The sequence below is a fragment of the Lonchura striata genome, chromosome 1A (assembly GCF_050655825.1).
Source record: "Lonchura striata isolate lonStrDom1 chromosome 1A, ASM5065582v1, whole genome shotgun sequence".
Classification (NCBI taxonomy): Eukaryota; Metazoa; Chordata; class Aves; order Passeriformes; family Estrildidae; genus Lonchura; species Lonchura striata.
The window spans coordinates 68,252,175-68,540,532 of NC_140741.1; the positions used below are offsets into that span (position 1 = coordinate 68,252,175).

At 39.5% G+C, this 288,358-nt stretch overlaps 5 protein-coding genes across 8 annotated transcripts; 1 reads left to right on the forward strand and 4 right to left on the reverse strand.

Annotated features, from left to right (window-relative positions):
- Positions 1-4,385: 4,385 nt before the first annotated feature.
- On the reverse strand, positions 4,386-138,568 carry SEMA3D (semaphorin 3D). Of its 4 annotated transcripts, none has more exons than XM_021539566.3 (18): positions 138,431-138,568; positions 96,291-96,481; positions 81,438-81,598; positions 68,593-68,655; positions 66,861-66,980; positions 62,431-62,524; positions 59,020-59,148; positions 53,071-53,213; positions 41,044-41,158; positions 40,531-40,600; positions 38,646-38,790; positions 28,463-28,685; positions 25,346-25,434; positions 23,467-23,508; positions 22,075-22,232; positions 19,989-20,053; positions 17,016-17,155; positions 4,386-7,412 (listed from the first exon to the last, which is right to left on the reverse strand). In XM_021539566.3, exons 2-18 carry the CDS (start codon positions 96,403-96,405, stop codon positions 6,999-7,001), a joined length of 2,286 nt encoding a protein of 761 aa, XP_021395241.1. In that variant the 5' UTR covers positions 96,406-96,481; positions 138,431-138,568; the 3' UTR covers positions 4,386-6,998. The 4 variants fall into 4 exon arrangements, with proteins under 4 accessions (XP_021395241.1, XP_085424383.1, XP_021395245.1 ...); XM_085568257.1 differs by lacking the exon at positions 138,431-138,568 and adding an exon at positions 138,221-138,342; XM_021539570.4 differs by lacking the exon at positions 138,431-138,568 and adding an exon at positions 138,034-138,171.
- LOC144246282 (uncharacterized) lies at positions 86,745-89,470 on the reverse strand. Its single transcript, XM_077783141.2, has one exon. It carries the CDS (start codon positions 89,319-89,321, stop codon positions 86,883-86,885), a length of 2,439 nt encoding a protein of 812 aa, XP_077639267.2. The 5' UTR covers positions 89,322-89,470; the 3' UTR covers positions 86,745-86,882.
- Positions 138,569-156,256: 17,688 nt separating the features above from the next.
- On the reverse strand, positions 156,257-159,729 carry LOC146763518 (uncharacterized). The gene is made up of 2 exons (XM_085568259.1): positions 159,618-159,729; positions 156,257-157,733 (listed from the first exon to the last, which is right to left on the reverse strand). The coding sequence occupies exon 2, from the start codon at positions 157,722-157,724 to the stop codon at positions 156,390-156,392; it is 1,335 nt and encodes a 444-aa protein (XP_085424385.1). The 5' UTR covers positions 157,725-157,733; positions 159,618-159,729; the 3' UTR covers positions 156,257-156,389.
- Positions 157,740-159,595, reverse strand: LOC146763519 (uncharacterized). Its single transcript, XM_085568258.1, has one exon. The coding sequence runs from the start codon at positions 159,453-159,455 to the stop codon at positions 157,758-157,760; it is 1,698 nt and encodes a 565-aa protein (XP_085424384.1). The 5' UTR covers positions 159,456-159,595; the 3' UTR covers positions 157,740-157,757.
- Positions 159,730-227,173: 67,444 nt separating the features above from the next.
- LOC116184390 (uncharacterized) lies at positions 227,174-233,175 on the forward strand. The gene has a single exon (XM_031506615.3). The coding sequence runs from the start codon at positions 229,654-229,656 to the stop codon at positions 232,051-232,053; it is 2,400 nt and encodes a 799-aa protein (XP_031362475.3). The 5' UTR covers positions 227,174-229,653; the 3' UTR covers positions 232,054-233,175.
- The last annotated feature ends 55,183 nt before the right edge of the window (positions 233,176-288,358 follow it).

Sequence of the window (288,358 nt, forward strand, 5' to 3'; positions counted from 1 at the left end):
CATTTGTATTTTCATGGACTCATATGCTTTGCATCCAGTTTTTTCAGCCAAGACATATTCACTGACAGTCTTAATATGTGATTATTACAATTTATTTGAGCATAAAGCATCCTGGGAGAAAGTTATATGAAGTCTCTGAAGGAAGATATGAAGAACCTCTAATGCTGATTTCTCTTTGGGCTTCTGGGGATTTTTTTAGTTTGTTTGGCTTGGATTTTTTTTCTTTTTTTTTTTTTTTGTGGCAAAGAGAGGTTTGAAAGTGCAGATTTAAAACATATTTTAAGAAAAAGAATAATAAAGTAAAAATATACCTACTATAAATCTAACTGAAATTTCAACTTAGGCCAGAGAAGTGCACTACGGTCTCTGGACTCTTAGCATGGTCATTTAAGCCTTATGAATTTGTGTCTTGCAAATAGACTGTGCTGTCTCCATACCAAAATGCCTGCCAAGCTTTCTGTTCCTCTTATTGCTTTGACATATATTACACCACCAGAAAGCATCTTGGGCATGGTACCTTTTCATAGGAGAAGTAACATTAAACAAAAGAGTAGAACACAAAAAGCAAACCAAACACACACATGCACACATAACAAAGCAAACAAAAACCAACCATCCAATCAAGCAAAAACCACAAAAAGTCTGAAAAATCCAGACTACCAAAAGAGGCCCTCCCAAAAAAATCAAACTGACAAAAACCACTCCACCCCTCATCCCCCCCCCCGCCAAAAAAAAATTCCCAAAATCTAGCCAAAGCACTTCTATTCCACAAAGGGAAGAGAGAAAAATATGAAATACTACCAAAACTGAGATGTGTCTGGGGTCCCTAAAGATACCACAGAAAACTGGACACATTATTTTCTTGGCTTGTACTATCTGAACTAATGCATTGACATTTGACCAGCAGTCCATATTAAAATAAAAAACAATCACCTGCAAATGTTTGTCTATTTGTTTGTTAGTTTTTTACATCATGTGGAAAATCTTATGCTTTAAGCAGAATATACTTTAATTTAAAATTTTACACAGCAACCACATGAGCAAAAAAGAGAAAGGACACCTCTCAGCACCACTCCCAATTTTTTTTTTTTCTGAACAAAAACTACAAAAAACCAAAATCTGGTCTCCAATTAACCCCACAGTGTCTGGTTTGCATCTGCAACTGGATGTTGAAATAAATGCTAAGAAAGTCTTCACCTAAGGGCAGACTGTGATAGCACGACTGTGTAGGAGTGTGTGTATGTCACAAAACACCTGAATCCAAAGTCTTCCTCCATGTAGAAGTGGGTTTATCTGCTAGACCAGAGTTTGAAAGGCAGGAGACAATGGGCTTACTGGAAAAAGAAAGATCAAGCAAGTTAAAAAATGAGTCTTGCCACAGCTGTCACACCAGCTGTTTCAGACACACATTGGCAAGGGAGCGAGACCCTCAAGATTACAATTCGTTATGTATCCTTACCTGCACAGAAAACAAATACTGGTTTTTGTCACACATTCTAGTTTTGTCACACATTCTATGTAATGGAAATAAAATCTTATAAATCTGTTTTGTAGAATTAATAATTAAACTCTTTTCACATGACTTCATTTTTTCTACTGTAATGAACTTATTTTATCAACCTCGAAATCTGGATTACAACTGCAAGGAATGTCACACTTCAGCTAATGACAGCAGCCTAGTCCAGGGTAACATTAGCAACACTATGGTAAAATATTACAAGAGAGACCATTTAAAATTTATAAAATGTAACAGATTATATTAGAGAGACATGTGGGCTTAATTTTCCATTCATGTAGATGTAATTCCTTAGACCTCCACATCTCATCTATAACTGTGTGCAAAAAGAACCAGGCCAATATACTCCACAGAGCAACACACAGCTTTGGGATTTGACTACCAGATTATAAAGATATTATAGTGTACGTAGGCTTCAGTTCAGTTCCAGAAAGATTTTAATCTCTGCTGTCAATGGAGACTGATATGAACCTTGACTCTTGGAATCACATTTGCTTTTTGTAAATTAACCTCTGTTACAAAATAAATAGAAAATAAGACATTTCTATATGCACTCCTGTACAGATAAACTTGTAGGAAAAAATGTCAGCAAACTAAATTTCCATTAGCTGTTATAAAATATTGAGACATTATTATGGGACACAGGCTGATTACATGATCAATGAGTAATGATAACAAATAATTTTTCATTATCTGAAATGTTAAATGAAGATCAATACCCATAATGGTTGGAATAAGAGGTTCATACAATTTGAACTGTAGGGATCTTCTGATCTCAAAAGCACCTGAACCAGGGGGTATCTGTTGCATTTAGCCTAATTACTTCATTATGAATGACATAAGAACTGGGGACAAAATCTACATATGAAATGGAAAGTACTCAGGTTCTTAGATACCTCAAGCAGCTTAACTGCTTAGAGGGGAAAGTATTTGCTCATAGCATGAACACACATTCACACCTGTTGTTGGAATGGTTTCCAGTAACAGAACCAGTTTATCAGAGCAAGTGTTAATACTTTATTCCTTTTTCTGATAATCCCATTTTCTGTTTCATTTTAACGGACTGCAAGATTGCTGCAAAGTTTAGAGCCCTGTTGGGCTTTAAAGCTTATATCAGTTTTCAGCATTTTTATAACTACAGCTGACATTGTGTTGGTTATTCTGAGAGTCTGCTTGACACCACTTTGGTTCAGTCAAGCACTGACCTGCTGCTGAAGTACGGTCAATAGAAAGGTTTTGTTGAAAAAAAAAGATAATGTATTAATAACTGCAATCCCTGTTGAATGCATTTTCAAATAAATATATCATATAGAAGCAAAGATTAGAATCATAGAACCATAAAATTGGAAGAATCCTTTTAGACCATTTAGTCCAGCCCAGCCCAGCACTGCCCCAGTCACCCTTGAACCACTAAACCACATCCCCCAGTGCCAGATCCAGGTGCCTCTTAAACACCTCCAGGGCTGGTGACTCCACCACCTCTCTGGGAAGCCCATTCCAATGCCTGACCACCCAGGCAGCCAAAACATTTTTTTAATATCTAATTTGAATAGCTCCTGCCTCAGCTTAAGGCCATTTCCTCTCATCTCCTCAGTGCAGGCACAGCAGAAAAGGCTGGCCCACACCTCATTACACCCTCCTTTCAGCAGTTGTGGGGAGTGATGAGTCCCACATGAGTGTCCTGAAGAACAAGCACCCCCACCCCCCTCTGTCATTCCCTGGAAGATGTTCTCTAGTGATTTTAGCCCTTTTCTGGACACACACCAGTATCTCCTTGTCCTTTTCAAACTGGGAGGAGCAGAAGTGGACGCAGCACTTGAGGTGCGACCTCACCAGTGCTGAGTACAGGGGAAAGAATCTTTCTGTTGTCCTGTTGCCACATATTCCTGGTACAGGCCAGGTGCCCCTGGCCTCCTTGGCCACCTGGGGACATGCTGGCTCATGTTCAGCCACAGTGGACCAACACCCCCAGGTCCTTTTCCACTGGGCCACTTTCCAACTCCTCTACTCCAACCTGCAGCACTGCAGGGTTTTTTTTTGTGCCCAAAGTGCAGTGCCTGGCATTTGGCCTTGTTGAACCTCATGACATTTGAAACAATGCACTAAGGGATCTGTTTAAAAGCTAGTTATTAATGTGGAGGCAACTTTTTTTTCCATTCTGTACCAAAAATTCATTCAATTTAAATTTTTATGGTGCTCTTGAAAGAGGCAGGGCTCAGTTTCATTTTAACTACGGGCCTGTTGTGGCTCATAGTACAGTTCACAGCAGCCCAGCTGACCCCCAAATCATCAAATTGAAATTCAAGCAGACTTCAAGTTGAGCCTCTAAATTACACAAAAGATGAAACCTTCTTGAAAAATGGGGGCTACTCCTCTGCTACAGTTTGTGGTCCAGATCATCTTCTGAACCTCCCTCTGGGACTGCAGGTTGTGGGAAAGACCCATGGCTCCTCCTGTTCCTGTTCCTCGGTTTGCATTGCTGCATCCTGCCTATCAAAACCCTGCCTTATTTCCGGTATTGATTCTCAATCTATCCCTCATTCCTTGGTCTCCAAGGTCCTCTGGATTCCTTGCACGTGTATCACCTGCACGGTATGAGGTATGCTACCCCTGCCAGCTACAGCATTCACCTTACCCAGAGTATCAAACCACCGACTTTTATCTATGTGGGATTATTAAATATGTTCCCTGGGGTGGCATGAACCCAATGCAACACACTGGTTTGGAGGATATTGAATTTATTTCCCATGATGGAAGAGTTCTTATATCTCACTTGGGGTTTTGTGCTGCCACTGTACCCCAGACTGATGAGGTCATTTCTTTAAGAAGAATCTCATTGCAAGAACATTTGAAATAAAAGAAATGAAAGTCGTTTTTAAGAGCAATAACATTTTAATTCAACCATTTAAATCTAATGTTCCTAGTACTGAGACCCTTACCCCTTATTTCGACTAAAGTCAGTTGGGGGGGTTTCATTTGTAGAATACAAACCCCCAATCATACCCAAACACAAATCAGATGATTTAGTTTTCATGGAGGAGAAAAAGTATGAAGAAAGACCTTGCTTTGCTTTTTTATGTAGTAGGCAAACATGCGATGAGAGTTGTCAATTGAAGGACCATGTCATCACTGATGAGCAGAGCAGATCCTTTGCCAGTGCCTGAGAATGCAGCCCACCTGCCATTCCATAGCCTTGGTGTGGAGTTCCATTCATTTTCTTAATGCCCAAGCCAGAAAAATGGGACTTTGTGGACAGATAAAAATCTAATAAGGAATAACTTGGCAGGTTCTGTATGGTGACAGCATAATCTTCCAGCCAAGAATATTAAATATCCCTGCACTTTATATGGAGTAGTTTAATACCCTCCCATACCTTCCCTAAGTAGTCTTAATTGGCCTTAAAATCAAGGTACCCAAATTGATGAGCCTCTTGTGAAATGCCTGGTCTACATTATTTTGCAGCAAAACTGCCAAAAAGTTCTCTGCATGTTCTCAAAGTACGGTACGACTGGTTAGTATCTTCAGCATCAGTCTTTCTGCTGATTAAAGATCCTGTGCTGAGAAATTCCCTCCTCCCCACAGATGTATTTTATAATACTTAGCACTCAGTGCTTTACACTATCAAAGCATTGTACGCATGCTATCTAATATCTCCTAATTAACTCTTACATCTCCTATTAAAAAAGCATCTAAAATTAATGACATATGGTATCGCTGGCTTTTGTACAACACATGCAAATGCAGTTTTCGGGTTTTACAAGAAACGTGGGTAAGCTGAGATTCCTTTCTGAAATCTGACAAACACTTTGCCATATCCGACTTCGAACAGAGAGGAAATGAACAACGATGCAAATTGGACTTTCACAATTTTAGATCTGTGACTGAATGCGCACACAAACACCAGCATGGGCAAGGGCTTCAGAGCCAACAGTTTTGGTCCCTTAATGAGGTGCACATCAATTGCACGCGTTTCCCACAGACTTTGCTCTCAAGATCTGTAGAATGCATGAGAAACAAGTAAAGTCTGTCATTTTGGTATCCATCAAAGCTGTCTTCCATGTGAGGAAGTGGCTAATTTGTCATTTCACACTCAAAAAGGCGTGAAAGGCAAAACGGAGGGAGGTTAGATGGAAGAGAGGAGAGGGGGGCTGTGACTCAGCCACGAGAGGACAGAGTAGGCCTGATTCTGAGCTTGTGTTTGTTGCTGCATATCAGGAATAAAATCAATTGAATAACACTGATGTAAAACAGACAAGGATGAGGCCAGTATTTCTTCTTATGTGTAAAAATTTACATTATTAAACCCAAAATATAAACCAAGGAACAAGGAACACTTTACAAATGAAATTATGGTATACAGCAAATTTCTAACTTACAAGTTTTATTTACACATGGACATCTCTTATTTAATTATAATAAAAGTATTAATTCCAACAATGCAAATTTTCAACTTAAAAATACATAAGACCTTTGAGAAAAAATCCCAAAGAATACACACATCTGAGGAATGTCAGCTCCATGTCAAGAGCACTGGTCTCAGCCATAACATATTTCCCTCATCGTCTTTCACTTTAGCCGTGTTGTTGTCTTTTAATTTTCTTTTCCTCTGCATAAAACAAAGCCAGCAAAGGGCCAGAGAAACAGTCAGAGTCAAACCTTTAGAGACATAGGAGAGGTGCAGGCAGGAGTCCCATTATTTGTTAATAGGATTTGTGCACATACCTCCCGTGGACCACTTAGGAAATTTACTCCCAAGCATCTTGGTGGCAATTTCAATTAGAGTCAGCATTTCATTTCAGCAGATGGACCGCAAACTGGTGGCTACTCAAACACTAACGAGTAGCACTCGATAACTCCCCTCTCTTAAACTATGATTATGCTTTCTCTTTTTTATGGGCAGAATGAATGCTGTCCCTAAGCCAAAACTTAATTTGATTTTTTGCTGTGCCTCTCTGTGCTAGCAAACCCCACCCATGTGCCTGTATACTGGCCCAGTGGGTAAATTAGGGGTATTTTTTGCAGATCTGTCACACATTTCTACCATGCTTCTTATTCAGAAAAATGCCAAAGAACTGGAAGTACATCTGTCTTCCCCTGAAATGCAGCCACCTCTGGGGTGGAATGTGGCAGCAAATGTTAATATGGGAACACAAACACTAAACCCTATGTGAAAATTATGAAGGAAGTAAAGAACACAGCTCACGCAGTCTAAGGCTACCCAGAAATTAGCTAAAAGTGTACACTCTTTCTTTTTTAATGGATGCATTTGAAATTATTGCCTGGTTTGCGGCACTCCAATAAGGAACATCTCATTTGGCATTGAATCCCACCGTACATTCTCACACAGATTAACAGTGATAGTAAATTTTCTGATTTCAAGGAGAAGCAGTACTAATTCATAGGCAAAATGCACAAAACCAGAACACAATTTTTTTTTTTTTTTTTAATGGAAAATGTCCTTTCTTTAAATAGCATTTACAAACTACGTCGATGGTGGCCTGGCTGGCTCGTGGTGCCTTCGGTTTCGCTTTTTTTTCATCTCCTGCACATGCTTCCACTTGGCACCACCTTTGTTCCGCTGCCGCCGCTTCTCCCGGTGCCACATCTGTTCACAGTACTCATCCAGGCTAAAGCTGGGGCTGCTGACCAGCTGGATGTAGTCCTTGTACCTCAGCCGGGACTCCGTCAGCAAATCCCTCACCCGGCCCTCCTCGTCCTCAGTCTTCTGAGTGCTCTCCATCTGTCCATTCTCGATGACGTTTAAATTCAGCTTCACAATGGTGTGGACAAAGGTGTGCTCCTGGGCTTTGCAGAAATAGGCGCCCGCGTCCCTTCTCTGCAAGCTGCGGATCAGCAGCCCATGCTCCGTTTTAATGATCCTCTCATCAGCCTTCAGCTGTGGGGTTGGACAAGAAAAGAACACAGGAGGTGAGTCTCGTGGTCAAAATGAGATGTGTGTCAATGCTATGCTGAGGTGGAGATGCAGCCTGGCTGGCACATGGTGTGTCCCCATCTCCTGTGGTGCAGCTGGGACAGAAACCAGCAGTTCCCTCAAGGCCTGGGTCCTGTTCCTAGCTGTAACATCTGGATCAGGGACACTCAGCATGCAGTAGCAAAAGACACATGCTGTACAGCTGACAGGACAGACAGCAACACTCATCACAGCACAGTGCAGTGAGTGAGGCTGCATTCTCCAAGGAAGGGGAGCTATTTACTGCCACAAATCCCATTCCTTCTTTTAACTGCTCTTTTTGAGGTATCTGTAATACACCCAAAATACCAGAGTGCTTGCAGTGCTGAGGCCCTGCTACAATGAATATGAATACTACTACTGATCATTACAGTGAAATGTTGTGTTTCTGATCTCCTTCAACCAAGTTTTACAAAAGGAAATTGATCCTGGGGCTTTGACTCACTGAGATGTGATTAAAAGCAGACAATAAGTCTGGATGGATACAACAAAGTACAGCTCTTTTTTCTGCTAAGATCTGTGGAGAATAACTTAGAGAAAAATAAGAATTAAAAAAACCAAAACCCCAAACAAAAGAATAAGATTTCAAGTGGGAGCTGAAGTCTGACAGCATAGAGGTGTAATTTCATTTACAAAGAGAAATATTAAAAAAAATACAGAGTCTCACATGTTAAAAGTAAGGTGTACCTTAGATTTGTAATACTGTCAGGGAAGTAATGTATCTGGTAATCTGAATATTATTTCTAAAACAACGGGAATAAAAAAATAGCTCCCCCTCTTAAAAAAAAAAAAAAAAAAAGACAAAAAACAAAGCAAAGCCAAACCAAAAGCAGGATGGGGCACTGGGCACCTAAGTATTTTTGCATCTGGGAAACATAGAACATAAGTGATTTGCCAAAGACCATATAAAGATTAGTAGCAGAGATGGAAGTAGAAAGCAGAGCCCTAACTCCCAACATCCAGCACCAGCATTTCCTTTGCAAATGATGCCGGTTTGTCCCAGGCTGTTCCCTCCCAGGCGTGCTGTGTTCTGCTGCCACACAGAGGCTGCAGCACAGCCGGCACCCACAGACCCGAGCTGCTGCTGGAGGCATCACTGCCAAGGGGGAGAACTTCAGCTCAAGGCTGGGTAGTGGGTTTGAGAAGGGGGGGACTGGGGGCAGAAAGAAACAACACAGAATCTGAAAAATTTCCCAGAGTGCACATCTGACCCTCCAGCAAACTTCAGAGGGTGAGGATCAGGGAGGCATAAAGATGACTAAATTAGATTTATTCACAGTGGGTAAGCTACACACTGTTTCTTTATGTAAAAAATCTGCACACGATTCCCTCTGCTACTCCATGGGAAAAAATTTATACATACATATGATTCTCCATCTGTTATGATTCCAACTCACTAGTACTTTATCATAATAGAGTCTCTTGGAGCAAAGAGATGGATGAGGTGACCTTCCAGGGCTTTTAGCTTTACCCTTTTCTAAGTTTCTACAACAATGACTTTGAAATCATTAAAAAAGCTTTAGAGATCATATTGAGAGCCCCAGAAAAAACAAGACACATAAATATAACACAACCAGAGACAGAGATTTTGGTTTCCTACTGCTTCAGCTGTAACAGTCTTCAGTAACATATGGATTAGACAGGTATGTAGGCAAGTCATATGGATGGATGGATGGATGTAAGTCTGTGTACTGCCACTGATACGAGAGCAGCAGACACAAGAAATCAGCTGCTACAAAAGCAGGTCAGATTTTGTAGTTCTGTTTGCCTGTTTCTCTAGCCAAGTATTTTTTGGCTCCTGCCCACAGTTGTTGGTGTTGGGAACTTTAGTTTCACTGTTTGTAAACTGTATATAAGCATGTCTACCCAGTACCCGGAGGGTGAAATGATACAAATTTCAGGAAATTCCTGGAAAATCGATTGCCCTGACAACAGGTGCTATATGAGCACAAGCTACTTCTGATTTACCACACTGATTTTAAACCAGATAAATAATGGTCAAGCCACAACCACGTGCACAGAAGATAACAGGGAGACAAACTAGAAAAGGCTGATATGCTTTTGCAGAACCCACGGCACAGGGCACTAGTCCCCAACTGGATCAGCTAGTGACACTTCACTCTAAGTAAATGTTCCTATTTTACAATAAGAACAGGAGCATAAAATTTACAGAAGAATCCACAATTAAGGTGCTGTAGGCAGAAATATCTCTAGGACAGGTGTTTCCTTGTGGTGCTGTGCTCCACAGAGAGTAGCAGGAGCAGGGGCCAGGTGGAAGTGCTTGGAGGCCTGGCTTTTGCTACACGACAAGGAAATCCCTTTCTTCTACCCAGGCTTCATGTCAACATGAAGATCCAAGTTTGCGAAACAGAGGGAGAAGCATGGGAAGCAGCAGCTAACTTCCAGACATTTGGGTTTCATAAGGCACTGTGCAAAGACCAAGTTCCCACATTGCCTGAGTGAAAACAGGACTGAAGTCTTTGAGCTTGGGGCTTGATGCAATCGGAGCAGTAGCATCTGCCTGCCGGTGGCTCTGCCAGTATTGTAGTCTAGAGCCTCTTGACAGCTGTGCACCTCCCACACTTGGAAGGGCTCCAGCTGGCTGCTTGGGCTGGCTGGGTGCCAGTCCAAAGTGCCCTCTCTTGGGCTTTGCCTCTTTTCAGTGAAAGAAAGGCAGAATAACTGCAGATTTAGACTTGAAAAGATCACTGGACCCCCAAGTCCAGTATCCTGCTACTCATAACTATTTGCCACTTGTGTAACAGCCATCACTTTTTGGTCATAAATGTGTTAACTGATGGAGCTGTTACCCTCTCTGGCTTGGGATACTGCAGAGAAAGGTAAAAGTCTAAATTGGTTATGTCCCTTAGTCCCAGCCCATCATGACTCCTGTATTTAATGAAGCAGTGCTCCTACACAGTGTCCTGTGTTAACCTTGGCCATTGATTTAGGGTGACAGTCACCTCCTCCTCTGTGCCTTCATTGTTCATTCCTTTCTTATCCTCTGGCAGGATAAAATTATGGCTCCGATTTCACACATACTGAGCAACACTTCATTACTGCTTTCCCCCCTCACTTCTCTTTTTGGTATCCTGTTTATGTTGTTTTACCCATAGGTTCAGAACTCCTCCTGTCTTTCCTCTCTGCTTTCCTCCCCATAGGGCTCTGGAGTTTCATAAACACCTGGCATTTCATTACTTGGTAGCAGATCTTTAACCTTTCACTTGAATGTTTAATGTGGTCTTTGGTTCCTGACCTAAAGATGTAAAATATGTTTTATTAAAGCCTGAGGAAAGTGAAAAGACTACTTAGATAAAAGAAATTTTATTTTGTTTTGTTGAACTGTGGATTCACTGTTTCACCCCCACCATGTCAAAAATCAGTAAGTCCTCTGAAATATTTCTAAATAATATTTAACAATTCAGAAGTACGCAGGCTTAAATTCATAAAAGCTTGCTGACATGTCCTTAAATTTGAGCATACAATAAAACTTTAACATGAAATACATAGTTTTGTACCATAGGAAACAACTTAAAAATTTAAAAAATTAAGCAATTTATTACCAATCGCTTTCTTTTCTTATGGAAGTGGGAGCAGGTTTTTGACAAGATCGTATCAACACATTGTACTTTCACCCTTTGTGATAAGCACGTAAGTTTTCCAAAAATTGCATTACCTGAATTATGGCACATATCATAGATACTGGCAATGTATGACAAAGGGAAAAGAAATCCATGCAAATCTAGCACTAGATTTTCACAATCTGAATTTAACAATGAAGAAAAAAAATAAGTATTGCCAATAAAGATAGCAAATCTTTAAACAATCACTAAGTTGGAAAACAACCAAAGATTTGAAAGTGTGGCACCAGGTTAGGTCAATGCTTTTTGTCCTTCGCTAATGATGTGTTTAGATAGCTCCCTCTTTACAAATAATTCACATATCAGCTCTTTCACAGTTAAAACACTGCACCTGTCTGGGAGAAGAAAGTGGCTTCAAAGCCTGCCTTTCCTCATTAATCAACATGTGAAAAAATGTTAGCGGTAAAGCTGGACTAATCATGGGTTAGCTGCAACCCCTGAACAAATTGAGAGAGGGAGAAAAGAAAATGAGGAACATTTGCAGAGAATTCACATTCATCTCTGTTTTTCTACTGTTTCCTTCATCATCCTCATCATTTGACTGAAAGAAAGATCACTCTATGGTTTTTCTGGCATTATTGTTACACATGACTGTTTCTCTTGTATGGGAAAATAATAATTTAGCTACAACACAGCTATAGAGTTAATTTAACATTTTTTTTATTCACCAACAACCTCAGAAAAAATGAAGAATGTGTTGCTGGTACAATGGCATTATGGACATGCATGATTCCTATTAGTTTCAAGCTGAAGTTTACTTCTTATTGAGACTAAACTTTAAACTCCTCCGTTCCTATTACTTCTCCAATATATCCAAATCAAATCAGAAATGTCACTCAGTTCATAGTTCTCTGCTTTCTCAATGAAACTGTCAAAAACATGAGTCTTACTTAAAACACTCAAGGAATTAGAAGAAAAAAAAGGGCAATGAGTTATATAGTAAAATAAAATAATAAAAGCATGTGAACTTTAAGTAGTCCTTAGGCTGCAGAATTATTCTCTTGATGTTCTTTCTCATTGACCTAAAGATTCAAACACTGAATTACACTCTCCTGACAGAAGGTACTAGTGGAAATTCAATCCTTGCTGTGTGTCCTCTGCCTGACTCAGCCATCATCCAACTTTTGGATTTCAGGGCTGGCACTGAATCTGTGTCTTTTCTTTCTTAAGATTCTGCTAGACCAAATGTTTATAACAAAGTTGTCATCATGATGCAAAAACCTCTAGACACAAAAAAGATACCAAAACTAATCTCTCGGATAAATTGAAAAAAATGCCTACAATGTGGAATGAAGCAACATCTCTCTGCTCTGATGGGGGAGCTAAGTGACAGTGCTGTGCCTGGCAAAATGTCCTGCCCAATAGTGGGTCCAGCTCTTGTATCTACCAAAATATCAGATAGTCCTTAAGTTTGGTCCATCAGGAAAACAAATCTGAGCTGTGGGGCAGGAACGTGGAAAGGGTGAAAAACTGCTGAGGGAGAAACTAGAATGTCCCCAGGCATTTTGGTGGATTTATTTTCACCACCAGGTATAAGCAGAGAAGAAAGAAGGACGTTAAAAGTGATCTGCACCTATTTTGTCACTTTAGACCATATGGTTTGTTCTGTCCCCTGCTGCTGAGGTGGCAGCTTGGCAGATCAGGAACCACAGGGGACTGAGCGTGAAGCACAGCCTAAAGCAGAGGGGCTGAAGCTTTTCAGAGCATCAAGGCACCAAAACTGATGTCTTTGTAGGGAGCCACACATTGGCTTTTTGCTGTTCTTACACTTATTGCATACATAAAATAACACAGGACATTTTTTTGAGAAATAACTAGTATCTGTTTAAGGCATCAGAGAGCTTCAGCAGTTTAAGACACTATGAACAGATGACGTCCCCAGAGTTTTTTATGAACTCCAGGCACTGAAACACTCTCCGTCATCCCAGTGACTAACGCTGCACGCACAGGAATAAACATGATCAATTGCGTGAGCAACACTAACCACAAAAGCACTAGATATTTGACTCCTGACCTTAAAACAGCCCTAAACTACAGGGAAATGTACTCCCACTGGCAGCAAAATGACCTGGTGACAGCTTCTGTACCACAGGAGATCCTGTCCCTCCCCACAGGTTGCTCTGCCTGGAAGTCACATTCTGAACCATGACCTTAAGGTTGAAATGTCGGGGACATCCTGCTGGGCCAAATGCTTCCCATCTAGTCTGGATTTTGCCCTTTCCCTTCCCTCAGGAAGCTGCAGTGCATGTCTGGGACAGTGCAAAACCATCTCTTTGTAAAGCCAAGTTTAAAGACTTGCTAAGACATTGCAGCTCCAGCCCTGGAACTAAAAGTCCGTAACCTAAGTTCCAGGTGCGTGGGGTCGTTTGCAAAGCATGGTATCGTCATCACAATAAGTTACACTGCTAAGACATGCACCAAAAGAATGCACAGTGTTATTTGAGAAATCTGCTGTAGGAAGGGAGAGAGAGAAGAAAATATAATTGTAATGGGAAAAGTTATGGTAATGTATTGGTTGAGTAAAGATCAAACTATACATTAAATATGAACTCATTGTTTCTGTCACATATGGTATTTTTGTCAAATTGAAGTACTTTGAAAAGAAAGTCAATCACTCTGCTCTTTGGATTTTTTAGGAAGGTCTCCAATCAGGTTTTTATACTGATGAGCTCATTTTCACTGGTAAGTCAAGCTAGAAAAACCTCAATTTCTGGATCTGCAAATTATCAAGGGATTAACATTTTAACCATTTCACCCTTATTTCATCAAATGGGGATCAGCATCCCTACAATCAATCATTTAGGGATCCTTAAATGAAATAAAAAAATTAACTTTTCCCATTTGAAAACATGTGATTTCTATATTAATACAGTTATCTTAAAAAGTAAACAAAAAGTTTCTTTTTTTTGTTTCTTCTAAAAATTATGTCTACCAATATAATATAAGCAAACAGTTTGTTCAGGAGTTCAATTTCTTAGGATCATGAAACTAAGCTGGGTCAAAATACTAGAAATTGTTATTACTAGAATTTTCTGTCAAGCTTCAAACAGAACTAATATCTATACACTGTTTTAAAGTGACCTAATCCTCTAATCATCAGTGTGTGCATATGCATCTCTATAGGCTATTATCTTCAGACTGAAAAAAAAACCAACCAAGCCCCCCCCGGCAAAACCCCAACCAAATAAAATCCCAAAACCACCCCAAGAGCTGATTTTTACCAAAACTAGATCACAGAGGCACTGCTGTGAATTAAGGCACAGCGTGTGACAAAAAGCTCTTTGACTGGTTTTAACATTCATATTGTAAAAAATCTGTGCACATATCTCCTTCAAATTTTCTACTAAATTTGCTTCAGAGGTTAATCCAGCCTTTTAGGAAAGATTTACTTTTCTCATGCAAACAGATGTCAGACTATTTACACAGAGCAAGCCCAGTAAACATTGCTGTTAATGTGCAGAGATGAATTCTGTGAGCTCGCTGGGGTTTCTATTGCCACCACAATGTGCACACATTTCCCTAAATCCCTCCCAACGTGCACATCCTTGGCATGCTGGGCAGTCCTGCTCTACTGGACATCACCAGGCCTGGGTAAGGGACATTTGGATCAGAACAAATAGGAGGGGCCAGGCCACTGCCACAACAAACCTCTTGGAAATACAATGTGTATCAGAAAGAGTATAGCCTTTATTTAGGCTATGATGTACATGTTAGCATGGTGTAAATTTTCTCAGAAGTTGGTTTGACTTGCAGTTTGTTCTATGATCAAACAAGAAAGACAGCTTGAGCTTGGTTCCATGACCTTCAGAGGCCTAGCTGAACCTGTGATTTATGAGAAAATCAACTGATAGTATCTTTTTCCTTAAATTGACACAGATAAAAACTCAAAAGCAACCCTTCAAAAGAGGCTTTTAAGTCTTGAAGGTGTAATCTCTTATGATATAGAAATATTACATTCTTCACATGGAACTGGCTCCTTTATGCAAAGTTTATAGTTGATGGTATAGTTGCAATACATTATTTTTAAAAAGACTTGAGCCTTCTCAAAACTTAACTTCTCATTCATTAAAAAAAAGAAAGAAAACCACATAAAAGGAAAGAAAAACAACAAGAACAAACACCCCCTCTTCCCTTGCCCCCCAAGTCAGAAACCTGTTAACTTTCTGCTTACATTTACTTTAAAATTAGTCTTAAGTACACGGTAAGAATTAAGAAAGTGCTTTACTTGTTTCCATGATCAAATATGAGAGTGCATTTACAAACTGCTGCCTTAAGGAAGGTGAGCACAGAGTCTCCTGTACAGGAGAGTAAAGGTAACCTCCATTTCAGTAAAATGAATGACTGAAGGCCTTTAAATGCCAATACACTTCTAGCTGGGTGTGCACTTCCACCTCCTGTGGCTGAGAGGGTGCTTGGCCATCTGATAAGAAGGCTTCTTTTTTTCCACATATAGATTATAATGGGGGTTACAGGTAGCATTTCAAAGTAGTAATCTCTTTCTTTAGGTGTTATGCACCTGTCTAAAAATTAATTAAGTTTTTTTTTCCCCAGCAGAGGAAAAAATGTTGTCAATCCAAAACATGTGTAAGAGAAAGGGAATAAATTAGAAGTACTGGAGTGTTATAGTGAATATACAACCTTGTAGGTTTTTGTCTTATCTGGTAGAAAACCAGAAGTATTCCCTAACTCTGGCTTTCTGGGCCAAGACATAACTGGGGTTGTAACTTTAGGGTGACTACCATGAGTCACATCTCACCCAGAGGTGATTCTCTCACAGACACCTGCCCTGGCTTGCATCTCCCCAGCCTTTGGAAAGGACCAGCACGTCCTCTGCATTCAGGAAGTCTCATAGGATGAATTATCACTGAGAGTGGAAGACTAGTTGTATGTTTGATAGCTCCTGTCATTTAAAATAATTTTAGTCTTGGATGAACATTTAACAGAAAAGCTTATCTAGCACCTGGGACCAGATCCTTTGAAAGGGCAGTTCATTTCCCTTTTCCTTCCCTGTTGCCATCACAGCAGGACTTGGCCTCAGACACAAAATCACTCATGTAAGAGAAAGGCTATGAAAACTCCTGAGGTTTGAAACTCACTCACAAACCCAGTCCAAACCAGCCCCAGTACATTGACCTTTTAGTCATGTTGGAGAGCCCTTTTGTCACTAGCTCAGAGAGGAATCATCAGGAAATTGTGCAGGAGGTTTGCAGCAACCTGGCGGCTTCTCCAGAGCTTCTCCATCAGTGAGAACCCCAAAGCTCCATCCCAAAGGAATTAAGGGCCATCACAAATCTCACTGCTTTCTGCACCAGAGGAGCAATCTTTACCCTGAATTCTTAGAGAATTTAGAATGCCATTTAAGCAAAAATCTCAGACTCCACTAACAAGAAAAAAAGCAAATAAAAAGCCTTTTAACCACAGACCATTACTCCTCTGGGGAGAGATGGAGAGAAGCAGCAAACCATACATGCAATTCTTAGCTATACTGCTTAACATGGTAAGGAAAAGCAATCAGATGCTAAATAGAGCTGAGACTTTATTGAAACATAGGGTTTTGAACATACTTTTACCTACAGAAGCAGATGGATTAATTATTGGACAAAACAGCTTTGACTTTTTATGACTGATCTATATTATATCCCTTTTATTTTTTTTTTAATAGGACAAGCAAGTCAGTCAAAATAAATATCAAAATCTGCTTATGATACAAGGGCAAATGGTTTCCCTCTTCCCCACTGCATGCCCCAAATGGTGACAGCAGAATGCTATGTGATACCTAAGGTGAGGCAGGGGAAAGGAAAACATCGACTAGTCCCAGAAACTCCTGCCTCTCAATGCTCAGCTGAATTCTCTGTGGAGGAAACCTGCCTTGATGATTATAACTTACCTCTTCTCGATGTTCTTCTCCAGAGCGTTGAACATACCACCTAATAGAGGCTTGCTGGGACTTAGGAGTACATTCCAGAAAAGTGGAATTAAATTCAATGCCAAAAATCACCTTTTCATCAGCAGTTTCATGACTAATGCCTGGAAAGCAAACATGGTACAGGAGATTAACCCTGACCTGCTTTTTAAAGCAATGGGAAAACAGCCTGATTCAGAACAGATGCTATAAGAGTGAGTGAATTATAAAAACGCAAAAGGAAACTTAACTTTTAGCTTAAACTATAACTATGAGGATTTAGAGACGGCTGCTAACCTTCTTTCAATGCAACTGGTTTTTAAGGAGGTCAATAAAATCTGTATCATGGGCTTGCTCCATTTTAAACTTGGGGCTTTCACCTATGAAGAATTTAAAATCTGACCCGTATTTTTTATTTAAGTAATGCAACTACTAAACCTGAGCTAAACCTGTTAAGCTAGATTGTATGGTCTGGTTTGTACACCCAAAAGAGTCACAGGGCTAAAGTAAACTGAAGTTTGCCTCCCTTTGGTGTAATTTGAAATGCTCTGTAGTATATTTCAGAACAAACACTGAAGGAGCCATGAGGAGATCTGAAATCCTTTCTTCATCTTCTGTAAATCTGAACAAGTATTTTCTAATCTCTGCATCTTCATTTTTCCTTCTAGTCTGTCTTATCTGTGTCTTACCTACCTTAGCAACACACTAATGCTGTTTCTTATGCCCTGTGAATAACAGAAAGGAAGGTGAAAATGGTAGTGCCTCCTGAATCAAAAGTTAGCTCCACATCAGAATTAAAACGATTTTGGATCCTGCTTTCAATATAACAAGTACCTGTATGAGATCTATAGAAGTTCAAGCTATCTGCATCATTTCCCTGTGCCACTAAGTGTGGAGTTGCGTTATTTGTATGTTTTATTATCCCTGTATTATGTATTGGTTTATTCCTTTGTACCCCCATGTACAACTTGGTTTATCCCCAGTTTTCCCGCCTTGTCCTCCCTTCCCGCCTTCCCAGTATCTATCCATCACCCTGAAAGAGGTATTTTACCCCTCCCTGGTGCCTTGTCTGTCACTTGGTGCCCCTTCCCATCCATCCAGAAGCTTCTACTCAGGGCACCGGGTGATTGGGCGAGGACCTGGGGCTCCCCCCATATCCTTCCCCCATTGGACCCCACCATATCCCCCCATCCCGGAGCCACCCCCTATCCCTATCCCCATTGGTCGTTGGATACCCCTCCCTTACAGTTTATAAGCCAGTGCAAGCACCTTGTGCTTGTTCCTGTTGGCTGGCACTGTTCTAGGACATTTGGCCCCGTTGGGCTACAATAAACTCGGACTTAGCCCCCAGCAGGATCCGCTCTTCATTTACCACCGCGAGGCTTGCTAGCGCTGCCCGGAACCCACAAAGGCACTCTCCAAACCCCAGCTGGGAGCGGCGGAGGGTGCCTCCATCGCCCGCCCTCGCCCCAGGATGAGAGCTAGCCGGGGCTGAGATCAGGGATCTGGGGCAGGAGCGCGGCAACTAAGATTTTGGTAGAGCCAAACAACTTCACTCAGTCAACAAGGTCTGGGAGAGAACCTCACAAAGTGAAGCAGTGAATTTGAATAAGTTTGGGGATCATAATATTATTGATTATCACAAATGGCCTAAATAAGCCAAGAGCCTGGAGTGACAAAGGTCAGCTTCATGGATTTACAGCACACAGGAGTCACTCCCAGATGGATAAAATTGCTATTGGTGGAACTATGTCAGGGCAAAGAATTAATACCAATTTCTGTGCTACAAGACTGTAGTTTTGTCTATTAAAGCTAACTCTTCCAGTATCTCTTTATCCTTCCAGGAAAATGTGACACTGTCAGCCTTTCTGCTAGGGTTTCTATAACCTTGAGCTTTACACAGTCTCAGATATCAGTGTTTGGAGAGTCATGGCAAGCAGCAAGCAAGGAAATTCTGGCCCTTGGGATGAACAGGAGTTTTGTCATTGACTTTGATGGAAATGAGATCTTACCCTGACTTTTTAACTACGTCTGCAAGCACACATGTACAGTCAGAGCCCTCTAGACTGTGTAACAGCCTTCAGGCTTTGATCCCATGGCAAGCAGCTCTGATTTCTGCACTGCCTCCCACTGAGGTCTGTAGCAGGCACCCAGCACTGCAGCGGCACGGAATAACCGGAGATCAATGAGAAGGGATGGCTTGTCCCAAAGCCAGTGTTCAACATGGTGATACAATCAATACTATTTTGTCTGGATTGTTCACTTTAATAAGCAGCTAGAAGAGCCCCAGACAAAGCCACACTTGGGTTTGAATGCTATTCATTTATTTTATGCTGCCACAGAGATTGCTGTGTAACCGCAGGGTTTCACACTGACAGTGCTCACTGAGAGAGAAGGGCTGCGGGTGCCAGAGGAGCAGCCAGACCTTTTGGCATCTGAAAAGAGGGTGTGGGAAAGGGAGGGGGAAGCAGACAGGGGGAAGGGGGTAGGTTCTTGTTAATAACAGGAGTATTTAGGTAGCTGTGGGAAGGGGAAGGGGCTGGTTTGGCAGCTGCAGCTCAGCCTTGGGGCCTGTGTCAGTGGCAGAGGAGAGATGGCATGCTCCCCACCCAAGCCTGCAATCTTCCTTCTGGGATTTGCTGCCCTGTTTCTGTGTGGAACATCATGCACACCCCATTAGCTACCTTCAGGGACGTGTGTGATGTTTTGGTGTCAGGGGCATATCTCCCTGCCTGGTGTGAGTGCTGGGGAGGGTTGCCCATAAGGGATGCAAGCGTGATATCCCATGTCCCTTACTAGCTCCAGCTCTGAAAATTCAACTGTGGGAGGGGTAAAGGATATGAAGTGTGGCAAAGGCAACTGTTATGTTGAGCTTAACAAGGTTTTGGAGACAGAGACTCTCACAGCAAAATCTGCTGCCTAAGTGACAAAAGAGCAAGAAAGGTGAAAAATACTCACTGTCTTCCACATCCCAGCACTGTGCAACTGGGTCTCCATACTTGACATCCTGCCTTCTGGCTCGCCTATGGGAAGAGCATGCAAACTTGTAACACTTCAGACATAATTGCTGGAATGCAACAACAAAATACAGAGGAGCTCAGCAGATGTGGACTTGCATTGCTCCCATCCTACTGCTGACAATTACAGTCTTAACTAAAACCAGTCTCACCCTCAAAGCAGCATGTGGCCTAGACAGATTTGTATAACTGACATCAAGAGAAGAGCCTGTGATTTGGGAAAACCACTGGGAGGGAAAAGAGAAAAAGAAAGAGAAAAATATATGAATAAAATAAAGAGTGTGTAAAGCAGTGACAGAAAGACAGTCTAAAGTTGCCTTAGGAGCACAAGGCTAATGGTGGGGTGGACTGTATTGCAAATACCTAAAAACATTTCATGTTGTAGATCATGAAAAAGATCTGAAGTTCAACAGGTGATATTCAAAATTAAGCTCAGTATTAGCCCAATGTAATACTGAGTAATAAACCAATTATTAAAATGAAAAGAGCATGTATTTTAGTTTGCTAAAAAACAATTGACAAATGTTGTTATCATTCAACTTAATGGACAGAAAAAACATAAGGCAATGGTCTGAGATTTCTACTAATTTGCTCACCAATCTCTGGGTGTGTTACATGAACTTAACATGATTTACTGTCATTCAGTGAAATAGCATGAAAAAAAAAAAAAACTCTTTCTCTGTGTTTGATTTCATTTAATTCACAAGAGCTATGGAAAAAAAAAATGGAAACGTTTTCAATTCTTCAGTAGAAGAACTGGAGACCCAGGAAAGAACTGGTTCTTTCCTCACAAGCAGCAGCAGTGGGACCTCCTCTGTGCAGAGCACGGCCTCGGAAGGAGAGCAGGTTGCCAAGGCTGATCAGTTCACTGAGCAAAAGCTGTAGACATGCTGGAAGCACAGCCCTCAGCACAGAAGGAAAACATTCAAGTAACTGATCCGCTGCAGGATTCCCAGGGCCAGTCACCCATTCTTTCCTTTGGAGACACAGACTTCTGGCCTCCCCTCCAAGCTGCACATCTGTTAAAAAGCATGGACCATCGATCTCCGTGTCCCAGCCCACCCCAGACTTCAGCAAGCCTCATGTGTCACTAACTTTGCAGTGAGCCTGAACACTCGCTTTTCTCCTTTCTTTTATGCTTCTCTGAATTTAGTTTGCTTTGGCTATGAGGGAGAACACATAAAGTTTCTTGACACCATGACACGATAACTTATGAGTCATTAACTTCAATGGCTCAGGACCCAGCCCTGTGACCCTTAAGGTAGAAAGTGTCATTCCAGAGCCTGAGCTCAAACTGGAACCCCACTGCAAGAATTACTGTCAGGAGGATTTTGTCCAAAGCAAAATGAATAGGCTGTGATGGACTCTGTTCCAGTTAAATCAGCCAAAAACTTCAGGAGACACATCCAGCAGCTTAGGAACTGCACTGCTAGACCCTGCATTGTTCTCTCTCTCCATCCAGATCCAAGGTGCTGTCCTAGCTGGTGGGTACAGAAAATTCAGATTAAGTTTCTTTCACTGTGGAAAGACTCCTGCCAATGTGGTCAAATCATGGTACTTAAATCTCTGTCTCCCTCTCATGGCTAGACCATAAATACAATTGTTGGGTTAGGTCAGGGAATTAAATATATTTTATTATTGACCACTGTAGGATGCTATGTTAAAGTCTGCTTTCTAACTACTCTGAAAAAGTCAGAAGCTTAAGAGAGGCTCTTGCCTCTTGGGCAGAGTTAGCCACAATGTGGACCTCCATCAGAGCATCTTGTGCCTTAAAGCATTCAGCATAAAAAAAGAAAGTGATGGATTTATGATCTTTGCTTCAGTAGCCAAGTTACTGTCACACACACTTAAACAAAGCTATGTTGTCTTCACAGCTCTTCGAGCAGAAATGTGAAACATGGCCAGAGTATGATCACATTTTAAGGCAAATTATATGCTAAGTAAAAAGGCAACAAGTTATGAATTGGACCATCTAAAATTCTTGCAAGTAGCAAGATCTTTTACAGTATATCATGGTTTTTTCTTACCTTTTAGAAGTGGGGGCATATCTGGAACAAGAATTTCCATCCCAGGCACAGTATGGGTCTCTGGCAAGGCAGCAGTCTGCACAAGCCTTCCCATACGTGTGACATCTGTGCAGAGAGAGCTGAACCAATCCATCCCTGGAACCAATGTACAATTGTTGCTGCAAATCAGGCAAAGCAAATTAATTAGAAGTGTTCTCCAAGTAGCCAGTGTAAAAAGTTCCCTTCTTCAGTGCCACAGTTGCAGACTTTTAAACTTATCCCAGATTTTGCAAAATAAGGGACAAATTCCTCCCTTAGTGTAAAATGTTTCTCAGGGCTCAGTGTGAACTGGCCAGTGCCCATCCATCCCAGCAACACAGCAGAGAGGAAAGGGGACTGTAGACCTGGAAAGACACCAGCACTCAACACCCTCACACCTTTAGATGTGTGCTGTAGTAAAAGATCAGAACCAAACCACAAAAGAATGGCTTAATAACAATTTAAAAACGAGTGCTGAATAGTCATGATGTTAACAATCTGGGAACTAGGGATGACCTTGTGTGAATGAACTTCATGTTCTGCTTCTGATCCTGAGGCAGGATGGGGATAATGTTACCCCCCTCTCCCTAATGTGCAAGTGGGGAGAGGGGAGTAAAATCCTTGTGGAGCCAAGGGTGGTCCAAGCTGGAGCTGGCTCATGCAGCACTTCCATCTGGCCTGCCACCTTTTTTCATGGGAGATGGGACCCAGCTGTGCTGTGCGTGCCTGAAAGGCAAAGCACCTCCACCAGTGTGAGTGAGCCGTGTTGTGCCAGAGCTGCTCTGGCCACTCCTGCAGGTCAGGGAGGGGTGGCTCTGGTGTCACACTGCCTCCTGAACATGCACAGAGCCATCACAGAGCTTGGAGATGCCGTAAAACCTTTTCCCATCAGGAGATACCGCGCTGGGACCGGCCCCTGCACTGCCAGGGTTGGACCACCCAGATTCAGGCTGCAGATTTAGAGGAGGGGGACTGGTTGTGTGCATACAAATTTTAGCACAGTGAGGCCCTGATCTCTCCTGACTACTAATAAAAATAAAAACAAAAATAGTAATAATAATTTATTACTAGATTGTAAAGAGACAAGTATTTCTGGAGGCTGAAAAAAGAATGTGCATTGGCTTCACTTCCAAATCCCACTACCATATGACTAAAGGTTTGTTTCCCTGAATAATTACCAGCCTGGGTACACAAATTACTGTTTGTAAGCAAATAGGAATTAGGCAGGGAAACAATTTCAAACATATCTCCTTCCTTCCAGTTACATTTAAGAGCCATCCATGGAAAGCTTGGCCACTAAACAACAGGCATCACCTGAAAATAGGTGTTCAGTGTACCCCATATCCTCCAGCAGTTAAACAAGATTATGATTACCTGTTTCTGAGAAATCTCCATGGTCAAGATAGATGAAGGATGCTGAAAAATAAAACAGCAAGGTGTATTAAAGTTTACAAATTGTTATAAAGGTTGTAAAGTTTACAAATTCCCTGCTCTTAATGAAAAAGAGAGTAAAACTTAAAACACAATAGGCAAATAAAATTACAGGTACATTTGTGTAAAAAATATGAAAAAAAAAACCCCAAACAACAGAAAATCAAGAAATTCATGCTGCCAAAAAGAACTCCCATGAATTTCCCCAGCTGGAAGGAGGGAATTAGCTTCTCAGAGTTTGCTATCTACCTCATTCTGGGCAAAGAGCCTTTACATCAAGTTTAGTTCATATTAAACACTCTTTGAAAGGTTTAGTTGCCATTAAAGGGATGCATAGGCAGATCTCTGCACCAGAATATATTTTATGGCTACGAAAGACAGTGAAAGTTTTGTCTGTGACTGATATAAGAACAGCACAAACCTCAGGGTATTAGCTATCACCCAACAGAAGATTAATCTAAGCCTATTGTTTAATATTAATGAAGTTTGAAGAAATAAAGCACATTTTTTCAGCCATTATCCCCGTCAATTTTCTGGATTCAAAAACACAGGGGTAGCAGTTATGAACATTACCAATAAAAAAGTGAAGGAATGTCTGCTGAGTAGAAAAAAATTACTTCTTTTTTGTTTTAAATATGATATGGCACATTTTCCCTTGACGTTATGTTTTAAGAATGCAGCAAATTGGTGCAGATACTGGAACTGCTCATTATTTGGCAGGCCACTAAGTAATCTTGGTATTTTCTGAGTGATATTTATAATTGGTGTCCAAGACAGTGGGAAGAAGACATAGAGATCCTTTAAATCAAAGTTTCATCATACACATGACATATCAAAAGGCATATGAAGAAATGAACTCTTTGCAATAATCATTAATGATCCTGTGGTAACACTTGGAAAAGTCCCAAATTCATTTATTCAGTATGGACAACAATTTGGGCATGACAGCACATAGGAGAGAGGATGTGTGAAAAGTTAATCAAAATGCTGTGGATGCAAATGAACTTTGATGGAAAAGCAAAGTGAAAACTGAAGAAGAGCTGTGCAGCATGAGAAGAAAGCAAAGTGACAATGCAAAGATCTAAGAAGAAATGAATAAATGGAAAAGAAAATCAGCAGGGAAGACAAAGGTTTCCATTTTTCTGATGTAAAAATATGTTGATGTCAGCTCCTTTACCAGCACTGAAGTTAATCAGAAATTGTGCCTGTGCAACAAAAAGAATCTTGGGCTTTTTACAAGCTGCATCTATGAAGAAGTCATTGGTGTTAGCAGGGTTCTGGTTACAGAATAACCAAGTCAAAATGGTCAAAAATACTGAGTCAGCCTTCACCAATAAATTAAAGCACAATGACAATCAAAACTAACATATTTTTTATTTTCCTTATATTTTCAATTCCCAATGTTACTATTTTAAAGGATTTCTCTGCAGCCATCTTTAGTGTTTGTCTTTTAAAAATTATGATTGTACCTAGAATACTGTCAATGCCAATTGGGCCATAGAAAATTTTACATTAAAAATACAATACTAGTATTTTAATGTGTATAAATAATAAAAAATGTGGGCTCATAGTAAGATTTCAAACTAGAACAAAGCAGGCTAAATGACACTTTCTACAGCTTTGAAAAATCACGGTCTGATTATTTTTGGACGTTTTTCAATTGACTTGCCCAAAGAATAGCAAGGCATTTAAAAATTTACGTAGCGTCCCTCTGGAAACTTGAATGAGTTCCAGTAAACAAACAACCAGACAGACAAAGCCAGTTTGGGACACAAAGTCCCCTGAATAATATTTAATTGATGTTGTGGCGATTAATGCTTACCTTGAATATCTGCAGCTCTTCCAGGACCACCTCCTCCTTGGTCCACTTCTCCTTTGTGATACTCACAACCTTCAGGACTGTGCCTACATCTGAAACAGATGTGCCTCATGTAAAACCTCAGGTATGTTTCAATAGGTATGGGCCACTCAGTTTCCTGCCCTGTAGATGAAGCTAATCCATGAGGGATGTTGCTTTCCAACCACATCTATCCCCACTGCATCCACTGCTGCCTGCAGAGCTCTCTCCATACAGTGCATTTATGGATTCACTGTATGGCTGAGCCAACACAGTCACAGGCAGCTCCTGGCAGGGATGGCCCAACTCTCCTGCTACACAAACACACAAACACGGACAAGCATGTCCATGCTGCCAGCTACAAGTTTCTGCACATTTCCCTGAGCCAGAACTGGGGCCCATCCGACCCCAAAGAGAACTCGCTCAGGGGACTAAAAATTGGCAGAAAATTATTTCTTCTTTTTTATAGAATTTATTTGTTTCCAGTACAGCTCCTTAATCAGAAGTAAGGAGCTCATTTTCATGCAATGAGTTAAGCAATGCACTTTTAAAATTTATTTTTTCATTTAAATTTATTTTGTTTTTTAAAAAAACAACTTCATTCTGCATCAAAATCTTAATTTGTTCATTACTTCTTTGGAGTCAGAGGATTTTTTAAAGTTAAATCTATTAATGAATTTTAACCTGAATTCTTGCTCGGTGAAAAAAATAGCTGCTCATTTCATGTCAGACCATTACACATTAGTGAACTTTGAATGGCTTTAAAAAGAGCTCAGAAATTGCTCAGGGGAAATGGGTTGGGTGCTGGGATGTGCAAATGACGCAGTGCAGCTTAGTCCTAAGCTCTACACATAGTATTGAAATAATGAAAAATAATACACTGTAAGGGAAAGAATGAGATTTTAATTTTTCTTCTCCCAAACTACTGAAGTTCATATTACCAACCAAAGCCAAATTATTACAGTTTGCCTTTTGAATTAAGAGGTTTTTTTCAGAGTTTGCTTGACATAATTTCCAAAGCCTGCACATGTACAAGTTGGCTGTGTACATTCAAACATATAATAAGCTACTGATCTTCTGCTGCTCAACATCTCCTGGGTTGTTATATCCTTATTCAGTCTCTCTATATAAATGAAATTTTATTTTTGAGTTAATTTCTTTCCTTACAATGAGTTTAGAGGGTAAAACAGGACAAAACCACACACTTGCAGAAAAGAAAATTCACTTTTAAGGAAGGCATTGCAGAAAAATAAAAGTCTGCATATTGTAGAGTGCCATCTAGTGACTGCATGGTACTTGCTGGCCTTGACACCTCTAAACCTGACTACTTACACTTGAAGTGTTTGTCTTAGTGCCAGGTAGGAAAAGTTAACCTCGGAGTATTGAATTGCTGGTCTCTCAATATAATTTTATTTCTACAAAAAAAAATTTAAAATGGAGGATAACAAACATCTGAAAGCAGCCTCTACAGCCACTAAAAGAATATTTTGTACATTTTTACAAGTGAACTCATCTTCTCAAGCAGCTGAATTTCAAATTACTTCTCACTCATCACAAAGAAAGTAAGTTGCAGTGAGCACTCACAAATCCTAGGAATCACACACTTTGGGAGTGAGTTCCTTTTACTTTGCTTACTATGTTAATACTGCTCTTAGAAAGCAACAAGGATTTTCCATCATCATGACTAAAGCTCATCCCCAGTCTTCTCAGCCAGCAGGGGAGAAAACAGCACATTAATGGTCTTCTTTAATGAAAGTCTGCTTTTTTCCCCTGACACCACTGTACTAACTTTGGACCAGAGAGGGTCTGTGACATTGTCTGGTTTTGGAAGGGCTGTGAAACCAATTTTGCCTAAAAGTTCTGAGAAAGAGGCTATCTCTAGACTCCTGTGTAGGGTAACAGAGGTAGAAAAGTCTTCAAAGCTGAGACAACCCACGTGTTACAAGAGATGATGCTCTCTGACAGTTCACTCCTTTCCTCAAATTACTTCAGAATACCCACACATATCAAATTGTGCTATAGGACAAAACTTGCTCATAAGCCAGATAAAATGCTGGGCAATCCAATAGCACTGGGGCAGGATTCAAACTGAAATCCTTACTTCCCTGCATCTCCTGGCAGTAGCTCATCCATTGCCCTTGGATAAACCTTGCCACCTCAGTTTCACCTTCTCTGAGTTGGGGATAATGGCAATAACCTCCTTATTAAAGCACTCAGATCTACCAGTGAAAAGTGCTTGCTAAGACCCATACAGAATGAGAGTGAGACAATGCTGAATTATGAAATAAGAACAAAAAATCCCAGTGGAGTAATGTGGTAGATTATTACTTCAGAACTGTTATGAATAGGTATATTCACATTCCTTAGCACACCTTGCTGTAGGGTGATCCATCCAGTGATTCTAAATTTAATTACTATGGGAAAACTAGGCCTTTTCCTTAAGGCATTTATCTATTATAAAAATGTAAATAGATAAATAATTATCCATAGAAAAGCAGCAAAGCAGTTTTTTTTTTCCCAGACAGAATAGCTTAACCTCTCTCTGTTCAACCCTGGTTGTCACATTTGGAGCTATCATGTTACTTATTTTTATCTTTAAAATTAGTTGAGTGAAATTGTTGCCTTAGGCTCAGTTTGAAATCCTTAACTGTTCAGTATCACATGAGACAAAATGCTGAACCACCATGTCACTATTGATAATAGGAAATGCTCTTGGAAGCTATCAAGGTAATTTTTCTTTTAATAGTTTTATTGATGTGCTTTCAGCAGGAAGTGAGACTACCCTGTAATGTAAAGACAGATACTGAATAGTATTTGGAGGGTAAGAAAGTTCAGGTACTCTGACCCCTAAATGGTTTATCACCTAGCAGCAAGAGGCTTTAAAATCCCAACAGTAGTAATATCCTGAACTGACAACTTAATTTAATTTAAGCACTTGCATGGATACCTGCACCAGAACCAGTAGCAACTATCTGCTTCATGAAGCTGTATGCATAGGAAAAATATGTTAACCTGGAGTTTTATTCAGGATCAACTGGACTAAAGGTGCTGTAAAAAAGGGTGGGGTTTGTGCAGAATGACACTGGAAGTTCTCTCTCATACCTGTTCCTAGGAAAATGACATCATACTGCCCGTCCTCTGCCATGACGTGGTCCACCACAACCTGAGTGAGGCGATAGTCCACGTTGATGCGCGTGAACACCGGCGCTCCTGTCAGCGGGAAAACCGGCTTGTACATCAGCGGGTGCCGCCTGATGAAGCTGATGACTTCGTCAGGAAAGTCCCTGGTGGACTTTATCAGCGGATCGTAAGTTTTGCTTGGACACTGAATGACAGAGAACAAGGAGATGAGAGGAGTTTTAGGAAAGAAGTACAAGTAGAAATCAAGTTTTCCACAACAACATTTGCAAAGCCAGTAATAATCAGATTTTTCAGTGATTCTTCTCATCTCAAGTCAGCACTTGGTCACCAATACCTCATTTATAGAAAGAATTGCTTTAGAACCAGAGAAATTCTCATGATGGGCTGAGTATAGGCGCAGAGAATTCTACTCCTTGTTCCCTGCCACACTCACAGCCATAACACCACGTTTGGTATTTTACACAGACAAGGAGAGGAAAGGCTGCCGTGCTCTGCAGGACTTAGTTCTGGTCACAGCTAGCAGCACAGTTAAATCTGCTGCGGAGCAGAGCCGGTACCAGAGCAGGGCTGCCAACAGCAAGCCTGGGCTGCCCTCCCGTGGCTGCTGCGGGAGGAGCACATGTACTCTAAGTCCAGCATCTCAAGGTTTTTATGCTTTTAATGTTTCTGTTCCTCTTTCCAAAGTTGTCTGAGTTTCTGCCTGAGTTTTTGTCTTTGGCCTGAAATCAGAGGCCGTGGATTTTCCCTGTATATGGCCTGAAATAAGTTAATTTTCAGTGAACTATACTTCCTACACATCACACATATTTTTTTCTCTAAAAAATGTATTATCCAGATGCCAGACAATCCCTGTGGCTCATTACTTCTCAAAAGTGACTTCCTTACTCATTCACTGAGCCGACACTCTTGACCAGGCTCATGGCTCAGCTGCTGCACCATCCTTTTCTCTAGCTTTTAACAGCACAATCTCATCCTCTTCTGACACTTCTCCATTCTGGGGCTCACTCCCACCTCTGTTAGACCCCTACTGACAAACTGACCACTCCACCCATTTCTTTAGCTTACACAAAGTTGGTTCCAACATATCTTGCCTGAAGACCGCCCACAAACCTCTCTTCAACCTCCATCAGACTTTTTCCCTTCTGTGCCTTATGGGGTAAGCCCAAGTACACCTGTTCAAGGTGGTTCATTCTGGTAACCCATGACCTCACATCACCTATCTCTTCTTTTTTTACACAACTGTTTGCATTGCTTGTCTGTCCCTTCTTTTACAATTAGTCTTGAATCCACGCCTGAGAAAATGTCTGTTTTGAATCTGAAGGCATCTAGATGTGTTAATGGGGACCTAAAATTCTGGATAAGATGAACTGGATACGTTATTCCAGTTGGTGACAACCTTTCTATTCATTGATCTTCTTTTTTGATAGTTTTTTATAAAGTAATCCCTGTGTTTACTGCCAGGTGGAGCTCTAACACAGCCTGTGAAGAAAGAAATGTGATCTGGTAATATCTCTGTATTCTATCAAGAGTTAAGTTAAGATTCATGGTGCAATTGCTCTACAGTCCCCCTTCATAGCAATTTTTGACAGAAAAGACTTCACTGCACACTCCCAGCTACCCATTTTGACATATGCTGAATCTATGGTGCTAATTAAGGGCTTGTGGTTAGGATTTCTTCCACTATGTAAGGTAGAGTAGCAACTAAACACAAATTTCTGACTGAGAGACCCCAAACACTGCCACAGCACTGCCACTGGGAATGCACTTGGACACTTGGAGCATGCCTAAACTACAGAAAAGCCCATCTTAACATTAAACAAAAGAGTGACTAGGGGTCTGCACTTGAACCTGACCTCTGTTGTTAATTAACAGAGCTGTAGCCCCAGTGATTTAAGAGTCTGCAGCCTATTTCCATTCCCTGCTTGAACTGAATGTTATGGCTACCTAGAGAGCTAACGGAATTTGTGCAAGTGTCCACTTGCTCAGTGTTGTTTCAATCTGTGAGAGTTAAGCCTCTGCATCCCCATCTTCATAATGGATCTGAAATAGTTTATTAGAAAAAAATCTTAAGCCCCTGGATCACCTAATAGCTTTTGACAATTTCTCCACGGACAGTTAACCTGTGCCAATTTGAATTAAGATAAATTCCATCACACAGTAATTTCTATTTCATTGTACAATTCCATTTATGGCTGTGAAAGAACAGACAAGAAAAAGGAAAAAAGGGTCGCATTGTCATGTGATAACCACCCAAAAAACATTCCTTGAATATACAGTTGAATGCAAGTAAGAAAGAAGAAAATAAAAGTCCTGATGAAAAAAAATAGGTCCATGGGAAACACATATTGCAGGGAATTATCCCTAGGGGGTTTGTGCCAGCAGCCCTGTAAGAACTTCACCCTCTGGCTTGCTGTGCATCATCTCCCACATTCTGTTTTCTGGTGTGCTTTTATGAAGTCTTTGCAAGGTTACACCCTTGCAGTAGCCTGTACTCAGCTTGGCTTTTGAAGAGAACAGTATCAGTAGAATAATTTCACAAAGAAATATGACTTGGAACAAAAAATAGACTTTGGCATTAAAAAATTATGCTTACCTTTGGAGGTGTTTAGAGTTTTTGGGGATAAATAGAGAGAAATGTGATAACTTTAATTGTTTTTGAATCAGAGTTTTGCATTAATTTATTCTATAAAGGATAAGAAACAAATTCACCTCTTCAACTTCCCAACCATGCAGTGACTCTCTTCCCCTTCCCAGGGAACTACAGGTTGATTTTCCCCATGTGTCTCTTTTCTGTGGTTCAAGTTCTCACTCATTACTCAGAGTGACCATCTGCATCTACTGGAAATGTGCTGACTGCTCACCTATTAACAACTCAATTCCAGAAGCCCATTTCTATGTGAAAAATGGGAGTAGCCCCTTCATTCTTAAAGATGTAGATTTTTGCCAAAAAACCATCAACAGAGGAAGATGAGAGCAGTGACATCACTTACTAAAAACCACCGGGATAAAATTTCTAACAATGTGAAGTTGCTATAGAGTTGCTACAGTAATCCCAAAGGCCCAAGCCCTACCATGCAGGGAAATACAGGAAAATCTTCTGCCAGCTGGCATAGTTAATTTAGTAGAAATAAGGACTGCGGGTTTGATCCAGAGATCTGCTTCAATCAACAGTGTCTTTTCCAATCATTTCAGTGGGCTTTGGACCCTATCCTAAGACAGCATGACCACCAAGAACAGCTGGGCAGGTGTGACTGTTTTGCTTGGCCAGGGGAGTTATTTCCAGAGGCATCACTCACTGTGGCATGACGGATGGAACAGGGGAATGAGAAAGCCATTTTGGCTACCCTTTGGCAAAGTTTTCAGGCAGTTTTTTAAAGCTGTGTCCACCCATCATTGCAGAACAATTCCTGTAGGCTTGTGCTTCCTTTCCTAGCAATCAGTAGGATGTAGGGTGGTCAAGTGGGTGAGTGAAACAACTTCTCATGTCTGAAAATGTGAGTTCACATCCTGTTACAGGTCTCATGACAGTGTGTTCTCTGCCCAGTTCATAGTTCATTTATTCACATCATCAGCACCAGATGGTGTCTCAGATATGTGACATCTCCCACTGGGGACAATAAGATAATTTTATATCAAATGTCACAGCAGTAGGTTGGCAGAGTTCTTTCATGTGGACTACAAGAGAATCTGGCTTCATAAAAGTTCTCATAACATTATCACTGCTCTCTCAGCACCTTCAGCTTTTGTTATAGGATGGGATTCATCTCTACTGATCTAGATTTTAATCTTGGCTGCATGTGAACTTCAGAGAAGAGCAGCTTCTCTTCTCACAGAAGGCTATCTTTCTCTTTCTGACAGAGAATTCTAAACAAGCAGCTCTGATTTGATGCTCTTCTTCTAGATAGCTGATATCAAACAAAATTAATCACATTATATCAGTCAAGTTCCTACTACTAGATAAGAATTTTGCAAGAAGCTTGTTCACCATATAATCTATTCTGCAGAGGTTGCTCAGGACTTTGCTGCCATAAATAAATATATGACAAAATATATGTGGCAAGAAATGAAGGATAAAACAAACATGACAATCACCCAAAACAACAAACAAACAAACAAAACAAACAAACAAAAATCCCCAAACCCAACAGAAACAGAGTTGGAAGTGCTAAGGGCATCTCTATTCAACTGCTGTATAAACTTTGTGGCAAAGATATTTTGAAAAATCAAGTTACTTAAATTTATTGAAATGCCTTCTGTGTAAGCTGAGTTTGACAGGAATCACTCTGGGCAAGTCCTGGTCCCACATGATCTACAAAGATGCCTTCTCTTCCCTCACCTGTTATTTGTATCCAAATGTGGTCATACGGTGCAAGTCTAATATTCCTTAAATAAAATAAATACACACTAAATTAACACCACCACACATATGTAAGCTTTTCTCCTTTTTTTCACTTGTCTTATTAAATTTGCAGCTTAGTAGAGTGCTGGATGTGTGGATCTCACACAATGCTGAGACATACAGTGTGACTGTGTTAACATTATGTGGGAAATGTGGCCAAGTTTCTCAAAAGCTGGTGCCAGAAGCTGGGCTCCTAAATAAACCTCCAATTTGCCAAACTGGATAGTGCTTCACACCATCCAGTGAACGCTGTAAAAGCTGCTGGGTCTAACACCTATTAAAATGGTGGCTATTATTTGGGAACTTAGCTATAAGGTATGTGAACACATATCCTTTTCATTAATGAGGCATCTGTAGTTCAGCAGAGCTGGTGCCTACTGAAAATAGAATGTTGTTTCCCTGGGAACTTCAAAAGGGTTTCTATTCCAAGTGTGTTGAAAATCCCAGTTTAAAAGTGTCCTGTCACGTGTATCCTGAGACTCACTTAGCACTAAGACTCAAGCACCTGCAGGGTAGGGTAGATTGATCATATTGAGTGAAGTAGGTATCTGCTTGCTTTTATTATGTCCAGGCTGGGAATTTTTATGGATTTCAGAAGCAGAACTGAGAACCAGCAAGTCACTCTTTTGAGTACTGGAAGTATCCATTACGAAACATGAAAGAGTGAAGTACTTCTTAAATCTCTCCCATATCAGGGAATTAGATGTCTTATTCTGGGCTTCCCTCCTTGAGGAGGTGTCCATTGTCCTGAGAACTCCTTGCTCCCTCCTGTTAAAGGTGTTTTACTTTTCATAGGTTAATTACTTCTCATCTTAGACAAAACTAGTAAGTGTTAAGTCTTCCAGGCTCTAAATAAGTTGTCTTATCACTGACTAATCAAGCAAACAGCAGATAAAATAGAGGAACTACCTTCATCCTCTCACTTCTGAGTAAAATGGGGACCTCCAACACAGCCAACACACTGAAGGTGAAACTTGGGTTCCTGAGAAGCATAAATACCATGTGGCTTCTTTTCTGTAGACTGATCAGAGCTGCACAATCCATTTTGTATTTGTCTACAATGTCTACAAAACCCCTTAATACTCTCTACAAGTTAAGTGAGTTGTGCCAGGAGGACTGAACACTCAATGGGGAGACTTTCACAGTAACCTTGAAGCTACTGAGTGAGCCTGAAGGAGGGCTGGGGTGAGGGACACAAATCAGGTTTGTAGGAGAAAAACAAACAGTGCCAATTTTAAATGGAATCAAACTCATTCTTCCCCCTCAACAAAAAGCACAAACAAAAATTTTAAGTCCCCTATTACTTTTTAATGGTTGTATCCCATAGCTTGTAAGATTTGCTCTTGTGGGGTTTTTTTGAGCACTTTGTATTGCTTTTCCATTTAACACACCTGTGCTCTTGATAGAAAAAGCTGAGAAAATTAAGCACTAATCTGAGACTAGCTGAGCTGAGACCAGCTGGATGAGTGAACTCGACTTAGCAGGTGGCACTTTGCAATTCTCTGCTGACCTCTGCCATGAGGAAAGGTGACAAGGTTTGCAACATTGAAAAAGGGTATTAGGAGCTGGAAGGTGATTCATGTTGTGGAAAACAGGTTGGTAAGTAACAGGAGATGTAGAAGGCTTTCTGAGGAAAAAAAAAAAAACATAAAGTGAAACATTTGACTTAAATAAGCTGCCCCATTTTACAGTAGGGAGATCAAAGGAGAGAGGAATTGGAGAAGCAAAAACTGCAGTCTGTCCCATAAAAGATAGGTGAAAGGGGAAGATAAGTCTAAAAATAACAAGAGAAACCTGTGCAACCTTAAATGTCTTATGAACAAGCTTATTAAAGCAGCAAAACTAACCAGAAGGGAGGACAAGGGTAGATTTTGGCAGGCAGTATTACCCTGTGGCACTGCAAAGTCCCAATGGACACCACATCTTGATCAGCCTGCACACTGGAATACCAGAAGAAATAAAGGAAGGGGTTTCACTGAAGAAAGGAGAGAAAGCAAAGGAGAGAGAGAAAAGGATGAAGAAGGATGAAGATGAGTCAGGGGAGGGTTAGGTTGGTTATCAGGAAAAGGTTCTTCACCCAGAGGGTCGTTGGGCACTGGAACAGCTCCCCAGAGAACAGGGAAATCTGAGGAGTTGTAAGGGAACTCAGTTAATAAAAGGAAAACATGAAGAATTCAAGAGCCCAGGACCGTATTCATATCTAAAGTAGAAAGGGGTGAGACATTAAACTCTTCAAATAGAAAAGAGCAATGTGTTGGGCTGCTTCTTCTTGTAGCTAAGTGACTCAGACTGGCAGATTCTTACTTTGCTCATTCAGATGTTTTGATCTTTTGACAAATCAGATCAGTAAGATATCTAGACTCATCAAAAATGCTTGCTGCAGCCTTGGCTAGCATTTAACAGTCCTTCATTCTGCAGTAGATCAGACTGAGTGTTAAGCTGTATCTTTAAACACTGACATTCCTCTAAAAATCTGACCTTAATGACATTTAATTACATCAATGAAATGAGTATGACTCCTGTCTACCCCATCAGAATTTCCAAATGGGCACTATGAGTTGCTGTGATACTGAACTTGCTACAGCTCAATAAATAAACTCGAGAAGTTTTCTTCCTCCTAATTCACTGAAAATCTTTTTCAAATGTAATTTCTGGGAGGGCATTATGAAAACTCTGCTTCAGAACACATTTTAAAGGAAGTTCTCCATGATTTCTTTATTAATGGATAATTTCCTGAGAGAAACACTAAGAGACTGGAATAAAACTGGATTTGTTATCTGGAGACAGCTGCAGATATGCAAGTCCAATTTCTCAAACAGCTAAAGCAGATAGAGCAAAAGCTCCTTTGTTTTTCAACTCACCCTCTGTGCTGGGGCTGCCCACTTCATGCTTTTCTTTCTGTCTCTTTTTATTTTCACCTTCCAAATGGAAAAAGATTTGAAGCCTCGCCTCTGTTTAATTCCCATTATTTCCACTCACACTTTAATATCCCTGAGAGAAGTTAAAGAGCTTGTGTTCTGCAGTGTCAGTGCTGTGGAGTGTGCCAGAGGTCCCCTGCCACCGTGTCCAGGGGTGTTTTGATGACAGCAGAGGGCAGGCAGAACGCAGGGACATGAGCAGAGAGGGGCTGCTGCTGCCTGAGCCCACTCAGCATTGTGAAGGCATGATATCATGGTCATACTGGGAGTTTATCTCACACACAAATTGCCACAGGAAGCATTTTGTCAAAATTTCAAAATCAAAGTTGCCACAGTCTCTACAGTGAGCAGCTTTATTTACTTTGGAGATAAAGACAGCAGAGCAGAAAGTTAAATTAGGGTATGCAGTCTCCCGCTTCTGTATAAATGCTGAGAGGAAGTCAATGTATTTCTCAAAGCCAACCACCAAAAGAAATGCATTTCCTAGAATAGCCATTTTTAGACTATGCCAGTAACTTAAAAGTATAGGAAATATAGAATCAGAGCAGTGTTAGCTATGCCAACTGTAGGCAACACTTACAAGGAGCTTAAATTTCAAAAATGTTCTAGTAACTTTAAAAAGGATAGATTATCCCTCTGGCTTTGGTCTGAGCATTCCTGAACCACCTCACAGCTGAAAAAAAAAGACAAAATTAATCTTCAAGGAAGAGCATTTCAGCATTCATATTGCAGTCGTCTTGGGTTCATGCTGCTTCTTTTCCTGGCCTTTTAGCACAGTACTGCTTTTCCAAACCCCACCCTAAATCCATTCATATCCAAGTTTGGCATAGCCCATCACAAGCCAGGAGCATGGCATGAATCTACTTATTTGGGTACCCTACATCAAAGTACTAAGCCTGAAGTATTTTGCAGTGCAGCTCACTGAGAGAACAGCTAAAAAGCTATGCAGCAATACATTGACCTAATCTATACAGTAAATATGATAGATATCTTTCTTCTGACAGTTTTCCTCAGTAAATCCACTTCATTTCTCAGTCCTTGGTCAGACAAACTCCTACAGAATTCCACTGACTAAAGGTTTGGAGGACTTTTAAGGTACTATTTTCTCACAGCTGTTATCAGGTGCTTAAAGGAAGCAGTTGGAGAGCTAAGGGTTGGCTTAAAGAAAATATTTATCTTTAAACTTTCCAACTTCTATAAAACTTGCAACCATGGATATTCAAATCAGTGATAAAGATCAGCACTGACATGCTTCTGCATGGCATGTTTCCTTCCCTGCGAATCCCAGCCCAACCATGTGATGGCTAATACACTCAAAAATGCAATGAGCTTATGACCCGTCTATCTGTGCAAAGTGTTCATCCTTATGGGGCACTCTGAGTTTTTCAAGAGAGTTATTTTAATCTCTTTAGATGCCATGGGACCAGCCATTGTTCTCTCTGGCACCATTTTTGCAGCTAAAATTAAATTCATCTGATCTTCTTAACCAGCCATGGAAGTTGCACACACACACAAAAAAAAATTAAATTTAATCTTCTTTTTGGGGGCACTGTGTATTTCACATGACAGAGAGATGCGTAAGCTGGCAATGCCTAAATTGTCCAAATAAATTGAGATTTGCTCCATCAGGGCAGATCCTGGGCAGGCCAAATCAGTCTCTGAGCTGTCCTGGTCTTTGCAGAGAGAGCTGAAAGAAGCTGAAAGAAGGGAATCAGCACTTGGGGCCTGACCTGCTGAGCGCTGGGACCACCACATGCAGCAAGCTGCATCAGCTTGGACCATGCAGTTCAGCCCAGTGGAAGGATGAAGAAGAAAACACAGAGATACAAGGAAATGTGTTAAAAGATGAACTAAATTAAGTAGATAATGTGGTTTGAGGCAAAGATCACACCAGTGCTGAGGTTGGAGAAATAGTGCAGAAACACCCAGATGGCTTCTAGGCCTCGTCCAACACTGACTGCTCATGGCTGGCTGCCTAATACTTGTTCACTGAATACTTGACCAAGGTAATAAAGAGCTATTCCAGATGAAACTGTTGCTCTTCTACATTTTCATGTGCTAAGATTTGCCTAAAGTTGTGATGATGTTTTTAAAGTTGACGTGTTTTTAGAAAATACCATTTCTTCCTCATCTGTAATGTCAGCCTGACATCTGTAATGTCAGAAATTTATTTGGAAATTAAATTTCCAAATTTAATACTGTGACAGAAGTGGGAAAAGAAAACTTTAATGAGTTTTTCAAAGTTTTCTTTCTCATTTTGGCGTGTTACAGCTGAAGTCTAAGAGACTGGGATTAAAAGTATTTCCAGATACCAAATTTCTCTTTTCTTCCTTTCACTTACTTTTTATCACATAAAATGTCCAGCAGTTACTTCCTTATTTTACGTCAAAACACAACACATACACAAATACACACAACAGAATCAATGACAGTATCTCAATGATTTTAACAAAAGACACAAAGATAATAGAAATACAAATAAAAAGCCTGTGATAACTATACAAAGAAATGCCTTTGGCTTTTTATGAAACATTGACACCTTAGGGGTGATCCCAACAGACAGAAATATAGCCATACAGTGGGAGAACACAATATGAGAGACAATCAGGAAATAGTCTGGACACAATGTTATCTCAGAGACATGGAAAAATGCATATTTATATACTTACGGTGTAGGTAGAAGTCTGAGCTATCAACAGAAGGGGAAAAGTTAAGAGGATAATTTGAAACATCCTGAGCAGAAAATATAAATTACCAGCCTGGGGAGGAGTGTGAAGCGTGATTGCCTCTGAGTAAAAGAGAGGTGTGTAATTAGGGAGACACTTACTGTGCCAGGCCTGGGGTAGGGGATGCGGCCCTCGTACTGCACCCAGCGGTGATCCGCGCTCTCCTTGTGGGCGTAGGGGCCATTGAACACGGCCCTGATCTCGGCCATGCTGTACACACACACTGCAGAGCCCTTGAACACCGAGCTGCAAGGCAAGAGGCATCCGTGGGCAGGCTGCAAACCCTGCGGTGCCTCGGGCAGGGAGGCAGCGAGTCACAGCGACAGGGCCGCGATCCATCCTACACCCGCCACGCTGCTGAACATCAACGAGCACGGGTCTGCTAACGACACTTCTTTAATGTCACTGTGGGTGATGCCCAGAGAGGCTGCCTGGACAGTGTTAAAGGAATAAAGCAGCTATTTATTAAAAAGCCTTCCAAGGATACACCTTGGGCAGTACAAGAGCCTGGCTGGGGCTCTGCCCAAGATGGATGACTGGTTACGAGTTTTCACACTTTTATAACTTTTGGTCCATTTACATATTGAGGTTAATTGTCCAATTACGGCTTCAGGTTATGAAGTCCCATCTTCCCAGATTGCTCTCCGAAATTCACCGTTGTTTATAATTTTTGGGTCTGAAGCAACAATGCTGTCATTGGTTCTCGGGCTGAAAAATGATTCTTTTGTTTAACTAAACTGAAGAGAACTTGCTAACACTTTATATGAAGTTCAGAGTTATATACTAAAGCAGTACAGAATCTGGAAAATATGAAAGGTACAACTTAAGGCATAATTGTAACAGTTTTAAGCATTGCTCGATTGAAACCTGGTTTGGCCTTTGGGACTACTTGATAGGGTGTCATTTTTTCTAGTGGCTGACAGTCTCCAGCTATCATTTACAAGCTCTTTTGATTAGAATTTTATCCCAAGTGAAGGACATTTATTTACATTGTGTTAATATCTGGAAGTCCATATATTAGTGATATAGGTGAGGTCCCTGAGAACTACAAGTTGTATCGGAAAGACAAAAAACCCCAAGATATAAAAATAAATACTTATTTAATTTTCATGCATTTTCCCTTTTTAAAATGTATTTATATTAAAAAATCTAAGACATTTCAGTTTTCCAAAGAATACCATGCCAGGCTGCTGAGTAGCATGTACTTTAGTTGTTTCACAAACCATTTCATTTATTGTGCAATATTTACTTCAATTTTAAGTATTTTCAGTGGCTACATATTCGAGAGACCCTCTGTGGTAACTGTTTCTGAATTAAGGAGTGTCTTGTCAATTCCTCATTGTAGTCATACTTGTCAGCATTAGTCTAGTCATTTACACTTAATTCAAAGTTTCTGGAGAGAAAAGAATTTTGTTTTTTCTGACAATTTTATAGAGAGCACCTCACTATTGATCTGAGAGGTCATTAATTAATTAGTGCATCATCCCCCTGAGATAAAGTTGGATTACCCTTTCATTAACTCTGAACTATAAAATCACTTAACTATCAGTTTAGAGAGTAATTTTGATACTAAGAAATAGCAGATGTCAACATGTTACTTACAGAAATGAGGTTTCACAACAATAATTTGCCTGAAATTGTAACTATTGGTTGCTCAATAAATATTATAGAAATTTAGAGATTCAACTTGATGAGGTTGAAGCAATATAGTTTGCTTTTGATTGTTACATTTACATTACTTTTTACAATCACTCTCAAAAGTTAGGCACACAAAGGTTCACGGACATAATTTACTATTTCCAGTTCTGAAAAATATTTTCCTCAGTGACTACAGCCTTGACATTGGACACCTTATTCCAGCAGTTCCTAACTGCTCTCAGGAATCAGAACCTAGTCTAGAAGACCTGAGTATATACAAAAGTATAAAAGTCCTGAGTATGATCTTCATCATTTACTTCCAGAGGCAAACATGATCTCAACACATACCTTGTTGTAGTGAAGACTCCATACACAAGAGGGTTCCTCTCATCTCTTGTAGAAAGTAAGAATATATCTTCTGCAATGAGAAAAATATATTTGAGGATTTATTTTTTTAGTTAAACATCCATTGACTATTAATTATCCATTAACCATTTGTAATTAGGAAATTTGTAAAAATATAACCAGATTTAATTTTTATTGGAATTTTAATTTCTGCCACGTGAATTTTGTGTAATATTTTGAAATATGTTCATTTGCAGATAGTCTGGGTTTTATACCAAATCAGATTTTTACTTTCCAGCTTTTGGAGGGAAAGGGAAAAACACTGCAATTCTGATCAGATCAGTGTAAGTTATAATCAGGGACTTCTGATCAAAGTCAGAGGTATTACTAACCCTACTTGGAAGAGGAGTAAAATCAAAACAAGACACAGTGCTTCCATAAACAAGAGGGGAAAAAACCCAACAAAAGCAGGTATTACTAACATCAAAATAGACCATTAAAGATAAATCAACTTACGCAGCTCATCGAAATGTGTGTCTGCCCCCTCAGGACCAGGTATGGAACACACAAGCCTGGCTTTCAGAAAAGTTGTCCACTTGTTTATTAGGCTTCTTTGGCCTCCCATATCATTCTATCAAAAATAAAATTAAATTCTTTAATATTAAAAAAGTAAGGACTTTAACACATGACAGCACAGTATGGACTATGCATCTTCTGTCTGATTCATTCCACAGTTGACTCTAACCATAACAAAAATTTTTTTTTTTCATTTTCTTTTTCCTAAAAGAGAGTAGGAGAGCCTTTTTTAAAATAGTTTCTGTAATTACTTATCAGCTCAGAGAGTGGGCAATTCAAATTTTCTAATTACACCCAAAACTGCAAAGTTCCTTCATTAGCTTTTTAAATATAATATCTGTATCAAGTGATTTCTTTCTCTTTGTGAGGGTAACTTTAATTATCAGTTGTTCTTCAAAATTCTTTACAAACCAAATAATAAAACAGAACATTCTGGATAGATTTTGGGAAAAAAAAAAAGAAAAAAAGGAAAATTATATGCAGTTTACAGTGCAAATACCACACTGTTTTTTGGGTTTTTTTTTGTGTACACAGTACAGAGAAAAATGCATTCCAGATAAAACCAGTCATATTATTTTAATAATCATTGTTACAGAAATACCAGTCTGTCCTCCTGCAACAAGGATTTTTTACATTTATTTTACTATGGGTTTCCAAAACTTAAGCACATTTGCCCAAATTTCCTTTAGCCAGAGAAATTAAAAAATATAGAAAGGGTCACTTGAAGTTGGAATTACCTTTCTGAAGGGCAAGTGAACTTCTACTGATTTGGATCAGCAGAGGTGTATGGATAGTAGATTTTAGAAGATTTAAATTTTAAGAAGCCAAACTGGGAGTTTGCTCATGTAGTTCTTCCATGGACTACATAAAGGACCCTACTGGTTCCAAACAGCAGAACTATTTAGGTTCTGCAAAGCTGTTTGGGCCCCAGGAGTCTTGATCCTAAAAATGGTAAGGGCAATGAGATACCAGCAGGAACCAAGAACTGAAACACTTAAAAGAAATGTTATCACCAGCAGTAGTCTCCCAGCTGTAGGCTCTGAATGATCCCAGGAAGTGCCTACTCCCCTCAGTTATAAACTCTGAAGCTTAGGGGATCTGTGCTGTAAGTTTAAGGACCACAATATATTCAGTCCCTTCAGATTCATTAGGAGAAATCACTTTTTTGTTAATTCACTTTGCAATCTGAAGGCACAGAACCAGCCAGAGTAGGAAACACTGGGTGGTGGGAATTACATGTCATCACTACAGATTTTATTTGGCCTTTCAGGGCTGTATCACATATACGACAGGCATTCAGAAAGATGGTTTTAAGTGCTGAAATAACCTCAAAAGTAGTAACAATTCTCTGGTAATGCAGTCTAACTGCTTTTCCTTTTCATGTACCTGCTACTTTCAAATAGACTAACTCAGCTGGAAATGATTCCTGTTAATATATGGCCTTTGGAACTCCTGCTCTTATAAGAATTGCTGCCTCCTCTCTTGATTTCCTGAGGTTCTGCCAAGCCTGAAGCTTTGCATCTACCCAACAGATTTATTACATAGGTGTCAAAATTAGCAGCCTGAAGCCAATAGAAAAAAAAAAAAACCTCTGCATGTGTGTGTTCTGTTCAAAGGCAGAGCAAACAGACTGTGGTGCAGTTGAAACCAAACAACTACAAAGATGCAACAAAGAATGCTAAAAAGCAAGGACTGTTAAGCTTTTCCTTCCTCTGGCAATTCAGATTAGCTAAGCAAATCTCACACTGCAGAGCTCCCACTTTGATTTCTGGTGGAAGCAGTGCAGTATCACAGGGGAGGAGATGTCTCTAACTACCTGACTGAAATCTGGAAACAGGAAGAAAGTGTGGAGCACGTGATGGGACTGGAATAGAAGAAGGACCCTTGTCTAGTTCCTACTCCTGTCACTGCAGCACTCGGCTTCTGCAAGAGATGGGAAGATATGTATTTGTGTTTTACCAATCCTTAAGTTGTGATCCACCACAGCATTTTCACAAATGCTTATTTCAAATGTATCAGTAGTTCCACTGAGTTGCTAGAGAGCAGTGTGAACCAAACACTGTGCTCAAAGGAAGCAATCCTAGCAAGTGCAATATGCATTAAAATATAAAATATATGGATTAAAGATGTATCCACTTTTGCTTGCTCTCAAGCCAGGACATGATGTTAACCATGTTATTTGAGTCTAAGAGACATTAGAACAGACATTCACTAGATGTGTTTTACATACCCAGAAGCTGCCAAAGTAACACTGTACAGTTTATAATGGAGCAAAGGGGATTCAGTGACCAGTCAGCATTCCAAGAGCTACCAAGTCCTTCTGAAGCCAGAGAGTGACAAATTTATGGTGAAGAGAGACTGAAAAGAACTTTCACCGATTTAGACAGTTGCACACATAATATGCTGACATATCCTTCAACATGCTTCTTCCTACTGCCATGGCTGAGTGAAATAAAAAGCACATTTTACTAAAAAGATATTTTTGCTTGTGGTTTTGGGGGCGTTTTTTGATCAGTAGCCATATAGTACTCCTGAATTCTGTATGTCATCTCTGATTAATACAGTGTCTTTCCTTTCCTACAGCATGCCCAGTATTCATTGAGATTGACTGAGAAAGTGCAGGAACTGACAAAGGCCATGATGATTTTATCTACATACAGAATTAGTTCAGCTCAGACTAAGGAGGTTCAGAAACTATAAATAGTTTAGGTATGTCTTTTCTCCTTGAGTCTCAAGTAGAAGTAATCTAACAAAGCTCTGTAAATACCTATTATTTTAAGAAAGGGCACCCCTTCCTTCCTTATACTATCTTTTTGGTGCATATTAGGTTAGTCTTTGACCCATTTTGAGGCTTCAGGTGCAGGATAACATACAGTTCTCCTTTCCTTCAGACCATGTTGATGTGTACTCACACACTTAGCATTTTATCTGCCCACTCTGGTGGAGATTCCTTGGACCCTCATCATTCCTGATTATTGGCTTCTGAGAGGCTGAACAAAGGAAATACTGACCCAAGTTCTTTTTGAGACTGGGCTGCTACAGAAGGAAGACAATCTTTTTTACCAAATAGATTATTTAATAGTAGCAGTCTGGAATGAATCATTGATATGCTCAAATTCTGTGAGCTGGCTGTAGAGCAGGACATAAATACAGTAGGGTGTACAGGCAGGGTAGTCAGTGGATTAGAAGAAATGCATGGAAGAATGAAAATCACCAAAGCAAAGTCCAGTTAGTGCACAGGTGAGCAGAAGTGAGAATTAAACACAAAGTCAGACTCCTAAGAAGCCCATTCAGCTGATTTATACCAAGCAAAGGTTTGCCTCAAGCCTGTTTAAGTAATTAACTGGATGTACTAAAATGATTTTTGACAAGAGATATGGTCTGAATACAAAGAACTCCAAATATTTCAGGGAGATTGGACAAGGAGACAAGATAAATTTAAGTGCTGAGAGAAGGGGAAGGCAGCATGAACAAACCTTTCATTCCAAAAATATGGCTAATCTTGTACCAGCCAACCAGCCTTGAGTATCTGATATCTTATCTCTCAAAATATCACTTCTAAGCACACTGGATTAGCTGTGTTTACTATAAACTTTGTAACTGGACAGATGAAGGCACTTAGGGACTGCACATTTCATTCTGAATATAAATAAAGCTTTAATTAGCACTTACTGCTTTGTAATCTCACAAGCTGTAACAAATACCAACACTTCTGCCTGAAATACCTTCTTTTTAACAGAAAGAAGGGCCTGTAAAATCATGGTTACTTGTGCTTGTCTGAGTCAGAAATGCCAGCTAGAAGGGGAGCTGTTCAATCCATCACCTGTTGAGGAAATACTACCCCAAAATATCACAAAATATTATAGCTACAAATTACTTAGATAAATGTGGAAGTAATCCAATATGACTTTAATAAATCAGGCAGACTCTTATTTACAGAAATCCTAAAATTTAATCCCTTTTCAATAAGCTGGTTCCAGAAAACAATTTGTTGAAGTGAGAACTCATGTTTCTACCAAATTACACTGAGAATTCAAATATCAGATGTCCCACTTCCATGAGTATAGGTAATTGTATGGCCTTCTGACATTCAGAAGACTGCCGTTTAAATGGCACAGTGTAAATTTTGTGAAGTAATTTAAGGTCATATCAAGCACTTCTCATGGGAATCTTCTTTTCAGTTTTTGATCTGCAATTTATGTGCAATTAAGCAAAACAACAGGTTTTTCAAACCATCTAGCTAAAGATAAGTTCACATGAGAATAAAAGCAATCAGAAAAGATACTGCTCTATGATCAACTGATTTAAAAATCAACTTATATTAAAGACTTTCTGTTGTATCTATTTCCTATTCTGTTGTATCTTGTATACTATTAAAATGAACAAATGTTAGTCTTGGAATCTAGTAGGCAGGAAAACAGATGGCAATAAAAGTAAAGAACATCTGCATCGTTGGGGATTTAAATCTCTTATTTGCTTGTAAGTAACAGTGACAAATTGAACATTAGAACAAAAAGTGCAGTTATCTGAAAAATCAGTCTACATCAAAGATGTCAAACACAGTGATTCATAAAACTTTAAAGACAGTAATTATCCTGAACAGCCTCTAAAAGGAAGAAAAAAAAAAGGAAGAAAAAAGAAAAAGACAATGAGTGGAATTTCTAGAAGCAGGTTATTAATTACAGCCAGTGGCAAGATGTGCAAAAGGACTATCCAAAGAGAATTCCTGGCCTGAATAAAAGGAAATGTTGGAGAACAGAGAGGAAAAGTGCTGAAACTGCAAAAGGCCCTGGAGCCTTTCTCTTATTGAAGCTTAGCGATGTGACAAAGCTACCAGAAACAAATGGCATCCCCTGAAGCAAAGCTTTATATTATGGAGGAAAAAAAATCTCCAACCTTGTAGCTGACTTTATAAATGGAGAAACAGCCAACAGTCTCCTTTCAACTTCTGTCTTCAGGTTCACATTTCTTTTTTAATTATTTTGTTTTACTTTACATATTCTGTCCCCACTCAACTCTTTTAGGTACCAACCTAACACAGGAACGTTAAATTTGCTCCTTGAGGAACTCAGGTGCAGAATTTCTTGTCCAAACCATATGAATCCTCCTCTGGCTTCATCAGGCTATGGCTGAAAACATCAAGCTACACATGAAGTGTGTATAGCTTGAAAAAAAAGCTACACTTGCAATGTAAGCAGGAGAAAAAAGGCACATGAGACTTTAGAACTTGGACTGCTTTCCTATGGATATATCAAGTAAACCTGGGCAAATAACTTCTCCTCTGTGTCTGCAGGTCCCATCTGACAATGAGGTGGGGACTCTGTTTAGTTCCTGCTCCTCAACCAGTCTTGTTTTTATCTCATTGAGAAAATACACTGAGCATGCATAACTGTTTGGTTCACCATGGAAAATGTTGGGGTTTATTTTGGAAAACATTTAAACATCACACCCAGAAGTTTCTATCAAATTATCTCTGGATGGGATCCAGACTGGAAAATCTAACGAAACAGCAAAGAAAAATGCTGGACTGTTACTAAACATACTATGAAAAAATCCCCAAAATCCAGAAACTAACAGGCTCAGGTAAATACAAGGATGGTTTGCAGCAAATAAAAGAATAAAACTAAGCACCATTTTACCTTATGGCCATGCAGCAATCCTGCTCATATTAAGCAGGCATGCTAATCATAAGATTATTCCCCTAAACTGTCCAAATGATGCCACAAATTAAATGTATTCTACTATATCCACCACTAGGCTGTTCAATCTAACTTCAATGGCAATTTGAATTTAGCAAAGTCTTATGGCATATAAAATATGTTATGGGATTCTCAGGAAAATCTACTTAAAATGTGGAGTATAAATTGTACATGCTTTATTCCAGTGTGTTTGAATTATTTTTACCTGTCTCTCATCTAAAGTTTCACATATACCTAATATAAATTATATTATATCCATACATTAGGATATAAAAAAACAGAGGACAAAACCTTCAGGTTATGAAAAGCTGCATTCTTGATAATGAAGGCAAGGCAAGTAAATAGATGGATCATCCAATTAATGTCTAACAGGAGATCAGAATTTATATTATTTTAACAGGTTGACAGCATTATGAAACTGGAGGAGTATGAGACACAGTACTGGGATAAACTGGTTTATTTATGAACAAATAAGCTTGAATTTGCCATTCAGAATTTCATATTCTGAAATCAGAATGCCTTGCATTTCAGGTTCCAGGGACTCAGTAGAGTCAGTGGAAAATACGCCTTCAGAGCGTGATTTCGGTTGAAGATGGAAGGAGCCTTCCTCCAAAAACTAGTTGTCTGCCTTTACTAAAGGAAGGGAATGCCTGATAATTAGTTTCCTCACTTGGGTGCCTGAAATCACTTGCATGAGATATTGTGACCACAGCATTGACAACCACAGGTTGGGAGCTGGGAAGGGCATGAGACCGAAGAACAAAGGTAGAGCAGGAGTTCTCTAGAATGTGGAATCCTGAAACATCTGTATTTGCAGTACTGTACTCAATCAACAATAGCAAAACTGCAAACCACGGTGCATGTTTATAGTAAATGTACTGATGGGAAAAAAAAGACAGTCATGTGAGGAAACTTCAAAATCAGAAAGTCATTATTTGCTACTCTTAAAGATATTTGAACATCTGAGCCAAAGCATTCACAAGTCAGGGATTTTGGATTAGTCATAGGAACTTCAATTAACTCTAGAGGCTTCCACTTCTGAGCCAAGGTGTACTTACAGTGTCTTATGCAACATCTCTTTGGCAACTAGGATGGCTTCCAAAGTTTTCTTTGGAGGTTGTGCAGCTGCATTTCCATAGTCCAGTTTTTAAAGATCTATCTTAACACTGCAACTTCTTTCTCACTTTCCCTGAAGCTCAGTAAAACTCAGTCACACCTCCTTACATATAAGCATATCTTACATATTTTTGCCTCATCTGTAAATCATGATTTCCCCTTTTAAAACACCAATTACTGAAACACACCCATGTGGGACAGAAATATATGAAACTTCCTATACTTATATAACCTTGCCAATAAGGAAAATTGGACCAAAAGACCTGACAAAACCTGATGTTGTATCTCTTAATCCATCACAGTTAGAAGCAGATACCCTATGGAACTGGACAATCTCTAACACATCAGCCCTTAAAAATGAAATCATCATGATGAGCATCTGCTTTTCTACATAATTTGAAAACTTTCAAATGACACATAATGTGCAAATATCAAATTTGGATGTCCAAGCAGTGTTGGTTGCCAAAGGACTCACGGCTGCAAAGACACTCAGTGGGCAAATGAGGGCCAAGGTTGTTCAAGAGATGACTTTTTCAGAGAGTTCTTAATCATTATTATTGAGAAATCAATAAAAAAACTATTTCCCATGGCTGGAGTTGTGGGTAGGCAATATTATGGTGACAAAGGAGGTATGTAAGCTTGTAACACACAGGAAGTTAAATCTCGTCTGGAATGAGTTGCCTCCAGAACTGGAAACAGGATAGCTGCACGAGCATGGCTCTGAGCCCAGATTAATTAGCCCAGCTGAGGACATGTGAACATGGCTACTTGGCTTCCGAGACCCGGCTCGTGTGGCTGAACGGGACAGCAGGACACTGCCAGGACAGCTCCAAGGGCTGTGGAGAGAGATCAGTTATCTACACAATATAGAAATACCAACAATGAAAATGGGCCAGTTATCCCTGGTCACAGTAAAGGCATGGCTAGACTATATCCAGGACAACACCTCAACTTCTACACACCAGCAGCCCTGTGGCAAAGCCCACGGAGACTCTGGACTAGGAGCCACAAAGGAATAGCTCCCTCCTGCCATTCTGGGAATACAAATTGCTCTAAGCACCAGATGGGAGGCAAGGTCACAGCCTTGAACTCTGCTGATGTGCATGGCTTTGGAAATAAATTACATTACCCAAAGGTGGAATCCAGGGTGTGTCCAGGGCTCTCGACTCAAGAGCTCTTAAAATGATTACATTCCAGTGTGCTTAGAAAGTACAGTTTAACCGAGAGGGCTGTGCCTAATTGCAGTATTCTTTTCCCCAGGTACAGCTTGGTATATATAGGGGTGGAACAGTATTAAAAAAAAAAAAAAAAAAAAAAAAGGAAAATAAAAAAAGAAGAAAAAAAAGACAAAGAGCTCACTTGTTCCCACTAGAACAAAGGCTGCTTCTGGATACCAAACACTTTGGGAAATATGGGAAAACATCAGGGGCTGAAATGTGATTTCTTGGCAGTTGAGGTCTCGGAAACCAGCCTCTAAGACTGCAAGCTTTAATTTTTGCAATACATCACCAAAACCATTAAAGAGAAGCTTGTAACACAGCAAATGCAAACCACTGTAATAATAAACAGGATTTTCTTACTGCAGCAGAGAGACTACTGCTTTTGGCTCATTTCCACTTCATTCCAATAGGATGAGGTTGTAACTATGAAAAGATGTGTTTCTATATAGATAACAAACAAACAAAAGCTCCAACAACTTTCCTCCCTCTTCAAAACTTTTTCTGTGACTCCTCTATGTTAGATTTTTATTTCTCCTTTTATTTGAGTGGGGAAAATAAGAGGGAAAACTGTGACTTTTCTAGGGCTACACTTGTACATATACAAGGTGTCAATAAATAAATTACAATTCTGCCATCATTTAGTGGTGAATATGTTCAGAAATGAAGCTGACTTGGCACTGGACTGCATAAGGCACAGTGTACGGATGCTGAAATTGGTTTGTTTTTTTTTAAATCTTCTTCAATGTGTAATGTCTGTGTCCTGTCTTCATCTGATGCAAAGCAGTTCAGCATTGTGGGCTTTGAAGACAGTGTAGCTGTAAAAGCTTATGCCCGTGTTTCTAGAAATAGGAAAAAGTGCATCCATGCTCTTAAGAAATTAAGGTTTGTGTGATCATTTAATATACATATGTGTAACTGCATAGATTTTAAAAAAGAAATAAATTTTTCTGGCTAATCTTCAATAGTAAATTTTTGGTTATGGTCTTACATGAAAATAAAACCAATAACTCCAAATATTGCAATTTATGTAAGTATGAACACACCAGAAGTAGGATTAGGTATTGCAGATGGGGTAATGATACTTTTTCTGCCTAGCTCAAACCAAAAACAGGAAATGCCATTTGCCATGATAAATGACACAACTGGTTCTAAAAGTGGCTGTTGAAAGCTGTTCCTCCCCAGTGCCCGTGACACCCCCAGTGACACAGAAGAGATGATGTAAAGTCGAGTGAGGCTGTGCAGAGCTGCAGTGGCTGTGCTCTTGCAGCACAGGATGCAGGGCACTGGGTGCAGACACTCTGGTGAACAGGACAAGTGACAGCTGTTGGACTCTGGGCAGAGAGCTGCCAGCAAGAGCACTGCAGTCTTCTGGGTCTGAAAGTAGCTGGGAAAAAGGAATGCTTTCCAGAGATTTTCCCTAAGGGAAGGGATCACTGAGAGACCATATTGCTGAACCTTGAAAATCAGCCAAAGAATAGGCTGCATTGACTAAGCTTCTTACTAAAAACAAAGCCTATTCTGATTTCAGCATGTGTTTCTGGCACTAAAGGACAAGAGCCTTAAGGCATGGTGAGGTAGAGCGCAATCGAGTTCTAGTAGAAAAAAACTGTGTTTACACCAAGCAGACTCCTTCAGAAGTTGCTGAGCTCCTCCTAAATACAGTTACTCTTTGCTTAACAGTGAAAGAAGTCAAAGACTTAACTTTGTACAGATCACATTAATGAAGCAGTGCAAATAGAAATTGTTATCAATTGCTGCAAAGGCATTGTTCTCGTGTCAGAGACAATTAAGCACAGCAGATGTTTTATACTACAGCACAGATCCAAAATATCTCGTTCCATGACCAGACAAGTCTATTTGCATATTTAATTTATATTAAATGCCCATAATAATTATATTTTTATTATAATAATTAGCAATATGGGGTTTTTTAATTTGTTAATAATTAAGACAAATATAAAAAGCAGGAGTCTGGATTATCAAGAGAATTTTGCAACCAGTGGGAAGTACTCAGTAAGTAAAGAAGACAGTTTAGAACTATTAATAATAATCACCTTGCTTATCAGTTTTCATTGTTTTGGTTTGACTACTAAAAATAAAATTCATTACATTTTTCCCATTAACATGATTACTCTACAAATTCATTCTCATTTGAGGTATGATTATACACAGTCATTAGGATTTCCTTACAACACATTTGCTTTTATTATGATAGCTTATCTCCCTTTTTCTCTAGGTAAAGGATCCTGGTTTTCTCTAGCCAATGTATCTTACTTTACTATACACTCTCATGTGCCTTGGCTTGAAAATTTTGTCTATCCATTACTCCTAATGCATTAAGTGCTCTCTCATAATCAGCAAATGCCATGTCTAGCAGCAAATCATAAATGTTTGCATTTCCATTCTGTCATTAATCACTCTGCTGTGAAATATTCAACTAAAGATTATCCATTCTTTCATCTGGCTAAAAACCTACTAGAGAACTGATTTATGAATGAATGTTTTGTTATCTTAACACTTTAGGTCAAGGACAGAAGTGTGAAATGGCTGTGGCCACTGAAATCTCTGCTGGACTGCAGAGCAGCTGTAGATCTACACATCCATACACTTGTCCACTCTTTGTTTTCAGTGTGTGTCCACAGCTGAATGGGTGCTCTTCTCCCACACACATCTTATTGCAAATCAGAAACACTTTTGTTCATGTACTAATTTTGAAGTTTCTTGAGAAACTGCCAGCATAGTCACACTGCTCAGAAATTGCAAGTCAGTTAAAGCTTCTGAACAAAATCACAGAAATGTACCTACTGGTGTGACTTCTGTGGTGTTGCTCTTATCTAATTTATCACAAGATAAACATTTGCTCAAAGCTGATGTTTACTATGTTACTAATATGAAGGCAGCTTTCAAGTTTCATTTTCCTGATTTTTACCAGTGATTCCTGAAGACCCAAGGGCAGGATGGGAGCACTTCTACTAACTGCTTCTGTTACTACAGAATAGAGGGACAGAGTGTCCATGGGGACATGGGTGGATAGAGTGTGTTTAACACAGAAGTCTACAAACCTTTCTGCCACTGTGAGTAGAGACCTCAGTAAAACCATCAGGCTGCTAAACAGCAAACTACATTGACTGCTGGCTTCATGTGTAGGAATGATCTTTTTCTTCTCATCTTTTGAGGAGGCTTCTTCCCTTGACAGAGCTGCTTCTCCAAGAAGACTGAAGCTCATGAAAGCCCGAGTCTGTATATACCATTGGGGCACAAATCTTTCATATATGGCAAACCCAAAACCCAAGCAGAATGAAGGAGAAAGTGAAGGAGTTCATTCAAAGGATGTCAGGCACCAGCCAAATTAACTTTTTACATTGCAGGAGACCCAGGGTCTCATTCCTCCTGGCCACTAGGTCAAGGATTGCTCTTCTTCCAAAGGGAGGGAACCTCTAAGCAGATGTGGGTGTAGCTCAGAAACTGCATACTTCCTTAGCCTCCTCTCACCCCAGAAGGTTATCAGGAATGTGCAGAAACAAATGACTGATCCCAGCTCTCAGCAATGCCCAGGAATGGTGTATGGAGCCAAGCTAAGGAATGGGTTTGTACGTCCATGCATCAACGGGCACTTTCCACAGAACCACACCTTGCCACTGTGTACACTTTGACTCATCCATCCTCACTGGAAGCTCATGAAACAAAGCTCAACACTGTTGCATTGAAGGTCAATACTTTACTGTTTGGACATAGGGTTATAATTTATAAACTTATTAGCTTTTTAAAAGTCTATTTTTATCAAGTCTATTTTTTACTGAGTAATAGATAGCATTAGTAATCTATGTTCAGAAAAATTACTACAGTGACTCATTGGGTAACAAAGGGGAAAACATGTTTCTCACAGAAATAAAACAAAATTGCTTAATTTTTATCAAAAAGATAGTCCTCACCTTACAAACTCTCCCAACTCTAGAAAGGATTGTCTTGTCAGATGTGCCACTATCTTGTGATATTTCTCGAAAAAAGAAGTAGATTTTATCATCATCTGGGTTATAGGTATCTGGGATAGGAAAAGTTCCAATGAATTTCGCTCCTGGAAATTAAAAGAAAAATGGGGTTAAAATCTGAAGAAAAGCCTTAGTACTTGCTGTTAAACTCCACATTTATGTTACCTCTTTCAGTGAAATAAATATACAGATATGTAGCAGTGAGTTTTTTAATAACTCCAAGTGAAAACCACCACAGAGTCTGAAGTATTTGCTCTCAGGCTAATGTTTATGTGTATAGATCTTACTACCACTTGCAAAAGTAAGCAGCACTGGTTATCATTATCTGTTTGGAAACAGAGTAACTCTCAGTACAAAGTATTACCTACACAAATCTGCCTTACTGCTCTGGCCACCAAAATGAAGCTAAGTAGATTTTCTGAAATGATCCGGTAAAATTTAGGTTAATTTAATTACTCATGGCAGCAGTTATGAATACAGAAATATACTATTGTTGGCTAGAGATAGCTTGCAAAGGAATGTTTCCCACATATCTGTGATACAGCAATCTTACTGACTATATCTACCAAATCCAACACAGTGCCATGCTGGAACTCCCCAGTCAGCACCACAAACTCCAGAACTGGTTGGTCAGTCTTAAGGACGCACATCCTTGTGCTTGAAAACAGATTAACTATATCAATGTAATGGTTTGTTTGGGTTATTTAAATCTGCTTTTTGCAAAACATGCCTTGTTGTGGCCATTACATTATTCCTGGTCTCCTCCAAGGCAAGCGTGGGTGTCTGCCTGCATCTTGCAGGCATGCTTACATGCTTACTGGGCCAAGATGTTGCTCATTGCTCCCAAGCTCCCTCATCCATGGTCTTCAATCCTGCTCTACATGCTCACTAGTTGAGGGCTTTTGTTTTCAGTATTGGGATTATTTGTTTGTTTGTTTTCCTTGTAATTTTGCACTAAAATCATAAATTGAAGCAATTCCAAGGTCTATGACTGCAGCAGAGCAGCCAACAACCCTGCCTTGCACAAGTGAACCAGCTGCTTGGGGCAGTGATTTTTAAGACACTCCCCAGTGTGCTGCAATAGATGAGCTCTTTGGAGAGCACTTGGATCAATGATGTTTTTCTTTAAACAGAAGTGGCTATACAAATACAGTGCAAAGAGACCCTTGACTCTAAAATACATTCTTTCAGCAATAAAATACACAGTCTTTGTCCCCCAGTATCAGGTAGGCTGCAGCAGAAAGCAATAAGGAGGGTGGTGTAAGAATGCAGAGCAAACACAGCACACTGTTTATGTGGGGGAATACTATTATCAGCTTTCAATATATCTTCATGCCTTTGTCCTTTTCATAATGATTGTTACTTTATATTAGCCTTGAGGAATTTTCACCATGAACTCTACAGTACACATAGAAGAAAAAGAGTCCTTGCTTCAAAAGTTTGCAGTCTGAGACAAAGAACCTGAGACAAAATGGGATTTGTTTAAGTGCTCAGTGTGCACCTTTGTGACAGAAGAATAAATTTATGGGTGAAAATAGTCACAGTGCTGCTTCCATTTTAAACCTTTCTAACACTAGAGAATGGTGTCAGCAGAAAAATGAAATTATGCAAGGATCAAGATCTATAAATTTAAGTTAGGCTTTCAAAATGAGCTTGAGGAAAATATTCCATTACCCCTCAGGGCCTGTAAGGCTATTTTGAAGATTAGATCTCTAAGCACGAATAAATACATAAATATGCTTCTAGTATGGTTTCCTAAATATATGGTTAGCAAAATAGCCATTTAAGTGGAAACCTGTGAAATTCTTCTATACCATGTTTTTGAAAGTCACATCCTTTTTTTCTTAATCCACATTCACAGAACAAAACCCTGAGTGTATGGGGGGTTGAAGATTAAACTTCATTGCTTTCCTTGGCAAGCTAAATGCAAAAATAAATGTCTCAATACCAATTTCTGGAACATATTTAAAAGAATCTCTAATTAGAGTTAAAAGAACACCAATATTTAGCAACTTTAAATCACAACTGAAAACACTGAAGTTGAAAGTTAAATTAAAAGAGAAATACATTGTAAAGGATATGAAGATTAAGTGAAAATAATTAAATGGAACAGGTTATGATCTCAAAAGCACATAATGTTCTGCAATTGAGATCTTTGTCTCATCTTTTCTGACCCATCTATCCAATATATAAAAGTGCATTTAAACTAACTGTGAATTAGGTTTTTGGATTGTTTTAATGGGAGAAAAAACTAATTATGACGATTTTGAACTACTGTTTGTTTTCCCAGAGACAGAGCTATTTCTCCCACTATTTGCTTCAGCAGAAGCTCTTCCCACATGTTAAATAAATTCATGGCTAGATTGTATATAACCAAGCTGGGGATTAAAGGCATCATGAGCTCTGGCCATAGATGGTACACGTGTTGCTTGTGCTGTTTTTCATGTGGCCTTGTGGGAACAGCTGATCCAGCTGGTCCTTCACTGCTGGGTTGGTCCTTCACTGTTGGTTACCTGCTGGCTATCACTTCCTTCTGAAACCAGCAATGATTTTTGGCAGTGCAACCTATGGTGAACTTAGGCTCAGAAAAAGGCAACCACAAAGGAGTGCCTGCCCCAGAACTCAAAAAAAATGAAAAACCAACCCAAAACAGTGGGAAGCAGCACCTCTGTGTAGTTGGGCTGCCAGAAATACATGGCATGACAGAATACAAAGCACAGTGCTTACCTCATTTACCATAACCACCTAGAAGTCAAGCTCCTAACCCATTCTCAGCCAGGTCCTCTCTCAGGGAGGGACAAAGGGACAATGAATAATCCTATTTTGAGACAGATTCCTACAATAGGCAGGGTGAGTCACCCTCTGGAAGTGTCACTTCTCTCAGTAAATTACAGAGGCAAGCAAGAGGACTGAGCTCAGACAGGATGCTAGCTTTTGCCTTTTAGAACTAAGAGAGCTGAATTGCATCCAAAGTTCGCAGGATATAAAGAACTCATTGCCTCCCAGACTTTGCCCTGGAAAAGACGACTAAATTGCTATGAAAAAAGTGAAAAGGAAAGAAAAAAGAGATGACTGCAATTCAAGGAAGCTCTCATTCCAGCTAAGGCCTTCTCTTCCTACGAAGGAGGAAGGAATGTGCAGCCGCTCAGTGGATGCCTGTGTGTAGGGCTGGCAGGGTGCTGTGCTCTGCCCACGGGGCTGGCACGGGGCAGACTCGGTTCCAGTGGGTGGCTTTGCCATCCGGAGAGGGGCCACCAGCCCCACGTGCCTTGTCCCCAGGAGAAGCAGCTCCAGGGAGCAGCTGTGGGAACGCCTGAGAGCCCAGCCCTGCTCCCCTCTGCTCCAGTGCCACTCTTGCAGGAGTACGAGCACGTGTGAGCCTGAGTCATGGGAAAGATTTGCTGCCTTCTTCCTTCCCCCTCTGTGGAGCTGCTATTCAGCCACCGAGATTAGGACACGTCTTAATTAGTCAAGATAGAGATGCCCTGCAAGGAACTGGAAGGTATCCCACGCATTTTTCCCTCATGCTTTGTCTTTACCTCCCTTCCCTCAGGGAAGGATAATTTTGTTTCCAGAAACAAGAGTAAGACTAAACTTTAAAAACATTAAGGTGCATTATAGCAAAACTTCCTTCGCCCTCTGAAGAAAACAAGCTGTACATTTTATGCTTATCCTAAGTAAAGCATGAGTCATGCATGGTAATAATTTATTTCCAATTGTGTAATTATCCAAGTATGTACAACTTTTACTGGAGGTCTAACACATGCTTGGTAAATGGGCAGTAGACTTAGGAAAGAGGGGATTTAGATGAGATGGGAGTTTTAAATCTGAAATCAAGTAAATATTTTCTTTCTACCAGTGTTGGCTGAAAGCACAGAAGTATGTAATTGGTAACATTACACAATAAAGTGGAAATATATTGGCCACCCTATGGCTTATTGCAAAAATGATGCCGTCATTTCAAGTTGCATTTAAAATTTTCTCAAACCCTAAAAGGACTGTTTCAAAATATTAAAAACACCTAGTTTATGTCTATGCCTCTTAGTGTAACACTGAATGGATTGTGTTTATGAAGTCTTAGACAGAATTGTGGTTGTAGAGTTTTATATGGCTGGAAACAAGGTAAACCTGAAGAATATATAGGGTCTTCAGTGTTTATATAGTGTGGGGCAATTTTCACCTCACAGTCTAGCATACTAAAGCTGTTTTTCAGACCCAGACATATTAATATACTGTTCTCCTTAGAAAAGTTTCACAAATACAGATGCTTTAAGTGAAAACAGAATAAATCATGAATCAATCTAAATGAGAGAGGAAATGCAGATACCACCCTCCCCGAACTAAAACATCTAAACATTTCTCAAACCTACAGTTTATTCTGTTTTCTTGTACTGCTCCCTTGCCTCAAACTGCTCATGAAGAAACAATAGTAAGAGAAAGAAATGTTTAGAACTGTATTTTTAAGCTACAAGTTCTTTTGGACTAGGAACTGAACCCTGTAGTGCTCATCAAAGTGGATATCTACACTAATGATTACACCAGATGCTCCTCAAGGCCAAACCACAGTAAACCTTTGTTTTTACCTTATTACTGCATCCCTTAGGAAAGCAGATACCCAGTCACCTTTTCATGCTGATCATCTGCAGGCCATCAGTGATAAAACTGGATATGCAGTTGCATGGCTAATTAGAATTAGAGAACTGACTGCTGGAAGGACCCATTGTGGTCCATATCAAAGTCCATTTCTGCTCTGCACTGCACAAGGGGTGTGTGGAAACAAGAGATGAGATAGGAGAGGTGGGACAAGAAAGATTTTCAGCACAGGAAATGAAAGTGGGATAGGTCAGTGGATTCTTCAGCAGATTCAATCTCCTATTTGGAAAGGTAAACATGACTTTTAAATGGCTTTTTTTTTTCTCCTTATCTCACAGCAGAATTTCTGGAGTTATGGAGTTGCATCTAGACAGAAATTTAAGGTAACTATAAAGAAGAAGGAAGAGAAGGGGTAGGGAAAGTATTACGAAAAACAAAAAAAGAGAACATTTCATCTTGTCGATGTCTCAAAGAGTTAAGAGGCAAAATTATCCTTTTTAGAAGTTGTCTGCTGGGAAGACAACTTAACCCTGTGGTCAGCAGGCCCTGGCCTTACACTACACCCATAATAGTCACAGGCATCCTGAGCCAGAGCCAGTGTTGCCACATCTTTAAAGATAGTTAACAGCTAAAAGGGGGATGCTTTAATTGAGCAGGGTTAGTTTGTGAGTGAAGTTTTCCATGTTACTCTGTGTGTGGTTTGAGACTGGTTGGGTGCAAATGCAGCCAGTTTTTTAGAGGGTTTACTAGCTCACAATGTTTTTTAACGGGCAAGAAAAAGCACTGTTTTGCTTGAGAAGCTATTTTAGTGTGCCCTTAGTGGTTTTAAAATGATCCTCAGAGCAACAAAGGGTATTTTTCCCCCTAAAAAAGGAAAAGAAAAAAAAAAATACCTCCTACCAAAAAATGTGGGATTTCTAGTCATTTCAATATGCTATACAGAACATCTTCTAACAAGTAATTGGAAAATAGAGTTTAAAAAAATTATTCTGACAAGACTGGATATAGAAAGCATTATTTCAGTTGTAGGATTATACACAGATATACAGATCAAAGATGGAACCTATAATTAAGTCTTATGCTCCCACTCTTCCCTTAATTAGCATTTTCACCTCTGTGACTTTTCTCAAGTGCATTTCTGTTCCACTGAGCTTTTTAAGAAAGCCTACGTAATCTAAAGACTCCATGATACAATATCTATATTTATAGTTACTGGATATATATTTATATAAGGAAGGAGCTATTAACTTCAGAGGCAGGCACAATGCAAATGACAACAGCATATGTTTGGGATCTTACCAGTAAGCCAGTAATGTTCAGAAATGTCAGTTCTGATGTAATGATGGTCGTGAGAAGGGCCCAGAGAACGTGTCAGAGCAGTGTCTTTGCCAAGGAAATCAGAAGCTGTTCCAGCATAAAGATACTCATCTGCAAATGAAAAAGAAATAGCATTCCTACAGCTGTGGCATAAAAAAATTAAGACTATTTACATTTTGTTGGGCGAACAACACCTGTGTTTAATTGGTCTACAAACTAATTGAATGCTTTAAAAATATTATTGGATTATATTTTAATGTTTTTTTTGGTTCTGTGAATTTATTTACATTTAAATGAGAGTGATATTTGTAATTATATGTCTGAGAAGTAATGCAGTCAATGCATAATTTTCAGATCTTTTAGGCACTCAGAAAAGTATATTTCCCAGGCTTTAATAGGTACTGGGCTCTTAAAGGTATAAAGGTCTATTTAATCTGAACTCCCTGTCCCATGCACCTGGGAGCCATAGGGAGGGCATGGCCACCTGTCCATTCCAGCTACCTCCTGTGTCCCAGGGCTGCCATGGATGGCCCTGATGGCTTTGCTGCTCCTGAGCTACAAAAATAGGAGGGATGCTTCCCCACTGGCATGTTGCAGCTTGACCCTCTCCTGGAGCAAGGATCTCCATCCAACAGTTAATTCACAAAGAGGAATTCAGACATAAATTCAGGGAATTTGTATTAATGGTAGGAATATGGCTACAGACACAAATCATCATCATTTTAACACAGAATGGTCTCACTAAAATAAATGACACATCTCACTTGAATAAGGCAGCCAGAATCACCTCACAAGAGCACTCAATCTATAACACAGTGCCCTGAGCTTGCTGCAACTACAGTCACTATTTGCTCTTCTGCCCCTTTTGTGCATTGCCATTTGGGCAATGAAAATGCTAAGAAATGCACTATATTTTCTGTTTTCCTTCAGATCTCAGTACATTTCAAAAAGAAGGAAAGACACTGTATCACCGTGAACCTTTTTCTAAACCACACAGTGCACTTTGAAAGACTCCTTTTTTTCTGAAAAATAACAAGCTTTATTGGTTAGACAGGGTGTTTTGGGTTTGTTGGGTATTTTTTCTTTGTTGTTTAATGCCTTGCAGAAAAAAATCCCTAGAATTCATAAAACCAAAAAAAGTTCATATTCATAAATTATAATCTTATAAAAAGCTGCGTGATACATAAAAATCCCTTTCCAAAAGTTCTTTATCCAGGTTTTCTGGATAACCAAATCCAGGGTTGAGACATTTCAGAAGATCTTTTAGAGAGAAGCCTTTGCTGAGTGTGAATGCAGAATAAATACCATTCAACACTGACGTTTGTGCTTCCATTTGCGAAAGATGTAAATGCACTTAAAAAATAAGATCAAGGGGGGAAAAAAAATCAACAAACCAACCCACAACCCATGATCCACAAGCACTTTATTTGTCAAAAAAAGATCTTTCACCTTTCTTTTCACCTCATTATTATTGTTACTTCTGTATTATTTCCATGACAGTTGTGGAAAGCACATCTTTCAGACAGCATGTTGCCTTTGCAAAGAAACAACAGTGCATTCTGAAAGGTATTTGTCATAATGAGGAATGGGCAGGGTAATTGGTGTTTGCTAACTGACAGGCACTGTGTGATCGATACATCTGAAGGGCCAACAGAAAGTCTCCATCCTTGCTTAGGCTCTGCTGACAAGGCATTTTCAGCACTTCTCTTGGCATTTGGCATCTCTCATTCCAAGTTCCTGTAGCATCCTGAGCAGTTTTGGTGAGTGACAATTTGTAATAGAGGATGGATGATGAACAGATGGTTTTTTAGTCAAAAAAACTAGTTTTTCAAATTTATCTATAGGTTTACTTTAAGTGATATATCATGTAGTACTCAGATTACTTATTCAAAGAATGAAAATTACTCAATTGCATTAACTTACATATAGGAGTGAAAATATAGTTAGATATTACTTAGCTCATAAATGTATAACTGAATAAAAAGTGTTCTCTGAATGATATAAGTAATCTTTACTGCCATTTGGCAGATAAATAAAAGTAGATGGAGAGAAGTGACATGCCAAGGTTTTTCTGCTCATTAGTGGCAGAAATGAGAAATTATCTCACCTGAGCTCCAGAGCAACATCTTATCCATGAACTATACTGCTTTCTTAGTTCATTTGGGAATAAGGTAACCATCCAAAGACAGACTAAAAACACATTCTCTGGTCAGTCCTGTAACTCTTTACAGTGGTCCTTGTACATTACTGTGAAGCACTTGACACTACCAACAGTCAAAAAAGGAGTACTAGAATACCCTGACTATTAACTTTATCTTGCTCAAAAATTGTTATGCAGCAAAGTTCATGTCTTAGGTAGCTAAAAGACACCAGCTTCTTCATTTTACACGATTTAATACAACAGTCAAAGCATGAGAGTGCTACTGAAATTAGGCAATGCTGTAATAAATCACAGAGTTCTACTGCTTGCATTAAAAAAAAGAAAAAAGTTAAAGTTTCTGGACCCCCATTTTAAAAATAGACTTCACGGTCATTAAAGAGTACTAGGGGTCTCTGAGAAGAATAAGCACAGGCTTTAATCTATTGTTTTTAATAAAGGAAGTCCTGCCCCATCTGTAGGGTCAGAATCACAAATCATCTATCTTATTATCTGAGAATAAAGCCTGAACATTAGTCATATTCTTTTTATAACACAGAGTGACCGATACTTCAAAGCACTGTCACCACTGTTCTTTGGCTGCAAATGAAAACGTCATGGTGCTTCACTCTTATCTTGTATTCATATGCTCGACAGACAAGTTAAATGAAAATTGTCCAAAGCTATGAACCAAACCATGACAAAAGTAGCTCTTATAGTGATTTGAAATCCAGAGGTCAAGCTGACATTCCTTGGCCCCAAATGTCAGACCACACAGTGCTGAGATGCACGCAGCAGGCAGAGTGCACTATCTGCTCCCGGCTTCAGAAGTGGCTACTCGAGCAAATAGAAACCTCAGAAACGTATTTATGGAAATAGTGCATGTCAGCAGACTTCAAAGGGCAGAACATATTGATAATTGCAGAAAGAGGCCCACAAGGGCTTCAAACACTCTCTGTCCGTGTGGGTTTTTTTGTTGTCCTCTTAAAGGAGCAGTGACTGGGTGAGGGTGAAGCCGCCTTCCTGCCCGGCTGACAGAGGCTTCACTGCCATTCCAATGCCTCTGTCTGCACTGCTGCCCTTCCAACTCTCTGGTGTCTGCAGCCTGAAGGCTTCCCCAGCTCTGAGAGCACAAACCAGCCCTGGAAATATGACCAGTGCCAGAGAAGCTCCAGCAGTGGCATCTGCTGAGCCCCTGGGCTTGCACAGAGCCATCACAAGTCTGATGGCAGCACTTGGCTCTGGTGGTTCCTCACCTGCCATCACTGAAGCAAACGGCTGCTGGGGATCGAAGGGACACTTCAACCTGCCAGACTCCAGGTTCTGGGTATCCAAACGGAATACCATCTCCTGAGAATAAACACAAATTCATTATCTTGGTGTTGCTACAGAGAAAAACTCACTCGGACAGCCTGTTCTGCCAGCGTACAAAGTGAAGGTGTGTTGGATCATGCGGCTGTCATCTCACCATTGATGTTTACAGACTGTGTCTGTTTCATATCTGGAATTTTTCACTCAGTGTTTTACTGTATCCTGGTCACTCTATAGTGAAACACAAATCTTATAAAAAAACCACAATTTTTTTTCAGAAAAAAAGAGATGCATTGTTCATTTCTACTCCAATTAAAAGCTGGATTATATTAAAAAGGCACTGGCTTCTATTTGGGAAAGTGCTGATAGACTGTATTGCAACAGGAGACCCTGAAGGGATTCTGGCTGACTGAAATTTCTCCAGGGACTGCTGAATAATGTTCACAACAGACACAGTTCAGACCCTTTTAAAATGAAAGCAGCAAATGCTCTCTCTTATTATTTTTAACAAGGCTAAAGATACAAGAGATATCAGAATAGCTTCTTCCTTCTAGTTTCCAAATATGGTATGATTAATTCCTGGGCCACAGAACAAGAGCATAGAGGAAGATAAAGAAAATAAGTTATTTAGAAATTATTGACAATGTTTTCAGTGAGGAATCAACAACTCCATTCCTGTAGGCATCCATTTGAAGCTTTATCATAGTTTTGAATTGCCAACATGGATTTTTTTACTTGCCCTTTCAATGGTTTCCTGAAAGTGCAGTTAACCTGAAATCCATAGTGAGTCCTGCTGAAGGCAAATTGATAGCTCAGAGGAGTAAAGTGAATTCTCTGCAGGTATAGAGACTTCATCTTCAGAATTATGCTGCCATTCAGAGAGGAGAGATTGCCTACAGAAGTGCTTTTAACATGTTTTCCTTTAACATGCTTTCCTATCTAAAGTGATATTTAAAATCCCAGTAGTGCTCAGAAATCTAATCAATGTATTATAGAGACAAAAATTCAAAATTTAGTTTAAAAAAAAAAATCAAAACATCTCCATGATTTCAACAAATAAAAATGGGTGAAGTGATTTTAGTTATTTTAATTTTTCCATGTCTCTGCCTAGCAAGAGGCCAGGAGAGTACAAGTGACAAGCAAGTATGTCCAAAGATGGCCACATAGGATTAGACTTCACAACACATTAATTCAATTCATCCTTAATGCACTTCAGATTATAAATGACCAAACCTTTCTATGTTATTGAGGTGCCTCCTAAACTCTCTAGGCTCAGAAGACAAAAGCCCAGGATATTGAATAATTAAGCTCCTTAAGAGAAAAGAAAAATCAATTCCAATCTGGGAACATAAATTCAATTTCCTCCAGCAATCCTAGCTCATAGGAAGTGGAATTTAATCATCAAAAAACTCGTTACCTTCCCAAACCTGTGGAATATCAGGACAACCAAATTCTCAGGCTGATGAAGTGAGTACAGCAAGGACAAAACTAAACTAAAAATTAGGCAATTTTTTTCTGACAGTGCTGGTGTCCCATTGTTCTTTGTTTCTAGGATGTGGAAGCCTGAGCTGCCCAGAGAACCCTTGCCTTATCACATGTGAAGAGGCTGTCTGCAAGCCCAGCAGTACTCAGGGGACCAAGGGAGTTACAGATCAACATCAAATATTTCAGACTTCACCCAGACAAACTAATGGAGACACTACCAGGCATTCACACAGAATTAACCTCCTGCTTTCATTTCGGGCAAAGCTTTCAAAGAAAAGAGCATCCCTTGGAGAGCTGTGGCTAACAGCACCAACCAGGCCAAGCCTCTTCTTCACCAGCCAAGAGAAGTTTTGGCAGCGAGTCGAGCAATAACAAGACGAGAACTTTAATCCCCTTTAATTGTGTGATCCCGTTGGGGATTTGTACTGCTTCAAAAGCAGTGTCTGCTGTGGTTTTGAGTCACCTGATCCACACTGCTTCCCTCTCTGTTTTCACAGCACTGGCACTGGCCAGGAGAGCACTGTGCAGATCCACCAGCAGCTTTCAAAGGTCAGCAGAGCACTGCCTGGCTTCCCAGCCTCCATGAGGCTATCTCAGGGTCTGGTTCTCCCAAGCATCCCACATCTTCCTGGAGAGGTTGCTAATTACCAGACATTCATTATCTGTTATTATAACCCAGATATTTAAATTTTTTAATTTTTTTTTTTAAAGTTGAGGGACGGAAAAAAGAAAAAATTCTAAGAGAATGTATTTCCTGGCTTCAAATCCTACCAGAAGGTATTTTCAACTGCCTGTCAAATTCATATCACTGTGCCTATCCTCAGCACCCTCCTGCCTTGTCACATTTATCTGGAGAGGCGGTGGAAGGATGGTGGCTGAGGAGTGTTTGGGCCTCCAAGAAGGAAAGGGGAAATATGCCTGATGCCATGCAAGGCTGATAAGTCAGTTGGAGGCTGTAGAAGAGGCAGGAGCAGTGCTGAACACTGCCCAACCTAGCCCTGCAGCTGAGCAACCAGGAGGAATGTGGGAGAGGCAGGACTGGGGGACAGTGAGGGGATTAGGAAATACAATACCAGGATTCTTCTTCCATTTCCTCTCACAAGGTAATTGGTCATGTCTAGCTGAGACAGACCCCTTGTCTAGACTGGCTGCTGGACTGAACAGTCAGACCAAATCCATAATTTCATAAGGTCTGGTGAAAACAACTTTCACAAATGAAGTAGATGAAATGAAGTAGGGCAATGATAGAGTGAATAAGGAATCTTGTTAATGACCTAGAGGTAAACCAGAGCCTTATTTATACTCTTGCTGAGAGCTGTTCTGTCTATTCAGCTGTGTATTTGATCATCCAGCTAAGAAATCAGCATGATACGAGGGATCTAAAATTTCAGTTGCTTCAACTGGAATATTTAAAGCAGCAAAGCAAAGAAGTAAGCAGCAAAGCAAAGAAGTCTACAGAATTATTTAATTGTAAGCCAAATTATACACCATATACCAGACAATACCAGGAGCATTAATGGTTTGTTAGGCAAAGAACACTACTGTGTAGATTTCTCACAGCTTCAGTTTTCTGTTAAACAGGAAGCCCCTCTGTGAGTTGGTCATCCAACCCACAGATTGTGGGGTACATAACAACAGATCTCAGCCTTGGCAAGCATTACTCCCCTTTTTTTAATTCCATGAGGATCTGCCCTTGATTCCATGTATAAGTGACAGAACAAGGTGGAATAACTTTAAATTAAATAGAATAGGTTTAGATTAGATATTGGAAAGAAATTATTCCCTGTGAGGATGGTGAGATACCAGCACAGGTTACTCAGAAGCTGTGGGTGCTCTATCTCTGGAATTATTCAAGGACAGGCTGGACTGGGCTTTGAGCAACCTGGTGTAGGGGAAAGTGTCCCTGCCCATAGCAGGTGGGCTGGAATTGGGTGATCTTTAAGGGCCCTTTCCACCCAAACCATTCTGTAATTCTTATTCTGTTTCAGGTTAATCGATTTAGTAACTTTAGATGCCATTTCTTATATTCTAGAATTTTACCCAGCCTCGAAGAAAAGAGAAAGCTATTTCTATAGCAGCATAGGAAGCCTGCACCACAGGCAACCAGACAGGTCACATCTCAACACTGTCTGAGAACAGCGCCAGTGGAATAAATATAGCCAAGGTGTGATACATATAAGAGTTAAAATAGACTTGTGTACTAAGTGGCTGCTAGACACAACACCAGAATTCTTCTGTTTTGGGGGTTCGGCCTCAAACATTTACCGCTTAGTATAGAGATTTCTTTGTCACCAGCAAATGAAGACCAGTCAGCTGCTAACTTCAGCTCAGGAATATGCCACTAGTGATGGACAACACCCAACACCTCCTCAGTGACCAGACTGCAACACATTGCAAAGTCCTGAGACACTGTCCCTGCACTCAGGCTCAGAGACCCTTTTCTAAGTGTTCATTAATCTCATGCACAAGGCATAGGAATCCATCTGTGGGCCAAGGGTATATGTACATTAAAAGATAGAACTACAAGTTTCATCTTGAACTCTGAATGTATGTGCGTAAGGAAAGTATGTGCAGCCGTTAGTTACTAGAAAGGAAGACATCTGGGTTAGATGTTCTCTTCACTTAGTTAATCACATGGAAGTGTCATACCAAAGAACTTTGTATTAAGCCTGAGGAAAAGTGCTTTGTTCAAAAGTGATATGCACATACCAAATGTGAGAACGAGAGTTCCCGTCTGACCCAGAGAATCCACCATTTACCCTGCTATTTATGCAAGCTGCTGTCAAGTCATTTTTTACACACTCACATAGTATTTTCCAATCTATGATGAATGCTAAACAAGATGAGGGCTATTCCTTGACATGTCACACTAGTGAGAAAGTTAAATTACCTCTTTGTGAGTTCCAAGTTCAATGTATCCACACAGAGGGTGAAACGCTCCTGTGCCACAGACATAAACATGGGTCCGGTTGTATGGCTGAAGAACACGGATAAAATTGGCACAATCTGCCTGTTGGAAAAAGAAAGATAAAGGTTAATTTTCATGTTTATTCTTTTTTTCCATGTTATACATTCTACTAAATTACAGCCATAGCACTGGTGTACTTAAAACTACTGTAGCAGGGACTGTTTATGAAGTAGTTCAAAGCTGTGACAACTACAATTTGACAGCAGCTATCTACCAGGCAGTTCATCAATCAGACATGCAAACCTAATTCTGCTGTAATGCTTACAGCCACAAGAAGCTGTGTGCTCACAGCACAGCTTGGAGGGTATCTGTTCAGCCTGTGTCCTGGCAAACAACACCTGCCAACAACTGGACAGAGGTGACAGAGCCACTGGGTTTGTCTGGCTACCAATCCTCCTGCCTTTGCTTCCCAGCTCAGGGTGTTTAACACCAAAGATTACATGATTAAAGTAACTGCGCTGGGCTGAAAGGCTTCAACGCACTTCAGTGGGTGTGCTTTGTCTCTGCACCAGCCACATCTTACTGGTGACTTTTATTTGGTTATTTCTGAGTCCAGTGGGCTGTCCTGGATCTAGCTGGGCTTGGTCCTTGCTGGGCAGATGCTGTGTGCTCCAAGCATGATACATGGGCTGGAGGAAAAGGCTTGCTCTAGCTTTCCCCAAAATGAAATTAATACAGAAAAACAAAACAAGTATTTCAGAGGGAATACACAAGATCTGTTCATACTTTCAAGACATCACCCTACACCTAAGTGAGAGTCCAAAACAAGTATTTCCCTCCCAGGACCCTTTCAGTCTTCTCTTAGTATAGAAACAGAATAAATCTTCCATATACACCACTATAAGAAAATTTCCAGTGCTCAACAAAGGTGTTGTTTAGGTTTTGACTGCTGTAAAGACAATGGTAGCAACAAGTTAGCATAAGAAATTGAAATTCTTCAGGTAGAGAGCTGAGAGTGTTTTGAGCTGCAATCTACCTTGGTAACTGACATGCTGGATAGAAATTAGGACATTTTTCTGAGACAAAATGAAAAAAAATATATTTTACAGCCAGAAAATGTTTACATTTATAGTGGGCTCTAGACACATGATGTAATCTGTCATAAGTAAAACATATAAAAGTTGTATTGTATACAAGTATGTACCTTAAATATACTTCCTAAAGAAAATTTGTGATTTGTGGTTCCACAGAAAAGCCACTGAGTCTGAAATTTTCTTTTAACCCTAACTCAAGCAGTCTGCAAGTTAAGTTGATTTTTACACTGCTCTACTACTCTGTTTCTTTAATGAATTATAATGAAGTTACATTCAGGACACTCCCAAGAAAAAAAGAAGCATTTTAATGTGAAAAGAGAAGATTTCATGGAAGTTTTGCCTGATATACATTTCTGAGGTAAGTCCATTCATCTCTCAGCTGCATTTATTACATCAAAGAAAAACTTAGATGATGATTGCTGGCTGCAATATTGATTTTTTTAAAATATTAATATTAAAAAACAATAGAAATGATTTTTTTTTAATTAAGAAAAAACACTTAAGACATTAGTTCAGAAGAAGTGTAACAAGACCTTACTAATGCATTTTTTGCATTTACTAACAAACACACAGATATTAATAAATCTCAGCAATAATAAAAAAATATACATCATACTTACCTGGGCATCTTTCCCAGCTAATTTGCATAATTCTACCTTTTCTTTTGCTGCAGGCCAGTAAATCTGTAACATAGTTAAAATAAAACAAAGATTATGAAGATTAGAACCTGTCCTGTGACTGACAGATTAATTACTCCATGAATAAACAGTTAAAACAGATTTATGCAGGTTGAAAAACCTTGCCTGTAAATTGAAATGAAAATGACTTCAAATACAAGATTCCATGACAAAAAGTTACAAGGTTTCAAATCAACCCCGCCGATCTTTGTTTATTTCTTCATTGGCTACGTGTACTTTTTAAAAGCATTCAGTTAATCTGGCCAGGGCACCTTGTCACTATTATGTGTTTTCCTCAAAGTTATGATGAGCCAAATCATCTGAAAACTAAACTGATTGCAAAGCCAGGCAAATTACATTTGTGAAGAATTTAGGCCAGTGGACTTGGCATAACTGTTATAAAAAAAATACTTAGCTCTTTCTGCCAATTTTCAAATGAAAAGAATTAGCTTCAAAAAACTAAGGATAGCTCAAGGGAAATTAGTAGAACAAAAAGTACATTTGACAGAAATCAACAATGCGTAGTTTAAAAATGTCACCCATCAACATTAACTGAGTTTACTGAGAAAATGAAACAGAAGTTTAGAGTAGAATTGCAGACCTTAGATAATTGGCATTAAATATTGATATAGTTTCTCTTTCTTTTTTAATCTGCCCTGAAGAATTCTATAAAATGGGTTTTGATGTAGATCAATCCAGATGGCAAAATACTACCAGTTACTGTAATCCAAATTATGTAAGCGAAGAAATATAAATGGACAACAGCTCAGGTTCTGCCTCATTTATTTCAATTAAGCAGTCAAGACTAGATATGATTGAGTACAGGTTTGATCCTAATAAATTTAAAATAGAAGATAAATACAAATTCTTCTACAACAATATTGATAAAAATGGGTATTTTTTACTTCTAATTTTGACAAGACAAAACTGTTATTTCTTATAACTAATAGTAAAAACACTACAAACCACACTACTTTTTAAGCAAATATTGATTAGTACATTGTTGCAAGTCCCAGGCACCAGCCAGCAGGTCATTAGTAGCCACAAATGCTTTAGAATAGTCTCCAGTCATGCTTTACAAAATCTTTAACAGCAAATATATAAGAATGAAGAATTGTTGTAATATGCATCAGAAATAAAAACATCAAGGAAGGATGCACAACCCAATGGCATACAGGAATAGTTGACTGCTGTCATATTCCCTTTCACCCAGCTGTTGGCACCTTGTAGAAGTGGCTTGACGTACACAGGCTCAGTCCCACGTGGGTAAGAAAGCAAAAGCCAGTGTCCTGTGTCATATACCTTTATTTCCCAAAACCTATAGTCACTGTTTCTCTCAGTCTGGAAGCACTTTGATTTTACTTCTTCCTCTTTGATTCCCAGTGAAAATGGATTTATTGGATTTCTGCAAGGAAATTAATTTCCTCTCACATGAATTTAGTTACCTTTCTGATAAAAACCTCTTAGTAGAGATAATGAAGTTTGAGTTACTTAAACCTTAACCCTCTACAATATTTACAAAGAGTCAGAGATAAAACAGTGTAGCGGCATGGCAGTACTGGAGCATAACTTTGCTTTCCCAGGGCATTTTTCTCAGAATGATGTGGTCATCATTCTGACCACATACCTCTGAATGAGGTATAAAAAAAAGCAATCTGAAATCAGCTGTGCCAGGGCATGTGGGTGGCACAGTGCACAGTGCCAGGAAGCACAGAGGAAAGTACTGGGAATATCAGGAAGGGCTGAAGGTAGGTCCAGTCTGGTCTCTGCCTGGGCAGAGTGGGATGCGTCACCACTGCAACACAGGTTGAGTTTAAGAAGAAAAGCTGATGAAAATGTACCAGTGAAGAAAAGCTGATCAGAAGGAAGAGATAGATGAATGCGAGATCATAGATCTCCAAACACACCTGGCCCAAGGAGATTTGTCTGAGCTGTCAGTTCTCTTGTACATAAAATTTATGACCAATTCTCTCCAAGATGCCTGAATCATTTACAGCAAAGCCTAGAGGCAAGGGGCTTGGGAGATGTCTGGCAAAAGTTTAGTTATCCAATTAGGCAGACAGGATGTCTCTTTTCAGGATTTTGAAATGCTCAGATCTCCTTGTCAAATACACAGAAGAACTGGAGGAGTTAAAAACAGAGACATCTGCTTCGAGGCATCAGAAGTGCTAATGGACTTGACTTATTCTCCATTCTTCTACAGATTCCTTCATGGAAATTACTGTTTGTCCTACAAGGCGGAAATACACACACCCCCACTTCTATGGTAATTGACCACAGACAATTATATTAAAAAATCAATTGTTTTACTCTCTAGTTACTCAACAGACTCAGTATTTAGCATAATAAGGCCACATTAGACAATGAAAAGTGAAGCTAAGTGATCCAACTTGAAAATCAATTTGTAATTATATATGGGGTAGTAAAAGTGGTATTTATTTGCATTACATATAAGAAATGAGAGGTTCCCAGAAACTGTCAGTTCTAAATTGTAATAGATCAAGAAAATTGCATAATAAATAATGAGTTGATGTGCTGAGCAAGAAAGCATAAACCTCATTTTTTTATTACAGGACATGCTGTGTAACAGTACCACAGGTCTGGTTCCCTCCAACCCTGACACAAGTAACGTTACACATCTGTAGTGACTTTTCTGTAGGGGGTGAAATTAAGTTTTACTGTTATATTTAATTCTGATGAGTTACTTAGTTTTACAAAATCCAAAAAAAGTAAGACCATATGCTTCTGTAGTTTCTGTTAGATTTAAAATCATTGCACTTTAAAATGGTTTGAAGCTTTGAAATTGGTAAATTTTTAATATTTTTTCTATTTACATGCTTTATTCACAATGGTAACAACTTATTAACAAATTCTATTTTTTTTTTCCCAAATTCCTCAATAAACAAAAACTTCAAGGAATGGAAACAAAAGACAGATAACCAGGCACTATATATTAAAGGTGACAAAAACATTGACTTAAGTTATAATCATTTTGTGTTACAAACAGTACAAATTATATATTTAATATATTTTATAGTATATATGTATCTGTATTTGAAATGTCTGGAAAAATCTTAGATTAGCTTAATGGAGTTACTGAATTTAAGGCAAGAATGCAACTAGTTGGAATACGTAAATGGTATACTTAAATAGAATTCTTTTCTTAATCTTCAGTTTATTTTCATTTTAAAATAACCATATCAAAATACCAAAGGTTGGCTACTGTCATGATTTCCAGATTTTATCTTCTATTGCCCAATTTAAAAAAAAAAAAAACAACAACCTTACCATTACTTTTAAATCATTCTTCAAATATTTTCTTAATTTTAGCAACAGGAAAGAAATTAAATTCTCCTAATAAATGAAAGTTAATAAGCTCTTTACTATCAGAGAGAAAGAATACCTCCCAGGAGTATGAAATTAAGCAGTACATAAGCATAGGACAGATAAGGTATCACTTTAAAGGGTAGATGGAAATTGATTTCTGATTAAAAGAAAACATTTAAAACCACAAAGGTCTTTCTAAATCAGGAGCAGCAGATTTCTAAAAGTAACATTTTCCTGTCCACTAAATAGTCATTTTTACTATGAGAAAGGAATGAAAAGGAAAGAAAAAATTGTTAAAAATGTGTATTATTTATATATAGATATATAAATTGGCATGTGGATGCTGTATATATATATATATACATATATATACATATATATATGTATATATATTTATATATATACATATATATATATACCTATATATACCTATGTGTATATACCTATGTATATACACATAGTATATACCTATGTGTATATACTATGTATATACCTATGTATATACCTATGTGTGTGTGCATATATATATATATATAAAAAATATATGGATCCACCCTTCTCATTCCAAAAGAGCTGTTATCTGTCATCAATTAATAATACTGATATTTTACTCATTTTTCAGTATCTATGTATCTATCTCAGTATCAGATTTTGTATCTAAGATAACACTTTAGACTATAAATCCTTAGGAGAAGGGGTTCTCAAAATAAAACAGTTAAGTCTGATTGCAAAAAAAAAAGTTGTGTGAAATTACAGCTTTTTCATTAATCACTTCTAGATAGGCTTCTAAATCTAGCATGGTGCAGGACTTCATAAAATGAGTGAAAATATTATATATTGTCCAAAATACAAAAGAGGAAGACCGTAAGCTACCTAAACAATTTAAAAAACCATTGGTCTTCATCTGTTTGTAAGGTTTCAAAACAAGTTTTTAGTGAGGGAAGAGACAACACAAGTTTCCAATGAAAATGGAGTGTGGTAGAGAAAACAACATAACTTGGTAAACAGACATTGGTTCAGTCTAATATTGTACTTTAGTACTTTAATAACCGAGCTGAAGTGCACTAAGGTGCTAGAGCTGCTCTTCCCCATGGCTCCACTTAAGTATTTACTAAATTGTCACGTGGAAACTGATTAGCGCAGCTGCAAAAAACAGGCACTAGTACAAGAAAAAAAATGGTCTAATAAGTAAAGAACTTGAGGTAGAAAACTACTCATGAAGTTCCTCAAGGAACAGTGTCAGAGCTCATCCTGTTTCTTGTACCCTTCAGCAGCCTTGATAAAAACCCAGAACTCTGCCACGACACATGCAGGTGACAGAAAGTTGGAAAACACCACTAATACAAGTGGGGTTAAATTAGGAAGGAAGAATCAAAGGGCTCTGAAGACCAGAATTATAAACAGCCAGAGGAAATGGGTATAAAAAGCTCATAAATAAATATATATCATAGATCACAGATTTTAACAAAAATTAAATCTGAAACACTGGAGTAACAAGGATCTGTCCCACAGCAACAACATTCCTAAAGAAGTTGCATGAAGTATCCCAAAGGGCCACTTAGAACAGCTGGGTTACAAAAGGAATAACTGCTCCATGAGGTAGGTGGTGCTGATAGCAGGGAGTGAGACCAATTGACCAACGTGACTCCTGCCAGTTTCACGTCCCCACGACAGCCACGCTCATGCCAGCAGCAAGCACTTGAGTGTCCCACTGAGGCTGTCGGCTTTCAGCAGCCCTGGGGCTTTCACCAGAGCCTCTCCCGTGCCCGATGCACGTGCTGCTGCACTTCTCAGTCAGTGCAGCCCCTGGCACCAGACACCCCAATGTGGTGGTGACCTTATTGCTCCCTACAGCTTCCTGAAGGGAGGTTGCAGACAGATGGGGGTCGGTCTCTTCCACCAGGCAGCAACTGGCAGAACAAGAGGACACAGTCTCAAGCTATGCCAGGGAAGGTTTAGGTTGGATATTAGGAAAAAATTTTTCACTGAAAGAATAATAAAATACTGGAATTGTCTTCCCAGGGAGGTGGTGGAATCACCATCTCTGGATATGTTTAAAAAAAGACTGGACTTGGCACTTGGTGCTATAGTCTAGTTGTGGTGTTAGGGCATAGGTTGGACTTGATGATCTTAGGTCTCTTCCAACCTCATTATTTTGTGATTCTGTGATTCTGTGAAGTGCTCGGCTAGTGGTGCATGGAGCACCAGCAGGGTGTATCCCTAGCAGGAGTGAAGGACATCAGCTGATCAGCACCTCTCAAAACACTCACACACCAAATCTGGGGCCTGGTGAGAAAGCGATTGCTCCCTTCCTATTTTAAAGGAATAAAAAGTGATAAAAGCATTTAGATGAAAACACAGATTTTTAACAGCTGCTTGATGCAGAAAGAGAAGGCCAACTTTCTTTCCTTGTTTCATTCTGTGTACTAGATATTCATCATACTGATGCTTGAGGGAAGGTATGCAATAAAATTACAGCTTTCTGGGCATCAAAATGTCTTATTAAGGCTTTGTGAAGCATGTACACCATAACTCAGAAGCTTAGGCTCATTGGTATGGGTAAATTCCCCATATGACAGTCCCAACTGCAGTTTCCAAAGAACAAAGCCAGATTGAGTTGTAAACCCTTTGTCACATTGGCATATGCAATATACTCCCCCTAAGAAAATCTTCTCCATGAAAAACTACTCCACTGTGTAAAAAAAAAAAAAAAAAAAAAAAAAATCATGGCTTAGCTCAATGGGACCATAAAATGAATACAGTAAAGAGGCAACATGAGCCAAACAGACTGAAGTAAACCAGGATACAGTCTAATCCTAGTTTTGTTACTGCCTTACTATATGTGACAGTCAGGTCTCAATTTTCCCACCAGTAAAATGACAATAATGTGACTTTGAAAAATTTATTTTCTTGATTTTCTGAAGAAGTTTGTAATTCATAGCTCAAAAAACAAAAGCAAAGAAAAACAGTAAGATCAAGGAGCACTGAGAAAACATACAGCAGTGATCCAATAAGAATGTCCCCCTGCTGCATAAGACAGTATCACAAATGTCATGCCCCAATGCAACAAGAGTGGGTGTTCAAGGATTGCATCCTGAGAACTAGGACATTTGTCACTGCTGTATACTGATCCCAGGCCACTTCACTGAAAATTACTGCAAGCACTAAAAATTTACTGAATTTCCCAGAAAACACTGGAAAGAATTTAATGCATTCTGTGTATTATTTAGTGGAAAACAAAGAGTGTTACAATTATCACAGAATATTCTGAGTTGGAAGGGACCTACAGGGATCATTGAATTCAACTCTTAAATGAATGGCCTGTACAGGGAGTGACTCCATGACCTTGACATTATTAGCACCATGCTCTAACCAACTGCACTAATTAACGAGAAAATAATCTGATTTTAGCATACCATATTTATATACAGGTTGTTCTCTATAAATATCTCACATTTGCTGCATTAATGTGGGCACTATGGAAGCTCACAGCTTGGGGAATTGGACAAATTGTTGTCACACACAAATCTTGACAGGAATTTTATCCCAAGCAGGTCTTGTAACTGACTCCCACTGTAATTGCTGTACTCTGGAATTCAGTATTTTGAAGTCATCAGCAAACAAAGGAAGCTGATACATCTACGTTTCTCATCTATATTTCTCCCTGAATTTGAAAACTAATTGGGCTGTCCTTAGTGTTTTTCAATCTAGCTTTCTTTATAGCAGTTTCATCAAGGTTTAGCTAACTCCCAGAAATACTTAAGAGATCCTTAATAGCCAAGAATGTATCCTTAATATTTTTTACATCTGCCACAGACCTTTACCTATAGTACTATTTCCCATACTTGCAACACACATCCATGAAATAAATTAACCAGAATTTCCATCTCCAATTCTTTCATAGTAACAGAAAATAGGATACATATAATCTGATGTAACAGGATGGGGGAAAGAGAGAATATGAGACTTGTTTCAAAGTGATTTACAACACAGCAGGAATGCCAGTGTCAGTGCATGGCATTCTTTATTTTCATGGAGCTGTCAAACTGAGTAAAATGCACTGGAAGTCAGAGGAAAATAAAAGTTGTGTATTTGGAAGACACAAGATTTTGGTAGCTTAAATTTGGCAGGTGGCTGTTAGAATGAAACCTCATATTAGAACCAAATGGGCTTTAATACTGCATCTGTCTGCAACAAAGGAACATCTCCACATGCCCCAGTTCTCCTCTTAAACTGTGATCTCCAACACAAGTAGAAGCCAGTACTTCCAGCCTCAAGGGTTTTCTGAAAAGTGCATGTTATGAGTACATGTGAAAGCTTAAAGAAAATAGACTAGATGCTGATTTGATTTACACTGGGTTAATTCTTCAAAGGCTTCAGTGCTTCTACACTTCATTTTCCACAGTGTGACCACAGCAGACTTCTGATTATTGTCTGTTTCTCCTAAAAGGAAACTATACACCAGGATTTTTTGGGTAAATGGCATTGCTCCTGACATGTTTATCACTTCAGACTAAAAAAAATCCTACCTTTGAAAAAGCCAAAGACCAATATAAGGAAATGTTTTCAGAGAGCAGGATACTGGCTATTTTTTATAGCTACACACATGGGTAAAACACAAAAAATGACAGCGGATGTTTATGGGAACATAATTTATGGCAACAATGCAAAAGGAAATAACAGAGACACACTCTTCCACCTAGGACTGTTATCATTCTGGATTCATACTGCTTTCTTCACGTCTTGCTCTATCTATTCTTTTATGTCTGTAAACACTTTTCAAAAGCTTTCACTTTGTCTACACAGGTGCCTGAATTTAAGTCTGTCAAACAACTTTATGGAGTAAACAGCTCCCTTCCAAGGGCTAGCAAGCACAAAGTTATCGCCTGTACCTCTGAAAGCCACTAACCTGAAGTTTCACTAGGTTTACCCTAGATTATCCTAATGCTCCACTTTCATAAATTTAAATATCTCCAGTGGTTTCCACATGACTCTTTGGTCTTCAAATATGTTTCCTGGCAAACTTTTTCTTCTGACAGGTCAAGAAAGCTTCACTCTCAGACTGCAGTTTTGTTGACAGGCAGGAAGCTAACCTCCTTTGAGCTATAGAATAAGCAGCACATTTTTTTTAAGAAGAATCAACTTGGTATTACTGTGTTTCAAGGCTGCAATAAACACCTCAGACTCTGTATGTGTTCCTGAGGCTCAGGCCTGATGGCAAGAACCAAAGCCTCCTTTCAGTACTGGCTAAATTCCCACTGGATTCATTCCTAATTGAGACCACGCTTATATAGACTGACAGGAAGTTTCTCAGAGCAATGAATGTAAAATTCTGCTCCTGCATCTCAAGGGTGCTGTTTTACATAAATATGCATATGTATTTGCATACATGTTCCCCTTCCTGAAGAGATGGGTGTGTCACACTGCAAACAGTGCTGAAACACAAGCCCACTTGAACTGCTGGCAAGCAGTGGAGTTATAGAAAAAATTACATACAGCTATTTCAAAAGCACTTACCCAGCAGATAAATATACATTTATGCATATATATTTTTTTTTTTTCCCTGTGAAATACAGTTAATAGTCAATACAAGAGAGCATTCAAGGATGTCACAAGCTGGCTGTACATGCCAGAAAAACAGTAGCAACTACAAACCAAGGATGCTCCAAGTGATGATAATTTGTGACCCAGAGCCAGTGCACACTGGAACAGATGAAAACAACTTGTTCCAAAGTTGCTATTGGGGATCTGACATGTTTATCTATTTGGCCCACATGGGGCTGTGTCTTCTAGCACTGACAGCTCCTGCAGGTTGGCAGCTTTTCAAAAGCTTGTCAGGCCTTGATAGCATTCCTATTCCCGCGGAGCTGGGCGGGTCACGCTGCGCATCACACCGTGATAATCGCGCTGACATGTAACCCTGCGTGCACTGTTAGCACAGCCACAGAAAGGGGCACCACTGCTTTGCAGCTATTTACTCACTGTTTACCCAGCTGACAACATTTTGTATTTCCTATTTATTTAGCTTAATAACTAAAATAGAAAAGGCTTTAAGCAAACTTGCAAGAAAATTCAATGTACGAATGTAATGGTTCCAGCAGGATCCCAGAGCCTGGTGTTCCTACAGAATTTCTTCTCCAGCTTTCTAGCTTCTCATGCTATTAAGTATTCTTTTGTTTTACACAGCACTTCAGGTGGTAATGGCACAGAGGCCTTCAGTAGAACTGCTTTCTTTCACTAAACATCTTTATTTCACTCACAGGAAGAAATCACAATTCTTCCAGTTTGCAAACAGCTTGCAGAATTTGTCAGGCATATGAGGATCTTTCAAAAAAAGACTGTGGCACTTGATAATGCTGCTCCAGCAACAGAAGCTAAACGCTTCTGTACAGGAAAACTTCAGAGAAAACATATCCCTGCTACAGAAAGATGATTATCTGTTGCAAAATTTTATATATTTATTGACTATAATCACTTTAGCTTTCTGCATTCGCCTGTCATTCTGGAAGAATTGCTTATTACACTGTGGTATTTATTGTTGCTTTATAATGAGGTTTGCAAGCACTGGAAACCGGACAGATTTTTTTTCAAGCTGCCAGCTAAGGAAGTTTTCAACCTATTACACAATATATTGAATAACAACTATAATAATTTAAGAAATTTGGACTCCAGCAGAACTATTGATTTATTTCATAAGGAAAATATGCCAGGAAATAAAGCCGTAACTTAATATATGTAAGTCAAATTAACTAATTTAGGTAAATAAATAGGTTTTTAAAAGGAAGTTATTAAATTATATATATGTATACATTAGAGAAGAGAGCAGGATGCAATGGTTTGGATGCTTCTTTGAATACTATTCCAGAAATGTCTTAATACAGAGCTTCAGACTCTAAAATATAATCTTGCCAAGTAATTATATCCACATATGAAAATAAATTGTTGGGGATTCTGACTTGGCTTTTGAAGGTATCAGTAGCTCCTAACAAAACAAATATCTGAAATTGAGAGCTTTATTGAAATAAGATGAATCTACCCAGCACAGAGCATTTGAAAGTTAACGTTCAGCTTTGTTTTAAAGAAAGGAAACCCTAAACTAAGAACAATCTTGCATTCTAGTCTCAAAGTTGTTATACTTCCCTTGCCCCCTCAGCTTGCCACACTCCTTCCTCAAAGTCATTAATAAACACATCATTTATAGGCAGAATGTAATATTCAAATCAATTTCTACTCGTTTTAGTGGCTGTGTGTAAGCAGATTATTTTTTCCAGACAACTCGTACTCCAGAGGAGTACAAAGGACACACTTCAGACCCTTGTAGTCCCAACATGTGTGGTTTCCTCACGCTGGGAAAGCCTGGAAGCCAGCCGCCTGGCCTGGCGCCAACCCAAACTACGGTCAGTCTAAACACAGCACCGGCAAGTGCTACTCTCTGACACTTCCCTGCTACTGTAGAGTATCCTCTAGCATCCTCCTCAGCAACTGAGATTTATACACAGTTCCTCAGGCTACTTCCTTCGTCTCATCCCTTCTCTCCTCTGACAAGATTCAACCAGCCAAGCGCAGAGGAATTAAAGAGAAACACTTGTGTGACATTGCCTTGTGTTACCTGGGCACTTACACAACAAGATACATTTGCAAAGTTGTTGAATGCCCAGGGAGGCCCTGGAAATCGTCACACCAGGATGCTCTGCAAGGCTTCTCAAGTCAGTTCTTCCCACTTAGATACATTTATCCTCACATGATTTTTTTCTGAGAAATTAAATATCATCTGAATAGTTGAACTGTTATTAGTTTACTACTGAAAGAAGTAGAAGTATTTGAACCTGCACACATATTTAGTCTAGATATGCAAGTGGTTAGGAATTTTATTCCCCTCCTTTCAGGTTACCACAGATATGTAAGCATACATTCTCTATTCATCTTAGGAAAGGCACATTTTCCTTCCAATACAGAGTCTTTTCTCTGTAATATCTATATCACTGTCTGACTGCAGGTTAGTTCTCCTGGTTGTGTGTTCTGCTCTTCTTGGAAAGCACAAGGTCCATAATGATCAGTGGTGGCTTGGCCAAAGGCAAAATGTCACCAGCTTGGACTGAGGGGTGGCTCACACAGGGTGCTGCCACCTCCAGCAAGGTCTGGGCTCATAAAGCCCCACTGAACATAATGGGAAGTGACAGAACTCAGCATCTCTCAGGAGGCAAGCAGCATCCCACAGAAACAGAAGTCTGCTTTTCACACACAAAAAAACTTGCTTTCTGCAGAAAGCCTACATTAAAAATCAATTTGTAGTCTGAAAATTTGCAATTATAATTAGCAGTGCTGTTATTAATGCAATATCCTGAGGGGGTGGTGGATTTTGAGTCAATTGCTGAGATGACAGAAGCAAGTTAAGTGCTTGATAAAGCATCCTAGGAAGAAATTTCCTGAAATGCTCTGAATCTGAGTTTTACAAAAGTGGCTGTGCAGCACTGCTGAAGTCAAGATGAGGAACAAGATATTCTGCTTGGTACTGTATCTCTTCTATACAATGATGGCAAGTGTTGCTCTCAAACATGGGCAAAATAGTCTCTTGTTCCACCTGTTCAGCCCCTGCATGCAATCACATTAATTCAGGGTCAGTTACCTCTTCAGAGCTGGCAGCAGAATGCAGTAATTTAAAACCCCCCTCTGGTGCCTAAAGAAAATACCAAACACAGCTGAGAATTCAAATTTTCTTCATATCTGGAAGAAGCAGGAAACCAGCTTTCATGTGTTCCCGTGCAAGCATCTGGTTTTCACTCGTAGCAGTCAACTGCGCTTACAAAAGCTCCAGTTCACCATATCTACTAGAAATATTGAAGGCTAAATTGTCATCTTATTATCTCAATTTAACACATTGTCACTGGACACGGGCAAGGGACTACAGCAGATCCCAGTGAAAGCTTTTCCTATCACTAGTAATTCTAGATATTAACAGAAATGCTAAAATTGCCACTTACATTTTACTATAATTTAAACCATCTAAATTGCCTCTGCTCTGTTCAGTATTACAGTAAAGCAATCCTAGTGATGCCAGGAAGCAATGAAAGGGCTGTTTTCAGTTATTTCCTTCCAAATGCTTTTGAATGAGGAGGGTAACCATGACCAGAGAAGTTGAGAAGCAAACACTCTGAGCTACATTTTTCCTGTTGGTGATATTTTGATGCTGTTTTCATGCACTGCTTGGTTCTTCCACATAGCTAATCTCTTGCAGGTCATCAGTCACACAGGAGATCATATAGCATGAGAAATTCAATTGATTAAAGATAATATGTATAACTGTGGGAGGTGAGATTACCAAATATTCCTAAATTGCATTGCACAATGAATCTGCAGTTACCCTGTTAAGAAATGAATAAAAAAACATAAAACAAAACAAACAAAAATAGAATTTAACAAAATTTAACTTAGGAGATAAACTCTGTAGAAAGCCCACTGACCTTTTTTACATTTTTGTTTACATCAACCAAGTTGAGCTGGAAGATGTGGTCCTTTGTCCCAACTAGCAGCCGGCCCCTCTCCTCATCTAGCAGCAGGGTTCGAAAATCAAGTCCCTCTGCTGAGCCCAGGAATGGGATGCAGCTGTTTGAAAGCAGCAAGTCTGTGGGAAAATGAAGAAAATCTTTATAATCAAAATGTTTATATATGACTCATCAGTGTCTTTTATAAATATATGCAACCAGCATGGAGTATACCAGTGAGATAAGTGCAGTCTTGGAGTATGACTTTCTAGAGTAATAATACAGTCCTCGTTAACTTTGGGGTTCTCTGGGCTTTTTTTTTTACTTCCAAACTGGGTAATATTTACTTTCACAAAGTATTTTTCTACGTAAAATTTTCTTTATAATTATCTGTATGGTATAGAAGAATCAGAAATTCAACATAATTAGAAACCATGAAAGACATATCTTTGCAAAATGTGTGCTATATCTTTCCTTCTTTCTAAGAAAACTAATTACATTTATATTATCATACTCATGGATACACATGCTCAACGATCAATACCTCACCGTATTTGGTGCTCCAAATATAAAGCAGCAAAAAAGTCAATGCCAGACAAGAATAATTAGGAGTAGGAAATAGTGGATAGGGACTTTTGAAGATAATCCAGTTCAACTGAGTATGAGGACAAACATCTTTCACTAGATCAGCTTGGTCAAAGCCCCACCTTACATGGCCTTGAACACTTCCAGGGATGGGGCATCCACAACTTCTCTGGGCAACTTGTACCAGTTTCCCACAACTCTCATAACAGAAAATGCCTTTCTTATATCCCGTTTTGATCTACTCTCTCACAATTTAAAACTACTGTCCCTTGCCTGTCAATAAAGACTTTGGAAAAACATTCTTGCTCATATCTTTTACAAGCCCCCTTTATATATTGGAAGGCTACAATTAGGTCTCCTCAGGGCCTTCTTGTTTCCTGGTGGAACAACACCAAACCTCTCAGCCTGTCCTCATATGGAAGGTGTTACAGCCCTCTGACCATTGCCAGGGCTCTTCTCAAGGTTCATTCCAAGGTTCATGTCTTTCTTGAACTGAATGCCCCAGAACTGAATGTAGGTGGGGTCTCACCAGAGCAGACTGCAGAGGCAGAATCCCCTCCCTCTATCTGCTGAACACACTTCCTCTGGTACAGCCCAGGGTACAGCTGGCTCTGCAGGCTGTGAGCACACACTGCTGGCTCATATCCTTTTTTTTTTTTTTTTTTTTTCATTTACCAGTATTGCCAAAATCTTGTCTGCAGGGCTGCACTCAAACTAGTCATCACACAATCTATTCATCATCCAGTCTGTGTTGATATCAAGGATTGCCTTGCCCTGACCCAGGTGTAGGATCTTGCACTTGGCCTTGTTGAACTTCACATTGCTTACACAGGCCTCCTTCTCCAGCCAAACAAGGGATTTGCAAAGACAATTTATTCCAATTCAATGAGAATGGTATAGTAAGGGGAACATCCAGTAACAACACCTCTAAGATCCCTATTAAAATCAAAAATTTGACGCTAAAGTTTTACTGCGAATTAACAGTAGATTCAAATATCTTTCAAAAGGTAATTAAGAAAAAAATTATGCTCTGTAAAACTAATGAAAGAATCTATAATACTGCAAAAAAAATCTGTAACATTCTGCCAAATGAATATTCTGTGGACATAATTCTGTATGACACAAACAACATACAGAAAAGAGCACAAGGATAGCTAAGTCTTGTTAGGTAGTCATTACTTTGGGGAAAAGAAATAAACAAGTGAATCAGTTTTTCCACAAGCAACCTCTCCAAGCTAAACTATTCAGAAATCATCAGATAGAAAGGCAAATCCTGTATTTAACTGACAAAAAATTAAGGGTATTTCCACCTTCCTGGCACTGGATGGATAATATAGCATTCCTGCTAGAAAAGCCAGACTTACTGCAAAAGTCATTTGCACATCCTGATCATTATGAAAATTTGGGCCAGTGTTTTGGAAAAAATGTCTTGAATTAAATAAAAGGAAAAAAACCCCACCCAAACATTTTTCTCCAAGATCTCTCACAAACCATATGACAGGCAAAAATATTAGGTTCTGATGCTGCCTAATAAACAGCACTCTGGAAGGAAAAATATTTTATCATTATTAATCTATCTGGAATATAATTATGATAATTATTTTTTTGCTCAATCACTTCTACTTAAGTTTGTGTGCACTTGTCTGGCACATTTGCAGGGTGTTGTTAAGGTACAATCTGAAAACAAATTGTCATGCACTGACACTCCTATTCCCCTAGGTGAGATTTATTTGGCAGTTCTTTGGAAAAAAAATCCTGCTTCCCATTGAAAAATTATATCCTATGCTAGGCATTACACTGCTATATATCAGCACTGTCCTCTCTCACATATATTTTGTGAAGACAAAGATGTCAGGGTTTGTTTTCTAAACTAGTAACACTTTAAAAGCTTTGTTTATTAATTGCTAGGAAGATCACTTAGGAGCAGCTTATGGTTAAGATGGTATTATAAAAACCTCAGTCCTCACCTGTAGGACACAAATAACTAACATACAGAATATGAGGAAAAATTCCTTCCCATCTGCAGACACAGGCAATTTGATCTAAGGAAGGATAAATTATATGCTTGTGCAAATAAAAGCATGGGCCTTCGCAAGAATGTCAATTGCAAAAATATATGGATTTGATTCTCCACATACATGAAGAATGATGACTGAAACTGCTCTCTACTTCCCATTTCTTTCTTGCTTGAAAGGAATGATCTCTGAAATGACCATTCCAAATGGACATTTCTCATCTGTTGTTTAACAGTTCCAGAATTTATCAGTAAAAAACCCCACCTAGAAGAGCTACAACAGTGAAGGAAAATGCTGCCTCATGATTGAAATGCCCAAGTGGGAATAAGCCCTGTGTGATGCTTTGTACAATCATCTATTTCACTACATCATAAGGAAAACATCCGCAGAATATTCCAGATTGAAATGACAACACTACTTACTCCTTTTTTGCTGATGTAGATGACAACACAAGCTGCAAAGCAACAAAGAACCAGGTTTGGCCAGTCATTTACTATTGAAAACAGCTTGGAAGTAAAAGTCTGAGCATGATCATTGATAAGATTGTAACTGTAACATGACCTAATAAAACTTCACAAGTAAACATTAACAGAGGGTTGATTAAATTGCAGGCAAATTAATCACTGGTCACACTCCATAAAACAACACAATCCAATCTTATGTGTTGAAATTTCCCTTCACAATGAGACATATTTACTATCACCAAGGATATTACACTGGAAAAATGTACTGTGAAAAGCACATTTCCCAATGATTTTCAAGCTTAGAGCAATCTGTCAATTTGAATCACTGCATCTCTGTAGCCTGGCTAACACAGAACAAGCATTCTCACAAGTAACAAAGTTAGCTACAGGGATGGCCTTTCATGAGTACATGTTCAGCACTCAGTTGTATAGTCTCATTTTGCTGTTTTCCTCCAAATTAAATCATTTTTTCCAGCTTGGTGATTAAATAAGCATCCAGCTAACTCCCCTTCTGGGTTAATATTTCATTGCTGAGTGGTAGAAGCTGGAATAGTGACTGGGTTTTATTTATTTAGCATAGTATCTCAGTGGACTTGGCTTAAAACAGCATGGTCATTGCTTACTTAAAAAATCTCCAGCAGCATAGCCACAGAAAAGGCTTCAAAAGTAAAAATGTCATTCTGTTTTGATAACACGTATTTGTATTTATAAAACATACTTAGACTTGTTAGCATCAAGGCACATGTGTGGTGATCATGCTACCATTCCTCAACTCCAGCATGGTGCAGGAATGCAGCAATGTAGAACCAGCTTGGCTGAGACTCAGAATTCCCTTTGTGACCAGTTACAGACATTTTTTTAAAGACAAGCTACAGCTAAAATATCAGAAAGAGAACATCTCAACATCTTTCAAAACAGCTACATTTAATGACACATCTGAAGGACTCTGAAACTAATGGCTGTATAAATTTCAAAATATATACAACAAAAAACAGAGGTTGCCTCACTTTCCTTTAGGTAGGATCAAGTCCTTTCTCATGTTGGAGAGTATACATAAAGATTTACATGGGCACTGTAGAAATTCTCAACCAAACTTTTCAGATAAAGTATTTATAGCATGACTGCAGCGATTTATCCAATTCTTAAGGTATTTTGAGGGTAAAATTGATCACATGACCCCAGATGCATTGGTAAAGACAATAAATACAAAGGCAAAGAGAATAAATACTTCCAAACTACTATGAATCTCTACTATGTACTGCAAGATGTAAATTGTATTTTTTTAGCTGCATCTCATATGGGTAAAGCTGTGCTTGCAAAGTGGCTCTCAATGCCATACAATGTTACATAGCCCTGGTGGAAAAGGTTATATTCATAGACCAGCAGGGCCTCTCCAAAAGGATACAGATAACCAGGAATAGAGAAAACAGAAAAACAGAAAAATTACTTTCTGAGGTCCCAATTTTGTGTCAAAACCGTGGTTATGAGAAGCCAAATAAAGATGTATTAAAGCACATGTTTTGCAGTTAGGGACTACTCTGTCTTCATCTTTTAGGACTGATGGTTCCCCAGGAGAATATAAAAGTGACTGTGTAAAGAAAACTTTTCCAAAGATTGCTAAAAAAGTTCAGGAGTACTCTGCTGCAAAATCTCAGGCACTTCAGGGCATTTTCACTTCAAACTTTGAGCATTTCTATGGAAGTGCTCAAGAGACAGCATACTTAATATATCCACCATCTCTCTTTGCAAAGAGTCTTTATTTCAGATAGCGGTATAGGAAGGACATTCTCTCAGATACAGAGGCTTACGTACAAAGAATGACACATTTCAGGCAATTTAAGAAACTTCTCTTCTTTTATTAGTTTCTCAAACATAGGTATTCAAGTATTATTTAAAAGCAGACAAGTAACTAGGGGAATTCTCTAAACTAACGGGAATTCTCTAAACTAAGGGTTTAAACTAATCTAGTCTAAACTCTATTTCTCTACACTAAGGGTAACTTTGCAAAATAGTTCTATACTGCCAACGCTAAAGGGCCTCTGGCACGAACGCTAAGAAACAAGTCTAATTAAAACTACAACTCACTAAATAACTACATTAAGTCCCTAATAGGCTAGGTTGCTGTCTTCGAGGTATTCCAAGCAACCTCCATCAGCTTCACTGTTGTTCTTCTGGAAGGATGTGCAGGTGGAGCCCGTTTCTGCCTCCTAGACTTAGGCAACAGCATCACTGTAAATGGAAGGTGAAGGGCAAGGCCACTCAGAGAAGTGTGTGCACAACGAATCCCTGTGCTGCAGCATCTTCCTTCCGCAGGAGCAGGCAAGCATCTCTGTCAGGAGTGCCAGGGACAAATGCAGCAATCACAAAGAGTCGAGGTCGCAGCAATCGGCTGCGAACTTCTCCATCAGAGCTTCGTGCACTTTACTCCTCTCAGTGTTGGACAGCATCATCCAGAGGCGAAAGTGCAGCTGATCAAAAGCCTCCACCGCCTTTCTGTGGGCATCCGGATCTCGGGCCAGGTACTCAAAGAGGTTGAGCGGCTCAACCTTTCGCATTGCTGGCGGCAAGCTGATCTCCGCAGGAAGCTTCTCGTTGCCTAGAACAAAATGGTCCAGGCGTTTCCATTTCAGGCTGAACTGCAGGAATGACATGATGTCACACAGCCGCAGTGGAAATTCCTTCCTGCGCCAGTAGACCGGTGGTGAGATGTTTAATATATGCATGACCAGAGTTTTCCAGGTAGAGGTGGAAAAACCTGTGCCACTCAGCATGCAGGTGAAGAGCTGCAGGTATTTCAGGTGCAACCTCTTACATGGTATCTGCCTGGCAATGCGCTGGAAGAATTTTGCCTCTGCCACAGCGAATGTCTCATGCCACGCTGTGCTTGCGAGGATGTTGGCCTTGGCGGGCTGGCTGCTCACAATGTTACTGGAGCTGCCTTTCTGGGCCTCTATAGGCTGGTTGACCACAAAGATGTCAGAGTCCCCTTGGCGCACCCCAAAAAGCATCTCCACCGACAGGGTCCTCTTGCCTCTGCTCAGCTGGAATTGGCAGGACCGGCTGCAGGGCTGAAACACCAAGTGCCATGAGTATGACTGAGGCACATGCAGCCACGAGCATCTCACCATCTGGAAGAACCAGCGGGAGGTTTTCTCCACATCCAGGTAGGAGCCGGTGCACAGCGTCTCCAGGAGGCTGCGCTGCTGCTTCCGCCGCAGCTCCTCCTGCGAGTGGTGCAGGAGGCACATCGGCTTCTCGCCCAGCTGCTCCCTCTCGCACGTGCACACCAGCTCCACACGGATGCTGAAGGTCCTTGCTGCCGTCTGCCCTTCACTGCTTGGCTCTAGGTGGAAGGTGTGCCCTGGTGGGGGATTCAGTGGGACCAGCACACGGTACACCCCGTCCCACTCACGGGGACTCCAGCCCTCAAAGGCGCTGCCCACCCCGATGGCTTCTTGAGGCACCGGATCGAAGCTATCGCTCACGCTGTCCACAAAGACACGCGTGAAGCTCTCCATCAGCTCAGCTGTCACTGAGCAGCCTCTCTCCAGGTCCTCCACAGGCCACTCTATACTATCCACTAAAAGGATGTCCTGCTCATTCCCAGGATCTTGGGTGTCTTCTCTGTCTTCAAGTCCACCACTGGCACCTTCTTCCCTGTAACCATCACTGCCACCTTTTTCACTGGCAGCCACATTACCTTGTTCCTCTCCTTGTCTATCCTTATTCTTGTTTCCCTCCACATTCACATCAGCCTGTTCTTCTTCCTTGTTTCTACCATAGCCATCTTCTATCACATCCTTATTTTCTTCTTCAAGTGCAGGAAAACCACTATGGGCAATTTCATTCCCACATTCATTGCTATCTTCCTGCCCAGTCCAGTCCTTGCCTCTCTGGTCATTGGCACCTCTGCTTTCCTGAACCTTCACATCCATGTATTCTTCCATTCCATCTACATTGTCTTCACCTTCATTTACATCAGTGTTGTTGCCTGCCTTCCTAGTCGCACTATTGTTTTTTTCTTCATTTCCTTCTCCTTCTTCCTTTCCAGTGTCCTTGTCTTGGTCCACCTGCACATCCTTGTTTTCTCCTTCATTTGCCTCATCTAGATCTTCTTTATTTCCCGCAACATTGCCAGGCTCCTCTTCATTTCCTTCAGTGGTAGTATCTCCTGGCACATCCCCATCACTCTGTCCTTCCTTCTTTAAGTCATAGCCATTGCTGACATCGCTGTCTTCCTTCACATCATAATTGCCATTCCCGACATTGCTGTTTTCCTCCATCTTCACATCAGAATTGTCTTCAATGGCATCATCCTTATCTCCGTCATCCGCAGCCACAGGACTGCCTTCTCTGTCATGTTCAGTGCCGCTGTCGTCTGCCTCCAGAGTCATACCACTGTCTTCTCCACCTTCCTCTGGATCAGCGGTGTCTTCTTCCTGTTCCGTTATTCTCTCATCTCCCAAGGTCTTGCGGGAGCTCTGGTCCTTGCTGCTGCTGCTGGCCTCACAGCTCCTTCTCCTGCAGCCCAACCACAGGCCCAAGAGGAGCAGGATGCCAGCAAGAACCCAGAATGGCCACTGCTGCAGGGCACCAAAGAGCATGGCTCCCCAGCCCTCGTCCTGCTGCTGCAGGGGCCCCTGCTCCAGCTCCTGCATCAGTCGGACCATCTCACGCTCCAGCAGCTCCTGACGCTCCCGCATTCTCTGGTGCGTGGCCTCATCCAGCCCATCCCCAGCTGGCTGGGGGTACTGGATCAGGCTTTGCACAAGCACGAACAGCAGTGACAGTAAAGCCATGGTCTGTAGGAGGACACACAGGAGGGGTTCAGTGGAGCCGGAATGGAGACAGTGAGAGGCAGGAGCGGCAGGGATGTGGTGGCAGGAAGGAAAGGGCCCGCGGCAGCGGGCAAGGCTGCACCGCTGCCCCCGCGCACCGCGGCCTCGGCAAGGCCCTCCCGCCGGGCGCTGGGCCCTGGAGACGGGGCAGCCCCGGGGACCGGCGCTCCTGTCCCAGCCCTCCTCCAGCCCCCTCTCCCCTCTGCTGTGTACTCACCGCTTGCCGAGGCTCTACTGGGGCAGCGGCACCGGCCTGGGGCCTTTTATAGTCGCCCCCATTGTGACACGGCCCCTGTGCTGTCACAGAGCCCAGAGCGCATCACAGGCCAGCCCCGCCCGCCGTCCCAGCCCGGTCATGGAACTCATCATGGCCCCGGGCACGGAACTCATCATGGCCCCGGGCACGGAACTCATCATGGCCCCGGCACCCAGAGCCCCAAGAGACACCGAGTGCAGATCCATCACTCGGGAACCTGGGAACCCCAGAGCTTCCCTTGGCAAAGCAGGCACAAGCACCTGCACACAACCCTCGTCAAATATAGATTTGGGTGACATGACCCACGGATGTGCTCAGTATACAAAAGTCGGCTTTTATTTAATACTGGTGGGGGATATTTTTTATTAGTAGTATTCACACTTATTATGTTGGGGCAGGATGTCATGTAAGCTAATGCTCTGTTACAGATTTTGTGAGAAATCTTTCTGAAAGAAATCTAGGTTGCATGGATGATGCACAGGAAGATTTAATACCATCCTAAAAAGGTCCAATAAATTAATTACAAAATTTTGATGCCTTCAATAACCTCTTAGCTCTCAAACTCTGTGGTTCAACACCATGCAAAATTCTGGTATAAGCAGGATTTTGTTCAGAAAACAAAATGTGTTTTCAAATTTCTGCAAAGATATACCTCTGTCATTCCCCCATCTTTAAAATTGTCTCCCTTAAACAGAGTTAGACAATCTCTCTGACATATAAAGGAACTTCTGTGTCTTTCTGCTCTCTCTTTGTGTATTTATCTCCAAAGGACTGTGAGTACAGGAGACATTATACTCCTCAACCTTTCTTTGGGGAACTCATCTATAAATGGAACTGCAGAAATGGGGAGGGAGGAAAGGGAAACAGGATGTGACTTGATTACCTGCATAGTGACCACAGACGGTCACTGCTAGACAGACACTGATGTCAGGTGGATCACCCCCCTCCCATTGGTGTGTAGAAGGAGAACAATGTTGGGATTACTAAAACTGCTCTGAATTGGATTTGCTTAACAGATGTCATTAGCAAAAGCAGTCAAATAAAGTGTTTCGAACGCTTTTCCAAGCTGATGCCATTTATGATGTATCTTCCCTGCATTCTTCTAGGGAAGCTGTTTTTGATGTTGCCCCATCCTTCTTTTTCCATGGGAGCAGAAATTATTTGCCAAGTATCACTCTTTCAGTTTTGTTTCGTCTCATATTCCAAGATTTAATAAAGCAAACCCTCAGCAGAATAGTTCCGTATTTTTCGAACACAATTCTTTTACCAAATTCAGGCCCTTCTGTGACCATTGAAACACAAAAACTGTTGTGAGCTACAGTTTACACTTAAGAGGTTGATATGGGTCAGTTCTCCAAGGTTATTCTTAGTTCAACTGCTATGTAAACTGTTGATGTCAGTGACTGGAAGCTGCTCTCCAGGACATTATATATATGCTAATTATATGACAGAAAATGCAACATATAGTTGAATCTGACCTTCAAGTTCACTAGCTTAAAAAAAGAAAAAAAAAAAAGTCTGCAAGAAATTTGCTGGTTTTTCTATTTATAAATGCCTTCACATTTATATTTAGTTTATGCATATACAATAGACTTTCCTTGCATGGACAGCAGTGCCCATCCATCATAAAGCTAGGGTATATTATAAGTCTCAATGCTCACTGCCTCCAGAAAGCATTTTGAGACAAAACAGACAAAGTTTTTTGCATAACTATACAATCTTCCAATAGTAAGATCTTCATTCTCACATAAACACTTCATGTTTTTCCTCAAAGGAGTCAGAGATAATTTTTCTGAGAAATAACAAACCATCAAAAATTAATTAAATAACAAACAAGAGGAAAACACCATTTCTTCACTCAACACACTTTCCTTGATTTTCATAAGCATTCAGATTTACAGCTGCTGATACCACAGGAGCAGGGTTTTTTCTGGTTTTCCTTCCTCTTCCAGCAGAGCAAGCACAGCTGCAAAATAAAAACTCATTTCTAGGCTCTTTTATACATCACCAGTTGACCACATTCCAACCAGTCATAGTTGTGCAACACCCTGTCAGGGTACTGGGATTACTGCAGTGTCACAGACAGTTTAAGTGAGGCTCAAGGTGCTGTACATAATTTTAACTGTGTTTTTAGGGGTAATTAAATTATGCATGACATGGACATAAGCTAGCTGTACTGAAACTTAACTAACTAACTGCTCTGATGCAACAGTCAAGCATCTCATCAGTTATAAATTGAAACAGGTTTAAAGCAAAAACAATACAGAGAACAGAATGCATGACATTGTAAAGTAGCATGTTCAAAAGGACCATTTCTGAACATTAAGCAAGTGTACTCATCCAGTCAAATTTTCAAAAGAATTCTTGGCACCAAAATGTTCTCTGTTTGCTTTTCCACCATGTTTAAAGAATGGATCACTCTTAGGGGGAAGAAAATCTTGTACGTGGAACACTGCATGAAACTAAATAATCCTTTAAATGTGGCTAATTTCCAAGTGGAGCTGATGATTTAGCACTGCCATCCTTTAGCAGAGGAGAAAGAACTGACTGTCTTTAGTTTACTTATGCAAGCTGAAGAAAGTGAGGAGTGTGAATTTGATCTTGCTTCAATTTACTTCAGCGGCCAAACACTTGCCATGACTTCAGTGGGAGTGAGGCTGCATCTTAATTCTTTCAATGAGGAGAAAAACAAATCAGCTGAGAAAAATGTTCTTGTTTATTAGATTTAATGACTACAATATCCGTTTTTAACAGTGCTAAGTAAATCCTGTATTAAAAGCCAAAGGTTATTTTCAGTTGTGCTTTTTCCTATGTACTATATCACAATGCAGGATTCCTGGTGCTGTGACCAAGTCACCACTGCTCACAGCAAGCATGGCTTACTCTGGGGCATGGCCATGTTCCCACATGGGAATGATACATGTTTGTGGATGTCACTGGTGACAACGTCCAAATCTGGGCTGGGGCATTTCCCTCAGCCAATAAAACAGGGAGCACACTTCTGTAAAATAACTGCATTCACTGAGAAAAGAGACTACACTAAGATGTCCATGAAAATCAGTAAAGTAAATCAAATCAATAGGGTTAAATTTGCAGTTAGGAATCTGCATTTCTGCATGGAAATTTTAGGATAGCCACAAATCAAAAAGCATTTAATTTTTGTTGGTTTTTTTTTTTTCCTTAGAAGGCAATCAATCTTCTGGTTTGGCTATTCTCTACTTTTCCCTATAAAGGAGAAACTAGAGATACACTCAGAAAATATGTATGGAAGTACCTCTCAATTAACTAAAAAATATTATTACTCAGAAGATCAAAACATGACTGTCTACACTGCATGAATTAAACATATATGAATGAGGACACAGAACCTTCCATTCTTTAGTAACAAAACTGATGCTGACCTGAAAATGACATTAATGAATGAGACTGGTATGTGAAAACCTGCATCCGCTCTAGGGATTGGAATGAGGATGTTAAATGATGCAGCAGACAAGGAGTATGCACTGCTCAGGGAAGCTGAATGTCACTTCTGTGCTTAAAGAGTTCTGCAGTTTGGATGAAAGTCACAGGTTATCTCCACCTGCACAAAAATGAGTGATAAATACACTGTTTCTCTTAGATTGAAAGCAGAGCTAGACAAAGATTATTAAAATAAGGAATATTATTCAAAAATCATACCCTGGATTTCTAAAGATGGCAATCTTCTATTAGAAGACAGTTTGTTATCTCCTCCATATATTAAAGCTATAACATAATAATAAAAGCACCTCAAACTTGTAGAAGTATTGAAGAGGCATAGATTGAGTAAGATCTATGCAGAGAGAGCACCCTAAAGACATCACAAGAGCAGTGACAACTTCTGGAATAGTAATGACATGAATCAGTATCTAGAAGTTAAGTATAAGTGAAGAAGAGGATTTTTCAACTAATGGATCAAGGAAAATGTGGGAATAAAGGATGAGATATGTGATTAAAGATCACAGTGTATTATATTAACACAGGTGTGGAGAATATATGACTTTAATTCTGTATTACAACATGTTTCAATTTAACTGTGTGTAGTTTTAGTTTTATACGTGCACGATTTTTTAGAACACATTTTTAGGATGGGGAAACACAATAAAGGAAATGCATTGTATTGCATTGATCCCCACGACTCACCAGAACATCTTAACATTTCCAGCACAGATTCCCACTTCTTAAGATGAAAACACAGAGAAGATGAAAACATGTAACTGCCATTAAGAGAAGGTCTAAAATTTTAATTGCTGTCTGAACACAAAGGAGCTGTGACATGCTGTGTTTTCTTGATGCACTCCTGCAGTTATAGACACATCTTTAACTACCCCACCCTCTCCCTCTTCCCCATCCGCCACTGACTGATGCAGCTGGGAGATTCAGTAACGGCAGAGCAAAATCTTGCCTACTTTCAGCTCTCCTGCCCCAGCAAATGCTCATCTCTTCTGGGAAGATGGACCTATGCCATAATTACACTGCACCTTGAAGAGAATTAAACCTTCCCTTCAAACACATGCATGTGACTAGGTTTTTGGAACTGCCTGATGTTGCCAGTTTTTGTCTGTTTTCCACAAAGAAGGGAAAGAACCTTGTATTCTCCTCCTCATGGTATTTCAAGTCTTAATTCCAAAGAACAGAGATGCCAGGACTTGTCAGTGACATGACTAACAATTTTATGAGGACTGGCAAGACAGTTCATTTCTCCTACATCCTACTCACAGAAACCTTGGAATTATTTTGTCTGAAACACTTGGGGGAAGGAAGGTAGACTTAATTCAGACAACTTTATTAAATATTCAGTACATCTGACATCTTGTTATCAACAACAAAAATATGGTTTAATTATGATAAGCCATACTGGTATCATCTACAATACGTAAGGGTGAAGAAACAGCAGTGGTTTTTTTTCTTGATCCATGTGGAAAAATACACACCTTCCACCCCCCAAAAAAAAGTAAGACAAGGCACAATAAATTCTTGTAATTCTCTTTCTTCTGGCTTTTCAGTTCCATCACAGCTCTCCAAATTAAGATTTATGGGCTATTTTGCATCTGTATCTGTTGTTGATTTTCCCCCCCTACAGGGATATAGGTGGATAAGTTTGGACAGGAAACTATATCCCTCAAGCCAAACTGAAAGGTTTATAAAGTTGCTAATAAAAGTTTGGGTCAGGGCCTAAATATCAATCATCCGCTCATTGTCTTTTTAAACGAGCTCAGGCATTTTCCCAACCGCTCCCAGCAGGTCTCTGCCACTATTTTAAACTAAGATTTCAGCCATTTCTTTTTTTCTGTGTTGACCTCAATAATTTTTCTTCCTCTCCCTCTTTACCTGCCAAATGCATCCATCAGGATTTTGCCAAAGGCTATCTGCTTTTGAAGTTGAGAGGAATTCACTAATCGTGAATGTCAAATCCACAATAAATGCCATTCCCATATGGTATATGCTACTTTTGGGAATTATCTCAAAAGGCCTAGCTGTGAGAAGGCTGGCTGTATGTTAGGAGGGTTTTACTGCTAACTTTCATAACTCATGTCAGGTCTTTCAGTTTCTGTATTCATTGGCTTCAGTGAGTACAACTGTTTCCTGAATTTATAAAAATGTTGTCAAGATCCCTTGATCTTGCTTCCTCCATCTCTCTCACAGAAACACATCTGAACACATCTATACACAGTGGAATAGCATGCACAGTGGCATGCAAATCTAGCAGAAGAGAAGCTTGTAAATAAATAGCATGTCATTCTGCGTACTCAATAAATTCCTCTGGGTGTTAAACTCATGATAAACATATCATGAGCCCCGATGAAGGCTTTACAGCCTGTCCCATCACACCATCCTGAGTGCAATTCTGCAATGTATAGGAAGACATAAGTTTGAAAAACAGAGCAGAAATAGCTCCCATAAGGGCAGGGTGCTGAAATAGTTGAAACATAACTAACTGGGAGCATTTGTTTTAGCTAAAGAAGACAGCATCAGTGTCACATCTCTGTGCCTGTGGAGGTGTAATCTACATTCAAAGCAGCAAGAAATCAACCTTCTTTAAAAAATTGTCCATTAATACATAAATATGTTGAAACTCCTCAGATGGTACCATTCCCAACAAGAACTACACACAAGACTAAGAAATTCCACAGAGAAACACAATTTTGTGATCCAAACAGGCAAGGAGAAAGAAAACCACATATGTGGAGTTTAACATACCGACTTATTGATAGAAAAAGAATTGTAAAACTAAATGTCAGTCCCCTTGAAACACTTGAGGCAGCACTCTAGACTTTCTCTGATGCTCTAGGAAGGTGGGAATGTCCTGCATGTCTCACATCATCCCCACCAGCCACATGGAAATGTCTCCAATGCAGCTTGGAGTGTTTCAAGTACCACTCCCCTCTAAGTTATGTAGTCTGTTAATATCCTCTTGGAGCAAACAGAAAAAATAGCTTAAAAAGACAGCTATATTTCATAAACATGTGCCTCTATATGACAAAAAAGCCCCAGAATTTAATACTGTCCCTAGGCAGAATTAATCCATCTTTAAGGCTTCTATTTTGTATTTCTGGGAGTGCTTTACTTTCCTTGTAAGTAATACAAACGAATTGCTGGCAACATCACATCAAAACAAAAGCAGCAGAACCAGAAAAAAATACTAGAAAGTTTACCTTTATAGGAAAGCTTCAGTCTTGGGATATTTTGTTTTGACATTCCAGTGACTGGAAGGAACAGCATCACTAAAGACAGCAGGCTGCAGGCATGTGGCACTTGCAGAGTTCTCATTCTGCTCTCTACTTCTGTATCTTCTTTTGCACTATGTTGAACTATCTCCCCACTTTTCAAACAACCCAAGTTTTACCTGGAAGAAAAAAAGGAAAACATCTGTAGACCTGCATTACTGCAGAAATAATAATACTGTAAGCAAGCCAGACCTATCTTTAAAGAGCAGCTCATTTAATTTCTTTGCTAAAAAAGCATTTTTTCTTCAGTACAAGTAATAATGTTTTGTTTTTTCTAATACTAAATTTACACATTTTGACATTTGAAAAATATGTAAACTTTTCAAACACCAGTGTCTAGCATGGCTAAAGTTCAAGCACAAATTAAATTAATGCAGCACCCACAAAAAGAATATTTGCCATTCAAAAGTGACCACGCAACTTGTTAGTTCATACCAGTCGACTGGATATCTTAATGTTTTATAACTTTTTATCTCAGTACAACAGCTATTTTATGTTTATGCTATGACTAGAATAAACTGTAATGTCTCAGATGCCATGGGGTACAACCAGAATTAACGAGTACATACTCATCAAAACTTTCATAAATAAACTAAGAAAACTGGATAGAACAAGCAGTTGTGTTTAGTTCTAATAGAAAAAAAGTCAATGCAGATGATGGATTTAAAGTGCTTTCAGTATGATATTTCCAGCAGAATAACTGCAACTCATCCACCAAAACGTCCTATAAACTTTAATGAGTGTTTCAGGCTGGGGTCAACAGGCTGATAGGAGATTTTGTTAGCACAGTGTGCAACTAAGCCAGCTTTGCAACACTTTTCACTTAATAAGTGTCATTCATATTCCATAAATCTTGAAGTGTTTTACAAATGAAAGCAATTATCACTGTCCTTATTTTCCCTATGCAAAAACAGAACCATAAAGCTGCAGTGAACCTATTTCCTCAAGGTCACACAGCACAGTAGTTCAAAAGAAAACAGCAACAGCAATCCTGGTGTCATTTGTACCCAGCTATCAAGGATCCCTTTTGCCCAATAACTCCATTTTTGCACATGAAATTATTTTAAATGGCATCTTGAGTTCTGAAGGCAAAACTTGATGGTTAATAAATCACAGAGATCAGAGTATGAAAATACTTGTCAGACCAGATCCTTCCTCCTGCAAGTGCATGATGCTAGAGGTCAAGTGAGACAGCTGGTGAAATTAAAACTATCAGTGTTTGAGCAATACTGTAAAACAAAGGAATAAAGAAACGTTATGGTTAGTCGAGAGATTAATGGCTCATGACTTGCCATGAAAATTCTTTTCTGAAAGGTACTGGAACTGCCTGATTAAATGAGCAATCCTAGTGCCCACATCAGCCAGCACTTTCAGACACCAAAGGAGAGGCTCCTTACGAGCCCGTGAGAGATGCAGCACAGCTCGTGGCCCCTGGTGTAGCATTACAGCTCCTGCAGCACTGGGTCAGGCAACTCAGCTACAGCAGCACCCAGAACCATGGCATGAAAGGATGGAAACAATTTTCTCCAACAGAGGAAATCTCTCTAAGATGAAACTTGGGCTTTCTGAGCCTCCAGACCTTCTGTCAATAATAAAAGACAAGGAAGTGTGCAAGAAGGGCACGATGGTGAAAGAGAAAGAGGGAAATAATTTGTAAAATGCCCAAAACGTAGCTCCTATTGCAGAACAGTGAGCTTCTTTCTTCTCAGTCTCTCAGTCCCCTCTTCAACACTCACATTCAGTGTCTGAATGCACTACTCTTGGCCAAGGGGAGTGCATGTTCATGAGATGACATAGAGAGAAAACAGACAAACATGAAATGCCTGTTTCGTCTTTCCCTTCCCTTTATTACAGAATGAGATCCTGAGAGAAGACTCTTACTTCTTCTGTGCCAACATGTCTATCTGAGGGTGCACCACAAAGGACTGATGTGGATTAGACTATTGTAGGGTTAAACTGTCTTTAAGGAATATATTTAGGGGGAAGAAGGGGAAAAGAAGGGGAGGGGAGAAGGGAGAAGAATATATGAAGATGAGACACCAGTCCTACACATCTTCAGCAGGATGACAGTGACAAACCATACTTCAAAAAGAAGCAATTAAGTGGGAGCCAGTCTCACTGCAAGTATGTTGAGATGTCATGGCCTGAAGGTCTGGGCCTCAGCCAACAGGGAATTCACCAAAGAATTTGGGGTTCATTTTCTTGAGGCAAATTACTGTGAAGAATCAAGACTAAATTTGACTAAAAACCAGTTTTGTCAATGCACTGTCATTTGCTGAATTGACAGAATCAGCAAAAAACTCAGGCCTTTGGCCATAGCTCACAACCTCACTTTTTCATTTAGGCATTTTTTGCTAATGGGAACCTTCAGTTTTTTTTTCTTGATTTTTTTTTCTTCTTTTCCCTTTTATTTGAATAATGTCTGTGAAAAACCATTTGCTTTCACAAGGCGGTTAGTTTACACTGGAGGCAGCTGCTCTGTGAGCTCGAGCCAACCCTGTCCTGTCTTTAGATTCATTGCAATCTGGCCAGATTGTCACATATATTTTTAGTTTATGATGATCCTCTAATACAATTCCAGCTTCCACACAGAGTCCTTCCAACAGTCTAGCTCAGGTTAATGAACTTCAAGCCAACTAACTTGCCATTAATCTTCAGGAAATATCCTTCCTCTCTGTAACATATGCAATGTCAATCAGTGTCCTGTGCTGAAAAGACCCAAAGTCACACTGATCAGAAGCAAACAGTCCCATGAGCAGAAACAAAACATAAAACCTAAAAGCAAATTTGACTCCTCCGTTCCTTCCTCCCCTCAAAAGTTAGAAGAATTTGGTCAGAGAAGGAAAAATTACTGGCTTGTTTAGTTCTTTGATACTTCAGCTAAGGACCAACACCTTCTAGAACTTCCCCACCATGACCTGATCCAAAATAAATGAGGAAAAACAGTCTGAAAAGAAAAACGCTGAGGCTAAAGCTGCTTCCCCACCTTGGCTTCAGCTAGGAAATAGCACTGCACTGTGTTAATTATCACCTGCAAGACGGAGCAGGGAAGGAAGCCATGCATACACCTCGCTGAAACGAGGGCATTTCCAGCGAATAAAGGAGCTTTTATCTGCCCCATGTAGGGGCAGGAGGCACAAGGCTGAGAGGGGCTGAGCAGCCTGGCTCCATCCTGCTTGGACCTCCCAGCGGGGCCCATAAATCCGGACCGGGCTGTGGGTTACGCTGCCAGGAGACAGAAAGTGGAGCTGTGGGTGGGTTGCCATCCTGACGGAGAGTGGGCAGACTGACTGGCACATGTGCCATGTCACGTCCCGAAACGAGGTGTCACCTCCCCACAATTGGTCACATCTAGTGGAGCCTATAAAACAGATTGCTGCGAAGCTACTGTCTGAAACAAGAAAACCTGCAGCCAATTTGCTAAACATAATTTATTCCAGGCCCTTTGTGGCAATAAACAGAGCTCTTCAGCCTTCTCAAACACACAGACAGTAAGGAGCTCTGTGCTTATGGGAGCTTTTTCAGATTGTTAAGCCCAAACCTATCTAAATGCAAAATCTTGCATTCACAAATACTGTGTAGTTTCTGACTTCTCCTGGCGTCACGAAGTCCAGAGCTGAAATGACTGTGACCCATCTGCAAACACACACTTTTTAAACCGTATTCATGAAACTCTCAGTTAATTCTGTTAAAAAAGCCTTTATGAAATTGGAGGACAATTTAAAACCTGTTCCCAGCACTAGTTTTCCAAGGTCATTTTAAAACTCAGAATTTTATATTCCAATTAAGAGTTATGTCTCAGTTTTAGTGAATCTAATAGCAATGCTGCGAATCGTGACAACTGATAATCTACAGCTATAAGCTCTAGATAACATCTAGTCACTATAAGCTTATAAATTAATTATAAACCTAATGAGTAAGTTGCCTAGGCCATTTAGCTTCAATATGTAATTTTCTGTCACTAATGCAAGAGTTTTTCTTTCTTCTCCTCTATCCTTGTTTAACATCTTGGGATTTTATTTTATTTCGGTCAATGGAGTCAGAAGAGAGCAAAAGATGTCTCTTCCAGGCATCAACAAAAGTGGCCTTTCAGACAAACATATTGCTTTAAAAGATTTAAAACTAATCAGCTACAAGAATAAACAAAAACTACCCCACCTATAATTCATATTTATTGAAAGGTACATTATCTCTTTATCATTTCTTTATTAAGAGATATCTATTTATTTAGATAATTTTCTACTATTACAAGTAGAGAATCTATATGCACACAAATGCAAAGCATGTTATTTTAATTACTAGTATACAGATATGCATGTCCAATGCATTATGTAGATATCTCACCTTGAAATTATCATACAAATTCTAAAAGAAAAATTATTGTGGTTGCCTACTGTGTAGTTCAAAACTGTACTATAACCATAAACTGGATATTGAATTGTCTTTGTTAGTAAGAGGGAAAACTGTTAAGCATACATGGCTCAGATTAGTAATTTAGAAAATCAAATAGACTAAAAATAAAATTACATCCTCAGACTTACTTAACAATCTTAACTTAGTTCTGCAATAACAAAGATGACATTTATCCAGACCACAATGAAACTATGTTCTTGTACCCCTTAGATAGATGGTCTGTTTATTATTTGGCAGAAGATGCTTTTTCTTCATTATGAAATCTCAGTTAAAGCTAACTCCATCCAAGAACTGGTAAACAGAATTATTCATCACTATTCTCCTACTTATTAAGTAGGTTCTGTGCTGTTTATAGTACAGGAAATGTTCTCTTTCAGGATTCAGAAATATACTGCTTTTTACACAAATCCCAGATCAGCATTACCTCACTTCCCAACACCAGGATAAGTTAATGAATAAAAATACAATGGTACAATCAAAGCACATTATGTGAGCCTGCAGTAAGTGATTTTTTTTTCATTTTATGTTGCATAAAATCACTGGGTTTAGTGTACCTGGTTTAGATGAGGTTTTGTCATGCAGCTGTCTTTGCTATTGTTAAATATCCAAACACTTAGCAAAGACTCCTAAGAAGCATACCCAGCTTACAATGAGTTTTGCAAAACTATAAAGGCTTTAACTTTTACTGAGCTCCTCACAGGATTTACACACCACCCATTCAACACCAATAACTTGACCAGAAAAATCACTGCTGTGATTCCCACTTGAGAAGAACCAAATAGAGCAAAGAAAAATGAAGGGTCTGAGAGACAATGAGGACACAATTGAGGGAATAGAGTCAGCAAAAAATCTTATTGCAGAGAACCCTCTGATAATAAATAAAGCTCTCCAATAGACAGAGAAAGTACATTTGAGGATTACACTGGATTTTTTGTTGAGATGAACTCAAGCTCAAGTAAAAAATGGTGACTAAAGAAGTGAAATGAGAGAAGAAGAAGGAAGGAACTCCCTTGTTTTGTTTACTTTTTCATACTTTTCAGCATCTTCCTGAAGGGAGTCTGCTGGTGGAAGCATTTCTAACAAGCATGTATTCTGTTTGGAGATAAACACTGGTTGAAATGGTAGAAACCTTACAGAATGGTCTGTGTCACACTGCTCATCTGAACATGAAATTTACTGTTGGGCACCTAAAATTATACACATAGGAAATGAGCACTTCATCCTCAAAAGATATCAGGATAATTTTCAGGTCAATGTCAGTAAAGTCAGGATTAAACTCAAAAATTTCACACAGACACAGAAGTAATCTTTTCAGAAAGTGACAGATAGCCATGCACACAGACATGTTATGTATCATTACAAACACTGATTCTGAGAAATTTTATCTGTGGCATTCTATCTTTTGGACATGTAACATGTAAACCCAAGACTGATGATAAAGCAAATGCTACTCTCTAACCCTAATTATTTGCATTTGTGTCTCCTCAAAAAAAGAAAAAAACAAAAACCAAACATAAAAACCCCACTCAAAAAACACCCCAAAAAATAACCAGACTCATTGCTTTCTACATTCTACAGTCTGATTCTCAAACAGAGTATCTATTGTTCAAGAAAAAGGATGGGATGGAAAGTAATTTGTCATCTGAAAATTATATTTCCAAGAGGAGGTAGGGACATAAATAAAATGTCCCACCAGTCAGATGTGAAGCTGGGATCTTTCCACAGAAATATCAACATGCCTTTCACTCTAAAGTCAGATGCATATGTATCTCTTATGGATTATTTTTCCTCTTGTTTCCTCTTGTTTTCTTTGAGAAAGGAACTATGACTTCAGGTACTACGTCCATAATAACAGCTTTCCATAGGCTCTTTATTTAGAAAGACATCAGAACGCCCTACAAATCTGATCATAAAAAAAAAAAAAAAAAAAAAAAACACCAAACAACAGAACCCAAACACAAGCCAAGGAAGAAAGCAGTGTAAGGCACGATTTAGCAACACATAAGAATCAAAAGGAGCCCTAAGCCAAACCTCAGCGTTACATTATTTTAAGTACAGCATGTTTCCCCAGCAGACCAAAAAAACCACTAACGCTATGAAAAGTGATTCTAAGATGAGTTTTGTAATTCTGGTATCCAAGAAAAGAAAAAAGCAGTAGCATAAAAATTCCTAGAGACATTAATGAAAAGGTAGACTAGATGGAAAACCACTTTCTGCCACGTACTGTGACGTCTGAAGGGTTCAAAGAGAGACAGAGAATTTTCCTCTGAAATGTCTGTCACCACCTGCAGCACTTGGGGTGGTTTGGCTCAGCTCTGAGTGAAGGAGACAAGGAGACAACACTTGCAGGAAGCTTTGTCTGTGGAACAGCCTTGGCCTGCTCTTGAGAAAATACTGGAGAGCCAGAAAAATGTCACAATGGCCATCAGAGAAAATAAATGCTCATTTTGGGGAGATCTGCCTCAGCATTTAAACTCTAGCAGATGGCATTTGTCCTGCTGCAGCCTGAATTAACCTCAGGTGTCAAGCCACCTAAACCACTGACCCTGCAACCACCATTCTTCCTCTGGAAGAAACATAAACCTACATTGGCCAACACAAAGGAAGGATTACAGTCTCATTTTCACCTCCAGGAATTCTTGCCAGTGTTTTGCTATGGAAAAACCGTTCTCTGTTATTTCCTTTCATAGAAGACCTTCCAACACAGGCAGGAGTGAAGCATTGGTCCTCTAGCAGGGACTAGAAGTCCAAACTGGCTGATATTTTTGGGCATTACCAGTAACTAGTGGCAATGGGGTATTCTACAGATTAGTTACTTTAACTTGTTCTATCATGACTTTTGCACAATTGTGAAAAACCCAGTTTGATGGGACGGTGACGCAGCACTCTGGTGAAATCTGTGATATATCAAATCCAGACTTAGAGCTCTGTGGGATACAGCAGCAAGGTGGGTAACAGTGCATACTCTGAAAGGGAACAGCCAGTGAGTGTTGTGGAGACATCTACAGATGTGAGTAGGTGGGGCTCTCCTGTCCTTGATCCAAGCAATCCAGACCTCAGCCAGATCCTAGCGCTGGATGGCTCCATTAATTGCACACTATACAGCAATATATTACACATTTCAGCCATACACACATCTGAGGCATCACCAGCCAGCCAACTCTGTGTGCAGGCACAACCTGCAGATTATGCACACAATCACAACTCAGCAGAACCTCCTAAATCAAAAACTCAACCAAAACAACCCTAAAACAAACCGTCCCCAAAGCAAAAAGAAATAAAGGAACAAAGACTTACATTTATGTAAATATTTAAAATGTAAATTTCATTTCACAGCCAAAGCTTTATTGTACTAAAATTTGTAGCTAGATTATCTGATGTGAGCATTAATGTATTGCCAAATAGTTTGTAATTTTGTGTAAATGCTTGCAGGCACTCACAGCTGTATCTGAAGTCTGTGAGACTCTCAGATAAAAACAGAATGTTACAAATGTCAAGTAGAAGCAACTGCATGTTGTAGTTGGCATCTTAATATAATAAAACTTTTTTTTTATTATTTCTATTTTACAAATCCTGAAAGGATGTTTCCTTAACTGCCAGTACTATTTAGTTTATTGTCAGCTGTGTAGAAGTCAAATCATAACTTTCAAAAGAATTCAGGCCAATTTTAACCATTTAACAATGGTTAAAAAATGTGTACTTCATATGGCAGCTGGGCTTTGATCAAATCTGTTTGCTATATATCCAATGGCATATTTTCCTAAAATACCTTTCATCAACGTATGGCCTCATTATTTGATGCACAGTCAGTGAACTTTGTACAGCACAGTCTGAGGATTTAATGTATAAACTACACTATAGGGAAAGACATGCCGGAAGGATTTTAATTTCCATTTCCAACAAATTGATTTAATAATTCATGACTATATTCTTCAAGCCTACTGGAGAAGGGGTATTTTTAATGCATTGTCCAACTAATTTTGGATCAACATTTTGTGCAGCTAAAATGTAAAGTGATACACATATGAACGTGTACACTGCAGAACAGTGATCTCTGTTGGCCCAATAACCCAGTTATATTGTTGTTAGACTGAACACATTTTCTTTCTTCGTGGTATTTTTAAACATTTGATTTCATTTAAATTTGGAGTATATGTGACAGAGAATCAGCAGAGCCTCTATAAAAAAATCCCATTTGTGAGCTTACACAAGTCACTGACTCAATGGGGACCTGTTCCTCTTGATGGGTTTCCCTCAGGTACTCATCATCACAGTATCTGAGCAGTTTAAAAGCTTTAATGTCTCCACTGTCTACCCTCTATCCTTGTTAGAGTTAACTGGATTTCTTTTAATGCTGCCATAGGAGATGACATCCCTTGGATAATGTCACACTAGCAGTCTGGACCAGTACCCACATCCCCCTAGTCACACAGCCAACCTTCTCCACAGGGACAGCAGACCTGCAGGGAGATCCATGACTCACATACCACTTTTTCCAGTGTTTTATTTGTGATTTAAGTGCTTTTGCAAATTGCTGTAAATTTCAAGCAATCACAGTTTCATTTTCTATAAAGAACTTCACAGAGCTGCGTAAGGAAAAACACACTGTCAGAGTGGGTTCAGACAGCAGGCTATCAAAGCTTCAACAGTCCTGTGTCCTCTGATCATCAATTTTACCATTTTCAAGGGTTACAACATGCTGCTGTCTATTCAGACCCTCAAAAATCTTTCTGCTTGTGACACAGCAGGAATCAATTTATATTTGGTGCAATACTTGTTTTGCTGGTCTATTTTTAAGCTGTTTTGTGAAGGGTGCTATCATGACAGTTCCCGGAATCTGAAACAGCCATACTGAAAAAGAAACCAAAAATTCAGGCATCATCACCTCCATTCAACACAGAAATACTTCCACTTTAGTTTAAAATCACAATAACTTTCCTTTGTCTTGTGAGAACAAAGTGAAGACACAGTGTGCAAGGATGAATCAGTATTTCACTGAAAAAAAAGGAAAAATTTAGATGGTCAACCAGTTAGTTTCCATAACCAGAAGACCAATATTGAAAAGGCAGGATGTAAAACACTTCTCATTTCCTTTTTCCCTAAGTCATTTGTCCCGTAAGATGATGAGGCAATCTCAAGTTTGAGGGAGTTCTGAGGTTTCATTCCTCAAGGAATGAAAGGATTGTCAACACTGGAACAGGAGCTCAGAGAAGTTGTGGATTCTCCATCTTTGCAGACATTTGAAACTTGACTGGACATAGCTCTAAGCAATCTAATCCAAAGTTGAAGTTATCCATCCTTTGAAATACAAACAAAACCATATGACTTCCTCATGTCTCCTACAATCCTAATTTTTCTACTACTTCCTTTAGCAGTTTATGGACAAATGAATAACAACTGAATCACACACTGAAGGTCTTGCTCAACATCCAACATCCTTCCACTTAAACTTGGATGTCTGACAGCCATCAAATGACTTTTTCTACTCTCTAGTGGCATTATCTTCCCAAAGACTCTTCTGATAAGGGCAATGTCTACCTGAGCTTCTAACAAATTAACTGCTTTACTATTAAAATCTGACTGAAAACAGAATCACTTTTCTTTTATGAAACTGTCCAGAAGCTGAAGCACTTCAAGAACTGATTCATAGGCAGATAATAAACTCCAGTATCAAGAATAGCAATGTGTGCACAGGGCAAGTGGAGTGCACACAGCATAGGTGCAGGCACTGCTTTAGCTGTATCACTTAATTCAGTATCTCACAGCTTCCACGTACAGTTCACCCACATAGTCCTGATTTGCCATGTAAACTAAGCTCAGAACAGAGTGTCAAAATTACTAAATTACTAAATTACTAACTTGGCTTTTGCCTGCACTGAGACAAGAAGGGGATTAATTCCAGGATTCCCCCACTGGACTCTAAAGAAGCTGGTGAAAAATGCCACTGGATGAATTACTGGCACCCAAACCACGCCAAGCACACAGACCATCTGCGTGTTCCAGGCTGACCTCTCTTTTCTGTCCAGATCAGCAACTCCTTCCTGCCAGTCAATTATCTCCCAGTGGCACCAAGAAGTGGAAGCCATTGTAGTTACCACATTAAATATTTCTCAACGTTGTGGGTAAAAAAAAACTACTAGAAAGGAATTGGGCTCCTCACTGGCTTAGCTAGAAAAAGAAATGTGGTGGAGAAGATTAAGTTGTGTTTCTATAGCCACGGCTGAGCAGGTGGCAAAGACCCATCACAGGTGCTTGTTCCATAGAGGATTCCACTCCCTGGTAAAATAGCTACTCCTCAAAGAAACCAGGGCTTGAAGATATCCAGGACTCTTCCTGTCAGATGAGCCTTGTGTAAGTTTATGAAGCCTTGGGACCACCATGATTAACTACCTTCCTTAAGCCATTCTCCACCAGGCTTTAGTGCTTTTAAACCACTGACCCCTTGAATTAAAGAGGGAGATTTCTCTTTTCACAGCTGTGACTCAACACAGGAAGGAATTCAGAGACATCTGAAAACAAAGCCAGGCAGAATTTAAAACAAAATCCTTCAATGACAGATTTAGCAAGTGATGGGCACAGCTGGAGCTTACAAATATAACTAAGCAAATGAACATGCATTATACAACAACCTTACATAGACAGATCCTATGAAGGGCAATTTCCTCACAAGGAATCGCAAAAACCAAACTGCTATGAATAAATCATCAGAAAAACTAGATATTGGCTGTTCAAAAGGAATCTGAGTCTTTGGATCCTTTACCAAACTAAATGGCAACCACCCCTAAAATGAGAGATGTGACAACCAATTAAGCAATGAAAGCCTTGATTTTTAGTTATTGTCTATTTAAATCACAATACAAAATCAAAATTCCTGTGCCTAGAGAAGAATAAAACACTATTAAGGTAGTTTTCAAAACTTATATAATACCTTTCATACATTCAACTTAAAATATACAGTAACTAGTACATACAGCATTGCATCATTGCAAAGGAAGTGTGTCCCTACTATTTCTGCTGGGGAAAATGATGCTAAATGTACTCACTAGATATTCTAGGAGGAACTGAAGTGAAAAAAGAAGTGGAATTAGATACTAACAGCTAATTATCAGTGTCACTATCTTAAATATGACATGCTTCTTTCTACCCAGTCAAATGGGCTACATGATACAGCATACCACTTTTAAGAAGCAAGCACAAGGTTGCCGATGAATTTTATAAAATGCAACAAATATCTTGGAGATAATCAAGCATGAGGAGCTGACCACCTCCACATAGTACTGCAAAGCAAAACAACAATGAGTACTGAAAATTCTATTTCCCTTGTCTGCCTAGCTGGGGTATGTGACTCGCATTAATGGCACAGGGAATAATGTACTCGCACTCAGACCCTGGACTGACTGATGTCAAATGAAGTTCAACCATTCATATTAATGGGGATCAGCGTTTGTCTGAGGGAATGGAAACCTCCCAGACCTCAGGGTCATGAATTGACAAGCTATCGAACATTTTCTCTGTAGTGCTGACCATCCTCCATCCCCACTGAGCTCAGCTGTCTGGACTCTTAGTCCCACTCCAGCTGCTTTGTGCTCCCCCTGAGGCACAGAAAGAGCTCATTACAGATTCTCTCTGTGTAATGTGCAGTGAGAGCTGAGGTCTCACAACTCCCTTTCTAGGAAATGCAGAATAGTCACATTTCCCTGGACCCCAAGAAAAATATAGACATGTACATGCAAACTATGAGTTTTGTTATTCTGGACATCTGTAATTGACTAAGCCACATGGTGACAAAAGTGTCATTAATGCCAAAAAAAAAAAAAAAAAAAAAACAAAAAAAAAAAAACACAAAAACAAACCACTGAAAATATCACCTCAAAAGAACAAAGATGACTAATAACTTGTACCCAGGAAATTATTGCTAAATTGCTATTGTCCCACACCAATAATACACTGGGAGGATGAAAAAAGCAGTTTTTCTTACAGAAAGATTTTCTGGAAAAATATCTTCTCACAGAACTTATTCTTGAATGGTTTTAGAGTATCTATAAGCTCATGAGTTGTAGTCATGCTAGTGATCAGCAAGAAATAACTTCAGACAGATGATAAAAATTTGTAGCTGGTATTATCTATCCAAACATCAAAATATGCAAAAGAAAACACTGTAGCAGAATTTTGATCTTCTTAATATCAAGTAGAGCAATTCTGGGAGTAAGGACAGTTATAATTTTCACCATCATCATTAATCCTAATAAAATTAAGAACAGCAAGAGTAACAATGATAACTGTAATTTTTTCCTGAACTTTTTTGGCAACAAAAGGTCTGCCAGATGCAAATTTAAATTTTATGGATGATAAGAAAGTCAGCTGCTTCTAGTGACTTTTACAAGTTATAATCCAGCTCTGGTAGTCAACACATACAGAGTGAATTAAAAAAGCCCACTCAAGCCCTGGCCTCTCTGTTTCTTTAGAGGCATTCTAACCACTCTCTTGTTTTTCAGAAGTGCTTGTGTAGACATTCAAAGCCACAAAACAATAAAAATATAAGAATTCAGCATGCCAGGCCAACCCCAACGAAGGATGAGACAAACAAAAAAAAACAAGATTAAAATAAATGCCTTACGTGCATAAAAAATTTCAATATCATGAGTCACTAAACAGACCCATGACCTATAACTTGACCATGTCTCTTTTAATTGTTTCACATAAGGATCTGCTTTCTGAAAAAGAAGAATAGCAGACATAGTGCTACAGCCATTTTTTTTTTCTTTATCAATAGTATATGTTTACTGTAGTGCAAGAACTTAAGTTCTGCTACAGAAAGAAGCATGTAGGATGTAGGAGACCAGCAGCTAGACCAAAAAATGCCTTCTAGATTTACCTGGAGAACTACCAGTAGAAATCACTACAAAACAATGAAGATCTATTCCTCAGGGTAATATAAATTGAAATATAAAAGTTAAAAAGGCAAGACTGCAAACCTATGCAGTCAGCTACTAAGAAAGTAATCACACTTTATATTCTCTCAGCATTAAAACTGTCTCTCATTTTTCTTTCCTTAGCAATATGGATCACAAAGCATATTACAAATTTTCTACATTTAAGCAGTTCTGCGTTTTCTCCACCTTCAACATTAATTTCCTGTTCCAGAAAAATCCTCTCACACAACAACTTGTTACTTAAATAAGAATATAAAAATATTTTTAGTGGCAAGACTGAAGGCTCATCCAGTCTAGTAGTCTCTTTTCAAAAGCAAGAAGAATAAATATAGATTTATATATGATATTTTGCTACCCTTGGTGCTCCCCCTCTTCTCCATCTATTTTCAGCTCAGGAGATTTTCTGAGCCTATTGTAGCCTGTCTATTTTGCAACCCCCAAGTAGATATCACTTTCAAGTACTTGTCCAGTATCCCTCTGAGCCCTTGTAAAATTCTTGCATCTGCAACACCATCTGGCATACAAGTTTATATGTCTGCTACCCAATGTGTGAAGAACCACTTCCAATACCAACACTGCAATGTGATAATGTATTAATTTCCCCTCATACACCACCACCTTCATAATATTAGCCAGAAAGTAGCTCCCATTGGGCAATAAAAAAAAGGAAAATTCTGATTTAATTGTGATGATCATCCAACTGTTTCAACATTAGCTGCATTACACATGCTACCTCATTATTTTATTTTGTAAAATTGTCTCACGGAGTGAGTGGGAAATTAAGTGAAAATTGGTCAAGAGAAAGTTAAGAAGGTGATAGTAGTCATCAGTTCTAATGAGTGTTTGCTGCCAAAGAAAAATATCTTGCTATGGTCAGTGCACAAGATGAGATATAATATTTCACAACTAAATCTTTGGTGAGAATCCAGGATCGGCTTTGAACAAAGTAAGTTCAATTCAACAGAGTATTTGCCAAGGCTGGCAAATATACAGGTGGGGCAAAACCAGAGCTGAGATCAGTGAAAGACAAACCCTTCAGTTTCACAGGCATCAGGGACCCAGGACTGGTAGCAGAAGGGTTCCCACACATGAGCTGCTGAATACCTTCAGGCAGGTAGGATGGAAAAGGCATCCCAGCTCCCAGGATCTCGGGATATCTGTCACATCTCTCCTTGTCACGGCCCTTTGCCTCTCTCACATTGCAGTAAAACTCACTTTTAGTTTACCGAAATGACCAGGTTTTCTCATTATTCACAACTTTTACTCTAATAAAGGTAGCATGGGAGTGAAGGGTTTTACTTTTGAACCAGTTGATAATGTCTCTTTAAAATCTTCTGCTTTGAAAATTACTGAATAATTTAAGGAATGTGCTTTAAGATTTATGTTATAAACTGACTATGAGGAAATAGAGTCATAAGCTCTATTAATCTTAATGTTTTAACGTGTGAGTGATGTAAGGAACATCATCCTGCAATACAGAACAGTAAAATTGTGCAGATTTATGCCTTCCGTTGAAACATCTGGTCTTACCCACCCTTGGTGCCAGAATGGCAGACTGGATGAGCTGCTTGTTTATTCCAGCCAGGCGTTTCCCTGACTCCTGGACTTTATGTTAAGACATGATGAACATCTTACTCCCACTGGAGAATTTTTACTCTCATGAAGTCAATAGGTCAGAACTTTTGAAATTTACAGCTCATGAAAGGGATTCCTCCTTTGAGCTTGTTAGATTCTAGTGCATCAGGAGACAAATATAAATACTTAAAACAATTATACTTTATGTACTCCATACTTGTGTTTCATGCAGGCATAGGCATTAATTTTAAGGCCTGTCAGAACACAACTTCATTAGCAACAGAGTGAATCATGAGGGGTAGGAAATATACAAAAGGGTTACATCTCACAGAACTACAATAGTAAGCCCTATCAAAAAGTTCCTTTCATTTTACAACAACAACAAACTTTTCCATTCAGTATTATAAGCTGCAATTATTCTGGAGGATCAAATTTGTTATATTTACTTACTTAGAATTCAGAATCATTTAATTCTTTTTACTATATCTATCAAAAGTCAAATTTTGAGTAGTGTCTGCAGTGGATCACGATAATGTAAAGGCATTTCTGTTACTGCCTAATGAGTTTCAGAATTGTTTCAAAAAATATACACATTCAAAAGTTCCATGACTTTATCAAAAACTCACATTGAAGCAATGATGAAAAGCATTACATTTTCCTAAAAATGGTCTTCACTAGGTTTTAAAACAGAAAAGTTACACCGCCTTTTTCAATTACAGCTACTTTTAAGATTTTCCAGAGGTAGCTACAGTTTGGCTTTGACCCTACTATTGCAAAGTGCCAGAAATACCAAATTATAGCAGGGAAAATGTTGTGTGTGCACACATGTATGTGTTTGTCTACAGTCTGCATGAGCAATTGAAAAACATCCAACATACACACGCAGCAAATCCCATAATTAAAACTTACTGTTATGCAGAAGAAAATTGTCATTTAAGTAGAAAATAATGGGAGGACAGCAGAGATTTCTCAGTACTAAACCATAATGCTTCATTTAATGAGTAATCCCTTGAGCATATGGATGCTTACCTCACTCTGGGCAAGCTCAAGTGCATAGACAGACAATTACAATGCTTCAGCTGATGTATGATAACTTGCTAGGCTGCTGTAATGCAGTGAGATTCTTTCATGGCCTTCTGCATTTCTGTATTTTCTTCCATGCCAATACAACCTCTGGTTTTGCAAGATTAAATGGCTGCAAGATTTAATCTGCATGTTCAAAGTTAGAATGCCTGAATCTGACTACACAAAACCCTGGAAACTTAAAAACTGGAACCTCTGTCTGCAGTCTCTGACTTTGGCAGGTACATTGCCTGCATCCACTCTGCTTTCAGAAAAAGAAAATATTAGTAAATTTTTTTAAAAGGGCAACAATTTGCAATAGGAAAATCACAATACAATTTGGTTGCATTGCATCTTACATGAATAATGGCTGAACAGCAGATGTATTTACATGACCCATTGAATACAATTCAAAAAAATTTTTAATATATAGATGCAGGCTGGAGATTAATAGTAAATGCTGGCAAATGGCTTCAGAGAGACTCCAAGATTTGCCTTGGGAGAATGGCAAAAGGAGAAAATATATTGCTAAAGCCTCTCTTCCCACTTTTATACTGCTGCCTCTTGTCAGTGTAGGGCGCAAAGTTCTGAGACTGGTATTTGGCAAAAGTGCAGCTTAAATTATTTTAAAAAAATGGAAAAAGAAAATCTAATGAAACTGCTTTGGTCAATCACACACAGCTATTGAACACCTCCTTTAATCTCGGTAGTCTTCAATTCTCCATGAAATTTGTAAAAGCTGAAGGCAGTACTTCAAACTATTAATTTTCTATGCTTTTAGACTCTATATACAAATCTTATTTTTCCGGTTCATATTACTGTACAAGGAAAGTTAAAATACAGATATTATAAACTCTACTGCTTGATAATATGGGGAACTCTAGAATCTCAGAAATGCCCACACTTCTGTATTTCTTTCTATGTATTTGATCCAAAATTCTGGCTGTCAATGTAAAGGAATTTTAAAGTGGTTTTAATGTTCTTCTTATCATAACAATCTAAAGATATAAAAGATGCACGATTCACAAAAAAATAACTCATGCACACTCAGATACATACACAGTATAGACAGTTGTGCTTTCTTCCACAAGAAATTTTTGTGATTCACAGCACCTGAGTGTGAGTTTCCAGGTTACTATGAACTTACTTCTTAAATATTAAAAACATAATGCATTTAAGAAGTTTTCTTCCTTTTCTTTTCTTTTCTTTTTTTTTTTTTTGTTTTGTTTTGTTTTTTTTTTTTAATGAAGCCAAACGTAGTAATCAATGGTCATCTATGCTCTGCTTGGCATATTTCGCACAAGAGACCCTTCATAATAAACCATGGCTGAAATATCAAAATTCCTTCAAATACTTACCTCTGTTAATGATAACTACAGCTGCACTCAAAATCTGCTGCCCTTTATATCACTTACATTCCCACAGGAATATAAATCTCAAGGTTTCAAAAAAGGTATTCATCTCAGGGCTCTGTAGAAACACACAGCTTTTTTGTTTGATGCTGCCTGATAGTATTATTGGGTTAACATGATGAAATAGACTTTTTTTTTTTTCTATGAAGCTTATCCAGTCTCACATTATTAATCTGAAAACAGGCCAAAAGAAAAAACAGGAAGAGAGATACAACAAATTCAGAGCTCAAATATGGTAATTTGGGCCACTGCAGATCTTCAATAGAAGCAATTTAGTCCAAGACATGGGAATATTGAAAAAGAAACACTACGAAGAGAGACTACTGAAGGCTGTTTCCTATGTTGGAGATCAAAGAGGATCAGGGCAAATATGAAATTGTTCTGTAGCTGAGGTAATAATGTACCTAATGATCTTGAAATGAAATGTTTAAAAAGCTATATTTCTACCTTTCATTTTAAAATCTGTGTGTTTTAATCCCATGAGTAATCCAACAATGGTAATTGCAAAACTGTAACATATAATTAAATTCAAAAACAAGATCTATTCCACCCTTGAATAGAAATTATTCCTTTCATCATAGTAAAGCCCTGTTGTTTTTAAAACCTAGTGTCTATATTTATTTAATTTAATTCATGAGCCCCTGGTTATTACTGTAATTTTACTCAGACGTAGGTTATCTAATGTGCTCTGCTATAGCTGTTTGAAGTGCATTTTCCACAACCAGATCAGAACTAAGACCCAGAGATACATCATTACCTCTTGCAGAAATGTCACTCATGCTATGAATAAAGCATAAGCTTAGAAAAACATCACCCAGCAAACAAACAACATTTGCTGAACCAAACCCATGTGTCTGGAGCTGTGCTCCTGAGCTAATTGGAGGCAGATTCTTGTGCCGTGCCACAGCTGAGAAACCCCTTGAGCTGGTCATGGAGAGTTCAGCACGCTCTGCAAGGGCAATTGCCAAACTCTGGGACAGGAGGCAGGGCCAGAAATCCCAGAAAGCAGGCTAGGAAACAATGCTGTCATCTGTCACGAGCACGGGGAGAGGAAGCCAGCAAGGACAGGGACTGGGTGATGCTGCTCTGGAAGCTGCAGTGAGCCACTGCAAGGCTGAGCCCTGGTCTGGGGGATGGCTGGGGCTGAGAGCAGGGACATGAAGGGCAGGTGACACCAAGGCAGGGTGATGGCCCCTGAGCAAACAAGGCCAGCACCTCTTTCTGCAAGAGTTGCCCCAAACCATCACTGCATCTGTGTTCAGCCATGTCCAGCTGGGCTGGTGCAAGACTAAGCTGGGGATAACATGGAAATTGGGATGGCTCCCCTTCAAAACTGGAGGAATGCTTAGATTATGAAATTATTCATTATCTAAACAGGCAAAGTTGAATGGCATAGGCATACCTGCAGCTGGCAGACTGCATTATCCAAGGACACTATCAAACTCAGTCACAGGAGAGCCAAAACATCTCTGCTCATGTTAAGAACCTAATTCTTAAATGATGTTGAATTTAGAAAGTGAGGTAGCTAGGTATGACTCCCTGGTATACTCAAAGACAGAGGAAAGTAAAAAAAAAAAAAAAAAAAAAAAAGCAAAAGAATAACCAAAAAAGACAACTGAACTCTCAAAGAGCCTATTCTAGGAGCAAGTAATGAACTAATGAACTGAGGGGTACATTCACTGGGATCTGGCCCAGCCTAATTTCCAAGTTGGAGGACAGAAAATTTCGAAACTCTGCAATAACCCTTCTCTTCTTTCCTGTGTGTCAGACTAACCCAGACCTAGAGTGTATCTTCTAGCTCAGCCTTGTCCAACATATGGTTCCAGGCAGGATGTTGCCTATAAAATGCTTTAGCACTAATTCCACAAATTAAGAGCATTCAAAATAAAAGCAGAGCTTTCTGAGGGGACCAAAAGGCAGCACTGCCTTTCTGACAGAGACTTGCCATCAGCCACAGCCAAGGCTGGGAGCTCATGCGTGACTGAGGTACTGAGCCAATGTGTCTCCAAAAACAAGAAGTGACCCCATCAGCCAAGCTGTGGATCTTGATTTACCCACCTGACAGCCCTGTTCTGCCCCACTGGGCTGGACTTTGCAGAGCATCCCTTTGCAAGAAGCACCTGCAAAAGGAGGGGAAGGGAGGAACACTTTGGACTTGGTAAAATAGGTTTATTAGAGTCGCAAATAGCTGAGGTGCTTACCCTGTGTGAACTGACTAAGGAAGAATACCCAAAGAAAAGACAGTGTGACACAACTGTCAAAACAAAGTCAGTTCTGAAAGACGTCTGACAAGGCAACATCTATTTTAAAAATCCTCAGGATATTAACTGCGTATTTATGTTTTGTATTAAGAAGACTAAACATCATGAAAACAGCTGAATTTAGCACAAACAATAGGCCAATAAATACAACACTAGTGCTTTAAAATAATTAAAGAACCATTTGTTCTTGCATTTATGTTGCTTCCAAATACTGGCAGAATTCCTTCAAATAAACAAGCTGCCAGGTTTTTTGTTTTGCTTTGAGTTTTTTTAATTTTTAAAATCTACATGTGGGCAGTAATTTAGACAAATCTGGACATTTGTTCCATTCATCTGTAGTGAAAAAAAGCGACACATCTATCACGTTGCATTTTCACTCTTCGGAAGCCAAAACTAGGGCCCTCGAGGGAACAAGAGGTTTAATTATAAACTATCACTGTACAACAAGATAGATTCTCAGACATATCTTTGGGAACACATTCAATACACTAAGCCAACAGAATCTGATATGCATTTTTTTTCTTTTTTTCTTTTTTTTTAAATGCAAGACCATGGCTCTTTTTTTTGTGTAATAGGAAGAAGTCAGCAAAATAGTAACCAATTAGAGACCTGTAAAGTTTGCTGCAAAATAATGTACACAATAGTGATTCCTCAGAATCACAAGAATAGTAAAAAAAAAGCAGTGTCATTAACTAGCAATCTATTTGTTGTTTAAATGGTGCCTAAATTTCTGCTGTGTAATACTGAGAAAATATAGAGTCAAAATGCAAAACCACATTGTACTTTCCAGTTTCTAAAAAGCTTTTTATAATTTTTGTATCAATTGTGAAAGCAGAAGTGTCTGAATGAAAAACAGAATTTCCCCCATATTACCTTTTCCCTTTTCACACTCCTCATCAAGCAAAAGTAGGGAATTTATTCCATAATCTCCTGTTAGAAATATTTCTTAATTGCACATGATGATAATTGTTTCATTTCTTTGCACAGAAAATTACCTTAATAGGAATTTTGATAATAAATGACATTTAAATGTTAAAAAAAAAAATAAAGTAGTAGTAACAGTTGTACAACTCAGCAATGACTATTTAGCCTCATTAAAGATTATTTAGTAAGGCTGCATTTTATATTTCCGTTGTGCAACAGAGAAGAAAATGAGTTATGTCAATAACACTGTCACCAAGGTCAAGACCCATAGGAATCCCTATGAATTCCTTCTAAAATCCCATGTAGATCTGTAAGCTCTGATCTTACCCACCACATCGGTGAAGTGTGGAGCTTATTTTAAACAACTGCACACTGACAGCCTCACTCTGTTTTCACAAAGATGAACTGGATCTCTGCAAAGGCACAGAGCTGTGGCATCACATGAGAGGTGTCCATCAGGTAAATTGATTCTCATGAGCAAATGAGCTGCAGAAGTAACATGAAAGCTTTGTATTGAATCTAGTTTAGATAAATTCTGAAGACCCGAAGCCTGATTTATCTTCTCCAAGAGAGATGTCTACTTAGGTCATATATATTTACTGGTACAAATACTATTACCTACGGTAATAATATTGCCCATGTTCAGTTTCTTTAAAGGTTTTAAAGCCTCTTGAGATCATGTAATTTCTAAACACAATAAAATGAAAATGCAATTAGTTTGCCTCAATAACAATGTTCAATACTTTAGAAAAGCTTACAGTTGCAAACAGCAATTATCTAATTACTCATTCTCATTTTCCTTCTTCTTTTTCCAGCAATTAACTTTGTGAATACCTTCCCATTTTTAATTAAAGTGGAAATTATTTACAATAACTAGTCATAACAAAGTCTCCACTATGGAGCCATATCAGAGTAATGCAGAGAGGAATCAATAAGGTGCGTGTTGGTGCGTGTCCACTAATTTCACTCAAGTTGCACTAAATTAGGTAAATTAGGTAGAAAAGGATCATGACCATCATGACCCTTTAATACCGGTGACATCTGTGGTCACTAGTACACAAATACTCAACTTCTTGTCTTAGTTCTAGTTGCAAATTCTTCTGACAGAACAATTAGTGAGCACATTCATTCAGATAATTTGAATCAAAGTAGAGTTTACCTTTAGTTACTTCAGTGTAAAATTATTTGATAATATCACAAAGGCTCAGACTCACCTCCATTCAATTCAAGTACCTGAAAAATAGAAGGTGGCAGCCTGGTGACTTGAAGCTACACACATAACCAACAGAGAGGAACAGAAACCACTGGTAAGTGAAACTGCCAACCTGAATTGTGCAGTGTCTTCTCATTCCTCTATTTAAGATTCAGATTCTATACAGCAAGAAAATGTAGGTCCGTGCTGACATTTGTTTATATATTTCACTACCCAGACCACATCAATGCTTCTAAAGTCAACAAAAACATTACTAGAACAATTTCTTTTGTTTCTCCAGTTCCAAATCTATGTGTAGTTACTTCACTACTACATAATGCCCTTTGCTGAACAATCACAAACACCCCATCTGAGCATGGTCCTATGCTGTAGGAGGTAAAGAATCCATCCCATAATTGTGTAGTAGGTTCTTATCCTCCTGCTACTATGTCAGAAAAGTATGTCAATGATGTTAGGTGTGTACATGTCCTTCCTGTAGTGGTATTCTCACTTGAGAGGAAATGAACAAAAATGTCAGTTTGCACAACAGGGATTTCATCACAAATTAATTGAGAAGATTACATGGCCAAGAACTGAAAAGCTGCAAAAATTACATCTGGAATGAATGTGATGGAAAACAAAGTGATCCTGCCTCTTACAGTAAAACCGTGAAGCAGAGAAAAAAATAAAGGCAATTTTTAACTCAGCTCATCTAAAAATAACAAGACAATATTTCTTCTTCCTTGATGTCTTTCTCCATCAGTGTCCACCCTCTGCAGGAATAACTCGGGAGTCCTGAGGATCTTTCTGATTTGCATGATTGCATGATCCAAAAATGCAGTCTAATGCATATACACTGCAGAGTGTGAAGGGATGGAAGTGCAGACAGTGATCTTTTGGGATACTAATAATGAAAGCACTTGTAAGTTATATCTCATTGTTTCCAATGGAGGGGAGAATGGCTGCAAACCACTGAAACGTGATAGATGTACATGTCTAGTGATTTATTATTATTACTACTATTGAAAAATAATAACAATTTTATTCAAATATCTATATAGATATACCCTCTGTGTTAAAGTAGTTAAAAGAGGCTTGATTAGTCCTGTATACTATTGAGAGTTCCACCCTACCTACTCTTGTCTCCCAAAGCATCCAAATGCTCTGAGCAGTGGTTGTCAAACAATCAGACTAGAGAACAGAATTGCCATGTTAGGTACCAGAAGTCTTCTAAAAAAGTGGCAGAATATTGTTGTCCTGGATATACAGGAAATGGGATGGAGAACACGCCCCACTCCTAGATTAAAAACTGAAGGTAAAAAAAAAGAAAAATCTCACTTTTTCTTTCTCCCAACCTTTTACATTTACAAAATTTGTAATTCTGTTCTTTTTATATACATACATTTGCAAATGTAACTGAAATAAACTGATTCAAGGAACTGAAAACATATCACTACTGGTTTTTTAAAGCTCATATTAGTCAAACCATCTGACTAGCTTGTGATACTACTTCTGTCACTGAGGTTTGGGTAAAGAGCAGAGCAGCTTTCTCCTGGAAGGTCCCAGGACATTTCACTTAATCTTCTGCCTCCCACCCTGGGTCTCTCTCACATATTTCAGTTTGTCTCCCTGTGTGGCCACACTGGGAGCATTCTGAAGCTAAACCCACAGGAAAGAAACAGAGAAGAACAGGAACCATGCAAGAGCCTGCCTGGACAGATTGAATAATGCTCCCAATTTGTTAAGATGACTGAACTTCCCCAGTGTTATTGTTTTATCATTCCTTTGAAATCATAACTTAATACTTTTATTCTCTGTGAACTAGTACACTAAACACAGTTACTTAATGGTGAAATATTAGAAAAACATTATTGTAAACATATAATAATAATGTAAATGTACTGACATATGCTTATGATTATTGTTATAAATACCTTTTGGGAAAGCCATATCCCCAATTTATAAAATTTGGCTTTATCCATGGCCCAAAATTCAGGGTTCTGTTAAACACAATCAGCCTGAATCTTTCTGAGTCTCCATGTGAAGAAAGTATAGGCTTTCAAAACAGACTGAGCCTGGCCATAACACAACAGGATCAGAGACATACTTCTCCTGCAAGGAAAAGCACTTCAAACACCAGGGTGCCAGTCTGTCAGCACTTATCACTCAGTGGGTTATTCTATCTTTCCAGCAGATTCCCCTTCCAAACTTATACTTCATCACACTCCTGACCTTGCTGCATGTGGCCCCTTCAGCAGAGTTCAAGTCTGCCCCGTGTAAGACAGGGAAAGTTCATTCACCACTTCTCATTATCATCTCACAGACTTGTTCATTGTAAGCCAAAATTATTTACTCTGCTGCTCTGGGGGTGTTCACGGACAAGGAAGAGACGAAGAAAAGTCTAACCAAGAAAATGAGCAAAAACCTTCCCTTTCAGAAGCAAATGATTGCTTCTGCTCATGTTTGGTGAGCAACTTTCCATCCAAAAATGGGATGGAAACTGAGGTGGCCAGACCATTCTGTGCTCCAGCTCATACAGTGTTTCAGATCAAGAAAAACAGGCAAGGCTGCATCACTCTGGCCTGCCTCGTATGGACTCTTTTTTTTTTTTCCTTTGAAACATTCCATTTGCTCTTCAAGCCAAGACAAGAAAAGAAACATTTTTAACCTTAAGGGTCTGACATAAGCCTACAAAATTAAATAGCCAGGACTAAAGTGAGGCAGGTTTTACAATTCTTAAGAGTCGATCCTTTGTTCCTTCCTTAACAGCACACTATAGCCAGGGAAAACTTTCCAAGCTGAAAGCAAACAGGCAAGAGCAGATTCAACTGCTGTTATTTGAACTGAAATCTATGCAGGTCAGGACCACATGGTACTAAATACTCTACAAATAAAGAGAAAGTATCAATACCTTCCCTGACGAGCTTACATCTAGGAAGATAAAACAAACAGAAGATGGGTGGAGGAAAAGTCTGTGTAATCACAAGAATATGGTACAGTCACCCCTAGAGCTGCTCAGACTTGAGTTCTTAGATCCCAAGTCCAAGTTTGGAGCAATAAATTAAACATGCCAGACACTATTTGCAGAGTTTGAAACAAAGCAGCCTGGCAAAGTTTCTGTCTATACAGCTAAGCACTCATTCCCTTCAAAACCAAGGGGTCTCATCCATATTGTCTCCTGGGTGCCCTCGCATCCCCCCAGCTTACACTCAGGCAGGTTGGAAATGTGCTAGCTGACAAGAGCAAAAACCAGCCCAGTGAACACAGGAACAAACAGCGCAGGCCAACACAGTCTTCTGACCTGGTTTAACTTGAAAATACAGATGTAACTCATCTGTCTCCCCTGTGATCGCCCTGAGAGTCCCTGCACCCACAAGGGAAATGTGCCACTAAAGCCATCAGCCAGTGACAGAGCCAGAAAAACATCCCAGCAAGTTTTGGCACTTAAAAAATACTGCCTTTCATTGTGTAATTCCTGTGGAAAATACAAGACGTGGCAAAACCTTGCAAAATATTCCAACAGTGTGAATACACATCAGAATAAACCCAACAGAGGCATTAGCTAGAAATAAAAAAAGGAAAAGGATTCTAGGTTTTATTAGCATGTGGACAGATAAATTACATGTGAACTCTTCGGAAATTTAACTGGGTTTTTTGTTTGGTTTTTTTTTTTTTTTTTTAAGCTGAGCTGGGCTAAAGTATGTGCTGGTTTTTTATGATCACTGAAGCCATTTTCAGAAAAGCTTTTGACAAAACTGGAAGAGCAGAGAGCTGATATCCACTACAGTGCACACAAGTGTCGTCCTACAAGGTGCTGCTGGTTTTACAGAAGTTCACTAACTTTCTCACAGCTGTGCTTAGTTCACCTCCCACGAGATACCAGCCTCAAAAGAGAGGGGATAAAAGCCATGCAGACAGGACTGTGACAGGGGGACACTACTGATCTCAGTGCTTGCACAGCCCTCATGCCACATGTCACCACCTCCTCCCTTTGCCAGAGGACCCATTAATGGAGTCTGTCTCAGCTGCAGTCAGCACTGGCTTATTTATTATAAACACCTGACATTCAGTGCTGCTGTGCCTGCTGGAAATGGATCTGCAGGACTGAGGACAGAAGGCTTATGATGAAATGAGAGTGGAATTGGGAAAAAAAACCTTTTACGATGACAGGGTTACAGACCAAGAGAGGTGTGTCATGAGTCTCTTCTCTTCCACCACATGCTCAGAAGAAAAGATTAATAATTGATCAGCTGAGAAACTAGCAAAATTATTGCCAGAATCCCTTGTCATATTTAGATGAGAAGCCTAATTTTTAATTTTTAATTAATTCATGTGAAAGAAAAAGTAAATAAAAAATAATCAGTATGGATCTGGAAGAAAGAATTTCAGGAAATATTTTATGTCAAAGAACATCCCTTCTGCCAACCAGCTGTTGGGTTTTTTTTAATAATTTTTTGGAGTTGAGCTTCTGCGGCTTCTTTTCTTTTTTCTATTCCAGAAACCTTGGGGCTGTTTCTCTTCTAATTTTGAGCCCACTTATGAGCTGAGAATTTTTTTCAATGTGTGCGAATGATATGAATGGAAACTGCACAACTTCTTATGTCTTCTCTTGCTACTTGCCTAACTCTTCCTGAAAGCAATAATAGAAACTTGTTCATGGGTGTGGAGTTGTGTTATTTATATGTTTTTATATATTTGTATTATCAGTTGGTTCGTTCCTGTACTCCCCTGTCCCCACTTGGTTTGTTCCGTTTTCCCGCCTGGTCCTCCCTTCCCGCCTTTCCAGTACCCGTCCATCAACCTGGAAAGTGCTTAGTCATCCCCCTGTCCCCTCCCAGGTGCCTTGTCTGTCACTCGGTGTTCCTTCCCCTCCATCTAGAAGCTTCTGCTCAGGGCACCGAGTGATTGGACGAGGGCCTGAGGCCACTCCCATAACCCTTCCCCATTGGACCAGGTTGGATCACCCCATCCCGGAGCCACTCCCTTCCCCGCTCCTCATTGGTTCCCCAATATCCCTCCTTCTTGGTTTACCCCTCCCAGAACACATAAAACCCGGTGTCAGACCCCTCCCATCGTTCCAGTTGGCTGGCACCTCTTCCCTGCGTTTGGCCCCGTTGGCCTTCAATAAAGAAGATTCAGCCCCCAACTGGATCCGCCTTTCCTTGATACTGACGAGGCTTGCCAGCGCTGCCCAGGGACCCACGAAGGCACCTCCTAAACCCTTCTGAGGAGCAGCGGGGGGTGCCTCCACTGCCCACTCTCGCCCCAGGAAAAGAGCTAGCCGGGGCTGGAGAGCAAAGGGATCTGGGGCGGGAGCGCGGCACATGGGTTTATTTGGATCTCTGGAAACCAAAGACTCAGCCTCCCTACACGTATTTATAAAGACTTCTGCAGAACAGAAGGACTTTGTTTAGTACACAGAAACTGAAATCAGGAGCCACCAGTCTGTCTGATACAGAAAGAATTAGGAGTCTCACTTGCACAGTTCTTGCCACTTGCACCTCCAGGGATGCTTTAAATAGAAAAGGACTTATACAAAATGATCTTTCAAATTTAAGTAGATCAATAGTTTCAAATTGCTCTCAATTTCTCTTGAAAAGCATCTGAGAATTGGTGGTACATGTCCAGTGTTTTGCTCTCACAAAAAATGTATCCTCAGTGGCCATGGACTTAATTTTCTCCTTCCAAACCCCCCCTTTGCAATCCCATCAAACTAATTGCAAGGAACTACTAATTACCTCTAAGTGTGCAAGAGCAAATCACAGCACCTTCATGACTCCAAACTGAATAAAAATAGTCCTACCTCATTTCTGAGGTATACCTTTGGTCTCTAACATAGTTGCTATTTCTTTTATCAGTTTCAACTCATGCTCTTTATACATAGCAAACAGTCTAGCTTTGAGTGCAGATTAACTTTAGCAAGTGATAATAATACCTACTTTTGTTGTGTATTGCACTTGAACACCTCAAAAGCTGCCTGCAGCACTTAGTTGTTTTGCTTAATGTAATCTCACCTGGTGCAACAGGAGCAGTTGGTGCTGTGTCACAAGAGAAGAAATTTCTGCAAATGCTCGGGCTACTGCAGTTATTGCTGCAGCTGAAATCTGGTCTGATTGCTTCACTTCCAAATTTTTGGTTGCTTTTTTGCTATTAAATCTTGGAAAGCCTCCAAAATAAAAATGATAAAATCCTGAACATCACAAAAGATGCGTTCTTCCACATACTTGTAGATCATCTTTGGCCCACTTCCTGATTTTAGCAATTACAGCAGTGCCCCAAGCTCCCTGCACACTGCCCACAGATGCAAGGCTTTGTAAGATCTGTCATTTAATCCAGTGAACAACAGCAGGAACACTATGGTAGACAGTAGAGCAATTCAATCCTAAAGCACTGGTAAGTCTCTGTACAGTTTTCTTGATCGATGTTACTCTGCTGATCTATTTTTATGTATTATTTACACTGGGACAGTGCCTGGAGGCCCCAGCCAGGGCAGGACCCCACAATACTGCACATACTATCAAGCAGGATGCAAGGGCCTCTCTTCCTTGCAGCCTGTAGTCTAAATACAAACTGAACGAGACCAGATGGAGAAAGCAGTCCGAGGGAGGAAAAAGTGAGACAGTTGTTAGGAAGAGTGGCAGGCAGAGCACAACAACAACAACATGGCAACATACAGGCAATGTACAGTTCTGTCACTGTTGTCTGCTTTCTCTCTGTCCTTGCTATCGTGTTTTCCAACCTGCAGTGGCCTGTGGACAAACACACACAGCTCTGGGCACTTGAGAACATCTTTCACTGCCCGCTGAATTAGGGCACGGAGTGGGTGATGTGAAATCACAGGTTTGGAGTCACCCACGGGAGGATTCTGACTTTGGGAGCCCAGAAAGCAGCTGATCTCAGTGCAATTCACATATTCTGTCTTTATTCCCTTACACATTGTCTGCAGCAGGAACAGCCAGGAGTCCTTGTGGTGTCCAGGAACACAAGTCTTAATTCAAGCCGAGGCTGTCCAGGGAACCAGCAGTGGGTGCACTCCCCCACCTAATTCACTGAGTGTCACTTTGGTTGAAGATGGGCCTTTATACTCACAATCTTGAGACCCAAATGCATTTCTTAAATTAGGGAGTACTTATTTCACCTCCTGATCAGAGTCACGACTGCTTTACACACAGATAAAATCCCCACTGTGTTGAGGTCCTCTGAGCAAACCCTAAATGTCCCTCTAAGTTCTTAGGTTCAACTCTGATTTCCAAAGCAATTGTGTTGGGTCTGCAAGGTCAAGTAAAAACAATAAACATAAATTCCTGCAAACACTTCTGAGTTGAGCATATTTTAGACATTCCCACATGTAAATCTAATCCAGTAGCATACTGGAAATCCACAGGCTCTCTGACACCAGGTCTCTGTCCCTGAAGTGACTGACTGCTCACATATCCCTGTCTCTTCATCAGATGAGCATTAGGGCGAGGGCTGAATAGCAGAGGGACTCCCTTGTTCCCTGCAGAGCCAGGCAAGCAGGGAAGTGACCAGCAGTTGTGAGGGAAATCAGATTCCAGCTCTGTGAAGGTGAGCTCTGGAGAGGCTGGAGGTGGGAGACAGCAAAATAAGAGGAACAAAACCTGACAGCAGCCCTCTTCTTTCAAGAGTGCAAATCAAAAAGAGTAAACTACTCACAAAGTCACTGCAGGGTAATAATGAATGGGATAGTACAAGGGGGGGAAGGACTCTGACACTGAGCCACACCAGCAACAGGATAAACTAATTAAGCTGCTCTTCTTTGAAGTGAGAACTTGTGCCACTGCATGGGTCAGCAGAGACCTCAGATAGGTCATCCTGGTCTCCCCCATGAATCTGTACTGCCTAACTTCCCCTCAGATCCCCCTAACTTCCCCTCAGATCCCCAGCATCCTACAGCTGCTTTACACATGGACCTCCAGCAGCACCCATAGGAGCTCTCAAATTTTTTTAGTAACTCTTCTCTGAGTAACTTTCATTTTCACACTTTTTTTTTTCTTTAAATTCACAATGTCCATAACTGCATTTCTTGTGAGGGTCAATCCTTTTCAAGGAGACAGCAACCACCTAGAGCTAACACAGTATCTCCAGCCACTTAGGCTGTTGTATGAAAGCAAGAGCCATCAGAAGTAGGTTGCCAAAAGAGCTCAGTTCCCATTTAGTTATAAAAGTCTGGGTTTCCAAATGTAGTGTTTAGGTAACATGGGACATGCAGGCTGTACATAATACATTTTTAATAGTACATAGCACAGTAGCAGTTCTTGGGATGTTGCTAGTCTATGTAAGAACTGCTTTAAGGAAACAGGAGAAATGGGAGCTCTTTTGTGTAGTTAGATATTAATAAAAGATTTCCTGAATGTTTTACAAGAAATAAAAGGAAGAAAACACAAATTCTTGAGGTGGTTTATATAATTGTTTGAAAAGAGCATTTCAGCAAACACATTCAGTAAAGACATTTTTTCCCCCTTAAAATCAAGCTGAGTTGACTTTATTTGATCTTTATATTCTTAAGACAACATTTATCTTGCCTAATTCCAACCATCTAAAACTCAGGCATTGTCTTGGCTCCCTCCAGAGAATGTGGAGACAGGCACTGCCAAGTTAATTCATCCCCTGGCTAGATACTGCTTTGCCCCTGGGAGCACCTCATCCTGTACAGAAAAGAGAGGAAGATTAGGTGACCATCTCACACTTCAGACAAGTGAAATAAATCCCATCTTAATTAGCTTTTCTACTCACTGTACTTGCATTGTTACAATATCTGAACATCCATACTTTCCAAACCTGTAATTCTCACTCTTTTTCTATGATAAATGGTAATTTTTACTTATTTACACATACAGCTGACGAAGGTAGAGGCCAAGTTCTAGCCCAGCAAAGGTATTTATCTAGTTAATTGTCTAAATTAGGTGTTTTTCAATCAGCTGACAAATACTCAGTGATGTAGACAAAGCAGAGGCAGTTGGGTGCCCTTAGGAATTTGCTAGGATGTAACCAGAATTGACTTGCCTTAAGGACATGTGTCATGGAATTAACCCCAGGTCTCCTGAGCTGCTGTCCTAACCTTTAGAATGTCCTAAGCATCAAGCAAATCCTCTGCTGTTTTTTGAATGAAACTTTTGAAGTATTTACAGTCATGTCTTCTTTGTCAAACTCTTAACAAGCTATGCACACTCAAAGCCTTTCATTCTTCCTCATAAATCAAACCTGATTCCAAGCCTCCCTTCTCACTTTTACTCATTTTCTCTAGCTATCCTTAGATCTTAGCAGAAAGAGCACAGTGAGGCCAAAATTCCAGGATTTTTTACGTGTTACTGTGATACAACTAAACATAGTAACACCAGCACAGAGTTGGAACTTGCACTAAAATCAGTGAAAATACTGCATTCACTTCAGAGTTCTACTGTGGCATGCAGCTTCTGAGCACTCTGCCTCCCAGCACAGTGCACTGACACCAGGTCTCTTCACTTAGAGAAGTACCACAGACCAAGATCTTAAAATTTAAATACTTGGGGCAGGTCAGCATGAGAGTCCAGACCCAGTAAATGTGAATTAGCAGCACACTGGCTGCTCTACAATCACATCACACAGAAGTGTGTACTAGAAGGAAGCAACTTCCTTAATTAGGAAGCAATTTTACTTAATTTGAACAGCAGCCTTAGGGCAGACAGCCTGTGACAGGACATGCAGTCAGTGTGAGGAGATACCACTCTGTACACTGTTATTCCAGTTGAACAGTGGCTGACTCCCACGTGTAGACAACCTTTATCAGTCCAGAGCAGGCTTCAGCACTGGGTGATATGTGCTTCTCAGAATAATCTTGGGGAGAACTGCTGGATGCTGAGCATGTCCTCTGACTTGCCTTGAACTTGCACCTGGGCTGCAATATGGGTCAATTTATAAAACAGACTCTGTTCCTTTCATCTGGAAAGATTTTTTTTTTTTGTAATTATCTCATTAAAGTGAAACAGAAAAACCAGTTTCTGTAGAGAGAGAGGTGTCAGCCCCATACCATTCAAGCAAATGACAAGATAAAAACACTGTTTCTGGTACAAGTGAAGTTCCCCCCTTCTAGGATAGCTGCCTTGATCTCTAACTAATCAAAACAACCCCATATCAACCTTGAATTATCACAGTCTAACCACGTTCTGTTTTCAGAAACCAGGAGCACAGGGTATGGACAACTCGTGGGAAACAAACAGGTGAAGCACCATGCATCTTTCAAGAAAGCTACTGAAGTAATTATAAAAGGCTTTTCAGACTTCTGGTTATTAGAGGGATATTTGATCATCTCCTGCATTTTAACTAGACCCCCAAAGCATTACACAGTTACCCTTAAATTGAATCCAGTAGCTTGTTTGTGGACTAGCTCTTATTATCCAAATAAGATTCAGTTTCTGGGGATATCAGGAAAGCAAGATTCTGCAACATCCTTTGCATGGGACTGCCTTGTCCATCTTCTGAAACAGAAAAAGTTAAATCTCCTAAACCAATATGAGAAAGTTCTGCCCCATCAGCCAGCTTCAGAACGAGGAAACATGTTTGTTCTGTGTCAGGGTTTCCAACCTGTCTTGCAAACCACTAGAGGAACAAATTACTCCAGACTTTTACACACAGCAGAGAATCCCACACAGCACCATATCTTGGTAGGGGAATGAAGAGTAAGTGCTTAGGCAAACACTGCCAAAACCTCAAATGCCTATTTTGGAACTTTCTCCCAGCCTAACAGAAAAGCAGAAGGTGGAAATGACTGCTATACAAGAAAAGATACCCATGGGACTGAGGTCACATCTTCAACTTGAGATGTCCAAAAAGAGCTCTGAGCAATTGCTGCAGCCTCCACAGCATAGCTGGGTTTTCCTTCTGAGCCATGGCACACACAGGCCAAGCCTGGGAAGATTTCTAGAATATAAGGGCAGCTCAGACCAGATCCCACTGGTGAGATCTTGTAAAACAACATGGAAAAAAGCTACTGATTTTCTAGGAGAGAATACTGGAGACACAGACTGAGGATTCTGAATCCTGAGCACAAGGCCCACGGAGTCTTGGTGGCTCTTCAGAACAAACTGCTCATTGTCAGTCACTAATTTATCCCTCCTCCATCAGCACCTTTTCAGCTTTTCTAGCTGCTTCTGCTCACACCTCTTCTCCCATGTGGCTCAAACCAGAATGAGGGGAATCAGCACAATTTAAACAAGGTCATGCTTTCCAAGCATCAAACCAGTATTTTGCTGAGAAAAGAATGAAAACAAATTGTACACTGCCTACTGCAAGGCCTTGTGAGATTCCCCCAGGGCCACCACAACAGACCACTGTAATCTCTGCTGATGCTTGCACTGAAGATAACAATGCTGCTTGTTATCAAATCCACTGTGTCCCAGCTATTCTGGCCTTACACACTATTTATCTTATAAAGATGAGTGCAGCACTTTATAGACTGTCTAATAGTTTATTTTGGAGATGTCAAATCCCACTTTCCATTGTGTCATGTTGAATTCCTGGATGGAAAATAAAACACAACAAATCCACATACATTCCAAAATGCTTTTCTCACATTACTTCAGTGGCATTTACCTTGTTTGTAGGGAAAGGAAGGAAGGAAAGCACAGAAAGGATGGAAAGTACTTTTATTTTTTTTTAACACCATTTAGTAGAACAGATTTTATTGCCCATAAATAATGGTTGTAACCTAGGATAAGAATAGAAGTAAAGCCTGTCTTCACTAAGAAAATGACTATCTATATTTCATCACTGACCAACTGCAGAACAGCTGTGCCTGTGATATCAATGTTATCACAAAGGAATTTCTACCATTGTCGTGAAAACCTGGCACAAGACCCGAAATCTGTCTGAATTCTCTCCATTTCACAGTTTAACACCCCACATGTCAGATTGCCAGAGCAGAGTACCCCTGGGGAGTGAGAGGTTTTCATCATGTCACGGCCGTTTCTGGGAATTGACAGGATACAGGAGAACGATGCCCGAAGCTTTTACAAAAGCACAAAAGAGAGTTTAACTGTAGGAAGGAGATGAAATTTCAGAGGGGAGTTTGGAAGCAGGAGCAGATTGTCCTGTGACTTGAAACCACCTGGAGAACTGCTGCCACTAAAAGGTAACGATGGTTAATTCCTCTTAGGAACGACCAAGCCCGTGTACCACAGGACATGTTGGCAGTACCACAAGACACAGTGGGGAAAAAAAAAAAAAAAAAAAGGATAAACCACACAGAATCTCACCTTGGCTTTTAAATGGAAGACAATTGCATTCTGCTTTTTTCTTTTTTCTCTTGCTTTGAAAGCAGATGTTTGGAATTGAGACAAACTCCCTGCACTGTTGCTGTACACATTTTCTGCTTTTCTGTCAGGCTGTGAAAAGCCAGAGAAATGGGCACTGGAGCTTTCAGTAGTGTATTGTGCTTCAGTATTCATTCTTCATCCTTACACATCAATGTACAACAGCAACAAATAGAGAAATAAACCAATCCTTCCATCATTCCATCACTTAAGGAGCCAAAGCACAGTAACTCATCTTTCACCAAGTAGGAAGGATTTGATTTTAAGTACCATTGAGGAGATAACTGTCTGTGTTACGACTTTCATAATGGTGCTCCTGTTGCCATTTAGGAAAGTAATGAGCTGTAGCAAAGTCACAGGAAGCAAAGGACACAGGAGCTTCAGTCTCCTGAGGACAGCAAAGCAATTTATCTCTACTTAAAAGTGTAAAATTCTTTAGGGAAATTAAAAAAAAAAAAAAAAAACCAAAAAAAAAAAACCCACCAACGTTAAAACCAAATCACAGACAAGTGAATTTGTAGACAAATATCTTAAGAAAATCAGCCCATTTCCCCCTTCACATAAATTTTATTATGTGAGTTTAATCAATCTTCAGCTTAAGCAGTTTATAATTATTTTATTTAAGGAATAAAAGCCATGTGAAAACTCCCTTAACTTCACTGCAAGTTGCACAGGTTCTTGGGGTGTTATACTGGAGAAGGTATTTCTTTGCCATAAATCCATTTTTTACTTTCTTTCCCAGCTGAGGCAGCTTTATGAGATGAAATATATCTGCTTTTTTGTAGATGTCACTAGAGGACTCTAAACACCAAATCGTAACTCCAAAACAAACCTGTATGCTGCAAACAGTATTACCCAGGACATTCATCTTAAAAAGACAGGCTGCACAGAGGAGCACAGATAAATGCACCTTTTCTTTTCTAGAAAGAGCACCTAAAAGACCCTTGGGCTTGAACAATGTTAGTAACTTCCTTAGACGCACCAATTCTCTTGCTTTTGTTTTTCCTCAGTTAGGTGGGAGTGACATTTCAAAAATTACATCAAGTTAGCTTTTCCTTAAATCCTTCAAAGCTTTGAGTTCAATTTGCAAAATAATAAACTGAGTCTTAAAATAAACACCTTGGATTTTATGAGGTCCGAAAAACCCTTCACTTCTGACAAGATTACAGATTGTACAAAACATCAGATCAACTGACCACAATGATTCAGACTGTAGTTATGTAAAGCATCCTCACCTATTAAAATAGTTTTAGGGGAAAATCAGATTAATAACAGAGATTTATGATATTAAATCACTCTTCAGTCAGCCAAGTTCAGCCTTAAAGATCAGGGTAAAACTGTTCTTTTGCTGTTTCCAGGCTTTACATGTAGCCACCCCTGCCCACAGCACCTGGGACACAGGGTGCAGACACAACAGAGCTGGGACTACTCAGAAACAGATAAAAGTGCTCAGATACAGGCTCAGAAACACCTGCAGAGCTGGCATGGGCTCCAGGTGTGCCCAGGTCTCACAGACTGACAGGAGAAGATCCCTCTCTCCCAACACCTTCCATCCAGCAGCTCCAGGGCTGGCACGCTCCTTTGGGAACAGGTAGGATTGGTCTCCTAATGATTCATTCAATGTAGTTCAGTACCAGGTAGGAAATATCAACACTGATAGCAAAACCTTAATCGGGGCAGATCCAGAAAAAGAAGTGTTATCCCTGGAAGATGGTGCAGCAGCTGTGCAAAGCCAGTCTCTTTCTGCTGGGCCAGCCAATGGAGCACTCACAAAAATGTGGAACTGAGGTGGCTGAGAAAGCCATGCTCAACACCAGCAACAGCACTGCTCTGACCCACACTTAGGAAAAACCCCTTCCAGGCCACCTCAGCACCTGAGCCACTGAAATATTTTTATACAATTTCGTTTTGATTTCAAATATTGGCAGAAGTAAAAGACTGACCCTACTCACATCAGTCTGTTGTGAGAGCTCAGTGCTCAGGATCCCAAATGAGTCCCATGCAGGGGGCTTGGAAACTGATGATCTTGAAGGTCCCTTCCAACCCAAACCATTTTATGGTTCTATGATGTCTGACAGGCCCCTCCTGATGCTACTGAAGCATAGCTAATAAATTAATTAAAGCTTCTCCAAATGAGAAAAGGCCCACTGCTTTTAACTAATGACTATATAAACACAAGTGACAAATTTGTTCCTGTGTCTTCTCTGATTTCTATTGAATAAATAATGGATCTTCAGAGAAATACAACAAATGATCACTCCATTACTAGGACACAGTATAGTAGCAGCTTTGAAGATTTATTCATGTTCTTAATAAATGTTTTCCAGCACCCACTTAAAAAAAGGGAAATAACACATGAAATTAAGTAAAATATTTATGTAAAGGTAATTTATATGCAGATGGAACCTTTTGCTACATTTTGCAAAGCTACAGATTATTAAATCTAGATAACTTTACAGTTAGAGCTGTTCTTACTGTAAATCTTGGAGAAAAGGAGCTGCACTTGCAATACCCTAATACTACTACTCATTGCCCTTTATTTTATTTCCCTCTCTCAAAGTGGAGCCCTCTGGTACCCAAGGATGTTATGAGCATTTTTCCTTTATTACACTGTGCTAAAGCCTTTTAGTATAAGCCTTCATAAAACCTCACACATATGCATTATAAAATACAGGGAATAAGTTCCATATGAAAAAGTCATAATATTTCTTGTTACTATTTTTTAGCAGAGATTCTGACATTAAGCATGAGAGGAACAGACATTGTTTTAATTCTTCATTGTGGAAGGGGAAAAAAATCAACTTTTTGCTTTTGGTTTAGAAAGAATTTTTTACATACTCTCTCTTTGCAGTCTGCCCTTGAAAAACCAAAAAAGGATTTTAGACGGACAAAAAGTAACCACAATTATATGGAGTGTGTCATTGATAAATTCCAGGGGAATACAACAGGCTAGGTAGGCACATACCATTAGATCTAGCTGTTCAAAATCTTAAAATTCTAGCCAAAATAAAGCTGGACTATTTGACCACACCAGCCCTCAAGACTGCACTTAACTTTTAAAAGGCTCAATCTCACTCTAGGCTTAGACTTTGAGAAAGTAACTCTTTCAAGAGAGCATTTTACACAGCAGCCTATCTTTAAACATGTGCTTAAGTCTCTTGAAGTCACTAAGTACAGACCGGTTGAGAACAGGCCCAAATCTTTCATTTTATGACAGCCTTAGATTTGTATAATTTTAGTTAATCCTAGGCTTTCTGTTCCCAGTGCATTTAGGCATGAGTTATGCTGACACAAGATGAGATCAGACTTGGTGCTGCAGTGTCTTCAGGAATTTTGGAAGAGGCTGTTCCAGGAAAATTTGTAACTTCTCTTCTGCCCACCCCCTTGGAATAAGAAAAAAATAAGAAAGCAACAACAACCCAGCACGTCACTGAAGTATGTTTAGATGTTACAGAGGTTTTAGCCTCTCTTTTGCTACATGACATCTGCTTCCTGCAAGTCTCCTGATTCTCTGACCAAACTAAATTGGAAACAGTTTAATTATGGTTATTTATTTTGCTTTTAAACTGACCACATTATAAGAAAAAGCTCACACAACTCTTCTGTTTATAGTAGCACAGGAAGAAAAATATGCAAAGATGTACAAAAAAGGATAAGTGTTACTGAAAGCTGAGTAACACACTCAGTGTGAAATCCATGCAGAGCAGAATTACAGGTCTCCATGCACATATAAGCTCTAATGCATGAATCTGTCTTTAGCCACATATGTTCTGAGACATTTAGGATTTGTCCTGAAAACTTAAATTTGAAAATAAATGTCTCTAATGGCCTGTGCTGAGTCTGACCAAAGAAACTATTAGGGAAACTCTCAGGTACCAACAGAGCTTTGAAAATTAATCACATTTTCCAATTACGTTGTGGGGAAGTGCAATGACTTATTTAATGCCAGTATAATGTCCCAGTCTTAAACTACCACACCCTTCACACTGATAGTCAATCGAGTCAATGATTCAACCCAGCTGGGAACCCAGGTTCTTCTTGGCTTACTGTTATCTCTTCTGCCCATTAGGTTATGTGACTTCCATAAGTTATTTTGCAGTTCCCTTTTAAAGAAAATAAATCCACATGATGCTGCTAAACTCTGCCTCCCAGCTGTAACGCAAAGTGGAATTTTGGACCACAGCATTGCTTCCTGACTCATCCTGGATCCCCTCCATGTGACGTTGGATCCATCTAAGCTGGGGAGAGCAGAATAGAAGGGTTGTGCGCTTTTTTTTTTTTTCTTTTTTTTGATTTTTTTTTTTTTTATCATCTACTGTCAGATAACACGTGCATGTTCTCGCAGCATGTCTCCAGAACATGGAAAAAGACCAACAATACCAGAGAGGGGCCTTTCTGAATACACAAGGGTAGAAAGAAGAAGATAAAAGGGCTAAAGATTTATACAGGGATTATTTAAATAATGACTCACTGCCATTGCTAAGTTTATAAAATATATAAAACCCAGACAGAAATGTTGGGGCAGGGGGAAACTGTTGAGAAGTGCGACAAAGGTGCAGGACTATAAAAAAGTTAAAAATAGTACACCCATGGAGCAAAATTTCCTTCACACCTAAATACAGCCACTGGACTTCACATCTCATGCACATGGCTTTACTGTGAGCTTCTCTGCTGCCTGTTTGCAGCTGGAGAGAATCCAGCAAGCCAGGAAAACAAACACACGGCACGTTCCCTGCGTCTATCTGATTTAATGGCATTTTGCACACACCTTTGGCTCTCTCCAGGGGTTAAAGAGACAAAGGGCCAAGCACAGCTCCGGCAATCCCGCAGGCTGCCCTGCCAAGAGAGCGCGGTGGGAAAGCCTGCTTAACCAGCCCCAAAGGATTCCCTCATGGAGGAAACCTCAAAGAGCACAGAGGTGGCTCACTGGCCAATTCCAGCACCAGGGGTTTTAGCCAAAGAAATCCTGGCATGTGCTGGGAATTCAGCTGATTCCCAGCTGATGAATCAGCCTCCCTGGATCCACAGGTGACCAGCATGTTAGTGGCACACAGTGGAGCGACATCTGAGATTACAGCTGCTGCATTTTTAACAGCAAAAAGAATGAGAGGAAAAACAAAACAGGAATTAAAAAAAGAATCCAGAAAGACATCATTATTTTGGCCACCCTGAGTTAACAGCAGGCTCACAGGGTGACTCCAGTGTTTATGGCTTTCTGCCAGTTAAACTGTAAAAATCCTGATTGTGTGGGACATTCACTCCTCTGCTTGTTTTGTGACATGGAAGAGGCTGAGCATATATATCCCTTCTGCTAGGATCAAAATAAGGACAGGTGCTGTTTGGAGTGTTTCATCCTTTGCCTTTGCTTTTCAATATCTTGCTTTTCAATATCTTGCTTTTTACATGGTTAGCTGCTTAATTATCATTACATAATCTCTAAGTAATAAAGATGTAGTATCCTCAAACACTTAAAAGGGTTATTTCCCAATGAACAGCATCTATTTCCATTTAACACTCCAGCTTAATTAAAACTTTTCCCTCCCCAAGGCTTTGTTTCATTTAATTCAATTGCAAAATCCCAGTAGAATGTCCAGGCTGCAGCACAATCTGCGTAATGAACACAGTGGTATCTGCAGTGAAAACATCACCTCTCAGAAAACAAAACAAAAATAAAAAACAACATTGGGAAGCAGAGTAAGATCAGAGCAATTACGCAATTACAGTGTTTTGGAAGGTTGGTTGGTGGCACAACCTGCAGTTGGAAAAGAATCAGGCAGAGGCCATTTCTTGGGAGAGGGGTCAAAAAGAGGTATCAGTCTTCTGGGGATCTGACTGTAGCTACTCACCAAGAGAAAGCTGAGGGCAGGAATACAACTTGAAATTATATCTTTCTCATATGAGTCACCTTACTCTGCACTACTGAAAGAAACTTCTCCCTTCTTGGCATTATTGAAAGCACCTACCAGCTTTTGTAATAGAAGTCATTCTTGTGTTTTCAGACACAGCAGAGACTGGTGAAGTTGCTATTTCCATTTCTGGTTAAAGCACTCAATGGGCAGAGCCCACACACTGACTGTAGGAGACTTGGATTCACAGCACTTCTGCCTGGTCTAGAGCACAACTCCCAGTGCTCCCTAATGGGAGCCTGTTCTGCTGCCCACACCCTGAGAATCCCTGCTGATCGATCCAGTCCTGAGGAGAGGGAAAGCAAATTTAGTTCCTGGATCTCAAGCTAGTCTGGATGTCTTAGCCAAAATAAAGTTCAACTAAAAGTGAAGCCAAGCTGCTTAGCCTGATCAAGGCGAAAATGCTTCAATTTATGAGACATCTCAGAGCAGGACTTGTCTTGGAAATTTTAAGAAAAAGAGGTGTGGCACCTGCAGAATTTGGATATCTCTGTCTAACAGTAGGTTTACAATTATGGATTAAAATACCCCTATTTCTCTTTAGAAGACTATTTAGACATCCAACTTTCACAGAAGACTTTGACCCTTTCTTGCAGATGACGTGCTTTTCTGGATCAAGCCCATAATAACCTAAATTAACTAATTAAAAGGCAAAGATGAAAAATCACATCAATTATACTAATGAGGACTTGGAAAATAGTATAGAGGTAGCATGCCATTTGCATTAAACACCTCCAAATGGTAAATAGTGTAATCAGGCCTCCTTACTCGTCCCCCAGATTTGCAAGTAAAAGAGAGAAAGTGACATGAGGAATTGTAATTCCTCAAGTGCTTGCCTGCATCTTCCTGGCCTCTGTCAGAGACGCGGACACAATGTGAACTGCTGCTTTCTCAGCCTCTGGACCCACTTATCTCTATTATTCTTGGACAAGTTGTCCCAATTCAAATCAAAGCGAAGCTCTTTCTGAGGAAACATAGGTGGCTGCCCTGTGCTCCTGCAGCACAGTCACCGATTACCTAACGCGCTCAGGAATGTTTCCCTTCTACAAGCAACAGCTTTCATTTTGCAATATTCGCTGCAAAACAAGGAGGGACGAAGCAACTCGCACCCTGTGAGTTCCTTCACAAAGTGAAGTGGCGGTGTTCCCTGTGAGCAGGCGAACGATCTCCCTTCGGCCGCAGCCCGGCCAGCCAGGTGCGCTGCGCTCCCAGCGATGGGCGCGCTCAGCAGTCGCGCTCACCGCGATGCTGGAGGACTGTGTGGAAAGGAAGGAATTCTGCCACCGCTCCAGCAAGCAACAGTTCTGCTGAGGAGCATGGGCTGATCATGCCCTGCTGCCTTCCCGGAGCCCGGAGCTACCTCTGCGGAGCAGGAGCAGGGGTGCCGGGCTGAGCGCACCTACTCTTCTCCCATCCCACAGCCTCTACGCTCCGCTCCCCAAAACTATCTCCTCCTGTCCCTTCACTCCCAAGCCCAGCCCTTTCCTAAGCCAGCCCCATCTCCCCGCTGACAGCGAGGCAGGTGGCCCGGGGGCCGCCAGGTGCCGGCACCGCTCCGCTCCTGCCGGGGCAGCGCCCGGGGCAGAGGCGAGCGGAGGGTCCGGACAGGCCGAGGGGACCGCAGGCAGCTCCCCGCACCGCCCTCCACCCTCCCAGCGCCGCGGAGCCGCGGGGCCGGCCGGTACCTGCCGGGGCCGGAGCGCGGCGGGGCCGGGGCCGCGCCGGGCCGGTGTCGGAGGCGTTGCGAGCGCGGCGGCTCCTCCCCGGCGGCGGCGGCGGCGGAGGGTCTCGCTCCTTCTGCGCCGAGTGTCAGACTTTCCCCCGGCCGCCCTCCCTCCATCCCGCCACCCCTTTCCACTCCCTCGCACGCACATGCACACCCCTCCAGCAAATGGGCTGCCGCCTGAGAGTGCGCCTGTGTGTCCGGGTGTGTGTCAGCCGGCGCAGGCACACCCCTGCTCGCACCCGCCGGGCGGGCTGAGCACGCCAGCACCGGCAGTGGCAGCGATGTGCCCACCCGGGCACCCGCAGCCCGTGTGCCTTCCCTGGGCCACAGCCTCTCCGGCGGTGCCCATCACACACCTGCGAGTTCGCACAGGAGCATCCCGAGCCCGGGATCGCCGTACGCTCCTCCTCCACGTGGCTAAGGCAGCCTCAGGTCCGCTCACGGTGTTCCATGACACATTCCCTCTGGGACGGAACGGCAGCACACTGGCTTGTAGACTGAGTAAACAAAGCCAGCTCGCCACACTCACGATAAGTGCCCGGAGCTCAGGGCTGGTGCGCATTTAGGAGTTTCTACGCACATTCTGTGTGCAGAACTGTAGCTGCCAGGGACGCATCTGCCCTGGCATTTATTTGTTTTGCCCCCGGAATGTGCTACATTGGTGTTTCTCCAGCTTTCCCATGTTGCAGACCACTTCCTAAGAGAGAATTTCTCTCCTGGACCAGCCCACTCCCACACCAAACCATTCTCTCCAACATATTTCCTCTGCGGCTGCCCGAGGAAGAGCCTTCCTGCCCACAGGCTGAGAGCCACTGCACACATGGCACAGACAGTATCACACACTTCCAGACAGGACACACTGGGGTTCTTTCAAGAGCTGTGTTTCCTTCAGTGAAGGGCTCAGATTGAAAGTCTTCAGCTGGCAGCTCAGTTGTGGAACAGACCCCGACTGTTGCTCCCGTCAAATAACATCAGAACCAAGGGAGTCCAGAGAAATATATTGGAGTTTCCACTCTGTAACTCACCTCAGCAGAACTTCATCTTCACCTACCATTCACACTGAAGTCAGATGGGTGGTCTGGGTATACAGAACAGGAGCTAAAAAAGAGGAGGTTTTTAGGTTCACCAAAAGTCAACTTTACATCTTTTTTACATGAGTTTTTTAAACAGTTTGTTACTGCAGTACCAAACTTACATACAGCCTGTACTTACCAGCATGAGTTTTATATTCCCAAAAGACAAAGGGAGGATTTTGGAGATACGGTGACTGTTGACTTCTGCTGCTTAAAGCCTTCAAAAAAAAAAAAAAAAAAAAAAAAAAGGAGATTTTATACTGAATTTCCACATTCGTGTCATTATCACTGGTAAAACTTTCCATTGCTTTAATCTCCACATGCCACAACCTAATACAAATATAATTGGGATAAGTATAATGCAGATTTGAGCCCAGCTTGTGTTTTGAATTTCTACAGAATAATTCTTGCACTTTACCTTGTTCCCACTCACTGATGATCACAGGCACTCTGCTGATAACCCTCTTCTGCAACTGAAGAAGCTCAACAAATAGAAAATAAGGAGCAGACTGGTGGAAGAAAAATCCTTGTGAATTTTTTTAAATGTTTTTCAAACATTTATTAGAACTACAGAATAGGGGTTTGAGACCATTAATCCTGATAAAAAGAAAATATTCTGCCAATTTCTGGCTTTTTCGTGTTCTGGAGATGTTTCAGACTGAAACAGAAATCGGCACGAATGTTTCCTTTTCTCATTTGTGGAACAAGTCTACAGACTCTGTGAAATGTAGGGGGGGAAATAAATGTTTTGGAAAGGGTTTTATTTTAGCAGCTGGGGAGGGGGAATGTGGAATAAATAGGAGAAGTTTTGTCTTTCAAGGCTTATAAAACCGATAAAAGCTCTTCATGGAGGAAAACAGGAAAAAATCCGCCCTCTTGTGGCTGCTGGCTAAAGGAAAGCCGATAAAATAACATTTCTCTGCAGACAGCAGGGAACGAACGCGCCTTTGGGAAGGCTCTCAGAGAAGGTTACACGAGGTCATGCCATGGACACGGGCTGAGCAGGCATTCGCATCTGCACAGCATCATTGTAAATGATCACTCGATGCATTCCTTGGCATTGTATTTTAAACCACTGCTCAGAAATTCCCAGAGCAGATAAGTACAGCTTTACTGGAAAATTCAGAAGGAATTTTACCTTTCTCAGCATCTGTGTTAATGCCACCTCTTGAAATGACCTTTTTGGTCAGGACTGCATTTGCTCTTAAGAGAGTGTTGGAAATGCCCCCTGAAATAAGGATTTCTGCCAAATTTAGAGAAATGGTCTAACGTTTCCATAGGAAGAGAAAGGTTCCTTCCCATATTTTGAAGATGTGGTGATTATAATGATGGTGAGGATGATGCCATTATTTCTTGTGCAGAAAGGACATGGACCATTGGATGGAAGAAGCATTCAACACCTCATTTTAAACACTAGTTTCAAAAGTGAGGAGTTTTTATATCTCTTTTTTTTTTTTTTTTTTTTTTTTTTTTTTTAGTAGCTAATTTGGGGCTTTCCTAAGGCCAAATTCCACACTCAGTGCCCAGAGCAACTGTTCAAATTACCTGTAAAGCTGAGTGGCTCATGAAAGAGAAGTTGAACATCAGATACCTGCATTTTTCTTTTCTCATTGGGCAATAATACAAACATGAATTAAATAAATGACCAAGCAGATCTTTCATAAATAACTAAAATGAGGAAGAGAGGTCAGCTATTTTTGTTACTTTCCATTTGCTTAATTTTGTGCTTGATCATTAATGTCAACAATGTCCAGACGCTGTAATGCCAGACTGGCATATTTCAGGCAAAACTATTTTCATGTGAAATGAATTGTCATGGTAAAATAGACGGTTCTTTAGTAAGACTGTGGGAGAAACACGAGACAACAGCCTGCTGCCACACTTTTAAGTGTTTATCTTTATACTGAGTACTATTATTCCTTCTCTAAGCAGTGACAGAAATGCCTGCAGCATGATGCAATGCAATGGTGTCGCTTAAATCTCTTAAGGAGAGGGATTGTTTTCCAAATGTTGGGCTAAGTTGTGCCTAGTGACTCACTTCAAGTAGAACTCTTGTGCATTTGGTGACTCTGAGGTCCTTCATGAGAAGGTCACATCATCCATGTCCAACTCTGAAAATTTTCCAAGGAACCTCCCATTCTTTACAAGTCCAAGGAATAAGGTGCTGATTTACTTCTTGTTCCCAGCCATCCATCCCTGCATTTGCTTACAGCAGAACAAGAAAATGTTAAACATTAAGCCACTAAAGACCAGAACTGATTTACCTTCATCTGCTGGAAAGCCAGATGAGCAGTGAAGGATCCAGAAGTGGGGAAACCTTTGTAAGGATGAAGCAGTCAGCTGGGCACAGAAATACAGAAATCACCTAATCCACTCAGCCTCAATTGTCTGTTTGTGATCAGCCACCAAAGTTGCTTCCCTGGGGAGGCTTGGGTCACTAAATTCCTACAGATACTGTGCAAGCACATTGGCAGACTGAGTTCTATACTTGCAAATAAGTCAAATTCAAATCAAACACTGTCCAAGAACTTGGATCAATATTCTGTGAAGACAATAAGTCGCATTTCCACTTCCAGTAACGGTACCTACATAGATTAATGTACTGTATAGAGAAGATCGTGTGTGTGTGTGTGTGTGTGTGTGTGTGTGTGTGTGTGTGTGTGTACACACACACACAGACTCCTAGAAGGCAGGTGTTTTAAAGAGGATGAGTAAGAAAAATAGTAGTGCTAGTAAGGTGTTGAATTTTCACCTTGCAGTCCATTAGGAGATAAAAGCTCTTTTTCTCCACAGGAATAGCCAGAGTTTGTGCATTTCCCTGTGCTGATGCAGCTATGCTGACTCTTGGGGGGGGTCTCCAAATAAAGACAAAGGACTCTGCCCTCTTCCTCTCCCACCACTTTGGGAAGAGGAGAATCTGCTTTACTCCAGTGTTGGTAGTCAAAATGCGTGCATGCAGCATTACCTGCACATGTCTCTGGAAAAAAAAAAAAACAATGGAAGACACCCCACCCTATCCCTGAGCATGGCTGTGATGTGGTATCAATAATCCCAGGGTCCTGGCCATGGCCCTCCTGACTGCTGCAAAAATTAACCTTGTCCTGGCCAGGACCTTGACAGGCTAATAGTGCATGTGGGATCTGGCCCAAATATGGTAAGAAGAATAAAAATCTTGTCTACAGATCACAAATAGTACATCAAGAAAAAAAGTTTGTTGCATTTCCACTTATGTCCAGCATAGGAAGGAAAATCAGCTTCTGAGAGCTCACAGTTCTATGAAAAATAACCTGAAGCTCATTTTCCTGCTTTGAATAAATTAAAGTTCTATATTTCTACTTCCAGTGAAATCAGCCATTGAACTAATTGGTTTAAGGCATTATCCTGGTCTCCCTAAATGGCAGTGAGTGCTGTATTGATTTATGGGCTTCAGCACCAAGCAGGGGAGGGTAAGAATAAAATCAGCTCTGAGCTGTGTCCAGAGAACTCCACTTCCCCTCCGTGGTGGCTGTAGAAATAAGAATTTAAAAACCCTCATTGTAATAAAACATGAGTTCTATTACATGAAATAGTACCATGTATTTTCTTATCTCAGAACACAGGATATCTAGTTCTGTTTATCCTTAGCATGAACAAATCTTTGTGAATGCCTGAAAGTCACATTTTTCCAGTGAAAATATGTACTTGTGGCTAACAGAAGACAAACATCCAAGCAATGGTTCTATAGATAGAAATGTTCTTTCCTCTAAATGGCTCTAAAAGATAGCTTTGTCCAAAACACACCCTATTTATTACTTATTCTTGAATACTTTTGTTTCCTACCCAACTTAGGGCAAACCTTACCTCCGAGTGATCACTTTTCAAGCAAAACAGTGTTAAATGGAACCACATGCCTTAGTGATTTACAGCATACATTATGTGGGCTCATGTTCACTGTCCTCAATAAATAACTATTTTGATTGTATTATAGGATCACCTCCTTTAAACTCTTAAACATTAAATTTGTTATAGCCTCCTCAGTGAGAACAGATTGCTGTCAGTAGCTAAAGACAGGATGCTACTGGCCAAGTCAATATGAAATTTGTCTGGAAGATGGGAATTTTCATCACTTTCAGAAGGATGAAAGCAGTAAGTTGGTATAGCAGGTTTGTTTACACGCTTCCTCTGTTCTGTGTTGGTATTCTGTTTTAAATCCTTTCATTAAATATCTGCAACAGGTTTGAAGAAAAGGAGCTCTTAACTTGAAGATCACCCCTACTAATGTAGGGAGGCATATATTTATAGACATTGTGGATTTTGAGAGGTCTAGAAGAGAACTTCAAATGTTTGAGTTTGTGTTTGTCTGTACAAGAAACCTAGCCTAGCCAAAAGAGGTTAGTGAGACATCTGAATCCCAGCGAATGGAAGCCAAATCCCAAAAGCATAGCAAAATCTCTTCATCATTGTATTTTGAGTATCTCAACCATCCACAGCAAGCTACATTTTGAATTAGAAAAGTATTTTGTGGGGAGCTGTTGGGAAAACACCACTACTATTTTTTTTTTGGCTTTTATTTTTAATTTATTTACAATTCAATAGACTTTTTATGGGAGCAGCACTCATTCTTCCCACATGGCCAGATGTAGATTTATAGTACATGAGGCCATCACCCCAACAACTGTGGTTCTGGTCCATTTGATTACCTGGTTTCTTCTTGCACACTACTCCCATTTGCGTCACAGCTGCATCCAGGTCTGATTGTCCTGCAGCACCCGTGGCCTGTGGAGTGCCACTTTCCTGCCACAGGAGACAGCAGTCCTTACCAGCACAGGCTGTGCACTAAATGCAGTGATAAATGTTGCACTGATTGGGTGTCTCCACAAGTAGCTCAGCTGACTGCTGTAAGGACCCCAGACTTCACTCACCAAGAACAAATGTGCTCAAATTTTCAAAAAAGCTTACTGCATAAAAATGAGATTTTGAATTGTAGCTGTTCCTTATGCAGTCAGTGCCAATTTCCCTCTGTGATGAGCTACCCCCATCATTAAAAAAAAAATAATTAAGAATACTTCAGACAAGGAGCACAACCTGTTCCTTAGTTTTTTCCATATCTTTCCCTTGACTGCAGAGGGAGCCTCCATGTCTGCTTCTAAATGTCTAATGTCAAATGAGTGAAACCCACCCTGAAGTAGTACAACTGAAGCCAACATAATTACATACAAAGTGTTTTCAGGATCAAGTCCAGAGGTTATTGAGGACTCTGTTATGAAAGGTGCTATTCATCTCAGCATTACAACCTGGAAGCAGAGCTGCCACATGTTGGTGTTCCTTGTTGAACAGAATTGCCGTCAGAGTCTGACGGAAAGTTATTTTATTCAAACTAAACTAACAGATTGTTAATTGATTTTGTATATTTCTACTCTCAGTATAAATCATTGATTCAGCTTTATACTAGATTTTATTCAGTTTACATCAGCAGCATTTCTAACTGTGGCTATCCCTGGCTGCCATTCAGTCTTCAGGGCTAGGGCTTAAAAAATTAAATAACAACAACAAAAAAATATCTAAAAAGTTTAGCATCATTGAAACCATGTGCATCTGTATAAAATGCTGATACATTCTGTGGCTCTATCAGCTGAGAAGACTGTAACTTGACCCAAAATGGGAAGGATCCCAGGGCATTCAAGAGCCAGTATTTGATACTTTGGTTTGGAGAGATAACTTCTGTCTTAGCAAACTACAGACATAAACTACAATGTGGAATTGGTTTGGTTTGCTGGATTTTAACATTATCTCTTTCAAATTTTCTTCTTTCAGTAAATGAATATTTGGGACATTGGTTATGATGAGAGCAGAACCTGAGGCCATAGAAAAGAAGCTGCATTGCAGTTACTGTGCTCACAAAATGCTTTTGGAAACATTTACATGTGAAAAGATGCTGCATCTACCAAGTCAATGCAAAGCTCCAGGTGCTTTCAGATCATTGACAAGCTTAAATAAACCACAGCTTTAGATTAAAAAGGAAGAATGCAATTTCTACAAATTGGGTACTTTTTAACAGTTTTGTTCAGCACAGGAAGATACTATCAGCTTAATTTTTTCCTAGTTAACTGATTATATTGGAAGTAGAAAAAAATTAAATTAAGCTAAAAACATATATTCTTTCATTTATATCTCTAAATACATTTCTATAATATACAATTATTTATTTTTTATTTCAGTCTCAGCTACTTGGCAGCTAGACATTAATGTCAGTTAGATGAGAAGACTTCATTTATGTAGAGAAGTACTTTAAGGCCAAAACTGTGATTTGATCACTTATCTCTGACTTGACTCAGGAATTTCAGTGGATGATCCCCAAGTTCAACCTTCAACCTCGGACTGAGCTACAACAGATACATAAGAAAAAGTACCAGTCCTGAGCTAAGTAACTGGGAGGAAGAGAAATAGCCAAGTAACTGAAAAGAAGATAAATCTCTGGAGAAATCATAACCATAGCTAAAAACCATGATCATTATCAAGATAACTGATTTTTAGGTAGTGTTAGGGCAAATCCCATTGTAGCAGTACGTTTCATCATCCTGATTTTTGGAAGGCAAAGGTTCAACAGCAAATTATTTGGTACTTGAAGGTCTCTGAATACATGAGACCCAATAGACTATTTACATAAATGTATTGTTGGCAAAACTGAAAAGCAGAGCAGATCCAGATGTATGTTAGGGATTTCTGGGTTATGTCTAAACAGGCTAAAAATACCTGGTAACTTTAGAGTTTACCTGGGAGTAATTACATGGGAGTACTTACATCTATTCTATATTTTGGATGTCATAAGGGATCAAAGAATCACACTCTTCTATTTGTGAAGCTCTTGGTTGAGAAATAAAAAAACTCCATGATTAGAAATGTATTTCAATAAAAAATTATAAAACACAAATAAAATAGAATGAGGGAGACAAATGAAGTGACTGCTCACAATAGAAGCATCTGCAAGGCCATAAAAAGCTCAAATATATAACTGAGCTGTAACTTATGTGACCAAGGGACAGAGGCTGATCCAGCTTCCTACATTCTTCCAAGATGTATCTTGTAACACTGAGGATTGCTGCCAGAATTCCTGTGTACAGCAGCCCTCTTCTAGAGAAGACCAAAAATAAGATAAAGGAGGAATATTCTCATTAAATAAGGCATTTTTAAAAATATGGGTAAAAGTACACTTTTGTTTCCTCACTTCCTATTTTGCAGCTTGTGACCCCTTCTGTTCCTCTCTTTGGGCTATGCTTTGGTCATGCAGAAAGATCAACCATGCAAATACAAGCCAAAAGTAAGGCATTAATTATGACCCAGTCACCTGAGACTCCCAATTAGTCCAAGAAGGAAAACAGGCACCTCCAAAGAATACATGATCCTGCTCGAGAAAGGTCAGATGACTTCTCCATTGGGGAAGTCCCCCAAAGGCAGAGCATGGGGACTGGTTCATTGTCTGAACTTTAATCTGCAGATATGTCAAGTCAGGTGAGGTGACTCTCACCCATAACTAACCCACTGGGGATGTTTATCTGTATGGTGCCATTCTCCTTAGCACCTTTGATGGTCAGTTGACAGTTTCTGATTAAAATCTGGTGTAGCCTAGCAAAATAATGGATTTTTCTGTGCTTTTGTATAATATCTGATAAATAGATCTAAATTTCTGAAGTCTTTTGTTATGATACCAGTATTGAAGTTTTGCATGTAAATAACTAAACGCAGATTGATCTGGCAATTGCTTTAAAGGGAGGAAATTTTCACCTGCATATTTTACTGTCATGAGAAAGTTAAAAAGCAGTGTGTGCCTTTGTTGATTAATGTTGTGTTCAATTCTATCATTAACATAAAACGGGGAATTATTTTATTTAAATTGTACACAAATATATAGCTTTGGAGACCACTGAAGAATTATATTAATGTTGTTTCATTATTAGGTTCTAACTCAAGTTGGGGAGGGTGGTTAATGCAATTCTATAATTTAAATTGTGAACGCTGTCAGTCTAACTTATCAAAATCTTTCTTCTGGTTTTAGTCAGAATGAAATCCATCTTCTGACATTGATGGCAAAAAGTTCATTCCAGATTCAAAAGCTAGAATACAAGAGCATGAATCTGAATACTATCAGCACCAAAGAGCAATAAGGATACCCACTTACCAAAAAACTTTCATATACCATAGGCTCACACCTTTATTATCAATGAACAAACCCAGAGTAGTAATTGTCTAAAACCTTAGGAAGTTTCACTGCAAAAAGAGGAATCAATCTGCCTCAGGAATATTCACGAGCCTTTAGCTTCTGGAGCAGAACTAAGTGCCCAGGTTGGTCCCAATGTTATTTGCTTTTATTTTCTATGGAATGAATTTTAATACCATTTTCTTGGCCTGCAAAGCCTGTTTGGAACTTCAGTCTTTGATATTTTTATTCATCCCTTACACATAACATCATTCATCTGCCTGGTTTTATAAGATGTTGGCTGTCTGAAAGCACAAAAGCTGTTTCTTTTGGCAACATTGTTCAGGATCTCAGTTTCAAAAGACGACCATAGCTAAGGAATATGTACTTTGTGTACATGTAATGTAGTATTTTACTTTTCTAAAAACCCAGCAAATTTACATTGCAGGTGCAAGTTGTCAAAACTTGTGGTTCTTTCCACTAAGCCCAGAGACATAACTGTATCCATATTTTTATGATATACCAGTTGCATGCTCTAATTGTAAATTACATGCATCCTGTTCATTTGATGGCCTTTTCTTTGTGTTTATTGACTCTAGAATTAAACTATAAAGGCAAACAGGCTTGGCAAGAATCTAGGTGGTTTTTGGAGTGATCTGAAGCCACTCCTGGTTTTTGTGGTACTTGTGGCAGAAATGGGTTCTGTGCTCATGGCTTTGTGGCATATCTTTGGATGCCTATGCAGGCACACATTCTTCATATTCCAAACCCACTGGCTTGGAATTCACTGAAAAATATCTAAGCCTTGTTTTGTGATACCACACCACTGACAAGGCAAAATCCAAACCATGAATCAAAATGGTATTTTTGTGATGGACAATGCCCATTAGTTCCTCTCCTTTCATATGTGGCCATCAGAATCAAAGTCCTGTGCATCAAGAGAAGCAGCTCATGCACGTCAGACTTATTTCTGGGATAGAACAATGAGAGGTTTTGCAAACCCTACACACACACACAAAAAAAAAAAAAAAGTAGCAGCAGAAGTTATTATAATAATATTTCAATGTGAAACCAAACATGCACAAAAATAACAAAGGACGATCACTCTGGGAACAGAATTTAATGTTTTACTTTCATCTGGAGACAATCAGGAGATCCAGATTTTCATCTTAATCCACAGAAAAAAACATCAGAAAACCAGAACAATTACAGAGATTCAATCTGTATCACTCTGTAGTTTTTCAGTCTAGGACATGGGGTTTTTTTTCCTTAATTCCATTTCTGAAATATCTGTGCTGCAGCAGGGGCTGCAATGGGAAAAGTGACAGCAGTGAAGGTGAGGAAGGAGGATGTGTGGGAGAACAAACTGTGTGAAAAGGAGGTAAGCTGGGGAGGCACAAACACCTCTGCCAAATTTTGAAGGACTAGCTGAAGAGCCCAGCTGTGGGAAGGAGCAGCTGGACAGGGATGAAGGTGAGAATTTCTGCCTGAAACCACCATGAGTCCCTCTCAAGGCTGCTGCAGGAATTTGTCTGTGGCAAGACCTCTACGTGGCACTCATTCACCAAAGGGCCTCAAGATTTTATACTTTTTTTAAGCAGGAAACACCTCAGCCCCAGAGTGACACTGTTATTCCTGTGCAGTGCAGAGGGAAACGGGCAGGTTACAAGTCTGCAAAGCAATTAAGGCAAGATAGAAACCACCAGGGAAAATTCCCAGAGCCAGCCAAATTTCACTACTCCCCTGCAAAACAAGGGAGGTTTGACTTGTGAATCTCAGATCCCATGAGTCACAGGATGGGTTCTTCGGCTGCTAATCTCAATTTTGGGAAATGACTCTTAAAGTTTTGAGTAGTCACATCTTCAGGTTAGGAGAAACAGCAGATTCTTTTCTCAGGATCAGCCACTTAATTAAACACAGAATATCTACTCAGTTGCAGACATCCAGACCCACTGACCTCAAATTTTTAGTCTCACAGAATTCCTTTAAAGTGCAGCATCCTGTCCATGAACACTCAAGAAGAAAAATGTGATAGAATTTACAACTGTCATATTACATATGTTCTCCAAAGAACAGATAATCTTCTGGCAGACATAAACTCACCAATTTGTGAAGAAAACTGTTGTACAAAAACCTCTTGTATTTTTTGTAACTGATACCCCACAATGGCACTAACATTTTTCATTTCAAGATATATATGAGAGGTGTATATATATATATGTATATATATATATATATATATATGAACATTATATAAATATATTGAAAGATAATGTGTGCAAGAGTAGACTTAAAGTTCAGTTCTACCATTTTTTAAAGAGAGCACCATTCAAAAATGGCATCTATTTTTATAAACAGATCTCTTCTAGCAGATTATTTTGCATGCATCATTTAGACAAATCTTTGCATCTTCCTCCAGCACTTGGAAGAAAAAGGCATTTGCGGGAGCAAGGATGAGGAAAGGAAAATATTTGGTTTTGCTTTGAATGGTTGTGCTCTTTCTTCATTTCTGGAACCAGAAAGAGGGATTTAAGTAGGTGCTTTAGATTCTCATATTTGATTAAAGCAAATATATTTTTCTCATTTAAAAAAAGGCAAATATTTGTAATTTGTCGCTCTTTTTTCATCTCAAGTCTTTCTGCTGACATAAACAATAGACTTCACAGAGAGGGTTTTTTGTTGCAGTTTTGGTGTCCCAGGTAGCTCTGCTAATTTCTCTTTGTCTGTGTTTTATTATGCCACTTTGCCCTGTCCATGACTTTTAAGCTGTGTTATTTTGTATATCTGGTATAGCAAAATGCTCCAAAACAAATACTGGTGTGGCTTGGTGAAGAGTGAATTGTGAGCCATTGAAATTAACAATTACTGTAAAATTTTTTGGTTATGAGAGGGTTTTTGACCAAGGACTCAAGCCTTCATTCCAGCCTTTTCTTTATGAATAGGGCTTTTTTTTTCCTGTTTCTGTGTGTTACACACTAAATTTGCAGCTCAGTTCAATAGCAGATCCTTGGCTGCTGCAGCAGCCCTGACCTCGGTGAAGCTGTGCTGAAACATTGCAATGAACTGAAAATATGAACTCTGTTGTGAATTGCACAATATCCTACCACTTAGGCCAAGTAACACAGCCTGTTTTCTCAAAAAAGAACAAGTGGTGAAATAATTTATTAAAATAAAATTATAAATTACTCATTTTCCATTGGAGGAGGGGGTTAGAGCTGAAGTATATTGAACATGTTGGTCTTCTATGTATAGCAGCCATAACTTCAGAATCTTGGTTTCAATGCAGAATGGCTGATTCATGCTAGGTGTGGGCAAACGCCACTTGACATGTCAAGTGAAAGCAGTAAAATCCTTTAAAAGTGTCAACATTTTGCAGTGAGAGGGGTTTTGGCTGAGGTTCATTTGGGGTCTGTTTTCAGAATAAATTAAAACTTGAACTTCAAAAGCATTTTTACCTTGACAAACATTAATTTCCCCAGGATGGGTTTTTGCCTTTGGCTTTTCATCCTCATTATTGAGTTGGAGTTCTACACAGACCCTCACGAAGCTAAGAGCAGAGACAGTCAATTGTGAAATATCAGCAGTGTATACAACATACTGCTTCTCCCTATAAAAGCATTTCTGAAGTGTTCACGGACATAATGTTTTTTGTTCCATACCAGTTTGATCCTATCTTAGCTTCTCTTCTGTTTGTCAGACAAATCCACACCATCATCTTAGTTTTGCCTTTTGTCATTTTATTTTTCTACCATCAAATATTCACATATGTGTAAGACAATATTTCTGCTATACATTGTCACATAGAAAGACATCATTAATGAGAATAAAATTCTGTGCAACATACAAAAGTTTTCTAAAATATTTTATGATACTTAAACCACTGTCCTGATTGATAATCCTGACTGGACAAGCAGCTGTGAAGGGAAGGACACACACAACACACCCTGCACGTTATGTTCATCACAACCTGGTGTTATCAGCTGCTGACCTGCCTGACTAAAGGAATTGCACCAAGCACTTTTAATAGATAGATATGTTTCCATTCCACTGTCTGTCTCCTTACATAAAGGGAGAAAGAAATGCTGCATATATTTATCCTGCTGTGCACTACCAAAACGCAGAAATTCAAGCAGAGACTTGCTGAGAAGCCTTGCAAACTTGTGTCTTTCATTCCAAATAAAATACTGTGTAAAATTATACAAAACAAATTAAATTATATATGGATGGTTTGTCATTTTTCAGCCAGTGGGAGCTCTTTTCTTTATAGCAAAAGATGGAGTTAAAAAGGTTTCTTGAATATCTCAACATATACATTTTGAAATGTTCTAAATAGCCCTCCCCAGTGCCTCACTAATTTTAAGATTGTCTTACCCTTTAAGTGACCTGATTGTAATCACTTATGCAGCCAACTAATTCCCTGACTTGTTCATTAAGATTATTATTAAAAATATTCATTATGTGTGAGCACAATGAGAACAGGACAAGTTCTTGGCTCACTGCTAATAAAAGATAAGTTTCTTTTTTACCTTGAAGGGAAAAAAGAAAAGACTACTATTTCTTAATGTCAGCCTGTAAGAAAGATGATTTTTGAATATCTTAAATGTATGCACATAAAAAACTTGTAATTCCTCCATATGAAAAGGAATTTGTGAAGGAATTGTACTCTAGGGCATGAGTTGTTGAGTATATCAACTAAATTAAAATAAACCATAGGAAAATTATGGGATAAAAGACAAAGTAAGCTCTTCAACCTTTGGGAAACTGAGCAAATCACGCAGGAAGTTTTGTATATACAAAACTATAAAAGATATAATTTAAATCACTATAATTACAGGAGTTGATGCCCTGTGGAATAACTTCTTCAGGAGGTTTGTTTTTAAGACAAACCTGATATAAATGAATTCAGTTGAAGTTTTTAAAGTTCAAGCAAAAACTGAAAGGTGAAAAATCCATGGTAGAAGTTTGCCTATCATTATAAGGATAGCTATATATCTACCTGCATATAGATATAGTTACGAGGGTAACTATGCACTAAATGTGTTAAAGGGTGTTGCTGGACCTGAACAGAACTTTGAGAAGCCCTGAATTCAGTTTCAAGATTCCTTGCTTTTTTATTATTACTTTTTATATTATTACATATGTGCTAGTTACAAAATTCTGTGAAATGCTGTGCCAAAACTAACATGCAAGATGAAAAATCATAGCAGATTACAGAGGACATTTTTTAATGCATTGAGAAATGAAATGTTCATTTCTTCAGATCAAAGAATCTCCTGCTGGAATCAACATAAAGTATTTAAATATATCACTGTTGCTAAAAGAGCCTTTTTAGATGAAAAAAGTGCTCACAATATTTTTTATAACCATTTCTACACATGATGAACAGCTCTCCTATGCAAATCATCTCCATCATTTTCTTCTGTCAAGGAGGAGAATTAATTGCCCTGTGCAATGTTTTGCAAAATGATTTCTTGGATTGATTTTGCTTGTTCTGTTTGTTGAATAGGTAAGTAAAATATTTTTATTTTCAGAACAAGCAATATTTGTGGTGTTGCTCAATTCTTTTCTCATCAGGTTTGCACTTGGTAATAGCAGGAGCTGAGTTGTCTCTGGATGGAGTAGCAGGTTAAGATTGGAGTATTTCTATGAGAAAGTGTTTGGGAGAGGTTTGAGGGTAGTGGGAATAGCCCTGGCAGTCAAAAAGCGTGAGGGAAAGGAGAGAGTTGGCTGCTAGCTTTGCCCCTTCTAATTTCTTAGTGTAGTTTCAGGGTTTCGGGAAGCTTTCCTTGTTTTGGAAAAAAAAAATTTAAAAGACCCTAAGTTTTGTTAGATATAATTTTAGAAAAAACTTTCTCCATGTTTCCAATTGGCAGGAAGTTTTGAAAAGAAATCTTTCCATTTGATTTAGAAAGATAACAGATTTTCTTTAAGAAAAGCCTCTAACATTCATCTCCCCATGATTTAATTAACCTTATAGATAATTATAACAAAAACACTAACAGGTTGTACAGAAAATTACATTCCACTTGCTGCTCAAATGAATAGTGCTGTATTTCATACAAAATCAGTTTTAATCGCAGAAGAAGGGAATTTGCAACTAGAAAATATGGAGTGTGTGGGCAGGCACCAGTATTGCACTTATTGATCTGCTATGGAGTTGGACAAGCTGTAAGCAATTCTGTTGGGTCAGAGCATGCAGGTGAAGGCAGCAAAACCAGAGGATGAAGTCGTGCTGGAGGGTGGAGGCCTGAGTTCAGCAGCTTGCCCCTGGACATCCTCAAATTAGACACGTCCTGACACAGAATTGCAAATTCTTGGACTGCTCCTAGGCTGACCTGCAGCTCTGCAGCACAGGAGACACTGCAGTGTTTCAAAACAAAGACCCCTGAGCAGCTCACCATCAATGACAGTCAGCCTGGCCTCAGTTATCTTCCCCCAGTAAACAAGATTTGGGAGAGGTCTGGGGGGTGCTTAAATCCCACTCTCACGTGGAGTTAGGACAGGCTAGGATTTACATTCAGTTCAGGAACCTCCTTCTCTGGAGTTTCTCAGTTCAGATGTCACATGTGGAATAATCACAAAGGATAACATGTGGGAGACTAATGTCCATCTTTTTATTCCCTGCTGAGAAAAAAGTTCTGCTCTGAAGGGCATTTCAGAGCAAAAAGCTGATGCAGCCACTTGGACTCAGCCTGTAGGAGTTATTTTATGTCCATTAATAACAGAAAAAGAAAAATATTGCTGTAATTTTGTCACAGACACCTTAATCTGTTAATCTAGGCACTTACATTACCTACAGGGTGTGGTGGCATTTTGATGAATGTCAGTGGCACCTAAAAGATGGCTTGGGTTCCCTAATGCAGATCCCTGCCACCTCTTTGTAGCTGTGAATACTAATTTAAGGTAAATTCTTCCTGTTTCAAGTAGCATAGGCACCTTCCTTGCACCATTTTTCAATCTATGTGCTTCGTTATATTAATTTAAGGATAAAATGACCTGCTCGTAGAATTTTGGTTTCAAGTTTTGAAGCTTTAATGGTTCATATATGTGGTTGGAAATAAGACTTGGAAAAAATAAAGGTGAAATTATTAACATCTGAAATTAAATCATATTTATCACACAGAAAACTTTCCATAGAGCTGGATTAGGTCAAGCCTGGGGCAGCTGCACTCAAGTGTTTAAGGAGGAGGGAATACTGCTTGTACAAGAATGCAGTCTGTTTTGAGCAAGAGATCGGTTTGTAGCTTTACAAATGTGCTTAACTTCAGAAATGTTACATGTGGTTACTTCATAGCTCCACGCTCTCAAGACACTTTCTCTTGTTCGTGGCTTCAAAGCTGAAAGCGCTGTTAGAGCACCGAGATTCAAACACCAGGTGAGGTGGTGAGGTGGCTCATGCTGGAGCACTGGACCCATAAACTGGTATAGTTCAGTGGTCAGGGCACGCCAGTTGTTCCAGAGATGCAAAAATGGGACTTTAGAAGGCCTATTCCCTTTGACACATGGTAGCCAGTCTGGGAAGGAGAGGAGGAAATTTTCTAAATGGAAATGACCAGCTTCCTGCAGCAGCACCAGTGCACAGAGGCCATCTGTGCAGCCTGGCTCCCAAGGACACGTCTGCCCAGAGCACCCTCACCCAGGCTTTGTTCTGCTGAATTCACAGGCTGGGTCAAACTCCCATATAAACTGCCAGGGAGTCAGGATTTGAAGTCTGCTTTTGAGTTTTTCCCTGCTTAAGCTTCATCCTTCATACCTTATCTGAACAAGAAGGCACCTTCTGGTTTAAGACATTGAACACCAGATCCAAATAAAAAAAAACAACTACACAGGAGCCTTGGAACAGCCCAAGGGCCTATCTGTATCAGTGTCTAGTCTCCAACCGTGGTGATCACAGCAAAATAAATGCAGGCAAGTGGTATTTTTATGCAGGAACACACTTGAACAAACCCTGCCAAAGACTTCACTTGAAGCTAAAATGGCCTCCTCAAGTCTGAGGCAGTGTCTTCATGTGAGAAAACCTCCCCTAGTCCCTTCCTTTCATGAATTGGTTGGTAGTGCCTTTTGATCTGATTGTCCACAACACTTCTTGAGTTCCATTGTTTAATTATATGTTAATAGATACGTCCATTTGGTTGCTGGAACACTCATCCTGCATAGTATTTGATGCCCATGTGCCATGAAGCTCATGTATCATGATAACTTGCCAGCAGTCAATCCCTGTTCTCCTTTTCTCATACTACTTATATTTTGGGGGTTTTCTGCAGTTTTTAAGTAACTTTATGAGTAGCAGGTATGTATCACCAAGAAAAAAAAATGGTTTATGGTATTTACACCTTACAGACAAAAAGCTTTTTCCAGCCACTTTCTACTAGATGATATATTGTTGCTTCTCTTTCGACCGCCACTTTGCTCTCGGGGGTTTCTCGCCGCTGTCCCCCGTCCCTCCCCGGCCCCCCGGGACCCTCCGGCTAGCTGTCCCCTCCGGGGCCGGGGTTTTCCGCGGTCCCGCTGCCCTGGGCTTACCAGGCAGCGTCTGGGTTAGCACGGTCCGAGTTGCGGCGCTGCCTCAGTCGCCGCAAGGGTTCGAGATAAAGAGACCAAGAGAGACCAATGGTATGCTTGTCCAGAGAGATTGTATTGCCTGAAGCATTGCAGTGACCAAAGGCCCTGGGCTATTGCCCAGATACAGTTTTATACAGCAAAATTAAGAGATAAGGTCTTAAACAATAGAGACAGTGTTCAGCTAAGGCACATCAGAACCACCCCAGGGGCCAGGTCCAATGGGAACTGCTCAGGGGTGGGGAGAAGGGGGTCTACAGAGGAATGCTGAAGCGGGACTTTCCCGAAACAGTGGAGCATACATAAATGTATCTTTTCCCTCAGTTTCTCATTCCCAAAGCCTTTCTAAAACAATGGGGCATACATGAATGTATCCTTTTCCTCAGTTTACCATTCCCAAGGCCTTTCTAAAACCTTCCTCCACGCTACCATGCCAGCATGACTGCAACAATTCCCCGCTTTTCAATTACTAAGATGAACGATGCCTTGGGAGAAGGTAAACTGTGGCTCTTAAACTGCAGTGTCTTTCTGCTTGTCGTCTTCCCACCAATCGCTTTCCGTGGCGGCAGCAGCGATGAAAACCGGCGCAGAAGCCTTCGGCTTCGAGGTGATGACCTTGGAGACGATCCGCTTCAGAATTCCAAATGCTAACAGAACTAAAAACAATGCAACTAGAAAGTAAAAGATGTCTTTTAAAAGAGACACTGCCCACCCAGAAAGGTCCCAGTCTTTGAACAGATTTTTAAACCAATCCTCATTTTCTTGCTTCACATTCCCAATGAGGCTTCTCATTTCCTGAATGGACGAGTGGACACTCTGTCCTTTAGATGACAGATTAAAACAACACAACCCATCAAATTCTTTACATCCATGACCATGTGCCAACAGCAGGAAATCAATAGCTGCCCTATTTTGGAGGGTAGCCTTCCTGGTTATTTCCTCATCTTCTAGGAGGTCACTCAGGGCTGCTGATGTTAAATTTGCCTGCTTGGTCACCCAGCATTCTAGATTGCCTAATTCACTCAATGCTTTGGCTGCTGCAACCCATGGTAAAAACACAGAGACAGCAACTCTTTTGGATTTTGCCCAATGATAAATTTCTGCATCACAATGTTCATCAAATTGGCTTGCACTCCGCTTAGTAATTTTTTTCCCACTTTTTGCTTGCCCAATTGGAATTTGGGTCATGTTGGGGGAAGCAAGGGTCAGATGCCCAAAAGTACATGGACCTCCAATAAGACGAGATGGGATTCCTGGGTACGCTCTGTCCCCACAGATAAGAAACATTCCCTTGTCCAGCTTGCGTGGACGGAAATCAGTGGTGGATGTAAATTTCAGCTTGTAGACAGCTGTGCACCATTGACCTGCTCTGAATTCTACCTTGTACTGTTTGACATGCTCATATAATTTTACTTCTTTGGTTGGGGAAAAATCAAATTGAATGCAAAATTCAGCTTTTGCAGAGCCTAGGAGTTCTAATTCCTGGGGCTCCCCCTCAGCAGTGGGCAAATGTGAAACCCACCCTTGCCACAAAATGAGGGGATTTCGCACTTGTGCTTCAACTTGTCCTGCACCTTTAGGTATTTTATTTTCGTTCACCTGCTTTTGCAAACGGACCAGACCAATTGGAAACTCGTCCTCCTTACTTGGAACCCCTATTAAACATGTGGACATCGGATTTTCTGCTGAGGCAGTGGACAAACACATATGATCCTGTTGCAAGGCTTGGGCTAGCGTGACCCACACATTTTTCTTGGGCTGTGGAACAATCCATGCATCCACCGTGGAAGGGTAGATGACCATTCCCTGGAACCAAACGATGAGCAGGAATGTGGAAATTGACATTCTGCTAGTCTGAAAGAAAGATAAAATCATACATCAAAGTGAACTAACTCTGAAAAAGATACATTTTGCTCTGCCAGTATAAAGGAAAATGATTCTCCCCCCTCCCGCCTTCCCCCCTTGTCGAGGAGGCCCTTCAGATCCTGGAGTCCTGGGGGTTGCTGCTCCTGAAGCAACCACCCTTTCCCGTGGTTTTATCACTGAGTCCTCTGTCATCAGCATAGCTTTCCTGGTGCACTCCTTGATGAGCTGATCGAGTGTGGGGGGAGGCGATGATGGAAGAGCCAGGATGACTCGCTGACAGACTTCATTTGCATTTGTGGTGACCAGTTCTAATGTAAGTTGGTCTTGGAGCTCTGGATTTTGCACCCTTTTTTCCACAGAGGCTCGCACTCGATCCACAAAATCCATGAATGGTTCTGAAACAGACTGCTTTAAAGCGGTATATGAGACAATAGGGTCTTTAGAAGGCATATTAAAAAATGCACGTTCTGCTGCATCCCTGGACAGGTCTAACACTGCTCTGGGAATGCCTGCTGCTTGCTTTTCAGCTTGGCTCCAATCACTCTCACCCACTAGATGTTCTAAAGTGATTTCCTCATCCTCTATATCTGTGGAAAGGCTTGGACTTTGCAGAATCTCTGGGAGGAGATCTGCTGCAAGTCTTTTCCACGTTCTTTCCCACAATCTAAACTCAGACTGAGGGAGCAAGCAACTGAAAAGACGTTTCAAATCAGCGGGGACAAATGTCTTGGAGCATATAGTAGCTTTCAAAATGCTCTTAAAAAATTCACTTCTTTCCCCAAACTCACGCTTCGTTTTGCAAAGTTCCCTAATACTATCATATGAAAGGGGCTCCCATTTGGCGTTCTGTCCCCTGGCATTATAAATCACAGGGGCTAAGAACGCAGGCTCGGTCTCTCTGAGCACTTCCCGGCTGACAGCCTGGGCGCTGCCGTTGCCAGGGAGACCGGGAGAGGGAGGGGGAGGAGGGCCAGCTTGTGAGGGAGTGGCCGCAGCCGGCGGGGCTGCGTGGAGCGGGGCTGGGACAGGGACAGGGGGTGGCGATGCAACTGCGAGAGGAGGAGCTGAGGGCTGGACCGGGGGCTGGAATGTGGGCTGAACCGCCGCAAGGGAGGAGGGGTTGGGGTCAGGGACAGGCGGAGGGGGGAATGCGAGGGCTGGGGGCATGTTCTGGGCTGGCACAGGGAGCAGGGAATGCGGGGATGGAGAAGGGAAAACCGCGTGGCCACCTCCATCTTGTGGGGGCTGCACGGGGGAGATGGGGGGTGCAAAGCATGGATTTTCAGCTGTGGGAACAAAAGCAGGAGGCGGAGAAGGGTTAGAAACTAAATCTACATCTGCACAGTTAGTTTTCTCACCGCAGGGGGTGCGGAGGGGCACCGGGGACGCGACAGGGCGCTTTTCTGCTCCCTGGGCACCCTGAGTGTCCGCACTCTCTTTCACAACATCGTAAACGACCAAAAACATTCTCATAAAACCTTCTTTCACTGAGGGATCTCCTGCCTTTGTCCTTTCACTCAGCACTGCACCAACACGCTTCCAAAATCGTCTTTCTCTCACTACTTGCTCTGTTATCTCTGGAACACTTACTGATAACCATCTGACAAACTCTTTTACAAGGCTCTTAGGAAATTTGACACCTGCACTCAGCAGGGGCTCCTGAACTTGTTTATAAATCTCTTTCTGCTGTGTAGTCAGCCTAACACCCATGGCTGGCTTCACAGCAAATCTCAACCAATTACTGCAGCAAACCCAAAGTTCTAAAGCTACGACGGAGACTCCCGTCACGCCTGCGCGCTGGCGTGTCCCCCCACGGGCACACAGGAGCCGATGTCTCCTGGCCGGGCCCCTGCCCCCCAGTACGAGACTCACCCACCGCCGTCCTTTAGACACCACTGCAGCAACGGTTCCCGAACCCCGGGCGGTCTCCCGGGTGTGGAGAGGTGCCGTCCGACCCGTGACGACCTCGCCGGACAGAAATCGGCGTCTGTCTCCACGGCAACAGTCCCGCTGGGCTGTGTGGAGAGGCAAATGCCTCACAGTCGGTAGAGCATGAGACTCTTAATCTCAGGGTCGTGGGTTCGAGCCCCACGTTGGGCGCCACTTGTTGCTTCTCTTTCGACCGCCACTTTGCTCTCGGGGGTTTCTCGCCGCTGTCCCCCGTCCCTCCCCGGCCCCCCGGGACCCTCCGGCTAGCTGTCCCCTCCGGGGCCGGGGTTTTCCGCGGTCCCGCTGCCCTGGGCTTACCAGGCAGCGTCTGGGTTAGCACGGTCCGAGTTGCGGCGCTGCCTCAGTCGCCGCAAGGGTTCGAGATAAAGAGACCAAGAGAGACCAATGGTATGCTTGTCCAGAGAGATTGTATTGCCTGAAGCATTGCAGTGACCAAAGGCCCTGGGCTATTGCCCAGATACAGTTTTATACAGCAAAATTAAGAGATAAGGTCTTAAACAATAGAGACAGTGTTCAGCTAAGGCACATCAGAACCACCCCAGGGGCCAGGTCCAATGGGAACTGCTCAGGGGTGGGGAGAAGGGGGTCTACAGAGGAATGCTGAAGCGGGACTTTCCCGAAACAGTGGAGCATACATAAATGTATCTTTTCCCTCAGTTTCTCATTCCCAAAGCCTTTCTAAAACAATGGGGCATACATGAATGTATCCTTTTCCTCAGTTTACCATTCCCAAGGCCTTTCTAAAACCTTCCTCCACGCTACCATGCCAGCATGACTGCAACAATATATCTGAGACTATAAGCAAGTAAGAAGAGATCATGGAAAAGGAACTTAAAAAACACTAGATTTTTATTTCAGATAAGGTAGGTTTACAAGTGGATCTAGAATGTGCAGAATGTGCACTTTGCAGCGGGTTTAGGACAGAGATACTTTTAAATATTTAAAAAAAAAACACTTTTCCTTCATAGTAAAGAAATACATTAAAGTGTCATATCAGTAAAACCTTTCAGTGATGCTTATTTCTCTTAAGTCAGTGAAGTTTGGGCCAGATTCCTAATTATATATTTTTCTGGTATAAAATTTTAAGAACACATTTTTATCAGATTAAAACTGATACAGTTGTTATTAGTCTCCATCTCTATTTTTATGTAATATAAATTTAATCTAGCCAGTCTATACTGAGGTAATGATTTCTCTGTATTTAATTCATAATTCTCTTATGATGCTCTTGTGAGACCCCACCTGGAGTGCTGCAGCCAGTTCTGGGGCTCTCAGGACAGCAAAGACATGATCCTGTTGGAAAGGGTCCAGAGGGGAGCCAGGAAAATGGCCAGAGGGAGGGAGCACCTCTCCTGTGGAGAAAGGCTGGGCTGTTCAGAAGAGGAGGCTCAAGGAAGACCTTAATGCAGGTCTGTGGTGACAGGATAAAGGGAAATTGCTTTAAGATTGAAAAAGGTAAATATAGACTAGATAGCAAGGATAAATTATCTCCTGAGAGGGTGGTGACAGGCTGCCCAGAGAAGTTGTGGGTGCACCACCCTGGAAGCATCTGAAGACAGGTTGGATGAGGGTTTGAGCAACCTGGTCTAGTGAAAGGTGTCCCTGCCCATGGCAGAGGGTTGGAATGAGATGATCTTTAAGGCCACTTCCAACCCAAACCATTCTGTGATTCTGAGCTCCCTGTTTTCTCCAGTGAAGAGGCAATGGTTCAGAAAGTGCTAAATAAAGGCCTGCCTTGCATTTATTTCTGACAAAAGTAATTGAAAGTCTAAACAACTATTTTTGTGTTCTAAAGGGTATGGATAGTTACTCCTCTTTCTGACTTACCTATTGATACCTCCTGTTATGTGCTCATCATCCAAACAACCCAGTGAAGCAAATGACAGTTTTACCTAGGGGTTTGAAGGCAGAGTTTTAGCCTTAGAAATGTGTTTATTTTAGGAGTTCCACAGAAAAGCTAAATTGTTTTATTTCTAGCACTGGAGATGTAAAAGTAGAAAGAGAGAGAATTTAGTCTAGAAATTCAGATGCCTGTAAGAAATACAACTACTTTACTATGTTATATTCCATTACCTCATCTGAAAGTATGTTTTTCCTTCACACAGTGTGTTCTTGCAAAACACACTTGGTATACACAGTTTTTGCATACATATGTCTATTAAACCTTCATAAAACAGGTTTGTTTATGGAGTGCCTTTGAAACTCTGTTTAACTACAAAGCTTGTCAATCTCTGTTCCAGCACAGCCTTAGCCTCAGGAGTAATGGCATTAGCTCTAATTATTACAAAATAAGTCCTTATCAATCTTTTCAAGAACTAATTAACAGCTTTGTTATGTAAAAAATGTCTGCTTCCATCAGATAAAGGGAGAATGCAGATAAAGCTGTGAAATGCAGAAGTCATGCTGCAGCATGGGAGGGTTATCTGTTTCAGTGAGGATGATTGCTACAGCCTGAAAGTCTGCATGGAGAGGATTATATGTGTCCAAACCCACTGCCTTTCCAGTGCCCCACACAGACAGAGAACAAACTCTGATGTGCAAAGGCAACTGGGCCATTCTATGAAAGGAACATGCCTTTGTTAACTTTTTCCACTCAAGAAGTTTCAAGTCCATAAATAGTGTTGTTGTCCATCAGTGCTATAAAATAAACTATTGAAACAGATTGGAGGCCATGTTTTTACTTATTCAACCTAGGGTTTTTAACTTAATGTTCTTAAAATGCCCCAAGAGTTTCTATGTCCCAGTGCACCACTGTGTTGGCATACTTGCATTTTCAGATGCTAAAGGAAATATCAAAATAATGGGAAACAATGCTTATTTCCCAGAATGTTCTTTTACACTGTGTTGCCATCCTGTAAACAAGCTATAATTGGGGGGTTTTATGCTTCCTGCTAACCTTACTAATCTTTCTCATTTGAACTGACAAGTTTCATGCTTATTAGTTTTGCAAAATTAAATATACACATCTCTTCTAAGATTTTTTTTTTTTTTTGAGTACTCTGGACTCAAAGCAGCAGCTCAAATGTAGGAATTTAAGTGTTATTCAAGGTGCTCTAATACATATTTGCATATTCTCCCACTACAACGGCAACCTCAGCACCCAGTTTCACAAGTAGGGACATACATATAGATTTCCAAATTTAAGTTTAGTCCATGAGCTGAATCTCATTCTGAAAGACAAAACAATTACCTTTGCCTAGATTTTATCTCAAGTCTTCCAGCTTGTAAACATAACTATCCAATTATCCTAAGCCCTGAAGTACAGGACATGAAGTAAGGATTTTAAAGAAGCATCCCAACAGTTCAGATAGCACATAAGACCACATTTGTGGTCATGTTCTTTATTTATCACAGAAAATTGCCACTGAGTTGTCTGCTACAAAAGGAGAGTTCCAGTTGTAGAGGAAAAAACAGTGGAATTCTCAGGACTGAACAAGAACATGGAATGGGAAACAAGCAGCTTCGAAATTAGTTAGCTCTTGGCTAGAATGCCAAACTAAAACATTTTAACCATTCTCATGGCAAACTGGCATCTGTACAGGTTTCACAATGGCAGGGTGTTTTGCTAGCAAGAACACTACTGTGGCCAAAGTAGCCTGATCAGTGTATTAATAAACAGATTGAAAAAGGTGTGAAGAAAATTTGATCCTACTAACAGATGCATATTGAGCATTCCCAGGGAAAGCCAATGCTGCTGTTTACATATTGCAGCATATGTGCAGATTTGTCACAGGAAACCCGTGAGACATATTCACCTGAGGAACAGCAGGGCTATTGTCAGGCACACAAAACTCTCAGGAATGAAAACTGCAGGGAGATGTTTGCTGTGACTGAATGCTACTCAGCTTCACTTTGCCAGGCTGGACAATCTGGAAACAATTCTGAGTGTACGTCCATAGAAACGAGTGCTCTGCCTGCCATGCTGACCCAGCTGGCACGGGGCTTTGTGAGTGGAATACCCAAGCCCTATCCCTGACACCATCCAGGTGGTACTGCCAAAACATCCACCTGCCTTTTCTCTGCCACACACTTCAAAATCATTCCATGTGGTTTTCAGAACTTTCCTTCTCAGTGTGCAGAAGATCCAAGATTCCAGCTCTTTTGGCCACTGTGATGCAATTTCAGAGTGATGATGCTAAAGAACAGACTTTTTCTGACAAGTAAAAGTACTTACAGAACAACTGGATGTGGAGGTCATGAATAAAGTCGTAGGACCCCAAATAGTTTAACAAACTATTTCTGGGAGAGGTTGCTGATACAAAGGGAAGCATTGAGGTAGCCTATGTTCTTTGTTAGCTACTTTTGTGATAGTAGTAGTCCTTTAGGTTCTTTATCACATCTGTACTTTATACAGTTTATCTCTGCTACTCCTGATCACATTATATTGGAAATGGCTGTTTGTTTTTTCCTGTGATGCAAGAAACATTTAAGTGTCAAAAAAAAGTACCCAGTGTTAGGTCCCAGGAAAACATCTGCTCACACAGTGCTGAGTTAAACTATGGTGTCGTGGTGTTAGACTGTCATGCTGTGGTGGATGTCAAAAGCCTACAGGAATTAAAGATTAAACAAATGAGAAAGAAATCATAAAAATTAGGTTTATATTAGGAAGTCTATTACATAAAATTGATATCACAGTAAAGAAGTTTTTTCCATGTTCAGGTGGAGCTTTCTGTGTTCCAGTTTCTGCCTGTTGCCTCTGCCTGACTCCATCCTCTTCATGCCTTCAGATCCAGGCATTGATGAGGTCGTGTTTCAGTCATCTCTTCTGCAGCCTGAACAAGCCCAGCTCCCTCAGCCTTTCCTTAGGCTTTGCTCCCTTTCCACAGCCACTGGTGAGATGAGATGCATCCAAAGGTGGTGAGAAAGGCTGTCCAGGTGATCATGGAGCAGTTCCACAGCCACCTCCCAGAGCAGCAGTGCGCGTGTGAGGACACTGCTGTCATTCCATAGGGAGCAACGAGGGGCCAGACCTGCCTGAGATGTGCATCCCTGTGCTGCAGGAAATGCTGCAGATGGATTTGCACTTTCACATAACACTCATGATGCAGTTAGAGCAATCCCCTGATTTATTCTTCATGTGTTCCCACAGGTGGAGAAATAAAGAAAAGTACTTTGCAGACAGGATGATTGCTATGGGGATATGGGTTTGTCAGTGGGATCCCAATGCACACTTGAGATTTTCTGTAGCAACACAAACAACAAACATTGAACTTCAATTCAAATTCACCCTCCCTAGGCTCTTCTTCCAACAGAAGCTCCAATACAAAACAGAATTTTACTGAAATATTTAGTGTCTGTCTTGTTTTATTTTAAAAATCCAAGTATGAACTGTTCAGTCCCAAGAGAATGATTTTTGTGATGAAATTTGCCCATGTGCCTACAAACAAATCCGGTAACTCTCATGTCTCATTTCATGCTTCCCAAAAGTGACAATGCAACAAACTGCTGTGTTAATGCCATTATAAATTAAAATCATGTTTAGCAATCCAGGACATACTTGCTAAGAACAATTAAAACAAACCACTTTGTACAAACCAGTGGTGGCTTTAATGTTCAAAGAATTCAGTCCTCATCAGAATTAATCCTTCTCTGTCCAACATTTTTCTCACTAGCCTCAAACGCTAGAGGATGAGATGCCTTCCTCTTTTAAAAATGTATAAAACTATATATTGTTGCTTATAATGCATATTAGATATTCCCTTTCTTTTGTTAGATATGTACATCCAGAATGTGCTTGAGTGAAAATAAAAATAACAAAATTATTTAAGCTATTACATTAATACTGAAATTTCCACGTCAGTACTTTTTTGACAGCTTCATAAAAACTGATATCTACATTACCATGAAGACTTTAATCACCTTCAATTGCTTTAACTTTTTCTCACTATTCCTAGTGATGGATTGAAATACAAAGAAATAGCAAAGGACTTCTGGGAAAGATTAAATAAATCACTAATTTTAAATCCTTTTTCTTTCTCTCTGCTTGATTTGATAAAAAGCATGAAAAAAAACCAATTTTGTGGGCTATAAAAAGTATTTGAATGTGCAAACTGTCACTGTAGGAACATCAGCTAAAATTATCAAAGTTAGATGCAGAAATATTGGAGCTCACATTAGATTTCAAGCTGGCTCATTCAGAAATTTGAGTCTAATGTCTAGGGGCTATAGTATACTTTTAGCCATTTTTGACTATTCACAGAGGACTGGTTCTCTGCAACATTTCTTGTTACCACATAGTATCAGAGTCAGCAGAACTACTCATACATGCAAGCATCCAGAGAAAATGTTTGAAAAATGAGATCTTTTGATGTGAAGAGAAAATAGAAAAGTAATTATGCCCCCTCCCCAACATAGTTACATTTGAAGAAATTCATAGATCACCAAGTGTATGTGCAAGGGAGGTAGGAGATATTCAATCAAGAAAACCTTTATAGTGGAATGATTTATTTTTAATAAATTACTTCTGCATAGAATTTCCTCTTATAAGTTGTAAAGGCCGCCCAAAAAGATTGAAACTGCAAGTAAAGCTAAGCTGTGCATGCAAAATGAGGAGAAAAAGAGGTGTAAGGAATTGACTGTAAGCTCTTGTAAATCTCTTTAGTTCCACTCAGCTCAACTGACCCAAGTGAGTGCATGCCAGCCAAGGGAGTTGCTCTGTGGTTATAAAAAGTGTGAAGAGATAACGAAAGTCAATCTATCTGGTGTCTAAGTCTCTTTGTTACTCTTCAAAAATCCATCTGCTGCCTCTGTATGATGTCCTATTATAGTGGCTATTATGTATTCTGCATGGCTAATTGATTAGCTCTAATCTAACACCAGTTGCTCTAAAGCAGATTAATATAATTATTTCATTTTTACTCCAGCACTGGTTTTGTTCAGTTTTTAATTCTTGTATATTGCTCCTGTGAACCCAAGTATCTATGTATTCCACCCAGGTGACCTCATACCTGGCATCATGGATATTTCAAGCGCCGTGAAGTTGGGTGATGTCCTTAAATCCTTTCTGTCTTCCACTAAAATGGACTGCTATAACTAATTTTATTCCATATGAACAGTAATGTTTAGAATCAGAAATGAAAGATGATATTCATCCAGTCTGGCTCTGGGACCCAAACAACTTAACAGGAGTTAAATGGTCTGGAGTGTGTGGCAGCTCCTGATTCCTCAGTGCAAGAAGACATGTGCTCTGCTCCCCTAGAGCAGATCAGGAGATGAGCCATCATCAGGAGAAAAACAAACTGAATAAATCAAAGTTACTATTGAGATGGCTTGGAAAGTGCCTCCTTGGTCTGTTTTATCTGTATATGTTCTCAAGGTTTTGAGTGGGTTTAAAGAACTGAATCATAAATTTTCTAAGAAAATAACTTAGGCTACTTTGAAGGGGGAAAATGTCTCTACATTGATACCAAATGCTTGTGAATATGTATCATTTTCAGAAATGGATTTGTAAGGAGGGTGAAGTATCTGATTAGAAGAATGCAGCCTGTCATGGTTAGGGCATCCATCAGAGGTAATGATCAAAAGTAATTCCATAGTTAAATCATCAGAGGTCCATCAGTGTAAACAAAAGTAAAAATATCACAAGTGGGCTTTATTCTCTGTATTGTAAGAAGAGAATATCTGTGGCCTTCTTCTGAATGTAACTTGCTCATCTTGCATTTTCACCAATGCCCACATCTAATTAATGCCCTCTTGCATCACTGCTGACAGTGATCTAAAGACCTCTTTAGTGATGTAGCTGACTACACAATTTCCAATTTCATATGACAAGAATCCTTTATCTTCCAATTCTCTAAATGTAGTTTTGGTTATAATATCACTTTAGTCTTACTTATACCAGATGTAGATTGGAAATTCAGAAATGCCCCATAACAGATATACACCAATGCTAATGGAATCTGAGTCACAAAAAAGAGTTTGTTTTCCACCAAGGTTTCACATAAATATTTGTTGTATTGATTCCTTTTTAAAATAAACTAGTTATCTGGGAATCCTGACATTCTCTGCTGTTAAAAAAAAAAAAAAAGAGGAAAGAGAAGACCATAATCTTAATGGCATTACTTAAGGCTTGAAGAAAAGTTTGAAGAAAAGGAGTAATAAATTCAAAACAAAATTAATTAAGGGAAAAAACCTCCAAACTCAACTATGATAAAACTACAGATTGTCCCATATGTTTCTATTAAGGATACTCAATCTCCCTTTGATAAAACACTTCAACTTCTCATGAGGAAAAATAGAGTAAATATCTGGACTTCAGTAAAGTATTTGGGACTGGGTCACAGGAAATTTCTTGGGCTGGAGACAGCTAATACAAGAACTGGAACTTGGCTGAAGGATCGTTTAGATGGAAGATGACAAGCTGTACCTAAACAAGAAGCCTTGGATCACATGGACATCCCAATGGGATTTCTCAAGGATCGGACCTGGACTAACTTAATGTAATGTTTTCATTATGACTTTGGCACAGAAACCCAGAAGTGAGCTAATAAAACATGACAACACAGCATTTGAAGTCATTGTCACTGTAGTGAAAGATGGGGATGCCATAAAGAAAGCCTTTTGTTAGCAAGATAGAAATGGGAGAAAATTCCATGCCATGAAAAGTGAGAAGACTGATTTAGGCAGTAATAAAACTCTGCTGGAGGGGTTGGGTGCTGAGGGTTTGGAAGCAGCAAGGAAGAGAAGCAGAGTGCAGAGTAGAAACTCACAGCATGGCTGCGAGCTGCTGGTGCTGCAGAGATGTGTGAAGAAGTTTGGGATCCACAGTAAATGGGGAAAAGTGCCTGGGTGCAAGGTCATGGCCAGACTTCATCTGGTGAAGTGCATGCATTCTGATACTCAGACACTGGAAAGAGGGATTAATTGGGGAAAAATGCCAGGCAGCAGCATAATATGGAAGTAATTTGAATACTTCTAAGTACTATTCTATTATAGAATAATAGAATCTTAGAAAGGTTTGGGATGGAAGGTTTTTCTTAAAGATTGTCTAGCTCCAACCCCCCTGACATGGACACAATTATGGTTTGTTCTTTATTGTGACAGGGCTGAGTCCTGTGGTTTAGCCTTGCTGCCTCTGCAGAGCCATGGCCAGGTGAGAGCCCTCCCAGCAGCACAGAAAGCCTGACCATTAAGATTTCTTCAAAGATACCACATTGTGCTGAAAAATAAGCAGGGGAGACTGAAAAAATAATAGTAGTGCTTGAATAGCTTTCACTGGGAGATTTTCTGTAAAAGCTACTTCATAACCTCATTATGTCTGTGTGTTTTCTACATACAGCATCATGCTCTGTTATGGTCTGACTCCATAAAATTGAGTAAATTCATGTGGTAGCAGTGCATTCCAGTATTGCCTGAAAGCTCAACCATCTCTGTGCTCCTATTAGAACTGCCTCTAGTTAATTCCCAAGCCAGACAGACAAATTCAAGTATCTAAGTTATCCTGTGGATGGAAAATGTTGAGAACCACCTTGCCCATCTCAGTTACAAAGACTGTAAAAGCTTTCCATTCCATATGACCTTTTCTTTCTATAATATAAGAAGTGAATAATTTTAACTTCAGCTGCTGGCACACTGTCTTCTCAATCCATAAAACTCTCAGCCCTGGATAAGGAAGTTAAAGCCTAAAAATAAAAATAAAAATAAAAATAAAAATTAAAATAAAAATAATAATAATAATAATAACAATAATAACAACAATAATAATAACAATAAAAAATACAGCAGAGGCTGTAATATAAAACTTAAGTATCTCAGAGAAGGCAGTGAACCAGGACTTCAACATTTCTTACATCTTTCTTTTCACTAAGGGACACAAAGCCCTATGTCAGCCTGATCATTAGATTACGTTATTATAAGGAATTGATCTGTCTAATGAAGTCTGTGTTTTTTTCATATTCCTGTTCATCTTGCAGTAGGATGTTTGTTGGTTCCTTTTCAGTGTTTTCTTTGAGAACATTTTTCATTATATTTCCTTCCAAAGTGATTTTCCAGTGCTGGGTGATGCTTTTCAGTAAATTCTTTCTTTCTAAAGTTGCTTAAAAATAAATAGAAGTTTAAAAATCCCAAACTTCAGAGTTACCAAATTAGGAAAAAAAAAGCTGAAAAGTAGTTTCAACTTAAACAAAAAACTGGAGGGGAAAAAAACCCCATAGATTTATCTATTTGAGTCATAAGAAAATATGTTTCTAATTCCAGTTTGAAATTATATTCTACATTTCAAAAGTTGAATTAAATTTAAAGAAAACAATCATGTTTTGAAAAGGACTCAAAAGCTAACCAGAACCTTCCTGGGTGCCCCACTGTAGAGGTTTTTCATCTGGGTACTTTTCCTACTTAGCCTAAAAGTCTGATCCTGGAGATATATTTTGATTTGTTTTTGCATTTGGCTACTAACACCAGGAGCCCAGCGTTAGTCTGGCTCCAGTGACTTGGAGGCTCTTCAGCTGAGCAGAGTCAGTAAAACCTCGGAGCATTTCAGGCAGGGGGATTACAGCCCTGCCAGTGCTTCCCAGAACAGCTGCTGCAAGGAGCTTGTTTAATACCTGCTGCCTGTAAAAAGAATTAAGCAGTGGGTTGCCACAGGACCTGTGTCCAGGTTTGCTGGAGAAGCAGAAGCACAGATATTTTGCTTTCTTCAGGCATGTATAAGCCCCTTAGCTGGAGTTAGCTGCTGCTGGGAAAAGAGGTGTTTAAGGGTTTAAAAGAGGCGAGGAGAAGAAAACCTGCTCACGCCACCGGTGTTTCTGTAACCTGTGCATGAACTTTTAAATTAAGTAGCTTTGTTCATAAGCCTCAGTTATCTGGCACAGAACAGCTCCATCACTAATGCCAAAAGAACCCCATGTGGTTTAGAAAAAGCAGTCGGTACCCTCAGCTCCTCACACCCCCTTAAATACACTAATTCAAGAAATAAATATATAAATGTGGTATAAAAACTCATATCATCAAAAATTTGTTTTTAAAGGCCCAATTGCTGAATAGTAAGGCTTGAGGATCCATTTCATCAAAATGTTTTGGAGGGATTAAAGAAAACAGGTTTTGTGTGTAGAAAGCAAACACCATGCAGGGTGTTTCAAAAAAGCTAAGTATTTTGGTTTTAATAAAAACCTTTTGTGTTTTTCCTCAACTCAGAAATCACAGCAGGTCAGTTAAAAAGTCAAGCTACTTGTCTAATCGAAATAAAAGGCAGATTAATCTTCTACAACCCTACTGTCTTCCTCGGGAAGAAGTAACAGTGCAGTTGAAAATCCAAATGTAATCATAAGGAGATCTATTTTTGTGAAAGGGAAGCAAAGAGTGAGTTCCACCTGCCTGGGTGAGGAACAAGTGTGTGGTCTGGTGGTGGCTCCAGTTCAGCTCTTTTGAAGACTTGTCCAAGGTAATTTATCTCTGTGTCCTGTCTCCCAGCTCATAGGAAAGTCTAACTCCAATTCCCTGGAAATATTTGAGAAGATAAATATGAAAAGACTGTTGTAAGGAAGACATCATGCAATTGCTTTAGATTCCCAATTCTTCCAATCCAGTGAAGGACAGGCAATGCATTTCATAGACAATGAGCTTTTTAAACATCTGCCTTGCAGTACTGTGCTTCTGGGTTTATTTCACACATTCTGGGGTTTATTTCTTTGTAGGATAACAACATTTCTTCTCTTACAGAGAGATAGCAAGTGGGGCTGTCAGCTTCACTGCACCACACAATGAGGAATTGCACAGGTGTGATGAAAAGTTCCCAAGGGATGAATTCTTGGGCCTTGACAAACTTCTATGGTGCTCTCTTTAGAGCAAAATTTTAATGGAACAGATCTTAGGTTTTACAGTAACACATTTGGGTCTCTTGGGAAGGGGACCTCTCAAGGGATATCCAAATCAAAGTGCCATAAGTTGGTTTCTTACCTGCCCCTGTAACTCCAAGACTCATCAAATTATTTTAAGACTTGAAACAGCTGACAGATTTCTGAAAATTCAGCTCCAAGCTGGATGCTCATACAAGATCAGTTTCCATTAAACATAGATAAAACATCAGCTTACAGGCTGTGGCAGGGAAAAAAAGCTTGGAAATTCAAACCATAGCAACTTCAGCAATAAAAAGCAAATAGAAGATATCTGAAAACAGTGCTTGAAAAATGTTATGGATTTTGCATCTCATGTAAGCCAATGACTGATTTTCAAATGTTTGGGAATGGCAACAATTAATGTTGCCTACAGAATTCCGGATAATATTACTCAATATATGTTCCTTTGAAACTCCTGAGGGATATCTTCTCATCCTTGGAATTTGTTTCTGTTCATTTTTAAAGTATTCTTCTTTGTTTCTAGGCCTTGACCGAGCAAAGCACACATTAAATGAAGACTGTCTGAAAAAAGATTTATGCAGGTGATGTTCCAACACCACTCAAATGAAATCCAAATATTCCTATTAAAAGCAATTGGTGATACAGGAATATTTAGGCCAATCCAACAAGAAGCTGGCAGGGTAGTTAATTTTCAATCTGCATACAGGTGCCTATGATATTTTTCCTTTTTTTGTTTTAGTGAGGTTCTTTCAAATAGTTCCTTAAATTTACATTCAAAAATGAACTTGGTTTTTATTATTTTGGCTCCTACTTAAAAGGTATGTCCCAGATTAATATCAGCCAGAAAAACTAACTTGTGATTTCAGGGAGAAAAACGGGTTGATGGCTGATAATCAACTTGAAATCTGCTGTCATGGACCTCTGCTCACACAGAGAATGGGAAATCACTGCATGCAAGGATCCAGATAATCAAATCTTTTCTAGGAGTGGAGCAACCAACTCATTTGGTAATGGAATTTGCCCACAGATGAGAGAAATCCTGGTAATGTCTGAATCTGGAGTTAACAATGAAGTTTATACCTGTTACATCTCAAGGATAAACAGAACTAAACAGAGAGGCCTAAGCCAGAGGCCAGTGTTGGAATGAGCATCCTTTTCTAACACATGTGGTTTCCAGGTGCAGCACTCTCTTGTCTTTTTTATTTAGTATTTTTAAGTGAATTGCTAAATCAATCCTTTTCCATCACTATTCATTTTTTTTTTCTTCAAAATATAGTCTGTAATTCAATTTGTGGATAGTCTAAAAAAATTTCTGGCACTAATGAGCTTTTTAGATGCAAAAATATTCCACATATTCTAAACTGAGGAGTTACATTTCTTTAACAAGACATTTGAACTAGGTGACTCATATGATCCTGAAACATTTTCATTTCAAAAGCTTAATTATGAAAATAAAATATAAAGTCTACATCTGTATATGGCAAATATGAACAGATAAAAATCCCTATTTCAGATATCTTGTTATAAGCCATGTAGTGTATTGCTAAATTCTAAAGCCTGGACTTGGCTAAATTTAGTCTGTACTCCCACTTTTAAATGATTAATTTTTTGGCATATAAAGTGTGTTGTTGAGCTTCTCAGGTTTATAGCATGATAACATTTTTGAGGGAATATCTGATCCAGGCTTGTCCATTTAACTTTCCCAGTATTTTTATTATTGTACATCACTACATAGTGAAAGACATACATCAGTTCTCTTGCCATACAAAGCTACTAAGAGAGTGATATTAAATTTACATTTATTTGCTTTAATGAGACTATACCATGCCTAAAGCACATTGTAATGAGCAAAGAGTGAAGAGCTGTAATCTAAATCAAGTCTACTGCAATAAGGGAACAAGGGTATCATGTAAGAAGGGAGAAAAGACAACAAGGGTTAAACATTACTTTGAATATTTGGACTGAAAATATGCTAACAAAGTGAGTTTGTTTGAAAAATCAAGGATTTTCAGTCTGAGTTGGTCCTTTTGCAGCTGCAAAGATTTATATAGTTTTAAAGCTATTTTCTAGCATTAAATGCCTTCTTTCTTAGCATGACAAGAAGCAAATAAAAGCTGTCTGATGTGCTCAGCAAGAACTTAATGCAGCTGGACAGAATGAGGTAGAAATGCAATTAATATCTCTTTACCAGCAAATATATTATGTTTTATAGGGTCTTATTTTTCAGAAATTATTCAAGTAAAGCATCCTGATCAGTATCTAGCCTACAAGACAAGATATTTTTTAACCATTAAGAATTCTCTGAACAATTGGATTTGAATTATGTGGGCTCAGCTGCTAAAACTAACTGGAGATTTTTTGTTCTACCTCTTAGGTATCTCACTTAGAAACTGATTTTCCAGGTCAGTGCTCACCGCTCCTTCAAATTATGTCTCCATTAAAATTACTCAGCTGAGGGAGGACTGAAAACCTCCTTTTTTTGTGATCTTGGTTTTAGCAGCTTTCTCTACACTAGGATAGCTTTTCTAAAGATAGTGAGGATGTTGCTGGCCTTTTTTTTTGCACTGTTTTGAACAGAACTTAAGAATTGTCATGATTTCCACCTCTATGGATATGCCAGAGGATGCCAAAGATCAGCTGTTCATGAATAGTCTTCTATTTGTTATTCTTCCATTGCCTATCCTGTCTCTATGCCCCCTGGAATGTGCTTTTTTTTTTCTGTCTGGACTTTTTCTGTTCCTAATGCTACTTCCTGGAAGAAGAAAATGTAAGGATACCGAAGGGCTTGAGGAGAAAGTTAATGCTGAGAAAGAAAGAAAAAGGAAAGATGGTCTCTACTCTGAAGTTTTGAGTATTTTCCATTTCTGTCAAAGTTATGAATGAGATATTGGCATAACTAAAAGTCCGTGAAAGGACAAAAGCCACTTCATTTTTGTACTGTTTCTTTGTGTGATTTTTTTTTTCAACTGTTCCAGACAATAGTCCCTGGATAGGAAAGGTTGATGAACTTTTTGTCTGGTTGCATTGTTCAAGTTCAACACTCTGTTTCTCAACTTCAGTACCTGTGGAGAAGGAGCATGATTTTTGCGAGTCAGCAGCCAATGCTTTCATTTTTTTTTTTTCTTGTTAAATACATTTTTAACAGTGTGTCATATCTTCAGCAGATATCCACAACATAACTCCAGGAACACATTTAAATCCAGGAATTTACATCAGACCAGAATTCAGGCATCTTCCCTTCTCCATCATTTTTCCCAGAAGCATCTGGGCATGTGGCTATAAAACTATGAGCAGGGGATTACAAGTACTAATTTTCACTTTTTTGCTCTGCAACTGTGGGTATTTGGAGACAAGCAAGCCTCTAAAATCAGCAGTAACTTTCAGATGTTATTCTTACAACAGTGACTATCAAAAGATGATTTTTAATTCCCATGCTTAGTTATCAAATAAAAAAAAGAAAAATATGTTATACAAGTTGTTATACCTTCTAGCCTGAATTTAACATTCATAAACTACAGATTACAACTATACATGAGAAAATAATTCATATCCACACATTGTATGTTATATTCTGTGCACTTTCCGTTTTTTCCACTACCCACTTGAGATAGGATTTCAAAGTCACATCTAGCCCTTCATTCACAGGGCTTATGCAGGCTTGTATTGATGGATGAAACTCATATTCACCATGTGTATGGGAAAAAGCTCTGTGTGTAATCCTCATAAATCCTCTAGTGATGTGAGTGCAGTTTCAGCTGGGATATTCCAAAGGAAAAGGGAAGATCAAATTCCAACTGCATGTGTTAATTAGATAATATTTCTTTTTGTGCAACTGTTATCTCATGGGATTCATATAAAGATAGACAAATGTGCAGTTGATTGGGATATTCACTGATTGTCTCTGGAGGCCCAAGACCAAGAGTCACATGGGTTAAGTTATGCCTCTTAATTTGCTATTAGACAAAACCATGACTTAACGTGGTACAACTGGTTATTTTTGTTCAAGGAGAGGCCACAGACTGCACTGACAGGAATGCTGTAGGTCAGGCCTGAGATGTGCTGGAAAGTCTGTGAGGAGAAATCCAGCAGAGCTTCTTCTCCTACTGTGGCCTGCTTAAGCAAATGCATCTCTATGGGGTAGTGAGGAGAAAAACTGGAAGAGCACCAGGAGCTGTTTACACAACTGGAACCATTCCACCCTCAGTCAAGTGAAGCAAATAGCTGTTAAAGCCTTCTCTATTTCAGCCATCCAAGAACAACACCACAAAGTGGACATCACGAGAAGTCAGCTGCCATGGGCACACAAAGGTCCAGATGGGAGAACACCCACAGACACTGAACTTTGGTTCAGTTAGCCCCAACTCCAGCTCTCTTTAGTGCAAACGTTGCTGTCACTCAGCTTTGAAAGCAACCCAGGAGCTTCATGGAGGTCATCCATGTGGAGGCACTGCATAGGTCCAGCTCTGAGATGAGACAAGGAAGAGGCAAATACAATGTGTGGCTTAGACAGAGGTGGGATGTCTTGTTTTCTTACCCAAACTCTACAGACACTGGTTTCAATTGAGGAGCTCTTCAAATCAGTGTATCTAACCTAACACAGCCTGCCAGTGTTCAAGTCTTAGGGAGTCTAGATGAATTCTGATAGGGATGGATAATTGTTGCAATTAATTCAAGAATCACAACCAAAAACTTGAGTGACACACTCTGGAAGCAGAACAACCTTTTAAAATCTTATCCATGTTTTTTTCAGTTTTGAACATGGCTAGCAGATTCTTCCTCTACTTGACCAACTATAAGGCCCAAGAGGAACCAAACAGAATTTAACCAAACCAGCTGGACAGTAAATTTCTACTTTTACACATTACTAAAACTGGACTAAATGAAAGAGGTCATTTTCCTTGCAGATGCTCCTGCATGTTCTTTTTATTTTAGAAACAAATTATTATTTTCTTCCCATTTAAATGAGGCATGAACATAAATTCCTATAACGACACAACCATTTGGTGCCAAATGCAATAAAATGTCATGACAGCAAAAGAAATTATTATTCATAAGTCATCATTTATCTCTGTTGACTCCCTTCCTCCCAAGTAAGCTTCCCCTTCTCTCTGCCTCCAGCCTTCCTTTCTACCTCTCATAAAAGAATTGATTGGAAAAGAGTTGGAAAAAAGATTCTTAATCCGTGGCCAATGCCTTTCCCCTGGGTTTTTTTTATTTTAGGTTTTTTTGTGGCTTTTTATTTTCTGTTGTGGGTTTTCGGTTTTTTTGTTTTTTTTTTTTTTTGCTTGCATGGACTTTTCTGAGACCCCAAACCTTTACAAACTTCCAAAAGAGATGTTTTATCTCAGAGTCCAATGACCTAAAACTGAAACACACTCACCTAAAGAATGTGCTCCACAATAGCCCCCGGACAACAATTTTATGAACCAGCCAACACAGGTCAAGACAGTTACTCTTTGGAAAACATGACCTGCGTCTATGTTAGTTTGAGAAGTGATCTCCAAAAGGAGCAGTTCAAGTATTTAATCTAGAAACACCTACTTATTGTAGGGCATTTTATTTGTTCACCTTCTCTCTAAGTGAATTCTACATGTATATTCAATTTTGGCTTCAGGAAACACTGTACCATGGGAGTTGTATTTCTTCAAATAAAGTATATCACAGCACATGCAATGCAGAAAACAGTCTGACTGTGATGTCACCAGGCAGTAAAAACAATATCTTCTACTCAATATATACTTTGTCACTCTCAACTGGGCTTCTTCAGATTTCTCTCTTCTCGCATTCCCAAAAAATCCTCATGTGCCTTCCATCAGGAATTACTGTCTCACTGTATCAGGAAGCCCATACTTCAATAGCTACAATAAGAATTAGAAGATGAATTTTCAGAATAAATAAATGCCAAAATACTACTGTTTGAACACAGTAATGAGACCCTGAACTGTGTGTTGCATCTGAAAAAATTGAGAAGCTTGGATTAGGTTAGGTTAGATTAAATCTAAGAATAAGATTTAGTCTGAAAGCTGGGTAATTTTTTTTTTTTTTTTTTTTTTTTTTTTTTTTTTTTGTGAAATGGTAGCACTCTTGAGTTCTGAGCCCAAGAAATTTTATAAGTTTGGAAGGAAAAAAGCTAGTTTCTTAAGTCTGCCTTAAAAAGAAACAGAAACAATGTCTTCAATTTTACTTAGTAATAATAGAATTCATGCAGAATCTGGAAAACACAGGATCACATTTTGTTTCTAAGAACAAAAAGTAATTTAAATCTTTCTTCTCCCACAGCAATCCTCTCATCACTCTCAATCACTGTTCAATAAAACAAAGTATGATTTCAAGTGAGTATGGCAATCTTATGTCAGAAATGTTGGAGGTTCCTTCAGTCTCTCATTTGAGAACTTTGATTTAAATATACATAATTCCATATAAAAATATCAGCACTGGTTATCCAATACACCTTTTTTTAGGTGTTCACTTGGGAAGTGGTAGTTATGTTCCAACTTTTTGAATCTTAATGTATGGAAAGAGAAAGAGCTGAACCATAATTCTGCATTTGTGACATTCTTCTAGGTGGGAGGAAGTAGGTTCAAATGTCCTCAGCAGAGTGATGCATTAAACCTCACTCTAAAATCATGTAAAGTCCTAAACTGCTTTAATCCTGCCCAGGGTTTGGTAGCTTATACTGACAGGATATTGAGCCAGAATGGCATGAGGCTGTTTTCCAGAAGCAGCTTTTTTCAGGACTGTCTTTTAGGTTGGGTTGCTGGACAAAGGAACGAGTTTTCAATTTTTAACCTTTTCTGACCTGAACGGATTTACCTCTTGCACATTGTCAAACAGTACCTTCTTTTTCTCCCTCTCTCCTTTTTATTCAGTTGTGGAACTAAAATAAACAAAATTTCACGTCTACTCTTTTCACAGCCCTCTCACAATCTTAGTAATTGCTAAGCTTATTGATTACTATCAACCCTTTTGTGGGCCTCACACTTGAGACAACTGAAGAAAAGTCTGGGAAAAGGAAAAGACAATGACTAGCTGCATCCATCAGCACACAAGGGTGTCTCAGAGAATACCCTGGGCTGTGTCACTCAGGATTGGAGTGACAGGCATCAGGAACCCAAAGTGAGCAGGGATATAGCTGATGCTTTGACAGCAGGAAAGAGATACCAGGCACAGGATGACCTATCAGTGCTCAGGCTTGGTGGGACGAAAGGAGAGCCCTCCACTCATACCAGTCAAGTCAGCTTCAAGACAGGGGATGTCATTTTCTTGTCAATCATGTATTAAAAAGGACCTTGGAGAAGCAATCCAGTACCTCTGAAGAGGCTGCACTGTTCAACAATAATATGTGATATGTTTTACTGGTTTGGATGCCTTGGAGTATGTTTGTAACTCAATTCCCCTCCTGTTTTAATGTAACATTTACTGGCTGTTTTCCCTTTCCAAACACCATAATGATTCACATGAGAAGGCCAGCCAATTTTTCTCTGTTAAAAAAGAATCAAGATTATAAGGACCATAAAATTATGTAAAATGCTCAAAATGCCTCTCAGTGATCAGTTAAAATCATCCCCACAGTAAGAAAAGACATATCTTCAGTTCAAAGGAGACAAGAGACAGTTTTGTACAACACCTTAAGGAGAGGCTAAATTAGACTGGGTCATGATATTAACATAATGTTACCATTTAACATATATGCTGCAGAAATTCCCACGAGTTGGCCTTTAAATTGCTTCAGCTACTGTAGCAGAACAAACTAGTGCAGAAACTCTGAAAAATTTTCACATACTACACTTCCAATGACTGTCGCAGTTGTCTCATTGCAATAAACACAGCTAGGGTCACAGTCTCAGTCTGAACAAATTTGCTGGTTTATACCATTGCAACTATCTCTGTCAGAGAAGGCTGAATGATTATTTTTTTATTGTGTTCATTTTTTATATTTTATTTTATTTGGAAGTCACTGGGAAGACTGTGACAAGTTCTATCCCATTGTTACACTGCCATTAAGTCACATTAATTCCCTGGGGAATTTTTAAGAGCTTTGCTGATTCTGCATGCCCAGCTGTGTGAACAGAGCTTAAGAACTTGGGTTTCATATGGAAAAAAAAAATGCTTTTCTCCCATAGCTTTGTGGCAATTGACTTTGGAAAAAAGAGAACTTAAACTTTGCACATTTTAAGTCACATTAGAAAGGCGCAATAAGTACATTGAATAAAATTATCTGCTTCTGACAGCTGCAATCGGGGCATGTTCTTAAAATACCCACAGTCTGAGTGACTGTGCTGACCATGTATTAGTCTGTGTGGAATCTTCAAGCTATGTTTACATTTTAATTGACAAAAAAGTCAATATTCACAAAGTATATAGTCAAGACATAATGAAATCATGCTGTACTTTCCCTGCTTCATTACAAAAGTCTCAAGACACAGCAAAAAAAAAATTTAAAGATTCAGTGTATTATTCTTTTTTTCTCAGAAAAATATATCTCCAGGGGAAGCCATATTGTACTGCTGTAAGGCCCAACTTTAACGAGCGGAAGTTCAGGATATTTGGAACCTACTGGGATTGTGCTTGTTTGAGATCTTACCCACATTGCTGGTTTGGAGCAGCAGGAGATGGTGCTGCAGACAATTCTGGCATTCATGTTACAGTTTGCTTCTTCACCAGAGTAACTTAAAGAAAGAAAAGGAAAGGAAACTTACTCTAGGTCCATGGTAAAAAAAAAAAAAAAAAAAAAAAAAAACATGAAAAACTGAGTTCACTTAGAGATTTTTGGTCACAACTTCTCAGTTTGTATTGCATATAAAATAATTAAGGTGGGACAGTTTTGATCTTTTTGCAGAAGAACATTGCAATACTAATATCACAAGGAAAGTGACTTTATTGGAGGTAGATTTCACATTTATTTTCACATTGAGGAGCTCTGATCCTTGTCCTTAATGGTTTTGTCATTCAAGTTATTACTCTGTTGAGATCACTCATCTAAATTCAAGTGACATATTTGACTTACTAATTTGTAGTCTTTATTCTGGTTTTATTCCCTTTGTGGATGCCTTTTCAGAAGGACATCAAGTACAACTTGCTTGTCCATATATTCAAACTCTTTTAAGTCTATTTATACAGTTTCTCACATACCAAAGGAGATACCAATCTCAACTGTAGGGCTGCTATATGGTAACTAATTTAACAGTAGTCATCTTTGCAAAATTATCTTTCAGGCATTTTTATTAGATTTTCCTAACCCATGGCAGAAAAATTAACATAATAGAGAGTATTGAAAATATTATGGGGTGTGTTTGAATGAGTCTCTGGGAAAGGTCAGGCTTCCACAATGCAGATCAGCCACTGCTGGAGGAGGAGAAATGTGCTCTGCTTCATTCCTGTCCCACCTCATCACTCTTTATTTTTTTGGATGAGAGCAGAATTAGATTGACTGTCCTCTCTCCAAAAGAAATTGCGAAAGCCACCAGTATGGGCAGGGGATAATAATAATGTGGCCAATGGTAGTTTCATATAATTTTTAAAACTAATGTGCATTTCAGCCTAAAAAGCAAAACCTAACAATCCTACTCCATTATCTATTCTCAGCATCTAAGCCAGACTTCATTATTTATTTCATCTTGACCAACAGATTCTAGAAAATCTCCTTTTAAATACAGTTGAGACTATGCCAGTATAGACCATGTTTCTCCATTTGATGCCTCACAGAATTTCCTTCCCCTGGGCTGATACTCCACTGCCTTCTTGTGCTGCCACTTTCCTTGTGTTTCAGCTGCAGACTCTCTGGCTGTGTCTGAGTTGTAAAAATGGACAAAGATCATTCTGCGCTACTCACCCCTGATGATATGGCATGGCCTGACTTCAGACACTGGCTCTTGCTTCTCTCCAAAAAACACCAGGATGAAAACACCCAAACTGCCCATGGGAAACAGGCATGTGCAGTCTCTTGAACTGCACCCAGGTATTGTCTGGATAACACTAAATGGCACAAAGCAACACAGGGATCATGGCAGCTGTTAAATAGCAGAGATACTGGTGTGCTCATGCTCTGACCTGTCATGGGTCTGTACACTACTAGTGTATAGACAAAATCTCTGGGGCTGGGGCCAGCTTTTATTTTTGTTGGTGAATCAGAGTTAGCCCAGCAGGTTCTTTATTACTGACGAAAGCTCTTTGGAATGATGGAAAAGGTATCCTGTTACTATAGTGCACTTCAGATTTTCCTGGGAAACTTAGATTGTGAAATTAGAGTAAGATGAAAATGACTTTGCAGTGATATTTTCCTGCATTTTTAAAAAAAATATTATTTTTCTTTCTGTAACCTGAAACAAAAAGTCTTGGAGTCTTCTGAGTGAAACTACTAAAACCATCTGTAATATTTTCTGTTCAGCTGGAAAACAGAGAATCATTTTTCTTTCTGAGTACCATCGAAAGTGTGGCTGTCCACACAGCCTCTGTCAAGGAATAATATGGATGATCTAAGAGAAAGAAAAGCAAATCAGGAAACTGCCTGCAGAGATAAGAGGGAGGAGGATTTAAAAGGATAGTGTTTCCATAAATCAAGGAAACCGGTGACAGCTTTAAAGTAAGGGTCAAAACCATTGCGAGAGGTGTCACTTGGCTAAGAAGTTAATCCAAGTTTCCATCTCTCTGCCTTTAGTGCTTGTTCAAGTGGAAGTTAAAGATCTCATGGCATTATTTTGGGATCATAAGAGATTGATACCCTGCCCAAATTCTGCCTTTCAGGATCATCAGAGACCTTTGCACCAGTACCAATACACACAGATTTATGCGATTGCAATAAACAAAGGGACACATTTGTCTGCATACCATTGCTACAGTTTATTGTGTTCACATGGCAGCAGATAATTTTAAATTGGCACAAGAATTCTGAGTAGTAAACACTGCAAAACCCATCAGGATGGGTCTTGCAATGCAAGAAAAAGGAAAAAAAACCCATAGCTATCACAGAGGATTCCAAGCAACCATGAGAACTGACCATTAGGGAGTGTCCCAACACCAACTGAACCAAATAAGAGGTTTGGCACAAATTTCTCAAAAATTCCCCAAGATACACTGTCTATGGAAAGATGTTGTCACATCTTAATAGCAATTACTATTTCCACCTCAAAAAGGTGGAAACAGCTCTTGGGAGTCTGAAACTAAAGAGCTGAAATGCCAACATTATAATTTAAGAACTGTGATTTTTTCATTGCTTTACACAGAGTAAGTAGCCTTTACTCCTGGGACATCCTTTAATGTAGGATTATTTCCTTGCAAATTAATTCAGTTGGTAGGTTTTGAAATGGAAAGTGCATGAGATAATTGGCCTGAGGAGGTGGCAAATGGTTCCTGTGTGTCAATGAAGCAGAAGTCAAAAACCTGTGCTGCTCCCACAGCATATCATCAACAAACCATGACAAATAATATGCTGTAAGTCAACTAAACTGTAGTAAGTTTAGGTATAACCCAGTCCTGAATCATCCTTCCTTAATTTATTGGCAGTCAGTTAAATTGCTAAAGAGCTTCGATGAATAAGAGATCTATCCAGTGAGTAATTTTGAAAGTAAAGGCCTGATTTAATATTTAATATTTTAAAATATTAAAAAAAGGTTCCGCGTTCAGAAAAAATAGATATGTACAAATTCAGTAGGGAAGCATGGTGCTTAGGAAGGGGAAACTGAAGGCAGTGATAATATAATTTCATTGCTGTCTGCTGCCATGAGTCTTACCTTCTATTTTCATTACCCAAATGGAAAAGGGTGGAATGAAAAAGATTGAGGAAGTGACATTCTTTGGTATTAATGACAAAAAAAAGTAAATTACTGAAAGGCACTTAATAGCTGGAAAAATTGAAAATTCTGAGCCTGATTTTCCTCTTACACCAGTCTTATACCAGTAGATTGCTGGAAAAATGTCAGGGCTTGATTCCCAGAATGATGATGAAGTGGAAAGGAGTTTCTTTAGGTGCCTGAGTTCCTCTCTAAATGATTATTTGAATGCTAAAGAGATTTTGGTTTAAGTGGACTTTTGGTAATCTGCAGTCTTGCAGAGAAGCCTTTATTATTCAAATCCAAATATAATAAGTCTTTTTTCGAAGACTCCTTTGGCTTCCACCAGCTATATTCTGACATATCCCTGTGGAGTGAAAGCAGCTTTTTCTAAAGGGAACAATATTGCAGGTGTAAGGTGGAATTTAAGTGGCTTCTCTAAGGGAACACACAAGCTGGAGAGTTTATAATGGGGGATGCCAATTCACACAATCCCTGGGGAGGCAACAAGGCGATTTGCATCTGTGTGAGATGATTTCAGTTTTAAAGTGAAACATATGTGTTAGTGAGTTTGAGGCAAACTGACAGTATCTTTGTGATAGAACTGGAAATTATGAGCAGCAGGAGTGGCCTGACCCTACAGAGTGCTAATGTGTAATCTACTTATCGAGATAGCAATCAAGGAAGAATCAATAACATAAAAACAGTGGGGTTTCTTCCTAGGTAACAAGCAAATAAAGAAGAAAAAAGGCTTCCTGATTGATGCTTCAGTGATTCCCCAGACCATGGTAACTGCCTTTGCTTTGATGGTTAATTCCTGGTGGGCACTGGGAGGTGCCTTTTCTAAAAAGGTGTTGAGGTTGCAGAAGGGCTTAAACATTTGAAGAGTGTTCAGCTGTAGTCGTGACAACTAAATGCAGATTCAAGGCTATGATTGAAATCTGTGCAACACTACTATGAAATCAATGATTTCTTACAGTGAGAAAACTGTCAGAATTAATTCAGAAGGAAAGAAGAACACAGTCCAAAGAGTCATTACTGAAGCACTGCATGTCTGGAGTCATGAGAAGACAAATAAGGCATAAAATGATATTTTTAAATATGCAAATCCCTGCCATTAATAACAATTTTGAATTGTAATGGAAAATTGCTAGTTTAGTCAGGGAACTTTACATTGCATGGTGATTGTAAGTCTCTTGTCACATGAGTATTGTTAATTATCTTTAAAATAGTCATGGGCAGCACAGCTGGAGAGAGGAGGAATCACAGCTGTTTGGGAATTTATTTAAACTCATATGATTGCAATGAGTACCAGAGCAGCTATTGCCACCTCACTGATGAATGTCTCACTGTAAATAAATCCCCTGTAATTTCTTAAGTGTTGTTTTCTGTTATCCAAGAACAGAGGGAAGCAGAAGAGTGTCAAAATATCAGTGGGATGTCAAAAAGAAAATATTATCTGTCCTATCTAAAGAAATAAATTACTTTTTATACAAATACTGTGTTAAAAAGTGACTCTTCAAGTTTTTGGGAAGCATTGTAAAAGATTTAATAAAATGATTCACATGTTTGAATAAATGAAAATTAATATAATACTATTTTAAAATTATTTTTATTGGGGATAGAGCAAAAACATTACTGTTCTGAGAAAAAAAAAATATTCTTATATGGAAGAAAGAGCTCTTTTGAGCAGGGAACAAAGAAATCAATAGTTCACAGTGAGCTGCAGATCACAGAGCATTTTAAACAAGAACCACAATTCCCATACTGCAGGTAGGGTAAATTGACCTCATTGCAACTTCTCTGCAAGTCCAGGATTAGGGAGGAGCAGAAATGGAACATGTTTGGTCTCTCCAGGAGGATGAGGCCAAGCTGGCTTAACAAAGCTGCTTTCAGTACACACAGGTGTCTTTTCTCTGTGACAGGGACATCTCGGGGTTGAGGCCCCTTGCAGGTTGGACATCTCCCCATTACATTGCAGATCACAACACAGACTTCAGGTTCCACATGGAAAACTACAGCTTCAAATCACAGCCTGATGCTCCATATGTCTTCCCACACCGCTGCTCTGGAGTGTTTTCTGCAAATTTAGGTTCTTAGTCATGAAGCTGTTCCATTTCCAGCTTTACACTTCAGTTTGTGTCCCTAAACCTCTGTGTGCTCCTGCCTCACATTTGATGGGGACAGACCATTCCTGCTCTCCTGTAGGAGGACACAGGTCAGTGTCCCTCGTGGGGACAATTGCATTTCTGGAAGATGTTCAGGTTTTGTGATGAAGGAAGGTCAAAATTTGCTTCCATCATCACTAAGAATGGATGGATTCCCACCAGGGTGGGAATGGGTGGCAGGCAGCAGTAATCTCTACTAGCCAGAACTAAGCAGAAAGCAATCAATGCCTGAAAGAAAGATGCCATCAATCATTTTCATGCTCTCAGGGAAAATGTGGACCTGCTTGATTCCTGCCCTGTCCAGGGAGCAGCTATGCACTGCTCCCTGCTCAGGCTCGCATTGGCTTTAAAACTGAGCTCAATTCAAACCTATTTTTTTTTTCTTCTTCTTTTTTGTTTTTTTTCTTTAATAGTATATTTTGTAAAATTCAATTCCATTACTCCAGTTCCTGTTTTCCAGGACAGTTCAAGTATGCTGGCTGCATTACTCAAGTCAGGCTTTGCTTGGTTGGCATTTCTGTCCCTGGGGCGTTTTGCTGGATTACTGCTCTAGTGCCTGTGCTGCTGAACTGTGGGGACTGAAAAGTGCCAGAACAAATGCAGGAAGACGTGCCAGCTCTTGGTACACACCAGAGAATCCTGAAACAACAACATTTGGCAGAAACGGAGACATTGTTAATAAAGCAAGCCACTAAAATCTGTGTTTAATCACCAGAGCACCATCTCCCCACTTGCAAGAGAATTTCCAAGTAAGAGGAAAACTAAAAAGGCAGCGTGAAGTATCACACAGAGTGGGAACAAAGTATGTGATCAGAGGTTTAACTCCTTAAAGCAGAATTTTGCTTCCTAGTCACTCTTCTTCTACAAGGAAAAAGATCACACTCAGATGTACGTGTTTTAAGCACAATGTGAGTGAAATGGACATATTTCAGTTAAGTCCCAAGATACCCACTAAACCATGCTTGTGTTGAAAGATTTTTTTTTAAATATGGAAGTAGAAAAGACCTATTAATGCTACTTCTGCTGGTTGCCAGCACAGATTTCTTTCCTACAGATTATTATCTAACATTTTGGGTGGGATAGCAGAGTCACTGACAGCTCTAGTAAAGACAGCTCCTTCTTTTACTGTGAATAATCCACAGTTACAATCTGCCTCAGATTTGTATTTGTCTATAGGTCTAATTTATAACTTCCCACCACACACACCACTGAGAAGGAAGTTTCATATTTAGAAATTGCTGCAATAGCATAGGAATGCAAAATAGTCAGCAAGATATGACAGATATAAAGGCCATACTGGCAAGTTTCTAACCTTCCTCATTTCACAAGAGTGTTTTGTGGGGGTATTTTGTTTTGCTTTATTCCTTCTAGGTTAGGTAAGTCAGTTGTTGATTTTAAGGTATGCAAAGCACAAGACAGCCAGAGATGTGAATGTGCCACTCTAAACAGAAATGTGACCCCTCGTTTTCCATCCCAGATCTGCAGCGCTGTGACCACAGCGTTTGAGAATCACGTACTCATCTGGGGTTAATCAGTGTTGCTCACTGAAGATTGGTAAATTTACAACTGAAGATGGAGACCCTCTTCTAAGCCATTAACAGTACAATGATTACTTTCCGCTGAAACACAGTGTGCAGTTGTGAAATGTTTGCCAGGTAGAGTTGAAAAGAGTAAATAAAGTTATATATGTGTAATCCTTCAGCTAGACAGTTTTATAGGCCAGGTTACATTTCTAGGATCACTAATAAAAATAAATTCTATCTCCCAGTGAGTATCTTGGTAAAATTATAGTGAACTGTCTAGGTGCTCCTGCAATCAAGGAGACAAATACACCATTTTTTGAATGTGGACTTAGAAATGCACAGCAATAAAAAGCAGCATTTTGTACAATCAGAAGTTATTCTTTGCCCAAAGTACTTCCGAAAACATTTTAAGTCTTCTTTAATTTCTTGGAAGCAAATGCATGGGCAACTGGCTCCTTCCCAGGCACTCTCTGTATTAATGCTCCATTCACAATTTATAATTTCCAAGGCTTTGACAAGTCATGAAATTTAGTAAGGACACATCTAAGTTCCAGCTGACCCAGAAATGTGAGCTGCCATTCACTGTGCTGAGTTCTCTTGCTCCACTAATCATCTTTATTTTCCAGTGATTTCTGCATTTTACTGAGAGTACATGTAGGATGAAGGACCACACACAGTTCTTCCTCCTAAGAGGAGACTTTATAATCTCTTCTATGTTTCCTTATGGTTTGTGATGATTGCACTGCTAAGTCACAAAATGTTGCCTTAAATTAGGGTAACACCTCAGCCCAGGCATGCCTAAACATTATTAGTTTGTTCAGATTTTCACAGATGAATATTGTTAAAGCTGTGATTTCTTCCAGGTTACAACAAGCTAACTTAAACAGAAATGTTCCTGAACATTCCTGAGAAAAATCCAAATTGAACAAGATTCAAGGTTTCTCCTCAGAATTGTTAATGTAGTTCCCATCTTCACCATTAACTTCCAAAATATTTCCTCCATGCTTTGTTTTCCTTCTCTCTGAATGTGTTCTGCTGTTGGCTTGTGGCTTTCTTGTTGGTTTTTGTTTGGTTTTTTGTTTGTTTGTTTTTATTACCATTCAGTTTTCAAACACCTGAAGTACATACATTGGAAATATCAAGCACTATTTCAAGGCAGACAGAAAGAGGCATAGAGTGAACTCAAATCACATCAAGCATTTCCAAAAACCTCTCAGTGTCAGAAAGTAAATATACTGTGCTCATGCTGCTCAAAGAAAAGCTTGTAGTTCCTAAATATAAAAAAAACAGAGGATCAAGAACAAATTCTTGGCTAATTTCCATATTTTTCCCCCAAAGGATTTTGTGACCTTGCTGATTACAAGCTGAGATTTTGGGGAATAGGGTAAAAAAAAAAGGACAGAATCCTGACCCGTATAAGCACCCTGTGCAGCTGTAAAAATGAGACAGCAAGGGATAAATCTTGTTCAGTTACAACAAAAAGATTGTTCATTGGTTTTACTTGGTATTAAAAAAAATCCAACTAGGTCTTGATGTGAACAGTTGTTTCCCAAGTACACACTTTGCTTTCCAAAAGTTGCATTGTGTTCTCTTACATAATGTTAGCTTTTCTCTTCAATTGCATAAATGCACATGGACAGAAAAGGTTTCATGCAAATGAAACTAAGAACACATGTTGCATTAACACAAAAATTGTGCTGGCCCATTTTGTTTCTGAAGGGATCTCTCCACACCTGCTATTACTTCCATCAGACTAAGACCAGACTCCCATCATGGACAGCATTCCACTTGGAACTGCTTTCTAACAAGTCTTTAGGCAGCAAAATACAGCACTTTTGAACTGAGCACATTCAGGGATGTTTTTTGACTGTGGAGCACAAAGCCAAAACCACGGGTCAGCTGGTCCCAAGGGTGTGAGCATGGAGTGCTACCAGCTACCACTGTCCACTGCTGACTTACATGGATATGCTCCCAGCTGTTCTCCTGGATCTGTCTATTTGAACAAGGGTAGGTGGAAAGCCTGTCCCTCTGCAGGGCTATTTAGAACTATCAAAAGACTGGCATGAATAAAGTTTAATGTAGTGCAGATTTCAGTTGTATAAAATGTGTCTAAATTTAGGAACATATATGCACACTTTTATATATTCAGTAGGTGTCTAATATCTCATCATTATTAACAGAGATTTTGATAGAATACTGTTGACAGCATGTGCAAAAGCCATTCAGCTCCTCTGAGAGCAGACATGGCATGACTCATTTGCATGATGTATATGCATCTCATGCCACACAAGACAAGCTGCTTATCAGATGATACAGAACAATGGGGAGATGTATAACAGTGACAGTTGGAGCCTGGATGAGATTCTATTAAATATTTCAAAAGGGACTAGATTAGATTAGATTAGATTAGATTAGATTAGATTAGGCAACCTGGCTTTTGGGCAACTGTGATTTCTAGCTTTTACTGTATTCAATTAATGTATTTAAATGTAGGTGTCTGAGACCAGTTGAAATGCTGTAGGGAGTCTGGGATTTTTACAGGACTAGGAGATACAAGAAAAGACTCACAGGGGTGCCATGTCCTTATCAACTGGCAGGGGGAGGCCAAAGAGCTGCCACAAGGAACCTGAAATGCCACCAGACATCAAACCAGACTAAATCCTGTGCTGTCTCCACTGACTTCTGTGAGAGAGAGAACAATGTCTCTCACAGACCTGAAAATATTTACATCACAGTCTCCTAAATTTAGGTGTCCAGATTTAGACCTGAGACCTACAAACTGCCAACTGCCTAGATGTTAATAGTTCTTGTTTTCTCCCAGTTTTCAAATTCAAAGTAATTTTTTTTTTTTATTATTTGAGGTTGTATGTCACAACACTATCCTGGTTTAGGTCATGGAAGTAACAATAAGGAAACTTCTGTAATTTCTATTCAGAATATCTACCTATTAGTCTTTTTAAAATGTTCTGGTATATATTTTCTTCTCTAGTTTTTCAGCTCAATATAAGCAATACAATGATTTTTAAGATGCTAAATTAAAAGGATAATATCAAGATAATAATTCAATATTCTATTTTAAAATTCATGATGGTAAAATGTGGCAGATGACAGCTGGCAGATTGCCCATAAGGAAAGGCAAACATTGTGATCATTGATAGGTGGTGGATCTCATACACAGGGCAATGAATTTTGAACTTTCCTGGAAAGGAATGAAAGAGAAAATTGTGCTGCTTGTCTCTAATGTGAGGAAGAACACTGGTTTAATAGTTTCCCTGAAAGGGTCATCACCAGAGGAAAGTGAGATCTAAAAACATGAACCTTTGCTCAGGATTTAGTAGTCTTAATGGCTACAAGCCAGAATGATCTGGAATCACTTTATCTAATTACAAGAGAGAATATGACTTAAGTTTAAATTATTCTATATTAGCTATAAACCTACTGTACAGCCAGATGTTTGATGTGAATATTCTTTGCATTGCTGAAGCTCCATCATTTATTCCTTTATACATTCTAATTGCAAAGCAAAGTTTTCTGCTAAAGAATTTCTAGGTATGGTACTGTAAAACTGCTGAGTTTTTCTACTTGCATGAAGTAAGAGTGTTGTTTACCACAACAATTTCAGCTTTATAGAAATAATTTTCTGTGTGTTTTTGGAGCAGGTAGGTTTATGTCCATGATACAGAAATGAACATGAAGTTATAGATAAGAGGTAAAGAAATTGGCTAAAGTTCTCAGCTCTTTATCTGAAATGTTCAGCATAGCAAGCCTGCAGATGCTGTACATCCCATGGAACACTTCTCCAATTCCCATTTGTTTGTTTCCAGTTTTCTAAAGTTTCATTTTGTTTTGTTTACCTTAGATTGGTTTGTATGCAGTTTTATCCATGTACCAGATAAGAAAACTTTAGAGAAACCAGACATAAAAAAGTCAGCCAAACTCTAGTCATCACCACTGAGTGAAAAAATTCTCCAAGTGAAAAGACCAGAATAATTGTTTCAGGCAAATGAAGCACAAAGCTATTAGCTTGGCTTGCTGTGCTAGATTTATGAGGACCACATGAAACAATCTTAATTTAAGGAAAACAAGTCCTAAAGAGTGGAACTGCTTATCCAGTGACTGATAAGGGGCATTGGTTGACTGTAGGGATGTACAGTAAGATGATGTGTTCCAATACTTAGATCTCCAAGACTTTCAGGTGTCAGTATTCATTAACCTGACACATTTCTCTGTGAACAGAAAATATTTCATAGCAAAGTAAATTAAGTGAAGCTTTCCAGAGCCTCCATATTCAGAGAACCATCACTAAAAATTGCTTTCTTTTATGTTTTAAAGACACTTGCAGAATTATTCAACTCTCTTTATGTGTAACAGGCTGCACTCAATGGATGATATTGTAATGGGTGACTTGAGTCACCTTCTGGACCTGTCACTGCACACAGGGAATCTAGACTGCAGTACCAATAAAATCCCACTGTATATGTGAGGTGAATAAGGTAAACCTTCTCACCTCCAGCCTGGAATTCAGGGTCTCTCAGCTCCAAAGAATGCCCTTCACACCTGATACACCCTAAAACCACAGGTTTTTTGTTTCTTTTTTTTTTTGTTGTTTTTGTTTTTTGTTTTTGTTTTTTGTTCTTTTGTTTTTTTTGTTTTGTTTTGTTTTTAATAAGGCAGAGAATATTAATGTACTTATTTTACTGTGGGTGAATTTGAAGTGCAAATCCATACCCTTAGGATTGTGTATGGAAGCAATGTTCTACTGCTAGTGACTATGTTACCAGTGCTTGATATTTAAAAATATTAAGCTAAAGACAAACAAAAATACAAAAATGTGATAGTGTCATGTCAAACCATGACAGATAGTCATCACGATATGCAAAAAGCAGGTTATGCATTCACTCAAAAATTAGAAACTGTATCAATGTTATTGTGTAAACATTTAGATAACGATAGACTCTAACCGTGAAAGAGGAAATCAACTTCCAGATTTAAAAAAAAATGTTCCAGTTAAATGGCTTACACATAGATTTCAATTAATGTGACCTTGTAGGGTTTAATAGTTCAGGTTCTTCTCATTAAATTGTGTAGCATTTTGTTGTTACAACAGAGAATTCAAACTCCTGTGTTGCCATTGGAACTACCTAAAGAGGCATTACCATTTTTATTCCAAACATTTAAATAACCTCTGTAATGGGTCATTTGTTAGCTCACTGCTCAGATATCAGTCTGTTCCATGCTCTAGTTACAATGAGCAAGGATCTGTTTTCCAAGCTTTTTCTGAGGTTTTACTGGGCCTTTGCAGTGTACAAATCTTGTGACCAACACAGTGTTAAAAGCATGCACTTTACAAATTACCCATGACAAATATACTTGATCACATCATGTGAGGAAAAAAAAAAAAGAGATTTTATTTCTTTTAGAGTTATTTTATTGGACAAAAGATTTTGCTTTCAGTAAAAAACTTTTTTGTCCCTTATTATGTGGAAGAGTGAGTTATTACAGAACTTTGAATTTTTCATTTAAGCCTGCTTCTCACATTCTTGAAGAATTGCCAAATTGACATCCCAGAGCCTGAAATATCCCTTTCATACACAATGTATACAAAAGCTTCACAGGCCTCCACAACTCCATGACTCAGACTTGAGCCCTTCTCTACCTCAGACGTGCCTATGGTGAAACAGAAATGGATGACTGCTCTCTGCAAGTACTTTGGATGTCAATGGTGGAGTATCTCTGGTATCTTAACACCATCCTCCTGAGGATTTACTCAGTGTGCTAGACCAGCTTACATCAATCTGAAGACAAGTTGGCTGCACTGATCCTTTTACTGGAACTCTTTAATTTAGAGTGTGCACTGTTGTATCAAAATTGAGAAAAAAAGGTTCCATGGCCCATTAAAATGTCTGCTAAAAGAGTAGTGGGCCATCTGATTTCCACTGCTTTAAAACAGGGACACAAAGAGAGTGTGAGATGTCAAATGCTGTTAAACCTGAAATATCAGCTAGCTAGGTAATTATTTCTTTGATGATTAAACAGAGGACTGTAAGTTCTTGAAGCTGCTCAATCTCAGAGATCTTTTATCTAAATAATTTAATTTTTATATATGGAACTGTGAAAGTTTCACTAAAGTTCCTGAGTAGATAAAGGTTTTAATAATTCTGAAGAATATGTAACAGCCTAAACATGTACAACAAAATTCCTGACTATTGTTCCAAGTTCTACCCACATTCCAAAAACTTCATAGAAGAAATTGTGTCATTGGCCAACCCGATGAATCGAAAGGATTGTAAAACTCCTTCACAATGATGGGAAGAGATAGGAATATTTCTATATGGTTCTATAAATACAGAGTATTTTATCAATGACCTTTATAGCCACTTCTGCTCATTATGGTAAAACCACATCTAGTTGTATAAATTAAGGAGAAGAAAAGCATTTTTATCCTTTAAGATAATATTGTTCAGTCACTGAACCTCTTTTCTGAGACTTTTATACTGCTTGGGGCACATTAAGATCCTTAACCTTTCTCCACTGATGATTATATGAGCATTGTCCTAAGCGATTAAGACTCACAATGATGCAAGGAAATGGACAAATAACATCTGACAGATTGGAATAGAAAAAGTCTGGACTAGAGGAAGTGCCTTATCACCCAGCTCACAGTCCCTGCCTGGATACAGGCTTGGAGTGCCAACACCATATTCCAAAAGAGCTCTGCTTTGGGAGCAGCACTCTAGTCACAAAATGCATTGTGGTATTTTATTGTTTTTTGCACTTCCAAGAGGTTTTTATACACTTGACATTTAGTTTGGCTTATGAAGAAAGACAAAGTAAGACCAAATGAAATATGAAAGGAAAAAACTTCCCTCATTTACTCCTACTTTTAGACACAGGTAATGTGTTTGGGATACATTACTTGTCTGGACAACTTGTTGGGCAGATCTGCATTTGCAAGTAAATGCACTGAGACAATTGATGTGATTTGCCTTTTTCTTTATGCAAAGCATCTTCAATCCCACATTATACAAGAAACCCTTAAATTACATTTAACATTAGACATCATGGACATTCACAACCTTCTATTCCTGCAATATGTGAAATTTTGCTCTGTGATTCCTCAATGTAAATAGGAGCTTTTTTACCATTTATGGAAGATTATAAAGGATGAAGTTGTTCCTGTTAATTAGAAATTCCATCAGTGGCTGAAAGAATATCTAAAAATAAAAATACCCTTTGATTCACAAAGGAACCACAGTAGTGATGCTTTAGGCACTGAAATACAACTGCAATCAAGCTAGAGCATTTGTAATGGTTTTTTAGAGAATTCTTGTATTCTCTTTTAATATTTCCTAGCAGGACTTTTGTGTGAAAACAGAACATGCATGTTTACTGTGGAAATGCCTGAATTACAGAACAGGTTTTCCTCAGTATGACATTAGTGGGAAATATTTTAACACATTTCACTTTAAGCTCATTTAAATGGTTGTGTGCAATTCTGTTTATTCTTTGGAAGGTCAAAAAGAGAGAGGTGGGTAATGATTTCAGATCTGTATCAACCCAGGAATTCAAAGCAGTTGTCTCCTGTGTGAGTCCTTTGAGAGAAGGTAATCACCACCAAACCAAGTCTCTAGGGCTGGACTGAGTAAGGTGGGAATGAAGCTCACCTCTTCCATTTATTTGGGGGAATTTCAATGAAGATATAAAGATTTAGAAATTTTACCTGCAGACCCGTCTTAGCAATATATAAAATAGAATTATTTTCCTTTAGAAAATTTAAAAAAAATTTAGTCAGGTCAGACCAAATGTATGTTGTAGTCCATTTAGAAAAAGTAGCAAGTATTAATGCTATGTGAACAGTGAATATTTGGCAGCAGCATGGGAAACAGTCATGTATATTTTTCATCACTTAGAATACAATTCAGTCATTGTACCAAAATTCAGGTTCAATTCAGAAACTGTGGCAATCAATTTAAACACAGCAATTTAAACCTTGTTGTTTAAATCCTCCTCAACACTAAACTTTTGAAATTCACAGATGGGGCATTTTTGTTCCTCAGTGCACATGTTGCCATTCTTGGGATTCAGGCATCAAGAGCTCTTGTATCACAGGATGGACTTCACTTTCTTGAATTCATCTCCTGCACACTTCTCCAGCTCCAATTGTCTGGGTTTTTCCATCCTAGTCTTCCAGCTGGAGCAGTTTTCAATGCAATGAGCAGTTCAGGGTTTATTTCCCTGGCCCAGTGTAATTCTAAGTCATGATTTGCCTATTACCATCTAGGAGCAATTCCTGTTTCCTTCAGACCTTGATCCAAGCATTGGAATTCAGAAAGAGCATACCATTGCTTTCATTCCCCTAATTCCCCTCAAAATTTAGACCCTGCAATGAACTTACTTGCAATACTGATTTATTTGGGTTTTCTGCTTGAACATGTGTTATGTACTCCCCCACATTTATCTAATCACTTTGAACTCTGGACTTAATAGGAAGACAAATTATATTCCAGCTAAGCAAAAGAGCAAAATACTTAATTACATAACTGGAAGCATCTACAAAATAAATTTGTAAAAATAAGGAAACAATCTTAAAATGTGTCTTATCCTAGCTGTCATATGGGAGGGTATTTCTAAATTAGTGAATGGAGGAGTTTCTGAATGAATTTATTCTTCCACTACGTTTCTGCATTTCACTTACATTTGAGGATTTTCTGCTGAGTGCTGACAAAGTTACAATCTATGTCTTAGGAATCCTTTTACTTCTCTACTGTTTGAGAGCCCCAGGAATAGCATGGCCTTTCTTCAATCTGCTTGCTGTCTATCAGAGTGCAGAAGGAATGTTCCTAAGCTTATTTGAGAAAAAATCTCTTGAGGTACAGAGGAATCACAGAGTGATGGTTCTTCTGTCCTGTTTACCTTTTCTGTCAGGAAATCAGCTGAACTGAAGTGATAAAAATGAATTACAGTAGTAAACCTACAATGTACCATTCTCTAAGCTACATATCATGAGATGTTTTTGGCACAAGCAGCCATTTTATTTCTGGTTTACTGGCATATTATAGAGACTACATATAATACATTAATACACATTTGGGGCTGGGTCACTGTGTCACAGTCCTATTCAGGGAAGCACTTAAGCATCTGTCTAATATGAATCATGTGCTTGTGTCCCACAGGTGCCAATGGAAATTAAGCAACTACTCCATTGCTGACTTGCACAGAGATTTATTCTTAAACCATGCTTCTCTAATAAAATATTTTCCTTTAAACTAATCGAGGATGGAATAAACTAAAATGAAATGCTTCCTATGCAAGATTTTAGTTGGTTTTTTTCTGCTGTTTGTTTTGAGTTTGGGGCTAGTTTTCTTATAAGAAGCTTTTACAGAACATGTCAAAGTTTCCTGTTCATTAAATATGTTTGTCTGCAATTATGCAAATATTAACATTTACTTAAAGACTCTGAGATAGATACCAGTTGCTGTTTGTACAGAGATGAATCTGATAATATTTCAGCGAAAGATTTTCACCTTCATTTCTGAAAAACATTATCAGCTCACAGCTAAGTCACTCTTTATATCTACAAATCATAATAGCATAGCCAAGATCTCTAATCCAGATGCTCTTTAAAGTTTTACACAACATCTTGTTTTTCTTAAAAAACCTGGGGCTTTTGGAGTTCACCTCTATTCCATGCTCAAGCCTACCTCCAAACTTGTTTCATTTCCACTGTAAAACTGTCTATGGCTCAGCCAAGCTGCTGTGAAAGGTTAGGCCAGCAACCATTTCTGCCTCTACTTGCTTTCCCAAACTTCTTACATAAAAGGAGCAAGTCCTCATTTTCAGAAAATCCTGGAAGCAGCAACCCAAAAATTTTTCAATTTCTATTTTGCAGTTTTCTGTTTTTAGCCTCCTCTTTTACCAATCTCCCTTTTTCTCTTCCTGTTCTCCCATCTCCCTCTCTCCTTCAGCTCATCCCTCCCCTAAGACTCAGACTTTTTCCATGAGGTCACCATCAGGGAACTGGTTTTCTTGTTCTCAAGAAACAAGCAGCACCAAGTTGGCATTCTCCTGTCATGTCACCTCCCAGTTTTAATCTAAAAAACTTTCAAGAACATAAAAATGAAAGGAAAATTAATTATGTTTCCAACCAGAAGCCAGAATTAATTCAAGAACTGTACTGGAGAAATAGGTGGTTCTTATTCCATTTCCAGGCTAGCAGGGAGCCTGGGTCTCATTTCAGAGCTGGTAATTTCTTATGCTTTTGGAAAAAAACAGACAGCCTGCTGTTCCCAGTAATTTTTATAATATTTTCCAGCACTGGAAATTGTTGACTAGAGTGGCCTTTGAACAAAAACATTCACTATGCTAAATTTAGGCTACAGTCCTGTAGAAAGTGTATTTTAAAAGAGCAATTACTAGATCAGAACCAGTTTAACCACCAGCTAGATCAGAATAAGTCTTCTTTACTAGACTTTCAGAAAGTGTTCTCTTCTGGAAGGAAAGATACAAGAAATTTGTCCAGCTGGTATCTTTTATCTACACCACAGACTGAGTGCTTTAGAGGGAAATAGTTCTGAGAAGTGCTTTTCCCTTGGTCTTGGCATCAGGCATTAATCACAGGAATTGCATGGGTTTAGATACAGAGAGTTTGCCAGACTGGGGAAGACCAAATGAACAAATGTACAACCCCAGGAAGGTGTCTACAGAAAAGAAGAATTTTGTATATACATCTGAACAGTGATAATATTTAATGGGCTCCAAGTAGCTCAGCACCCATAAAAATTTCCCAGTTTGTTTTTTTTTTTTTTCCACAGATACTTTGGCTCTCCTTAATGACAGAATAAATGTACATAATCTAGATTACCTTCTACATGCAAAATGTGGAATTCAGACTAAGGATGCAATTTAAACCTCCAGTGTAATTTGGAATGACCTGAAGTGTTGCTTCAGAAGATCATTGGTAGTGTGTCAGATCTATCAGTTCTGTCTCTACAGTTGATATTCTCAAGTACCCCAAATGGTTTTAGGTAACTAAATCTGAGATACTGGGTTGAATTCATTTTTTCTCTTTAAAAGTGAATTGTATGGCCTCAAATCCCATTGAGGATGTTGACTATATTGTTAATAAATAAGAGAGGATATTAAATGCAGCACATGACAATGTCTTTCTTGTAAATCTATCAATCTTGATCTAAATGCCATGCCAAGTCTTTTTTTATAAAATGCCACAGCATCTATATTGAATGAAAAGAGGAGGCCTACTGGACCTTGAATCCATATGACCAAAGGCTGAAAAATAAATGTGGAGGTGAAACTGTTATGCTGAGGCAGCCACGGGCTTTTGAGGAAATTAAATAATACTGGTCTATCTGGTGATCACTACCTTGATGTTAGCTTGCTTATTTGTAAGCAGCCCAGGGAACAATTTTAAGGAATGCTTTGAAAGTTAAAGGGATAACCCTGTGGATGTGACATGAGAAGCAGCACGGAAAGGAATATTAATATAATCTTTCTGAAGCTGAGCAAGTGACCATATTTTGACATGTTGGAAAGGAAAGTATTTCTGTTGTTGTAAGGCTGAGGTTGGAGTCAGTTCCATTAAACAGAGCTACAAAAAGAAGCCCTTAAAACACCATACAGTTTTTGAAAATGCATACATTCCAATCAGGCCTCTTCCATGGGATTTCTGGTATAAAGCTAGTAATTATATTGGAATTTCAGAAACAACTTGTAGAGCTCCCAAAACACAGGGAGGAGTTCCTCCCAGGGCTGGAATATTAAGTTGGCTGGAAGAGTTGTTGGCTTTACAAAGCACCCAGGACCATATTGTGATCATGTTGAGGCTTTCTTACATTTTTTAAAGATTTACATTAGAGCTCTGCATGGATACAGGCCACTTATCAGACAACTCACAGAAAAATAACTTCAGTGTGACAGGCTTTCTCCGAGGCTGCCAGATATTTTCCATGAGCACACATAGCCTGACTTTTAAAAATGAAGTTTCTTAAAACCTCATTAGTGGCTGGTAACTATGTAAAATGTCATTGCATCATGAAAAATACAGCTACACCACAAATTATTTGTATGCAGATTCATGTTTAAAACACGAAGTATCAAGTTTCATTTACTGTGTAAAGACATTCTTTTCATACATCAAGCTCTATGGAAAGAATACAAAGAGAAACTACTTCTGACAAGTCAGTTTAATAGAATAAACCCTATCTAGTGTATACTTTATTCCAAGTCAGTTATTAACAACCTTACCCTACAGCCTCAGGTGTGAATTTTAATAGCTTAATGAAACTTTGTGGGGAAAAGATTCTTTGACACTGAAGTTGTTTGTGTGCTTCAAGGATATTAATGTTTCAGGTATGGATTCAATGCCTCCACAGCTCTCAGTTGTGAAATATTTGCTGCAGGTTACTGTAACTGGAACAGATTGCATCTTTTAATGCTTCTTCTATAGGCAGCTGAGCATGCTCATGTTTAACTGTAGATTTAAAGGAAAAAATACAGCATGCTGGTAATTGCATATAGGAATTTAGCTTGTTTCCTTAAAAAGGAACACCTTTCATGAGAACCCAACACTAACACCAGAATTTTCTTTAAACAGATCACTTCTTGCTTTCCACTTAGACACAAGAGCAGTGTTTCAACACCAAGGAAACTCTGCTGGGAGCAGATAAGTCTGTTGGCTGTTGAGCAGTCAAAACTCCTTCTCATTTCTCTTTCTAAATGGACCCTTGTGTGTACACAAAACCTGGTTAATTTACATTGGAAATAAATTTATAAATGCCTTTTCCTTTCAGTGACTATGATTTGAAAGACCCAGAAACAGAAATATTGCATATTTTTCTTTAAAACTTAGAAAATTTAATTATCAGAATTAATTCAGGAGAGATTTATTGTACTCAGATTATTTTGAAGCATTTCCATTTGAATGACCATTCTGCTAACTCCAAGAAAAGGTTAAGTGTATTTTTTCTTAAATTCTCTTTCCCTGTAAAAAATGAGTCGAGCCACAGCTTCCATGTGTCCCTTGGAAGAGTGATTCATCTGGTAGACTGTAATTTCTGATTCAATTAAGTCCAAGAACTTTAGCTGGGCTAAACTTTTAGGATTACAGTGAGGAGTCCAATGACCCTGAACCTCAGTTTTCCAGAAAAGTCTGCATTTAATGAATTTTTCATGATCTTTTATGGTTTTATTGTCTTCAGGGACAGTCTTTCTGGAAGACAGGTGAACCAGAATTAGTTTTAATGAAACTTCAAGACCTGTTTCCCCCCTGTACATCAGATTATGTAAATAAGGAGTTAAAAAAAAAAAAAAAAAAACCAAACAAAAAACCCCTAAAAACCTAGAAATGAACACTGCAAATTTCTAATCCATGTGATACTTTGGAAGTCTGTGATTGACCTGATTAAATCCATTCCTGCAGTAAAATACAACTTCTCAGAAAATGGCCTGTCTGCCTTTTATGAATGCAGATTTCCTTTGTTGTCATCTTCAAAAATCATGTTGATTTGAAATGGGAGAGTTGTCCTAGACAGTTTAGAGTTTTTTTTCTGTGTGATATCAAGGTTATTTTGTTCACAGATATGAAAAAAGTGCTGCATGCTCCTAAGTGACTGAGTGTAGATCCAATGGCTCAGTGACTTGAGTACACAACTAATTAGGATTTAGCAAAGTTATTACACATTCATATTTGAGCTCATATGTTTACATATTTGAGCTCATCCTGTTTCAGATGTGAGGCAAAACAAATCAGTTTGAAAATCTCACTAATCATTTATTACCTCACAACTGGTGTTGGGCTAAAAATACCCATTATTTCCAGAAAATATTGACAGACAATAATGAGTTAAACAATGACAATTCTGTCTTGTATTCCACATACTGATATTACGCTTTTGAATACTGGATAAAAGTCATACATGTATTTATTTCTTTTCTTTTCTTTTCTTTTCTTTTCTTTTCTTTTCTTTTCTTTTCTTTTCTTTTCTTTTCTTTTCTTTTCTTTTCTTTTCTTTTCTTTTCTTTTCTTTTCTTTTCTTTTCTTTTCTTCTTTCCTTTCCCTTTCCTTTCCCTTTCCTTTCCTTTTTCTTAGATATTTGAATAAATCAATTTTTTTCCTTATCCTGTGTTACACACCTGAAAACGTGCAGTGTTCCTCCAGAGGCAATGGTTTAATTGCTGTTGGATCTAATATCCATACATCCAGAGACTCTGCTCAAAACAAGGCATGATATGTGTTGCCTCCTTAATACAGGTAAATTATACCTCAGAATGATGGTTGTTCTATTTTTGTTAAGGTTTATTTCCCCATCCCAGATTTTCCAAGGCATTTGTACATATAAATTAAAGCTTGCTGTCAGACACACCTTCTAAACTAAACACTACCTTATTTTCTTATCATATTTGGAAATCAGTCATATTTTCCACACCTTTCTTTCCTACTCTACAGAAATGAACTTGTCATCAGTTAAAAATATGTACTGTTTTCATGAAGTGAGATAAGATACACTCATGAAACTCCCTCCAAGCTATTGGGGTTATCTTTATATCAAATACAGCAAGACTTTTGGTTTGAATCCAAGAACTGTCAATTATCAGCAACTCCAAAAGACACAGAAAGAAACACTCGGCCCTCTTTTGCTTGTGATTTTATCTTCTCTCATCCTATTGTGTTCTCTGCTGCAACAATTAGTTTCTTTACCATGTCTGATCAAAACTCTTTGTCTTCAGCCTAACTGCTCTAAATGTCAGGGTTTTTTTTCAGTACTTTAAGGAGTTCCATACTTTTTGAGCCCTTCTGTTGCTTTCCTTCTTTCTTTCATGACTTTTCAAGCCAGGCAGAATACTTGTTATCATGTAACATTTCTTTCATTGCTGAGTCCAGCCTGTACTACTGACAAAATGTGAACTTGGTGCTCATTAGCTGTCGTGCCAGGCTGCACTGCCTTTCCATGAGCTTTGCAATCAGCACACATAAACCTGTGCCCCTGTGAGTGCCACTGGAATCCCAAAGTCAGAAAAATAAAATTATCATAGCTCCAGACGGATTTTTTTTTTTTTTTTAAATTCTCATTGTGGAATAAATACCTCTCTTCAATAGCTGGACAGATTTGGAGTAGAGGCCTCAGGAATGTTTCTCCAATCACTTCAGTGCTATTTGCAAGTTCCTAATCATATCTGACAATGAAAGTATAAACACTTGTGCTCGGATTTCTGCAGCAGACATCAAGAGCTGAGTTTGCAAATGTCAATAGACAGAATTAAGGACTTCCAGGGTGTGATACACTTGACCTATTTTTGACATTTATTTTAAGATGTGATGAAATATATCTCTGCTAACTAGCTCTGCTGTGTGCAAAGAGAGTCTCAGGTGACCAGCCACAAGGTTTTGATGTTGAGATTTTGTCAGTTTTAGCATTCACTTACACTCTGCATGAATAATTTGAATCCTTAACATGTATAAAGGCAACACAAAGTAAACTATGATTTCAAGCCTAAGAGACCAAAGCATAAGAAGTTACCAAGAACATACTGATATTGATAATAATAATGAATATAACTGGGGATAACAACCCAGTGTAAGATACAGATTTTGAACAAAAAGTCCCAGAATGATCAGCCAAATATTAGAAATTTGGTAGTTTTACCACCTACCTGGATTTCTTCAGAAGATACATTGTTTTAAATCCCCAAATAACATCTAATAAACACAGTCTTCTTTTAGTTCATCAAAGAAAGAAACCTTTTCTTTCCTACAAGTCCGTTTTCATTGGACATATGGAAGAATATTTCAGAACTTTATTGTCTACTCTAATAGGAAAAAAATAATGGTATGGATAAAAATTCCCATATTCTACTCTCAAACAATGATTTATTTGTTTGTGCATAAGTGAAATTATAAGGTCTGAGATGTATATTTACATTAACATAAGACTTAAAAATGTCTTCTTGCAGATAAGATTCACTCAAAACACATATTTGAAGTAATACATCATATTAGATGCTGGCCAAATTTAAAGCCATATTGAGCATGGTTTATTGTCATTTTTCTAGATCTGATAACAGCAATATAAACCTGAAGGACTACAACAGTTTAACTATTATTTTTATTTCCTTCTTTTTGATCAAACATGCTTTACTAATTATATATCCCACTAAAGCTTGCTTTTTAATTCATCCACCCTCAGCCACAGAAACACTAAATATTTTGTTTAACTGAAAAAAAATAATAAAAAATAAAAGGTCCTGTACACCTCAGTTTAACATAAATCTAGAAGTGTTGCATGAAATGAAATGAATGTTGGGCAGATAACACTTGAGGAACCTAAAAGCTTTCTTCTAACCAAAACCAAGTGTCTCAATTTGTTAGACTTCCAGGATAATCATGATATTTCCAGGCAGATTTATATTTATTGTAGTATTAGATAGCCCATTTCCACTAGCAAGATCTTTAATATTTCCACTGGGACGTGCTCTGAGAATTTAAGGCCCTCTCTTGCCTGTGCTTGTGAGTGTGATTAAAGCATGGTCAGTGCTGGGAGTGCTGAATGGGTTTTTTACCCAACCTATTCAAAGCAATGACACACACAGAATTTTATTCTTTACAGTGATAAAATCAAAAGATTTATTCTCACAAACAAAATGAGGGTTAAACTGGGTTAAATGCATCTGTATTAGACTGCAATGCATTTTCCATGAAGATTTCAAGTTGGCAATATTTTAATGAGCTTAATTCAGTCATATAAGCACTTTCAGTCATGTTGAAAATATCAAAATCTCACTATCATGTGTAATGACTGACAGTACAATTGTGCAGTGTTAGACACAGAAGGTGGAGTTGGGCTTAGTAATTTTTATGGCTGGTTACAATTATCATTCAAAAAGAGTCCTTTTATAACAAAGCATATGGATGTGTCTCAGTGTTACAGCATTCACAATGAAGTTTATCATTTCCAATATCTTCCAGTGGTTTCTTCTTGAAAGGTCAGCTTATAAATGTTATGTTATTTAAAGATTTTGTAGATAAAGATAGGAATTTGACTAGTAGAGCATTCTTTCTTTGACTGCTCACATTAAATGGATGAAAGATTCATTTATTTTTCACAATTTTAAGAGTCTTTAAAGAGATAAAAAAATACCGATATGCTTTTTTTTGGTTATCATTACTTTTTCAGTATCTCAGATCTTTATTTGTACTGCACTTGCTAATACTTAAATTTCAGGGAATGTTTTTGTTCAGTATATGAAATTTAATTCAATATCCTTTTCATAAGATGGTAACTCTACCTTTTAAAAAATTAGCTGGAACCAAGAAATAATTTAAGAAACTAGGTGATATTATCTTAATTTCAGAATATGGACATAAGCATTCGAGTACTACCTTCTGTTTCAGGTAATTCTAATTTCTGCCATGGCAATGACAACAGAAAACCAGCTTCACTCTGAACAAGCCTGCTTGGTTCATACCAATTATTTCAGTCAATCAGGTAATTAATTCCAGAGAATTTTCTCTTCTACAGAATTCCTGCTTATCATCCTTCTCTGTATATGAAGGCTTTCTGGCCAGGCACAGCAGTAGGCAATCCAATGTCTATAAGAGCATTACTTTTGTCAGGAAGGATGTCAGGGAAGTTCTTGAAACCACTTGCACATCTCATAAATACAGAATCATATTTATTTCCTTAATTTTTTTACTATATTTATCCTGTAGCATTTTTCAGTTGATTCTGCTTCTTGACAATACTTGATCACTTACTAAAAATGCTTAAAATTTTGTGATTATTAATTTCTCTCTGTGCCAGGTCTGCCTAGGATGGCAATAACGCACCACACTAGTATATATGTGGAGCAAATAACACCTGAATAAGTGGAAGATTCATTAACAAAATAACCTTTCTGAGTCCAAAACAGTCATATGCATGGTTCCCTGTAACTGCCTGGTTTAACTTACTGAGAATTGTTCTTCGAAAAAGAGTAAAGAAGAAATTATCCTTGGTAAGTTTCTCCCCTTTTTCTTTAAGCTCTTGTTTTAAACTTTTTTTAAACATGTCTATTTAATTCAAGAAGATCCTTTCCACTTTGATGGAATGTACTGCCTCTTAGTCAAGATGCCAGCTAAGCCAAAACCTCCATATTCCAAAGAAGTTCCATATGTGTTTAGAACACCTGACAGTTTCAGCAAGGGGTGTAGCCATTCATGAGTAAATAAGTGATTTCCTGGCAAATAGAGATGCCATTCAGAACATGAGGTTGCTTTTCAGAACATTGAATCTGTGCCAATGAAAAAGTATGACAGAATTGCAATGGTTTCTTTCAGGGTTAAAACAAGAGTAGTAGAGGTAACACAGGGAAATGAGAAAATAAAAAGGGGTTATTCCTTTCCTCCCCCACCCTCCCAAGCTGTCAATGTAATATCATGAAGATGAGGCAGGAGAATTAAAATACAAAAGAAGAGGGGAGAAATAAAGAAGACACTAGCAAAGCAAAAAGGTTGAAATTATTCACCAGATCAATTCCAAACTCCTCAAGGAAGTTGAAAGCTTCAGGAAATGAATTAATTTAAATTTAAATCTTAAAAAATACATATATGTATAAATAAGCAAAACCTGTTTTAGGATCAGAATTCTTAAACTGGAGACAAAGAGAATGGAAGAGTGGGCATATTTCCAGGCAGATTTCCACAAGAAGCAGTGGCAGTTAAGAATCAAGAAGTTTCTATCTGTCCTAGAAGTAATTTTGATTAGAGGCACAGATGGACCGCACACGCAGAAGCAGAAAACAGGGGCTATAGTTCCTGGGAGCCATAGAGCCAAATAATTATTGCTGTGCCCTATCCCTATCCCAAGCCCCTCCCCCCCCCAACCCCCCCCAATTGAGAAGCAAAGGAAAATTAGTTTGAGAATCACTGACCTATCTGGAAAAAAATTTGTGTTATTGCTGCCTACAGAATAATCTCTCCAGGACCCCCCGCTGCTGCCTACAGGGAACTTGTTTGCTGATGAAACTGGGTGGCCCAGAGCCTAATAAATTACTAAAAGCCTAGAGAAAAGGACTATATTTCCTTTGAGTTATGCCAAAACTCTTAAACACTATGTGAATAAGTTACCTCACCTACCAGCCATCATTCTTATCCCAGCACGAACTATGCCATCAAACAAAAAAATCTCTGCTTGTCACCATTACCACTTATGTGTCTTAGTGAACACATGTCCTAACCTCATGGCTTTCTTTTAAGCTGAGTATTTCCTTATTCACCTGTGATACATCCAGTCTTCCTTGTCTTCTGATATTCTCTCCACTTCCAGCTGTCTCCCTACAGCTTCCTGAAGGGAGGTTACAGACAGGTGGGGGTCGGTCTCTTCCACCAGGCAGCAACTGGCAGAACAAGAGGACACAGTCTCAAGCTACATCAGGGAATGTTTAGGTTGGATATTAGGAAAAAATTTTTCACTGAAAGAATAATAAAATACTGGAATTGTCTTCCTAGGGAGGTGGTGGAATCACCATCTCTGGATATGTTTAAAAAAAGACTGGACTTGGCACTTGGTGCTATAGTCTAGTTGCGTTGTTAGGGCATAGGTTGGACTTGATGATCTTAGAGGTCTCTTCCTCATTATTCTCTGATTCTGTGATTCTGTGATTCTGTGTACTTCTGGGTGTTTCCTTAAGCCTCATGTCACACTGTAAATCAGCTGTAGTAGTCACTCTCTATGATGCCTCATAGGCAAAAAGCTCTTATTCATGGCAAAAGCAGGACGAAGCTGATGCTCTGAACACCTAGAGGTCAAAAGAATTTCCAGAGAAGCATATTAATATAACTCCTATGCACAGCAGCAGAGTGTATTATAGTCAGTGTTGCATTCAAGGCTCTTATTCCCCTTCCATCCTTGCCTAAGGCTTAAAAGACAGGCAAAGCTTTGACAACTTCCGCTACCGCATGAGTGTTATCCAAAGTGTACAGCATAAATCAGGGCAGGGGATGAGTAGTTGATTGTGTCTGTTCTAAATATTATCCTTTCAGAGTACAGAAGAGGACTTCAAGCCCTGGGGGACTCTTCAGCCATGATTGTAACAAAGAGACATAGCTCTTTTGAGGAAACCAGAATGTTTCCATTAACTCACCCATCTCTGAAGCTGCATCTTTATTGAATTTCCAAAGTTACATAATATCCCTTTCTGCTACTAAAAAAAGAGATATGAATGAAGTTTTTGTGCTTTTTTTTTTGTTGTTGGTTAGGCCAATATCCCAGGAAATACAAAGGCTGAGTGTATCTACCATCTGAGCTGCGTTCAGGAGACCATAATTATTTAAAGCCATACTATTCCCAAGTTAGTCAGAATCCTTTTACTGCCATTAGTGAGAGGAAAACTAGATGAGGGGCTGGTTATGAAGTGGTATAAAGCACAATGAGTTGAATTGTGTATTTCATACCTCCTCACACAAGTGATGGGAGAACAAAAGTGGCTTTAAGTTACTTTGGTGCTTTTTATACATTAGACCCTGCCAGGGAGCTGATTAGTCAGCAATGAGTTAGAACCAAGTAGAAGCTGTATGCAAGAGTAAAGTTATTGCACAAGTTTCTTGTCTGGAGTTGCTCTCAGTTTCAGTCAAAAGGGTATTACACAGCTGTGATAATGTAGTTTGTGTGTGTAGAGAGGGGTTATGATCTAAAATATTGCAGTGTATTTAATTAAACATATTTTTTCAGATATTTATTCTGAATTTAGCCAGTAAAAACACCTAAGTGGTTCCATGGAAAATTAATAAAACCTAACAATTCACTAAGGATTGTGGCATATGGTGTAAAGAAAAGAAATTTAAATTATTCACTAAACTATTCATAAAGTGCATTTTATATTCAAATTTTCAAAATTCTTAACATGACTTCCCCTCCAATTTTAGGACACAGTTAGTGACCATTGCATGAAGAACTGCATCAGAGACCAAATATCTTTGAAGGCAGGGGAAAACTGAAGGAGAAAACACAGGTAACACAAACAAAGTTTCAAAGAGGAGTCTAATTTTGTGTGGAGCAGGAAATTCACTTCAGGTATGGTGTTTGCTAAAGGTAATCTTGGCTTATATATAAATTATATAAAAATAACTATATATAAATTATAAGCCCCCGAAAGAATAAAGGAAGTTGAGGTCAAGCAAATGTGTCCTACTGACAGAAGTTTAACTTATGTGTATGTTGTTCCTGCTACCTGCTTTGGCATAAGCAGAGCAATCCCAGGTCAAACAGAGCACTTCTGCCTTCCAGGCACAGGTCTTGAGTTTATGGCCTGCCCAAAAGCATTGAAAAAGCAAAAAAAATCCTGAACCCCTCAAGACATAAGAGATCACTTTAATGCATTGCCTATGGAATAGGCAATTTTATAAATCTTAAAGGTGACACATGATTTAAGCCTTTACATAGATCTGTAATGGTTCTGTAATCAGCATAAACCAGGCTAAATTTAATTTTATATCTGCTTGATGCCTATCAACACATACATAGATTTACGTCCAGCCATTAATATTTTCCCTCCTTTCAAATTCAGAAGCACTGACACATGGCTTGTCTAATACCTGGGAGATTATAACAAAGAAATAGTTGATGATTGATCTTTTGGAAAATATTCCCTAAAGATTGATCTGATTATATTGCAATCATTTGTTCCCCCCTAAAATTCCTTCTTCGGATACTTCTGCTATGAATTGTTGGGAAATTCCCAGCTAGCAATGAACATCAGTGATTTTGTGAGTAAGCTTAGGTATATCACAATTTATAAAATTCAGTCTTCTCAAGCTAGTTTATGTGGCTGTACCTGTAATTAATCACCAGTTAGAAATGTGTGATTAGGTTCTCTAATTTCAGCAATTTCAAGATTAGAAATCTAAGCTCCTTCCAACCCAAAGAGAACAAACTGGACATCTCAGGGATGGACTTACCTTGGCATAAGAGAAGAATATCAGATGGATAAGAACAAGCATCTTCTGGAATGAGGTTTTCTCCTTTGTCTATAAAGGTAGACTAAAGATTATAGCACTGAAGACAAGGTTGGGTGGGATGAATCTGATTCCATCTGACCATGTCAAGGCAGCACATGGGGTACCAGTGGTTTTATCCAGGCTATCTGTTGATAAGGAATGAGAATATGTCTCATTAAACAGAAGTATGTGCAGGTTTTGGCTGGGGACATTTTAATTTTCTTCACTGTGGCTGGTACAGGGCTGTGTTTCAGATTTGCCTTGGACACAGGGTTGATGGTATAGAGATGCTTTTGTCATAGCTGAGCAGGACTTAGACAGAGGCAAGGACGTTTCTGCTTTTTGTATGACCACACTGGCAAAGGGCCTGGGGGTGCGTGGGAGGCTGGGAGGAGGGAAAGGTGACCCAAAGTGACCAGAGGGATGTTCCAGACCATATGACATTGTGGGCAGCATATAAAGTGAGGGGAAGAAGGAAGAATGGAGGGACACATTTGCAGTGATGGTGTTTGTCTTCCCAGCTTACCTCACCATTACCTGTGACAGGGCCCTGCTCTCCCTGGAGATGGCTGCACACCTGCCTGCCCATGGGAAGAGGGGACAACATTCCTTGTTTTGCTTGCATGTGCAGCTTTTGTGTCCTTTATTAAAAGTGTCTATATCTCAACCTATGAGATTTCTGGCTTTTATACCCTTCCAATTCTCTCTCTGATCCTGCTGGTGGGGGAGGAAGTGAGTGGCTGTGTGGGACTTGGCTGCAGGTTCACTTGTTAAACCACAAGTAAAGGGGAACTGACATGAGAGTGAGTAGTTTTCAAATATAGAAAATCTCAGAATTAGGAACTGCATGTTTCTTAAGACCTTGGGAAATATTTTGGGGTTTGCCCTATCATTCCTAATTTCATGTTGTATTATATTTTATAGATATGTTATATTATATATTAAAATTATCTATATCTTCTTTTGTGTACACAAACCTAAAAAAAAAACTGACCATATATATATACACATATAAGAATATTACATTGACACCAAATCTCACATGTACTGAGTCAAGAGTTCTATTAAAATTATGTTGAAAGTCAATACCAGATTCCAACAAATAAAAGACAAATACCAATGTAACTGCAGATTCCAAAAATGAATAACTTAAACATCATTTTGACTAGGATTGCTCTGCCTTGCAAATGAATCCAAGCAATACATTCCTAGTATGTCTTCCTAGAAAATATTTGTTCTAATTTAATTAATTCAGAAAAAGGCCTTAATCACTGAAAAAAAGAGGCTGAGAAATTTTTTAAAAAATCATAAATATAGAGGAAATGTGGAAGAGAGAATTTCTCCAGCACAGAAGGTATTAAATGAAACATTTGAAACTTTTAAAAGTCAAATCTTCAATTGAAGATTTAGTTCAGAATTAACTGGCATAACTCCACTGAAATCAAAGTAACTATGGCAATTTACATCAGCTGAGGACCTGGCCCAGTCTCATTCTGTGAAGTAATATTCTTTCTGTCTTCCAGAAACCATTACAATGAATGTGTGATATTTTATAGGTGGATCAGTCTACTAGTGTAAAACACCAGTTACAAGATATTAATCTAAAGTATCCTCACCATCTTTACATATCTTGATGTTGATCCATCTGGAGTTTTATTTCACTTAACACAGCAAAGCTGGGCAGTTATTGAATAATTTTTAATTTATTTTTAAAGTTTTCTTAATGCCATTTTTAATCAGTCTCTTAATTTTTGCACATACTTGAGTTGTAATTTAATTTTCTTTCCAAAGTGTCTGAATTCATTTCCATCTGTCTAGCCATCTAGAAGTGGTTCCAGTTGCCCTTCCTAATCTTCTGCTGCTACTTTTATGCTTCCTCACAGAACTGGCTGCTTCCCTACTGCAGTTGATCCCACACCTAATACTTGCTGCTGCCAAAAGCAGAGCCTCCATCAATCTGCCAATGAAATACTCATCCATAAGTATGTGCCTAGTGATCCACAGCTGTTCTGGAAGGTATTTTAACCAAAGATAGGTCAGCACTATAATATGAGATCTTTGTTTATGCCTTGGAATACGTTTTTTTTTCTTGTTTCAACTCCCCGGCACACAGATTGTATCTGCACTGAGTGAAAGTTTAATGATTGATATACCTTGGCAATAGAGCTTTTAGTCAGAGTCATATGTTTAAAAAAAAACTGGCTATTGACATTTTATTTTGAAGAGTTCAGGCACCCAAAAGTTTTACTGCCAATGACTAAGTTGTTGGATATTCCATTTGGAACAAGAAAACAAAACCTGTATTTTAGATGAGAGAAAGTTTCAGAGCAGACATCCACACATACAAACACAAGCATGCAGTGTCAAAGTCTGTGTTTACCTTCATCTCTCTGCAGGGAGTAGTCTTAAAATACATCCCAAGACCATTCAGTAAATAAAGTTAATTAAATCCTTTTGGAGCCAAGGTTTCAAACTATGCTAATTTGTAGTAATATTTATCACATTGAGTTCCCTTCACAGATGCCAGATGGATATGCTTTAGCACACATGGAACTGCTCAGACAAAATATCTTCTCCAAAAGGTAAGAATTTGATTGTCCTCTTAGACTGATGAGATGATAGAAGACTCAAACTGTCTTGGAGATAACTGAGGTAGTCTGGAAATACACTTCTGAAAGAGCACAATAAAGAGCAAAGAACGTGTATGGTACAAGACTTATTAATTAACATCTGCTCTTGGATAGCACAGTTTGTGCTTTCTCTCAAATATCTTAGACTACCATATAAAATCTGAATTTTTACGACATATTTCAGTGTACTGTATCTGCAATATGTCATTTGTACAGATGCTAAACCACTCTGGGATTTATTTGTCAGAGAAGCCTTGGAGCTAGATTCAAATGCTGAAATGGAAGTACAATTGCAATTGGAACATGTAGACTGATTGTAAAAATGCAGTTGGATAGTGAGAAAAGACTTCATCAAGCCAGTGTCAGGATATGAAGGCCACCTCAAAGTCACTTGAAAGGTGATGGAGAAAATAGACATTCCTGAGGAACCATAAAATCATAGAATATCCTAAATTAGAAGGGACCCAAAAGGATCATCAAGTCCAACTCTTGGTCCTGCACACCAATCACACCCTGTGCCTGACAGCATTGTCCCAACACTTCTTGAACTCTGCCAGGCTTGGTGCTGTGACCACTTCCCTGGGGAGCCTGTTTGCAGTGCCCAGCCACCCTCTGGGTGAAGAACCTTTTCCTAATATCCCACCTAAACCACCCCTGACACAACTTCTGTCCATTCCCTCAGGTCCTGTCAGTGGTCACCAGAGACGGAGATGAGTGCCTGCCCCTCTGCTCCCCTTCGTGAGGAAGTTGCAGACCATCATGAGGTCTCTTCTCAGTCTCTTCCAGGCTGAATAAGCCAAATGCCCTCAGCTGCAATTTGTATCACTTCCCCTCCAGGCCCTTCACCATCTTCATTACCCTTATTCACAAAAACTGTTTCACAAAGGAGGCATTTAATTAATTTCTAAAATTTGGTTGACAATAGCTAGGAATTGAGGAATTGATTACAAAACTTGAGGTTCCTGGATATTCATTAGATGGGCCTAAAAAGTCATGAGCACTCTGGCTCAAGTATGCCTCACCCTTAGTGTCTGGCACTAATGCTGGAGCCTTTGTGCCTTATTCTTGTAAGAGCATACTGGTATATTTAATGACCCCTGTGCTCTAAGCATAACATCATCTCTGGCAGAACAAATTCCTGAGCATCCAACTCTGCTTTTGATTTCCTTCAGAGTGAAAAATGCAGTGGTTTTTTGACCTTTTTTACTAGCAAGTGAAATAAAATCACTTTGAAAGAGCTCTTTTGAGGTCTAGAATTGCATTGTATATGCAATATGTATGCAGTGACCTTCTGCAAGAGAACAATATGTTCTTAAGCATTATACAAGACTGGGCACATAATCAACACTCAGAAGAGAATAAGAAAGAGCAGAAACATCCTGAACTAGCTGCTGTGTGTTGTGCAGACAATGACACAACATATCTATCAGAGGCTCTAGTGCAAGGAACAGAGCAGAGGTCATTTGTCTGAAAATCGCCTGGGCTTTCCTCTGGTTTGAGAGCCTGGCATACAGGGAGGTTTAGATTATGTATTAGGAAAAAAAAATCTTCACTGAGAGGGTGGTCAGGTGTTGGAATACACTGCCAGGGCAGTGGTGGAAGTGCCATCCCTGGAAATGTTCAAAAAAAGCAGATGGATGTGGCACTTGGGGACACTGTTCAATGGTGAACAGGGTGGTGCTGGGTTAAGGGCTGTACTTGATCACAAAGACAGCTTTTCCAACCTCAGTGTTTCTAGGATTATGATTATAAGTGTATCAGTTGTATTCTCTGTACTACCATTAGTATTCAGGTGCCTGTGAGGATAGCAGTGGCCTGAAGTGAGCAAGCAACTGATTTACCTAACTCTAACACAGGCTCTGGAAGCACCTTGCTTCTGGAGATCAAGAAATCTGAAGGAGAAAAGGTGATAAGAAGCTCATGGAACAGGCAGTGAGCAGCAATACTAAAGATAAAGAATGGCCAAGTGCAAGGAGAAACTTTCATGATAAATGAAGATGGGCTTTTTCACTTTAGGATATTCACAACAGGGCTGCACTGGAGTCCTTTTCCTGTTATCAACTAGAGTCTCATAGAAAAACTTTTGTAACCCTTGGTCAGCAAAATCATCTCTATAGGAGCCATTTTTCCTGTGACAGTCTCCCAGTTCATAAGTCAAGATAGTGCTACTCTTTCAATGAGAGCAGAGAGAGTAGTATTTAAAAGGAGAAAAAATGAAGGTGAAAACAACATTCAGAGGAGAAATTTTTTGTTATTTGATGTTTTGAAAGAAAGAAAATTGGAATATGTGAGTAAACTTATTAAACAAAAATCAGAAAACATTAGAATAATTTTCTTTAGCCTGACAAAAGAATTGGAAAAAGAGGGATCAGATTCTGTTTACCACAAAGCAGTATCTACAGCAAAAAGAATTCAATAATACATCTCTTAAAAAAAACCCAAAACAATTGGAACACACAGAAACAGAAAACTGAAAGAAGCCAGAAAATGAAATGAATTTTTAAAAAAAAAAATAAGTTGTTTTGAAACACTAGCTTAATTTCCATTTCATAAGTATTTCTGGGGGTTTCAGGTTTTTTCATTTAATGCTTGCCGCAGTGCATACTTTTCCCTTCTTAAACAGAGGCTTCTGGCCACTTAAACAAAACTATTATACTGTTCTGCTGATGCTAAGGGTACTTATAAGCAGACTAACCTGAAAAACAAAAATCTTCTGTTTTTTTCACAGATTTTAGATTGTAAACAGTGCTTCTCTTCTGATGGTGAAGGAAGGGAAAATAAACCTGGCAAAACTTTTTCAGAGATGGGGGAAGGGAGAGAAGGAGTGTGGGAGATAGAGGAAAAAGAGAGGCCTAGAGAAGAACTGCCAACACTGTGGAGGATAAGCTTTGCATCTGACATGAAAAGAGTCAAGCCTTGTGTTCCTCTTTTAAATTGGGCAAATTTCCCCAAGTTCTGGCCTTTCTGGGTTTGGCATTAATACCTAAAATTTAAATCTGAACCCGAGAAGTTGGTTCAACAAAAGTTTTGTCACTTCAGAGTAAGAGACAGACCAAATTATATACTTATGTTTTGGGGATAATAATCTTTATTTCAAGCTGTGTGGAAAATCAAGGCATTATCTTTTAAATGCTAAGGATAATCAGGACATCTGTTTCATAGCAGGACAGGTAAAGAACAGAGAATAAAGAGGTATTTAAATATTAGGAATATAACTTTAGACTTCTTCAATGGAAAGATTTACTTAATAGCAACTCTGTAATTTCTGTTTATGGCTGCCTGGACAAATCTGTGTCTTTTGTGAGAAATTTGTATTTCATACTCTGAATATTTCTCCCCACTGAGCCTAAATTACTAGTTCAGGTGAAGATGTACCTGTCAGGCACTGAAACCTGGTAAGGTGCATCCAGTATTTAATTATCCTGTAGTCACTGAATAGTCAGCAAATACTCTTTTGAAAGCCAGTTTTAAAGGAAAATCTAATTTCAAGATTCAGAATGACTATTTGGATGATGACAGTCTTCTCTGGGTTATGCAGATAACCCAGGAAGACTTTTGGTAAGTTATATTTAGATTTTTTTTTTAATTTGGATATCCACAAAACCAACCAAATAAACTAATAACCATTAAAAAGCAAACCCAAAAGCTTATCCATGGTCAAAACAGTACATTTAAACAATTTTGATTATACCAATTATACTGGCTAAAACTTTTCACCATCTGAAACATTTTTACCTAAATGATTAAGAATTATGCTAAAGGCACACAGGGAATACTCTTTTCAGTGTCTCAAACAATATTTCAACACCTTGTACTTCACCTAAAATAGCCCTCCATGAAATCAGCTTATCAATCCATCGCCTCCAAGAGGTGTGCAAGTACTACAGTAATTTTACAAGTATTTATTCAAAAGGAGAGAGAAACAGACCAAACAACTTATTTCAGTGCCTAGTCCATCCTGATGCTTTGTTTTTACCATGCAACTATCCTTTCACCCTGTTTTACTTTACAACATGCATAGCTGGGCTCCCAGCTGGAGTTGAAGCTGCAATGAAATGCATATTTGTTATAGTCAGAGTTTAATGCAATCCCTATCCCTAAAGCTACACAAAGATTTCTCTGAGACCTCTTTCAGTTCCATTTACCTCTCTGTTTAAATTTTTCCATCTGGAAAAGCTTGTTTCAGTCCAAGTAGTAGTCCAAAATTATTTTTTCCTAGAAAATCCAATTTTCAAAAAAAAAAAGGGATGGCATTTTGCATTATTAGGAAGGCCACCACTGAATCTCAGACACATCATGACTGAAGGATTTGGATGGCAGACACTTGAAATGTAATAGGCAGGTCAGAGACTTACTGGCCAACAAGTGCAAATTTCACATATTTCACATCAGCCCACTTCTCAAGCTTGTTAAAGCCAAATGATGGCAATGGGGGATGTCAGATATTGCAGAGAAGTTCTTCATAACAATGCTGCAGGAAAGTTAACATAGTTTCCTGTAGGAAATTTGCATTACCTGCAAGATGAAAAGGCCTCCCCATCCTTCCCTGTGAATGAAAGTTGTAGTGGAAATGGAGCAATTAAGAGCACTGTAGGATGGAACAGCATTATGGGAAAAGGCTGGGGCAGCTGCTCTATTCCAGTGCTAGGAATCAGCAAATACCTGAAGGGGTAAAACCCCTTTTTCCAAATATCTGCTTCCTGTCATGCAGGGCTGGCTAATGGAAGTGGATTCCTTTGGCTGTGAAAGGCAGTATCTGGCATCACAAGACTTTCTCCTACTTTGTCACTGTCTCAGTGTTGAATCATAGAATCAGTTCTATCATTTCACTGCTGTCCTTTCTCCAGACTACTGTTCAATATTTGCCCAGAAAACAGAGCTACAAAGTGGAATTTCTTTCCTCTACCACTGCACAATTCAACATAACCTCTCTGAGATTGTCCCCGTGACACTGGGAAAGAGCCATTAAATCCCAAAGTCACCCTAACCCTGCTGTTAGGTTTTTGCCACATGAACCCACTGAGTTCCACAGTGCTCACAGGAAGCTCTTTGCTGGGCAGTGAGTGCCAAAATTAGTACTGTCCTGAAATGACATTTTCTGGTCTTGGTACTCTTACATTCACTGCAGAGACCACAAGGAATACGGGTTTAAATCACCAAGAACAGAAGAGATTAACTGAATTAAGGCACTAGAGTGCAATCTGAGAAAGCTAGATATTTTCTGAGTCCTTGGTATTTGCTCCTTATAACATACAAAGAAAGTGGCTTAATCTCTTCTTTCTCTGCCAAATGTGTATAACACTTTTTTGCCCCAAACTGGGAGCTAAGGAGGAGCTTGTTCTTGATGATGTGCACAAATACTGTTGTAGTAAGAATCACAGGGGCAACAGCAAACAAGACTCCTCTGTAGAAAAGTCAGACAGCGTGGAGTAAATGAAGCAGTGTTATACTGAAGAGTAAGAAATGGAAAGGAATCTCAGCAGTCTCATTCATGGAATACCATCCTGTATTAATGTAAGCTCATCCTGTGCTCTGCTGGATGCAGCCATAGTGTGGGAAAGAGAGGCTCACACAATAAAATAGGATTGCAATACACTTGTGCAAGGGGGCATGTAATGATCTGATTCTGAGTCCTGTTGACACATCAAGGAGGACCTGGGATGGACAGTGTTATTTCATACTTTTATTCTCTCTGGTCATGCTTACAACCCAGAGCAGTATAGTATTTAGGTTGGTTTATTATTTTTGCTCTCAGCCCATGGAAGTGTTTTACAATATTATTTGTCTTGCAAATAATGTCTATTTCCAGGTAATTACAAGTAGTTCTTTGAATGTAGTATATACGTCCAGATGGAGATTTTTAAAGTGACTATTTCATACAACTTACAACCAAATTTCGTTCTGTTTTACTCAATGCAGAAATTAGGTAAAAAACAGCATTCTTCTTACATCTGTGTTCATTGGCATGAATAAGAGTTTTCTACATGCAAGGTACATCAGGAGTCAAACCTTGGAAAAATAATAACATGACTACAAATCCCACAGGAATTTGCAGTGCTGTTGAGGTGTTTGTTTTCTGATTCACTGGCAATGTGGAAAACATAAACCAGCTAGGCACTGCCTAAGGATTACAGGTCCTATTACAGGCCCTATTTCTAAACTACTGGAGTAATCTATGTATTTAAAATACTGCAAAGAACACATTTGCTTATTTTCTTTGCCAGCTGCAAGTTTCCAAGTGCTCAGTCTGCCAGTCAATAAATTATTTTCTTTTGAATTCTATGACTTCATTAAAATGCTTATAATATTTTTGGCTGGTTATATTTATTTTAATTATTTAACTATTATTCTTGATCTAGCATGGCCTTTGAGTCTAATCAAGCTTCTGTTAGTTTGTTTTTCAAAGGCAGTTAACCAAGGCCAGACCACTTAAAAAAAAAAAAAAAAGTAACATTCAATTTATGATGGGGATTTTTTTTTCAATTTTATCATAAATATAAGAAAACTAAATTATTATCTTCTTATTCTGTACTTTCCTAAGTCAAACTGGAAAAATTGAGAAGAAAAAGGGTGTTAAAAAATCCAGTTGCAGCTAGTTGGAGATACACACTTCAAAATTCTCAGCGAAACCAGCACATTTTTGAATTAGCTCTGCTTTTCCTGTAATGCAGGAAAAAAGTCTTAGTGCCAGGTTATACTTGCATTTGAATTCAACTCAGGATATTACCCAGAATTCCAAACCAAGTATGATTATTGATAGTCTCAGCATGTGTAGTGGAAGACAGCTGAGTGATAATGGATTTGTGTATATTTTGGTATCTCACCAAGTAGTATGGTACCTCATCAAGTATTGGATGTATTTGTGCCTTGTGCTACTTATCTCTGGCATGTCAAAAAAACATCTTGAGTACTTTAAGATGTGTCTATTTCCTCTCCAAGGATCATGCTTTCCTCATTAGCATGAGGAGCACTTGCACATGCATGGAGAAGGATTCTGGGGATCGAAGTCAGGTGGAACTACACAGTTTTAAAAATTAACACTTACTGTACTGTACCATTCACATTATCTACAGCAAAATAATCACACTTCTCAGAGAGATGAAGAGAAAGCATCACAGTGTTTGAAGAATTAAAATCTTTTCCTTCTGTAAATTAACAGATTAAATGACCTATGGAGGTAACTGCAGCAAGAGATATGAGTAAGGATGAGTTCAAACAGCTGCTTACCCATGTGCACTGGAATGCTTTAGACAACACAGGATGTGCACTCTTGTCATAGGGATATTTCTCCAAATGCCTAAATGGTTCAATCACTGCAGTGGGGCTACTCATACGTTTGACAAAATTCAAATCTGCCTTTTAGATCAGATCTCTGAGATTTTCAACATCTGTCATCACAGTAGCTATTGTGTACCCAAACTGCAAGAACATCACTAGAAACTAAGGGCCTTCATGAAGACAACACTGCAAAAGAACTTATCATCCTCATCAGATCAGTATAAATACCCTGAAAATTCCCATGATAATATCAAGGCAGATGTTTTGGAGATGAACGTGTGGCTTCTGGAAGCTTGAAGAAACAGACAGCTGTGATCAATATTAATCCTATCTCTCTTGGAATATTAGAGGGTAATGAAGAATGTGTTGGAAGAGGATGTATCTGAGGGATGAAAAGTTTCAGGGAAAGGATCCCAGGTTTAATTTGCTGTGCTGGGATGGTCCAGGAGACCCTTTCAGAAAAGCCCAGAGTACTGGCCCTGTGACAGGCCTCTGGTTTTCGATTCCCATACTATCACCTCTTTCAAAAGAGCAACAACTGTCCACAATATATCCTCCTCCCACCTTCCTCTAGAATACTCGGAGGTGAAAATGAGAATCCAATGTTTAAACCCCTGTTCAAAAGTGTCTGTGGTTGGTACTGTGAACAGAATAATAACAAAATGCTGCGACCAGCAGATCAGTGATGGGACAGCCACACCTGGGGCAGCACGGTCTAAACCACAGTGTGGGTATGGAGCATGGTGGTGGCACCTGGGACTTGGAAATGTTTGTTTTAAAAGACAATGGATGGCATACAGAGGCTACATTCTCCTGCTCAGCAGCGAACCAGCATCATGAAAGTGATGGGGCTCTGCACAGGAAAGACAAAACCTCTATTGGAGTCCCAAGGCCACAAAGATGATTTGTGGAACACCTTTCCTATGAGGAAAGGCTGAGAGGATTGCTCACCCTGGGGAAAAAAAGGCTTCAAAGTGATCTTACAGTAGCTTCCCATAGCATAAAGGGGGTCTACAAGAAAGCTGCAGAGTGACTTTTTCCAAGGACATGTAGAGATAGACAAGGGGGGGATGGCTTTAAACTGAAAGAGGATAGATTTAGATAGATATAAAGAAGGAAGTATTTTCCGTGAGCATGGCTTGGCACTGACACAGGTTGCCCAGAGAAGCTGTGGATGCCCCATTCCTGAAGTGTTCAAGCCTAGGATGGGGTTTTGAGCAATCTGATCCAGTGGAAAGCATCCCTGTCTGTGGTATAAGGATTGAAACAAGGTGATCTGTAATGTCTCTTTCAATCCCAACCATTCAATGATTCTATAATCTTAAAGAGTAGCTACTCTGACAATAGTCAGCAGTTTCCTCTCTATTTTTTGTTCACTAGGATAAAACACAGAACATCTTTGTCCATATTCAGAATGCTGTATTTTATCTTTATCTTATGGGGGTCAATAGTGCAGATATAAAATCTACACAGCTTTTTTGGCCTCTGTCTGAGAAGCATTAGTACAGAGAGCAAAGGAAATGACTCCTAGTTGAGAAGTGGGAACAGATTCCTATGTTCCTCTTCTGCTACATTTTGGTTTCTGGACCAGTGACTTCCCAGGAGCTTATACTGATTAAAAACAATCACTTACAGCGAAAAGAAATCCAAAAGCCTATAAATATTTATGTCAGAGTCAAAGCCACAGAAAGATGAGTATGAAACAAATAAGTAAAAAGAAAAAGAAAAGGCTAGTACAATGGCTGGCACGTGAGGCAGATTGAATTCCATCCAGCACTCAATCCCTCTATGAGGATTCTGCAATAGGAAAAGGTAAAGCAACAGAAGACTTTTGGAGAGATACCCAAAGGAAGAAGAGACCTTCTTGCCTTCTGTGTGCATGAAAAATTCTAGGTTGTACCTTTCCCATCTTCCCTGGATGGGAGAGGAGCCTCCCTGTGCCAAAGGTTCAAAAAATACATGGCTGTTGGTGCAGAAGTTCATGCTGTTCCCTGGATGTTTTCTCTGTTTTGCAGCAGGACTGTAACACTGTGTTCTATTGGATACAAACAAACATCTTTTAAAGGTACTTAAGTCACAGGAAAGGAGGCAACAGTCACTATAGACTTTCCACAGATCTCCCCTATTCATATTCTTCTAATCAAGACAACATTCACCTTTAATTTCTCTTCCACTGAAAGAAGAAATTAAGGTTGCTCAAGTGGCCGCAAATTTCACTGATTTAAAGTCTTTATAACAGTACTTTGTCTCTGTATAAAACTTAAAAGGATTCCAGCTCACTTTCAATGTTCAGGGACAGGAGAGGGACACAGCAACATAGACCTGCGGTAGGCATTTCCAATGCATACTTTAAGTTTACTAATGACATATGCTTCTCAGAAAAAATAATAAAATTACATAGTTTTGAATAAAAGTGGGGGGGTTTCCTACATGAAGACACAGAAGAATTGTCATAATTACACCACATTGGCTACATCTGGACAAAACTTGTCTTAAGATGTGCATTGAAAATTGATTTACATGACATGATGTATGCATGTCAGGAGATTTCTGTAAATCTATTTTTTAAAAGAATAAATATTATATCTAATACTTACATGCTCTATAAAGGTATTGAGAGAAATGATACTCACTTCCAGAAAATGTAAAAAGTTTATTAAAACCTTAACAAAAATACAACAGAAGACTGAGTAGAGAAAATATTATGGTGCCAGGAGCAGAGGATCTTTCCCACCATGTGCTCATCCAAATGGATGTTCCAGCTTTTAACCCTTCAGCCCCTCCCAAAGTTCTGTCCATCGACTCCTTCTTTGCTGTCCAGTGGTGGAGTTCACATCCTTAAATCTTGATTGGCAGTCAGATGTTGCTATAGCAACAAGCCGACTGTCCCAAATGTCCCAAACCCAGGCCACCCCCTGACAACAACACAAGCAGGATGAAACATGACTGTAAGACTATAAAACTTCTCTTAACATATATACATAATATTTTCCTTTTCATTGTGAGAATCAACCATCACATTACTCATCTATCAAAGTATGTAAAATAAAATCTTCTTCAGCAAAAAAGAAGCATTAAGAAAATTAATGTCCTATGTGATTAACCCAGTGTAGAGACACCCACATGATACATCTCATATTTGGTTTTATTTGTAATTACACATATACAAAACACATTTTGGACACTCCATACAGTTTGAAAGAGCAAGACATTTTAAAATATTCTAGATACAGTCTGCTTCTCAGACATTTCTGAGCAATAGAGCAGTACTAATCAGCCTAGCTCAAAGAATGCTTTTTTTAAAAGCTGCTGTGGATTTCACATTGTGATTAGAAAGGAATTCCCATCCCCTGCATCTTCATTAATCACAGAGTTTTGAGACTCACACTGTGCGCAATCCCATGTTGCAAAGAGATTTTTCAGCCTAAACAGAGGACTCTGGAAGAGGAAAATGAAGAGGTTCTATGTCTCCTGGTTAAGAAATATACAACATACAGGAAAGATCTCAGGCACCACACTGGTCTTGTATTCTTTAGGCCTTATTTCCAATCCCCTCACTTGTCTGTATTTTCAGAGAAGTACTGTGGTAGCCTAAACTTTTGCAAGAAGATAAAAACTCACTTAGAGCAACTCTAAAACCAAAACCATTTCCCCGAATGCACTGGAAACCAAGGAGCCAATGGGACGTGTTCAGGAAGGACAGCTGGATGTAGAGCTATAATAACCATGAGAGGAAGAGGAAACAGCAGCTATGAGGGCAGTCACAGGCCTGCCACACTTGCCTGGACAGGCTGCAAATGTGTGTCCTCCCCTCCTTCTAAACACAGGCTGAAGGAACAAAGCATCTTTCATTTTAAGCTAAATCATACAGAAAGAGTTTCCAGAATAATAGTGGCTGAAGATAGAGAAGAATTTGAACATGTATAATTCAAGGTCATATAAATGTTTGTCACATCATGTCCCAAAATTGTATGATATTTTGTTGTCCAATTACTCCATTCTTACATGAAGGCTCCTTGAGTTTGCTGTAGTCATTCAGCAAATCTCTGCTTTTGTGCTTCTTTTACAGTTAATTTCTTCCCCCTCATTGCTTCATTTCATAAATGAGGAAGGAGAAGGTAGAGGGGAAATAAAAGCAAAAAAGCATATCTGGAAAATGCATTCAGTGAACAATCAAATCTGAGCAGGAAGCCTTCAGGAAGAGGGGCAGACTGGAAGGTGAGGATCAGCTCTTATGAATCACAGGTCAAACCTCATAAAGAAAGACAGATAAAGGCTGCATCTGCTCCATTGTCATTGTGTTTCACGGGTGTAAATGCAGAGAAAAATGTTCAGGCTGGCTGAGTAACACTCCTCTGCAGGAAGAATCACTGAGAAAGGGACATTGTGACAATGTGGACCCCCATCCTTCATAACTTCGAGTGTCATAAGGGCAAGATAGCCATGTTGAAGATCTCAACTCAACAATCAGAGGCCTTCAGATACAATTATGCCACATTCTTGAAAGGGATAGAAAGCATGACAGCAACTCACTATTACATCTGCCATTTCCTGGCCTCCCTCATGCTCATTGTACATTTTATCCAAGTAAGGAGGAAGGAAGAAGTCAAGACCAAATTGTTGATCTGGCTGCTTCAGCATGCACAGATCTTTCTGAAGAAAGATCTGTGCATAAAGAACACAGCAAATATATTATTTTTCCCTACTGTTCTTCAGTCTTCTTTCATTCCCATCTTCATTATGGCATAGAAGTTCCCTAGATCTCCTTTCAGAGAAAAACTTTTCCTCATAAGAACAGGCTGTTCAGAAATAGCAGAACATAGGCCCACCATATTCAGGTTTAGTAGATGCTCTTTTATATCCTTTCTAAAGGAGCAGGTTTCTATCCCAGAAGCTGAAAATATGTGAGCACAGCAACAAGGTGGCTCTTCTCAGACTAAGAAGAAGGGAACATGCTGGCTTTAGCTCAAAATAATGTCTCAGACTTGAATTTCTATAAACCTTAACCGTAGAATTTTTTAATCGATAAATTAAACCTTTTCTTATCACTTTACCCTTCCTGGCAACTGTTTACATGCAGCACACATCATCACTGATAAAAGAATGGAACAGTTCTTGGAACAAAAATTTTCAGTGCATTCTCTCCTGAAAACCCTGAAGTATTTATTGCCCATACATTCATCAGGGAGGAATCAAGCTGCAAAAGAATGAGCTCTTCATGTAATGCTTCTCCTTAATGTTTTATTGGCTAGAATGGAATTCCTCATTTTTCCTTGTCCCTTCTTCATCACTCAACACAGCTTCCTAGGAGCCAAATCACTTAATCCAGCAAACTCATACCATCCCTAACACCTCCTCCTTTCTCTTCACACATTTAAACCTTCACCTTCATAGTACCTCATGAGAACAATATGAAAAATTTTACTATAGGTTTTGAGAGTGATGAAGCAAAGTTGCCATCAGGTTTTGTTCCTACGGACTCTCAAATCTTTCAGGTCTTTCCTTTTCATATGCTGATTATATATTGTGGATTTACAAGCATTTTATTTTAGCTCTCCCAGTACCATCATCTATAACAATGCATAGTTTCCTTGAGTATGGCTCTATTGCTTCACTGGCTCCATTGCAGCTCTATAGCTGTTTGTATTTACCCTTAATGAAATCAGATTTCAGGATCAGAGACTTCAAAATCTGTTGGTCAGGAAGCTACATAGTGATTTGTAATTACACATATACAAAACACATGGAAGATCTTTCTACTATCTTGCTTCTCTAGAAGCAAAAGATGTATGTACAACTAAAATAGAAATTCACTGCATTTCAGGAAAGCTCTGAAAGTGCAATTTGTACTTTCCTGATTAATTAGGAGATAAGACAGTCTTGTAATATCTGCTGAACAACTGATGGCTATCAGAATTGTTAAAACAATTTTTATTTTTGTTTCCAGGACTACTGAACTAAATAAACTGTTTCAGTTGTGCCGAGAAACAGAGAAAGGGGGAAAATAGAGAATAGTAAGGTGAGTAACATTTTTCACTGACAATTTGTATTCTGCTCACAACTTACATGACATGAATAAAGATGAAAGGCATTGTCATTAAGAATCAGAATGAGTGGGTTTCTTGGCAGAACCAAAGGAAAAAAATATTAATATGCTGACCTATGAAATCTATAAGTATTAGTCAAATCACAATAAAATTCATTTGGCAAAATAGTAATAGATATGGATAGTAAAAACAAGCCATGTTTTTCGATTTTTGACATCACTCTCTTCAGCCAAGGTCATGCTGTTCTTCATCTTTTCAATGGTTAAGGAATCTAATTTGCAACTAACAATGGTTACAAAGTAACCACAAATTCATGAGAAACATAAATAGAAAACAATTATTTACATTTTCCTAGAAGGAAAAATTCACAATGAATATGACAAAAGAAAGCAAGTAAGGAGCTGGTTTTAAATTGTTTGTGATTACAATGAAAGAAAACCCTCCTTAATTGGGCTGTTATCTGTGCCTTCAACACAGTGGTGTCTGTTATCATTCTTTCAAGTAAGGTCTGGAAGCCTTTCCTTCACAGACCTGTTTCTCAGGTATATGCAACTCTGCTCTTAAACAGAATGAGAGCCCACAGTAGATCTAATTTATTTTCATTTGGCAAAAATACATTCCCTGATTTTTTTTCATCTTATCTCAAGGACAGTGGCTCTGGCCATAGAGACTGGGCTATAAGATGTAGCAAAGATATCTGTCTTGCCTCAGAGTGCCATGTTCATGTCCAGAGAATGGCCTGTTGTCAGAATCCTTTCTGAAGACGCAGTTAGTTGAAAATTGCAGGTGCAGGTGCTTGCAACTACTCCAACTATTTGTGCATCCTTCTGAGAGAAGCAAAGTCTGAAACGCAGGAGTGGCAGTATTTTGAAGGCAAGTGCAATATTAGGGATAGCAGTACCTATAATTTCACAAAACATACTTTGAGAAAAGATGAATGCCTTAAAGTGCTAAATATGATCAGAATGTTCCATTCTGAACACCTGGACATGCTTGCAAAATGCAGGCCATGTCTCCATCCAGGCTGGAAAGAAGTAGCCCACTGCTACAGGGTGGAGTGGGTTCCTTTGTGTGAGTCAGCACAAGTCCCAAACCCCTGAGGTGGTTTTGGAGGTACGCAGCTTCTAGACACAAGCTATTGCCAGACTGTTTTTAGTGTTGTCTGTTCCTCAGAGTGTGGATTAATCTCCACCCTTCATTCCCCATCTCTGTTTCTTTCATAAGACTCATGTCTTTCTAACTGCAGGTCATGGGCTTATGCAGCTGAAGGTAGCTGGGAGGTCACTGAGCTGAGCTGAGCTGAGCTGAGCTGAGCTGAGCTGAGGTAGTAGGCTAAGCAGAGCAGTAAGAGTGATTCACAGTGAGTTGACCTCAGGCCCTTCAAATAGTGCAGTCCACAAAGATTTTGCTAGTATTCCAGTGGAATCTTACCATGGATAGCTTGCTTTTTCAGTGTTTGACTGGCTGGTACATTGGCAAGGACAAGAGACTGCGAAATGTTTGACCAGGGCATGAATGAAATTACTTTTTTATTTAGTTGGTCCTAATCATCTCAACCTGAAGTTCTAAGGGGAGAGAGTAGGAGTAGCAGAGCTCATTTAAAGCTGCCTTTTTCTCAGAATCAGTAAATTCATAGCTCTTTATCACTCTGGGTCTAATAATGTGGGTTTTCAGAATAGCTTTAGCTGTAGGTGAGTATAAACCACCTCCCTTAGAGTAGGACAGAGGTTTTCTCTTGTCTGCTTGATGCTCAAGTGACTGGAAGTCAGAAGAAAATTTCCCTCCTATTCTTCATTTTATTTACTCATGTGCCTCAGGTGAGCACTGTGATGAGAATGGAAGCTTGTCATGAGAAGAGATTTAAAAGGAGTGGGGTGATATGGGTTGCTGAAACACAATAGCCCATGAAATTCATGGCTCTCTCCTGGTTCTTCCTGGTGATGCCTGTGAATGACTGATCAGTGGTTGCTGTGATCCTGTCTTCCTCTGCTTCCCTCCTGTCCTGGGTTGTAAGATAAGCTTGTATTCCATTTGCCATCTGTTGAAGGCAAACCGGTTGGACAGGTTTTTGTTATCTCTCTCAGAGACAATGGTTTGCCCCGTAGAGGCAATGGTTTGTTTATACACCATTGACTGATTCAATGCAGGGCTGGTAAATGTAACACCGTGAGGGGTCCCACCCAGAGGGGGGAAGCCAAGCACTCTATTGTTGTTTAAAGGGGTAGCTTTTTGGGGAGAGGAGGCAGCTCTCTGGGCGGGACTCCGAGAGAAGCAGCTCGCTCTCTCTCTTAGTGGGATTCCCAGAGAAGCAGCTCTCTCTCTCTCTCTCTTCGCGGGATTCCCAGAGAAGCAGCTCTCTCTCGCTCTCTCTTCGGCGGCACTCACAGCGAAGCAGCCGGCGCGCGCTGAGCCGACGGCGGCGGAGCTCAGAGGCAACCCCGGCACAGAGGAAGACCGGCCCCACTGCCACCAGATCTTCAGAGGAAAACTATACCCTTCTAAAGATCACCACTGCAGCTGCAATTCATCAACCACTGCAAGGGAAACAATTGTCCCAGCAGAACTGATACTGGCACCCCGACTCCTCAGGTTCTGGACTTTTTTCACTGGTTTTGTTTGTACCGATTCCATTTGCCTTTTTAAATTGTTGTCTAGTTTTCTCCTAGTAAAGAATTGTTACTCCCATTCCCATATCTTTGCCTGAGAGCCTTTTAATTTAAAGATCCTGGTAATTCAGAGGGAGGGGGGTTTGCTGTTCTCCATTGCACAGGAGGCTTTGCCCTCTTTCACAGACTCCTGTCTTGTCGAACCAAGACACCTCCCTGCTAGGTAACACTTGGCATGTGAAGCTCTTCAATAGTGACCTCATTTAGATGGCCGAATTTAGAAGGCATTGTTTGTTATTATATAGGATGGTTCAGAAAACTGTGTTTTCTGAGTGCAGGCAATTCTTGTGTCATGGATGGAGAAGAGAAAGGCAATTATTCAGACATTCTGTGTTCCATCAGCCCTCAGCTGATAAAGAGATCATCCAAAAAGAATTTGAGAAGCCCAAGGGAGCAAAAACCTCCTGCTGTGCTGTGATGAGCATCAGAGAAACTCTTCCCAATAAACAGCTCCATCATCTGCAGTAGCAAGGATGTCCAACGAGAAAAAAGCAGGAGAGAAGGTTAGTACCGAGGATAGCATCCAAATGCAGACATGTTTACATCCTGTACAAAAGTGTTTCTCTCAGAATGGCTGTCATCTATGGTAGTGTTATGGTCACTCTAAATATCAGTATCTCAAAGCCAGGGGCCTTACTAGACAGGAAAGCTGGACTGGACAAACGCAGATCAAACCAATATGTTTAATCAAACATTCTCCATTTATTAGTTAGAAGATGGCAGCTTATATACACTTCCATACAACATACAGTTTACAAAGGCACTCTCATTGGCAAGCTAACATTGTTTGTCTTTGTTTTAAGGTGGACTAAAGTTCACACTATAAACCTATACTACGTCACACCCAGAAAGCCCAGTGCTTCACATCACACCTTAATATAATTTCTAACTGCACCACAAGCTCTTAATTTCTAAATCTGTCACAGGTTTGAAGGCCTTACAAGGCCCAGATCTGAGGCCTAGACTGGAGTAGCTCAAATCTCATTCCAGACATAAATCATGCCCTCTCTTGCTCAGAAATGCTGCAATGCTATCTAAACCTAACCACTGATTGGTTTGACCACAACTTTTTGGGAAAATTCACCTCCCTGTCAAACAAAAACAGGAAGCCTGTTGCAGTAAGTGTCAAGAGGAACACGTTTATCTTTTATAGAGGGAGAGCACATTAGAGAGGAATGAGCTAAGCTTCAGAAGTTCTGTGATTTGAGAATGTTTCCTTTTCCATTTTAAAACATGTATTTCTTTACTACAGTGGCTTACCCAATCCCCAGCCAGACAATTGATCAGCCATATATGCTGTAAGAAGTTGTTTGTGTTGGCCTGAGATTTTATGCTGCTTTGCAAAACATAAGTAGGTCCTGTGTGATCTTTTGTCAGTCACTAAAAAGATCTTTGGAAGTCTTCCGAATTCAGAAAAGAAACGCTAACACATATTTTTTTTCCCACAAAAGATCTGTGAGGCAGGACAGTGCTGGTGTAAAGTAGGTGTAGGCCTTAAGAGTGGATGACATTGCAACTTCCTGTGCATCATTCGAGCACTGTGGATTTCTTTCTCACTAAATCAGTAAATAAATATTAGCTGATGTGACATGTTGCCCCCAAAGTAATTGTCACAAAGGGGTGTGCATGTGATCACCCGGGGCCATGATGAGTTCCGTGCCCGGGGCCATGATGAGTTCCGTGCCCGGGGCCATGATGAGTTCCATGACCGGGCTGGGACGGCGGGCGGGGCTGGCCTGTGATGCGCTCTGGCCTCTGTGACAGCACAGGGGCCGTGTCACAATGGGGGCAACTATAAAAGGCCCCAGGCCGGTGCCGCTGTCCCAGTAGAGCCTCGGCAAGCGGTGAGTACACAGCATAGGGGAGAGGGGGCTGGAGGAGGGCTGGGACAGGAGCGCCGGTCCCCGGGGCTGCCCCGTCTCCAGGGCCCAGCGCCCGGCGGGAGGGCCTTGCCGAGGCCGCGGTGCGCGCGGGGCAGCGGTGCAGCCTTGCCCGCTGCCGGGGGCCCTTTCCTTCCTGCCACCACATCCCTGCCGCTCCTGCCCCTCACTGTCTCCATTCCGGCTCCACTGAACCCCTCCTGTGTGTCCTCCTGCAGACCATGGCTTTACTGTCACTGCTGTTCGTGCTTGTGCAAAGCCTGATCCAGTACCCCCAGCCAGCTGGGGATGGGCTGGATGAGGCCACGCACCAGAGAATGCGGGAGCGTCAGGAGCTGCTGGAGCATGAGATGGCCCGGCTGATGCAGGAGCTGGAGCAGGGGCCCCTGCAGCAGCAGGACGAGGGCTGGGGAGCCATGCTCTTTGGTGCCCTGCAGCAGTGGCCATTCTGGGTTCTTGCTGGCATCCTGCTCCTCTTGGGCCTGTGGTTGGGCTGCAGGAGAAGGAGCTGTGAGGCCAGCAGCAGCAGCAAGGACCAGAGCTCCCGCAAGACCTTGGGAGATGAGAGAATAACGGAACAGGAAGAAGACACCGCTGATCCAGAGGAAGGTGGAGAAGACAGTGGTATGACTCTGGAGGCAGACGACAGCGGCACTGAACATGACAGAGAAGGCAGTCCTGTGGCTGCGGATGATGGAGATAAGGATGATGCCATTGAAGACAATTCTGATGTGAAGATGAAGGAAGACGGCGATGTCGGCAATGGCTCTGACTTAAAGAAAGAAGGACAGAGTGATGGGGATGTGCCAGGAGACACTACCACTGAAGGAAATGAAGAGGAGCCTGGCAATGTTGCTGGAAATAAAGAAGATCTAGATCAGGCAAATGAAGGAGAAAACAAGGATGTGCAGGTGGACCAAGACAAGGACACTGGAAAGGAAGAAGGAGAAGGAAATGAAGAAAAAAACAATAGTGCGACTAGGAAGGCAGGCAACAACACTGATGTAAATGAAGGTGAAGATAATGTAGATGGAAAGGAAGAATACATGCATGTGAAGGTGCAGGAAAGCAGAGGTGCCAATGACCAGAGAGGCAAGGACTGGACTGGGCAGGAAGATAGCAATGAATGTGGGAATGAAATTGCCCATAATGGTTTTCCTGCACCTGAGGAAGCAAATAAGGAAGTTATAGAAGATGGCTATGATAGAAACAAGGATGAAGAACACGCTGATGTGAAAGTGGAGGGAAACAAGAATAAGGATAGACAAGGAGAGGAACCAGGAAATGTGGCTGCCAGTGCAAAAGGTGGCAGTGATGGTTACAGGGAAGAAGGTGCCAGTGGTGGAACTGAAGAGAGAGAAGATACCCAAGATGCAGGGAATGAGCAGGACATCCTTTTAGTGGATAGTATAGAGTGGCCTGTGGAGGACCTGGAGAGAGGCTGCTCAGTGACAGCTGAGCTGATGGAGAGCTTCACACGTGTCTTTGTGGACAGCGTGAGCGATAGCTTCGATCCGGTGCCTCAAGAAGCCATCGGGGTGGGCAGCGCCTTTGAGGGCTGGAGTCCCCATGAGTGGGATGGGGTGTACCGTGTGCTGGTCCCACTGAATCCCCCACCAGGGCACGCCTTCCACCTAGAGCCAAGCAGTGAAGGGCAGACGGCAGCAAGGACCTTCAGCATCCGTGTGGAGCTGGTGTGCACGTGCGAGAGGGAGCAGCTGGGCGAGAAGCTGTTGTGCCTCCTGCACCACTCGCAGGAGGAGCTGCGGCGGAAGCAGCAGCGCAGCCTCCTGGAGACACTGTGCACCGGCTCCTACCTGGATGTGGAGAAAACCTCCCGCTGGTTCTTCCAGATGGTGAGATGCTCGTGGCTGCATGTGCCTCAGTCATACTCATGGCACTTGGTGTTTCAGCCCTGCAGCCGGTCCTGCCAATTCCAGCTGAGCAGAGGCAAGAGGACCCTTTCGGTGGAGATGCTTTTTGGGGTGCGCCAAGGGGACTCTGACATCTTTGTGGTCAACCAGCCTATAGAGGCCCAGAAAGGCAGCTCCAGTAACATTGTGAGCAGCCAGCCCGCCAAGGCCAACATCCTCGCAAGCACAGCGTGGCATGAGACATTCGCTGTGGCAGAGGCAAAATTCTTCCAGCGCATTGCCAGGCAGATCCCGTGTAAGAGGTTGCACCTGAAATACCTGCAGCTCTTCACCTGCATGCTGAGTGGCACAGGTTTTTCCACCTCTACCTGGAAGACTCTGATCATGCATATATTAAACATCTCACCACCGGTCTACTGGCACAGGAAGGAATTTCCACTGCGGCTGTGTGACATCATGTCATTCCTGCAGTTCAGCCTGAAATGGAAACGCCTGGACCATTTTGTTCTAGGCAACGAGAAGCTTCCTGCGGAGATCAGCTTGCCGCCAGCAATGCGAAAGGTTGAGCCGCTCAACCTCTTTGAGTACCTGGCCCGAGATCCGGATGCCCACAGAAAGGCGGTGGAGGCTTTTGATCAGCTGCACTTTCGCCTCTGGATGATGCTCTCCAACACTGAGAGGAGTAAAGTGCACGAAGCTCTGATGGAGAAGTTCGCAGCCGATTGCTGCGACCTCGACTATTTGTGATTGCTGCATTTGTCCCTGGCACTCCTGACAGAGATGCTTGCCTGCTCCTGCGGAAGGAAGATGCTGCAGCACAGGGATTCGTTGTGCACACACTTCTCCGAGTGGCCTTGCCCTTCACCTTCCATTTACAGTGGTGCTGTTGCCTAAGTCTAGGAGGCAGAAACAGGCTCCACCTGCACATCCTTCCAGAAGAACAAGAGTGAAGCTGATGGAGGTTGCTTGGAATACCTCGAAGACAGCAACCTAGCCTATTAGGGACTTAATGTAGTTATTTAGTGAGTTGTAGTTTTAATTAGACTTGTTTCTTAGCGTTCGTGCCAGAGGCCCTTTAGCGTTGGCAGTATAGAACTATTTTGCAAAGTTACCCTTAGTGTAGAGAAATAGAGTTTAGACTAGATTAGTTTAAACCCTTAGTTTCGAGAATTCCCGTTAGTCTAGAGAATTCCCCTAGTTGCTTGTCTGCTTTTAAATAATACTTGAATATCTATGTGTGAGAAACTAATAAAAGAAGAGAAGTTTCTCAAATTGCCTGAAATGAGTCCTTCTTTGTACATAAGCCTCTGTATCTGAGAGAATGTCCTTCCTATACCGCTATCTGAAATAAAGACTCTTTGCAAAGAGAGATGGTGGATATATTAAGTATGCTGTCTCTTGAGCACTTCCATAGAAATGCTCAAAGTTTGAAGTGAAAATGCCCTGAAGTGCCTGAAATTTTGCAGCACAGTACTCCCGAACATTTTTAACAATCTTTGGAAAGATTGCTGAAAAGTTTTCTTTGCACAATCACTTTTACACACTTCTAGGGAACAATTCAGTCCTAAAAGATTGAGCTACCCTTCTGTAATAGCTGCCCTTCAGCAATATCTACATATATATGTGTGAAGAAATAATAAAAGGAGAAAAATTTCTCAAATTGCCTGAAATCTGTCCCTCTTTTTATTTAACCCACCATTTCTTAAAAAATATCCATCCAGTGCAACTACCTGAAAAAATGCCAAAGTGACTCAAATGGTGATTGTGTCCAGCAGTCACTTCACAGTATTCCGCTTCCATAGCGCTTTGAAGCAGGGCTATTAATTTTGCCTCTTGAACTCAACCAGAAGTCATGACGGTCACAACAGCTAAAATATTACAGAAATATTTTAGCTCCCACTGTCATTAGAAAAATTCCCCTTCCTTCAGGGGATGGAAAAAAAACCTGCTGTGGCCCATGTCAGAGAGAGAAGCCTGCTGTGGGGACAGGAACAAGCAGCTCCCTTTAGGGAGAGCAAGTAGGAACCTCCCAAAGGAGGATCACTGCCAGCAGCAGAACTTGCTGCTGCACCGAGAGAGAAGTGTGCTCACAGAGGTCCCTGCCTTTTGCCTTCTTTGCTGGGCAGGCACTGCCCCCACCACAGCCCCGTGGCTTCCTGCTGCACAATCCCCCCAGCGCTAGATTTGCCAGGGCCAGAATTATTGCAGGTGCTTAAAATGGGCGTCTGGCCCTGGGTTTTGGTGCAAGTGCAAGCATGCTGCGTGTGTGAGGGGCATGCTGAGGGAGGGGGGGAGGCTGGAACATACAGCTCTTCAGTGTTGCCATTGAAACCCTATTGTGTAACTCAGCTGCTGATTTTTAACTGGTGGCCTAGTATGCAGTAGCACTAGGATGGAAACGGAAGGCAATGTTCAGTAAGAGTAAGCAAAGGCAAATAATCTGGATGTTTTTTCTGTGGCTGAGCTGTTCTTTCAGGCCTTGAAAACAGGAGGCAGCACTGATGCAGTCACTGAGCAAGTCTGGTTGGCGCTAACTGCACCCAGGCAGCTCTCTGTTGGCATGGCCCCCATGAAGGGACGTTCAACTGACTCCCAGACGGCTCTCACCCACCTGCAGCTGCGCCTTTCCCAGGGCGCCTTTCAGTCAGCAGAATTCAACAACTTTAATGCATTTAGCAAAGGCTGAATGGAGCAAGGCCCTGGTGTCTGACGACCATTTGGAGAAAGCAGCTTTGAGTGAAATGCATCACAGCCAGAGAATGTCAGCACGTGCCAGTAGCGTCAGAAGAGCTCTTGAGCCAGGTCAGGGTTTCTGTAGGCAACTGTCCTTTGGATTTACTGAAGAAAATCACTTATAGGTTGGACACTGAAATCCACAAGAAAATTCACATTTGCTCCAAGCATGAAGCCAAGTCCAATCTCTTCCTGTTTCCTTCATCAGTGAAGCACAAACTCAGTTAGAATTTTAAACTGTGTTGTGTTCTGCACAGCTGCTACCAGAGAGGGTGAGCAGAAGTAACAGGACAACCTTCTGCTCTCTTCAGGTTTATTATGGAAATATGAAATATCATGGAATCTTACTGGTATAAAGAGTCTTTTCTGTTTCAGATTTTCCACTTCCTAATTTGAAATTAAACTGAATATGGTCTGACTCCTAAGAATTTTACTGCACCTGCAAATCCACTGTCTCAATGAGATGGTGGGAGGACTCAGCCTTGGAGGGAAAAGAGGGTAACATAGGTCATGAAAGTGAATCCTATTAAAATTATTCTTCATTATAAGTTCACATCCAGCCGTTTGTCAATCTAAGCTGAAATGTTTTGATGCACCAAATTCAGGTTTACTTGCTTATAAAATTCTGAATCAGAACTATAACCTGTATAATCTAAACCATCATTTCCAATAACCATTGTGAGAAAACACTAAGTTCACATAAAAGCAGATACATTTTATCATTATAGCCATCATTTTTTCATCTATCATTGGGATCTCTATTAAAGAGTGATGGTAATAAGCTCTTCCTATGGGATCAGTAGAAATATGCAGTGAACTTTGCTAATAGCCTAGTACAACAAATATTCTGTATTTAACCTTGCAGGGAAGCTCCAAGTAAGGTTAATTCTTTTTTATTTATTCCCGCCCTGTTACTCCACACTTCCTGACCCACCCCTAAAAATATCTTGCACTCATCTTGCATAATGCCAGCAAAAAAATTACATGTGTTATTCCTGATTGCTAATTTTTCTTAAGCAATTTTGGAGTGGTCAGATTCAGGCAGCTTTTGGAAGCAGTCTTCACCTTAATCAATTTTAACAAGCCTATAAACTGAATCATGTAAACAGGGTAATAATGGGACAGATTGAGACATTTGTACAACTAGGTTTGACTGCTATTCTTAACTATTTTCCAGATAATTTTAAAGTGCTGAAGGACAAAACTTCGTGACTTGTACCTCTCTTAAAAACAATGAACCTCTGAACACAGAATTTTTCATCTTTGAGCCTACATGACCAAGATCTAATTACATTCTCATGGATTGCACCAAGAATCTGGGGAAGGAAACCCATTTCATTCCTCGTGACATTGTCTCAGTGAAGAGAAAGGCATTTTTAACTGGGGCATAACAAAGAGTCAGCTGGTGACATATTTTCCATTGGTTTGAGTGGAATGCCACATTGTCTGAAATTCTGAAAAAGCTAATAAAAAATAAAATAAATTCTTTTTAAAAAGTAATTCAGTAATAGAATTCGTAATGTCAAAAGCCACAGTGAGACCACAGTATATTTAGGTTTTCTTTTTAACATGTATTTTCAGGCTAAACTTCAGAAGGTGTTAATTTCTCAGTAATGAAATCACACAGCAGAGCCAAGAATGACAGATCTGGTACCATCTCTACCAAAGCTTTTCTTCTGGTCTTCTAATTTTGGCTCCTTATCCTATATGTATTACCTTTTATTCATATTCTAATAATTTTCTTTTCTTCATATTCTAATAATTATTTCTGCATATTTTAATAATTAGACAATGCTCTAAAGTGACCTGAAAAATATTTTTGGTTGTACAGGGATTTTCAGGAAAAAATGTTTCCTTTTCTCCAGAAGAGGAAAATCCAGACTGAATCAGGAAGAGCCAATAGTTAATTCAGTTTTCTAATCCACAAACAATATAGATAAAGCATTCAGTCAGTTGTAGTGATAATTGTAGTCTTCTACTTACTTATCCCAGATGAAAAAAAGAAAAAACAAAACCCAGGAATTAAATGCACATTAATATAAAATTATATTTTTAATAAATTGGAAAAAAATATTTATGGCACTATTTATTCACACAATGGAGAGGTGAACTTTATCAGATGTAGAGATCTCCAGCTCTTTACTGCAAATAGCCAGAAAAACATTTCTCATCCTTTACACAAATATATTGTAAAAATCAGCATGAAAAACACTGCCACATTCTAATTCTCAAGCCCTATGTAATAGCACGTGAGCAAGTAAGAAGTTTTTGAATTATTTTTGTCCTGTCTGCTTTTGTATACATTCCATGTGATACTAAAGTCAACAAATTTTATTTTTCATCAGCAGAGAGAAAAATTTAAAATTCATAACTTCTAAAGGTTCTAAAGGTTTGTTCTCAGCTGGGAAGAATCAAGGAAACAAAATAAGAGAAAAGATCTGAAAAACAAAACTTTTCAGTAGAACTTTTCCATTTGGATTCCTGCAGAGACTTTTTCTTTCCAGGAGATCATACAGATTTCCATGAATCTTTTTTTTATGTAATATGAATCTATCTATTTATTTTTTGCCTTTGGTCAACAGGGGACTTGGATTAGAAGGATAGATGACTTAAAACCTGATCACAAGTGTATCCCACTTGCCTGATAATTTACCAGTAGAGTATTTTTCTGGTCCTAAGACTACTTACTCAGGCATTTCTTGGATTCAGAAGACCTTATACTCTGCAACTATCTTGCTGTGCAGATAGGTGGAAAACTTTCCAGGTCTGTCACAGATCTATGATTGTGGAGAGCCCTCTGGCTGTCTTAGTCTTCTGGGCTACTTATCCAGAAGCAGGGAAATCTTTCTTCCCCATTATATAATACTGCTTAGTCCTTCAGCACTATCAGGGGCTTCCTAAGTCAGGGTAGCAGCTAAATGACCAGTGACAAAATATTTGGTAAAATATTGAGGAATTTTGTTTTCCAGGAGAAGCTTCAGACTTTCTGGTTTTTGTTCAGATTTAGAATAAGGTTTCTCCAGAAGTACTGGATTTTCCCACAGAACAGATTTTTTGATTTTGGTTCTTTTTAAGTATGCTAATACATCTCTATTAGTATTCTGATCACTTAATATCTAGTAAAATCTTCTTTTAAGGTTATAAAATCAAATAACCAGTTTTCTGCTGTACTGCAAATATAGCTATATTTTTACCAATTAGGAAAACCAATGAATGCTCATACATACCATAACAAAAGTTTGCAAAACATAAAACTTAGAAATTGTGGCTTCAGCTTCCTTTAAACTGGTTTACTTTTGTGTGTGTTTTTTCCTCTAAGGCAAGATATTTATTAGTCTTTCAGAAGTGGGAGATTAGGTCACCAGTAGAGGAGTAATCATGGTGTTTGCTGTGTTATTAAAATGGAGATCAGTAATGACATTATCTCATCAGTGGTGTGACATACCATCAGTTATTCTGTCATCATGGATTTGCAGCTGCATCACCAGGAGCAGGCTGAACCTAACTTATAATTCAACAGCAACTTCCAAACATTTAAACTCAATTTTCATGGCTATTCAAGGTAAGAACACATGGTCTTGTGTTGTGTGCCAATTGAAAAGTACTCCATGATTTGATTTACTTTTTTGAGCCAGGGATGATTTTGTAATGGACAACTACAGACCAGTATGACAGAATTGGTTCCATCTGTCAGCTGAGTTATGATTCTATCACCCTATATATTAGTCCTTTCAGCATTTCTAGAATTTCTTGCCAAAATTAGCCTGGCTTTGGATTCAGCAGTTATTCAAACCAATGTAAAGGCAAATTCATGTGAAAAAAATAGCAAGTCAGGCTAAGATCAAGGAGTTTATTTGGCAGCCTTGCTGACTCCTCTAAGGCATTTGGTTTGCAAGGAGCATACTCAGTCTTTTATGGTACTCTTTATCTGCAGCCTAAAGGAATATTTAGCTTTATCTCTTGATGTGCCTTCTTTAGGCAATAAATACACAGAGGGTGATATTTTAAGTTAACATTTACCTCATGATATTTATTGCTACCCATGCTTAACTACTCATTTTCAGCAAAGCTCCCTCTCGAGATCAGGTACTTTTAAAATTAAGTGTTTACTATTTGTACTATTTTCTCCAATCATTCAATTCAGTTTAGAAGTTATAGAAATTATATCTGAGAGGAATCATTTCACATACATACAAAGGAAAATGAAAGAAAAAGTAATAGGAAGATACTTTATATCAGCATGTGTTTAACTAATTAATTTGTTTAATTCTTATCCTTGAGTTTGCACCTAACCTGAATCTCCAAGAGAAACCAAATAAATCTTTATTGCACCTTTCAATGTTGACCCTAATAATTTTTTAATTAAAACAAAAATAACTGCATTTTCTAATAAACAAAGACATAGTCTACCCTCATCACCATAATCTAAAATGTCCATTCCATTAAATTCTGTAAGATTTTTCTTTCAAAAAGGTTATGTGAACTAATTTTCCATACAGCTGAATGAGCAGGACATTTGGAAGTCCATTCCTCCCCCATGGTACAGCTGCTGCAGAATGTCAGTCAGAGCTTATGACTTCACAGTCGTGTGCAGACACAGCACAAATCATCAATTGTGAGGTGAAATGATGGGATAAACATGACACATGGCTCCAGTACTGACTGGTTTTGGAAATGAATTGTGGACTCATACTCAGCACATCTTTCTAAATTTGCTTAAAAACATTCCATATGACTCAGTCTTCCATTTGAATATTAATCCAAATTTTCAACAATTTCATCTCCTGAACATGCCAATAAATATCAATTACCAAATGCAACCTTGAATATTTGCAATATAGACTGTATAAAATGAAACAGCTGGTTTAACTTTAAAGATAAGCCAGTAATCTCTTGCCTCCAAAATAACAACAGTCTCCCAATGGTGTTTGGCACATCTGATAAAGAAAAGAGTCAAGCAGTAGGTCCAGGAGCTGGAATGTGTAAGCAATCTTCATCCCATCTGTGGATGAATGCCATAGATGGGTTGGCCAAAGTTACAGATGTGATTGACTTGCTACCTAAATTGCTCTCCTTCAGAAGCTGATGATTATGGGATGTAGAGCTGCATGTTGAGAAAGTCCAGATTGGCTAATGGCAATTTCCTGCTGTGCCTCTGACACAGCTTTACTCTAAATCAACAAAAGGTTCCTTCTCTATAGCAAATGTCTACATTTTCATTTGACAATGCTAATTGAATACTTCCTCCTCAAAATTTGAACACTGACATAGAAGATGTAATTGTGTGTTGACTTCCAATAGTGAAGAGTTAATGAGCATGCAACAGTTCAGGGCAGAATCAAGTTTCATGTGCACAAAAGCCAAAATAACCTTTTTCAACATCCTTTTCATTTAACATTAATTTCAGAAAATAATTGAGAGGCCACGCTATAGACCAAGGTGTTATTGTCTTCAGGTCAGGTTTGTTTGCTGTGAAAGGGAGGTTTAATTTGACTTGATCAGCTAAAACAGTGTCAGCTATGTTTATTACTAAATGATGCAAGCATCTAGACAATGAACTCATAGAAACACTGACTAGACTGGCTCCACAATACTGGTAGAAAAGGATCACAGAATTTAAAGAGAAGGAAAAAATAATCAAGCCAGGAAGGTATGTGGTGTTAGAAAACACAAATAATATATTTATTCCATGTGCAAATTAGTTCAGTGATTAAACTACAATGCAATTTGTGTATTCTTTGTGTTCAATTATATACTAAACCTGCTACACCCTTCAAAAGCTACAGCCTTCCCTGGATAGGGAATTCTTTTTGTGCCAAACCATGTGGTGGTTTTATACTGCAAACAAATGAGAACTGGTGAAATCAACCAGTTTTGGGTTATGATCTAAGACTGTATGAATGGTGTTCCCCAGAGATGCATCCCCAGAGATGATGTTCCTTTCCATTGCACTGTGTATTAAAGTCTTTTAACAAGTAGCTGTGACTACAGTCAGTGGAAAAGAAATATTCATCAAGCTAGAAGGTAGAATTTAAAGAGTAACCCTTTCCTTCCACTCACAGCAATTCATATTTTAAATAATAGTTTGAGTACAGCAGAACTCCCTCCTTAAGGCAACTAAAGCTCTCAACTATTGGCCATATTAGAGCCCCAAGTTCCAGTGAGGATACATTTTTGTAAATCCTTCTTGCTAATTAAAGGGTTTCATAGTTTTTGTCTTGCTGGAAACAAAATTTATATTCATAATATCTTTGTGTTTGCAATCTACAAATGTGGGTTTCTTTTTTTCCTTTATTTGTCCTCCCCCAATCCCACCTTTCTCCCTTATTACAATTAAATAATGTTACTTAAGTAGGGAAGTAAATAAAACCAAACATACAAACAAATCTTTTCTAGATCTCCAACAGCAGGATAAAAATGCCAATAATACCATTCAATATTCTTCCTCTGGTTCTTTTAGATTAACATAAATCAAGGTGTGTTGCTACATAAAAAAGTGCCACCAAACTCAGGCTGTTTCTCGGTCTCATTAGATGAAATTAGCAGTGTGAGTTTCAAAAATCAATTACTATATACAGGGTGTTCTGGTCACTTCAAAAATATGGCCAAATTTAGGAAAAAAAGTTAAATTAATAATTAATTTTGACATCTGTAGAGCAAGTGGGTCCCTATAATTCAATTATCAGGGTAATCTGAAATATAGTTTACCATGAAAATTCTCTCAGTCATACTGAGGAGCATTGAACTGAGGAAAATAAATACTTTGGATTTTCAGATCTTAATTTCTTGCCATTTGAGCTCTGCAGTATTTTGAAAAGCAGATCAGGTTTCACAGGAGATATCAACATTAAGGAATCATAGACTGAAGAGTTTATGAAAAAAAATTCTCCAATGTGAGCTGGTGGTAAAAAATAATATTCTAAATCTCTTGCTCTGTTTCAAGGATTTAATATTTGACTCAGGATGTTTCAAGTCCCACATAACACTGGCTTATACATCAAAGAACATGTTGTAACATCACCTCTCCTCACAGTGGAATCAGCCTTTTTCATATACTTTTAATACCCAGAGGGAAAAGCATGGGGGTAAGAAAAGCTTTGAAAAATTACTATCAGACCATTCTTTAAACCTTTCTATTCAGACACTGGAATTAAAAAATAAATTGGACAAGAACCTGACAGTGACTGACATACCAATAGTGAAAAATTGGTTTGATCCCCAGGAGACATTGTGAGCCAGGTATGGACAAACACAGTACCTACGCCTTCATAAAAAATCCTGAAAAGCTAAAGCCTACATTAATTGAAGCAAGAGATATCACAGGTATGTGGCTGATTAACAGCAGAACAACAAAAGTTGGGAGAGAAGTTTAACAGTATTGAACAAGAAAATGATAAAAATTACTGGAAGATTGAAAGCATGGGAGACAAAGAGAAGACAAATTCTAATTACTTCAAGAATGTGAACATGGAGAGGTGAGGCTTCCAACAACTGTGGAGAAAAATGAGCAGAAGAGATACCAAGAGGAATTCTATCTCCATAGACATATTGAAGTGCAAACTGGCATTAGAACTTCGAAAGGGGGATATTAGACAAATAACTCGATACTGAGTATCCAATCTGGAATTGCTGAGGTAAAAGAGTAAGTATGATTGATCCACTTTAAGAGAATCATTCATATCCTGAGATCATTAAAGAGACAGGTATGCAAAGCAAGACAAAAAGAAATGGACTGTATGAAATTTTTGAGGCAGTGGAAGGAGAAGACAAAGTTGGGTAAATAATGATCAGATTAGATAGAACGAAAAAGTTCAGGTAAAAATAGAGCAAGAAGAAGGCTGATGTGAGGCTGTGTCAGAGACCCCAATAAGGCAAAGGATAGTTTATTTATAAAGCATGCGAAATAAATATGCATAATAAATATGCAGAGTAATGCTTAGGAAGTTTATGCACAGCAAGCAAAATAAAATCTATCCAGGAATAAATCAGTCAGCCTAAAGAGAGAATATATGATTGCTCTGGTCCAATTCATAAAATTTTGGATCTGAGTGATTAAATGTCATTTCAGGCTTAGCTTGCTGAGGTAGCTTTTGGAGATGTAACTGCAACAGCAGGAATACTTTGACTGAAAGATATGAGTGCAAAGGTAACATATTCAATATGGTTATTAAATGCAAAGCCAAAAGAATAAGGAAAGGACCAGACTCAAGCTCTCGTTCAATGTTGAAAATGTAAATCTCATTAGGTCATTATAGTCCATGTCCTGTCCTTGATATCCCAAGCTAGAAAACAATGCTACCTTTTAACTGCTTCTATGCACAGAGAGATTTTCCTTTCATTCATGCTCACAGGGGCAAAGTCAACAAAAATGCTCCTAAGCTATTCCCCACTACTGCCTTTGTCAGGCAATTACTGTGAAAGGGGAAATAAAATAGAAAGGACAAAACAACTACTGTGTCTCTGGCTGGAACTGTAACTGCAGCTCCTTTAGCTGTTTGAAACATTTCCTAGGCACCCATGCTGAGAGTCAGCCTTGGCTGTGCAGACAACTCTGGACATTTTCAATGCAGTGCAACAGTAGGAATCTTTCAAAGCCACAGCCAGGACTTCTTTATTTAGTTTTGTTTACTTCTGCTACCATGTTTTGGATTAGTTTGGATGTCAGAGTGATTTCATGCACTAAACCTGCAATATATTGTACAGTGAAGTGAGGTAACAGCTGTGTTGTATGGTTAGCAAAAAATGTGAACTCATTACATTTCTGGTGATGCTAATGTTTTTGGACAGCAAGCTTCACTATGAAGAATGGGAATATTCATGAAACCTGTTTATTTCTTTCCTAATCACTGTCCCCTATTCCTCCCCTCTCTCTCCATCCACTTCCTTAAAAAAAAGCTCCAAAAAGCTCTGGTCAGTGCCAAAGCCCTGAGGAACTTCATTTCAACCAGAATTTAAACCTATACATCAACTCCTACTCTAACACCAGTTTCTTACCAAGTAGATCATTGAACTGCAATTCCAGTATGAAATTCCACATGAATTCTAAAGCAAACTCTCATTTTAGGGTTTTATACATTAATATTTGACAGTATTTTTCTCACTCACTTAGTAGCAAGTGATCTAAGATTCCTAAGACTTGGAACTTTGGGCCAATTTCCATTCAGAAAATATTCAACACCCACTTGAGCCCTTTCAATAGGTGAGACTTTTGTTTTCAAAGTACTTTTCAAATAGAAGCTTCCCAGAAAATACCCCTGGCCTCAATGTGTAAGAGGATCTATGTAATTATTACCAAGCGACTGACAGGGATCGTTCCATTGCTTCCTTTGAACTCCCCTCTGCCAACAAACTACTTGAAAACTACTAGAAACCCTTAGCGAGCTGTGAGGTTTGCTGTGGCAGTTGACTGAGCCTGCTGAAGGTCTTTCAACCCCTTAAAAAGCTGAATGTTGCTGCCTTGAGGAGGAGAACCAAGAGGCTGAGAGGCACAGTCAAGGAGGCAAGAGCCAGGGTTTGTTTGTGAAAAAACACTTTTTCTCAGGGAGCTGGGCGGGGGGGTCATAACTGTGGTCACTGGGATTCAGGAAGAGGCTGTTTTATAAAATCACCCACAGAATCATTTGGGTTGGAAGGGATCTAACAGACCATATAATTCTGACACTTCTGCCACAGGCAGGAACATCTTCCACTAGACCAGGATGCTCAAAACCCCATCCAGCCTGGCTTTGAACACTTCCAGGGATGAAGCAATCACTTTGGGCAACCTGTGCCAGTGTCTTAACACCCTTACAGTGATGAATTTCTGCATTAGGTCTATCTAAACCTACCCTCCTTCAGTTTAAAGTCATTGTCCCTTGTTCTTTCACTTCATGCCCTTGTAAAAAGTCTTTTTCCAGCTCTCTTGTAGCCCCTTTAGGCACTGCAAATTGTTGTAAGCTCCTTCCCTTCTCCAGGCTGAACAACCCCAGCTCTCTCAGCCTGTCTTCCCAGGAGGCTCCAGCCCTCAGAGCATCTTTGTGGCCTCCTCTGGACTCACTCGAGCAGTTCCATGCCCGCCTTGTACTGGGGGCCCGAGCGCTGGACACAGTGCTCCAGGTGGGCTCGCACAAGAACAGAGTGGAGGGGGAGAACAACACGGTTTGGTGCCGCCCAGGATATGGCTGGCTGATAATCACTAATCACAGCCCTCCTACTCCTGTCTTCCCCCGGGGAGCAGCAACAAGCTTTGGTTTTCCAAGTCGGGCAGAGAGGTCACGGCCTTCCTGGCACTCCCAGCACCTCCTGCTGCCTGTCCAGCTGCCTGCTGCAGTCCCTGCCGGACACAGCCACCGCTCCTTGGTGTGACAGCACCACCACACTGCAGACCAGCCTTCTAAGTGCTAAGGCAGTGCCATGAACAGAACAGATTTTGGGGAGCTTATTCATATAGTCTACCATCCCCCAAGTTTCTTGAGTATTTGTTGTTTTAAAAGCAAACATCCAAGGAGTCCTTTGTCACACACTGCAGAGTGTCAGGAATCCTGCTCAGCTTCAGCCAGCAGATGCTCATTGCGACAGAGCACGGACACTGCTGTTTGTTTTTAAATATTAGAGGAGACACTTTGACTGTCATCTCACCAGATAAACATTTGGCCTTGTTTTGTACTGAAAGAAGAGTTTCCTTGATGCAACAGCAGATTATGTAGCTCTGCTCAAAGGCCCGGGAGGTGATAATGATGTAAAGTATCTGCCATAAACAATCACTTAGCCACAGCCAGGGGCAACGGAGAAGAAAACATCAACGAAGTGAGAAGTGTCAGATTCCATCCTGGCAGGGGGTGGGAAAGAGATAACGTCCTCTAGGCCACAGTGTCTGCCTATAAACACCCCTCTGAATCGGTCAAGCAAGCACAGAGTTGTGCCGCCCACCTTTGGCTTGGCTTCAATAAATCAGATCTACAGAAAGATGTTTGACAGGCTTTTAAAGTCGATAGGGAGTGTTATGCTGAGAGAGAAGCTGTTTTTCTCAAACTGCAAGATTTAGACTTTTGAAAAAAGATAAGCAAGCAAATCAAGGAGCCTCTTTCACAGATGAGGATGAAAAGAGCAAATCTCCAACTTTTAATACCAGTAAACAAATGCAAATTGTGAAAGTGGAAACGTTCTGAAAATATCAGGAGTGTGTAATGTGATTACAATGCTAATTTTTCACCATCTGTTTTACTAGCTGAAATTCTAGTCCAGAAGTTATTTATACTAAAAAGTTTTTTTTCAAGTTACAGAATGTTAAAAAAACAACTTTATGAGAGACATTTCCTGAAGTACACATTCATTAAAAAAAAAAAACAAACCCAACCAAACCAAAAAAAACCAAACAAAAAAAAAAAAGAAAACCAAACAAACAAAAACATTTTCCCTTTGTGGGTTCTGCATCTATAAGAAAAGGCCAAAATGGTTCATTTAAAAATCTTTGACTAGACTGACTGCCCCTCTGTGCAGAGAGCAGCCACAGTGATGTTCTGGCTCTGGCTGACTCCTCCAGTCCAGTCCAGTCCGGTGCAGGTAGATGGCACAAGAATCTCCAGGATGAATAGGGCCAGGTAGGCAGATACAATCCTATAGCAGCTAATTCCATTTGGATGCCAGCAGCAGGAACAGAGTTAACAGCTAAACCCCTGGAATTAAGTTAGCCAATCACATTTTTTGGAACAAGCTTAAATTAGCAAAGTGACCAGCACAGTGAGTAAACATGAGACACAGACTATATCAATGCTTTACTTCATATGATTGTAGAATTTTTTTATCATATATATTTATTGCCTCATAGAGTCACAGACCTGATCCTTTCAACCGAATAACTTTTGCTGCCTCAGATGGAGAAAGAAGAGAGTTAGATATGTTAATTATGACAACTGATTGTATCTGTTTCAGTTACTTACAAGGGGGCTAATTAAGTTTGATTTGAAATATTCTGTAGAAACTGAAAAACTTTGTCAAGCAGATGAATGAGAAACAACAGATTTAATACAGTTTTGATGTTCTCCACTGAAGGCAGGAAAATTAAAACACTCCCAAGTAAATTAATACTGGGATGTTTCTATAGATATAATTGCTTTGATTATCAATGCAGAAGACTAGCATAAAAACAAGATGAAATAATCTCTTTGTGCAGGGATTCTTTTACATACAGGCTTCCCCACGAGTCATTGCTGTTTATTCAATAATTGCATAGCTATAAATTTTCTGTCTCCTGCAAAGAATAATATGGCTGCAGGCCTGCAAGAGGAAACCCAAAACTGCATCACACCTGCCCGGATTTACCCATAAGTAGCTGTAGATGGCTTAGATACTGACAAGTGAATTCTTCTCCTTTACTGACAAGATTTATAGGGAAAGAGGTAGGCCCCATGAAAGGCTTCATTGTCTGCAAGTTAAATGCCAAAGTGGCTCCCCATCCCCTGGAATGGAAATCAGAAATGTCTTTAAAAAGCAGAAAGCAGTTTTCCAATAGAAATTCTGGGGAGAAAGAAGTACATTAAAACCCATTGTGTGGCAGGTGGGTCATTTACAATTACCTGGTAGAAAGAGGAACATAGGGTTTTATCCAGAGAAGTCTGATACTTGACTGAAGGCTGCAAGTAGTCACCTTGTACTTCTTGCTGGTCCAAACCTCAAGACCTCCTGAGAACAAGGACCTGCCATGCCAGCTCAGGAAACAGCATGGCTGCAATTTTGCCTATCCAGCAAACCAGTTGGCTTTGAACATGAAAATGAATGAAAAATTTGAAAAACCTGATAGGAAGACAATAATTCTGAGGAGAGAGGGAAGTCCTACAGGGTCCACAACCCTATTATGTGCCAAGCTGAAGGGTGCCAAGAATTATTTAATGAGAGTAACATGAAGAACAGTACCTGGTCCACTTGCTCCTGTACTTTTATGCTATCTAGCAGTGCTGTCATTATTAGAAAGCCCTCTGGCTGGTAAGGATGTGCCAACACACCTTGGATACCTCATGCAAATGGCTCAGGAGTCAGAGGTTCTCTGTTAATGTAAGAAGCCAAAGGAGGTGGTACTGTTATCAGGGCTAACAGAGCTGTCTGGGTGATGGAATGAGGTTTGCCTGTGTGTGTTGAATCCTCTTTGAGAAATAAGCCTTTCAGCTGAGTCTTGAACAGCTGCAAGATTATGTTCTGTACAGGGAAAAAGCACTGAGGTGTGAAGTTTGGGTGGTTTAGGGTGTGAATGGCCTGCACATCAGAGCCTGCATATCAGAATCTTTAGACTCCATGAACAAGAAAATGGGTTTTTAGGTAGTTCAAAGTGCCTGTGTCATTCTTCTTCTTAAGCATCCATCTCTGGAATGCCCAGCACAGGAACAACATTGACCTGTTGGAGCAAACCCAGAGGGAGACACCAAGATGAGTAGAGGGATGGAGCACATCTCCTATGAGGAAAAGCTGAACCAATTGGGATTGTTCAGCCTGGTAAAGAGAAGGTGACCTAATTGCAGCCTTCCAGTACCTGAAGGCAGCCTGCAAGAAAGATGGGGAGAGACTATTTGCAAGAGTCTGTAGTGACAAAACAAGAGGAATCACTCCAACTGAAGGATTGTAGGTTTAGATTAAATAATTGGAAGAAAATTCTTTATTGCGAGAGTGTGGAGGCACTGGAACAGGTTGTCCAAAGAAGCTGTCGTTGCCTCATCCCTGGAAGTGGGGTTTTGACCAACACAGTCTGGTGAAATGTGTCCCTGCCTACAGCAGGGGGGTTGGATTAGATGGCTTTTATGGTCCCTTCCACTCCAACTCATTGATTCTATGATTCTACAATCCTTAGATCTAGCTTTAAAACTGTATGAGGGTTATGGAAGAAAGCCCCCTAGTGCTTGGTATGTTGTTCTGTGCCATTAGTACTGTTCTGAGGTCAACAAGAGCCTCAGTCCCAATTATCCATTCCCATGACTGCATGGAGTGCTGGTAAACCTCATTCTCTTCTCTGTCATGACCAGTGACAGGACCCGAGGGAATGGCCTGAAGTTGAATCAGGGGAGGTTTAGGTGAAATATCAGGGAAAGTTTCTTCACCCAGGGGGTCATTGGGCACTGGAACAGCCCCCCCAGGGAAGTGGTCACAGCACCAGCCTGACAGAGTGCAGGAAGCATTTGGACAACTTTCTCAGGCACACTGGGATTCCTGGGATGTCCCATGCAGGACCAGGAGTTGGGCTCAATGATCCTGATGGGTCCCTTCCAACTCAGCATATCCTATGATTCTTTGTTATTTCTATTCCTGCTATACTTTAAAAAGTTGACACATCAGGGCAGCAGCTTCACTCCCTCATCCTTGAAGTAGCAGTTATTGAGTGTAATGTACTTTAATAGCAAGCTTGTCTCTTTTTATCATCCTCTCTTCTCTCATCCTTCGTAAGGAATTTTGGCTAGACATGTTCCATTTCTACTGTCAGAAAGGTAATTGGCCAAAACTAGGGGAGAAACTCATGCAAAGGCTGTCCAGTGAATTAAGTATCAAATATTGATGTTTTTTTCTTATCAGGAGAGAATACAGCTTGATTTTAAAGAAATTGATAGCACATATTCTTCAGAAACCAGTTTGTTTGTCAGGTCACACAGCAGTACTATCACCTCTCATCTTCTGATAAAGTTACAGATTCATCTCCTTTATCATCAGCTGTCTAAAGGTTAGGCATCTGGCCTCAGCTCATCATCTGGGCTCCCCCAGTAGTCTCTGATGAAAGACAGACTTCCTCCTCATCCTTCATATACATCTGTCCTTCGAGAAGATGAATTGTCCTCTGTAGATGCCTGCCTCTTCATAAACTACTGAGTATTGGCATGGCTGGCTTAAACTCGATGCCTAGCCCTTAGGTATCTGAAATGGGTGAGATATATTTCATCCAATGAGGACATGATTTCCTATTTCTATTTCTGCTCTTTCAATTCTTTGAAAACCATGTCAAGAATTTTTATTTTTCTCTGTGTGCCTGTTGAAAACACAGGGACAGACATTTGTTTTGCAGGAATGCTGTTCAATTCAGTTGAAGAATCCTGATGCAAACATATCAACCTGGGCTTAGGAAACTCTGCCTCTCCTTATGTGTGGCACCTTCAGGTTTGGTGGGTTTCAGAGTCTCTACAAATCTATTCTTTTTTTGACATTGACAGAAAATCTTCTTAATGCCATGCATAAAGAAAAGGAGCAACAGCAAAACCCTCAATAAACCCTCAAAAGAAAAGAAGATAGTTTTGATAGCAAACTTTGAGATAATCCCATGGAAATGGTCCTGCTGTATTCTGTCAGCTCTCCTACCTTTTTCTTCTCTTGGATAGAGGGAGTGTGGACATTCATGTATCCATTGTCCAGGAATCTGTCATTCAGACAAGCATGAACTACCCCCTCAGGGACAATCTCAAGCAATCCCCCTTCCTGAGCTAAAGGGGGATTTAGGGAGGGCTTTTTTAAGTAAAAACCGCCTCAAGGGTCTGGAGAGCAGATGAAAGAATTCACAAACCTCCACATTTTCTTGTGTTAACACCTGGACTTTTCTGCATGCCTGCTAAGTAAGGTAAAGTTTAAAATCTGTTATCTCCTTCACAATCATGGATAACAGGTTCACCAGGTGTAAATGAATGCCATTTTTCTGTGAACCTACATACTATTTCTTGAGTTTGCTGTTTTACTACTTTAATGGCCTTTCTTATTTTTGATTCCAGTGATAAATGTAAATATATTTTTAAGGTTGTAGTCTGATGATCTGTTTAAATTAGGTGGTGGGTTATTTGTTGTTTGGTTTTTTTTTTGTTGGTTTTTTTTTTTTTTCCTTTTTCTGGCAGAGTGACAAACATTGGTTCTGGTTAGGTTTTGTGTTTAATTTTCAGATTTCAACAGTACTGAAAGATCCTCTGCACTTCTAATGAGCTAGCCACATATTTATTTTAGGTACTTAACTTCTGGCATCTGACTTTGAATGCCTTGTTCAAAGATCAAAGTCTCTGAATTTGACAGCTCTAGTTAAATTATATTTTTTTCAATTGTTTTATGCTATTACCCAATTTATGTGCACTCCATATCAAAGCTGTGTTGGTAAGACCAGTAAAAACATGTTCATCTAGAGATAATTGAGCAGAGTAAAACTTTAGCTGCTGGGGAGGCAGGAAGTGATCCAGGACTCTCCGTTCTAGTTTTGAGCCAAATCTGGTGGCTCCTGCTGCTCCCTCAACTCGCTTCCCAGAGGGAAGAGGAGTTTCCTGCCTCCTGATCTCACTCCCTGCTCCCAGCACACACACCACCAGAGAATGTGAGGTCATGCAGTCCTGGGCTTAGTGTGAGTCTTGCCCTGTCCTTGAGTCCCTGTAGGTCCTGGAGCAGACCCATCCCTGCAGAAGCAGTATGGAATAGATGAACAGGGCCTGCCTGTCCCACTTCAGACACAGGAAGCCGAACATGGTGATAAATGGGAATGTCTCCAGAAGAAACAGAAAAGAGGAGATAAGCTAAGTTAGCTGCTGACTGCAGTTGCCTCTGAGTAAAGTTAGTTCCAAGATCAGAGCATTGGAGAAAGCAGGGGAAGGGAAAGGTGAGTGAGCAAAGCAACAAACAAGAAAAGAGATCATTATGGGGACACTTCAGAAGAGAGAGAAGTAAAAAAGGACAGCAAGCAGTTTTCCAGTTAAAACTCCCCCCCACCCCCGGAATTTTCAACAGAGGAAAAAAACCCCAAATGCCCATTTTCACATCATTCTTGATTTAAGCATCAGCCTTTTCCTAGTGCAGGATGAAACCTCTGCTCAATGTAAGGCACTAAGCAAGCTGTGGCTAAAGCACCCGACTGAACTGAAATGGGGAGAGCTTTGATCACAGTGTCTGTTGGAATTGTTTTCTGAGCATTCACTTTCTCTTCCCATGTAGATCAAACGTAAGGATAGCACTCTGTGTTTGAGATAATAAAGACCTTGCTGGAAGGCAGACATCAGCTCAAACAAATCTCTTCATTAAGATGGTTAGCACACTTTTGCTCTGGGGCTGCCTCTGCGGGCTCAAAGGACAGGATGAGCCAGATCACAGCAAACTACACCCATCTCTGTATACACACTACTGCATATTTCACATAAGCTTCTTATCTGTACTACTGCATCTCCTCAACAGTAAAATTTATAACTAAATAAACCTGCTTTCTTATTGATGGATCCTTTACAGCTGGGTTCTCTAGGGTGAGCTTTGACAGAAATTCTCCCTTTAATGGGCATCTTCATTATGTCTCACTCTATCTGGTGAATCTAAGCCTCCAATAAAGTCTTTCTCTCAGTGGAAAACAAATACTGTCTCCCCTTTGAGTCAGCTGCTTCAACACATGAAGGGACAAAATATCTTTGAGAGCTTCAGAGCTGAAAAATGCATTGAATTTGACAAACAGATTCAAAAGGTATTGTGAGGAAGGGGATAAGACAAAATGTGTAGGTATATATAAGTGATCCCATAAACTCTCATTTTGTAAGAGATTAGGCTAAAACATCAGTTTGCTACTGAAGTTTTCTTCTCTTTAGTACAGGGATGTTCTTTGGAGTCAAGAGAAAAACCTTCTGACCTCGAGCCACTTCCCTGACTAACAGCTGGCCCGTACAGCTAATCCTTCAATTTCATGAGCTGACCAAAATAAAGCCATAATTATGCTATTTGTATTGTGTCTGTTCTACAATTTTAGGCCATCCCTAAAAGATATTTGCCAGATGTTTGAGAAAGACACAGTGTGTTTATGGATAAAGCTGTTTCCCAAAAGGTGAAAAATAAAGGAGAAAAGCATTCACCTTTATAAAGTGAATACTTTCACCTCTAAAATGGTATTTTATTTAATTTGCCCCTGTATTTCCAAGGATTCACAGCTTTTGTCTTCTGTTAGATTTACTTTTACAATTTTGTGGTTATGGTGTTGTACTAATTGATGTGCAAACAAATGAGAAATCAAATAGTTGACAAAGAGTTAAGGCAAGTTCCCTGCACGTTCCAGGAGAAAAACCAAGTATGTATTTCCGTGTGATCAGCTAATTAATAATATATCCCAACATTATGTTCAAAACAGCAGAGCAAAAGGCAAGTCCAGAGATCTTGTTGGGCTTTTGAACAATGATTCCTAGTTGTTTGTGGTTGGACCAAGCTGGCAAAATCTGCCAAGAAGTAAGGGATGCATGCTGGACATCCTCCCAAGAAAATCCATTAATCCATTCACCTGCAGCCCATGGTGTGGCTCTGTGTACACCAGCCTGGTACAGCAGTGCTGGTACTTTACCATCCTGTCCAAGCAGCTCTGATGCTCAGCAGGGTGAGATCAGCAATGCTGAGCTAACACAGATCTGCTGAATGCCTCTGGACCCAGCTCTGGGGGCTTTGGCATTGTTCTCTTTCAAAAATGAACAAATCCTCTCCATCCAACCTAAGTGAAATGGCCTCAAATGGGGAAACAGATATTGCTTTTGTAGCAGATGAGTGCTGGGGTCCTCACAGACTTCCTGGCAAGCAGTGTGGGGAGCACTCCTCAACTCTTCTTTGTACTTCAGCATGTAATTAGAATAAGCACAGTTATTTGAAACAAACTGGTATCTTGTATGTTGTTCATTACACATCTTAAAGCCTCATAAAGCCCCATGGCACACCATCGCTGTAAACATTAGGTACTAATACTTTACAGAGTAAAAATGTCACTGAAATATCAGCTGTGAGGAGAAACAGTTTCCTTCACACAGTATAAATGACATTTTTACCCCAAAGAAGAAAGAAGTTGTTGTTCTGCTATTACAAAGTAGCCATGGGAGGAGGGGGAAGAAAGCATGTTGGGGAAAAATAAGGTTAAGGGACATAGAACTGGCCAAAGGGATGCTAATGTTCATTTTATTGTGTTTTTTTTTTTTTTATTACAGGCTTCTGTATTTTTCATTCCTCCCTTTCTGTGAGGCGTAATCTCTCTATTTCATTGTTTTTGCAGATCTGTTCCCTCAGGGGTTGTCCTGGTAACACACTGGCAGGTTATCTAAAAGACAACCAGAAGTATAGAAATGAAGAAGTATGCCTAGCAATTATAATTTATAACTTACAACTATAATGATAGTACAAAAATATGTTTGAGGCCATTCCTATTTTCTTTCTCTCTCTGTGCCAAAAAGTGGAAATTTAAAACATTCTTGCATAAGATAATAGTGTTTCTATATTTGTTTCATTACTGTCAGTGGTGATTTCGCTTTGGTTTCTATAAGAAGAAAAGCATGAAATTGTACACTTTTAAAAAATGTCTCAATGTTTCTTAAAGCATTTTTTATTTATGGAAAAGAATGGAAGGAAGAAAAGAATGGAAATAAAAAAACCCAAATTGAAACAGTTATGTCTTTTCCTGTCACTCTAGTCATATATTTCCAATGTTTTGTCTAGTTTAAAACAAACACCTTTCTAGTTTCAAGGCAATTTCCAGCAGAAGCCCAAAATAAGCAATGTAGAAGGCAGAAAGAACACAGAAGCAATTGTAGGCTGAGCAGATGGGAAGAGAAAGCACCTAAAAGACAGAGGTGAAGGAAATGCCTAAGATAGTCTCCTATTTCAGTTTTCAGAGGATTTTCCAAGCTTCCCCACAGCGTTAGTCAGCACCCCATCATTTCCCTTCTACATATGGTAACAGTGGGTGAGCTAACTCCAAAAAACACATTTTCTCCCCCGGTTAGTGAAAGGCTCTTCCACGGGCCCTGCTTGGCGCATTAAATGTCAAACACGCCTTCACTCCCACCTGCTCCGCCCAGCCTTACGGGAAGGGAGCCAAGGGGGAAGGTTTGTTCTAGTATGTGGCAAGGACAAGCAAGACAAGAAACTCAGTCTTTTTAGGAGTGTCCCCACTGCTTTTCATCCTTAAGAGAAAAAAAAAAAAACCAAAACAAACAACTTAAACATAAAAAGCTATTCCTTCCGTAGGAGACATAGCTATTATTTCACCCATTTGGCAGAATAGTGCAAAGGATGTCAGGGGCTTTCTGGGTTTGTTATGTTTGATAAGCTTTGTCATTGCTGTCCTGTGGGATATTACTATTAATTATCAAATTTATTTATTCTAAGGCAGCAGATGTTGAGACTAACACAAGTTCACAACAACGAACACAAGTTCACAACAACTACTGCAATCATGTTGATTTTCCCCTCAATGGTGTAATTTCATTAAGAGAGTAATTTCCAATATCTTAGGGGGCTTAAATAAAAAGACCTAACTGGAGATGAGAGCACTGCCCTACCATCTTTCCTATGTGACAGACTCAGCACCAGAAAGACAGGGAATTACTTTGGGCTCCACTTTCTTACCTGTAAAATGCTGTTATTTGGCTCAACACATAGTGCAGTCTGGGTTCTCTGGTACCTGGAGGGAAGAATCTGCATTTGGCTGGATCTTCCCTGAGCCATAGGGCTGCAACCCACTCTGGTCTTGAAAAGGCTTGAGCAATCTCAAGTGTATCTTGTATTGGGTAGCACAATCCTTTCAGTCATTTTTATTTCTGTTAGCTGGAGACTATTTTCTCATTTTCCCAATTTCAAAAGACTTTATCTTACTGCTTATAATCCCTTATAGGGCCAAATTGTGGCAGTATACATCACAGGGGTCAAACCTGAAACTTTTTCAATTGATTTTCTGTATGTATAATGAGTAAAAAGTAATTTCTATTTGAAAATTTCACATAATGAGACCTGTATCATGCTTTGTTCACTTATGTGACACCTTCACAAATTTTAAGGCTTTACAGTGCTTCTACCTTCGCACACAGCTACTGAAGATAGATATGAAACACATGTACCCTTAGATGTTATATTTTACTGTATGAGAAGCAGGCTATATATGTTAGACCAATTAGTGATGTTTTAGTCAGCTGTGCTTAGTTAACATGTCATTAAATGGCCGACAACAACCACATAAGTGCAGATTGTCAGGGTTTGATTATACTTCTCTTTAGTCAAATAAAGTTTTGTTAGACCTTTGATGTATCCCTAACTCTCTGATGGTTTCCATATTTATACCAGCAGGCACAACAATGCTCAAACTGCTGCTCAGTTCCCTAAGGGAACCATATTTGCCTTTTTAGACACCTGCAGTGCTCTCCAGTAGGTTTATCCTTTCACCAGCTACTGACTCTAAGTGAAACTACATCAGTATGGGTTGAATTTAACATGAACATATGCTGAGAAATATATATCAAGAGATAACACTCCTGCTATTGTAACCAGCCATGGCAGAAGAATTTTTTCCTTGGTTTAGAGAAACAAAGTATTGAAAAAGTCCAAATTTATTTTTTCCCTAGGCAGCTAAAGCATTGACCATCTGCTAAAGCAAATAAAAGCAGCTCCTTTCAAGAGAATGGAATTTAAAAAGCTATTGTTTGACAGGTATTTAGTACAATTCAACATGATGTTTTTCAGCAAAGTCAATCAAAATATATCTCTTTTATGTCTTTCTGTCATTTGTCAGCTGAAAAGTTTAGATTTTTATGGAATGATATCTTTCCTTTAGCATAAAAAAAAAAAAAAAAAGGGAAAAAAGAGGAAAAAAGAGAAAAAAAAAAAAAAAGCCTGCAAAAGAAAATCTTCCAGGGCATCAGAGATCTAAGCTTCACATGCTAACAGTGTTCCTTACCTGAAATCCAGCCCAAGATGGGGGCTTCTGTAGGATAAAACTTCAAACTAGTTGTACTTTGCCAGGAAAGCCCTTGGCATTAGAGCATTCCCAGACCTTATCTTCTGCTTTAGGAAAACAGTTGTGGCTTAGTGAAAAGAAACAGTTTGTGTGCCTTGAGACTGCTTCTCTAAGCTAACCAAAACCCCAATATTTAGGGATAATAGGTGTCTAGCTTCAAATTCACAGTTCTGATGTCAATTAAAACACTAATGAAGATGTTCTTAGAGGGGTCATGAGGCCACACAGTACAGTTTCTGTGACAAAACATCCCACTATCCAGCTGCTGATGGAAAAATGACAACACTTTTTGTGGAGGAGTATTTTAAAATAAAATATCATCAGTTTTGGTTTGCCTTAATCTTCTGCTCTATAAATAGTGATTTCTGAGCAGCTGTGTTATAAGCAGTCCCTCTGCCTGGATGCTCACTCTTCCAGAGCAGGGTGGTGGGGCTTGGGCAACTCCAAGGCAAAAATACTCTCCTCTGCTTGCTCCCATTTACATTTAAAGTAGATAAGAGGGTGGGATATACCCTGCAGGCTTTTGGGATCTGAGGGAAGGAGGAGAGCATTGGCTCCCATTCCCTCCTTGTGCCTCCCAGGTTTGGCAGAGCCAGCAGGTTGGAAGCAATCTCTCTGCCTTTTTGCCCATGTGGATAATTTCTGTAATGTAAAGGCTACCAGCTCCACACAACTTCTGTGTACATTTCTCCCTATGAGGTCCCACTGCAGCTGCTGTTCCATGTGTGTGCTTTCGTTTCAACTCCGAGATTTGCACAGCTGAATCCTGTATGTTTGAAGTTTTTACTGGAAACACTGTCATAACCTTTAGTGTAGCAGCATGAATGATGCTTCTATAGCACTGAGGTAATTTTTATAAGGTAAATAAATTCCAGTTATTGATGTTACAGAGGGTGCCTCACAAAAGGGATGAATTACTCTGGAGATATTCTGGCTGCTGCTGCTCAAAATGGCAACTTTTACTGTAAGTGAAGAAAAGTGTATATTTATTCTCTTTGTGTGTCTCTTTCCACATTACTCATGTTCTTGATGGGGGATGACAGTAATAGGATCAGCTGTTAATATTGCAGCTATATGATAGCTAACTTCCACAGGCTGCTCAGCCAGTGAGTCACCCATCATCCCAGCAGGTGCAGTGAAACACATCTTTTCCCCACTCTTTTAGAGACCATTGTACTAAAATACTGAAATGAGCTGGAACAACAGAACTGAGTTACTTAAACTGCCCTGCATTTCAGCTGCAATTCTGTTCTGGCATGTTAAAGAGATGCAATCATGTGGGTTATGGAATAAAATCTTTTTATTATTGCCATAGTAACATTGGGTTGGGTTTTGTTACATTGTGCAGAGGAAACGCAAATTAAATATTTTTCTTTGTACTTCTGTACAGAAAAATTTTGCAAAGACTTGCTATTTAGCAACATTAAGGATTTAGTTTCCAAGTAATAAATTCTTAAATGGTCTTAATACTAACCTAAATATTTAAATAAATTCTGCCTGAGGATGTTTATTAATCCAGCTTAATATTAGCTGTAGACAATCTCTGATGTAATCTCACAGCTTTTTCATAAATTGTTTGCATGTAAAGAGCTTGACTCATTAAATTGCTAGATGACATGCTTACTCTTCAGGAAAACACAGAGACCATGGAAAACAATGTAATTTAAAGGACGTCCATGTTCAACATCTGTGTGTAAATGAGAACAGCTCAAATTTTTCTAGTTTCATAAATCTGTGTCTTTGTCCCTGCTATGTATTTATGATAAAAATGAGCTGGGCCTTACATCACAGCTTGTCCCGAGCTCACATTTTTAAAGACTTCTGCTTGGGCTGTGTTGATCTCTGATTAAGACTTGGAAAGGTTTGGTGGCCCAGGATAAAGGTGTGCTGGTCCATAATAGCATGGGCAATACAGCTGTCATAGCTGTTTAGAAAGTTATTTCTGACTGCCTTACAGATACTGGGTGCTGCTTTCTTTCTTATTGAGTAGTTAGGTGGTAAACATGTTCCTCCTCCCTTAAGTTTTGGGAGATACAAGGACCAGCTAGCAGAGGGAAATTGGACCACATATGATCATGCTCCAACCTTGGTAGGACAGTACTGGAGAGTCCCAGAACTGCTGATGAGAAATAAAATTTCTGGGATAGATCCCCCTCAGTGTTGTGGTGCTCTAAGTGTACTTTGAAAATGGTAGATAAATTAACCTTTTCCAGTAGCCATGCAAAGCAAGCAGCAAGCCCAGCTTGCTTGAGAGATATAAGATCTACTGCACATACAAATTGATTATATGGCTCACAGACTAAGGGAGGATGACAGCCTATAGAGTTTGCTTGCCTCCAGAATATGTTGTGTGGCGTGTCCAGAAAGGCTGAGCAAAAGATTTGGGCTGGAGTTCACCAAGGCCATCTAAAAACTTGAAGGGTGAAAGTTGAATTAGTTTGATGTTGTTCCATGGATTTTTTTTATACCCAATTACTCAAGATATAAAAATACATCATGCTAATGGGATTCATAGATAGGACTCCCTTTTCTCATCCAAATATCCTAACCAAGCTATGAACAGATATTCCTTTCTTAACACAAAAAAAATTATTTTCTTTATGAACAGTGTCACAGACTCCCAGGTAAGATTTAGAGTGCCATTGCCAGGTTATCTGTGTAAGATGCACTGGCAAAGTAACAGGGATTGCCGTGAATCCCTGGAGACTGAACAGAAAACTGAACCCAGAGGTCTCATTAGAGCTAAGAATTGAACCACACATTTTACAAGAAAATCAGGCTCCCATAAACACACATGAAAATAAAGCTGCAGATGTGTGCAAAACTTTCAGGTGAAAGGAGAGCTGTGGTTCCAAGTATGTACAGGAATGACTGACTTAGTTTTCTTTGCTCTGTCATCTTTCCCATAGAATTGCTTATGTAGCTGTTATCTCCCAACTTCTTCTGGGAAAAAAAAGTATATTTATTGACACAGGGACTACCTTTACCACACATTTGCACTGTACATCACAGCTCATAATACACTTTGCCTGCGTGTGCCGTACAGGGTCACCCTTAATTCCACATCATGTTAGTAGAGTATTCAGATAACTCTGAGAGCCTTTGCACCTCCAGAACAGATGTAGCCAGTGATTTTTATCTACACCTCAGGTATAACCATGGCCTCAAGCCAATGTACACACAAAATACATAAAAATTAATGTGGATTTGATCCTGGTGTTGGCAGCAAAGAGGCAGCTCCTCTTGGCTTTTATTTGGAAACATTCAGCTAGGCATCAATGTATGCTCCAATGTAAGCTTCCCAGAGTTACTGCAGGAATTCTGTTAACCACAAGCAGGTCTGGTTCTCTGCTCGCAGTTCCTCCTGGTCTTGCAACCTACAGGCAGAACCATTTATTGGATTTATACATGACAGTGCTGGGTTGTGTACTCCTAATGGCATGGACTGTGTGCTGCTTGTGGTCCCCACACCTACAACAGACTGCTCACAAGCATTTATGTGCAACCTCTAGATTTCACTGAAGTTTTACATGGGGCCATTTCACCCCATTGATTTGCTTGACTCATTGTGTGACCCCTTTTAGAATGAAACAGATACTCGGGATGTGATCCAGCTGCCTGAGTCTGCGTGTTTTATCACATGAGATGCTAGATGTTGTTCAAGAGAGGAGCAGAAAAGACATGGGCCGCTAAGGGACACCTGGCAACTTCCTGAAGGGACAGTAGGTAAGCAGGCAGGATCCTTGGAGCACCACAGACATCAGCTTCCTGTGACTAGCCAGCTGACCAAGCCAAGATCCTAATTGCTTAGTGATAGCAAGAGAGCTCACCAGGTGACCAAAAAGGTGTGCACTTTATGGAGAGCTGCATAGTTCCTTGGTCTGTGTGTACTAGATCACTAGTGGTGAGAGTGAAGTGTCCAAATCCTAGTCAGACATCAAAATTGAATACCTTGGTCTGTGAGCAGGAGCTGTTTCCTGAAGTTTTTTCTCTTCATAATCCACATCTACATTGGATTAACATCACACATCCTTACAGGAATGAAGTGAATGATGCCATATAACACCAATTATGCACTGTCTTCATGATTTACAAGTGTGAAACATCACTTCTAAAGACACGGCTAAAATATTTTACAAGCTTTTGGATTTATGTTGTGGATATGGACGTCTCTCAACCCCAGTGTTTAGACTATGTTTTTCATCTAGGTCAGGTAAGGTCTTGCAGTTTTGTCCTGATTTTGAGGCATTCAGATGTCATTTGGTAAATCTAGCAAATAGGCTGGAGCTGTCTGGCAAATACTTTGAGCTGCTTGTGACTGCCCATGACCCGTGTTCATCATTTCTGTGACTGAGATGTGGTGAAAGATCAGGTAGGAGCAAAACAGGCTGAGTGGCTTTGAGGGTTGTAATAAGCAGTGTAAGTGATGTTTGTGTGGCATTTACTGATGTGGGAAGGATAGCCAGCTTGATGAGAGAGTTCATAAAAACAGAAAGAGGCAGTGGTATCCTAAACTACCATTGCAGCATCCAAAAAGGCAGGACTGATTATAGTCTGCAGTTCTGACCAGATCAGGGCATGAACCAGCTTTTCACTGGAAGTTTGTTAGCACAAAGGCATACTGGCCTCTTACCAGGAATCCCAGTACCTCTTACCAATGCCATGAACAACCTTTGGAGTGATTGAAAGGCTGGGCCATCTAGACTAGTGTTCTGTTACAGCTTTCCTCTGCTAACCCCATGACTTCAGTACTTGCTCCCCTTTTCCTGGCACTGCTTCCTTCTGCCCATGCTTCACCCACTCATTTTCTCATGCATCTGCTTGAGTGGATGGATTAGAAGTGAGAGGAAGAAACATGTCCAGATTAAAAGCAGAATATTTATTTATTTATTTATTATTCAGAGACAACAGGTAAAGGTATGGCAGAGGGCTGGGAGCAAATCATGAACTGGGAAGGAAGAAAGAAGAAAGAAGCAGTGTTTGTTCAATACACATTCAACTACTGCTGTCATGCTCACATACTTCTCTCCATGAAGCTGAAAGATACAGCAGCCACTCTCTGTCTTTGTGTGGCTCACTTCATGATTTAAACTCTGGGTTTTCACATCTCTCTGCACTTGCCCAAAAAAAAAAAAAAATGGAAGGCTGTAAACAGGCTGGAAAAGCCCTGCACACTACAGGGTTTACAATTTGTAATAGCTCTGGTATGTTTGTGTTCAGACATTAATTTTACAAAGCCGACTGGAGCACGTTTTGTGTGTTTGTGCTTACTACTCCCCTGGCATGCATTTTCCCCCACAGTAAGTGCTTGAAGTAAAGTAATGCATCTCTAATCCTACCGGTGATTTCTGCCCTCCTTGTTGTGTCACACAGAGGGTTTGTGCTGGCTGGAGGAGCCTCCTCCTGTGGTTTCACTCGGGTCCCCTTCTTTCAGCTTTTTGCTGAGACTCAGCACTCTGGGGCTGTGTAAATCCTGTGCCACGAGCTGACTCCTGACTCAGCCTTATGGCTGGGTGGACACAGGGCTTTGTGGTCACCCACCCTCTCCTGGTGACTCAGAGATAAAAATTCATTCCCTGCCTTAACTCTGGTGTTTACAGCTTGCCAAGCTCCAGCCTGGAGCATGCTGTAAATCTCAGAGAGAAGACCATAAACAAAAAAATGCAGCCCAGTACCAGTCCAAGCAGGGCTCCTAATATTATACTGCTCTTTCTCAGAGTATGGAGCAAAACAGCTTACATCTATCATAGCATCCATCTCTCAGCTAGAAATCTTTTATTTTTTTCCTAGAGTAGCCACCATCATGGCCATAAAGTACTTATAAAGGTTTAGATTGGATATTAGGAAAGATTTCTTCACCAAAAGTGTTGTCAAACACTAGAACTGCCACTAGGCTGCCCAGGGAAGTGGTTGAGTCATCATCCCTGGAGGTATTTAAAAGATGTGTAGTCATGGCACTTGGGGACATGGTTTAGAGGTGGACTTGGCAGTTCTGGGTTAACAGGTGGACCCAATGACCTCAGAGGTCTGTTCCAACCTAAATAATTCTATGATTCTCCTGCACAGCAAACTGCATTTGCAGGGCAATGCTGCCAGTGGGCTTTGATAATGATTCTCGTCTCCCATCTGCAGCTGGGAAAACATTTCTAAGCACAGAAGCAAACTTACAGTCTTTTAATTTGGAAAAATCTTGGTTGTATAATTTTCACCATAATTAGACATTTTTGATTACTACTAAAATGCAAATAGCACTTGGCAGCTATGCTGAGGATCTCATTGTATTAAGAAATATATGTACATTGGAAATAAGAACCCAGTATGCCAAATACTCTCTGAGTAAAAGTTCAGGAGCATTGACTATCTAAATATAACAACAGACAACTGAAAAGAAAAAGGATATTGCACCAATAAAATAGCAACAAGAAAGAAGCAAAGCAGCAACTACAGGACTCTCACAATTTAAATTCTGAGTTACTGTAGAAAGTTTGTCTGATCCACAGATTATCCACAAAGCAGTGAATGAGGTGGCTCCGAGGAGAATTGCCTGTGTCGCCACAATTTGTTTGAAAGCAGAGCAGCTCTGCTCTCTCTTACACTAAAAACTATTTATTCACTCAGTATGTGGGTTTTGGGAACTAATGCAGTTAGAAAATTGGACTTTGTTAATTCAAGAAATAGTAATAAATTTGGAGATGCTGAAAGCAAGTAGTTTGTTAAGTGCTAGACACAAAAAGAAAATTCAGAAACTTGAGGAAGGGGGAGAGATTTTATCCCGTTATAGGTGAGTACAATAATGCAGTAATCAGGATGTTCACCTAAAATTGTAGGACATTTTACCTTGGATAAGAACAAAACCCAGATGCCTGGCTGCTGTGTACATATTTAATCATCAGCTTATAGGTATCTTCAGGCACTTCTTATCCAGTGATAAGGAAATCCAGCTGCATTTGTAGGGACCTTTGTGTGTTGACCAGATCTCTGGTCAACTCTGCTTTGCAGCCCACGGATTCAGGCTGATGCCTCTCTGGATGCTGTCTTTAACTTAAAAAAAGTGAAAAGCATGTACAAGAAATTGATATATTTTTTGTGCCTGGGTCAAGCTAATGAGTTTCCTTGAGTTCCCAGCAGGTCTTCAGAATTTAAATTAGTTGCAGGTGGTGACAATAGGCAGATTTGCTTTAGCTATGGTCTGGCTCCATAAAGTTTTTGGCTTCCTTCTCCAAGGCTCTGGAATCAGGCATTTTCTCTCAGCTGCCCACTATTGTCTGAACTCCACCCAGCCCTGGCCATCCCTGGCCATTCTCTTGTTCACAATGCTTCACTGAAGGGTGATCTTATAGAGATTCTTAGAAAATAGTTGGAGTCAACATTTTTCTGTGTTCTAAGAGATACAGAAAAAGACACTAGCAAACCCTTCCACAAAATGCCAGCAGAGAGTTCCTCACCACCTCCAGTATTCTCCATGTACAATGCTGAAAACTATACTCATAACAAGGCTGCTGCCTTGTTTTTCTCCTTTCTGATTCACTTTCCACTATAAACATGATGAGGTCACTGCCTGGTTTTGTGGATCGCGGCGGGTCCCCTTCCTTCTGTCCCTGTCCTGGGTTCCTCAGGGCTGTAGGCACACATCTGGCCCCTCAGCTCACCAGTGCCAGCCCTTCCCTCTCATTTAGCCACCACGAGTGGGCACCCATCCCTCAGTGGTTGTGGCCAGCCCTCACAGTGCTGTGGGCTCACCCCGTGATGCTGCTGCTCAGTTGAACCAAGGGTCTCCTTGTGCTGCATAGGCCTGGGCAGATCCGAGGCTGAAAGTTAAAATGAGCCTTAATAATGGCAAATTATCGATGGATCACTCAGTTTTGCTGCAGCCAGAAATTTCAGGGTTCCCACGACCCTCCCTAGTACACTTACAATGCTGGCACTTTCAAATGTCACAGCTGACAACCAGACAGAGAGGGTTTTAGGCATGCTGGACTTGTTCCCTATATTTTCATTTGAGAGTGCCAATCACTGTGGTATCTAAGTACTAGTTGTCCTCTGAACAGCCTGTGTCACGTAAAAAGGGATCCATCACGCTTATAGTCAGGTTTCTAAAAGCTGCCTGGCTTCCCAAGTTCAGCAGGTTCCTTCTGCAGATGAGGTGAGGAGAAAAACATGTCCAGAGGGTTAATTTTCACACTTGCTTCTTCTTGCCTCTGTCTTGCAGTGGAAGTCAGGGAAGGTACAAGGCTGATGAGCTGTTCACAGACAGCTTTGGCTGGAAGGGTTTCAGACAGCGGAATGAAGATAGGAGAAAAAATCAGCCTGCAACGTATATGTACCACAAACAGTAAAAAAGCCTTTTTCATGTGGTATTTTACTGTTTTGAGATGTGGTATTGTGAGGTGCTGTGGAGGGAGACACATCTGACAGTATATATTTCACAGATCAGAAATAGCATGTGCAAGATCTAACAGCCAGAAGCAAATTCAATCTAGAAATTCACATTTTAAAAATATAAATAATTAATCATTGCAAAAGTTTGATGAAAGATGTGGCAAATTATCCAACATGCAAAATCTTCAACATATGAATAATATGCAAGTGATATTTATGCTGTAACTAATACAGGAATTACAACATGGATGTGCCTGGGGGAGGTTCACTGCTCTATACAATACAGAGAATTACATTTGAAAAAACAGTGTTTCTTTCTAACCCATCTTACAAGATTCCTGAAGTGTACAGTGCCCAAAGATGGTAGCCAGAATGGGAATATGCAGAGAATTGAAAGAATTAGGAATCTAAACCTCCTGGAGCAGAGAGGTACTTGGTTTTTTATCAAGCTGTGCAGTTATGGCATTGTGTTTTGTTGTCTATATTTTCCTTCACGATTTTGCCCTCATTCTAACTGCAAGAAAATTCATTATTGTAGCAATTACAGAAAAGCTCACTCATGTTACAGGCTGAGTGAAGCAATGAATTTTCTGTGCATTTCTGCTTTTGCTAATCCAAACAAGTCTGATCCTGTTGGGAAATCCAATTGCAGTGATAGCTGCAATGCAAATTAGTGCTACACTTGATGGCCTTGAACCAAAGGCAGTTGAAAGATGTTTAGTAGTGACTGAATGACAAGGAGCCCTCAATTTCGGATGGAATGCTGCTAAAAATGCAAAGAGTTACATGCACACAAAGTACAAGTTGCTGTCCAAACTTGAAAGAGGTGCAAACCACTGTCTATCTGCTATTTTACCTACACCCATCCCCAGCAATCCAGAGGGAAAAATCCACAAACCTTGTAGTGGACTCTGGGTTTTGCCTTGGAGTTGATGATGTTATTCCCTTATCCTGATGCCTTTGCTCACTGTCTGTAGTTGCCTATGCCTAAACATCCCTCAGCTGGTGTGTCTCAGTCCCCAGCGTCCCTGGAGTCCCCCTGTCTCTGGTGTTCCCCATGGCAGACCCAGAAACACAATACTTCCAGCAACCCAAGGTCCTGGATCGATTCCCTGGTAAAGACATCCATGCCTGCAGCTCTGTCAGCCACTGGATGCAGCACATGGCAAGAAGTCAACATTCTGCGTTTGGTGGAAGATGTTCAACAAATGTTGTGACCAGAGGATTTCAGATTTAGCTTTCTAAAGGAGCAGAGCTGTACCACAACATTTACAAACAGCTCCAGTTACAACTGCGTAACACCAGCCAGGATTCAGAAGCTGTGCCAGGAAGCTCTCCACGTTGCTATACTCCCTCATTAATAGCATTTTGCCAAGCTGCCCTCTGGGACAAAATTATTGTAGAGTGGTTAAATGTCTGCTTGTGGAGGAAAGCTTTATTTTACCGTTTAACCGCAGTCTGACTCGAATTCCAACGCACAAACCAGGAGGTACCTGGGATGCATTATAGCTGCATCTGGCTAGATTTTCTGGCCCTACAAAAGACCACAGACATGAGTGAGATTGATTTATTGATCTCCTCTCACTCCCACAGCTTACACAAGCAGTGGCAACAAGCTACTCCCACACACACACTCACACCTGCATCTTGATTTACCACATAAATGTTACAACAAACAACATTAAGATCACACCCACCTTTTCTTTAGCCTTCCAAAGCTCCTAACCAAAACAGCTTTATCAAGAAAAGATATTTCTCTGATAAGAAAACCCTGATATGAACTATGTCTGTTGAAGCAGAACAGGGAATATCTAAGAGACCATTCTTTTATATGTTGAGTGGGAATGTATGTCCCACTGCTGACCTCTTTTGTGCAGTGATCTCCTTTTGTAAAGTAGTTCTGCAACTGCTTTATATTTTTCTGTCTAAATATTCAGTAGTCATTACTATGTGAAGGGAAAAATAAACACAGCCCAAACTGCCAGTGAAGAGTTTCTACTAATGGCACAAACCAGAATGAGCAATAAAAATCAGGCTGTCTGCGTCCAGTACAGATCCCATGTGTGTTTTAATAACAAAGGATAAAAATCACTGGGTCTCCCTCCTGTATTGAAATACTAGATTATAAAAAATAATGACTAGAGCAACATGATGTAGCCTGGGGAAAGTTCTAGGAGAGGTTTCTGTTGAAATGAGACAGACATCATACAATGAGACAGAGTCCTTGTCTGAACCTTTTAAAAGATGATTTTCATCTTGTTCATACACTTGAACTACTGAGCAAATGAATTGGACTAATTAAAAACTACTATCCTTTGGTGTTTGGCTGTTCTACAAATGTAGCAATGTTTTTAAGCCAAAAAAATCTCATGACATATGCTTAGTGAATTCCTGCTCTTTGTGCTTTTCATTTCAGTTATGTGAAAGCAAGGAGCACCTCACTTATGAGGAAAGGCTGAAAGGGCTGGGACTGTTTAGCCTTGAGAAGAGGAGGCTCAGGGGGATCCTACTGATGTGTGTGAATAACTGAGGGAGGATACAAAGGGGACAGAGCCAGGCTGTTTTCAGTGGTGCCCAGGGACAGGACCAGGGACTATGGGCACAAAATGAAACACTGGAGGGGTCATCTGAATATCAGGAAACATTTCTATTTATTGTAAGGGTAATCAACCTGAAATAGATTGTCCAGAGAAGTTGTAGAATATCCATCCTTGGAGATGATACAAAAATCTGTCCTGGGCAACTGTGTGGTCCTGCTTGAACAGGATGGGGGAGAGAAGATGAACTCCAGAAGTCCCTTCCAGCCTCAACCATCCTGCAGTTCTGTGATCTGTCATTCTGTGTAGGTGGCTGCAATGCATCAGAGAGTTTTCTTCATGATTCTGGTGCTACAAAAGGGGAGACTAAAGATGTATCTGCACTGGTAAACTGATTCATGCCTTCAACTCTGAATCACTGTTGTCTTAGCACCCACACATACCACAAGAGTATGCAAATGGTGTTGGAGCAAATGTGGTTTTCTTAGAAAATTAGACAAGATATACATGATGGGCCTATGCCAGGGCTCCTTCATGTGTTCTACCTGCACCAGGTGTGACTCTCAGCATGCTCTGGTTAGTGAGGGACTCCCTTGTGCGCTCCCAGATCAGTCAGGAGTGTGAACTGTGCAAAAAATTTTTATGTTTTAGCAAAAGAAAAACAAATGTTTCTTGCACTATTGTGATTGTCTGCACATTTCTTGGCTTCTGACAAGCAGGACAGTGGGAGTCTCAGTGTCCCAATGACCCTGACACAGGAATGATGGGCACAAGTTGGGTCACAGCAGCTGCCAAGGGAACTCTTTGGTGTGACTGTCAGCTCACACATAGGCGAGAAAAAGTGACCATTACAGTTCCTTCTTTTTTTACACATGTAGATTTATGCCATAACCTTTTTGCTTGTAGTGAATTTATGTGAAAGTGAAGAATGACTGTTACAACAGGTGAATATTCCAACCACTCTCCCATTCCTCCATCCAGAACGCCAAGCATGTGGCACTTTGAGAAAGGAAAAACAAAACTCCCTCAACACATAACATACGGACTTGCAGAATAGTATTGCCATTAGTATGGTTTGCACAAATGTGTGAGATTTTCCTATGAACGGGAAATCACGACATGTAAATTATGAGGATCTCACTTGCAAAGTAGGAAACTCAACAAGTTCATAAAAAGGATTTTAACTCAAGTTTTTTTCTGAAGGACAATATTGTTTTTGAGACTTAACTCTACTTTTCCCTTTCACTCTCACTGTTAATTTGTTTTCCCCAAGTCTAACTGTTGAATGGGACCAAACTAAAGAAAACAGTGCAAGTAAATATGTATGATAAATATGGTTGGATGTATCATCAGCATGGTGGAGGATAGACTGGGACACTCTTAGGTTTCTTCTGTTTCTGCAAATTTCCTTCATTTGCTGTTAAGTGCACAGAGCTGATGCTTCCTAGTTATGCAGTTTCACTTCTGTCACTTGTATAATTAACAAAATGGATGCAGAAAGTGCAAAGAGCTCTTATGATATTTGCAAGGAGGCTTCTGGAAACCTGAGGAGGCTATCAAACAAGCACTGGAGTAATGGTGGGGTTACTTCACACTAACCAAACACCAGGAAGAGGAGAACAGTGTATAATATATTGAATCCTTACTCATTGCTAATTTTATCTCAGCTAAATAAGGTTTTAAGACTGAACAGAGGAAAATGAGATGATTTCTGGACTTTGATATTCCTCACTCTGTGTAGGAGATCAGACCATCAGCTAATAAAAAACAAAATAAGAAAATAATCCAGGAAAGATATAAAAGTGCTTACATCAATTTTGCTTGTCAAGATTTTTGTTACTCCGAATACAATTGTCAATATACATCTCTAAACCTTTTGAAATCAAAATCAGAGCAATGCAAGTACATCCATGTACCACTGACTACATGTTCTGGTTACAGAGTTAAGCATCATTCTAAAATAAACAGAATATTATGGAATAATAGGGAAAAAAAACCCAAAAAGTTGAACAATGAGGTTTTTCCTTTTTCTCTCATCTCTCTCTATGAGCCAAACACACATTGGAAAGATTTCAAGATTTCAGTTCTCATGTTTTGTTTTTGCATGACTTGACTCTGAGCACCCAGAATACTTTAGAAACAGCAATAAATAATGTAATCTTTACCCCAGGTGAAACTAGATTATGTACATATCCACCACAAATAACAGGGAAACTTATCAGACATGACAGTGATTCGGCCCCATGGAGCACTAACAAGAACCTAAATTAGTATAAACCAAGCCACAATTCCCAGACAAAATTCTCTCAGGGAGTAGAATTTGCAGGAGCTTCCAATGAAACAGATGGGAAGGAAATGTCATATTTCCCTATAATATCAGGTTAAACTGGCACTTGGTGTAGGTGCTACTATCCATACTTCAAGAATATATTTTGCACACAAAATGTAAATCCATTGAAAAAATTAACTCTTTTCTAAATGAAATGTCTATGGGTTTAAGTGAAGCAGTTAATTTTGTTTGGAATTTTGACACAACTAAAGTCTTAGTACCTGGCTTCCCACATGCAGCAGACATTTTGCCACATTACCACAGACAACCATGAGAACTCAAGAAAATAATTTCCCAGAAGACATTTTAATGGTAACCTTTAACTATTAAAATTGTTTCTGTTGGCTTTTTTAGACCAATACAACTGTTTCCATGAATGCAATTTAGGAACAATTAAATCAATGAAAATGCAAATAGTTCCAGACACAAGAAAAGGTGAAAAATATTTTGCTTTATTATTTCTGAAGCCATGGTTGTGTTTTCTTTTGCCCTTTCCCCCAAAAAAAATTCTTTTAAGCTTGAATTCTTCTTTGAAAAACCTATGTGCTCATCCTTTTTCTCCCTTTTCCCCAATTTGACAGGAGACAGGAAAGAAGAAGAAAACCCCTGCATTCTGTGAATGCATTTTTAATTGAACCAATCAATTAAAGTGCATGTTGAAGTGTGCATTATGTGCTGCCTTGGTCTGTCAAGGAGTGTCTGTGGGGGAATCTAAACCAGTTCAAGCTCAGTGCTGTAGCTACAAATAGTGTTTCATTTCTCACATCCTTGACAAGCATTTGATTTGTGTCAATTCCCTCTCTTTCAGAAATTCCTTTGACATGATTCAAACACGGCACGAGTCAGGACTGCTCCTGACAGCATGAGTAAAGTAAATTAATTTTGAATGGGGATGAACTACTTCTGTTTGTACAGTGTGGTCCAGGGCTGCATCCCTCCAGGTCACACCTGTGGGTCTTGGAGGCCAGGAATGTGGGACCATGAGGTCCTGATCTTCTCCCAGCTCTGAACCCTCAGCTCAGTTCCTCTCTGCTGTACTCAGTTCACCTCAGCACTGCAAAGGGGGCAGTCAGAGAGCTGATGGAGCAGGAAAACAAGTGAAAGAGAGAGAGAGATGGCAGCAGTAGCAAGGGGTGTTGCCATTTTCATGTGTGGGCACATCCAGTCTGCTGCAAAATTCTCTCTGCATTGCCTCACTGCTTGGCAAGGTGTCTGGGGTAGCAGATAACAGAGAAAGGGAGCAAAGTGGCTTTTAAAATATCAGTGAAGACAGCTTAACAAAAGTAAAAACAAAGGTGCAAAGGTGACATACTTCCCTCTTCAGCCCTCTTGACTATTGATTATATCTTCATGGACTTCAGCAGCAGCTTAGACCTCTCATTCCTGTTTAGAAGTTGAGCTGTAACAAATTTGTGGCCAACTCTTACCCCAAATGCAGTCTTCCAGTCAGAATCTTTGTTTACTTCCCAAAAACAACAGAAATAATTCCTATTTTTATTCCAAAGAAAGAGAGATAAAGTGTTGCTTTTGGTTGCATGTTTCCTGTGTACATATCTAACCATGATCACAATGCTTATTATCATTGTCACTGGAGGATTGCCACGCACAGATAAACTTGGCCACATGATCAGAATCAACCTGCAGAACCACATGGTGATATTGGATCAGGAAGATGCATACATCAGAGGATGACAAAGAATGAAAAAGGAAAATGGATCCAACCACAGGTACTCCAATTAATGAAAAGGAGAATATTTTCAACTCCATAATAGCAAAGAATTAACAAACAAACCTTCATGTTGGTAAGCTAGTATTCAGCTTGTGGTCAGAAAAAGCACAGAATATTTTTATTTTGGTAATTGATATAAAATACAGAAATGGCACACTAAGAAACCAGTTGGTACAATGGTTTTAAGCCATTAAACACTATAGTTGTAAAGAAATGAAGGAGAAGAAAAAAAAGCATGTTTGAAGTTGCAGCACAAATCACATTTTTCAAATAACTTTGCTATGGTAAGAAAAGGGCGTTTAGAAAAGTCATTGCTAGAAGAAAGTAATAATTTTGTTTCAGTAAAACTGTCTACAGTATGGATTGCTAAAGTACATGACTCTTATAATGGATATCCAGAGCTTTTAATAACAACAGCAGGAGCTATGCAAGCAGGCCTGAATACAAAGCTCTGTGCCAATGCATATTAACTTGTCCCATGTAATTTCTGCTCTTCCAGCCACTGGCCCATGTCCATCCAATTTAAATGTTGAATACAGAAGGGAAAATTGTAAACCTTCTGTACTTACACACTGCATCTTTTTTATTTTTTGTTTTTCTGAATTTTTACCCAGGGAAGAATAGATCAGAGTTATATGCTTCATAGAGTCTGCTTGATATGAACTTTTTAAAGGTTTTACTTTAATCCTGTACACCTGGTATTTCTGGGGGTTCAAGCAGATTTATATTTCTTCCCTACCAGCTCTCCTATGACTTTACAAGAACAAAGCAAATAAATTCCACAGCATCAAAGACAAAAGCAATTGGAAGCTGTTTCCTAATCACGACCTACACAGCCGCGTGTCTTTCCCCATATTCCATATCCCTAATGACTGGATTCTCTCTCTCTACAGATATAAAACAGTCAATCATTTGTATTTGAATCCATTTCTATAATATTATTAGACTACATAGGCACATATTTAAAGAGGTCAGATGGCTTGTTAACACAGTGTATATTGGTATTGTGCAGCTCTCAGCAAACATTTGGAAGAGCAGTTATTTTAAGACAAACATGAGAACTTACAAAGTTAAAGAGAAAAATAAAAAGTTACTTTCTATTCTTAATAAACTCAATCTACCTTATGAAATAAGATCATTGAAAGAGAACAAGCCAATGCTTTGCCCTTTCTCAGCACCACTACTGGATTACAGATTTATTACTCGCTTAACTCTTTGCTGGGAAGTTGTAGCAGCACAGCATGTACCCTTTCCTGAATGTAACTTTACATTCTTGCTTGATTCATAACAGTTAATTGATCCGGAAAAAGGGAAATACATTTCAGTCCTCAATGTAGGACACTACATATCTTCAGGAAGGCTAAATTTATGGAAGCACTCTATTCCCAGAATGACTTAGCAGGGAAGAACAGAACCCTCCAGATGTCAAGTAAAACTTGACTCTCTTCTGGTCTTTAGATAAGCCTTTCCCTCCTGAAGGAGACCTAGGAAGCCTATAATGGTTGAGCTAGGCTAATTTTTGTTACCCTGTATAACTGAGGATAGCACTGGGCTCATTGCCCTGCTATTGTCTCTGTGCAGTGAGGCTGGGATACAGGTTCCTTAAGCATTTCCTTCACTCTTGGTGTCTCTGCACAGTGGTAATACAGTGTAGACTTTACCTCCTCAAATAGCTTCCCTCTGTTCCAGTGAACTAATCATAGAGGATATGGTCTGCAGTACAGCATGGTTGGCTAAAAATTTCCCTCTGAAAAGCAATACAGATATTTGGGAGGATTTAACCAACAATTTGGTTCTAGGTATGCATGAAAATAATTTTGCTTTTAGTCCTAGGAAACAAAAGCAATCCATTTTTATTGATGCTTTTAAGGGTGTTTTGAAGCCTAAACATTCATAGGTTCTTTATACACCCAAAGGTTTTTGCTGTAGTTGTAACTTCTTTTCTTATGACAGTCCAGATTTCCCAGAAATTCCATCTTACCCCAGAGAGAGAAAGAGAGACAGAAAAAGAGGATTGGAAAAGACATCCTCTTGTGACTGTTAGGGTGGGATTTATCTCACCTATCCCTAAGCATTTATATTAATAGTGTTAATAGCTGAGCTGGTCACTCTGGGCTCTATTTGCAGTCAATGGGGAGAAATTGTAACGTAATTTGTCTAAACTCTTCCAGGTATTTGCTTTAGACAGAACTGAGCTTTAGAAATGCCTTATTGTCTCCTCTTACTACAAAGGCACCTCAGCTTTACTACATCACAAGTGAATGCCTGTCGTCATTCCATTAGATGAATCATGTTTTTTTCTCTCTCCTATTGTTTTAAATGCACTTTATGTTTTGCTTTTTTTGTTTTTAATATAATTTTTAGTATTCTTAGGACAGATTGTCTTCTAAATATCAGTCATTTCACCAATGTAGTGTGCATTTTTCAAAAAAACCCATGACTACAAAAAAGCAACAATGCAAGCTCTGAAAAGGTAACAATACCTCTCACAATTTCTGCAGCATTTCCACTTATGACTGAATTCTGGAAGGATAAAAATATTTCTAATACCTTTCCAGTACCTAATAGATTGATGAATCTTGCTTCTTTACACAGGAAAAGAGTTCAGGATGGCAAAAATCAAGAAATCTGTTGCTAATGCATTACTACCAAAACCCAAAGCAGAGAGTTTAACACTATTTTTGGTACATCTACAGTAGCTGCAGCCATCTCTCTGAATATAATTACCAAAGAAGTAGTTATTCCTACCAAATTGCATTAAAACAATTAAATTAGAGACCATATAAAACAAAACTATAGGTATTTAAGGCTGCCCAGAGATGCTATAGGTTCTTCACTCTTAGACAAAATTGGACTGGACACAGTCTTGCACAACCTGCTCTGTTTATCCCTGCTCTGAGCAGGGGGTAGGCATGAAGATCTCCAGAGATCCAATTTTACAAAATTCCAAATTCTCTTGTTTTATGAGTCTAAGCATGAAGCCACATTTAGTTTTGGTTTAACTGATATGTTTAAGGTAAGTGCACCTCATACCTGTGCATGGGTTTTGATTTTCAGAATTATGTCCCAAAAGAAGAGAGCACACATCCAGGTTACACTTAGAACTGAGCATGTAAATGTCTTTGTTTCTGAAGTCCAGAAAGTCTTCAGGAATATCTATCTCAATGATACATAAAATATTGAAACTTCTGAACAAAAACACACAAAGACACTTAGAAATCTTTCTTTTCTCATTCAGGGTGGGATTCATTTTGGCAGTACTTTTGTGGGTTAAAATAGATTTCTGGACTAAATTCACCACTAAAGTAAGTGAATTATCAATCCAAAGATACAGGCACTGCTAAGGCATTTGTTCTGTCTGAAGACAGGTTTTGAGAATACACAAAACTAATGTCCCAGTGGAGTTCTCCATTTATTTTCACTTGGAATGAGCCTGCCCTGATGACTGAGGCTGCATACATAAATTTTAGCATTGAAACTTGACAAGCTCAATCTGAATCTCAGCATGGTTTAAAAAGAGTGCACCCCTGGTTCTAACACTGTTCATAAGCAATTAAAACCTTATTTTTTTAAAGTCTTTTGTCTTAAAAAACTATCCTAGAGAAATTTTCACATGAATGGTGGCTTGAAAAACTTAACAAAACCCCAAAACTACTACAAACACTCTTCTGAAATCCATGTAATGATTTCTTACTCATCTAAAAAATTTTGAGGGGAAACAGTTATTGGGTAATTCTGTGAACCAAGCATGAATAAAACACTCTGGACAATGAGCTGCCCATAAAGCAACTGTGCTTCATTCTTACTGAATTTGCTTTTTAAAAGTTCACAATTCTCACCATAAGGAAAAAAAAACCAAAACAAACTAACAATAAAACCCACAAAAAACCTCCAAAACCTGTAAAGTCGGCAATGTGACTTGTGAGAATTCCATATGATTTCAGCATCCAGTAGCTGCCATGCAAAAGGACCAGTTAATTAACTGTTTATTATTCTTTCTTCAATAGCTTATTTTCATATAGCCTGGAAAGCCTTGCGGAGATTCCCAAGAGCACATAATGGTGGTGATTTTTTAGAAAGACAGCATAATCAGATAGGAATTTCATTTCACTTCAATAAAAATATGTTTTCTGTTGAGTTTTACACTTCAGTCTCATTACAGCAGCAGTTTTACTAGCTGAGTTTATCCAACGCACAGGAAGTGCATGTACACAGAGATGTTTAAAGGGATGTTGGACATTTGTATCCAACAATAAAACCTTGCTTGCTTGTGTTTCACATCACTGGGGTGCCATGGAATAACAGTAGAGTAAACTGAGCTTTATTTATTATGATTGTAATTCTTGATTATGGAAGGAGAAATAAATGTTAAGTATCTGGAAACAGATGATAGTTTTATAGCTGAACTCGGTGATTTGCACGTAAAGCTGGGGAAGTGGAATACTTAACTTACCATTATGTCATGATTTATTTTACAAAAGCTGAATGAGCTTTGAGTAGAGCTAACCTTGTTAGTGTTCTAGGCAGATGTTATGAACTCTCTTGGGACTCTCATGGTTCAAACATTAGGATACCACAGAGCTTTCTTGGCTAATATTAGCTACTACCTTACAGCCTTCTCCTCAGATCCACGAATTACCAGCACTCAGAGTGGCTCATTCAAGTCAAGACATTTCTAAGAAACCCTGGGGAATCTGTGAAAGTACCCTGATTGCTTTGAAAGTGTTTCTGTTTCCTGCTCTTAAATATCACTGCCCTAAAGAAGAGCTGTCTTAGGAGGAGGAACATTATTCAGAATCCGCTTCATCAAAAAAGACTTTGAAATTTAAAAGGACAGGTTAACTTAAAAATTCTGATTTTCAGTAACAGGGTAACATTTAATAAATGTCAGAAAATTAAATTAAATTGGGATCATACTTAAAGACTTTAGGATTTCTTAGCTGTTCAGTGCAGATAGCTAATAGCAGCTGGCATATCCCAGAAAGTCCTTAAATGAAAACCTTTTCTGTACTAATTTTTTTTCCAGGGAGTTTATAACAAGTTGCATTTAATGATCCTACTCTGAATGAACATTTCTTTGTAATCTGGAAATGGGACCTCACATAGTACTGCTGATATTTATCTATCATGTGTTCCCCTTCTTTTTATAATTGTTGCTGAATTTTGAACAATAAAAGAACCCTATAAAATTCAACTTACTAAGATTTTTTCTTAGAACAAGAGAATAACATAACACAAGATTAATTTGTAGATTTTATTTTCCTAACTCACTGTCTGAATTCAGATGAATCCATCACAGTGAATTGTCATACACCTAAGAGTTATATCTGAAGATATTCTACATCTCTTTTATCAGCATTATCTTCGGTGCATCAGGACCTAGGTGATAATTTTCCCCAATGATTCCTGCACCATGTGAATATCCAGTCCTAACTGGGTATTTAAGTGTCAGACCCATAAAGGAAATGGGTGTAAAAGTCAGCAGTTGTGTGGCAGTGAGAGTCTTGAAATTTCTGGATTTAGCTTCAAGGCATTGTCCCCAGCCCAGTGCAGGTTAATGCTGCTGTACCTCAGCTAAAGCCAGTCATCTTTGTGGTTTTTTGTTTTTTTTTTTCTTCTTTCTGCATTAGTGTCTGCACAGTGATACATTCTCAGTAGAAGAAGTAAATAGTGACTGCAATCTCTGTTACAGGTGATGAGGTCACTTTTCAGAGAAATGAGTTGCAGTTTTCCAGACCAAGGAGGGAGCAGGATCCAAACTACTGCTTGCCAAAGAGCTTAAGCAGAACTCAGAATTGACAGAGTCACTGAAATATTTACACTGGGGAGGATTCTGAAGCAGTAGTAGTACTCTGGAGGCTGGATTTCTCCCTCTCCACTTCAGGTGCCAGTCAATAGACAGGAGGAAGTTGTGCATCTCAGGGGTGTTTAAGCTCCATATACCTGCCAGGTTTTTCTTCAATCTACTAAACAACCAATTCTCCCTCTGCTAAAGACGTGCCCTGACAGTTGCAGCTGCACAAGACATTTCAAATTAGGCATCACTGTAAAGTCTCTCATGAACTCTAGGCCATCGCCATTAAATTTCACACTTTTGGGTTTTATTGTTGATTGCAAAACTTTTTCTGTTGAAAAGTCATGTTAAATCCCAGTGTGACACCCAAGGGTTACATTATGCAAACTAACTGCAAGTCACATTGAGAAATACCAGGAGCAAAATTTAAACCTATGCAAATATAACAATGTGTACCTCAGTTGTTACTTTACGTTTCCCAAATTTATATTAGAAACATTTGTGTTCTGTAGTGTGGAAAAATGATGATCTCCATAAAGTCCAATTTCTCTAAAATTTTCAATTGCTTTTACCCATAGCTTACTAGATTTCATTTTTTAAGACTAATTTTATTTTCACTGACATGATCTGTCAGGCTTGGATGGATGTGACTTCCAAATGGCAAATACATACATGTGCACAGATCCTAATGAACCTGTGGTATAATTATGCATAAGTATGTGCTTGTTGGTTACTGTCAACAAATAACCAAAGCATAGAACTGTAATTAAGAAGAGGGAATGTGATACTGCTGGATGGTATTATTGCTTTTTCTGGGAAGACTTGTTGAATCTTTAGTCACATTTAAGGTTCTCAGAAAATCATGTGCCTCAAGCAAATGAGAAATTGGAAGAAGAAATGAGCATACAGAAGACATCCAGCAATCTCCACATTTTTCCAATGTGACTAAACAGAAATGTTTGGATCCAATAAATGTAATTGAAATAAATCTATTGTGACACCAAATATTCTATGCCACTAGAATATCCACTCAAGTGCAGCTATTGCCTCCATTGCTGCTAAACTAAATTTAAAGAGAGGCCACAACATCCCAAGAGTTTCTCTGCCAGAACTATCTTACCAACTCTCCTGCCATCTCACAAACACATAACCAACATTACTGCAGAATCTTTTTCCTTAACCCTTAATATTATTTTATTGTAACATTCATCAGTGACAGAGCAATTACATTAACAAGTCCCTTTCTCTATTAGTTTTTTTCTACGCATGGATGAAGCTGAAAATAGAAGTCAGAAGCATGACCACAGTGCGTAAAAGCAATGTTGATGGCTTTAACATTTATTTACTAGTGAACTGGGTGAAAAGAAATGTTTTAAGAAGAACAGACTGCTAAGTGTGTAACCACTAGGTAGATCTAATTTCTTTTGCATAAATGTCAGTTAAAGCACAGAAATGCAGAAATTGGAAGACTTTATGGATACAGGCTGGCCTTTGTTTCTTCTTCATGTAATAATTGTATTCGTTTTTTGAATGATAATATTTATAAATCAGTACTTACAGCAATGAATTCCACTATTTTGTTTCACAAGGATGTATTTAAATCACCTCTGAAAATAGAAGTAAGAACTTCGAATGGCATAGAAGTCCAACACAATCAGAAATTATTACTAAGCAGATCACTTCTGATAAGCAGTTCAGTTAGACATCTTGCCTTTCTGCTCTAACTGTGTAAAATCAGGGGAAAAACGGAATTCTGCACTCCTTTTCTTTTGACCATGGATAGCACAATAGATGGCAGAGTCTGTTATGTGCCATTTTAAGTTGTCTGAGCATGACTTTGAGTAAAAATTCAGTTTTTCCTTAACAACATTGTAGATACATGAAAAGATCCAGAAAAGCTCAAAGTGCTGATCCACAGCCACTGAGGAGCACTGCAGGAGCAGTGCTCAACTCTCCCCTTTGGGGAAAATGTGAGCTGTTGCCATCCAGTGTCCATGCTGGGGCATTCTGAGAGGGACATTTTTAGAGACAATTAAGCAGCATCGTGGTCAGGGAGGTGTCAACTCCAAGTACATTCACAGGGTCAGCAGCCCCTCTCCTTCCCACAGGGCTTTAACAGCCTGTGTTAATGGTCAGGTCTGATATGGTGGAGCCACAGAACCATGAACCAAACTTTGTAAACACAGCAAAGTGTGTGGGGAAGAAGCCTCACCTGCTGCTTCCTTACCCAGGAGCTGCACTTCAGCCACACCCTTGGTCTTGGTGCATGACTTCACTTCACATTCCCATGCAATTAAAAATCAGGAGAAAGATGTTGCAGGAAGTATTCCAACTTTTCTTCAAAAATGCTAGTGGCTTCTAGGTTGGACAGCAAAGGACCTGAAAACAGACAGCACTTTTCTCATGCTCCAAAAACACACAGCATCCCTGAGGATGCCTGGAATGAGAAGTGCAGGAATGGTTTCAGAGAGATCTTTCAAATAAAAAATAATGATTTACAGGGGATTACAGAAGAAGGTAAGTCTTGGGACCTGAATGGTGGGATTTGAGGGGAAGATTCAATTCTGCCAAGCAAAACACACGTAACTTCACATTCATTCTGGAAACCATAAGAAACAATAGGGTGTCGTACTGATGGAGTTATTTGATTGATTTGTTGGAAATAAAATAGAGTTGTTTTATTTACTCTGAATTGAAGAGCGAGGAATGACATATTATCTTTATTAGCCATACATTTCCATCCTTTCTCTCATTTAAATGCATATATGTTGCCTTTTTTTTTCTTTTTCCTATATACTCCTAACTCTGGTCCCATGCTTCAGGTAATCCAGTTAAATGAAGGATTAACAGTAACAAAGGTTATGTTTTTTATTTTGCATACACTCCATCATGCAACCCATCATGCAAGGTATTTCCATTTATCTGAATGCCTTCCTTATGCACCCATGAAGCAAACACAGCAAGTGCAGCTCAGAAGAAACAGGGTAAAGGTGCACATAACAGTAAAGTTAAGTTTTATTCAATCTGGACTATTTGCAGCAAGTCATTTAGATTTGTACCCATTACTACTCATATTGGTATTTCTACATCCTGGGAGATCAGAGTAGAGATGGATCATACTTCTAATCCAATTCTTTCTAAAATGCATGGAGAAATCTCAGTTACTTTGACATCAATTTAATGCACACCTCTATAGGAGTAGGAAACTTGTACCTCAGGAGTGGAGTCACATCTGTTGGAGGAACCCATTGTGGCTTGTCTGCTGCAAACATTCAATCATTTCTATAAATCTGCTCAACACTCTCTCCTTCTGACACCCAGGCTGAATGGATTTCCTCCCCATATATCTGACACAAGTGCTTCTGAGGTTGATGAAACGTCTTTGGATATAAAAACAGAGATAGACGTAGTTTCAAAATTCCTAATCACCAGCAGGAAATAACAGCTATCATGATCTGACAATTAACGATAAACCATGATGCTGATGTAATCATATATGTAATGAAAAATATGTAGTCATAGAGAAATGTTTTTATAACTAAACAAAACACTTAACCTTATTTTGACCCATCAGAAAATGTTATATTCTCAATTTATACTGAACACAGCAAATGTGCCAATCTCCCAGAAACTTTGGTGTTGTGACAACATCTTGTTTGTGCTCAGGCATTTTGTAGAAAGGAAATTCAGCAAATGTTCCAGGCAGGAACTTCAGTGTGGAAAAGAGAAATGTGATGTTGGTAGCTGGGGAATGAGAACCCAGCAATGTGTCAGTGAATCCTGTAGTGACTCTTTCTTGTAACCTCAAACTGTTGTAGGAACTCTGGTACCTGAGCCCTGACTTTTCTAGAACCTTGGAGAGAGACTGAATTCTGTGTCACAGCTCCAGGAGAGAAATCCCAGGTAAAGTTAAATACCAAAGAACTGGGATTTATAACGAGAACTTCTTGTGTCCACTTTAACTGTCTCAGCCTGTAATCTACCTGCTGTACTTTCTCAAGAGCTAAGGTCAAGTGTTTTATGTCAGCTTAACTGTGGGGGTGCATCAGGACTGCTTTGATAATAGGGGTTTGATAATAGGGGTTGTTTCCTCATATAAATGCAGTGTTTTGGAGAATTAAAATGAAATAGAACTTGTGAAATCAAAGGCATGGGTCAGAATAGGAAGCTGATTTTCTTGCACAATGTTCTATGTATGCTTGGGGTCTTTTTATGGCCAGACACTTATTTAAGAAAATGACATGCTCCATTTAGTGAAAGCAATGGAGCTGCTTCAGTGTGAGACAGATGTAATGAGTGCACCATGGGGGATGGAAACCTTCCATCCTAAATATGACTTTGGACAAGAACAGATTCTGTTGTCAATGGGGTTGTGTCTATTTACAGCAGGACTGAATTTACTGTATTGCTTTGTCTTTTCATCATCATTCATTAAGTTACTTAATCCCCTATTTGCCTCTGGAGAAGGAACTGTATGAATATCTACTCTGTTCTCATTTATTTTTATATGACATTGCTCATATTTAGATGCCTTCAGTGTGTTATGATGATTTGGTCATTATAATGATCCATAATACAAACATTACACTCTGTAAGCTTTAAGTCCACTAGAAAAATCCTGTCTGTTGTTATGTGGGAAATATGGAACTGTTCATTGTTCATGGGAGCATTGGGTCAAAATAAATTTTATCTCTGAAGTTGCTACCATTTCCAAAAATTTTAAGACATGTTTTTGTTCATTCATAGATTATCACCTTTGGTAACCTTTGATATTCTCTGAAGTTTGAGTCATTTAGGAAATGTGTTGTCATCTTATCATTAAACCCTCATTTTAAAGTTTATGTTGTACATATTAGTAGTTTTTCAAATGGTATTCATAGGCAGTGGTTAGGTTATGCAACTCTTAAATGAGCATTCTGTGTTTACAGATAGATCCTATTTTCTTTGCAAGTTTATTTCTCTATTGCGTTCCCTCCAGCCACTCACACATGCAGGGGATTGTTTTGCAACAGCAACATGACACTCACTATCTCTCACAGATAATCTGTTCCTTGCCTGGTCAGCTGCATTGGCCTGTGTTTAATGTTCTGCCAAACCTTGAAGGTGGGGAGATCATAATATTTTGATTATATCTAATCCACTCTGAAAGCATTTTCATTAATGGGCAAAAAAAAAAAAAAGAGTGGTGGAATAATATAGGACATGAAAGTGCAGAGTGTTTTCCAGCTGGGTAGAGCAGTTTAATAGATCAGCCAGAAAAAGTAGTTTTCTGACAAACTAGAATAAGATATTTAAACTCTAGCAAGACTGTAGGCCTATTTTTTATCACAGCAATGATGAAAATTACTGAGATGTAAGTGTCTTAAGTGTCTTTCTGGACCACAGCCTTGATGAATTACAAGTTTAGGAATCTCATTTGTCCTGTGGGTTCCTTCTGGAGCCCACCAGTTGTCATGTGTATATCCATCCCTTCAGTAACTGTGGAAATGGATTTTCTGCTACACAGTTTTCCATTACAAAGACTTATGCATAGCCAGGAACTTGCTGAATTTCCTTCAGCTACAGCTTTGCCCCTGTGTTCTCCGTTCCTTACGTATTTGTTCTGAGTGTATAAATTTACCATGATAGCTCAGGATGGATATTTCAAAGACAGATTTATGTCAATAATCCAGCCAGGTTAGCTGCTTAAATAACCCTCTAAGACAAGGTTAGAGGTGAAGGTTAAAACCTTAAACTCCTGAGATCCCCATGTATTAGTTCCACTCTCATTTCCACATCCTCAGTTTCAAAGCTGAGTGGGAGTTCTGTGTCCACAGAAAACTGATGCCTTCTCTTTTGTATGGATTCCTGGTATTGAGTCACAGAATACATCCAGAAGATACCCTTAAGTAGGGACATAAATGACAGGATTAACTTCCCCTAACACTAAATGTGAGATATAGCTCCAAATTCAGAGATATATGGGCTCATTTCAACTGCCCACACGTTGTTATCCTGTGCCATTTGAGGAGGCCTGGGTTGTCTGTGGTATTTGCTGGGGGATGTGAATTACGGGAGATGTATGCTTAGGCCAGTCCTAAAGCATCTCAAACTGTGCTTATCTACATGTGGGCAGCCTCTCACTATCACAGCCAGCGACTATGAGACTCCTTCCTTGAATAAAAATCTCCTCTCCCCTAAAAAGAGTGTAGGCCCCGCAGGCAGGATTCATTTGCTTCAACTTTGATATCCACTGCCATTTGAGGTGCTCAATAGCATCCCAAAAATGCATCTGGAGCTGGGAAAAATGACATAGGACTCCCAGAAAATCTGTGACCTTCTGGAGCAGCAGCTGGGCATCAGCCAGGATTTCATGAGTCAACAGAAATGGCTCTAGGTGCCAGTTACTAGACCCCTGAACTAAAACCTTAGCCAAAAAGCTTATGCTATAAGCACCTAAAGTTAAGGAAAATTAATCCTATTTTTAAATAACAGCATCTGGACATTTCATTTTCCTTCTTATCAGGGCAGTTATACCTTATCGTACATTCATGGATCCTTCTTCCAGTTTTACATTTTTTCCATTACATTCCAGTAATTTTTCCAATGAATTTTCCAACAAATGCATTTCTGTGTCAATAAGCATTTCCAGGATATAAATCTAAGTACTGGAGATAAGGGAACAGTTCAGATTTAAGGCTCATTTGTTTTGGGGCCATTGAGCTGACATTATCAATTACCATTTCAATTAGTGCTAATTGAATTGCTGAGGTTTCTAGATGGTTGTCTGATAGCAGTAACTCATTTCATCTAGACCAAAAACTGCCGGGATCTTTCAATCACAAGTTCTCGCTTGTGGTTATCATATATAGCTACTAAAAGGTGGACTGGAGAGGTTAAAAAAGCAGCTAAAACCCTTAAAACGGGGACTCTGGAATACCTTGAACATGTTCATTACTCCTTTAAAAGCTCAAATCAATCAAAGGAGTACAATCTATTGCAAAAGCCTGAAAAGAATTGCCATGACAATTTAGGAGGCTTCAGGGGTGTCAGGTGTGGTGGCCATAAAGGACAATTTCACTTGAATATTGCAAGGGGAAGTTCCTGCAATTTCTGGATTTCAGGGAGATTAATGATGACAATACAGACGTGCATACTTGTATGGGGTCTTCAAAAATATTTTTTGAATAATCTGACAAATGTGTAACCAACATATGATTAATTCTGACATTCTAGAAGTGGTTCTGGTGTTTCTGTGACTGTCAGAAATTATGTTTGAAAGAATATCAGTAAAATAAAAATATTTCATTGGTAGTGAGTATGCACCTCCTTTCTATCCCACAGTTTTTTCCATATGTTTGACAGCCACCATGAAAGGTTTTAAGTAGGTGATGTCACATACATTCATGGGCTCCCTAGAGTATTCCTGAAGCAATGCTAGGGTGCATCCAAAGGGCTTGATAGCTGATCCAGAGCCGAGGGAGCTGTGTGTAGTCCATATACCACAGCATTCTTTAGGCCTGATGCTCAGATATTTGTGATATCTGAGTGTACTCTGCTGGTATTGTTTTTTCTGTTTATAGAAGCCTAATAAAAATAATCTCAAACAACATCCTCAACAAAAACACCGAGGGAGTGTACACTTGGCAAAACTCACTCAAACCTCAGCTTTTCAATGGTATTTTCACTGTTCTGTTCCCCGTTCCAGTGTCAGGAAGTACCATTGAAGCAGATGAAACAAATAAAAGGAGTGTACTAAACTTTTTCAAACCTCAGAAGGGCTTTGAGGTTTGAGGAAGGATTTCAGCCAATTCTTACTTTTCTGAATCTGGTCTTCTTTATTCCTAATGTTAATATGATTCCTCGCCCTCCTCATCCTCCTAAATGCCTAAAAACTTGTGGCTGAAAAAAAAAAAACAAGAGGAAGAATTGTCCAGCAATTAATGAATCCACATAAGATTGAGAAGATTAAGCCTTAATTTTCTTTCAGACATATGCATTCTATGTGACCATTCCTCTCTATGCCTAAAATCTCTTTTTTATGGAAAAAAAGAAAGAACAAAAAGAGAATTTGCTTTTCTCACAGTAGTGCTGAGAGGCTAAAGCCATTAAAATGATAGAGTGAAACAAATACTCTGCTAAGAGGCAACCATGAGTTCCTCAGGACATGTTCACAAGTTTCCAAGTGATTAATTTATCACAGCTTCATTCATTGTTGCTTTCCAGCCCAGTTGTGATTGCTGACCGTGGCATTCTGGATAACTGCAAATATGCAGTAACTGTTGTAGAATAAACCATTTTGCAGGGGATTAAGGACATAGCACATTACTTTGCAAGTAGGAAGAGGCAGGAAATCACACAGAAAGCTACTACTAGTTGAGTCACAGGCAAAAGTCAAGTCATTCCACTCATGGGAAAGCTACCCTTCAGTGAAAATACACTTTTAGTAAACCTGGGTTTACTAAAATTCTGCCAAAAGTGTGCAATCATCCACTGAATGCAGATATACACATTTCAAACTTTCTTTGGTGTTCAAAGCTCCTTGGCATCCTAGTTTTGATTCAAGCTCATTCCTAATTGATTATACTGTAATGAAGGGCACAGGAAGGGAGCAGGAAGAAGAAAGCTCAAAATTGCCTTCCAGGCATAAAATGTGTTTTGATTTACAGTTAATGAAACGTTTTTATTATTCAAATTATACCTTAGTATCATGGTTGGATTTACTCTGGAATGAGGTTATCACACACACATGTCCCATTGGTCTCCATCTCAGCAGCCAGGGTGGGTTTATTTTGGCGGGCTGGAAACAATGTCAGTAGTTCCCTTTTTTATTCAAAGCAGCATTTGGCACACTTGCAGAGTGCTTAATGGTTTGTGTTCAGAGAAAAGAACTTTTCACAAGTTGGAAAAATATTTTTTTAATCTTAGATGTGTAGATGTAGATTTATATGTACATATATACACATGCTACCTATATGTATATGTATTATATACACATGCTATATATGTGTACGCATATGCATGCACATTTCAAAAGCTATTGAACTTCTAAATTTACCTTTCTTTTCTTAAGACTAAAATTGCTTTCTGCAATATTCAACCCCAGTCAGACTTCCCCTCTTTTCATGTCCCAGTGAACAGCAGTAAGAATCAATCCTAACGAGCTGCAGTTGTGGATGTTTTTAAGGCAGCTCCAGTGTAGTAGTTGCTTGCCAAGGAGATCTTAGCAATGTCTCATTTTAGTTACTGAGTAGACTTAACAGCAGCTTTTGCCAGATAAATCATAACTGAAACTTAAGAGCTTTGGTTTGGTCCTGCTAGGTCTACAGAAGTTCAAATATACATTTGGGGGCCACTGAAGCCACAGGAAGGTTTGCTGTTGACCTCATCTGTTGGTTTCAGAATTTGCATCAAGTCCCCAGCATGTTTGGGTTCCTCTTTTCCCTCTTGGCCCCAGATGACCTCCATCTTTAGAAAGACACCATCAAAAACCCAGGTCCCATTACAGAAGTGCAGTTACACCATAAACTGGAGATCAACCATTAAAATTGAACTCTACTGTTTAGTATTTTTTAGTGGAGGAATTTTTAAAGCCTTGCACCATTTCCAGCTTCAGCTGAAAGTGCTTTTGTTAGGTGCATCCCAGCTCCTGCTGCCTGAAGTTGCTCACATGCAGAATTGTCCCTTCACAGACACTCAGTCCAGACAGGATGCAAACAGATCAGTAGCACAGCATGGCTTGCTCACATGGGATATTCCAGATGGGAATGTCGTTGGGGTGTTTTTCCAGTTTACTATAAGTGTCATTAATGAAAAACTATATTCTAAATTCAGTTTAGAAACATTAGGCTGAAATGAGTTAAAATTAGGGTAACTTTGTTAGATTAAATTCAAAACATACTTGACAAATCTTCGGTTTCATCAGGCTTCATAATCCTCAAATAGTTTTCTTGCTTTCTCCTTGATCTCATAATTATATAATTTTTAATTAATTGTAAAACACAGATTTTTATACTCTCTAGATCTGATAGTGATGAATTCTTCCTTTGTAATCTTGTCATATTATATTTATATCCTTCAGAATAACCAATAGACATGTCCTAAACAATTATTATAAAAATCTTTCCTCTTAGAATTTGTTTTCTCTTCCCAAACAAGATCCCACAGACTTGCCTAGCTAACTTTCTAACACACAAGCAGAGTATAAAAACCACGTCTGATAATCTCTAGAAGTACGATTATTTACATTTAAATTAAATAAGCACTTTTTTTTTGAGAAAGCTTTCTTGCAGTCATATGTTTTCATTAGCTCAGTCCCTGCTTTCTTTGAATCTCAACTTCTCCTTGAGAATGATTTACTAAGTCTATACTGCTTAAAGAGACTGAGGCTGTGTGCTGCTGGATTAATCAAGCACTATTTTAAACCAGTATCATATGCAATATAATATTTCTCAGCCATTTGCAATTCATGCTTCTTGCTGTGTTAATTAAAAAAAAAAAAAAGATATTTTTGTTTGCATTTAGTGTGTCCAACTTCATCCTAAACTTCAGGGAGAGCAATCATATCTTTGCCTCCATTCATCAAGTTATTCCTGCTATTTTTCACTTATGGACTATATTATTCTCACTTGGAATATAAATTTCAAGCAGAAATTTTTCATATAGACTAAGGAATTACACAACAGATTGTAAAATAGAGTTCCAAATGTAATCCAAATTGGTATGGCTTTTGCCTCTGCTTAATTACCTGTACTAAAAAAGATTTATAAAGGAGTTTAATGCTTTATTTCAACAACTTCTTTCTGGAATTTGTACTCTCGTGCTGTGTTGTAAATTTATAGAAGGTGATCTGCCTTTAGCCTTCCTTGGAGGCTACTTTCTCAATGCTTGATGTGATGTTCAGTTTATTCTTTGAGCTCTCTAAATACAGTAATTATGATCAATAGGAGGAAAATCCTGACAGCTTTTGAAAATTCCTGTGGTACTTTCTGGGAAATTATTTTTTACATGAAAGTTGTGACTGCCTCTTTTGTTTTGTGTTAACTTTCTTCCATTTTTGTAGCTGTTAAAATTTTTTTGTGGTGAAGCTGAGAAATCTGTCTGGGATTTTTTAAATTGATGTTTTATTAAATCACAAAGCTGGTTTCTAGTGAAGAAGAGAAAGTTTCAATGGAATTTAATAAACAAGTATACTCATACTGAAAAACAGCACTGAAGCACTTGTATCTGTGCAAGATGACTGACCGAGGCACCAAGAGCTGACTAGGGAGTGATACCAGAGCTCTTGGATTGTACATCCAGAGACCAGAAACAGGCATTTGATGGGGTCCAGCCCCATACCTGTGGTTGAAGACACAGTGCACATGAACAGTGTTGTAGGAAGTGAGTTTACTCACATGGAGAAACATTATCTTAAAAAAAAAATGTTAATTTCACTTTATGACTGCAAACAAGGAGTTGCCATATTTACCATGTTAACCTTACCACTTGCCTTTCTTCTAAGTAATGTTTTACTGACTCCTCCCTACTGAGCTGGAAGAATCAGCAGCAATCCTAGCTCTGAGCTAAGACATTGAGGGAAAGGCTCTCTTACTCCAGTATCTTTGCTATATCCATGTAATAAACAATTGAATAATATGTCTTAGATAAATTTCATTTTAACAAAAAGCACCAGTAGGATACTTTACTTTATAAAGTATTGCTCTTTTCTAATCACAACTAGAAAAATTACCATACCTAACTCTACATGAATGGCATTTTTAATCCAGAAGTACTCCCAGTAAACTGCATGGGAATCTGCAATGTGAATATTTTTACCATGATCTGGATCCAATCTATTTTGTTCAATATTATAGAAAATTAATAT

Bases quoted from the DNA above. Each gene is read 5' to 3' on its own strand.
- LOC144246282 (XM_077783141.2), bottom strand. From the start codon at position 89,321: ATGGCTTTACTGTCACTGCTGTTCGTGCTTGTGCAAAGCCTGATCCAG.
- SEMA3D (XM_021539566.3), bottom strand. From the start codon at position 96,405: ATGAGAACTCTGCAAGTGCCACATGCCTGCAGCCTGCTGTCTTTAGTG. The intron at 68,656-81,437 runs GTCAGTGGGCTT...ACTATGTTACAG, and splicing joins TAAACAAAAATGTAAAAAAG to ATTTACTGGCCTGCAGCAAA. The intron at 25,435-28,462 runs GTATGAGAGAGA...CATCTGTTTCAG, and splicing joins TGTCATTTTCCTAGGAACAG to ATGTAGGCACAGTCCTGAAG.
- LOC146763518 (XM_085568259.1), bottom strand. From the start codon at position 157,724: ATGTCAATTTCCACATTCCTGCTCATCGTTTGGTTCCAGGGAATGGTC.
- LOC146763519 (XM_085568258.1), bottom strand. From the start codon at position 159,455: ATGGGTGTTAGGCTGACTACACAGCAGAAAGAGATTTATAAACAAGTT.
- LOC116184390 (XM_031506615.3), top strand. From the start codon at position 229,654: ATGGCTTTACTGTCACTGCTGTTCGTGCTTGTGCAAAGCCTGATCCAG.